Genomic DNA, 259,906 nt, shown 5'->3' on the forward strand with positions numbered 1-259,906 from the left:
ATAATGCAGTTTTTTTCCATTTTTGTATTATTAATAAATACGATTTAATAACTAAAGAGACAAATATGTTAAAAGTGTTATGTAAGTTAAATTAACGTAAATTATTTCAAATAATTAAACCAAAAAAACAACAAAGCGAAGATTTTAATTAATATCTATTTAAAAATATTCTGCAGAGCAGCAAACAGAATAACTGTTAAAACTACTTTCCAGTCTTTTTAAATCATCAAATACACAGTCGGATTTTGGTACATCCTCATTGGTTCCTATATGTGGAGCAGCTCAGCTCTGCTCTCAGTCACAGAGAGGAGAGACTGCAGCATGAAATATATTTTTAGATCCACTAATCTGCCTCACTGCTCCTCAATGACAATAAAACCATCCATTTGTTTTAGACACTGATACCTTCAAATCATTTCCCATATCAGCACAATCTCATTTTTAGTCCCAAACTTTAGTGAAATGGGGGCATTGTAGGCTTCAGATGTCTCTGCAGACTTTTTGACGTGAGCCAGATATCGTCTGATGCTGATTGAATAAAAATGTCAAAGATTGGGCCAATCTAACGGCAGGCCGATCAATTGGTCGACCACTACACTAAATACTGACTCTTGCCTGTGGAAGGCGCTTTGTTCTGAAACATTTGTGCTTTTTTAAATATTGTGAACATATTTCCTGTATCTTCTGGTCACATGTTAATAAAGACACCTAGAAATAAATGGGTTAAAACAGCAAAGCTGATGGTGGCCTAACACTTTTGCACAGTGTCTGTGATTTTCAAATATGCTCTGAAAATAATATTGGCTTTGTCTAAGTCTTAACAAGCTAAAAAATGTCCTGTTAGTAAAAGTTGCCGCCCATCATAGAAATTCATAACACCTCCCAACTTCTAACTGTCTTCTGAGCACTTGTCAAAGTTACAGTCTTCACTGTGAACCTGAGGGCTGCACAATCCAGCCTGAGGTGAGTCCAGTGTCACACTTTTCTAAACCAAATAATCAGGTATGTCATTTCTGTTTAATTTAAAACATATTTGCAATTATTATTAGCTAAACATGTTACAACAGCTTTTTAAATTTTCTCTATGTTTTCAGTGTGTACAACTTGACTCAGGCAAATTGGAGCAAATTTCCATCCAACATTTGAGTTTTTTCTGACTTCCTACCCTGAGAGTGCGACATTGATCATCCAAGACCAAGAGAGGACAGAGGTCTGGAAACGTGTTGTGCTTCTGCAAGGTAAAGACTGATCCTCCTTCAGCCGGTGTCAGAGTTAGACCCTGTTCATAATTTCCTTTCTCCTTTTTAATTCCATAACTAGATTAATGATCATATTCTTTGCAAAAATATTATTATTGTGTCCATAAATATTACATATCACAAATCTGCGCAGTTTGTCCTTAAAACCAAAATGATCCATCAACAATACTTACTTAAAAAGGATTATACTACTGAGTTGTTTAAAGCATGGCTTAACTAAACCTGATCTCCCTTTTGACCTCTCAATAATGTACCATTTCAATTCAATTCATTTGAGGTTGCAGAATCTCTTGCCAACTGTTGCCATATGAAATGAAGAAAAAATAACGAGATAACAAATTTAAATTTAAAATGGATGTATGAAAAAGGAACCAAAGTAACAAGAAAAGAGCCTTAACCTCTTTTAGGAATTTATAAATACTCAGAACAGTATTAAACCACAAACCACAGGTTCAAGGGTTCAACTCCTGGTCTTCCTGGGCAAAACATTGCTATTTATTATTATATTGTTTAAATATGCCTAAATGAATTGTTGTTCATCTTTAAAACACATCTCATTGAAAAAAACCAACAAAAGATAATAAAAATACAAGTGTGCATTTAAACAGGGTTTCTACAGGTGAAAATTAAGACTTTATAAAACCATATGAAATTAATGTTTCTTTTTAGTTTGGCATAGCACAAGTGGGCGGTGAATTGGTTCCCTGTATTAACAGAACACCTGTCTCTGAAGCAGGGATGAACTGTTAGAAAAATGAACGCTCCAACAATCATCTGGTTGTCTCTCATATTTTATGCTTCCTGTTCTGCATGTGTGAGCTGGAATTCTTGTGGTGCACAACTCAAACATTTCAGACCAATCCAATCTGAATTTAAGAGCTTTGAAGGACCTGCAGTCGCCCTGGTAAATTCAGATTTCTGTTCAGCTTTGTGTTACAGCACCACTCTGTGGATTGATGGAGTATTGCATTGGAAGTTGATGTTGGATGTGAAAGGTTTCCTCTCTGAAGTCCTGGTTATTACCAACATTGCCAACTCAGATCAACAGGGGCGACTGTGGCACAGGAAGGTAGATGTGGTAGTTGTCCACCAATCTCACAGTTGTTGGTTCAATCCCCGGCTCCTCCTGTCACATGTCGAAGTGTCCTTGAGCAAGACATTGACACCCCAACTTTGCCCCAAGTTGCTTCCCGTGAGTGTTGGCCAGCTGCATAGCAGCTCCCCCATCGGTGTATGAGTGTGATTGATTTATTAAAAACGAAGCGAGAAAGAAAATGTTGAAAGTGCTGGAACTTTGCCAGTGTGAAGGTTTAATTCAAACAGAAAATGGTGAATGGTGGATAAAAACAGAGATAGATCCATGAAAGGAAACATTGTGTTTTACAGACTTTCGACATGTGCTTTTTGTCTATATTTATGTTGGTGTATGTATTTCTAAAGGTCTGTACATGTAGATATACATACAGGAAGAAATTACCACACAGTGGGTTTTCTTTTTGACTTTTATTGATATTACTGTAAATAATTCCTGATTCTATTCAACACACAAACATAGTGAAAATGTTTTATCCTAATATAAAAAAGCAACAATCATTTAAACAGAAACAAAGCTGAAAATTCAAAATTTGTCAGGATGTGAAACAATGGAGGAAGCTCAGTGTGGTGTTAAGGTGGATACAGCTGGGTGATACAGGCTGTTCCTATCTGCCTAGAGCTAACGCTCAGTTATTAGGAATGTAATCAAATCTATTTCTCAGTAAATGAATCAAACATGTGATTCAGTAGAAAAACAAAGAGACAGTTGTAACAATACAATTCGGTGGAATTAAGAATTGATTGGATTCAGCTGATAGTCAACTTTACTTTATCTCCTGTTTGACAGGAATCAAGTACTTTCACCTAAGTACTTTATTAAACTACAGTTTTGTTGTACTTTCCATTTCCTCTTAACTATAATCCAGAGATAAATATTGCGGTTATATTCTCCACTTCATATATCCGACAGCTTTACTTTGCAGATGCAGATTCTCTGTCCAAAATATAACCAGCTAGTAAATCATGTGTCATTATGGATGATCTGCTGCCAGTACATAAAGTTCAAATTAGCTCCAGCATTAGTGATGTTCACACATCAATAATTATTATCCATTAATGCAACACAAACCATTTTGAAACAAACTATTGATCATCTGAACCTCAACAGTTGCCTGCTGTGTCAACCTGCTGCTTCATTTTATCCCAATGCTGGGATTGTATTTTCACTGCAGACCTGTTTTTGTAGACCTCAGTTCCAGAGTCAGCATCAATTGTACAAGTCCCACATTTTCGCTATATAGATGTATGTCCTCGTAAATGAAACAAAGTTAGCTTATAGCTTCAGTTATTGCATTTGACTGGGTGGAGTTAGCTAATGTGCTCTGAACGTTGCTCCTCATACTAACACAATTAGCACAGTTAACACCCCCAGCAAATATGTTTGTTACTGAGTCTGATTTAGTATTTGTTAAAACTTTACTCTCCCAGTTGTTTGATTTATAGAGAACATGATGTAAATAAACCTCAACTACATTGGTCAAAGCTTAACATCGTTGCCAGTGTTAAACACACTCAAGTCTAATTGGCAAATTGTTGCTTTTCAGCACTGATCACTTGATTAAGAATTCTCTCCAGTGTGAACACACTTGTGTCTTTCTAAACTGCCTTTCTCAGTGAAAGTTTTGCCACACTGATCACACCCATAAGGTTTTTCTCCAGTGTGAACACGTCTTTCTTTCTAAATTGCTTTTATGAGTGAAAGCTTTTCCACACTGATCACACCCATAAGGTTTCTCTCCAGTATGAACTTGTCTGTGTGTTTCTAAACTGCCTTTCTCAGTGAAAGTTTTTCCACACTGATCACACCCATAAGGTTTCTCTCCAGTGTGAAAGCGCTGGTGCTTTATTAGTGTCTTTATGAGTGTAAGTTTTTCCACACTGATCACACCCATAAGGTTTCTCTCCAGTGTGAACGCGCTGGTGCATTATTAGACTGCTTTTCTCAGTGAAAGTTTTTCCACATTGATCACACCAAAAAGGTTTCTGTCCAGTGTGAACACGTCTGTGTCTTTCTAAAATGCCTTTCTGAGTGAAAGTTTTTCCACATTGATCACACCAATAAGCTTTCTCTCCAGTCTGAACATGTCTGTGTCTTTCTAAATTGCCTTTCTGAGTGAAAGTTTTTCCACACTGATCACACCCATAAGGTTTATCTCCAGTGTGAATGCACTGGTGCATTTCTAGACTGCTGTCGACAGTGAAAGCCTTTCCTCACTGATCACACCAATAAGGTTTCTCTCCAGTGTGAACTCTATTTGGAATCTTCAGTGTTGATGGTGTTGGAAAGGCTTTCCCACATTGCCAACAGCAATGATACATGTGCCTCTTTGTTGACAAGAAAAAAAAGAGTTAGCTGTCATGAGATAGTGAACTGTATAAAACTATTAATGTGCTAAGGATGTCACAATACTGAGATTTCCAACTTTGGTACAATACCTTGAAAAACAGATATACAATACTACAAGAAGAAAATTGACAACATTAGGGAAGTTTTGTACAATTATAAGCCCAAATTATCATCTAGAATGAGGGGCTTACAAATTCTTCTAAATGCACAAGGGTCACTGGAATTTCACGCTGTAAATATCAAATATGTTTAATATTTACAAGTTGAAATTCTAATATGTCATAAGAGTGAGCAGTTTGGCTTCTAGTGTTAAAGCTCTTGTCTGTAGCAGCTTCTTGTCAATGTTTTTGTGCCCTTATGGAAAAGTGCTTTTAAAATATTTCTGACAATAGAAAATATAATTGAAATGTCTTGTTTTTAGCAGAATGCCATTTAAGCCAATGACCTTAATCAATAGTTAAACAGGTTCAGGACCCCAAGCTGGCATCTCTCCCCTTGTCTGCAGACACACAGACAATGCCTCCCCCTGCCCCCACATCTTCATAGCTTGTCTCACTACAGTCAGACACCACTGACTGTGATAAAAGGAGAACTTTGAAGAGTTGATGAATGAGGAAAATGAAAGAGAACGAAGAGAAGAAGAGGTGACTGGTGTGGAGCATGAAGTAGCAAAGATTAGTAAGAGTGAAGTGAAGAGGACATTGAAGAGGATGAAGAGTGGAAAGGCAGTTGATCCTGATGACATATCTGTGGAGGTATGGAAGTGTCTAGGTGAGGTGGCAGTAGAGTTTCTGACTAGTTTGTTTAACAAGATCTTGGAGAGTGAGAGGATGATCGAGGGATGGAGAAGTGTTCTGGTGCCGATTTGTAAGAACAAGGGAGATTTGCAGAGCAGTTGCCACAGCTTGTAGTTTATGCCTAGAAATAGTACAACAGATGCAGTATTTGCTTTGAGGATGCTGATGGTGCAGAGAAGTACAGAGAAGATCATATGGAGTTGCATTGTCTCTTTGTAGATTTAGAGAAAGCGTATTACAGGGTGGAGAAAAGTGTCAGGTGTGTTGTGTGATAAAAGAGTATCAGCGAGAATGAAAGGAAAGGTGTTCAAGACGGTGGTGAGACCAGAGATGTTGTTCGGCTTAGAGACAGTGGCACTGAAGAAAAGACAGCAGGCAGAGCTGGAGGTAGCAGAGCTTAAGATGTTGAGGTTCTCTTTGGGAGTGACGAGGATGGACAGGATCAGGAATGAGGACATCAGAGGGACAGCTCATGTTAGATGTGTTGGACATAAAGTCAGAGGCCAGATTGAGGTTGTTTGGACATGTTCATGGGAGAAACTGCTAACATATCTGTAGGTATCTGAGGTCGGTGCTGCCAGGCCGGAGGTTTGGAGGAAGACCAAAGAGGAGATTTATGGATGTAGTGAGAGAGGACAAGAAGTTAGTTGGTGTGAGGATGCAGAGGACAGGGTTAGATGGAGGCACATGATTCACTCTGGTGACCCCTGAAAGCGAACAGCAATCAGAATCACCTTCAAGATTGCACAAAACTCCCAAAAGTTTCCAAATCATGAATGTATTTATCTATCTGATGAATTCTTACACTTGGAATAACCTGCGGTTTTGTGAGAAAAACACTGAGACTTAAGTACTTAGATTAGCATCTATGTATATTCTTGCAATGAGAATTAGTGAAGGGTCTCTTATCTTCTCAGAAAGTACTTCAATTTAAAAGTACAATGATGGATTCTCTAAATGTAGGAAAATGTTTGTAGTCATAATCAAGTTAATGATTATTATAACATATTGCGACGGAAATGTCAATGTATATATTAAAATAATTTATTTTTAAGTAATCAATTTCATTTTTGTTATCTATTTATTTTCCTAATTCCCTTTTGGGCCCCAATAACACAGAAACCCTGTAGTAAAAACGCTTGTCAAAAAGGAAAAGTCCTTGTGTGTGACATGATATTTTAAAACACTCTCCATCACCATCTTTCGGAAAAGGGGCCAACAACAATTAGCAAATATATTCTTTATACATGAAGAAGATCTAACCTATAAGATTAGTCTTCTTATTACTAAACATTGATTTCCCATTAAGATTTGAGTCTGGGGGTTTACTCCGGAAAAGTAAAGTTAGATATATGTGTTGCTGGCGAAGTTATAATGAGCTAAGGGACATGTGTGGAAAAATAATTTGCCATATTTGCCATGGATAGTCTACTTACAATGTCTTTCACCTCCTGACAAGAGGGTATTACCATTTATACTATATCCTTTCTTGTTTTAAGCAGTGGTGTGGCTCATCTATTATAGATAAAGAGCAAGATAAAAGTAATTGCACGATTTCTTAAAGTCTGTTGTGTTACTAAGACAAAAAAAAAGACAAAACACAAAAATAAGAAAAAAAAGAGGCAATTTTTCTTAACCAATCAGATGCTTGATATAGTTTGACTGATGTGTAGTTGCTCCAATAGCATTTATCAACCGTCTCTAGTTGGCAAAGCTCCTACATTCTTATGTTAGTCCATTGCTGGAGTAGAGCGGTAACAACTTTGTCTAGTCAGTCATTTGTCAAAAGTTCTTCATTTTGACAAAAATGAGGGAAATCGTTCATCTGCAGGCAGGCCAGTGTGGAAACCAGATTGGAGCCAAGGTTAGAAAAACTTTGCTGTTAAAGTGAGATGTTAACTCACTGTAAAGGAGCATGAATGTTAAATTTGGTTTGGGCGGTTTGCTAAACTAGCTTACTTAGCGACAAAGCTAATGATAGCTTTGGTGTCCATACCACCGATTGGATTGACTCACAGGTGTCAGTCATGCTATAGCACACCAACTAATTTAACCGTGTTCTTATACTCTTTATATTTCTTGTAGTTCTGGGAGGTGATAAGTGACGAACATGGCATCGACCCGTCCGGGACATACCATGGGGACAGCGACCTGCAGCTGGAGCGAATCAACGTTTATTACAACGAGGCAACAGGTTAGCTTCACTTTACTGCTCAGTTGTTGAGTTGATTATCTAATTTCTAAGAAGGTAATGGCTTTGCTGAAGTCATCGATGACCATCATCATTAAAAAATCACAAAATGGCCTTAGAAGTTTTTGCCTTTGAAGTTTTTCAGGCTACGTAGAGCTTTGAAGTTTGCCTAACCAGTATCTAAGGAAGTTACATTTTATTTCGGCTATTTCACAAAAGCTTAACTTTCATCCATTTTAGCAAATACAGTTGTTTTTTTAACTTTGCTTGGAAAATCCTTTCAGCACCTAAGCATTCACATTGGAAATATGTTTAAAATAAGTTTAAAAGTCTAATTTCTAAAAAAATACCTAACACGTAAAAAGTATTAACTTTGCAAACCACTTTTGCATTGCAATTGTTGGATTTAATTAGTAGGTAATTTGACCTGCAATTCAAAACTTTGTGACCCTGATTCATATTTTATATAAAACTGATAAATTAATTGCACAATTAATTACACAGCTAAAATGTAATTAGATTGGTCATTTTTGGTTATTAGGTATCTTGGTCATTATTGGTAATCAGGTTACCTGGTCAACATTTCCAAAGTATTTAATGAACAATTCAAAAGCTCACATTAGAGGAAGTCAGTCCCTTCTTTGACTAACTGTTAATTTTGTTGAGCATTGTTTGGGTAAATCACTGACTATAATCTTCTTGTACTTGCACCACCAGGTGGTAAGTATGTTCCTCGTGCAGTGCTGGTGGACCTGGAGCCTGGCACAATGGATTCTGTGAGGTCTGGGCCATTTGGCCAGATCTTTAGACCAGACAACTTTGTCTTTGGTAAGAATGTACATGCAGATTATTTTATATATTAAATATCCTTTGTGCATTGATTGCACTCAAGTATTTCATTAAGTTACTTGTGTCTGCAAGTATGATGAGTTTGTATTTCAGAGAGGATAAGATCTGGGTGATTTTTGACACTGCATTTTTGAAATGTGCCCTTGATTGCATGTAACAAAGGCCAGAGTGGAGCTGGTAATAACTGGGCTAAAGGCCACTACACTGAGGGGGCTGAAGTGGTAGACTCAGTCCTGGATGTGGTGAGAAAGGAGGCAGAGAGCTGTGACTGCCTCCAGGGCTTCCAGCTCACACACTCCCTGGGAGGAGGTACTGGGTCTGGCATGGGTACGCTGCTTATCAGCAAAATCCGAGAGGAGTATCCAGATCGCATCATGAACACTTTCAGTGTGGTACCCTCACCCAAAGTACGCCTTATTCATTACAATATTACAATATTTATCCCCCCACCTGTTTATTCGGTCCCCTCATCTTCTTTATTTCCTCTCTCCCACACAAGGTGTCAGACACAGTGGTGGAGCCATACAATGCCACTCTCTCTGTCCACCAGCTGGTCGAGAACACAGACGAGACCTTCTGTATTGATAATGAGGCCCTGTATGACATCTGCTTCCGCACGCTGAAGCTCACCACACCCACCTACGGTGATCTTAACCACCTCGTGTCAGCAACCATGAGTGGGGTAACCACTTGCCTGCGCTTCCCTGGCCAGCTCAATGCAGATTTGAGGAAACTGGCAGTCAACATGGTGCCTTTCCCCAGGCTGCACTTCTTCATGCCAGGTTTTGCTCCTCTCACCAGTCGTGGCAGCCAGCAGTACAGGTACAGTGGCAAGAAAACACTATTTTAGATGTATATTTTAATAATATCGAAGTAAATCCCAAATTTTCACCTTTTTTGTTCTAGGGCTTTGACAGTTCCTGAACTTACCCAGCAGATGTTTGATGCCAAGAACATGATGGCAGCTTGTGACCCACGCCACGGGCGCTACCTTACAGTTGCTGCCATCTTCCGAGGCCGCATGTCCATGAAAGAGGTGGACGAGCAGATGCTCAATGTGCAGAACAAGAACAGCAGCTACTTTGTGGAGTGGATCCCCAACAATGTTAAGACAGCGGTCTGTGACATCCCTCCCCGTGGCCTCAAAATGGCTGCCACCTTTATTGGCAACAGCACAGCCATTCAGGAGCTGTTCAAGCGGATCTCTGAGCAGTTTACCGCCATGTTCCGCCGCAAGGCCTTCCTCCACTGGTGAGGGATTGAAGTGACCTGTTTTTACCCCAAATGTATACATTAATGTCATGTGAAAAGAAATATGCTTGAATGCTCTCTCTCGCGTCCCTTCTCTCGCTCTCTCTTCATGTATTGCTGCAGGTACACAGGTGAGGGCATGGATGAGATGGAGTTCACAGAGGCCGAGAGCAACATGAATGACCTGGTGTCTGAGTACCAACAGTACCAGGACGCCACTGCTGAGGAAGAGGGAGAGTTTGAGGAGGAGGGTGAAGAGGACATGGCCTAGATACTTACCATCACTGTCTTTTTACTATGCAAGCTTTAGAACTGGGCAATATGGTTCAAGTTGCCTTAAAAGTAGTCATTTTGACAACAGTTTAGTCACTCAGTAGTTCCACTGTAAGTTTATTGTCCAGGCTTAGCAGAACTGCAAATGAGTTTCTTTTTCATTAAATGGTTTGTTTCTTAACTCACAATAAAGATATTCTAATTATTATTATCATAATTATTATTTTGGCGCCTAACTGCTAGAAACCCCCTTCAAACGTCAAAACATTTAGCTTATATTCAGCCAATGATCTTAATCAATAGTTCAACAGGCTCAGTTCAGGACCCCAAGCTGGCACCTCTCCCCTTGTCTGCAGACACACAGACAATGCCTCACCCTCCACCCACATCTCAACAGTTTCTCTCACCACAAACAGACACCACAGAAAACAATACTACTTCACCATCACCTCCTTCCCTTTCCACCAACACGTCCATCCCCCTCGACCACCTGTGTGTTTTCAGCAGCCAGGTAAAGTGGCAGCTGCAGAAGCTGAATCAGAACAAGGCTTTGGGTCCTGATGGTATCAGCCCAAGAATCCTGAAAGTCTTTGCTGAGCAGCTTAGTGAAAATCTATAGCACCTCTTAAACCTGAGCCTGAGTCAGGGGAATGGAAGACATCTGGCCTGATTCCATTGCCATTGCTGGAAGTAGGAATGTAGGAAGATGAGGAGCTAGGGGTGATATTTGGCTGTGCAGCAGTGGAACCATAAATGGAGGGATCATAGTCTTGATTAAGCAGCTCACGGAGTTGACATCTTTCCCGTTCTGCATCAGACTCCATCAATGCCATTAGTCTTTCATATATGATTTTAGTCAGTCACTGGTCACTGCCTCACATGCATCTACTTTTCGTCTTAAATTGGTTGTTGGTGTTATATATCTCATTTCAATGTAGAGTTTCATGATGTCATCCTTTCCTCTGCAATTGTTGCCACGTGCGTTTCAGTGATGTCTGACTTTAGTGTTTCTCTTGCCTTACGAACTTGAATTTTACAATGCTCATACAAGCTAATTAGCTTCTTTTCCTTTTTGGTCGTTTTTTCCGTTTGGTAAGCGGCCATCCTTTCAGTTGGTGCTCTGGTACGTTCAGAGTGACAAGGACCCTCTAACGACTTTAATTTGGTGCTGTAAATCAGCGAGCATTTTGTCTTTAGACCTTAATGTTTCATTGGTATCTTGTCTTATACTATCAGTTGCATTTTCAAGCAAGCTTTTGTATTTGTAATTCTCCATTTGCAGATTTGCAATCTGTTACTTGGTGGTCTTTAGCACATGCAGATGAGGCCTCTGCAACCTCCTTTTCCATTGTAGCCTTCTTTGTCCTTAATTCTTTACATTTTCAGACCAACTTCTGCTGCTTGCTATCTGTTTTAGATGAGTACCTTATAACTGTAATGTCCGTGATGAAAGGCGGGGCAGCTGAGGTGCAAGCTCTCACTGTAGTATCCAGTCAGAAATTTTAAACTTCACTGGTGGTCTGATACTTTATTTGCCTTATCCTTTTCAAACCAATGTAAGAGCAATGTAAGAGCTATAAAAAGTAAACACAGACAAAACAATAAACGAAAACCATATGGGAAATTTACGTTAAGCTAACCAGTGAGTTTATATGTGAACATATTAGCAGTCATGCTGAACAGTCAACTGTTAGCTTCAGGAGCGGGAAAATTTTTTACAATATTCACAGTGCGATATATAAAACTTCCTGTTGTTGTTTTGCGGTTGTAGCTCAGTTGGTAAGGCAGTCTTCCATGGACCACAGGGTCAGTGGTTCGATCCCCGGTCCGGCTATATGTCAAAGTGTCTCTTGGCAAGACATTAAAAGTAGCACCCCCAACAGCTCATTCCCATCCCCAGCTGTGCAGTGCCAGACCATGCCAGGTAGAAATTGGGGAGGGTTGCGTCAGGAAGGGCATTTGGTGTAAAAATTGTGCCAAATCAACATGCAGACAATGATCCGCTGTACTCACGGGATAAGCCGAAAGGACAAAAACAAAAAAACACAAAAAAAAACTTGATTGTGGTGAGAACATCTATGGGTTTATTGTTCATTGTGTTAACACTAAGCATCTGACCACATTCAAACTTGAAACGTATGAAAGGATGAAATACATCCATAATCTTTTCTGTACTGCCAAAGAAATTCAATATATTTAGGTTTTAATCATCAGAAGTTTTAAACATCTGTGGAAGACAGAACAACATCAAGTTTTATGAACCCATTATTCGCAAACATTTTGTGCTTCAAGGGGTTTGTTATAAAGTATTCTTTCACTGTGAATGTTGTTTTGAACAGTAATTTTTCCCACTTGATTATGGCATTGACGGAGACTTTGATGCAGAACGGGAAAGATGTCTGCTCCGTGAGCTGCTTAATCAAGACTATGATCCCTCCATTTATGGTTCCACTGCTGCACAGCCAAATATCACCCATAGCTCCTCATCTTCCTACATTGCAGCAAAGCGAGCAGATGGAGCAGTAGAGCTAGCTGCAAAGGAAGCTGAATATAACAGGCTGAAAAGGATGTAAAGGCAGCTATGGTGAAAGCATACAACAGTCTCAACTGGCTGAATCCTTTCTCTGAGCCTGTGAGCACAAATCCTGCATCACATCCATCCAACACTGAGAGGAGATGGAGAGGATTTCTTTCGCAATGGAATCCGGCTAGATGTCTTCCACAAAACCGGAACATTCCCGACTCAGGTTTAAGAGGTGCTGTTGATTTTCACTAAGCTACTCAGCACAGACTTTCAGGATTCTTGGGCTGATACCATCAGGACCCAAAGCCTTGTTCTGATTCAGCTTCTGCAGCTGCCACTTTACCTGGCTGCTGAAAACACACAGATGGTTGAGGGGGATGGACGTGTTGGTGGAAAGGGAAGGAGGTGATGGTGAAGTAGTATTGTTTTCTGTGGTGTCTGTTTGTGGTGAGAGAAACTGTGGAGATGTGGGTGGAGGGTGAGGCGTTGTCTGTGTGTCTGCAGACAAGGGGAGAGGTGCCAGCTTGGGGTCCTGAACTGAGCCTGTTGAACTATTGATTAAGATCATTGGCTGAATATAAGCTAAATGTTTTTTACGTTTGAAGGGGGTTTCTAGCAGTTAGGCGCCAAAATAATAATTATGATAATAATAATTAGAATATCTTTATTGTGAGTTAAGAAACAAACCATTTAATGACAAAGAAACTCATTTGCAGTTCTGCTAAGCCTGGACAATAAACTTACAGTGGAACTACTGAGTGACTAAACTGTTGTCAAAATGACTACTTTTAAGGCAACTTGAACCATATTGCCAAGTTCTAACGCTTGTATAGTAAGAAGACAGTGATGGTAGGTATCTAGGCCATGTCCTCTTCACCCTCCTCCTCAAACTCTCCCTCTTCCTCAGCAGTGGCGTCCTGGTACTGTTGGTACTCAGACACCAGGTCATTCATGTTGCTCTCGGCCTCTGTGAACTCCATCTCATCCATGCCCTCACCTGTGTACCTGCAGCAATACATGAAGAGAGAGCAAGAGAAGGGACGCGAGAGAGAGCATTCAAGCATATTTCTTTTCACATGACATTAATGTATACATTTGGGGTAAAAACAGGTCACTTCAATCCCTCACCAGTGGAGGAAGGCCTTGCGGCGGAACATGGCGGTGAACTGCTCAGAGATGCGCTTGAACAGCTCCTGAATGGCTGTGCTGTTGCCAATAAAGGTGGCAGCCATTTTGAGGCCACGGGGAGGGATGTCACAGACCGCTGTCTTAACATTGTTGGGGATCCACTCCACAAAGTAGCTGCTGTTCTTGTTCTGCACGTTGAGCATCTGCTCGTCCACCTCTTTCATGGACATGCGGCCTCGGAAGATGGCAGCAACTGTAAGGTAGCGCCCGTGGCGTGGGTCACAAGCTGCCATCATGTTCTTGGCATCAAACATCTGCTGGGTAAGTTCAGGAACTGTCAAAGCCCTAGAACAAAAAAGGTGAAAATTTGGGATTTACTTCGATATTATAAAAATATACATCTAAAATAGTGTTTTCTTGCCACTGTACCTGTACTGCTGGCTGCCACGACTGGTGAGAGGAGCAAAACCTGGCATGAAGAAGTGCAGCCTGGGGAAAGGCACCATGTTGACTGCCAGTTTCCTCAAATCTGCATTGAGCTGGCCAGGGAAGCGCAGGCAAGTGGTTACCCCACTCATGGTTGCTGACACGAGGTGGTTAAGATCACCGTAGGTGGGTGTGGTGAGCTTCAGCGTGCGGAAGCAGATGTCATACAGGGCCTCATTATCAATACAGAAGGTCTCGTCTGTGTTCTCGACCAGCTGGTGGACAGAGAGAGTGGCATTGTATGGCTCCACCACTGTGTCTGACACCTTGTGTGGGAGAGAGGAAATAAAGAAGATGAGGGGACCGAATAAACAGGTGGGGGGATAAATATTGTAATATTGTAATGAATAAGGCGTACTTTGGGTGAGGGTACCACACTGAAAGTGTTCATGATGCGATCTGGATACTCCTCTCGGATTTTGCTGATAAGCAGCGTACCCATGCCAGACCCAGTACCTCCTCCCAGGGAGTGTGTGAGCTGGAAGCCCTGGAGGCAGTCACAGCTCTCTGCCTCCTTTCTCACCACATCCAGGACTGAGTCTACCACTTCAGCCCCCTCAGTGTAGTGGCCTTTAGCCCAGTTATTACCAGCTCCACTCTGGCCTTTGTTACATGCAATCAAGGGCACATTTCAAAGATGCAGTGTCAAAAATCACCCAGATCTTATCCTCTCTGAAATACAAACTCATCATACTTGCAGACACAAGTAACTTAATGAAATACTTGAGTGCAGTTTTGCAGTTGTATCAATGCACAAAGGATATTTAATATATAAAATAATCTGCATGTACATTCTTACCAAAGACAAAGTTGTCTGGTCTAAAGATCTGGCCAAATGGCCCAGACCTCACAGAATCCATTGTGCCAGGCTCCAGGTCCACCAGCACTGCACGAGGAACATACTTGCCACCTGGTGGTGCAAGTACAAGAAGATTATAGTCAGTGATTTACCCAAAAAATGCTCAACAAAATTAACAGTTAGTCAAAGAGGGGACTGACAAATGTGTGCTATTAAATATTTTGGAAATGCTGACCAGGCAACCTGATTACCATTAATGACTAAGATACCATAATTACCAATAATGACCAATCTAATTACAGATAAGCGGTGAAATTAATTGTACAATTTATTTATCAATTTTATGAACGGGGCGGCTGTAGCTCAGTGGGGTGGTAAAGGCAGTTGTCCAGTTCACCACAGGGTGAGTGGTTCGATCCCCAGCCCTGGCTATATGTCGAAGTGTCTCTGGGCAAGACACTGAACCCCTAACCCCATTCTCCTCCCCAGCTGTGCAGTGCTGGTCCAAGCCCGGTAGAAATTGGGGAGGTCTGCGTCAGGAAGGGCATCCGGCGTAAAAACTGTGCCAAATCAACATGCGGACAATGATCCGCTGTGGTGACCCTGAACTCATGGGATAAGCCGAAAGGACAAAAAAAAGAAAAAGAAAAATAAGAATAAGGGTGAGTTACCTACTAATTAGTTGCAAATGAAGCTGAGGTTGCTCTGTTTGTATGTTATAATATAGTTAAATAAAAAAACATTTCTAATAGGAAAATTCACTGGGAATACTTTGGTGCTGAATGAATTTTCCAAGCAAAAATTATCTGTATTTAGACCAGTTAGCCTGAAAAACTTCAAAGACAATTGTTTTGATGTTTGTGATGATGCCATCAAGAGTGTAAAAGTATGAAAATCTTGAAAATTATACAAAATATTAAAGAGCCATATACAAGCTACAATGTCTTTTATAAGCTGATCGTTTTGAAATTTGAAAGTTAGTTTGGCGCCAAAAAATGTAGAAAGAATGATAAAAATAATTTATATAATAGTATATAGTATATTATAATAGTAATTATCATTACTATTATCATTATAATGATAATTATCATTATTATTACTAACAAAAAAGAGTAGGAGATCTATGTCCTAATCTTATAAGGGGTTTGTTGTTTTGTTGTATCTCGGAAACAGGGAAAAGTAAAATGGCCCCAGTGGATTTAAGACTTCAAAGCTCCTAACAAGGGGAGAATCCTCTGCTGGATGACTAACGTACCAACAAACTTACTACAACTTACTATTGAATTACTTTCTTAGATAATCAACTAGATAATCAACAACTGAGCAGCAAAGTGAAGCTAACCTGTTGCCTCGTTGTAATAAACGTTGATTCGCTCCAGCTGCAGGTCGCTGTCCCCATGGTATGTCCCGGACGGGTCGATGCCATGTTCGTCACTTATCACCTCCCAGAACTACAGGAAAAATAGAGTATAACATGACAGTTAAATTAGTGGGCGTGGTATAACATGACTGACCCCTGTGAGTCAGTCCAATGAGTGGAAATATGGACACCAAGGCTATCATTAGCTTTGTCGCTAAGTAAGCTAGTTTAGCAAACCGCCCAAACCAAATTTAACATTCATGCTCCTTTACAGTGAGTTAAGATCTCACTTTAACACCAAAGTTTTTCTAACCTTGGCTCCAATCTGGTTTCCACACTGGCCTGCCTGCAGATGAACGATCTCCCTCATTTTGGTCGAATGAAGAACTTTTGACAAATGACTGAATAGACAAAGTTGTTACCGCTCTACTTAAGCAATGGACTAACATAAGAATGTAGGAGCTTTGCCAACTAGAGACGGTTGATAAATGCTATTGGAGCAACTACACATCAGTCAATCTATATCAAGCATCTAATTGGTCAAGAAAACCTTATTTATTTATTTTTTCTGAGCACTCCGTTGTCTTAGTTACACACAACAGAGTTTAAGAAATCATGCATTGACCTTTATCTTAACACAATAAAAAGAGACTTATAGTTAGATTGCAGATGCATTAACTTTATGCACTTAATACTTGGGTTTACTGTTCATCTGGCTCTTAACTTGTGCCATTTGCATGTAGCCTCATTTTTGTTTTGTCTGACGTGTTTCTGATATGTTCCTTTTAACATTCTCTAAGATAAGTAGGTGAGACAGGAATTATCCTTCAGATATAAGGGAGATGTAACTTTTTTCTCCTAAAAGAAAATTTGTTTAACACAAATGAACATTATAATCCTCTTTATTGAAAGGATTTATTACACTGTACTGAAACACTGTTAGAAACAATTTATTGTTTTGCTCCAAAGTAGCTCTAGTATTGTCTCAATGAGAACTTTGTATGTGTGCATTTTAGGAGAAAACTATAAGACATAGCAGAAAATAGATTAAAGCAGAAGTGAGAATCACAACTTAGCTTCTTAGCAGTGAAGAAGGAAAAATGGTACAACATACTGTACTGTGTTATGAGAAGTCTTTATTTTGATTGGGTTTTGTTTACATCTAAGAGAATCAATAAATTAATAAAGTTGCAGATCAAGTCACTGTTTTTCATGGTATTATTGCACTCCGCCAACATGTTCTTGTGGTCTAAATTGAAAAGGCTTTAATCTGAAAAATGATTTCAGTGGTCTAAGAGCTTCCAAGTACTGTGTGGACGGGCCATCCTATCATCATCACCTCTGAATACAACATTCATTTCAGGTATACATCCTAGGGGGCAACTGTAGCTCAGTTTGTAAGGCAGACGACCACAGGATCAGTGGTTCGATCCCTGGTCCCGGCTATATGTCAAAGTGTCTCTGGGCAGGACACTACCCATTCCACTCCCCAGCTGTGCAGTGCCAGTCCAAAATTAGGGAAAGCAGAAATTGGGGAGGGTTGTGTCAGGAAGGGCATCTGTCGTAAAAACTGTGCCAAATCAACATGCGGACAATAATCCGCAGTGGTGACCCTGAACTCACGGGATAAGCTGAAAGGACAAAAAAAAAAACCCTAAAGGATCTTTACTGCAAAGCAGTAGTAAGCAAAGTTCCTTAAAAGAATTAACCTTGGGACTTTTAGGTTTTTGCTATCAAAACTGGACGAGCATTTTCCTTGAATTAAATCTGCTGAAATTTGGGTTTCATTATTTAACATCATACGTATAATGCAGGGAAAAGCAGAATGATGAGTGATGATGATCTTATGTCTTTATATAAATGTATACAAACTACAGTGCTTTCCCTCCATAGCATCATAAAGCATAATCAGTTTCTGTGCACTGATAAAACAGATAAAACTCTGGGATCCCATTGTGAATGTTAATCCGACCTGTTGAGAAAAATACAGAGATAAAATAAACTATTTTTAGTGTAAATGTTTAAGTAATAATTGTTTTTATTTGCAATAAATTTCTTTTCTGGTTTTACTAGTTTACTACTTTTGACTTTTTTGGTTTTCATGTTAAATACATTTCTCTGCATAGTTAAATTAAACAACAAAAACATCTACCGAAGTCTTCACATTGGTTTCGACATTTAGCTGCATGAAGCATAAAAAAACGGACATTTGGGGTTTTTAACCCGTGAGCTGTGATTTAGAAACGGGACGTGCCGTTTCCCGCCTGGAAGTCTGATCACACCACGACATGAAGACAGCGTGATATTCTTGTGAAATTCAAACTACCTCTAAATATTTCTGATGGTGTTGACAATTTGAATTGTGCAGGCCTCTCCACAGTGTTTATACCGCATCAATTACGAGATTTGCATGGAAACACTACATTTACATTTAGTCATTTGGCAGACCTTTCTCCAAAATGATTTACACATTTTCATATATGAAGGGTATCCTGGGGCTCAAAATCTTGTCAAACTAGTCTATAACATAGACCAGAGTTCGAACCTCTGACTGTGCAGGTGGTAGTGATGCTCTAGCATCTGAGCCACACTATAATCATTAAATATGCTTTTAAATACATTGTTAGATTTATGAGTATCTACTACTCATGAATGCAGTTTTTTTTACAGTAATGATGTATGAATTTATTAATAATTAAGTCATATAAATTACATTATTACAAAGCTGCTAGCTCTAGATAGATTGAAAATTTGACACCCATAAATCTATAAATATAAAATTCATAAGACATTCCATACCTTTCCGATGATGGAAGGCAGTAATTCGAGTCATCATGCGTGTTTTCAGGATGCACAAGGTCTTCGTCTTCTTATGATGGAGACAATCCGTGCTCCCCATGTCCTCGTTCAGTTGTCTCAAACAACAGGCACCAAATCCAACTTTTCAGGTGATCATTAGCTTAACGATTATATGTGCCCATTTAAATGGCAGCCACGCACACACACTGTGTTTGGCGAGGGTGTGATGGTCTGTATATTTTAACCATTTGATGACAAATAAACAAGAAAACAAAATATAACTGGATTATTTAATTATTGCGTCTAGCTAAACATAGGGATGGAGCCAATCTGGATTTTTAATTTGGTGTTTTTTTGTTATTAATTGTCACGTGGATAATTTTGTGTCACGGGAAGTATTAATTAATAAGGCTTCTTATACAACTGGTTACCTGCTGGTAGGAAAGGGGGAGAGTGGATCGCTATATTTTTTGTTGACCACTTTTCTTAATGTGTTTTTTCTTTGAACGTCGTCATCTGCTTTTGTTAAGTTATTAGATTGATTTTGATTAAATATTATAAACTTACGTACATTCTCAGTGGATCTCTAATTGTTCAGCGCGTCGGACAAATGCGGCCCATCATCAGCCTCTTAGTGACTGTTGGTCTGTTTTATTTGAAGTTCGCTACACGTTTGTCAACAAAAAACTATACTGTGCCAATAAAGGATATTACCTGACAACGTAATATATTGACGATCCTCGGGAGGCGGATGGAACAGCTAAAGCTACAACAGCTACATTATGTCAGGATTGGAGGTGGATGGTAGTCATGGGAATGACTTTCATGAACTTGCCAAAACTTATACACAGTGCACAAAGCAAATCTACCTAGACAAAACATCTGCAAAGATGGCCTCATTTGAAACACGTAAAGTTGCCAGAGATTGATGCAGATATCGAGCTGTTAATGGTTATACATGTCCCTAAAGCTTTGGAGCCATTGCAAGTGATTTGCAGTGTTGATAATGGACCTTATGCAATGGAAACAGTGCTGGGTTGGACAGTGAATGGACCACTAAAAGGAGATAGTGGAGATGCTGTGGAGTGTAAACAACCAGAATTATCTGTAAACATGAGTGTCCATGTTAAATTCGGATGAACTTTACAACAGTTTAAGGTTGATTTCCCTGAATGCAATAGAATAGAATGGAATGTCATGAGAAGACAGGTTCATGGAATTGGTCACAAATATGGTGAAACTTGGGAATGGTCATTACCAGATAAGCTTACCCGTGAGAAAAAGAGATGTCAGCCTGCCAGATAGTAGGAAAATTGTTGCGCAGCGTGCATTTTATATGAAGTGGAGACTTTACAAGGATTCCACCCTTTGTGCAGACTATACTGCCTTCATGAATGATCATCTTGCCAAGGGATATGCCGAAGAAGAACTGCAATGTAGTGATGGAAATGTCTGGTAAATACCGCACCCTGGTGTTTACCATCCAACAAAGGGAAAGATTAGGGTTGTGTTTGATTGTGGAGCAAGCTTCAGATACACATCTCTTAATGCTAAACTACAACAGGGCCCAGATCTTACCAGTTCACTGATTGGATTGTTGACCAGGTCATGGCAGACATTGAAGCAATGTTTCACCAGGTAAAAGTAACAGCAGAAGATGCAGTTTTGATGCAATTTCTCTGGCGATTAGTCAAGACAGGGTTGTTTAAGTAGTGGTTTAATAAAAGCTACCTTATAGGTCTGTGGTACATTTCCTGTTTCTAAAGATAGATTGATGTTATCTAATACGAACGTATCTATTAAGGGTAAAGCTTCCTTGAGCAGTCTAGTTGGAATAGGTTCTAGTAGGCAGGTTGGTGGTTTAGATGAGGCAATAATTGAAGTGTAAATGTAAATGTAAATGAAGTGAGCACAGTGAGATCTATGGATAAAAAGCAGTCTAAGATGGATTGGGGCCTTATTTATTATTCTGTCAAAAATATTATACTAATAGATATGTATTGAAATACTTTTGTACTCATAATAAATAAGTGTCATAAAGTGTCTTGTTGCAACTCAGGAGGTTAAAAAACAGAGCATGAATTGAAGTGTTGTGCAGCATGGAACTGAATCTGATAAGCAGGTGTGTGTGTGAATGAAACCTATTGTATTGGTTGAGGGAGGTTGTCTTGCAGTTACCAAAACAGGGAGCAGGAGCCAGCTGCAACGCATGCAACACGCAAAATAAGGAGGAAACTTCCAAAAGAGCCACACCTGGAAGGCACTGCTGCTGCAGCAAACAGACTGTCTATATACAGTAACATTTGGGTCGTGGGAGAGACAGATTTCAGACTTTGTGCCCTGACACTCTTTGTGTTGTTGGTAGGGAAAACTCTGACCTGGAGCTCCGATTATATTTTCACATCTCTTCATATTATTCTTATTTAGATTACTTGTAACCAGGATTGAACTAAAACAATAAAATCTCGTTATGAGAATAAAGTCGTAGTCCTTCTCCTCTATTTTGAACAGCGCAATAATTCTAACACTGTTGTACGTGAAGATCTATCTGTAATATTTGGGGGGATGATCTGGTGAATTCTATCTCTAATAGCTACAATTTTAAAGTTTTTCATAAATATGGTGAAGCAAATGATGAAAGAATCGTTTCCTTAAATTTGATGACAGCTTGTTCACTAAAGCATCTGCTATAGTGGAATTATTCCCTAACTGCTGTGTAGTCCGTTATTTTAAATTCAAATGTCGTGTGAGTTGTAAGGAAATATTGTTAAATTATCTGTTTTATTTGCATACATAAGGACAAGGTCTAAGGTGTGACTAAAACAGTGAGTGGGTTCATTTACATTTTGGGAAAAACCAATTGAATCTAATAATGAATTAAACGCAGTGCTCAGACAGTTACTGTCAGCATCTACATGAATGTTAAAGTCACCCACTATAATTACTTTGTCTGCACTAAGCACAGAGAAAGTCAATTAATATCGACATAATAAGACTTTATTCATGATAATTGAAATGACTTGGGCGGGTGTTGACCCATTTAGACTGGCATATTTTTCCTGATGCAACCAAATTTCAGTAAGAGAAAAGAAATCGAATTCACAATAACGTGGGATTTGTGGTAATGACAGGAATGATCCTGAAGACTCTGGAGCTCCACTTAGGATTTAAAAGTCGGGGCAAAAAGAAGAGGACTTTGGCCTGATCCTTGGATTCCTCAGATGAGCTGTCTGTCACACAGGCAGACAGGAAGCTGAGAGTCAGCAAGAAGATGAAGAAGAAGCAGGAGGAAGTGAAAGTCTGCTACTCTTACAAATGTCAGAAGTTCAGAGTGGATTTTGATCTATCTTTTCTCTTTGAAGCTCTGTACCCTGAATATGTCACCTGCTACCTTGATCCATACAGAAAACCACATCTAGACAGACAGGGCTCGATGTGTGGAGGAATCTGAGAGAGAACTGACTATCAGGAGGAACTCAGAGTAAGAAAACCAGAGTGTGTGTTCATATACAGGAGGCAGCAGCACAAAGACCAACAGCAGCACGCAGGACACACCTGAACACACGGACTGATCTACACTTAGTTGTGTCAATGCACATTCCCTGTTTGAGTGCCAAATTATAGTCATGTGACTTTTTTTTATTTTAATTTTTTAATCAATATTTGTAAAAATTTAAATCATTTTCATTTCATTTGCGAGTCTGCCCCTCAGAAATTTTACCTACATGGAATTATTAGAGTAGCTTGATCAGGTCATTTGTCTTAGTAAAGGATCTAAGCAAGCTTCTGATTAATTTAAAATGATCATACAGTATAATTAATGTGAAAAAAATTACTTAGATTACTGATGTATTTCATCCTTTCATAAGTTTCAAATTCACAAATGTTTCACATTAGTTTGAATGTGGTCAGATGATTAGGGTTAACACAATGAACAATTAACCCGTCTCACCACGCTCAAGTGATAGAAGTAAAATACAAAGATGTGTATCTTTCCATAATTATTTCCTCTTCCTGTGAGCAAAACAAGACACAGGAACAGAATGTTTTATATCACAATAGGATTCATTTGTTATCTCTCATTTGGATATTGTCGATTTTCTTTCCTGCTGCTGCAGCTAATAGATGACTGTTCAGCATGACTGCTAGTATGTTCACATATACACTAACTGGTCACTTTATTAGGTGGACCTGTATAATCTAATGCAATCCAATTGGAGCTCTGCTAAGAATTGTTAAAATTATCAGAAATATTTTCTGTGCTTATTATTGAGGTCATAGTGGGTGGTGGAGCTGTACTGGAGTGTGTTATGTTAGGTGTGTTTTTTTGGTGTTTTGCCACCCTATTCAAAATGAACGATGTACCTAATTATCTATCAGCTGAAAACACAATTTTTAGAAAGGGTCATTACAGCATAACCAGTTTTGTTGGCCCTTATTCTGGCCGGATCAATTTCACCCTTATTTTATTTTAGCAAAGCTTTAGGTAGAACTGTGCTTGTGGTTCACTGAGAGTTAAAATGTAAACTCAATTTGAAGTGAGAGTGAATAAGGATGTTGGTTATCAGATCTGCCAGATAATATCTCTTTATCAGGCAGACAGACTTTGCTCCTTCCATCACTTATTTTGTATAGATAGTAGATGAATTATATTATTTGCATATCTTCAATATAGAATGTGGCTGTTGTAATGTTCACCCATATACAATTCTTATTTATCAAGACTGCATGAGTCCAATACAAGTTATTTCTTGCATAAAATCTTTGTGCTACTGGTTAACTCAGCTTGGAAAATAGTCTTTTTCTGATGTTCACATCAAACTTTTTGACTTGTCGTGGTAAAACAAAAACAAAAAAGGAGCAATGACTAAGCTTCATTAAATTTGGCACTGAATTTTATACTAAGCAGCACTTGTTTCTCCTCCTAAAATCACTCAATCAAAACATGTTAGTTATGAGTTGAATGGTAAATATTTCCATCACTGCCAAAGAACAGTAACTTTTAGGTCATGACAGTCAAATGTTAATAGTTGGTGAACTGTATCTTCTCTACTGGCTAAAAATACAAATAAATAAAAAGTGACATAACACTTTGAGACGATCATAGACAAGTATAAGTCACAGCATAGAACCCGTTCATAAAGTCTTTAATAAAATCTATCTTTTGAAGTCAATTACAACACAGATCAAACACACTGACAATAATATAACTGACCAGTTTCTCAAACCGTTTACAGTTTTCAATCTTTTAGTGCATTTTTAAGTTTTTCTTTATTCAAATGACGTTGCATCCTACTAAAAACAAGACACTTCATATCAAATTCTGCCAAGTGTGCTTTGAACTGGTCAATTTTCTATTGTCACAAATATATTTTTAAAACTGAGGATTGAAGATATAAGGTAAATTAACAGAGGGTTATCATTTCCATCAAATCACACTCCTTCATGAGTTGGCAAAAATATTCACAGGTAGCTGCTACAGGCAAAGCATTAACACTAGGGGCCAAATTGATCTTATGATGTATGAACAGTGAGTAGTTATCAATTACCTTTTTTATAGTCGACAGACCAGGGGCGCTTTACAATTTCAAGACCATGTTTTTGCTTCATGTATATGAGGTTACATATATGAGGACAGACACTACATGATAAACGTTTGCCACTCAGAGTGGGGTAATGATTAGCGGATACCCTCGAAATAGAAGAGGTAAAAAACATTCATAATTAAAACACAAAGAAAGAAGAAAAAAGGCTTATAGCAAAACAAGTGTGGAAACAAAACAGACAACATTTAAAAACAAAGAAACTCATTTGCAGTTCTGCTAAGCCTGGACAATAAACTTACAGTGGAACTACTGAGTGACTGTTGTCAAAATGACTACTTTTAAGGCAACTTGAACCATATTGCCCAGTTCTAAAGCTTGCATAGTAAAAAGACAGTGATGGTAAGTATCTAGGCCATGTCCTCTTCACCCTCCTCCTCAAACTCTCCCTCTTCCTCAGCAGTGGCATCTTGGTACTGTTGGTACTCAGACACCAGGTCATTCATGTTGCTCTCGGCCTCTGTGAACTCCATCTCATCCATGCCCTCACCTGTGTACCTGCAGCAATACATGAAGAGGGAAGAGATTAGATTTTAAAAAATAAAAAAATAAACACACTAATTTACAAAATACATAACTAATTTTAAAAAAGACAAAATTTTCATATCAAAAGCATAGAAAATGAGAGGAAGAGCAAAAAAGGACACAATTCATAAGGACAGAGTTAAAACACAACTCCCCCCTCAACAACTGAACATATGGCAGAACACTGGTAAATGAACTCCTCAATATTATTAATCAGAGAATTAAAAAAAAAAATAAAAATAAAAAATCTTATCTGATTTTGGCTTTTCCATCTGTTAATAGGAAGCAGCTATTAACCTGAGACATTATTTAGTTTCACCTTCTGGTTTTGTAAATTGACAGTTTCGCTTGTCCCACTACAAAATTTAGAAGCTGCCATTTGTTTGCATTTTTCTTTTTATATCCAGCATCAACCCAACATCAGACTAATTCTCACAAAAAAGCATAAACACTTTGTGTAGTAACTGAAAAAGCCCTGCAAGTCTTTGACAGTAATGGAAACAGTGAAAAATGGTTTCTGGCGAATAACAGAAAGCAGTGTTTGGACACACTGAGATTCATTTTTGATACAAGACAGTTGACAACCAGTGCTCCCTGCAGAATTCTCCAATGCAGATCATGTCTTCTTGTTTAGTGGTGCCTTATACAAGATCCTCCACACTGATTTACAATCAGCCCCCAGTCAGCCTGTCTCTCTACACAGTGTCCTGTCTCTTGTTCAACTGTCTGTTGTGTAAAGCATTTACATAGGCTCTGTACAGAGCCTTTCTTTCCAGCATAAAGCAAAGGTTTGTTCTGGTGTCAGCATTGCAGTTCTGTAATGTCCTCATGAAGCCATGTTGGTCTATGATTAGACCAAGTTCTGGAAAGGGGTCACTTTCATCAAGGGCCTCCAGTGTAAATTATCCACCCAAAAAATGAGCCATGATTGCACTTAATGTAACACATTAGTGGGGGCTTTGATACATGCAAACCTGTGCCACAGTGTTGATGCTACCAAGTTGTTTATAATGAGGACCCACCCTCTGTAAGACATTTGAGGTAGAAGCCACTTCCACCTTGCTACTTTTTCTGCCAATCGCACACAGTTCTTCTCGACTGTTGGGCTTGTCTGAAAGGTTACCTTTCTCTCCTGCAGCTCTGGGCTCAAAAGCATGTCATTAAAACTTTCAACTACCTAAAAAGTCAATGCTCAGCTCAGCCCAGAAAGTCCTGTAAAACTCCACTGGCAGTCCATCAATACCTGCAACCCTAGATCCTTCTGATCCTTCAAAGACCTGGTAATGTCACGAGAAACATTGAGAGTATACTATGGGCATACGTGTTTGATTCCTGCTTTGCCATGATCCCACCAGTGCTTTAAAAAGTTGTAAAATCACCTTTCCTACTTCTAAAAAGTTTCCAAAAGTAAATAGAAATTTCTTTAAAACACGTTTCTAATAAAGCAGCGTTAAAAGCCAATAGGCTAACTTATATGTAATATTTGCAATAGAAATGTTGCAATACACCATAGAATGGTCCAAAAAAAACAATGGGCAGAATCCTGCACTCTTTAAAAATACTAAATTGGTGTTGAAAAATATAAAGTATGTTTGAGCCCAAATATACAGTCTCCTGTCTCCATGCATTTCTCTCCAAATGTCAATCAAGCTGTGACAGTCAACCGGCTGTTTCATCACGTTTTGAAGCAGCATGGGGTTTCTATGTGGTTCTTGTCACTTTGCTCTAACTATCATCAGTCTACCCTGAATCTCCTCGAATTTGTAAGAATTAGGAGATAAGTTTCTAGAGATTAGGACAGCCACCCCCTCACTGGTTCTAATTAAATTACTTAAGAGGGCTTTTCCATCCAAGTCTCTTTTTCATTCTGCCTCATTTAAACAATCAGAGCGTGTTTCCTATAAAAGGTGTCATACTGATTCCTTTAATTTTTACCAGCTGAAAAAGACATGCTCTCTTCTTCACATCCCTGGCCCCATTTAGATTTAATGAGCGAACCTGAAATCACTCATGGTACAGGATGTAAGAAGGGGCACCCACAACATTAAGACAGAAGACCCACTATCATAAGCCTTTTTTCAGTCATCATCATGCTGTAGCTCTTGTTTGAGTTTCAGGAATAACTTCCTCTGTCAATAGATTTCTTGGTCAGTGAAGCCTCCTTTCTGTCTATTGCTCATTTGTGTTCTGGCAGAAACTAGAAAAACATCTTTATTATCAAAGTAATCCTCAACCTCCATGTTTTTTGTAGGAACATTATGATCTTTAGCATTCCATAACTCTTCTCCTGTTTCCTCCTCCTGTTTGTCCTGAAAGCTTGAAGTCTAAGAGAGGATTTGCCAACTTCAGAACCAGCCTCCTCCTCCTCTTCTTCCATAACTGACTCAAAACCTGGCTGCTGCTCCTGCTGCACATTGTCCCTCATGTGATACCCACTTCATCCTCTTCAATCATCTCAATATTTCATCTCGTCTCTCACCTACACCTCACACACTCCACCTTATTCACTTTCCTGTAGCTCACACAGTTCAATTGACTTATATTGAAAAACATATGCCTCACCTGTTATTTTCTTCACACACACCTGTTTTCTTTTCCTCCATAACCTTCACCTGTGCCTGTTTTACCATCACCCTTCACCTCACCACTATTTGTGTTCCCATTCCTCAGCAACAGGACGTGCAGACACACTGGCATTGGCACTGGGTTGCCCTGCAGTACAGGTTTTCTCTGCAACAAACGGTTCCACAGAGACACCGGACTGCTTGGTGGCAGCCGGCGGCTGAGCAGGGCCAGCCTCTCCCCCAGTCAAGGTGAAGACGTGGGCTCTCTCCGGTTAGGACAGGCCTTTATTGTGTGTCCCACTTCACCGCATCCAAAACACTTCTTAACTGATGAGGTAGCAAACAACATGTAATCAAAATAATCAATTTTTTCATTAAACCAGAGATTAAACTTCTAATTGCAGTTGTTAACGATCACGTAAAGTAGACGTCTGTGTGAGGAAACACGCCTCAGCAGAGGAGATCTACATCCTGAGAGGATCTTTTCAATGGGAGATATTACTTTCCCATGTCAGGGAGGCTCTCTGCTAAGGAACTCATCAGCTATGAAGGGAGGCATGTTTGACAGGATTATTTTTGTCGCTGGCTGCATCAGCGTCATCTCTGATACAAACAAACCATTAACTGTGATCCCAGTCTGGATCACATCGTTACTTTTTTCTACCTGATCGAGGAAGAGAAGAACAGCATTGTTCATGCAAGCAGCTTAATTTATGCTGTTGTGCCCATCAAACTACTCTACAGTTAAGCTAACTTCCTCCACACTGCACGGAAAAGCAGCAACGACTTTGATTCTGTGTTTCTGAGTCAACTTAGTAAATTCACCATGGCATCTGAGACACCAGCTGGCTGGAAAGCATCTAAAAACCACTAATCCAACTAAAAGATATACCAAAATACACCAACAAATGTTTAACTACAAAGCAACACTACATGAAAAATGAAAGCAAGAAAGTTTGCAAACACTCAAGAGACTCGCTCCATGACTCAAAATGCTCAAACTCACTTCCAGCATGTATCAGAAAGTGAGAGAGAGTGAGCATTGAGGCATATTTCTTTTCACATGACATTAATGTATACATTTGGGGTAAAAACAGGTCACTTCAATCCCTCACCAGTGGAGGAAGGCCTTGCGGCGGAACATGGCGGTAAACTGCTCAGAGATGCGCTTGAACAGCTCCTGAATGGCTGTGCTGTTGCCAATAAAGGTGGCAGCCATTTTGAGGCCACGGGGAGGGATGTCGCAGACCGCTGTCTTAACATTGTTGGGGATCCACTCCACAAAGTAGCTGCTGTTCTTGTTCTGCACATTGAGCATCTGCTCGTCCACCTCTTTCATGGACATGCGGCCTCGGAAGATGGCAGCAACTGTAAGGTAGCGCCCGTGGCGTGGGTCACAAGCTGCCATCATGTTCTTGGCATCAAACATCTGCTGGGTGAGCTCAGGAACTGTCAAAGCCCTAGGACAAAAAAGATGAACATTTGGGATTTACTTCGATATTATTAAAATATACATCTAAAATAGTGTTTTCCTGCCACTGTACCTGTACTGCTGGCTGCCACGACTGGTGAGAGGAGCAAAGCCTGGCATGAAGAAGTGCAGCCTGGGGAAAGGCACCATGTTGACCGCCAGTTTCCTCAAATCTGCATTGAGTTGGCCGGGGAAGCGCAGGCAAGTGGTTACCCCACTCATGGTTGCTGACACGAGGTGGTTAAGATCACCGTAGGTGGGTGTGGTGAGCTTCAGCGTGCGAAAGCAGATGTCATACAGGGCCTCATTATCAATGCAGTAGGTCTCATCTGTGTTCTCGACCAGCTGGTGGACAGAGAGAGTGGCATTGTATGGCTCCACCACTGTGTCTGACACCTGGCGTGGGAGAGAGGAAATAAAGAAGATGAGGGGACATAATAAACAGGTGGGGGGATAAATATTGTAATATTGTAATGAATAAGGCGTACTTTGGGTGAGGGCACCACACTAAAAGTGTTCATGATGCGATCTGGATACTCCTCTCGGATTTTGCTGATAAGCAGCGTACCCATGCCAGACCCAGTACCTCCTCCCAGGGAGTGTGTGAGCTGGAAGCCCTGGAGGCAGTCACAGCTCTCTGCCTCCTTTCTCACCACATCCAGGACGGAGTCCACCAGTTCAGCCCCCTCAGTGTAGTGGCCTTTAGCCCAGTTATTACCAGCTCCGCTCTGGCCTGTGTTGCATGCATATAAGGGCACATTTTAAAGATGCAGTGTCAAAAATCACCCAGATCTCATCCTTTCTGAAGTACAAACTCATCATATAAAACACAATTTGCTTCAATAGTTAGGTGCAGTTTTGCAGTTATATCAGTCGACATGACTTTAATATATATAATAATCTGCATGTACATTCTTACCAAAGACAAAGTTGTCTGGTCTAAAGATCTGACCAAATGGCCCAGACCTCACAGAGTCCATTGTGCCAGGCTCCAGGTCCACCAGCACTGCACGAGGAACATACTTGCCACCTGGTGGTGCAAATAAAGGCTCAGAAAGATTAGAGTCAACAAATTACACTTACAATGGTCCAACAATTACTCTATGAGAGGACTGACTTTCTACATTACAATGAGTGCTGTTTAAGTGTCCACTAATTATTTTGGGGATGTTGACCAAGCTACCAGATTACCAATAATGACCAATCTAATGATTAATTAAAATTTTAATTAATTGTGCAATTAATTTATCAGTTTTATATGAATGATGAATCAGGCTCAAAATTTTAAAATCCAGTTCAAGATACATACTAATTGAAGCCAAAAAGTACAATGCAAAAAGTTAATTATTTTCATTACCTATTTCTAGAAATTTTCTTTTAAACTTTTAATTTTAAATTTGTCTATAGCACATTTTGTAGAAGACTTATCGTCATTCACTTAATCAGGGTCTTGGATTATTAACCTATAATGTTATAAATGAAGCTAAGGCTGCTCTGTTTGTATGTAATAATATAGTTAACTGGTGGTTTGTTGATTTGTTGTTTTGTTGTATCTTGGAAACGGGGCAACCGTAACTAGGAAGGAGAGTAGCCCCAGAGGATTTACGGCAAGAGTGATTTCAAACCTCCATGCGAGGGAAGAACCCTCTGCTGGATGACTATGGTACTAACAACCTAATACTGTTAACTATTGAATTACCTTCGTAGAAATGAGATAATCAACTCAACAACTGAGCAGCAAAGTGAAGCTAACCTGTTGCCTCGTTGTAATAAACGTTGATTCGCTCCAGCTGCAGGTCGCTGTCCCCATGGTATGTCCCGGACGGGTCGATGCCATGTTCGTCACTTATCACCTCCCAGAACTACAAGAAAAATAGAGTATAAGACCGCGGTAAATTAGCTGGCATGCTAGTTTGACTGAAGGGATGGGCGTATCAATTATCTGGTATCTATATTTAGATAACCGCCGTATGATATTTTGGAGTCTATTTATTTTTATGTATTTTTTTAAATCGCGATACCACTGTGCGAATACCTGTTTTCATTTGTTTTCATGAAAACTAGCCCGGGCATACTTTTGATGGGCTTCCGTGTCACATCATTATGGCAGCCTATCAGTGTACCTGTCAAAGCCGTAGGCTCGCTGTGCAGCCTCGGTCAAGCACTGACTCAATCCTCAGTCCGCTGCTCAGAGTCAGCGGCTCCGCGGCAGCAAGGATGGCCAAGAAAGAGAAGCGTAGTGTGGTGCTATTTTTCACCCAAAAGTAATGTCATGTGCTCCGTCTGCAATTAAGTGGTGCCACACAGCAGCAATCCGTCCGAATTCGAATTCGCAGTATAATAAAAGCAAGAGAATTCATCATTTTGCATTTTGTTACTGTTCCAACTTTTTTCATCATTGCTTGGGAAATCATTTTAACGCCAAAGCATTCACGGTGCATTTTCTTTATAGGAATGCCTTTTCTAGTTCATTTGGCAATAAAGTTATTATTGAACACTGCAGCCATGTAATTTTCCTGGTATGGATGAAAAAGTACCATAAACTAATGGTATCGCCCATCCCTACATGCCTGACCCTTGTAAGTCAGTCCAAACAGTAGTATGGGCACCAAGGCTTTTATTAGCTTTTGCGCTAAGTAAGCTAATTTAGCAGCCCGTCCAAACCAAATTTAACATTCACACTCCTTTAAAGTGAGACCTTACTTTGACACCAGAGTTTTTCTAACCTTGGCTCCAATCTGGTTTCCACACTGGCCTGCCTGCAGGTGAACGATCTCCCTCATTTTGGTCGAAATGAAGAACTTTTGGACAAACGACTGAATAGACAAAGTTATTACCGCTCTACTCCAGCAACGGACTAACACTACAAGGTAGGAGCACTGCTAACTAGAGACGGTCGATAAACGCTATTGGAGCAACTAAATGTCAGTAAATCTATATCAGGCATCTGATTGGTTTAGAAAACTCGATTTTTAATTTTGATTGGATGCTGTTCTGAGAGCTCCGTTGTCTTAGTAACACGCAATAGAGTTTAATACACAGCAGCGTTTCTTCTCGGGAACGCTTTTGTGTATAGGTTGTCCTTGTGCATTGAAGTTACAATGGAAACCCAGCAACAAAAATCGTGCAATGACTTTCATATTGACCTTGATCTATAATAGATGAGCCACTCAATAACTTAAAACAAGAAAGTCAATAGTATATATGGTAATACACTCTTTTAAGGAGGTGATACACACAGTAGGTAGGCTATTTATGGCAAATACATTTCCACACATGTGCCTATAGCTCTTTTTAACACAAACGTCTACCTTTACCTAGAGTCTTCAAGTCTTCAAAGTCTTCAAACTCAAATCTTAATTCAATGTTTAGTAACAGGAGTATCTAATCCTGCAGGTTAGATCTTCATGGAAGAAAAATAAATTTGCTTTTTTTTGTTGCCTCCTTCTCCACAAGATGGTGGTGGAGAGCGCTTTAAAGTCATACACAAGGGCTTTTCTCCTTATTGTCAAAAGTTTTTATTACAGGGTTTCTGTGTTATAGGAGCCCAAAAGAGACACAGGGTAATAAATTGATACATAGATAACAATTAATTAAAAATAAAGAAAAAACTTTTTTAAAATTAAAAATTAAAAATAATAAATAACGAGATTTAACTTTCTGCAAAACAAGCAGAAAGTTAAATGTCTGATTTTAAATCTTTGTAAGTATATTATACACACATATAAAAAAAATCAGGACTACAGAAACATCTCATTATTGCTACATAGAAGAGAAATACTTGTCTTCTGGATGACAGGGTGGCCCAGAGAAACCGAGCTGAATAAGTTTGCTGTCCGGTGCCAAAAGTGGTCAGGATGCCCATCCTCTTTTTGTGGTGCCTGACGGATAAGTGCTACGTCATGTTTCATGGTGATTTGTGATGTGAAATAAAGAGTGTTCCTTTTTGAGTCTCAATATAGTTCAGCTCATTCTTTACTCTTTTCATGTAGGGCTTGGCCTTTAGATGAGAACATACTTTATATTAAAAAAACTATTACCATGATTAAGACTACAAACATTTGCCTACATTTAGAGAATCCACTATTTTACCTATGAAGAATTCATCAGATGAATAAGTGGATTTAAGATTTTAAAAGTTTCTTGGCTTTTGTTGAAGCTAGATAAAACAGATATGTATATGTATATTTATATTTATTAATCTATATAAGTCACCACTCTACTATTCAAGTAGAGCTCTTTTTTGCTTACCTGTATCTTGATTGGAATTTGACAAGTCTGGAAAAATTAAATACTCTAACAGAAAAATTGAGATGATAGGGGGTGACTATGGAAAATAGAGTGGTTGTCCACCAATCTTGCAGTTGTTTGTTCAATCCCCAGCTCCTCTGGTCACATGTCAAATTGTCCTTGAGCAAGACACTGAACCCCAACTTAGTTACTCCCAGTGAGGTTTGGCCAGTTGCCATCTCCCCCATTGGCTTATGAGTGTGTGTGATTGTGAGTGCAAATGGGTGAGTAAGAAATTTGAGTTTTGAGTGCCTATAGGTAGACATGCATTATACATTTAGGTTCATCACAAAACCCTCAAATTTGTCCGTTGCCTGTCACACACCATAGTCACGAAAGAGTTTTTCTGCTAGATTAATTAACACTGGCATGTGTGAATAAAATGTAACATTTAACATTACATTTAATATTTAAATATAAATGTTTAAAACACATTTATTGATATAAATGTAAAATTACATCGCTAATTATTGTGTTTATTTGTTTTTTATAGAAAGCAGGCTGTTTTGTGACGTCATGTTCCTGCGACTGTTTTTGTCATGGCCCTGTTTCCAGCTTTTGCAGATGCAGCGAGTAATAAAGCCGAAGATTCTTCTAAAGGTGATCACTCCTACATGCAGCACAGGTTTTAATATTAGTTGCTATTCGCTTCAACACAGTGTTGGTATTTTCTCCAGAAATCAAACTTGTTGAAGCACACACTAACGCTAGCTGATAGCTAGCTGTGTGCTTGTTAGTTAAAGTTGAATTACATACTTCACCTATCTTGTCGGTAGGTCTCACTTTAATGCCTTAAGGAATTAAGGATACTTTATTTCTGTTTGTTTAGTGTCTTGTCGCCATACTTCAAAATCAACCATAAAGCAGGGTATTTCTTTACCTTTACGTTACGCTCTTGCGGAGAGCGTTAGTAAACATGCATGTCAGATTATTAAGGAGACTGGCTTGCATGCTTGTCTGAAATGTGATCTGATGTTACTAACAGCCCCCAAGTTAGTTATCCCACAAATCTCATGCTTCATGATAATAATACGGACAATTAGTTCAAATAGTACCAGCAACTGTTAAAATAGTTCAGCTTTATGTCCACAAACTTTCAAATCTTTTGTTTGCCAAGTAACACTTTTTGCCTGTTCTCTCTTTTCAGAATTAGACTGGCTGAGCAATAAGAGTTTTCAGATTGGGAATGTTCTTTCTTTTCACGGTCGGTTTATAGAAGAGAAGAGTGTAAGGTACCTATGGAAAACGAAAAAGCTAATTTCTGCATAAAAACACAATACTAAAGACTTTGAATGCTCATGCACACGGCACCTAGTGTGTTGTATATTTCTTCATTTGTTTTTTGATATGTTGTACCCATACAAGAATTTTTCAATGCATTTTCTCTAGACCTATGTTCTTGTCGTTTTTACTGTTATTACTGTGTCATTCCTTTTCATTACATTCCTTCTCTAATAAGTGTGATGTAACTAAAGAACTGAGGTTTTTATCAAACTTATGTTCAAATGTAATAAAACAAAAAGGAACTGTTTTTAATACCTTGAGGCAGGTGTTACATTTTTAAGTGTTATGATTCCGCATTAAATGAGTACTTATGGTTCAGGATTTTTCAACCTGGTCTTAATAGAAACTTGAGTGCTAAGTATGCATAGGGAACAAACAGTTGGTTGTTAATTTTTTTAATATTCAAATTGTCTGGAAAAGTATTAACAGGAATGTGACTACACTGTAAGAAATCTGGGCCAAGGTTTAAAACCTTTATTCTGTCTAAAAATGTAATTCAAAGTTCACCTGAGACTAAGAAACGTCAGTGGTCACACTGGGTTATCAAACCTACAGTCTTTTTAAGACAAATTTCACTCTTTTCTGTTTTTCTGAGCTGTGATGAAGGGATCTACCAACTTTTACTTTTTATTTACTTACAGAATGAATTAGAAAGGAAGTACAAGCTAATAGTTGTGTCAGATTTTGAATTTGCATGAAGAACCACACAAATGAACCAGTTTACAAGGATAAAAAAAGGCAGTATTAGGGCAATCAACCGAAGCACAAATTCTTAACAATTATCCCCATCTCGCTTGGGTAATCTCTACCTAGTTGACATACATTAACATTTGTTTCTATAAAGCTAAGGTAGAAAACAACAGAAACCATATTTTCCTCTCCACTTACCCCTTATCAACTGTTAGTTAGTGATGTTACAGCCTTCTGAATTTTACTCACAGTCATCAAACTTTGTATTTTGGCCATTTTAATCACAATCAGTTTTATCAAGTTATTTGTGTCCCAAAACCTCAATCTGGGAAAATACTCCAGCAGTCCAACTTCACTTCCAAGTTAAATCCATTCATAACATGCGAAGAAAGCTGGTCACCAGAACAACTAAATGAGCCATAATTTTTTTGTCGGTGCACCAAAGCAGGAAAAAATAGGCAAATTTTCTTTGAAATGCTGTACATTTAATAGATTCCAATTCAATTTAGCTTTTGGACTAATGAAATATTATGAGTCTCGAGTGAACTGACATGCAATTTTCCATGGAACGAGGGCTGTACATTGTGGGCTTCATTCTTTACAGTGTAGTTGTATTCTGGATGGAAACATTAATTTACACTATGGAATATGCGTAAATGGCACTCAAGTTTCTATTAAGACCAGATTAAAGAAATCCCAAACTATTCCTTTAATGTTGAGTTAACGATATACTGTTTTCATCAGTGTTAGCAGAGAGGTAAGCTCTGCAGAGGACGAGAAAGAGGGAGAGGATGGTGTGCCATTCAAAAAGAAGAAAAAAAAAAGTGAAAAGAAGAGGAAAAAGAAGAAAAAACACAAAAAGAAGAGTGGCAGGTATTCGGACAGCAATGCATCTGATTCTGACACCATCTACCCCAGTGACCTCAAAAGGGAAGACGATGCCAATAGGTATACAAACACACACATCTACACCACTCATGCTTACATTAACTTCTGCTCTTTGTGTAGTGTATAGTTGATGTGTCTATGGTTGTGTGTCTGTGTCCATGTAGGCCCCAGGCTGCTCCATTAGCGAGCCGATTTTCCTGGTTAGATGACCTCCAGCTGCCAACAGAGCAGATGTTCTGTGTTGACCGTAAACCAGACCCAGCCAATTGGACATACAAGTCTCTGTACAAAGGAGACATTGCAAGGTAACAACAAACACGCACAAACATTCAGATGCTTGTTCTCTAAATATATTTTTAAAACTGCATGTGTTATAAGGTATAAGAGGAAAGGCGGCTCCTTGTTGGGTCTGGATCATTGCCGACAAGCGGTCATCTGGGAAGAGTCAGATTCAAATAAGAAACAAAAAAGTGCAGACAAGAAGAAAGCAGCAGACAGATACTTCTCTACTGTCAGTCGCCAGCTACTGAGGTCTGTGCCTCCTGTTCCCACATTATCAACCATTCCTAAGGGTGGTGACCTAATCAGGTCTTCCTCATTCCTCCCATTGGCTGATGATGAGGAAAAAAAAGGAGGAGAGAGAGGTAATGAAGAGGCAGAATTGCCTGCATCCCTTGAAGATGGTTACACACAACATTATTACCTTTGTCACTTGATTTCAGATACACAGAATGTTTTTCTCACATCTCTCTCACACAGGGTATTGCTTCTTTACAGGTAACAAAGTGCAGATATCATCAGTAAATCCCCTTGGTGTGTATGACTCCTCCACATCCCTCTGGCTGCAGGGGAAAGGACAGCAGGTCCAGCAGAGGGAAGACATACAGACAGGGGAGAGTGGTGGACTTCTGGCTGGGAAGACTGAAGAGTTTAACAGACGGCTCAGAGAGCAGCCAGATGATATAGTGCTATGGATACAATACATACAATACCAGGTATGGAGATTTTTGCCTGTTTTGCTTTTTTTTAACAGCGGCATATAGTGCATTTGGGGTGGGGGCAGGTTTTTATTTGGTGTACCCACAGACATTTGGGAAACTACTGTAATCTAGAAAATATAAAGTAAAAGCAGATTTTAATTCAAAATTAAGTGCATTTCTGTGAGGTTTGGTAAAAGGTGGTCAGCAGGTGTCAGACTCTAGAAGAAAGATCAGACATTCATTGTCTTATGGAAACTTGCATGGGGTGTGAAATAATTAATATATACATATTTATTATACATTCTGTGTAGTTTGTTGTGTTTTATGATTAAGTCATGTGCCGAGACTCTGTACATGATTCATCTATAGTGGAGAAAAATAGTTGTACAGGCACAAAACACCACCAATACATATCACATGTAATGTCAAAATGATCCAAAACCGAAAACGGCACTGGAAAGCGATTGCCAAATCTGTGTGACATTTTTTTCATTTAAATATTATTAGCCAAAGAACAATTTAAACTTTATTTATTACTTTAGACTGTGTGCAGCATTACTAGTTATTTTTCTCATCTCTCTCTCTAGGATGAGCTGAGTTCATTAATGTTTGCTGGAGAGGATGAACAACAGCAGGGCACAGATTCAGCTCAGCTACGTAAATCTTCCTACAGAGCAGTGCTGGAGAAGAAGCTGAGCATTGCAGAGCGCGCAGTGGCCACCAACCCCGGCTGCATAGCTCTGCAGCTAGAAAGGCTCAAGATCTGCCAAGAGCTCTGGGAGCCCTCAGCTCTGGCCAAAGAATGGAAGAAACTGGTCAGGCTACAATTATTGTGTGTCTCTATCCAATGTTTTTGTATGTTCACTCTATATTTGAAATGCAAGTGTAGTTGTGGTTATTTTTCAATTTTTAATTTTTACCAAATGTTACGGTAAGGAGGAAAACTTTTGCTGTTACACCTCAGGTGTTCCTGCACCCAAACAGCGCCCCTCTGTGGAAGAAGTATCTGCTTTTCACCCAGAGCTACTTCAGCAACTTCACTGTGTCAAAGGTCAACTCTACCTACGGGAGATGCCTAAGCACACTCAGCGCTGTGAGAGACGGCAGCATGGTCTCTCACCCCGCCTTGCCAGGGGTTGAGGAGGATATGTTGGGTAACGGAGATTTGGTTGCCTTAACCAGTTTTTCTATTGTGAAATGACTGGTGGTAGCAGTTACATTTTCAGTTTCCCTTAGCAGAGTTTACCAGTTAGCCCAGTTATTTCCCCTGCTTTTGTCACATATGCACACTTTTAACTTTTGATACAACATACTCTCATTTAGCTGAGGAGTGTAAGGAACATTTTATTATTCTCTCTATGCTTACATAATATTGTTTTTTTTTTCCACATATGTCCAGATATCTTCATCCAGCAGTGTCATTTTCTGCGTCAGTCTGGTCACTCAGAGAAGGCGATTTCTCTTTTTCAGGCCATGATCGATTTTACTTTCTACAAACCTGACAGTGTACAAAAATTGTCCACCAAGCAGCAGGTAGTTTTTCAGCACACATGAGAATTACAATGATGTTCCTGTTTAACACACATCTAAAACACATTCAAAACTTCTACGTAAATGTGATGGAAATTGTGCTTTCCAGTTTAGTTTGAAGTCTTTAATTTTGTTTATGTGTGTGTGTTTTTGTGTGCAGGTTGAGTTCTTTGAACCATTCTGGGACAGCGGGGAGGCGAGGATTGGGGAGTTAGGGGCCAGAGGCTGGAAAGCCTGGATGCTCCAACAAGAGCGAGGAGGGTGGATACAGCCCAGTGCCGGTAAAACACACACACACACACACACACACACACAGAGGTCTTCAATGAGTCATGCTATACTGCCGATTTTATTGATTGTTGAAAACTGGAATAACTGGTCATTTGTGTCGGTGTTCTCACAGAGGAAGAAGAGGAGGATGAAGAGGAGGAGGAGGAGGTGAAGGATCGGAGCCAGCCCAAATGGAAAGTTTGGCTGGATGTGGAGTCGTCTCGTGAAGCAGTTCACTGGCTGCCTTGGAGACCTGAAAAAGCCAAGGGCCAATCAGAAGAAGACTGTGAGGACCCAGATAGACAGGTACTGCTGGATACGCAGATAGATAGATAAATATAGATGGGTAGAAATATGTTTGTTGTTTTCAGTCACACATACAAGATTTATTATATTAATCTGTAGTTAGCCTTAAAATCAAGCTATTCAACTCTCTATCTATAGGTGTTGTTCGATGACATCGGTCCATCTCTCATTTGCCTCTCTTCAGAACTTCGCCTCCATCTTCTTCTCCGTTTCTTATCATTCCTGGGTCTGCCTGTGGACTCTGTCCTCGGTGACACCCATTGTCAGTCTGGTCTGCTGCTAGAGAACATTTCTTTTTTAACCCAGGGTAAAAACAACTCCACATATCCTAATCATATATAAGTGTATACATTATATATAAATATTGTTTTTAAAAGGATTGAAGCCTGCAATATTAAACCCGTTTTTTTATGTCCTAGATGCTGACCTCCAGCACCCTCTAACCTCTCATTACCTACCTGAGCTTGGGGTTAATGCTTTAGGTCACATGACCACTCTCCAAGGAACAAGGAAATGGGCAGGGCTTGGAAAACAGGGGGAGAAGTTTGTCACCAATGTATTCAATATGGTCAAAGCTGTCCTTCCTGCGCACCACAGAGCTGTCCTGTCACTCAGCTGGATGCAGTATGAGAAACTCAAGGTAGGAGCCACCAAGACTAAGTCTTTGTTATAATACATTAGTTAAAAAACATTGAGGCCAACTTAGCTTCAAATCAAAGAACTGTCTGACCTTTACATTTATTGATTTCTTTCTTTGTACTGTATTTGTGTCTCTCAGGTTATGCGCTGTCTGCACAGTGGCAACAAAAAACGTCTCCACTCTCAGGGCAAGAGCAGCAAGCGAGTTGCCAAGCGACTGCTTAAAGAACCTGATAACCGCTCATCACTGGTGCTGTGGCGGGAGTATGCCCACATGGAGTGGATGCTAGGTAACCTCGATGAATCTCGCAAGGTCTTCTCCACAGCTGCAGCTATGGCGGGAACCAAAGGGCTGAGTAGCCCCTGCCTGTGTGAGCTGTGTCTGCTGTGGGTGCAACTGGAGATGGAAGACAGACCTAGAGTTCAAAGAGGGGAACCAACTGATGCAACCGCTTCCCCAGCTGTTTTAATACTAACCAAGCTGGTAGAAGGACAGTCCACATTCTCCTTTTCATCCTCCCAGTCCCTTTCTCCAGTTTCCATCCTGAAAGCCAGGAGGTCATATGAACAGACTCTGATGGCCACCTTGTCAGCGATGGATGAGGACTTCATAAACCCTCAGACCAACAGAAAAGGTTTGGTTTGTGAACACATTTTGTAGTCAGCAATGCAAGTAATTATTCTGACACTCTGGATAATCTACAACCCAAAAATTCTATAGTATGTTATACACTATTTAAACTATTACACTTCTGACACCAGTCTTGAAAACTCAACACAGACTGACACCAGTGCTCTTCTTATTCAAAATTTTAAACCTGTATTCCTAACTGCCTGGAACGTGTTATTTATAGATAGGTGAGAATAAAGTCATTCCAGGACTGGCCCACCAAAACCTATACAGAGACACACGATCACATGGAGCTCTTATTACAAGAATGAGCATTAAAGTGAAATCATTTTTAGAACATTATCTGAAATAGAAAACAATGCACACAGATGATAGCATTTGTTATGTTCACTCTTGTTTTTATTTATATAGTTCAGTTGCAGATTCTAACATGTTAACTTACTTTGAAACATACTCGTTCTGTGATAAAGTTTTGTAGCCTGACCAAATCACAGATTTAGTACTTTAGAACTATATTATACATGGGAATTTCAGATGAAACCTGAGCAGAAAAAAGGCTACAGTATAAATTTTATCTGCTGAGCTCCATCTCTTTGTTGTCAGCAGTTACTGCTGCTAGGTACACAATATCTTTGCAGTTAACATTGTTACCACTAGTTCTGAATTAAATTTCTATGCAGCAGTGTTTCTCGCAAATTACAGATAAGTTACTAAAACTAAGTTATGTATGTACATGCAAGGTCATTAAAGTGAAATAAGGAACAGTCTCTTTCGTAAATGCCTTTTCCCAGTTGAATCTGTTATCATGTGATTCATTTCTCATCACATTTACTAGGTCAAGAGCACCTGCCAGAGGAGAAGTTGAGGCTGAGAGGCCTGGTTGGTTGCTATGCTCTGTTTCAGTACCTCACAGTAGGCATCCAGGCAGCTAATGCTATCTACAGCCAGGCTAGAGAAAAGATGGAGGAGCTGCATCACACATTAACAAAGGACAAGCAGCCCAACAGCGAGAAAGCCAGCTATACCAGCAGCTGCTATGTTAACAAGCTAGCTTCAGAGTGTGAGCTATTAGCAGTACAGCAGGCAGCCTTGCTGAGGCACCACAGCAGCATCAGTGTGTTTCCTTTGGCAACACTGAGACAAACTCTGACTGCTGCGCTTTCCACCTGGCCCAGCAGCACCCCTCTCTGGAGTATATATGTACAGGTAAGCCATGGGCTTCTCGTAACATGAAAAATTCAGTCTATTCATTCATGTGTGAAATTCAAATGAACCTTTGTTTCAGATGGAGAACCGTTACCATAGTGCTGGCCGGGCACGACGCTTTTTTCACTCTGTAACCAGGGCTAACAGCAGTATGGTGCCACGCCTCTTTGCTATTGTTGCTGAACAACAAAGGAAGCAGCTTGTGGATGCTGCTCAGAGGTGGGAGCATAAAGGATAAGGGTCACCAGTGGGATTTTCCTGTAGTTATGTTTTATGGGAATAAACACAACCTAAAACAATGGATAAAAGATGCAACAATCATGGTTTATATGTATGACCTGTCTTATTTGTGTTATAGGCGAAAAAACTAATCTATGACAGATATTCTCTATTCATGTCACATTGCCTACATTACCTATTAATAAATTTACTATATTGGAGTCACTTTTGTAAACAAAATCTAGTATGTATATTTTTTGCGTCCTCTATAGGTCTTGTTACCATGCTGCTGCATTGCCCATCCTACCAGAGAATGGTCTCAGCAACCGTATCCGTGGACTGTTTGAAAGCGCCATAGCAACAGAGATGGGCACGCTCTGTCCTTTACTTTGGAGGATGTACATGCACTTCCTGGTGGGGAACACAAATTTACACGTTTATTGACTTTTCTACCTATGACCAGTGATATTAGAGGAAATTTGTGACGCTTTTTTCATACTATTTTCAAAGGAATTAAATTTTTTGTTTAATTTCTCATACAATGTAAAACACCAGGCGTACCTTTAAGATCTTATTTGGTTCTGTATGTCATTTGCTATGTTAATCTCTGACGTTAAAGTGCTGTTTTTTTCCCCAAATATTGACTTAGACAGATAGAATAAATAACACTCATAGTGAGATTGACCTATATAGACTTAGGCTGTATAAGTTGAACATTTGGATGTACAAATATTGACCATGAGCCAAGTCTGTGTTAAGTATATGTAACAAGTTTGTATGGGTGTGTGTTTGCAGTTATCAGAAGGGAAGGTAGATAAAGCCAGAGGGATCTTCTACAGGGCTTTACAAAATATCCCCTGGGCTAAGGTGAGATACAGATATAATAGTAAGCTTTTACTACAACAGCTGGTCTCTGTCTACTATGTTTTTAAACTGTATGTATGAAAAACTAATTTTCTCCCTCTTTCTCTTTCTGTCTGGTTGTGTATAAATGTATATTTACATTTGTGCAAATGTGTGTGGCACATTTGTGTGCTCAGGGTTTGTACATGGATGCGGTGCACCTGTTCCCTGAGCATCTGCAGGAGTTTGTAGACCTGATGACAGAGAAAGAACTGCGTCTCAGGCTACCTTTGGAAGAACTGGATATATTATTGGAAGACTGACCACTCAGCTTGAGTTTGCTTTATTAGCCACATGCCAAACCACATATTAGTAAACTTGATGGCAAGTACAGGAGACACACATGCAAACTCATGCTTACACACACATAGCTGCTGTATTGAACTGTGAAGTTGCAGTGATGTTATCTAAAGATAAGCGGCTGTGGCCCAGGTGGTAATGCAGTCGTCCGATTCAGTTCCAGTTCGATATGCGGCCCAGACTAAGTGTCAAAGTGTCCTGGGTAAAACACTGAACCCCAAGCTACATTGTAAATCGCTTTGGATAAAAGTTGCTGGATATAAGCAGCAATCTACCAGATGGCCAATGAGCTGTCCTTTGTACATACTACCTGAAAATGATCTTTCTTTTGTTGGGGGGTTAGTACCTGACACTGTCAATAAATATGATTCTCATCTATGTGTTGAATATGTGCTTTATATTTGTTTATGCAGCATACACACTGAGGTTGAAGGTCTATGTTGAAACAAATTAAGAGACACTTTCATGGTGCGTTTCGATTATGCGATTATAAGGAGCATGTCATTTAATATTATACTATTTTAAAACCAGCACTATCTGATAATGACTCTTTATGACTCATGATTATCAAATTTTAAGTCTCAATATTCAAATTAAATTCATAAACTTGTCTATCTTGCTTTGGACGCCATAGGTTAAAGAATTCCACACTTTGGAACTGTAATCTAAGTCTTATATCCAGTCTGCAGTGATTATACTTTTATTTTTATTTTTTAGTTATATTTACATTGAATTGTATTCTGTGAAAAGTACTTGTGTAACTCCACCACAGTCTTAATGTATATTTTGAATCTTTTTCTTATGAAACATGTTCTGCCACATTTTGAGCTTTTACATTTGGTTTCTAGAGAGGGTTTCCTTAGTCTGTACACATTTATACACTTGTGAAATGTCCCATTTTAGCAAGACACCTGTGGACTACCTGTAAGTTTTTACCTGCCTGTAACTCACAGAACAGGACGTACTGTGCACAGTAGCGTTGAAGACGCTCCCTCCCGCCATCGTTGCCGCGCTGTGGTTTGACGCATTGCAGATCCGGCCTGGCCAATCATAGGGCTCTGTACACTGTGCAGAACATTGCGGCTCTGCTTTGTCCAATCAGAGTCCACTTCTCAAAACAAAACCGCAACTTCCTCAGTGCCCCCAGTCGCGATGTCTAGAACGTATCCTTCCGCCTGCATAAAACCCTCTGCAGCACAAAATAGTCCGTCACTTTTTGTGTGGCCGTGCTATCACCTTGGTGCGTTCTGACAAATTCGACGGATATAAAGAATGTATAAATAAACATGAGAAATTACTTTAGCGTCACATTCTCGAAATGTTTTTTTTAGAGGCAAACGACCTATATTATTATTCCACATTTCACAAGGCGATATTTATGATAATATAAATAAAGCACATATTTCATTCTATGAAATTGGCCCAAAGTAAATAATAATATTTAATATTTAATAATTTTGTTACCTGATTCAATGGCAGCCAATTTTGATTTTACACTGGAGTTGTTTTTAAATGTACGCACATTTAATCCCTGAATCTAATTAATCCTAAATAGTTAAATTATTAAGTTTGTGATAAAAGTTTTCAAATAATTGCCCACAGTTTCTGTTAGCTGCAATTCAATTGTGGAGTATGATTTATAAATTCATTTTTTCAATAACAGAGAAATTGCCGTTATTACAATTTGTATAGTGACACTAGTTTTTTCACACCTGTCAACTTTTCGAGGCCTCCAACTATGCAGCATCATAAGATGTAGGGGGATGCCCACCACTAAAGTACAATATTAAAAAGGCAAGTCTGGATTTTAAAACATGTTTGTGGCCATGTTCCATTTTAAGAACTTTATTTTTGTGAATAAATCTAATTTTATAAACAATAATTAAATCCTATTAAATACTATTTCAGTATAAGCATGCTGGAAGCTAATGACTAATTGGAGGCAGCAGCACGTATGTATTGAACAAATGGAGATCAGTTTCTGATGGTGCCCGAAGAGCTGGTTCTTGTCCAATGGCTAATATCTTCCTAGACCTCAACTTAGCTACTTGTTAATGGTGACGATTTTTAATGGTTTCAACTCAAACCATTTAAAGCCAGAATAACGTATTACTTGAACTAAGCTCAGAACGGGCACGCGCACAGCAACAGAATTATGTGCGTGTGCACATGCACACATGTCGAAACAGAAAAGGCGCAGATAACCCCTTCTGCCTGCAATGAGCGGAGGAATACCTCGTGTTGTGCAGCGGTGGTTCGTCCTGCTTACCCGCCTCTAGCTCTGTGCAGTGGCAACCGTCCATTTCCTCTCTGCCGTAGCGTTAGCAGACCAACTCAGACATGGTGAGTATTTAATCAGCCGTTGTTTGGGATATGTGAGACATGTAAATGTGTGATGATGACTGAATGCCACTCAAGGCTTTTTGAGTCTGTCGTGGATAGTGGCTTTGCTTCGCTTCGCTTCAAACATTGTTAAGCTCCCATTGTGCAGGGCGCAAAAAGTGGGTTCGTTTGTACTGTTTAACGTTAGCCAGCTAACGTTAACCAGTTAGCTTTTATCATTGAGATGATTAGACAGGGGGTCGTCGCTGCTTGAACTAGTACTCAATAAAGTAATGTTAAGCGTTAGTTGTTAACTAATTACCCCGTAGTACTTGATACAGGTGGCATTACATGTTGGCGGCTCGGTTGGCTGCTAGTGTTAGCATCACAGCTAACGTTAACGTAAATTACACTCCCCGTAGACTAATTTTTCCGGTATCTGAAACCTGTAGCTGTCTTAACTCCAGGCAGCTATGCAGTTTTGCTCCAAGAAGACCAACAGGCGCTTATTTATGGGGTAAAACTGGAAACACGATTTTTTTTTTTGTTGTTGTTGTGAAATTGCACGCACGTTTCTTGCACCGGTTACTCCGGTGTCCTTTACCAGTTAACGTTAATTACATACACACTCAGCCTCGAAAATGACAGATGGGTGAGCCGATGGTGTATTACAGATGTGTATAGCAGCAGACTAGGCCAATCAATCATTGTAGTCATCAACTAGAATCTTTACAGAGTGACACATTTATTTATTTTTCAAGTAGCATTTACAAATGACATTGAAGTGCAACAGGTAACCAATTTTGGTTCCGGTAATCACAGCTGACATTTGTAATTAGGTCAAAACAGTGTAACGCCTGTATTAGGTCACTTTGTCACGAACATACCAGATGTGTTAGCCAATAATCAGTTTTTTGTTGTGATTATTAAATCACTAATTAAAGATGTTACAAGAAATGTCTCAAATCTGTTTTCTACAGTTTTTTTTTTGTTTTGTTTTTGGCTTATCCGTGAGTTCAGGGTCCCCACAGTGGATCGTTAGTCTGCATGTTGATTTGGCACAGTTTTTACACTGGATGCCCTTCCTGACGCAACCCTCCCCAATTTCTACCGGGCTTGGACCGGCACTGCAGGGCTGGGGATGACAGAGAGTGTGGCGTGTGGTCACAAACCTTCGACCCTATGCTATGTAGGTGGCGACTCTACAATCTGACCCATAGTCTTTTTTTTCTTTTTTGTCCTTGCGGCTTATCCCGCCACAGCCGATCATTGTCCACATGTTGATGCCCTTCCTGACACGAGCATCCCTAATTTCTACCGGGCTTGGACCAGCACTGCACAGCTGGGGATAGGAAAGTGCTGTTGGGAGTTCAGTATCTTGCCCAGAGACACTTCAACATATAGCTGGGACCCAAAATCGAACCACTGACCCTGTGGTTCGTGGACGACTGCCTTACCAGCTGAGCTACAGCCTAAAATATTTAAACAGCAGAACATTTTCTAGAGAATTACATCCCTCTCAGTTCTTGTATAGAACCATCTGTGTTACCGGGAATGATTTGTCCGTATTTGCACAATGCCGGCTTCTTACTCAGTGACCCTGGAACACACCCCAGGGAGTGGTGGACAGCAGTTATTTACAGATATTTTTTTTAATGGCATATGGGCCTTGTTGTGGAAATTTTGGACCATATGATATAGAAAAACTTTTCTTTGTATATCTTGAACGGACACAAAACTTGTTTGTCAAGTCTGCAATCAGCTGGACTCACATAGCTTGCTTGCTAATTATGTAAATACCTTTTTAATGAGTCCTCAGTAAACATGGTGAGGTGGCTTAAATGCTAGAAAGTGTGGGAACTTTTTACTGCAGTTAGGGAAACAATAGTGAAATGTGACATTTCTGTGATGATATTCATGATGAAGGGGGGACTGTTATGAAAAACTGCTTTAATTTTTAATACTTAAAAAGTCTTGTTGGTTTATATATGTTGTAATGCAATATAGGAAAAAGTATATAAGAAGTCACCGTGGTGTTAAAACTTTAGAACTTATATGAAACATGCTATATAAATAAATGGATAATAAAATATAAACCATAAACAAACCTGGGTTTACTTTCAGAGATGACCGTGACCTTTTGGTTAAACAATAAACTGCTGTTCCTTATATAACAGTATATTGCCAGAAGTTTTGGCTTTTTTTTTTTTTTTTATAACTTGTGCCTCACCTCCTCTCCTCTTTATCATGAATCAAATGTTTGATTCAAGCGTGGGAACTGAGAATAGGTGATATGCACTTAAAGCAATATTGTGGTATCATACTGTACCATACTTGCAGTAATATAAATTACTATGTCAATATAGAACAATTGAACAGTGTTTTTTTTGGACAAAAGTCATATCAACATACAGTCTTGACAACTGTGCAAATACAAATGTCATCCAAAACAAATAGACCATCCTCAAATACTTGAGTATTACATAGTTAAAAAATTGAATATTAATTAATAGTTTCCGTTTTGTTTTGTGTCTGCTGATTTACTGGCATTTAGCCAGAGACAAGATGCCAATTCAGCCAGCTAAGGAAGTGAAGAACTAAGTGGTGGCATTTACTTCTTTGGTTGTAGGAAGAACAATTGGCAAAAAAAAGTTCTGAATTAAAGTTTGCTTCCTGTTGGTGGGATACATGTGTTTCATGTTTCCACTTGAAAAGGCAAAACACAATTCTTATTGTTGGTTTGGATTTCTGACACAATTTGCAAATCAACAACATTTGATCCTCATTGCATTTGTTGCAAAACTGTTGTGACTGTGTGTTGTGATGTTGCTGTCTGGGAGTTCATGTGATAACTGATCCTCCCTAGGAGCTGCAACTGTAGCTCTGAGATGACAAGCCACAATTTAACACATGCATAAAACACTTCTGACCTCCCCTGGTTAGGATATGAATACTGCCAAGCACTTTAAATCAATTTTCCTGACTCATTTGGGAGACCCCCTCAGGCCTAGCCTCCTGGCTGCACACAGAGACACACTTTCTGTTTATCTGTCAGAATGTTGTGTGTTCTTCATCCATTGAGCTGCTGCAGGAGGTGGACACTCACCTGTGCATCGGTCTTTCCTGGGATTGACATAAAGCTAAGCCTTTGACTGTCATGCTGAGACACACAAACACTGATATGGAAGCACCGGCAGCAGAATTGTCCAAACTCTCACCCAGCTGGAGTCGGGGAAGTCATCGAAGGACAGTGTCTTGTCACCTACATTTATAGTGCTGCAAGACTGGAGAACAGAGTGAGATGGACAGTTAGACAGTTAGGCAGACAGATTTATTGAGAACGAGAAATGCAAGGGATGGATGTTTACCTTCTAGATTTCAACAGAAAGACCAACTATTCCAGCTTGTCATCTATTTGCACTGAAGATGGAGATATCACCTGTCAGGTCAGCAGCAATCAACTAACCATTGCCACTTCAGAATAATTGTGGAAACTGTCATTTGTCTACCTATTTTTACATTCTGGAAAGACTGGAAGACAAGTCCTGTAATTACGCAGTTATCATCATTCACAAGTTCTTTGGACTTCTCACATATCTAGTCAAACTGAAAATGTCCATCTATTTTGTTGTCCTCTTAAAATAAGACTCTGTTGCTCACCCATCAGAGATGGCAGAATTTATTCTTCATCTGTGTCTTTTTGCAGCCATTTAAAGGAGTCAGCAACAACTGATAGATGTCTGGGCATAATTTTTGTCATCCAGCAGTTATTCCCATACTAAGATACAATTGTTGCCCTTCTTGCTATAATTCTCCCATCATGCTGCCTAAAAAAGTTGCTCTGTACCCAGCAGAGGATGAGCTGGTGAGCTTGTCCACCATTTATGACCTCTTGGATGAACAACAGCACTATTACAAGGAGCTTATCCAGCAGCAGGAAAGAAACTATAGAGCTTTCCTACAGATGCTGATGGACACATCATCCAGCCGCATGGACAACCTGGTCAGAGAGTTGCAGGACCTGAGGACCTGCCTGCAGAGAACCAAAGCTGAGCTGGCGGAAATTAAAAAACAAGGTGTCCAGAATAGCAAGAGGACAGAGTGCCTGGCTGAAGGCTTGGTGATGGTGCGTGGGGCAGTGGATGGCCTCAGCATCAAAACGGGGATAACTGGAGGGGCTGCTGGAGAAAGAGCTGTGGATTTGAGGCAACGAAGAGGTGGCAGTGTGTTAAGACTGGATGGAGGAGGAAGAGGTGGAGATATGAAAAAAACAGAACCAAAAGCAGTGAAGCTAGTGGCAGATCTTACAGATATCCACTTTGAGGATTTAAAGGTTGTATTCAGATGCACAAACAAAGTGGTCACAAAGTGGTGAACTAGACATTTTTAGCTTTGGTTTATACTGGAAATATGATAGTTGTGACTTGATGTTAATACAGAAGTGCTAGTGCTGTCTGTCCCAAAACTTAAAAATGACTGCATCAATCTGTTTTGTCTTAAAATTGATAATCAGTAGCTCAATACACATGACAGCAACTTGTCTTAATGGAATCTCCTATAGCTAGTCTTTATTTTTTTGTTTTGTCAAACTTGTGAAGAATGTGGCTGTTTGGTGGTTTGCAAGAAAGTGTTTGTGGAAATAAAAATCTTGATTTAAGTAAAGTCTACACTAAGACAGACTATTTGAGTCCCAACCTTTGCCTAAAGATCAAAGATTTTGGTTTTGTAAAATTTTCTAATTTTTTTTTTCAACCTTTTCCTTTTCCTATTTTGTGTGTCTGTTATGTTTTAGGCTGACCAACTAACAGAAGAGCAGATTGCAGGTATAGTTACAATATGAAACGGTTTTAACCTTTTTGACACTTATACTCCTTTTCTTGCAGTGCATTCTTGCTAAAACATTTTTATTTATTCCTCCACACTCTTTCCTGTTCCCTTGGTTGTCCAGAGTTCAAGGAGGCCTTTTCTCTCTTTGATAAGGATGGAGATGGGACCATTACCACAAAGGAACTAGGCACTGTCATGAGGTCACTGGGTCAAAACCCAACTGAGGCTGAGCTCCAGGACATGATCAATGAGGTGGATGCAGATGGTATGCTAGTTCCCCTTGATTAGTCTTGTCTTGGTTTACCATTTTGCAGAGCTTTACTCATAAATTACATGTGATCTCTCCCCAAGGCAACGGGACCATTGATTTCCCTGAGTTCCTGACAATGATGGCAAGGAAGATGAAGGACACAGACAGTGAGGAGGAGATCAGGGAGGCATTCAGGGTCTTTGATAAGGTAACCCTGGGTTTATCTGAATTTGTTTTAAAAAGGCTAAATTAGAGTTAAATGTACTTTCTTTTCCCCCTCTCTCCTTAAAATGTCCTGATCTCAATTCTTGTACTGACCAGTTCTGTCTGTTTGGCAGGATGGCAACGGTTACATTAGTGCAGCTGAGCTGCGCCATGTGATGACTAACCTGGGAGAGAAGCTGACAGATGAGGAAGTAGATGAGATGATCAGAGAAGCCGATATTGATGGAGATGGACAGGTCAACTATGAAGGTAAAGGAGGTCAAAGCCTTTTTGGAAACTTGAAAAAACCTTACCATGTAGCATGCATAAAGCAGCACTTAATAGAAAGGAGCTGTTTATGAGTAATTCATTTTCTTTATTAGTATTATGATTATGTCAGCTAAAGACAGACAGAAGCTGTGTAATTTTGCATCTTGGAGTGTATAATGTCATATTTCATTTAGTCTTTTGTTGGGAGGACCCAAATTAAGCACAGCTCCTCATGATATTTTTTTTTTTGTTTGTTTTTCTCCTACAGAATTTGTTCAGATGATGACCGCCAAATGAACTGGGCTGACATTTAAAACAATCAGTCAAATGTTTCACTTACCTCTTATTGCAAAAATAAACATTTATTCATACTGTTCTGTATAGACAACTTAAACTGAATGTTGGAAAAATGAAAATCTGTCCATATAAACAAGCTCAAAAAAGGTAAAAGGAAAAAAAACAAAATTAATTTGCATGTACTGGCTTGTATTCCCCACCCTCCCCCAGTGCTGAGCTGCCCAGTCAGATCTCAACTCGTTAGTCAAACAGCCTCTTTGCAGCCGGCTGGTTTGGCCTCTGCTTCCTGGTTCCATCTGCCTGATGTCATGATGATTATCTGGGCTGGTCAATTGCCTTTCTTCTATGACTTCCTGTTTTGTTTATTTCTGTTTTTCATGCATGCAGCTTTAGATGAGTTACTGTTGAGCCCAGCAGTAGAATGATGTTAATGAGCCCCAGGTTGACCTGGGACCCACAGAGAACAGGGAGGCTTAGGCTATGGATGGGAATAGGTGAACCAGTGAAAGCTCACCAGTTCAAGTTAGTAACAGAGATCTTTTTAAGAAAAAATGTTAAAATGGAATAAATAACTCATTTTAGACTCTGTGTTTCTGGCATGTCAAGATACTTGCTTTATCCTTTGTGTTTACCTTTTTCGAGGGTGAAGCCTGGGTGGGGCATAAATTTAAGCCCCTTTGCCGGTGTGTCCTACACTATTGGAAGGGTTGGGTGGGCTTCAAAGGTGAAGATACACAAGAAATTTTGGGGGCAATAACACTGTCTTGAGTAAAATAGTGGAAGTGCAAAAATAGGTGAAAGAGAAGCAACTGGTAAAGCACTTTGCAGAACATTTACCATTTATAAATCAGTGAACTAAGGTGTGGATCTTCCTCACTGAAGAGTCCTCAGGTGCAGTATGTTGCCTCAAACGTTGATTGTGTAACGTGATACTATGGGGGTATAATTTCAGTTTAGTGGGGACAGGGTCGGTGCTTTGTGGCATTTCTATCTGATTTTTGTGTGAGTTTGCGTGTGAGAGTGTGTGGGTGCGGCAAGGCCCGTCCCAGTCAAACTGTTCAGTTGATCTGCATTCCAAGTTGTACATGCTAGTCTTTACATTTTGTTTTTCCAATAAAATATCATGAACTAACATGTTGCATCTTTGTTTGTTTCCTTGCGTCTTTTCTCAGTGAAGTCTGTCGGGGAAGTCTTGCTGTAAAAGTACTCATCTAGACTCCTCATTGCATGTGATGTCTTCCCAAGAGCAAAGCATTAGTACAAACACTGAAACAGGCTTTAGAAAAGCGGAAAATGGTCTGGCTACCGTTTGTTTGTTTTGTTTTAATTTAATGAATAATTATTAAAGAATTGGACAGTCAGTGGCTGTAAGCAAAAATGATTGATGAGAAGCCTTTTATACAACGTGATAGGAACATGGTGAGAATTTGAAGGGTCATCAGTTTAGAGTGAAATCCAACTTAATTCCATCACCATAGTTAACCTAATTATTTTGCATTGACCATTATACCCAATGGGGTATATTGCTCTGCAGTATCAATTTTGCTTTATATAAAAGATAATTTGTCAGAAGCATTTTTTTAAACCTAGCATTCCCAAGACCAGTGCCCTAGACCATCACATTAGTGTCACTATCTCTAGTGGAGGACACCAGTCTGCACTAATGTACTGATTGGAGGGGTGTCACAAGGACTTCTCCAGATTGTGGCAAATGTCTGTAGATGACAAGTTGCTAGGCAACAGAACAAGGCACGGGATGGGTGGAGGTGAAAGAGAGCAGAAAGCCGTGGGAGTTTGAGAAGAGAGGACACATAGAGGAGAGATGAAGAGGTTGAAAGATAATTTATAAAAGTATGACTTGAAGAGAGTGAGGGATGAAAAGGAATTATGAGCATTTGAAAATCTCTCCTCAAATACTCCTCCCTCTACGTGATAATAAAGCTGATACTCAGTTTTTTTATTATTTAACAGATGAAGGGAGTCGAGAGTTTAGTACAAACAAAGAGGCTAAAGCTCACTTTGTGGTTTATTACTAGAGCAAATGCCAACATGTACTGCAACTTGAAATTTGCAGTACTCAAATACTACGAATGCTTCTTTTTTGGAATAGTTTCATATGCATCTGAATGTGACTGTGTCCTTGACCAGAAACAGAAATGGAAAAAAAAGGAATAGACAGAGGGATGGAGAAGTGTAGGAGGTGTTTTATCCATGTACCTCACTCACACACACATGCACATGCTAGTTATGTAACAGTCTAAAGTGTATTAATACATCTTGCTCCTCTCTGGTTATTGATAAGCTGCCATTCCAACATTATTTCCTGATGCAAAGATTCTACCTCTTGCTCACATGTGCTTTAGATAAGTCACACGCAAACCCAAAATTGGATTGCTACTTTTACTGGCAGCCACACACATTCACACACTCCTGGCTCCGTGGTTCATCACATAAATATTCTAGTATTTTACCTGACAACCATAAGAGTGGAATAGAGATTGTTTGTCAAGGACAGAGGGAGGTTTGGTCATTATTTTTCTACTTCTCTTAGCTCCTTTACAAAACTGTATTCCTATTCTACATTTCATGAGAAAATTGCAATACTATAGTGCGATTGCAGATAATGGAAAAAAGTGGCAAGAGTGTTACAATCATGTTTTGAAAAATGCCCTGTCACGCTGCAAAAAAGTTGTTTTCCTTTACCTGAGAAAAGTCGATGTTTTGGACTTCATGGTTTCAAGATAGGGATCCCTATCAGGTTGAAAACTCATCCTTGGATAAGGTTAAATTGGACCAAGCTGAGATCCAAGGCTCGATTTGAGCCTTTAATGAAAGCACCAACATACAGTATATGTGTCTGGGCCGAGGCCATGACCTTTCTTGGTGATACCAGAGAATCCAGCAGGGACCTCAGCAGTGGGGGAGCTGTGGTAACTCAACTGTGGCTTCCTGACACTGTAGAACAAAACCTGTCAGTGCTGTAATCCTCTGAAAAAAAAAACCCACAAAAGGAAGACACACCTATTTACTGACAGTCACATACCTGAGAAAGTAACATAAGCCGATGACCTGGAGGTCACATCCAGAGGGAATACCATCCTCCCACACAGAGTAAATAATAAAAATAAAAAAGGGAAAATAATAGCAAAAAGACAAGTAAATAGCAGTTGTTTATAACAATTTTTTATTATCTTGGTCAGTACTATCATCCTAATTTCAGTCATTAATTTACAACACAATGCACTGATTGAGCTTATATCAACAAACAGTTCGTCCTCTTATTCAACCAATAGAATCTCAGTAACATCACTCTGCAGAAAATAGAATCAAAATTTACTTTCTAAAATAATAATATTCTTGTAACAATCAAATATACAACAATAATTCTTTATATTCAAAATTAAAAATGAAATCTGGGTGTATTTCAATCACTCACACAAACCCACCCACTGGCAACACAATCAGTGTGGTTGCATTTACACACAATGTAAATCAGATTTTTTTATGGAAAAGGTGTAACAGATTCATCCTACATACACAAATACAACTTTTCGAAATGTCCATAATCTGTAACATCAGTGTTTCTGTTAAATGTATTGTAGGTGCCACTCTATCTATTCAGTTATATACTACATCCTCTCATGAAAACAAGTTAGCTTTTGCTAATAAATCCAATCCATTCCAAAGGGTCATTAATTAGAATGAAAAATGTGTTTATTTTACAGCAGTAGTGCAACATTTTGAGAAATAATTTTGCTAAAAGTTACATGTTAAGTTTGATACCACATCTCTGTACATTGAATGTGATGCTAATGCTGGCAACTGGTTAGCTAAGTATAGGGACGTCTAGCTGACCTGGTTCCAACTGAACAAAACAAATGCACCTACCAAAGTTCACTTGATGGCGCGTTACATTGCTCATCTTTAGTATGTTTTTTTAAACAATAAAAAGGTGTCTATATAGATTTACCATTATAATTAGTGAGTTTAAGATATACTACTGCATTTTGTTACCCATGAACAGAGCCAGGGTAACTTTTCTTGCCAAGCTAACAACTGCTGCAAATAGCTGCATATCCATCGAACAGTCATCTAAGTGATATTTATCTAGTCATCACACTCTGCAAAAGAGCAACAAAATCTGGGGAAATGCGATGAACCTGTACACACAAGGAACAATCGTAACAAACATAGAATGTCATGGAAATATGATTAAACAAAGGGGCACAGAAAGATTCAATGTGCTTAATTGTAAAACTCCATAAAAAGACTTAGGACAATAGGCATTTCTAAGTTGATTTTGTGTGTGTGTGTGTGTGTAAATGCAGCCTATTTTGGGATTTAGACTTGACTGATTTGATGACTGACTGATTCTTCGGTCATCTGTTGATTGTGCCTTTCCATGTGCCAATAAATTCTCAACACTCAGCATTACTGTATGCCTGACTCAGTATAGCCAGACTGTCTCTAAATGCAACAGCAAAAAGTGAACAGGAGTATGTGTTTCAGTGAATGAGATAATAGTTGACTTACAGAGGAAATATGGCCGTTAATCCAGCTGTCACATTTGCTTAAAAAAAGAAAACTGCATGAGAGTTTTTGGACTAAACACCATGTAAACAAATTGTAAACTCTTAGGATTCTAAATAATAGCAACAACTGTCTGACGGGACAAAACAACAAACACACACCACATACTACAGATTACATACACCCAGACACAGGCAAATATGAACAGGTGACATGTTGGCACACATACACAAATATGAATGTACATGCACAGACACAAAGGGGCAGACAAGAAGTGCAGATCGACATGCACAAGCAATGTATCCACACACACAGACTCTTGCTTATGGACACACGCACACACACACACACACACACACACACACGCACGCACACACGCAGGCACGCACGCACACACGCAGGCACGCACGCACACACACACACACACACACGCAAAATGGTAGTCATGGGGTTTGATAGCATTTTAATAAATCTGAATCCAGTTCAGAATATGCTTATTGAAATCTGAACTTAATATGTCTGAGTTCAAGCTTGGAACTGGATCTACTATGGAACCAGCTATTTAAATCCATCCCTACACAGCAAGACATAGTGGGAAGGGTGAGTGGCCACGGAGAAGCATATGTGTCTATCTGTTGCACTTCTATACAATGTTCATTTCTAAGGGTATGACAGTAAAACCTTGTGAAGCTGTCATGCAATGTGTGTGTGTGTGTGTGTGTTTATTGGCTGTATGCAGCCCACAAGTCCACCATTTGTGCTGCTGTGCTACAGTATTAGGGCAATAACTTTATGTGTCTCATAGCGCTCTGGGTATGATGGTGAAGGGCAGGATGGGGCTGCTAGCCTCCAGCTCCAAGGCAGTGAGGAAACACTCTGTGGCAGCTGCAGCGTTCCCCTGAGCCTGCAACACCTCACCCAGGCTGTTCCACACATCGTGAGCCGTACTGAGGAGAAGAGAAGGAAAGTAAGAAACACGCAGAGAAAATAGAGAACAAAAAAAAAAGTGGTGATGTGAGAAAAAAAAATTAAGGCAAAGAGACAGATGAAAGGAAGAGAGAACACAGCAGGGAAGAAGAGGAGGAAACAACAGGAGCAAGTGTGAGAGGTTAAGGAGAACAAAGCAGATGGAAAAACAACGTAGATGATAATAAGCAAAAAGAAAATAGGAGAAGGGAGAAAAGAGAAATTGTAATAGGCATCATAAAAAGTACACTGCACTGACGAAAACACACACACACCCACCTGTTCACCTGTACAGCATCCCTCAAGACTTTTTCAGACAAACTGTAGCGCTGCAGCTGGTGGAGAATCAGACCCTGTGGAAAGATATAGAAGAAGAAGTGAAGTATGTCAATAGGCTAATTAATAAGTTAACAGGCTGTTATGTGAAGTTTCTAGATTCATGTTCATTCATTTTCACTTGTAGAAATAATCACTTTTCTTGGAATTTAGAAGGGAATTCTATTTTTACTGCAACATTATACCAAACAACCAAATCACCACATTAGTCATCACTCATAGGATAAGGCCACCCCATCTTTTTTAAGGTTTTGATACAAGAGTAAATGTTTACTTCACCCACCCACTTCACAGTGCTAATGTCCTTTAGGACAATAAAATTTCAGACAATAAAATGTAGTTACTGTATTTGCTCTATGTGTAAGACAAATCAAGTGAATTCCAGTACACAGTTGTAATTTCCTACTTTATGTACGTTTGTGTTAAGATAAAATAAGAAAGATCATATAGCAGCAGTGTGAGAAACAGGTAGCAAGCGTTTATGAACATGATCAGAACAATAGTTGGCAAAATTTGTCGTAGGAGCTTGTAGTTTTTATATATTTTTATAAAAGTATAAGACATTTTCTTAATTCTCCAGCAAGTCCAGTTCCACTACAAACAGTTCCACTACAACACAATGACAGAGCAGACCGACAACACCAGAATCTCAATGTGGCTTCTGTGCATTACCAGTCTCTGCATGGTCTTGACATGTGTTGGGTTGATGGACAGGGCCTCCTCATACCAGCGTTTAGCCTCGTCTATATTGCCCCTCAGCTCGGCTATCTGCCCCTTCATGTACAGCACGTTATGGGATGTGGGGAAGAGGTTGGCAGCTTCCTGTGTGCAGGCTGCGGCCTCTGCAGGTTTTGACATGCCGATGTACACCTCAGCTATGAGACAGTTACGGACGGGGAGAAGAGATTGGAAACAGGAATGTTAAACATTGTGGTTTACAGAATAAATCAGTGAAGGAAAAAGCTCCAATTTTACACCACCGTATTTTTATCAAGTCAACTCAAAACTTAATACAAACAAATTACACAATTACCACTATAATAAGATGAAAAATATGACTGTAAAGTTGTTTTTTTGTACAAACAGAAGGTTGCATACATACAAGTAACATTTCAAACTTTTCGAACCAAACTATTAAATTATAAATTTTAAAGAAGACATTTTAAGTTTGGCTTTGAGAAAGTGTAACTCAATTTTTGAACCAAGAATAGCATCAACAAGAAAAAAGATTTTCACCTAATGCATTTGGTGTATGACTGTGATGTAGGCAGAATGATACAAGCAGAGACAGAGGAGAAAATGAGTTTGAACTATCTGCCCATCTGTCCTGCGACTGGATGATTATATTAGCTAAGTCGCCAAGCTGGAATGACCACCTCTGACAGAAAGCAGCTGGAGAGATAAACAAAAGCACAAACAACCTCTGTGTGTGTGTGTGTGTGTGTGTGTGTGTGTGTGTGTGTGTACGGACTCTCTGCATCTGTTCATGTACACTTTTCAGTTTGCTTACGTTTGTGTTTCTAAGCGTCTGCTGGAGATGCAGAAAGGAAAGAAGCAGGACTCCATTATACTCTGAGGGAAATCTGATAACGTTGTCAAACTGCTGTTAAATAGCGTCCTGCAAGCTGATGCCAGTACACTCACTTTATATGGATTTGTTAAAGTCTGTTTTTAATTTACTTTGGAGCATTGTATACTACAGTATACTACAGTGTAAAACTCTCAATGTTAAAGACATCTTGTGATTCAATATAGTGAAGATATCATTAGTCAGCAGTGACTTTACCTTATTGGATTAATCGTATTTAATTCTTAATGCTTAAACATATAGCATTTTCACTTATGTGAAAGATTTTAAAGCCCTGAATAGGTGAAGGTATCCAGTATTTCACAAGTATAAAGAAGTATAAACCTAAAAAAATAAAAAATAAAATACATTTTTGGCTTTAAACATTTATTATCTCGGGACCCTTCTGATTTTGAGTCAGTAGATACTGTGCATAACAATAAAATATTTACAACTCACAAAAATTGGTCATTCCCTAATTAAGTTTTCCTCAGTTTTCCATTATCAATAATGTTACATCCATTCAGTTTTATTATTTTTTCCAACATTTCTTTCATTTAATTAATTATCAATTAACTTCTAGTTCTCGTTTGTGGGAGGCGGAAATGTGGACTGTTAAACTTTTTTTTGCATCTGTTCAAAATTCCCAGCTCAGTGTATTCATCTGTGTGTGAGCGTACCTGCATGCAGCCAGATCTGAGCCAGGGTCATCCAGGGGTGCAGGGGACCGTGTTTGGGTGCACTGCTCTGCAGGGAGGACGCAACCTCGGACAGAGCCTGCTCTACACGACTGGCTGCTATAGACGTAGCATGCACTGAACCTGGAGGGGAAAAAACGGAACCATTAGACACATCCACTGAGGGTAAAGTCTTACTGCAGCAGCGTTACACAGCCATGTGCCATGGTGCAGGCTTCAAATTTACCCCCAAAAAATACACCGATTTCACTGGTTACTGGTTACTATTTCAAAGAGAAAAGTTAAACTTACTGATGAAATCTGGATTGTTTGGCTGTGATAAAAAGCTCAAGAATCTGGGCACACACTGGCACACAGTTTCCTGTTTCTGCTCTAAAGCTTTTAATCAGTCTACACCAGTCCACATGCTGCAATAGTTTGTGTCATGGCTTTGGATTAACTGGGTTAAAATGAATTCACTTCTGCACCACCATGCATAAACACTGCATCACTATGCCCTCAGCTGATTAGTAACTACAAGAAGTGTCTGTGGTGTTTTCTCAATTTATTTTAAGTCACATCATTACAAGGATGCAAAATAGCCACAACATGGACCGGCAGACATTTAATACAGATCTGTGAAAGCATAACCTAATGTTTGAACGTTTTCGACATATTCTCCTCTTACATACTGCATATACCTGCAGTTTGTGTAGCATGTTTTGGAAAGATTTTGTTAAGACATATTTTTAAGGATAACAAATGTTTGGAACATGCTGAGCATACACATGAATTTGACATACGAGACACAAGCCCTTAGCACAAGATCTTTTAAAGAAAGATTTTAAATCTCTCTTATTTTTCCAAGTTATTTCTGATTAAGACTATGAGTAAGTTTCAGCATTGCACAAATATGTGTTATTTACCATGATAATCTACTTGAGATGTACCATTTCATTTTCAAGGGGGTGCCAATGTTTCAGAGAATGGGGGACAACTGTCCTACAGTATGTTCATAATATAAAATGTAATAGGCTCCTGTCTGCATTGTTTTGATCTGTGCAGTTTTGATACCGAGCAGTTTGTTGATGGAAAAGAAAATTTAAAGTGCATCATTACTAAATGAGCACACTTGAAAAGCTCAGTTGTCTACACTATGTTTAAACAGGAAAACATGTTTGTATTCTCCACTAAACCTTGACCCCCACCTGTAGCTCACATACAGACGGAGGTACAAGGCATTGAGACTAAAAGAGAAAAGTGTTGATCAGTTAGTGATTAGTCAGTCAAACCAATGGAGAAAGAGGGTAAGAAATGGTGCACTACATTCTCACATGGATTGCTTTCCCTTTCCTGTTTTTTGCCCTTAATATCAAAGTCAATCCATCAGCTGTACTTTGATAAAAAAAAAATATAAAAAAACATTTTTTTTAAGTGACAGTTTGTTTTAAAACCATAGAGAAGCAAGTTTTCACTCTGTGATATTTAAGCTTTTGTTGAATTACTTAGGATGCTTCCTTCCTGAGGTGACTTGTGGCTTACATGTTCACAATTCACACAGCAACACATGCATTAAAGCTACTGACTTAATTAAAGGAATACACTGACTAAGAGGAAAGGATGCAGTTGGGCATCCCACCACAGGCAGATTAGTGTGTCATTTAGCTCTGTGTTTGCAGTGTAATGCACATTCCTTCAGCAGTCTCATGATGAACAGGTAAAGACCAAAGGGGGGTTAATTCTTCTTCCTCTTATAATTTTTTCCCCTCATGAAAGCTTTTTACAATTTAATATCAGTTTATTGTAACAAATTAATTATCCTATAGTTGTTTGCAAATTTGATATAAATTACTGCAAACAAAGATCATTAGTAACCCATCTCATGCTGGTGGAACCATTAGTATTATTAATAGGTCAATTACAGCCGCATTTGACGAATAATTAGAGTCACGACCAGGAAGCTGCATCTCGTCTTCCTTTTAGCTCTTTAAGCACTTGCTCCCTGTGCTTTACTAGGGGGAAAAAAGAAGACAAAATTATATCATCTTCTGCCTCTTACTAATCTGTTTGTAAAGGAACTGTCTCCCATTATTATTATTATTATTATTATTATTATTATTATTATTATTATTATTATATTCCTTTAAGTCGATGTATTCCTTTAAATTATACACTACTAACATGATAAAAATTCTGCACAATTCTGCTGGAAACTGGCTGCAAGCGTCAACTTAAAGAAGTGGATATATGTCCTTTTTTGATACATAAATTCAAACCTCATCATCAGGGAAATGGAAATTTAACATGGACCAAAGTAGAACAACAGATGGAAAATGGAAGGTCAGGTTGAGGTTAGATGGCTACTTACAAACAGAAAACATGGAGGAAAAACCAAGAGTGTTAGCGTCTTGAAGGCCGCCTTGAAATAAACGAAGGAATGGGGAAAAAAAAGAAAGATGACTGTTAATGATTAAAGGAGAGGAAGAGACAGAGAAGAAACAACCAAATAATTGTGAGAAAAAGATTTGTGATTCCTGAAACGCAGGCAGGAGACCAGAGCAAGGTTGTTGTTTATTATTTTGTGTCGTTGTAATATACAGGCTGCTTCCACTTGTTTACATGTTGCCTTTTTACACCAACTATGTCTCCTCATAGCATCTTTGATTTTCAGCTAAATAACTATTTTATTTATTTGTTTGTTTGTTTAGCATAAAACCACAGCGTGGGGATTTTTTTTAATTTAACTAAATAACATAATTAGTAGAGGAGATGCCACCAGGGAGAAACAACATAATGTTGGAACTTGAAAACAAGACAAATCAAGTTTGGCTAAAATGAAAAAATCATCACAGAAATGGAGTGAGAAAAAAGGACAGGAGGATGCAAAATTTGTTTTAAAAGACAAAATAGCTGCATTACTCTTTTTTGTAATGTCAAAAAGTAAAGAAGAGAGATGACCCAACTGTTGTCTGCATAAGTGTCTGGTGGGAGCTGGAATAAGTCACAAACCAGTAAAGCAGTGCACTCTAATCCACACCTTACAAAACATCCATTTACCTAACCACAGAGATTTACAGAAGGTCTGAGAAATATATGTCGTGACCAAGTCCATCCAGCACTCTGTAAGGGTTAGTCAGTTTTATTTAAACGTGTCCATGCTGGTGAGATCTTAACAACCAGTCAACTTCAAGAGTCACTTCATGTACAGTCATAGTGTGGTTAATATGCTCTGCGACTTGACAAGAGCATGGTGAGTTTTTGGGACATCGGCTTGTTTAAATTTGTTCACAGAGTGATTAATATGTTCTTTGCCAACTGATCATACCAGTGCTCCATGTTAAACCTGTAGCAACAGCATCAGATGTTGGCTGTCATTAACACCACATGTGGCTACTTCAGGCAATTTGAATGTGTTCTGGCTTGCACTTACATATTAAGAGTACTAAACTCAAATCTGACTTTAAATTCAAGTTTTACAACAAGTGATCAAACTTTGGCTTAATGGATAAGCCAGGTGTTGCTCTATAAATTTCTTGTCATCCTGTCTCGTTAAATACCTGCTAGTGAACCAAATTCATAGGCAGAAGGTAGAACTCAAATGGACCATTTACTGCCGTTTAAGTAACACAGAGAGGTTAAGAAAGGTGGAATGTATAGAAAGACTAACATAGATTTTTGTCCTTTTAATAAATAAATAAATTAACAATAAAACTGTTAGACACCAATGGGACCAAATTGCATCAAAGTAACAAACCGAAATACTGAACTCAATGAGCTTACTGTGATTATCTGTGTGATAATCACATGAGAATATCTTCTGGGTTAACAGTATAACCTTTTGTAGGTCTTAATACAGACATGAGCTAGGGACCAGTTGCAATTAAAAAGGTAGGAGGGGTCTGGTTTTTACCTTCTCAGATTTTACTGGTTTAACTGGTAAGTATCAAAAAAGTACAGCTACGACTGCTGAAACAGGCTTTGACAATTTGGATTTGTAGTGAATTTGATTAGGATTTGGCTAATTTTACTACGTCCTAAACACTGCTTCCCCCACTTGACTTACTGCCTATGTTATAAATATTGTTTGTCTCTGGTAGCACATGTCCAGAGTATGTAGTATTTTTTGTCAATGAGGTTGTATGCTACAGGCTAACACAAATTAGAGGTCTCTTGAGGCATTGGGAGCCTGTAGTGAATTAATATTTCTCAACATATTGTTTAACACAGAGCACCATTCTTATTGCTAAAAACACAAGTTACTGTAATCAGCTAATCTCCCCAAAACTCTTGTTTTCTTTTAGATCCCTCTCCACAGCATGCCACAGGGTGAGTGGATGTGGAAGTAGTTTACAGTTGGAGGAGAGCTGGCGGAGAGTGACGTGGTTGCAAAAGGGGTGAGTCCTGGTCTTGGTAGGTGCAGAAGGTGGTTGAGGGAGATGAGGATGATGAGGAGGGAAGAAGGATGGGTTTTTGTGTGGTGAAAGAGGAGGAGGTTGGAAGATAGAGACAGGGGAAGAAGGAGATGACAGTGGGGATGAGAGGGTGGAAAAGGTGGATGGGGAGATCGGGGAGACCGGTTCAGAACCACAGTGAGAAGAGGAAGAACCTGAGACTAAAACAAATAAAATAAAAATTAATCAAGCAATAAAGTAAGAAACATAGGTAACTGGTAAATTTATACAAACCAGTAACAATATTTTAAAATTCTCTCTTACTGTAAAAAATTTTCATTATATTCATAGGAACTTAGAAGAAGAAGAAAAAATTTCACCCTCCCACCCATAAGGTAAGCCAGGATATTTTCCTAGTACAAACATACCCTGAAAAAACAACAACTATGAAATTGTATGTGTATGTGACTGGGGAGAGTCTGTCTGTCAGTGAGTGTGTGTGTGTGTGCCTACCTGTCTCAGGGTCACTGAAATCAGGCAGAGTCATAGCATTGAGCTGTCGCCTGTCTGCAATGGCCCTGTCCAACAGACTGCTGCCACGCCCTGAATCACTGCCACACACACATACACACACACACACACACACTTAAAGTTAGTACACAATGGCACACATACACATACAAAACAATGTCTGAGCTCTTTTGTTTTTGCATTCCCTAGGTTGCCAAGTATACATATTCTCCAGAACCAACAGGGGTTTTTGTTACCCTGTGTTTTGTTAGTTACTGTATCTAAGAGAAAGAGGTACTGGTTGCCTAAGTTCAGGCTAAGCCTGGTTTTAATAAACAAGGTAACTAAGTGGAGTTAGCAAAGACTGGTTGTACCACATGTTGAGAATAGTTGTTACAAGTAATAATATGGGTTAAACTTTTAAATAGTTCACTAGGCTTACTGACATGATGAAGAGTAGATTGAAGACGAAGGGTGGTGGTAAATATGGCCGAAATCACGATGGATATTTGCATTTGGGTAATGTGTGTGTGTGTGTGTGTGTGTGTGTGTGTGTGTGTGTACCTGGGGTTGGTAAGGTTGTAAAAGCTCTTCCAGATCTGTAGCATATGTTTACAGGTTAGTAAAGCTTCCTCTGGTCCTCTGCAAATTGCCTCCAACTTCACCTTGGAATACAGCAGACTAAAACAACACACATATGTACATGGTACAGTGACACTCCAGTAACACAATAATAAAGGTACAGTGTACGTCCTTTTAATAAAGTGTTCCCCAGTCTTACTTGAAGTTCTCTGGGTACTCGGACAGAGCCATCTCTATAATATTGAGAGCATCGTGGTAGTGTTTTTGAGCAGAAAGCAGCAAGGCCAGCAGATGAAGGGAGTGAACATCATCCCCCTGAAGCTGCAACGCCTGTCGAACATAGCCTAGTGCCTCAGGGATCTACACAAATAAAAAATAAATAAACAGATACAAACTAGAGGTTTTTACTATGGCGGGGTTTAAAAGCACCATGCAAAGTCACACATTTAGAATTCTGACAATAATAGTAGCTTTTTACAAGTCACCTCTTCAGCCACAGTTCAAGCCATATTGAATTTATCTCAGTATTAAGACATTCTGTGTTACCTGTCTGGACACAGCCAGCTGCAGTGCCAGGTAGAACGCTGCTAGATGGTCAGTAGGAGACAGACTCTGTGCTCTACAGAGAGAGAAAGAGATTTTGTGTTCAGACATGATGAATAAAAATTTAAATAAAATTAGATTAAACTTTAAAGATCCCTGGGGGGAATCTGATTCAGTGCATAAAATACAGCAAAGTATTAGGAAATCAAAGGTGAAGAAATCAAACATTTAGACAAACCTAAAAACCCTATTCGTATAATACCATATCATATTGAAAAGAGAAATGAATTAATAAAAAGTATGAGCATAGTGTTGCACTAATGCACAGTGTGTAGGAGTGTAAGACCACTGGAAGTTCTGCCTTTTTAATTGATACATTTTACAGTCAAAAATGTGCATTATTAGTGGAAGATGTGACAACAATGGCCAGAAAGAATAATTACATGTAAAAAAAATACAGTGCCAGAACAACTAACACTCTCTAAAAATATTTACAAGGTTACAAGAGGTTTTAACACATACACAGTCAAATGCAGTCTGTAAAGCAGCTCTTTTTACAGGCTGAAAAACAGCAGTTTGTGCTGTGACATATAATTCAGTGAAATGTGGGTGTAAAACAAACAACTGAGAGTAACATGGCTCATTCCCAACCTCTGGAAGGCTCCCAAAGCTTTCCTTTGGTAGTCCTCCTGTGTGCTTCGCAAGGATGCTAAAGAGACAAAGAAACACACACAGACACAGAGTAAAACAATAAGGCACACACGGTGCCTTCAACAGTCATTTGGGTGTACAAAAACATTTGAGTGTGTAGAGTCTCGTGAATCGTGAATCATGTTGTCCTGATAAAAAAATAAGTTAGCTGATTGTCCAGACTTGACATGATATGAACACAAAATATTATTAAACTTTTCCAATGGTGAGAATCACCGAATGTCAATTGCAAAATCTTCATTCATTCGGGTAAGTGAAATAACACACAAAGGCACACATGCATGCACGCAAATATACACACAAAAACATATATGCTTACCATCAGTGGCTTTGAGGCTGTAAACCAGGCCTATGGCCAAGTAGCCTTTTGCTCTAAACTCAGCTGCTTTTTCCCCCATGTCAATCACCATCTTTCCAAAGCACTCCCCCTCATCCAACTAAATTATGAAGTATACAGACATAAAATTAAAAAAGGCAGAAAAGTGAAAGGCAAAGAAAAGGAAACAATGACCAAGACCTTTAGGGAATATCAAGTATATTTATGTAGAGTATACATACAGGAGGAGAGTAGTTAAACTTCAGTAATTTACTGGGGTTGAGTTTATATCTTCAGGATTGTCCTTACCCAGTGCAAGGGTCCGATGCACAGTTTGACAGCCAGCAGTGGGATGGTGGGATCATTAGGCTTCAGACGAATACACTCTTTGAGGACCTTAACGGCACGAGCTGATTTGCCAGCTGCCATTAGTGACAAGGCGAGCTGGTACCACAAATGGAACTCCTCAAAGGCAAACTTCATGGCTCTCTCCAAACACTGTAAATAAGATTACATTTTTATTAGTTTTAACAAATTCCTTCAAATATTTTGTGATTCAGCTAATAAAACTGTATTGTAACTGTTGTTTAGGGAAATAAATGTGGTTGAATTGTGGCTGTGTCACAGTTGTTATGTTTATGACTATGTAGCCTACAGTACAGATGGATTACAAACCTCAGACAGCATCTCATACTGCCCCCTCCTGCCCAGAGCTATAGTCAGCAGGTCGTACACCACAGAGGCTGACTGTAGGCTGATGATACGATCATTATTGTGTTCAGGAATTCTGCTCAGCACAGCATCACGGTTAGCCTGAAACACAAAAACCCAAAATACAAAAAACATTATATGAAGGTTCCCTGACCTAGAACAATATCTAATTCTTTAGAGATGAGTCTGAAACACATAACCCCAAGAGAAGAGATGGTCTCTAAAATTTAAATAAGGAGAGATCTGCAAATCATGTGAGACATATTTTAGATTATAAATAGTACAAAGACAACATATCAGGTGTTGAAACTAAGAAATAAAATTTTTAAAAATCAGCTCATTTTGAATTTCATGGCAGAAGCAACTTTCCAAAAAGTTGGGACAGGTTCATGTTCACCACTGTGTTACATCTTCTAGCATTTGCCAACCAGTGAGAACAACTGCTTTAGTTTTGAAATGTAAATATTCCACTATGTTTGCTTGATATAGGAATTCAATAACGGAAGACTTTGTTGTGCTTTTAGCGTAACTTGCTTTATATTTTCAATGGGTGAGTGGTCTGGACTGCTAGCAGGCAAGTTTAGAACCATGCTGTTTTCATACATGCAGAACTTGTGTGTTTTTGCGTTATGTTGCTGAAAGGTCTTCTCTGAAAAATATGTCTGAATGGTAACATATCAACACCCTGTAAGTATATATCATTCAGCTTTAAGTACGCTTTCATGGATGAGCAAGTCACCCATTCCATGTGCATTATTGCATCCCTAAATCATCTCAGATGCTGGCTATAACTAAGTGGTAAAGGTTCACAATAATCCAGTTTTCGTTATATGAAAGTTGGGTCACATCAACTGGACTTCTTTCTACTTGGTTGGAAATGTTTGCTCACCTAAGAAGCTTCTTCAGTCTGAAATGTTTCATTACGGATGAGGAGCGAAATATTTCCAAAAAAGAAAAAAGAATTTCAGTTGACATGACTCAACCTTCAGATAAATATGTTATAATAGCAATCGGATAGTTCGTTGCCTCTTTACCATTAAGGATACTGTGTCCATAATTTCTGAAAAAAAAAAAAGAATGACTAGTTTTGACTCATTAGACCAAAGGACAGTTTTCCCACTTAACCTCACTTAATTTTAAATTAGCTATTACTCAGAGAAGGCAGTATTTTAGATACAGTGACAAACTATGTTCACTGGTAATAGTTTTTAAAGATGTCCCTGATTCTAAGCAATTTCTATCACATAATAGTGTCTAATGTTAATGCTTTAACATTGCTTTGTCCCAACTGAACATAGATTTCTCCAGATATTCTATTATCCTATGTACCATACACAGCTTTTCTGGAAATGGGATTCTATTTTCTGCTTTGTGTTTGTGTCTCACCATGGACTCACTGATGAGCAGTAGCAGCAAAGCTTCTTCTGTGTTCTCCTGAGGGCAAAACAGACTGAGACAGAGAGAAAGATGAAGGGAGAATCAGAAAGAATGAGTTTGAAAGGGACAAGTGGAACAGTAAACAGGTATAGTGTAGCGAAAAGTGACAGGAAGAACAGGGGGAGAAATAGTGGCGAAATATTACAATGGCAACAGATTTTATTTTAGAGCCATGTTGGCCATATTCCTTAGTACTCCATGTTTAGCATCAACAAACACATTATCACTTACTTCTCTCCTGAGTACACTCGTGGGCGTCGGCTAAGGCTGTAATTCTTGCTGTGAGTGTGTCCTTGCCGTGTGGGATCGTCCAACGGTGACACTGTGGGTGGGTCTTCCATCGGAGACCAGTAGCTCTGTTCGCACATTCCTCTAAGCAAGATCTCTGCAAGCTGTCTGGCTATGGTCTACATGCACAAACACAGATACACATTTAGCGAGGATGCCCTGGCACCTATACAGCAGCAATCTGTTTACTTGGGCCTTTACTTCCAACATACTTAGAATAAATACATTAATGATTTTACCATAATGCAGACTGTTAGCTTACTTTAGCATAAAGACTGGAAACAGGGGTAAACCACTAGCTTGGCTCTTTTAAAGGCAACAAAATCCAAACACCAGCCCCTGTAACACTCAATAATTAACATGTTATATGTACCTTTTGTTTATTTCATACCAAGCAACTACTGTAAATGTAGAAATAGGATTTGAACTGCGTGCTGGCCTACTACTTTTCAAAGTTCCAAGATTGCTAGGCTAGTGGAGACGTAATCTATTTCCCAAAATAAACATATTTTCAAAAATGTCACCACTTGTCAAATAAAACGTCTGAGGGAAGTGAATTAACCTTGCCTAATCTATAACCAAAGCCAAACACTAACCCCCCCCAGCCTGTCCCTCACCATGCGCAGGTTCTGGGTTGTTCTGGTTTCCACAGCCCGAAGGATCTCCCGAAAACGACCCACACCTTGTGTCAGGTTACTACAATAATGCATAGAGGAAACAGGGAAAAAAGTGTGTAGTATATGTATGTGTGAACACACAAAACCCTAAAACAAACACAGGTGCATACTCCAAAATTGTAAGTTGCTAAAGCATCACTAGCAATGTTTCTTTGGATCAAACAAAGTGACGCCATAAAGCCAAATAAACCACATCTCATCTATGCTTGGAAACATTCCATTTTTATGCTCAGAAATGATGTAAATTGATGTTAACAATACATTTTTTAAATCTTAATTTATCATTCAAAGGGGAACAAATCCACTGCAAAAACAATGAGCTAGCACTGGGCAAAAAACAAAAAGCTACAAGTATTCAATTTACAATTTTTATCAGCTACACTATAAACTTATTTGTTTTCTCCACACGGATTTGGTATCTGCTACAGTACTTCAACGCTCTGCTGTACTTAAAACAACAACACTATGGAAACTACTTGCAGGTGAACTCTGTAGATTACTAAACTGTGTTCACACTTATCTGCTTTAACCACCTGTCAGCAGCTTTTGTAACAGAATAACGGCAAAGTGGGTGGAAAGCGTCAACAACAGGTTTTACATGGTGTGTTTTTGGGCAACTGAGGTCCTTTCTTAACTAGAATAAGTTTAAGAGCAGTGTAAATTGGGTTATCTATCACAACCTTCTCTCTCTTACCCATTCTTGAAGTGGATTACATGGGCTCTCTGCAGACCTGTCTCGAGGAAGTATCCCAGCTCCTGGTCCTGGCCAGTCGGCCCTGGCTTAGGGCTGCGGTTCTGAATTCCTGATGACAGCGCCTGGAGAAAATGTAAATTTTAAGACAAAATAAAACAATTAAAATCTGTCTGATTTACTTACAAATCTGTCATTGTAGATTTACATCAATCACCTTAACTTTAAGTGCACCTATCCAATTTAATGCAGTCCACTACAGTGGCTCTCAATGAATTTTACTTTTACATGGTAAGAATTTCTCAGTTTTTAGGCTGAAACTGTCAGAAAGGTGGTAATTCCCCCCCTCATTAGTTTTAATTATGGTAGCCAAAACATTAGAACCACCTCTTATATCAATGCACTCCAGTGTGACTCCACCACCCACTTTACAAAATAAGAAACTGATATTAGTATAGTATATTTTTCCCCTTTCTGACAGCTTTAACCTAAAAACTTTTTATGATCATAATAACACTGTCTGTCTGACAAAATTGCATTGTCATATAATATCATCAAACATCAGAGAAACAGGAGGAATCTCTGTGTGCAAAGGACAAGGCGGGGTGATGGGATGTGGGTGATCTTTGGGCCCTCAAGTGGCACTGCATTAAATACAGGCATGATTCTTTGGTTGATACAACTGCATGGGCCCAGCTACACTTCCAGAAAACACCGTCTGTGAATACAGTTTGGCGTACAATCCGCAAATGTAAGTTAAAGCTGTATCATGCACAGAAGAGGCAATATGTGAACACAATCCAGAAATACTGCCATGTTCTCTGGCACAAGCTTGTTATAAATAGTCTCAGGCAAAATGAAAAACTGTTCTATCATCCGATGAATAAAAACTTGAAATTCTTTTACGTATATAAAGCATTTGGCGCATCATAAAACGAAAAATCCAGCAACAAGGACCAGGAATGTTGAGCAGCTAGATCCTGCATCACACAAGAATGGGACAACATTCCTCTCCTAAAAGTCCAGCAACTGGTCTCCTCACTTCCCAGACTTTTACAGACAGTTGTAAAAAAGGGGATGCTACACAATGGTAAACATCAGCCTCTCCCAACTTTTTTATCAAATTCAAAATGAGCTAATATTTTCCATGAAATGATAAAATAGCTCAGTTTCAACATCTGATATGTTGTTCTATTGTGAATAAAATATGGGTTGATGAGATTTGCAAATCTAAGTACAATTATAATACTGGGACTAATTGATTTGCATCCTAACTTTGTATCCTGCCTTTAGTGCAATTTATTGCCAGATCAGTGCGCATCATCTGTGCACCCCATGAGATGTTCTCTGAATAAAGAGGAAGTGATTTGTGTGCCACTTGGCTGTCATGCCCAGTACTGGCCAATTAGTACATTGTCTTTAATATGTTCATCACACACCCACAGAGATAATATAACACTTGTAGTAAGCAATTGTGTGTCACTCAAAAAAAATGCTGTAATGGATAATTATGAAACAAGTATGCCAAATTCAAACTGCCAAGCACACATGCGCACCCGTCCATGCACCCACCCACCCACCCACACACCTTCTCAGCCTCCTGCAGGTAGAGCAGAGCAATGTCTCCAGACTTCTCATAGCATGTAATGATTTTTTGCTCACGCTCTGTCATGCTCCTAATTGACAATGGAGACTCCGTGTTGGACAGAGATGGTGAGGCAACTGGGACCTTTTCTAGACACAGTCCTGAGAGAAACGAGGGAGGGAGAGTGCAGGGTGACAGGAAAACAAAAAGTGACAAATGCAGAAGTCATTTATCAGTGTCTGCTGTTCATTTCAGCCTGTCAAAGCATTACTATACTGAACAGAACTTCAAATTGGTTTAGTGTTGATTTGGAGACAGAGATGCTCATCCTTTGTTACTAATGATTATTTACTAATAATATAAAGGTACTAATTTCTTTGTGCCTCAAAATATAATTAATAATATACAGTCAGCACATTCATGTTGTGTATCATAAATGAGTGGTTATGCTTGCTTAAGTTCAATTGATAAACTGAACTGTAACTGTATACCGCTTCAAGCATAAATAAAATAATGGAATTGCAACAATACAGGAAACTGTCTAATTGATATACGTTATTTTAGGACAAACAGTAATACATGCAGTGTGTATGTTTTTTAGACACACACACAGAGCAGCTGATCTGCAGCGGAATTGTACTACCACCAAGTGAAGCAATCTAGTATTGCATTAGATTATTATTATGCATTAGAGATTATACCAGACTGGACTAATGGCTAGTGAAATGACCTTAAGACAAGGTGAGATATAAATTGATGACTGGGTGTCATATCTCTCTCTCTCTCTCTCTCTCTCTCTCTCTCGCTCTCTCTGTCTGTGTGTGTGTGTGTGTGTGTGTGTGTGTGTAGGTGTGTTTATACCTATAGTAGCATAAGCCTCTGCTATTATAGACAGTCTATACACAGGAGATCCCACCAGTTGCATGTCATCCAGGTTCACCTTGCTGTAGTGATCTTGCAAAATAAACATTATGTATTAATCAATGAATTCATACAGTTATATTTACTGTAGTCCGAAGGACAAAATTTACTGTAGTTCATAAAAATCAATGACACCTTTCCTGACAAAAAGAAAAAAGAAAAAGTACATGAATCAAACTAGAGCATTGTTACCTAGAGCATCTCTGTATTCTCCTTCCACATAGCATAGTTTGGCCATCAGCAGCCTGGCTTCTTGGAGGTAATCAGCCTGAAGGACAGGAACCACAGGAAAAGGCATCAATTTTTCAAATAATTAAGAAAAGAAAGTGACTACTAAACAAAATGGTGAATGGTCTGCTTATATAGCAAGTTTATCCAAAATGCTTTACAATGGTGCTCCTTAATAATCCATTCACACACACACACACACACACACACACACACACACACACACACACACACACACACACACACACACACACACACACACACACACACACACACACACACACACACACACACACACACACACACACACACACACACACACACACACACACACACGACAATGCCTGCTATGCAAGGTGTCCAAGGACACTATAGCTACCCCACAAAACAAGTACGAAACTAATTAATTCAATTTGTTGACCACATCTGGTTCCATGGTTACCTTGAGGTTTCCTCTGTCAAGAGCAGCAGTGAGGTGTTTCCTGATCTCCACCAGTTTGGGATTTGGGCCCTTGGGACTGGCTCCCTGTTTGATTGGATTCTCCTTCAAGTATGTCTGAAGCTTGCATTCTCCCAATAACAGCTCCCCGAGGTCATCTACACATATGCAAAAAAGAAGACACAAGTACTTCATATATGTGTTCAGGTAAATAGGTAAATTGGATGGTCTTGGATCAATCTGCAAATTTAAATCAATAAAACAATGTGGTTATTCTAGGTTAGATTAATCGTGACAACCCTTTAAAGACAATCCAAAGCCAATATGTCAATTTTTGGAATCTTTCTGGTGTCTAGCTTGACTGAAATTGTAGGAATTAAAACAAGCAAACACTCCTTTGCTTGCACATACCAGTGAGAAGTAGTAAGTTGTGTGTTTTTAGAAGGTTGAAAGTCCTCTGAACAAATCATGTTACCGAACGGTTTAAATAGTCTAATAACACAATAGTGGTAGTGTTATTATACAAAAATAGTATAATAACACTACCATTTCAAATTGGCACCATATTTCATAGCAATCAGAAATTAACCCCAGTTATCCAAAACTGCAAATTAGCAAGTAATCTTGTTCCTGGTTCTGTATTAAGAAAAACACTGATAATAAGGTTTTGTATAATCACATTTATTCTAAACACTAATCAAATGTCCGATATAGAGATAGCCCATGTTTTACTTTTACTTAGCTATTGTGTCACAGTTTAGAATATTAGAGTCCTTTCTTGGATTGCCTATTTTTTGTTTTATTCTATGACAAACCAATAATCACTTGACTTAATAATATACATAACTACAGTCACTGGCAATTTTTTTATATACACCTGTAAAATCTAATGCAATCCAATTCAGCAGCTCTGCCATAAATTATACTTTTACAAGGTTATAATTTCCCAGTTTTAAAGAATAAAAAATAAAATTATAAATGATATATGATTATAAATATACAAATAAAATTGTCAGGAAGATGGTAATTTAACTATGTGTTTATTATTGAGGTCATAGTGGGTGGTGGACTTCTAGGGTGCATATTTTTAAGAGGTGATTCTAAAGTTTTGGTCACCCTATTCAAAATGAATGAGGGGGCCAAACATTCGTGGCTGAGCTGCTGTATTGGTTTGCATAATAGTGGCGACTGTGGCGCAGGAAGGTAGAGCTGTTGTCCACCAATCTCTAGTATATTGTACAGATGTACCTAATTAAGTGGCAAGTAAGTGTATATTACTTATTGTGTTGGGACTTAACAGAGTAATGGTTCAGCAAATGGTATATAAATGTTTTATAAATGTTTCAGCAGGACAGAGCACCAACACACTCATGGCGTATTGTTGGTTTTTCATATAATAAAAGAAATAAGCAGTGAAAAACTTTATTTCTGCCTTGATGTTCATGTGACTACTACTGCTAATACTAAGTCCTTAAGGTCAATGAGAATTGAAACCAGACTCCCTGGAAGACACCACAACTCAGACTGAGCAAAATAAAAGCTTGGTGGAAAAAGAACCAAGGACAATTTACAAGCAATCCTCCAGTGTCCAGTTAAAATTATATATGTGACTTTCTAACTGACAGTAGGCTCCAATGATGTAATGCATGTTGACAAGCCACAAGCCTGTCAGTAGTGGAGTTTTCTTTTTAGCAACATTAGCATGCAATTTGACAGCTGACACCTAGCAGCTAGCCACATTCACTGTGGCTAGCTGACGAGTTATAAATCTATTTAAATCTATTGTTATATTTTGTGGGTTCAACCAATGCGAGAGCTTCCTGGAGAACACAGTTCATACAACTAAAATACAATATTCTGGTAAATGCAGCATTAAAAGAATCTTTTACTTCGGTAAATCTCAACTTCAAGAGGGTAGGTTGTCGACGGGTGGAAGATGTGGGCAGTTTGTTCGTAAGGTTCGATATATGATAAAACATGATTAGCCTAAAACAAAAGTCAATATTAGGGTAAATGAGATTTTATGACGGTGTTTCTCTACACAGGTGAGCAGAACTAACGAACTGAGGGTCAAAACTGTCAAAATCACAGGAACTAATTGTTACAGTTAGTTCTTCATACGTTAACAAGCCAAATATCTCACCGTGTCGACACAAAACTGCTAAAAATCTAAACTCTTTCTAGACCATTGCTAGCTTGCTGGCTTAAAGCACATCACACCGATGTAAGACTCCTGGTAGCGGCTCCCGCTGCCAGGAAGTACCGAGGATTCAGACCGGGAGAAGGCCATGTACAGCTGAATGAACGAACAACACAAACACCAGTAGATTTCTTACCATTTGAGATTAGTTTGGCAGAGAGCTGTCTTACTAACTCCGGAATCTTGTCCCATTGTCCCTCTGAACGGCACCGCTCTATCTCACTCTCCAGTCGTGAGCCAGACTTCCTCGCTGTCATTTTCGTGACTGGGGCGGACTGGACCAAAACGCCACAGAGAGGACCCCTCTCTTCTGGTTGCTATGGATGTCAAACCTACGTCCGTAGAACAAATATGGCTTCCGGTGAGTACTTTCTAAATAAAACCGGTGGATACGCGTGTGAAGACTGCATCACTTTGAATCATATATCCCTTCATTTGCGTTACTTGACTGGTTGAGATTATTGTATCCACATAAATAAAAGAACATAAGAAGAAAAAGGTGACAGTACCTGAGGAGGCTAAGCACGCAGAGTTGCAATATAACAATAAATTTAGTATAAAAGTATAAATGCAGTAGAAGGAAAATTGCTCAGGAAAGTAAAAGTATATTAGAATTGTACAGTATTTGAGTAGTGCTGCTTTACAAGGTAGTGTACAAAAAAGAGTAAAAAATAATAGTGATAATTTGAATTATTTTATATATTATTTTGTGTGTATATATATATATATATATATATATATATATATATATATATATATATATATATATATATATATATATATATATATATATATATATATATATATATATATATATATATATATATATATATATATATACACACATACTCATATATATATATGGAGAAAGTAACCCTAGTGAGAGGGGTGACATGCAGAGGATGTGGGACCTATGGATACTTTGACAACCCAACATCTAGCCTAACACTGAAAGAACTACTAGCTGAGAGTTACAATATTCGCAAGAAATATCTGCTATCACAACTACAGAATGAAAAGGTACAACACAAATGTTACGGCAAGGGGGAGCAAGGACGTCAAGTCATGGGGGTGATATCATTATCACCCCTACAATCAGAGATTGGGTTCAAAGCCCCAATAACAACAGACAAGCTTAATGCTAGAGCAGCTGACCTGAGATTGAAGATCATGGCTAAGGACACCTGGGACCTCTGTGGTCGGTCTAAGTACAAGAATTAGTGAAGTGCCTTCTGAAAGTCTACTAGAGGATGTAAATGCAGCACTACGAACAATCCTAAATACGACCATCGCTGGGATCAACAAGCTGATATACACCACGGCAACCTTATCTTTTAGATGCTTGGCTATAAGATCAACATAAGCTATAAGGTGCAGAGTCCTCCATGGAAACAAAGGCTGGAGGCTAAGATCAGGGCAACACAGAGAGACGTTATCCAACTATCGGAAATGCAGAAAGGCATGATGATAAAGAAGTACACCCTACCTAAGAAGTATAACAAACTGTCCATACCTGAGGCATTGGAGACCGGTTGAAGAGGTATACCAGGGAAGTTGATACCAGGAAAATAAACAGGATGTTCACCACTGAGCCATCCAAGATGTACTCCCAGTGGCAGTGGTAGATGTAGCTATCAGGAAGAAGGAACATGAGAAGCTCAAGAAGTACCAAGGGCTGAAAGAAGAGTTAGAAAAGATGTACCTGTGGTTATAGGAACACTAGGGGCTGTAGCCCCCAACTTGGGAGAGTGACTCCAGCAGATTCCAGGAACAAGATCTGAGATCTCTTCAGAAATGTGCAGTCCTAGGAACAGGACTAGGAAGATACTGTGCAGAACCCCCAAGCTCCCAGGCCTGTGGCAGAGGACCCGAGCTTGAAGGAAGGAATAAGACCACACCAAAGAAGGGGCAGTGGGGAAATATCATATTTATTTGTCCATTTTTTTAATGTTATTGCCTACCTATTTATATTATTTTTTAAATCTAATTATTGTTTTTTAGTTTTCTCTTGCACAATGTGCTGACAAATGTATTAATCAATGGGTTTATTTTTGTTTCTTGTTTTTGGTGTCCAATAAAGGACTTCTGTTTTAAGGAGAATGTAAGCTGGGAATAGACCATCTGTTGCAGAACAATTTTACCACACCGGAACAGCTGAATTTATCTTCTAAATTAGCCATCTTTTAAAGCTTTTATTCTGAAAAAGAAAAACAACTCAAACAGGAAGTGTTACTAGTAGCGCACGTACAAACATCGTAGTAAGGAGTACGGTGTGACAGTAATGGCAGATTTGTCATTATATTTAACTAATGTCAGCATTTCAGTCGGACAAACCATGGAAGCCGAAAAGGTTAGTCCACGCCAAACAAATGCATACACTTTGTGTGATTGTAAATTGTAAAACAAAGACAAATCAGAATAATTAAGCACTACTTCCTTAGCCGTCACGCTAAGTTAGCAACCAGTCAACAAACACAAAGTAGCTACAGTAAACTACAGTATGCCAGCGCTAACTACTAGCATTAATGCTAATTAAATAAATTAAGTGGAAACAGGATTTTGTCACAAAAAATCATCAATGTGTCGCTTCACACGTTACTTGTATAATATTAATTAGCTAATTATGCCACCAGATTGTAACACATAAAACTAAAACATCTGATTTATTTTCTTTAGCCTGTTCTACTCCCCACTATTACACAACATTTCACAAAGAGTCTCTTTTGTATTATTATCAGAGTCCAGGAGGGGTGACAGACTTTGAAAATGTGGAGATGGGAGAGCCTGCAGGGACAAAAGGAAAGGTTAAGGTTCCACGCAAGACCATCTACTTTGCCAGTGGAGAAACCATGGAGGAATATAGCACAGATGAAGATGAGGAAGAAGAGAAGTCTGTGAAGAAAGATGTAATTCCTGTAGATCCGGTAAGCTAAGATTGGAAAACAGTAATTATAACTAATGAAATCCTTTAGGATTTTTTTAGATACTTAAAACTTTTTAGATACTCAAGACTTGTGTGGGAAGTTATCACTCATATTTCTTAAATTTCAACACAAACAAAATAACCAGGCACTCCATTTCCATCTAGGCACCTGCTAGGTTATTTTACTGCTGGATCTGTTCTCTGTTGCATATATATATACGAATTCATTTAGGAAGATTTGAAAATTTGGTGTCAGAGTGGAATTATGTCCCTTAGTTTTCTGAAGACAGACAGCACAATAAATACACGTTTCATTGCAAATGGGAGTCTGTAGACTTTGACGTGCTCATGTACCGACCTCCAGCAACACGATGGTGTAGCTGTTAACGACTTTAACATGAGACATGTCAGTCAGTATTCTCCCTGTTAAAAAGGAGTCATTGAATTTCCATGGGTCGCTTTTTATGTGTATCCTGTGTCCATTCCCAGCTTTCTTGACTTTTGAGAATTTGAATGTTGTTTAATTTTGCTGTGTTTTGAGAAACATTGTGTTTTGTAAAATGATGTTGTGTTGGCAGCTATGGACCTCTGTAGTTAACTGTTTAATAAAGCCTTTCTGATAAATGTGAAGGTTGCTTTAGAAATATTGTTATGATAAATGTATTATTTTCTTTGACCATAAAATGTGAGGTCTGTCATATATTTCTTGTGATGTTTTCCAGTCTAAACTCACCTGGGGTCCATATTTTTGGTTCCAAATGTGGAGAATGACCACCTCAACTATTTCAGGTAAAAGACCGTTATTACAAGTAAATTTAGCATTCATGCAAGTGAAGACATTTTGTCCTGTAGCCAGTCAAGAAAATATGGAAATAAGTTTTTTCTGGAAAGAGAACATCAGGAAGTTTAATAAATGCCCTTGAGAAATGCTAAAGTATTAAAAACTGCACTAAATGTAGTAAACTAAATGTTTGTTGAGCTGTTTGTGTCCCCTCCGCACCTTCATTAACACAGTTAAGTAGATGTTTTAAGTTACCTTTGTGGAATGTGGGTGTCCTCCCTAGTGTGTGACTACATGGGAGAGAGACTCGCTTCTCTTTTTGGCATCACTACTCCCAAATACCAGTATGCTATTGATGAGTACTACCGTGTGAAGAAAGAGGTAGGACACATCCTGAACCTTCTGTTTTATATGTAATAATGTATAATTATACCTTATACATTGTTTACACAGAGGTGAGAGCAAGAGCACAAATATCAAGTATTAAATGTTAACATCACTGTCTTTCTGCAGGAGGAGGAAGAGGAAGAGGAGAACCACTTGGCTGAAGAGGCAGAACGTCGCTTTGCTGAACAGCGTAGATCTGAACAGAGTGGTCCTAACGCTTCTCAGTCTGCTACTGTTGAGCAGCCAGAGACATCAGGGGCCTCTTTTGTAAACATTAGCTTTGATCTGGAGCCTGAGCCGCCACTCAATGCTCCAGACATGAACAGGGTGCCTTCTCCCCTCCCCTCCTGAAAACTGACACACATTTCTGTCAGTTTGCAAACCCTGTAATATCTACAGCTAAATTAAGGTTTAGCATTAAAAAAGCATTAAATTTGATTTGCTAATTTCTGCATAAACCTTTTATTAATAATTGTTATTTTTCTAGTTTTTAATTTTAAAAAACAGATGTTTGTACACAGTGCAGGGAATAACTAAAAGGGCTTTGGAAGTGGTCACACCAGTCTGTCTTATGCATAAAGTGTTACAACATATGCAAGTAACTCATATAATTCAAGTTCAAGTACAAACTTTAACTGAATCAATGTCAACTCACTTTAAATTGACATCTCTCAAACTAGACACCAGTCTTAAGTTTTTTTCATTAACTACAAATCCAGTCAGAGCTGTTCCAGTCTGAGCTGATCAGAGAACACAAAGTAAATTGGCCTCATAGTTAGGTAAAGGAGAAATACTTAGGGAGATGTGTGACATTAGTTGTTCATCCAGCTATTTCAAATTTAAAAATATTATAGATCTCTTTGATTATGTAGCATACTGGCTCTGTCTAGCAATTTCTACTCCATCTCATAATTAATTTGCAAAGTATAATCGAGCTGAATAGTTTGACTTCCAAGCTAAAAAGATAAGCAAGTTATTGTCTGTAGCCAGAACAACTTTGCTGTTATACTGCAAATGTACTCTACAGTACATCCAGAAAGTATTCAGTCATTAACTTTTTCCAAATGTTATGTTACAGCCTTATTCAAAATGGAATACATTCATTTTCCTCAAATACATACAAACAATACCCCATAATGACAATGTAAAAAAAGTTAGAAATCTTTGTAAATTTATTAAAAATAAAACACAAAAATAATCACATGGGCATAAGTATTCACCGCCTTTTTTTAAATACTTTGTTGAAGCACCTTTAGCACCTTTTACAGCCTCAAGTCTTTTTGAGTATGACTCTACAAGCTTTGCCACCTATTTTTGGGCAGTTTCTCCCTTTCTTTTTTGCAGTACCTTCATCGGGTTGGATGAAGAGCGTTGGTGCACAGCCATTTTCAGATCTCTCCAGAGATGTTTAGTCTGGTTAAAGTCTGGGCTCTGGCCGGTGCTCTAGTACCGGTCTTCATCTAGGACGTCTCTGTACATTGCTGCATTCATCTTTCCCTCAATCCTGACTAGTCTCCCAGTTCCTGCTGCTGAAAAACATCCCCACAGCACAATGCTGCCACCACCATGCTTTGCTGTGGGGATGGTATTTGCCAATGGATGAGCGGTGCCTGGTTTCCTCCAGTCATGACACTTGGCATTCAGGCCAGAGAAAATCTGTGTTTCATCAGACCAGAGAATTTTTTTTCTCATGGTCAGAGTCCTTCAGGTGGGCTGTCATGTGCTCTTTATTGAGGAGTGTTTTCCCTCTAGCCACTAAAACACCGGCCAGATTGGTGGAGTGCTGCAGAGATGGTTGTTCTTCTGGAAGGTTCTCCTCTCTCCATAGAGAAAAGCTGGAGCTCTTTCAGAGTGATCATCAAGTTCTTAGTCATCTCCCTCACTAAGGCCCTTCTCTCTCAATCCCTCAGTCCTGCAGAAATGTTTCTGTAGCCTTCTTCAGATCTGTGCCTTGATACAATCCTGTCTCTGAGGTTTACAGACAATTCCTTGGACTTCATGGCTTGGTTTGTGCTCTGACATGCACTGTTAACTGTGGGACCTTATATAGACAGGTGTGTCCAATCAACTGAATTTCCCAAAGGTTGACTCTAATAAAGTTGTAGAAACTTCTCAAGGATGATCACTGGTTACATGATGCACCAGAGCTCAATTTCAAGTGTCATGGCAAAGGCTGTTAATACTTATGTACATGTGATTTTTATTTTTTTAAACTCAATTAAACTTTTTTCACGTTGTCATTATGGGGCCATTGTTTGTAGAATTTGAGGAAAATAATACATTTAGAAATAAGCCTGTAACATAACAAAATGTTAAAAAGAAAAAAGTTAAATACTGTGAATACTTTCTGGATGCACTGGATTTAATTTCAGTGTACCTTCTCTATACTGTTATGTCTGAAATGAAGAACTTTGGAAGTGTCGTCTCATGTTAGGAAGTCTTTGAGTCAGAATGTCCAAATACATATGACAGCCCTTATGTGCTATTTGAAGTAGACACATTAAACCTAGATTTCTACTGCTTTACTGTGCATGAAGGTCTACAGCACTAACAGCACTAAGATATTAAATCTGACCTCTAACAATTCATCTCTTTACTTGCCAATAGTCCATTGTTTCAATATAAAACCCATGTTTGTGATGAAAACTTGCCAGCCATCTTAATTTTTAACTGACTTTAAGTAATACAAGTATAATCTGCTAGAAACCAAATGTGTTGACTGTGGAATTACACTTTGGGAGAAGAGTTGCCCTTATACAGTGATAATACCTCTTAGTGTTGAGGGAAGTGTCCTTGCCTGAGCTGTCATTAGCTTCTTGTTAATTATTTTTATCCACTAAAGTGGCTGTTTGGTGTGAAAGCTCTGTTTATGTGTGACCAACATATACAGAGTGTTTGGATATTTTAATGAATCTGTAAACACATATTTATATTTTCTGTGTTAATAAAGTCTTTTAAGTGTTAAAGTTGAGTATGTTATATTATACATCATAGAATGCAGCATTTATTTTTTTTTATACTTAGATTTAATTCATTTTCAGTATGTGTTTTAAGTATAGTTTTTTAATTGTGGCTCAAAGAAATAGACATGTTCTGAATACCTACAGTTCAGAATATTTTGTAGAAATGCTCCAGAAATAACAATTCTAGCGTACAATGTTAATGTCAGCTAAAACAAGTTTTAACATTCTTCAGAATGCAACAAAATATTTACAAGAATATGTAGCAATAAGTACCATGCCTGGCTTTTCTTCTATCCAGCTGTTCTCTACATATACTTATCTTCAGCTCCTCCAGGTTTTCACATTGTAGACACTGAGCCAAAAAGAGCTACCGGAATTAGAATTGTCCTGCTAAGTGACAGTCTGGTAACAGGACAGGACATTTTAGTCTCTTAAGTCTTCAAGTGTCATCAAGGTCAGCTGTGTTGCTGCTGTCATTGTCATTAGCAACTAGCACTTCTCTGTTTTCATAGGTCCAGAAGCCATTTAGGTCAATCAGGATACTGGTAACCGTGTCACCCTGGCAACTGTTCACCAAGTCTTGGAGTGTGATCTTAAAGGGGTCTTTAGGCTTCACCATGTCAAAGATCTCATCCTGAAAAGAGAGAGTCATATTTTTCCCCAGATGATCAAAAGTTTGTAAAAACACAACAAAGTTTTTTTAAATTTCACATTGTGTATGGTATACAGTCATGGTCAACAATATTGCCACCTTTGCAATTTGTTCAGAAAATAAAACCCTTTTCTCAGAAAATTGTTGGAGTTGTAAATGTTTTAGTACTCACATTTATTTATTTATTTATTGCATTTGAGCAACACAAAAAAACAGAAAAAAGTAAAATCTGATACAATTCCACACAGAACCCAAAAATGCAGTGCACAAAATTATTGGCACAATTAACTTAATATTTGGTAGTTCAGATTTGAAGGAGGCCTTCTCCCAACTGCTGTTTTGAGATCTCTCCACAGGTGTTCTATGGGATTCAGATCTGGACTCATTGCTGGCCATTTCAGAACTCTCTAGCGCTTTGTTTGTAACCATTTTATGGTGTCCTCCTGGGTCTCCTACCATAGCGTCCCTTTTCATTCAGATAGCGACGTATAGTGCTTGCTGACACTGTTGTACCCTGCATCTGCAGACCATCTTGAATTTGTTTTGAAGTTAATTGGGATTCTTTATTCACCATTTGAACAATCTTTCATTGTAATTTTTCATTAATTGTGCTCTTCTGTCCACGTCCAGGGAGGTCGGCTACAGGGCCATGGGCTGTAAACCTCTTGATGATATTGCGGACAGTGGACACAGGAACATTAAGATCTCTGGAGATGGACTTGTAGCCTTGAGATTGTCCATGTTTTTCCACAGTTTTTCCTCTCAAACCCACAGACAACTCTTTACGCTTTTCTTTTCTCCATGCTCAGTGTGACATACAAGACAAAGGTTGAGTCAACTTTTTGCCATTTTAACTGGTTGCAAGTTCGTCTACTACATTGCTCACACCTGTTACTTGGCACAGGTGTGTCTAAATACAAATTACAGGAGCATCACATGCTTGAAAAGCAATTATTTCTTACAATTTTGATAAGGTGCCAATAATTTTGTCCAGTCCATTTTTGGGTTTTTTGAGCATGTGAATACCAAAACATTTGTTATTGGAACAATTTTCTGAGAGAAGGGGTTACATTTTCTGACAGAATTGCAAGGGTGCCGATATTTTGTCCATAATTGTACCTTGACATCCTGGAAGGACACAGGCTCCTGACCGTGCAGCTTCATTTGCTCCTGAATGGCCTGAAAAAGAAAGAAAATCATGAAACACTGACACAGTTTCAATGTGCCATGTGGTTTTATTTTCAATTTACACCCTTTAGTCATAGTAGTAGGACTGTGCAGCTTATACCCTGAAGAAGTAATTGAGAGTGAAGACGTTCAGGTATCCTTGGTTCTCCATGTCCAGGAGCTTAAATATATACTGCAACGCTGCTGGTTCCTTCCTGTTTTCCAAGGCCAATACAAAGTCTAGATAAGTCTTATAGTCCTGTTATAGAAAAAAGAGAAGATCATTTAAGCCCAGCAATTTTAACCATGTCTGCAAGATTATCAACACGTCATCACCTTATGTGATGACGTGAGTTTGTTTGAGTTGAACATTAACACATTGAGATTTGAAAAAGTAAAAGGAAACCTTGCCTCCATACATGCTACACTATATATGGAAATGAACCATACTCTATAACACTTAACATAACAGCTATGGGAGATTTTGGACAGATGTATATTGAACGATGCTCTGCACTGCCATCATCAAAACTCCAAAAAAATAGAGCTACATTTTATTCCGTAAATTTCGACTTTGTGTTATGTGACATTTCAGATCACATGCCACCCATCTGTCCTAACTGTTAGTACTGCTTCTGATTTTGGTATTAAATGTACCATTTCTCCATCATAGGTGAGACACTCCTGGAACACTCTGTCCAGGAACACTGAGGTAAGAGTGGCTGTGCCATAGCGGGAAAGCTCCTCTTTGCTCAACATGCCATTGTGGTCCTTGTCCAGGTTGAGATATTGACCTGCAGAGAGAGATAACAAGAATTATTAAGAGGAACCGAATATTGAATGCAGTTATTTTAAACAAATATTAGTGTACATTGTGGTATTAACAATACAGAATCACATGTATTGTACAAAATGTTATAATTACACACTGAGAATTCATTTGCACTGAGGTTCCTAAAACCCACATTACTCCTGTGCCTCATCAAGTTCCCAAACACCTTTTGTGATAATGAAAACTCAGCATTTGCACAGACATTTTTCCCTCACCATAGACTCTGAGTGCTGATGGGGCTGAGAACCAGTTGGACTCCTGACTCTCTTTAGACAGCTCCTCATCTCTCAGCTAGAACCAAAGAGGAAAAAATGTGTGAGACACAAATCAAGAAAAATAACATCAGTTAACATTTAAAGGCCAAGTTCTAATGAATTGGCCATGTTATACTTTACCTAGTAATACTTCCATAAGCCCACAAACAGCATTAGTCGATTAAATAGGACCATAAAATTATGCAACTTTCATTGAAACCATTAAAATTACTGTCTAGTTATTATTCATTTGTATTTATTCATTAAAAATCCAAAATTAAATCCCCCAAACTGTATTCAGTCTTGCTTCTACTTTAGTAGTTAATATTATAAAGTATTACACAAACAACTGCCTGAAATTATTTCAAGTAATACAAAAAAAAAAAAATCACCTCCAACAAGTCATCCAGAAAACTGCAGGCTAATATATCCTGGATTTTAATCTTCCCTGAAATAAAAAGCACAATTGTTATTGTTATTACTAAATTTAATCCTCTTCTAAATCCTTCTGAACATACTTTAAAGTCACAGATACAGTTGGGTACAAAAGTTTGGATCCCCTTCCATTGAAATGACATGTAAGGGGAGCAAGTTGACCTAAAGTTTACAACCCTTTGATAAATATTTAAAAAGTCACATAATTTGACGCTGACTTCAACTGATGAAAAACCATTTGTAATAGCTCAATGCGCAATAAATATGACACAAATTCTTTGTTTTAACTTTTGCCGTTTCAAAATAGGGGGATGCAAAGATTTGCACCCAACTGTACTAATCCTAATAAAACACAGGTGCCCGCTAAATATACAGTTCCTTGATCATTACCTCTGTCTGTGCATATTAATATTGTTAATACTCTGCAAATCATTTTCACCATTCATAAGGTTTGGTCTCACCTGTTCGCAGTGGGTCAAGGAAAAAGAAGAACTTGCGAACAGCAGTACAAACGTAGAAAGAGTAGAAGGACTTCTCAAGTCCATCCAGCTGAGGTAGTGTGGGGATCAGCTCCAAGATGTAGTTCTCCAGATCCTACAAAGAGTAAAACAGCATCACCTGCATGTCATAATTCTGCCAATAGCTGCTTATGACTTTATGCAATGAAAAGCTTGAAAATCTCTCAGTTCAGGTAAAAACTTTAAATATCATTTAAACACCTTACTTTGCTTTTACATACTTACTGACTCTCTGAGGTAGCCCTGCCCTGCCACATCATACAGACTCAGACCTATTCGGGTCTGATGCAGCCACACTAGATGGACAGAGAGACAAGAAATGAGCATCATTCTGTGACAAAATATTCAGCAGTACATATAAGGGGAAGTATGTTAATGATGCATGCTGGCGAAAATCAAGACATATATCAAGACATTCTGATGGAATGCTACAGAAATTTGTATTAGTTGATAGAAGGGAATACTTTATGAACTGAATGTGTCGTCCCCACCAACTCAGCATATGCATTTTCCCCCCAAAAAAGAGCCAAGTGAAAATCTAGACCTTTTCTCATGACGTAATTAAAAAACTGCATAATGGAGATTCTGCCATATGGGTCATTGTGGAGCAACTTGGCATACACTCTGGCTGTGAAGAATTTTCTAAAGAAAAAAAAGGAGAGAATACTTTCAGTGCAACAGTCAGGAGGACCTAAAGTCAGTGGCTCAGGGGATTTGCCAGATTAACATTTGATAAAGCATGATTGCTTGGTGTAAACAAAAACACACATGCTCTATTAAAAAAGCATTGCATACACGCTTTTACTCAAACTATGCAAATGAAGTAAACCTCTTACTTACTTGCACTTAGGCCCTGCCTTTTCCCCCACCTGCTGGTAGGCTTCATAGTTGATCATGGCCTCCTCTCCATTCACTGGGGGCACCTGGTGCTTATCAAGTAGGAACCATAGATTCTAGACAAATAGAAACAGAAAGATAAATTAACACAAAGTAGATGGAAATCAAAGAGAAAACATACAGTGTATTTCTTCATGTAGTCCTTCATGTAGTGTCTGAATAGTTTTACCTGAAGTTCCTCATTGTCCAGCAGTTCTCTGCTCTTCCTCTGAAGGAAGACAGCCCTGGATTCCTCTCTCAGCTTTTGAAGCAATACTTCATCTTCAGCTGGTAGCTGCACACCAATATCATCGCCATTGTTATTATTATCAGACGGGTTGTTCTGATTTCTGCACTTGATTATCAATCCACAGCAAGCCTGGACAATAGTGTCTCATACTCTAGGAGGTACTTTGTTTTAATTTTACTAAGGGATAGGGTATCAGATGGTCGAATTTAATGTTGTAGTTGTGTCAATGGGGCACAAATTCTATGTGACTATACTGTATATTCTTGATCCCTGAAATATGCTATTATTACTTGGGTGTTACAAAGGGCTGGAGGGCTTTATTCATGGCACAACGCGTCGTCTTGACTTATAACAAAAATGTAAAAGCTTTCATTGGGTTTTTCAATATAACATGTATTTAAATAATACCCTGTAATAGAATCGTGGGATGTTCTTGTAGGACTCGTCTTTATGCCTTCCTCCCTTCCACTGTGTGTAGTATTTGGTGAAGAGCTCGGTTTCATCTGCTTTCTTTTCCTCCTCACTGCTCTCATCTATGCAAGGGATACGCGGAACCAGAATACATGATCAAAATTAATAAAATCAATAACATTTTGATGTTGACTCAAATACGTGACTTCAACTTGAAATATTTAATCCAAAATAAATCTACTAGCTTAACGTTAGCAAGTACGTTTACAGTTTACCTTTTTTTGACTTAGCTATCCTCCTTTTCAGAATATCGGACCAGTGAGGCAGTTGTTCTTTAGCCATATTCACCGTGAAGTTCATCTAATATGTCAATGTTACAACAATTATGCCATATAACTCTAAAACATTGTAAAGTTGACTCGTACACAAAAGCAGGTAAAGTCAGCTAAAATGCGACGCAGTAAAGTTAGCGAATCATCAAGAAAGTGGCTTCCGGTCGATTCTTATGCATTTCAGAACAAACGGCCATCACTGTAAAGACAAGGTGCAAAAATAATAGATAACAAAAGTTGCTATCAATTCAAAATAAAATGTTATTGCAAAGCCATCAGAAAACACTAATTAAAGGAATCAACATTGACTTTGAAAAAAAACCCCATTCAGTAGGAAGCACAAACGAGAGACTTTCAGGTTTTATAGATTAATCAATGTCATGAACAGTAAATAACGTAGTAATGTATAATGAATCCATAAGAAGTCGATATTGGTCCAAATATTTAATTGAATATTTTTTTATTTCCTTTGTTTAAAATGGGTTTCGATCGACACATTTATCGAAATTGTTTTGAAACATAGTGGGTTTTTCCGGTTTAGACCTGTCAAACGTTGATGACGTGGAGGTGTGCGACAGAAGTCATGCTTACCGTTTTGTTTATATGGTATATCCGTGTGGTTTTGTATCCGTAAGGAAGATATGGGTGTTATTGACTTTCAATATTGAGGGACTGTGTGGGTACCTATTAAGGACTACAAGGATCTATAAGGGTCAAAAAAGAGAGTCCGTTGTCTTTACTAACTTCTGTTAAGCAAAACAACAAGGTTCGCTGGGTAGCCTCAGTTCCAGGTTAATCATTTTGCTACCAACACGTGGTAGTTGTAATAATAGTTGATTTGGTTACTTTTGTGTTTCTATCATTTATAAATGGCATGTAAAAAAACATTACTAAACTGCACGTAATAAAGTTTATTAATTTTTGGAGATTAAACAACCTAACTTGGCCCTCACCATGATAATAAAAGTAGGAATATGTTTAAAGTCCGTACAACCTTTATTTTATCAAGGACGTTCAGGTTTCCTCACCATGAAGGCTGCTTTATGGAACTTAACACAGTTGCCACTCACAGCACAGTTTCTGTGCACTAGACACACCAACCCCAAACTGGGTAGGAGATTGACAGATGGACAGAACAGCAGACAGACTGATGGGCAGCCTGGATTAAGAAATGGCGCTATCAGACATGGAAAAGAGGAAATGAAGGATGACATGGAGGGAAGTCTAAAGAGCTTTACTCTTCGGCAGAGATCTTCCTTCCCTAAATCTGTGTTTGCTGCTGGAACAGCAAAGAGGACGGCAGAGATGCTGAAGAGGAAATCAGCTGTAGTCTCTAAGGATGAGGAGAAGCCTGAAACCAGGACAGCTAGAGGAGCAGGTAGGACATACTCCAGCTGAATAATATAGTATGCATCTTTTTACAACCTGTAAAACTTTGTGCTTCTCTCACAGCCTGACCTTTTTTGGTCAAAACAGAAATAGGAAAGTTTAAACTACTGTGCATAAGAGACTTAAATGTCTTATGAAGCCTATCTTGAATCTTGAATCTTTCACAGTGTATTGGAAAATGTTAGTTTAGTTATCTGCACTTGAATGTTTTACAGGAAAGGTGAAGCCCCCGGACCGTCCTCTCTCTGTTGCTGAATGGAAAACGCTGAAAGAAGCAGGGGGAAATCCACAGCGCTTTGACATTCAGATGATGTGTGCATTGTTCAACTCAGGAGCTGAACTTGATATTGCCAAGTGAGAGGAGAATGAGACATTTTTGGTTATTATTATGTATACATAATTAAGTTCAATAAATTCATTATGTCTGTGTTTAAAATCTTCTACAACAGGTCTCTACTGACTTTTGTAGCTATGGATACAGGGACACTGTCCTATGAATTGCTACTAAGGTACCTGACACTGTGTGTTAGTGGCGGCCATGATGCAGAGGTGTTTGATGTCTATGACATCATACGAGGAAGTTTCCCATCTCTAGATACGGGAGCTTCCAGCCTTTTCATTAAGTCCTTTAGTCGGACAGCAAGGTGGAGGGAGGCTGTTGAAATTCTTAATGAGGTTAAAAAGGTAAACAGCTACTTGTTTGTTCTGTATATTTAACTCACAGTGGAACTAGAGGACATGCCATACTTATATATAATCCCAACAGGTCTTTACCCCATCACCACGCAACTATGGCGACATCATTGCAGCAGCATTGCTGCATGGTGACATTACCACTGCCTGGGCTCTTTATGATGAATTAATAGGCAAAGGACTCAATCCACACCAGGAGACCTGGATAAATCTGTTTAAAGGATCAGGGCAGATTAATTGGGTTGAAATGAAGATGGCAGAGAACATTTCTAAGTCTAACCATCAGGAGAGGCTGCTGGGGATTCTGCTCTACATGAGGAACAACCAGATCTACCCCCAGCACAGCCTTGCCAGCAGCATCAGGACCTGGTTTGAAAGGTACAGCAGAGTAACATGGATGCTCAGGGTTAGATGAGAATCTGAGACTGGGAGCATATTATACAGTGGTATCAAAATGGTAACCCAGCTGAATGGCTGAAGATATTATTTGATCAGTCTAATGTATGAATTTTACACAATTTCTTGCCTTGTCGTTTAAATGATTTCTCTATTCTGTCGGTCTCTTTCTCACTTTTTTCAGTCTCACAGAACAGAAATGGGCAGCAAGTTGGACCACAGCCACACCAGAGTAATTACACCACGTACTCCTTCACCATAAACTCTTCAAAAGCAGCTTATGTTATTTAATTAATTTTTGCTGATGCCCTTGGAATGTATGTGTATGTGTGGTTGTCTATGTGTGTTTAGGGGTCTGTGTACGTGTTGTGGGTCAGAATTAGAGTCCATCCAGTTGACTTCTGAGGAGTACCAGCAACTGAAGGACAGAGTGATGACTGACATAATTCAGGGTCGAGATGTTTTTAACAAGACTACACCAGAGGTAAAAAAAAACACATGCACATGAACACACAAGCATGGTTTTGATGACTGATTTAAATCTTGATGTCATAATAATAAACATTATTACAATTTTGGAAGAGTTAAATGTATGCCAGTGCATTTCCATGTGGAAATGAGTTTCATTTTCAAATACAAAGTCATTTATTATTTTAAATATGATTTTAAAGATGGCATTTTGTATTTTGCCTACAAACAATACAACTTCAACCTTCTAGTTAATGTTGTGAGGGTTAAAAAAAAAAGTTCTTTGTTGTATGAAACTTGCGTTATATTTGTCTTAAACCAAATTCTGATTTCAGTTTAAGCCTTAGTTATCAAGAATTGTCCTTCTCTCTGAAGTCTGGTAGATGGCGTCATTGGTTCACATGCAGTACCAGCTACTGAAGCTGCAGCAGCTAATCAGGATCTGAGCTGGTCAGACAGTTGCAATGAAAATCAAGATGAATGAGAGTGAACCACATTACGAACAGAAATTGTTTTGATGCACTTTGATGGAGGTTTAAATGAAGTCAAGTTTAGCTCCAGGCAAAGTGAGGCATCTATCTGTCCATCTGGTTCAAAGACTATACTGATTCAGTTCTCTGAACATGAATGACTTTGATATTTAGTACAAAACACAGAGGATAATAAAGTGCCCAGTTGTTTCCACCATTCTTAAAGTCTAGGTTTTCTGGTTTTTATAGTCTAGTTTTTGGATTCGGATAAGACAGCAAAATCAGCTTGCTGTGGTTTCTCATCTTTATGCTTGTTAATGTGACAAAGTAGTTTCTTTTACAATTCCTTTCCTCATAGTGGGCGTAGAAAGATAACACGAGGATAGGAGTAGTCTGAATAGTATAAAGACTGCTAACCACTGTGTAAGTTAAAAATGAAGCCACAACCAGCAGTTACTTGGCTTAGTGAGAACAGTGGAAACAAGGCAACAAAACTAGCTCCTAAAATCAACTAACAGCACATCTGAAGCTCATTAATTAAAATGTTGAATTCATTGTTATATGTTTTGTTATTGTTTATATATATATATATATATATATATTTAATATCTGGCAGGAAGGGAGTTAGGTGACTATTTCCTGAAAGGGAACAGCAGTAACTTACATAAAAGACCTGACCTGACCTAATGATTCCTTTAAATTGCGATAAGTAAGTGAAAGGAAGCTGCATGAGTGTATTTACTATCTATGCTACCCTAGTAAGATGTTATAAATGGTAAATGTTATAACATTTACTATAGCATAATCATTTTGTTTCTATAACCCTGAATCTAATTTTGGTTCAGTAATATACGTTATTAAGACGGATTACATGCTTTTTACGTTACATTTGTGTGACCTAACTAATACAAAATAATAACAAATACAAAATTATCGGTTTTACTCCTCAGGTCTTGCACTGTTTAAATAAGTGAAATATAAAATAATAATGGGAGAACATTAGTGGTGCTTGTAGTCCGACTTTGTTATCTTTGGACACAGCCATGTTAGCTGGTTTCCTCCGCTTCCAGGCACTCAAGGTTCATAATGAGCAGACAGATATGACAGTGGTATCGATCTTCTCATCAACTCTTACCATGAAAGTGAATAAGGGAAATTCCCAATTTGCCGATCTTTTCTATTAGGGTAACCTTTCTTGCAGCTCTGTACGTCGGTAACGTTTTACAAGAAATGTGAAAGAAAATGACATATTTTGCATGTTTCGAGTTGGGTGGGACTATCAGTCTTTCAGATTTAGGAAGGAAACGTGCTGCATAAAGGCTCAGTGTATCAGAAGTATCAGTCATTAAGCTCATTTAGTGCTTCCAAGATGATAGGACTCACCACCTGTTTGCACAGCCCACATAAATTTTGGATCTTGATGTGAACATACTGGGCAGCACACACATGCATGAAAACTTAAACACAAACTAAGAAGGTTGTATGTGCTTTTTTAGCCAAGAGAAGCCAGTCAGGATTTTATCTTGCATACACACGTGCACCGTCTATGAGGAGAGAGAGCCAGAGGCCGAGCTTTTCACTGGATTGGAATGTACTGGCTTTATTTTTTTAATCATACATTTAAAAACATGTTCAATCAGCTGAAAAACTTCCCAAACCAATCTTGGCAGAATCAGCAATACGTAGTAATAATAGGTCACAACAAACCGTTGAACACAGTTAGCATGTGTTGCATTTTGTTTTTCAGTAGTCAGGGGGATCTTGGTGTTGGAATCGCTTTTTAAATTGAGGGGATTTCCAGCATGTGGAGCACCATGTGAATCTGGACCACAATACCTCCCGCCAAGCAGACAGACAAGAGGAAGGCAGACAGACATGCAGTTTAACTTTATTAATTCCCCATTTAAGGCCATTCATTTTAAGTGCAAACAGAGTACTGAGACAACACTGAAGGAACAGATGTAGGGAGGGCCAGAGACAGATGGTGGAAGAGAAGGAGGGCATCAGTCTAAAGGAGAAGACAGGGAGGGGGATTACTTCAGTGGTAGCAAAACACAATGCATGTTAAAGCACAGATACATGTACAGATGGCACAAAACTGATTTTTCCAACAGTAGAATCTACTGGCAAAAATCTGTATCCAATTATAATTTCAAATTTCTAACATAACATCCTATAATACGAAGCATTGTAGAGTACATTAAGTTATATGTGCAGAATGTATTTTTGCCTCTGTATAGGAGTCTGTTCTAGTTGCACAGTAAGCAATCATACAGGTTACCAGATGGTTATAGGTTTAACAAAAACATGCTGCTGACCATCTCAGTACATAAATGACCATACAGTAAGTACGGATACTTAGAGATATAGTTTTAGTCTCATGTATTTCACATTTTAGATCTTAGAACTAATGTTAAAATGTCAAGGTTAGTTTAATGGTCTGACCGATACTATAATATTACCATTGATATGAGGTCCACAGTAAATTCCGAGTAAAGTACCAATGTAAAACCGTAGGATGTATTCATACTGTCCATCCTGCACGCAGTCATGTTTTATTTCATTCTTATTTTATACATTTTAGAGGCCACTGGTATAGCTGGTACTGGTACATTCACTGGCACAGAATATTAGGTTGATAATGGTGGATGAGCATTACTGTATGCTTATGTATGCAAGTGCAATGTGTGCATGTGTCATATTATCCACAGCAGCACAATGAGTTGGTTTCACATATCAGCTCTGGAAAGTCCCTGGATAATTATACTGGACTTTTCTCTGTGTCTTTCTCTTCCTCTGTCTGTTGCTTTCAATCTCTTTGTCTTTTTCTTTGCTAATTTAATCCATTCTCAATATATTATTAAGAGACCTGCACCGTAATGTCATCATAACTAATAAGTCCCCTAATCCCCACACTTTGATCTATTCCCGATCATTCAGTCTTTTTCTATATTTCCTCCAACCCAGAAGATACATCCACCATGTCCTAACCAAATGCACCCTGTAATGTGAACCTGCACATTACTGTGAACTCATATTTGTCCTGTGTTGTGTGTGTGTGACTTTAGTGAAGTGATGCGATCAAAAATGCATTATAACAGTGTGTTTCAGGGTAATTGAATTTAAATATTGCACCCTTATTATTTTGATATTTTGCAGTCACATTTGATAGTGTTTGGTAATGTGCACAATGTACACACAAGTTTCAAGTCCAGGGGAATTTACAGCAGCCTATTTCCATATTGCTGCAAGCCTAAAGTGAAAGTACTAGCAATTTTCATGTGCTGGGCTATTCTAAGATTCAGTACTACTTTCCTGTTATGATACATAGTATTTCACACCTTAATTAGAATGAGAACAGCAGGTGGATTACAAGGACAAAATGGGTTTGGAGACTGTTAGCTGCATCTTTAGGTGCTGCAGTAATTTCTGAATGAAGATGAAGTGATACATTAAATATCTACAGGTGTCTTTCCACTTTTTGGTTATATACTGTGTATTAGCCTCTTTAGTGTGAAAACTGGGCTGTGCAAATAAAGTGAGAACAAATATAATATATAATACAGAAGAGACTGTGCTGACAGTATCCCTCTTTACATTAGCTGCCAGATGGCACTCTGCCATCTCAGTACCAAGAAGGAAAGGCCAGATAGATTTATTACTGGCAGGCTTGTGATCAGTCAATGAGAAAACCAGCCAACCATCAGGCCAGTGAGCTCACAGATGGAGTTCAGTTATGCTCCGTGACCACAAGAAGGAACCAACCCCTGTTGTTATTAGAGAGTTCTGCAGACATTTTTCTGCACATGTTCACTACTGCACATCCTTTTAAGATGTTTAGTTAATTAGCACGTCAAATTATTCAGTTACCTCTAGTCTGCCTCTATACCCAACTAGATTCCATTACCAGCACAGTTCCAATGTTTTGGTGCCATAGTCATGAATGGCAAATGCAATGCAATGAGTAAGTTTCAAATAAAGCGTTGACATACACACATACACACATGCTTAAATGTCTGTATGTGTAAGCGGTTGGTTGCTAAAAGCATTTGCTTGAATTGTTATTTTAAAGGATTTTTTGTACAGGCACTGGTCCTCAAAGGAATCCTAAAGACTTTGGTTTCACTGTTATTAAACTGTTATTTTCACTTTAGTACAGTACATTAACACTTTTTGTGCAATATTTTTGCAATACTCTGAGTCTATGATACAAACCAAAAAGTAGTAGCTGAGTGTAATTTGAACTGTTTTTGTACAATGAGCTGCAATATCCACTTGCCTATCTCTATTTCAACATAGTAGTTCCTCTACCGACCTATTTTCCTTCCCTGACCTAATTTTCTCACACTTATGCTCAGTTTTCTCTCTTTCCTTGTTGAACTCTGTGTGTCTGGTCTAGGAGTTGGAGCAGTTCAAAGCGTTTGTGAAGAGGAAGCCAGCTTTTGATGTGGTCATAGATGGCTTGAATGTCGCTAATATCAACAAGGACAAAAGCAAGCAGTCAGAGACGGTGAGAATATGCACAGAAGCAAAACGTGATGCAAAAAAAAAAACATGAAAAGAGCTTAACTAAATATTTCACAGGGTCTACTGCTCTACTGATTCTTGTTTCTCTGCACACACTCACACACAGTTTTAGTTTAGATTTTAGTAGTTTCTCCCTACATAGACGTCTGTCCAACACAGGGGCTTTTCTGGCAGTTGCACAATGACTAACCTGACAGTTTTTGTTTGTATGTGAATGACAGATGTGTAGGTGGTGCCTTTATAACTGGCCAATACATAATTTTACCACCACCTAGCCTACTTGTCTGCCTGCCCACAGCTGGCTTGTGTGTCTGGAACTGTGTGTGTGTGTGTAAACTTAATGTCTGTGATGCTGCATAAAATATGTAATATTCTTCTCAAATGTCAAGTAGCAGACAATAGACAAAAATAATTCCCTGTCTAATATTCTGGTTTTGGGAATTTTTATAAATTATAAAAATTATTGCAAAAGTAATTTGAGTTTATATCAACAGAAACCTTTAATCGAAATAAATACTTCACCAATACAATTACCAAGGTTAACTTAATCTTATCTTACATCCATTATTATTACACTGTGACTCTAACCCTCCAGTGCTTTGAACTGAAGGCTAAAGGAAACAGTAAGAATGTTAACAGCCTGACTTTTCGACAGGTAGTGGTTGATACACAGTAAAATGTACCAACGTGGTTAGAGGCTTAGTTCAACATTATTGCAGGTAATTTGGTCATAAAAAAGTTGATGATAGTGCTAAATGAAAAGTGAAAGGAACGTGATAGGCTGCACCAGTTTATATTACTCTCCATTCAATAGCTACAAAACCTTTTGCGGTTCTGTTTGTGATTTTATGTTAGAGATACTTTAGAGCAGTGCTTCTCAATCCTGGTCCTTAAGGATCCCTGCTCTGCTCATTTTCTCACTATCCAGTCTCATTTAAGATGGTATCACCTGGATTCTGATTGACTGAAAACACCTGATTAGCTCTTGGTAGTTGGAAAACAAGCATATCAGGGGGTCGTTGAGGACTAGGACAGAAAAACACTGCTTTACATGGGTGTGTACACATGTGCTCTAAAAGCCATTGTTAATTAGTAGTGAAAAACAGATATTGTCAAAACTTTCTTAAAACTCAAATTACTATATAGGAGCTAGTTTGTACTGTACTAAACATGATACATAGCGTGACTACGTATCTAAATGTAGCTGAAATTATTTTTTGTCATTAAATATTTATGTCCTAATTATTAATGTGATCATTAACAAAGGTTTTGAGAGAAGTATGTATGTGTTTCAGTTGTTGGCAGTGGTGTCAGAGCTCGAGCGCCGGGGCCTGGTTGTTCTGGTGCTAGGGAGGAAACACATGCTGCGCCCCTCCAGATCCTGGGAGAGACACAACATGAATCTTCTCCAGCAGAAAGCCCACTGCTTTTTTACTGAAAACATGTAAGTACCTGTTAATAAGAAAGAACAGCGTGGAATTTTTACACTGCTGAGGCAACAAAGTCCATTTAGTAAGAATGAAAGACGTTTATGAAGCAGCATCTTTGCTAATATAAGTCTTTCATACATTGTCATTTTGCATTCATGAAAAACTACTGTAATCAAAAGTTTATGTTTACGTAATTACAGAAAAATGTTGCAATGTGTGGCTGGTTGACTAATAGAATAAACCAGAACAAGGAACGTGAAGTCCCGTGTAACATTCAGCAAACTAATATTCTGAAATACCTCTGCTTATTTATGTTATTTTATTTCAGTGATTTTGCTCTAACGAGACTTTATTTTTAATGAGTTTACCTCACAGCAGGTCTCTTTTTCTGTCTGTCAGTTCAGAGGATGACCCTTTCCTGCTGTATGCCACTTTGCATTCTGGAAACCACTGTCAGTTTGTGAGTAGGGACCTCATGAGGGACCACAAAGCGTGTCTGCCAGACGGAGTCACCAGACGGCTCTTCTTCAAGTGGCAGAGAGGTCATCAGCTAGTGGTAGATGGACATGTTGCAGCAGGCAGGCGAGTTCGATTTCAGGTGAGGAAATGGAGGAGCAGAAGAAAGAGAGGAAAAATAGAGAAGTATACAAACTAACTCTGTGTGTGTGTGTTTGTAAATGTTTAGAGTATTCCAAGCTACGACACCATTGTCCAGACTTCAGGAGACTCGTGGCATGTTCCCTATGATGACACACTGGACCGAAGCACATATGAAGTACCACAACGATGGCTGTGCCTTAGCAAAAAACACTGATGACACATATACAGAGAAATATGCATTGATTTTAATTGTGGACTTTGGAAAATAAAACAATTGTGAAATCACTAAGTGGCCTTTTTTCACTTTAATTTTCATTAGGTTATAGATAAACGATTAGATTAAGTGATATTTCTTATTAATTGTAACAAAAATAAACTTGTATTTGTGTAGCATCTCATGGTATTGATTCGTGGCTTATATCTGTGAACTACAAAGCTAAGGTTAGAGAACTCGGAAATAGAAGTCCGCGGTCGGACAAAGCACATCCGGAGCAGGGGTTTGCATGTTGTATCTGTGTTGTCTCTTAGTTTAGTTTCAGTTTTAATTTACACTAGCTTATTAAATTTCAGTCATGTCTCGAGGATCAAGTGCAGGATTTGACCGTCATATAACCATCTTCTCTCCAGAAGGAAGACTTTACCAAGTCGGTAAGAAGTGAAACAAATCCACGATTACTGAACCTGCTCTGTCATCCAAGTAGCGTGTAGCTAACAGGCTAACATTAGTTAGCATCTTCTGTCTCTTTCATACGCACTGTGTAGACAGATGAGCAGCTAACACAGTGAATGGGTATAGTCACTTATATAAACCTAAAACAACAAACCACAAACAACGTTATATTTTCAAAAACAACGTGTTTTCTTATACCTACAATTTTTTTATTCATTTTCTTTTGTTGGTCATTATAAGTGACCTGTAATAAACTAAACCTGGGACAAATCTTGGCAACAGAAATTCTGTTAGACAGCACTATCTTCATGTTTTAAATTCCCATACTGTGCATTGAATTCAACTTGAACTTGAACTTACTTGAACACAGTAACTAACGTTAGCTAGCTTGTAATGAACAGTTGTAGCTAAAGATCTGCGTGTTTTTTTTTTTTTTTTTCATCCATGTGTCTTCAGAATATGCCTTCAAAGCCATCAATCAGGGAGGACTGACCTCTGTAGCAGTCAGAGGGAAGGACTGCGTTGTGGTCGTCACACAGAAAAAAGTCCCTGTCAGTATGCATCTTAATGAACACAGTAAAAACACACAAAGTTTGGGTTTATGTCTTAATACAGAACATGTAGTTGCAGTTTGCAGTTGTTATTATGGTTGTTGCATGGCTGGTGGACTATGGTGTATATTTCTCTGTTAGCATTGATATGTATGTTTTTTTAGGACAAGCTGCTGGAGGCCTCAACAGTCACACATCTGTTCAAAATCACAGAGAACATAGGCTGTGTTATGACCGGCATGACCGGTAAGCAATGTCTCATCCACCTGTGCATCTAACCTAAAACCCATTCGGTAGTTAAAACTGTTATAAATTGTCAAAGAAGTATTTTGTTGGGATTTTGTTGTATTAAAAAAAAGTGATGTAATGCTATTGTTGGAAATGCATCATCAATAAAATGTGTTAATTTGTTATATCAGAACAGGAGTGTGTAATTTTAGCTAAGAAAAAAGTATGTTAAAAAAAAACTATGTTAACTTTACATTACAACAAGTGGTCAGCATAGTCCTTTACAAGTTTTGTAATAAAGCAATTGTCCCTTCCCTTCCCCAGCTGACAGCAGGTCTCAGGTGCAGAGGGCGCGGTACGAAGCAGCTAACTGGATGTATAAGTACGGCTATGAGATCCCTGTAGACATGCTGTGTAAACGCTTGGCTGACATCTGTCAAGTCTACACACAAAATGCTGAGATGAGGCCTCTAGGCTGCTGTGAGTTGTGTCCACACTTGTCTGTGTACCACAAAAATCCTCAATAATTGTTTTAACCAAAATCAAGTTCTTACAAATCTCCCAAATCATAAGTGATGTTCAAAGATATTGTATGTTCCTCTATGATCATAACTGGGCAATGCATTTATTTTAGCATCATATTTGAATGTATTAAGCCTGATAACTATTTTTGTAAACAGAAGAACAACCTTTATTGTTATTGAGCACACATACACATATTGCACATACAATGAAATTCTTTCTCCACATTTAACCCACACCCGTTGGTAGTCACGGGGGCTTGGCCACTGGGGGAACTATCACTGAGTGTCATGCTCAGGGACACAGCTGGTGGGTAGGCTGAAATTTGATCTGACTGACTTCTGCATCCCAGCCTGCTTTTCTACCCATTGACCCACCAGGCTGCCTAAGGGATAATTACTTAATTACTATAAAACATTTATTGTTCCTTTATTTTATAAATAGTTTCATGACAGATTTATATAGAAAATTAGCACAAAAATCCTCTCAGTGCAATGCAAATATGTAAATGGATGGAATGGTCTCTTTCTCTTCTTTCAACTCTGTTGTGTTCATCCCCTCCTACTTTACATCCTTACTCCAGGTATGATAGTTGTTGGAATTGATGAGGAGTTGGGCCCCCAGCTGTATAAGTGTGATCCAGCTGGCTACTACTGTGGTTTTAAGGCCACAGCAGCTGGAGTCAAACAGACTGAGGCCACTAGCTTCTTGGAGAAGAAAGTCAAGAAGAAGTTTGACTGGAACTATGAGGAAACTATAGAGGTATGAGAGGCGCACACAAATACACACACACACACACACACACACACACATACAGATAGTTAATAAATGATTGTCAAACTAAAATTATTGAGCATTCATGCAGAAGTCCAGTTAACTCCAAACAGTTCATTTAATTTTTTTGCAACTGTATACTGTTTTTCCAAGCTTCCCTTCTTTCTGAAGACATATTGACCCTATTCCAATTCAGAGTTTATACCCATACCTTTCATTTTCAAGTGATACCTGGTTTTCAAGTTTCCCTTCAAAACAGAGTCGTAAGGGATATTGATTGAAATAACTCCCCTTAAAATGTGACAGTGCTTCTTGTTTTCTGAGGAGTCCCCAGTAAAACCATAGACTATAAATAAAACAGGAACACCTCTGTAAAACTTTTCCAGTTTTCAGTATTTAGAGCCAAAGTGGAGAATTGTGATTGGCCCATAGTAATATTGTAAACCCACTTTGGAATTCCGACCAGAAAAAGGAATGTCCGTCCAACACATTGTATTACATTCCAGGGACTGGTTGTATAATTCTGGGATTAATTCAGAGAATTACGCCTTATATTTTTTAAACTGGGAAAGTTTTTAATTTTGTGTGTGTGTGTGTGAATGTCAAGATACAGCTGGAAATTTCACAACTGTGGTACTTTACTGGGAAATCACTAAATTACTGAATTTCAGTGTCAATTAAGGGGTGTATATTAAAGTAATGGATTTATTTATACAATGTGAAAATATTTAGTAATGACCCTTGCTTCCAAAAGTAAGTGTTTATTGCACAAGATATATACAAGGTTTATAAAAGATAGAAGCTAGATAGAACATCAGCAGCTGTTTCTCTTTAGTCTTACTTGGAAACACTGAACATTGTTTGTGACGTCAGTTTTTCACATGTACTCGCCGAACTGTCTTTCCAGATGACTTGACATCATTAGCTTTTTGCTGTTTTCAAACGCATGTGTTCCAAATATTCGTCGATGTTCACCTTAATTTTTTTCTCTTCTTTTTTTTTTATCAGACTGCTATCTCATGCCTGTCCACTGTTCTCTCCATTGACTTCAAGCCCTCTGAGCTAGAGGTGGGAACCATCACTAAACGGGATCCTAAATTCAAGTGAGTATTATACTGCAATGATGGGAGAGAATGTGTGTGGTGGCCCCAAGTAGAAAATGGGTGTTTGTGCCTAGCTCCTTCTGCCAATGTGTTTTAAAGAATGACAGTCAAGCAGGCTGTGGCCGAAAAGGCAGATAGGTTACACCAAACCTCTTGTATACATTTCTGGAAAATACACAAAAGGCCCTTCAGTAAATCAGATACCACTGCCCCTTCTTTTGAACTTTATGTACCAAGAAAGTTTTTTTAAAAACTGCAACATGATAATGTAATAGGTCTGTCGAGTTCTTTTTAAATATTAGGAGACAAGTGTCGTAATGGAAAGTCCCCACAACTAAACCGGGAGATCAGAGTAAGAGCTTACATGCTTTAATGGGTTCTCAGCTGCCTGTGTGTGTGCATGTTTGTAAGAAACACAAAATCTGGAGAAAACATAAATGATAGTTAACTTGTGTGTTTGCGTTCCAGGATCCTTTCCGAGTCAGAGATTGACACTCACCTGGTGGCTTTGTCTGAGAGAGAATGAAGAAAGCTGACAGCCAGTTTGCAGCCATTGTCATGACTCTACTAAGGATGATGAATGGTAAAGACAAAAAAACCCTCACCTCCCTCACTCAAAGGTCTCGTTTAGAAGGTAGATAAAGGAGGAGCTGGTGTCATCTTGTTTGGAAGAGGCATACAACAGTGAGGTTAACACAGAAAACGGAAAAATGAACAATAAAGAACAATATAATCCTTATTACCGGGTGGATAGAGTAAAATACCCATCTGCACTGGCATTTACGCCTCCCTCTCCTCCCTGGTCACAGCCAGGACCTGACTGAAAACAATACTATTCACTGTTTGACCCCTTCTGTTTTTTCTTGACACACCCCCTGCAGCCAGCTGGCAAATGTCACACAGCCTGGAAAGATGCTGGACATTCACATTAGTCCTCTATATATGACACATGAGTTTGATATGGTCCTTGGTCACAATATTTTAAACAGTTCATTGACCACAGTGACCTCTTTGGATGCAGCTCAGCCCAGATGTGACATGGAAGATGGTGACGTGAACACCACAAACTCTGCAAAAAAATACCTCTTAAGTAAGGACTCAATGTCTTAGAAGCATCTGGAGTTACAGCACTTCCTAACCATCTTTTCTCAGGGCTAAATCTTTCCTTTTATTCATCAACTCATCATCACTCAGATAATGTTTAGGTGCGAATCAACTGTGACAACCCAGGAACAGCTGTGGGAATTTTACTATTGCAACAGTTGTCACTGCCCTGTTTACGTTTGCTCAGGTCAAACTCAATAGAAAGTCACAAATTATTTTCTTTCCCTTGTGTTTTGAGCTTTCTCCCCTCTGCTCCCATGTACATTAGTTCTCTTCAATTAAACAATGGTTTTATTGAACACTGACGTTTCTCTGCATATAATTTTGAATATTGTGAAATAATTTGACAAATGTGAGCTGTTAACTGCTTATGGACAAATTTGATTTGATGAAATGGATGTTAATAAATAAATTGATTACATTAATACTAACCTATAGCTGGTGAGCTGGTCAAAGTATGCAAACTATAGAGATTACTAGTGCTGGATTGTGATTCACCTCAAAGACAACATATCACCATGGCAAACAAGCAGCTTGTGCTGGACTAAAGCATCCTGTTACACTGCAAAGATTCCCATCTTTGCAGGATAATAAGCAGGAACATCGCAAACAGTGTTCTGCACTTCGGAATTTCCTGTTCCTTCCCTCTTAGCCTCACCCTCAAAAAAAACTTCCTGATTTAGATGACTGAGCCATCAACCTCATTCCACACACACAAAATTTCCCAAAGCCTCTTATCTTTTTCTACACACACCCAGCAGGAGGAACTGCATCTCACGCTCAGTTGGCCAACTGTTCCTCATTCAAGGGAAATGAATTAAATTGCGTTTTCCTACATGACATGAAAACAAACAGCAGCAGGTCAGAACTGAAACTCAGCTGTTATGCTTTGACAGAGGCATTTATGCGAGCAGACACTGATGACAGCAGAGGCACCTAGTTAAAGGAATGTCCCACATAATTGCACCATTGTAGTATTAACAAGGACAAACTGTACCTTTTCAGTCAAATGCTACCTGTTGTCCCCCAGGCCCCACAAATACATTCACACAGGACATCTTAACTTTTAAATATGAGTCTTTTAATTTAACTGGAGTGTGCTGCACTGTTTGCTGTCTTAACATATACAACTTGTTCAACTGTACACATTCACAGCTTCCATATAAAATACATCTTTGTATACACAGCATTTACAATATCATACAACAGAGCTGTTCATCTGTGTGGATGGATGTTTTAGTGACAATGATTTGTGAGCTCCAGATTACAAGCGATCCTCTTATCATACAGCAATCCCACCACAATAAATTCACAATCATGTATTTGCTCTCCTGCAGTCTAGAACAGTCTCACTGGTTTGTTTGGCCATCAGTCTCTGTTTGATTCACTGTTGCAGCTGCCTATCCATCTGTTTTGTCAGCGGCCACGTCTGTGCTGTGTCAGCACCACTAACAAGCTCTGGTGACTTAATTCCCAGGAAGTAGCAGACGAGCCGAGCCATTTTTCCTGTACTTTGCAGTCATCATCGCAGCCTACTGCCTCTGAAACTTCCTCCCTCTTGTTTCCTGCTAATGTCCATTCCACTGAATGTCGTCATATCCCACCTGCAGACACACGCATGACACAAAAATAATTACACACCAAGCAGGAATTTTTTTGTTTTGTTTGTTTCATTAATGCTAAACTGAAGTGGAATTTCTGCATTTTCAACACACACCTCCTCATCGGACATTTCATCCACTTCTCCCTCGCTGTCATCTGACTCGCTGTCAGGCAGCTCCCTCAGGTTTGGACTGGTCTGTGAGTACAGTTCTTGCCGGATGTCGAGACTGCCATAACCATAGGTGAGGTGGTAGGGGGTGTGACCACCAGAAGACAGAAGGTTGGGGTCAGCTCCTTTTTTCAGTAGCAGTTTGACCAGCGAGAGGTTCTGCTGGTCCACAGCCAGATGCAGCGCACTGCGTCCGTTATGTTGCTCCTGTAGCGAAGAAAGTGGCTTGAGTATTGGCTGGTCCTCAAAATTTCTTACAATGAGTAATTGCTAAATATACAGATATATACATATACTACACTATATTAATATTCTCACACACAAGTATGTTTTTTTTTTTTACCTTTGCATTAATGTCAGCTCCCAGTTCCACCATGCTCTCCACAAGTGAGAGGAAACCGTGCACTGAGGCCAGGTGGAGGCAGTTCAAACCTGCATAAAACATTGGAAAGACAGCTCAACACCTGACACCACAACAGTACAAGTCATTTTAAAAGAGGAGCAGCCAGCAGGATTTAAATGGTACAATTATTATCTTAGATGAACATTTGCATTATTTCACCATCTCATTGCAGATTATTGTGAGAAATAGGCTTCCATGTAAGGTTATTTTGTCATTTAATATGTCCATGTTTTTTCTTCTTTTTTGTGGAAAATTAGGTCTCCCAGTTAAATCAGTAAATGAATCAACAATGCCATACTTGAGGATTTAAAATATCTATGCAGTCTAAATGTAGAACCTTCCATTTTTCTATTTGAAGTCTTTGCATCTAGCATCAAGTGCCATGTTACAGATGGGTCAGGATACAAGCTCTGGCAATCCCCTTTCTTTCTTAAATGTTTCCTTCCTTCCAACCACAGTGTTTAGGGATAATGGGTGGCAAAATTTACTGTTTCTGCCCACTAATCCTCCCTTTAAATACAAGTTAAGACCAGCTGCAGACTGGTCAGTGTCTCATCTGTTTCCATGCAACTAGGGTAGGCCACCATGAAGGAGAAATTACCATCACCTAAGAATAAAATGGTCTAAATACCTGCTTAAAGTACAAAGTAATCATTTCTAACATTCTGGTAGCTTAACAAGTACAGTTTGTACGTAAATGCCCAGTGGGAGCAGAACAGAAACAAAAGCATAGAACTGGAAATAAAACACTGTTGCTACACTACAGTCTTACCATTATAGTTGCAGGCAGCCATCATTGTGTGTAGATGCTCTTTCTGACTGTTCTGTGTGATGATGCTGAAACACACCAGGTTCCCATGGCGACAGGCAATGTGAAGAGGAGTGTCTCCTCTGTTATCCACCAATGTGGGGTCACAGCCATACTGCAGGAGTTTGTGGCACACTTCTGGTTGGTTTGTTATCACTGCTAAGTGAAGAGGAGTCTGGGATGGAAAAATTACAATTGAGTCTCAGGCATTTTTTTTAAATATTTTTCAATGATGTAGTAAAATCATATGTATAAATGCAATATTACAGCCTGATGCAAAATGTAAAAATGTAAAATAAAATAAAATGACAAATGGAACTGGTAGATGTCAAGATATTGTTCTTAAAATCTCACATACTTGTCTCAGGTCATTTTGTCTGTTGAGGAAGTCTGTGTGCTTGAACTCATCAATCATTAAATTGATGTGGTTTTTGGACTCGTGGATAATGGCAAGGTGAAGCAGCCTATAGGCACAGAGAAGGGAAAAGGAGAAACTTGTTACAATACATCGACAACTCTACCAAATCTACAAGACAATGAGACATCACCTGTTACCTGTGCAAAGCTGTCCCGATATTTAATATTTTATGGTATTATGATTATTCTTTACAATATAAAATATTACTTGAGAGCAGTGAAATATTTTTTGAGAGCAGTGTAAAATAAAGTAAAACAGTTTGTCTACCAAATCAAGTGTAGCTTACTGGTAATTTTTTATGACATAGAAGAGATTTACAAATAAGCCACGTGTGTATTTTTTGGTAATTTCACCAAGACAACTACAGTAAGTGTATGTAAACCAAAAAAAAAAAAAAAAAAACCCCAGGTGTTGTTTTGGTGGAAGCAGGATTCATGCTTCACTGATTTATATGATGCAGTTCCGGTCCTCAGTGATTTTATTACGTTAAATAACAGCAGTTACAGATACTAAAAGAACTTTATTTATGTTTGACAGTGGCGATGTAATGATACATGATCACTGAGAGCAGCTAATGTAGCGCTGTGTTGGAACTATATTTCTCAGCGGAATAATTATATAAACTAGTCTGGGGCTCTTTTAACGTTATTCCCCCTGGTTTTATTACAACAGCCCGCAGGAGTCTAATTCACTTTTGGTTTTTACATTCCTCCTACACTGACAGTATTTTAAGACACTTTTTCTAGCTTTTTCCTTCTTCTCGGTTCACGGGAGCGCGCCTCGGTCGGATTCCTTGGCGCAGCGCCCGGGACTTTCCCAGTCTGCCCCGCGGCCATAGTAGATCCTCTCTTGATAATAGGCTTTTGTTTACGTCCATCCACAACCGAGCCATTATCAAACCGGACACCACTTCTCTGTATTGTTAGCACTGCAGCAGCTACTTTTCAAATGCATAAACGTTAGCACCAGCCCGAGTAACCGAGGCCTGTGCACTGTAATGACAAACTGGAGGAAGACATTCCCCGGAGGAAAGGGATCAAATTACTTCCAAGACCCGAGCTGGGCCTGACGATACTCGGGCGACACTACAAGGCTAACGTTAGCTGCACCCATAAAAACTCGTAAATAGTCCCATGCCTAACTATTAAACGCTCTTAATTGTCAGACTTACGTGTCTCCGTCCTCCGTGGTCACTGCTTTCCATTGCTGAAGCTCTGCGTTGACAGCGGGAGGCTGTTTGTGCTGCGGCGGCTCAGAGTCCACTTTGAGCCGACGGATCTCGGCCGCCACTGCCTGGTACTCTTCCTCTTTCAGCGAGTCCAAACCGCTGTCGAGCCGCTCCTCGGTCGACTGGGCCGGCTTCCCTTCTTTAGAGTCTCGGCTGTAATCCATTTGGTTTAATATACTGGTCCGATGGAGGTCCATGGTGTCGTGGTGATTGCAACGAGATGCGTGTCGTTGTATCCTGGCGGAGTTGTGCTGCAGTCTGTAATGCCCTCTGTGTGGTTGTGGCGGGGAGGAGCTAAAAACTAGGTGGGGGATTTCCACTGAACTGTCACTTAGAATAACACAGCGTACAGATTGCTGGCTCCGTGAGGGGATTTCTATTGAGACACGTGAATAGTCTGTCACCAAGCCATCAGCAAAAATTCTGCAGGCTTCATGTGTTGCACTTAAAAAAAATACAGGTTCTCAAATAGTTTATGGAGCCTAATAAGCCATTGCTATGCAGGCATTTGGACATTTCGCAGCAAACATGCACTTTGTTTCCACTGTATATCTCGAACTTTATCAGACTTTGCATTGTAGTTGACAACAGTAAAAGCAGGTAACCATAGCATTAAGACTATGGAAGCTTTCAAATGTCACATTATAGTCTTTAAATACCACAGCTGTGAATATGCATTATTTAAAAATGCATAGGCCCTAGATTCAGGATTCTTTGGTTGAAGAGTTAGTTTCCTTTGTGAGATGTGATGATTTATTGCTGTCATTTTACCTAAAAGGAGTTCCGTAAAAAGTTCCTTTAAGACATCAGATATGTAAATGCTGCATGAAGGGGAAACACTAAAGTCCAGGAAGTCAAAGTAACTTAACCGCTTATATATTTTCCATTTTCACTGGTGGAGTACTAAAAGTCCTAATACTGCGCCTTTGTTAGCATGTCACTGCTGAATTATTTGAACAAGGAAGAAAAATTTGCTCTGCAGCGTTGAGCTGGGTGAGTAGACCTGCAGGAGGGGGCTGCAGCATTCATCGGAGTTTCCTCCAAAACTTTAAGTGTGATAGCAACGTGTGTCTCTTATACTGTGACGATAATGTGATAAACACAAGAACAAACCAGCAGACTCTGCAGTGGAGTTTCCCTAATACCCATAGGTCTTGACCACATGCGTTTGTTCTTAAAGATATATTTCCCTTTGATATAATATGGACAGCTTTTATTCTTTGTCAGATGAGCTACTATGATATCCTAGTGATAAATTATATGTGCCATATGTTTAAGTCTGTTTTGAAATATTATATTTCCACTGCATCTGAATTTGTGAAAAACGGTATTAGTTTCTTGCAAGCATAGATGTCAAATGTTGCATGCATTTGCTAACTGTCCTTAAACATAGTGAATTAAGCTACCTGTGATTTTTTTTTTTTTCACAGAGAAGTGGATTCAGTTACCACTCATTCTGACATGTTGCCTCTAATAACCCAGTATCCAGTCACTCATTCGGTTCCTCTGCAGATGAAATGGAAGGATGCCAAGTTCTCAGTAAGGCCCCGAGACTTCATGAGGCTATGACCCATCCTTTTCAAAACAAACATCGAGTTGAACGTGATGTTCTGGAGGCTTGGGGGAAACTCCAGGCTTGTTTTACCTCCCATTGTTGAGTCCGTGTGACCAGTTAGACTGGGAAGCTCAGGCTTCCCTCTTAGCACATTTTTACTGTCACATTAGCAACTGTTGAGAAACCTGTTAGGATTGTGGGCAGAAAAACACACACTATTCACTGTGTCACACAATATGAAATAAAGCATATTTTAATCTGTTCCATTTGACACTGCATTAGGCTACCATACAGCAGTATCTGAAGCAGGAATGCAACGATTGTTTAGAACAAACCATACACGCCACATTCACACCCACTGTTCACTGTAAATACTTACTATGACTCTAGACACCGATCCCAATCTGCTGAAGGCACAGTGACAAACAAGACTTATGTTTGAACCAAAGGCAGGTGAATGGATGATCAGGAAGCAAAGCACTTACACACATTTGCACAACTTTTATGTATTTAGACAGAGGAGATGTATGTATTTCAAGCATATTAGATTTGGAAAACCGGTGTACTTTTTAAAAGTTTACTTTCAAAAAGTTTAAACAAAGTTTACTTTGTGTGTGTGAATTAATATAATCCGTCACTCCTTGGTTGTTTGCATTTTTGGGTAGTGCACAACATACACTTTTCAATTCAATACAGCAGCTCTGCCATTAATTCTACTTTTACAATGTTATAATTTCTCAGTTTTTAAGTTAAAACTGCCAGAAAGGTGATAATTCTGCTATCTCATTAGTATTGAGGTCATAGTGGGTAATGGAGTCAGTATTGGAGTGCATTATAAGAATGTTTTGGCCATGCAATTTAAAATTAATGAGGTGGCCAGTGAGTATAGACAAAAGGCAGATTATCTGCAGGAATCAAACTTATCTATAACATCTGAGCTCAATAACAGAGTTGAACATTTACAAGAACCACTAAGCTGCCCCAAGTCTTTAAATACAGTTATGTTTAAATAGTCCAGATATGATTGGAGACAGTGGAACTGAATCATTTTGGTCGGAAGCCAGTCAGATGAAGCCTTCACAGCTCTGGTGACTGGAAGTCAGGGGTATCACTACATTATTCTGAAAAAACCTTTAGTTGAAACAAAAGTTCCAATGTGCTGAAAATTGACTAAACATTTTAGTTGCAGCCTAAACATGAAAGGAACTAAATACAGTTCCACTCAATCAGTATTTTCAGTGTCTTTTCCAGGCTTTTCTAAATATCCTAGATTACATATTGGTTGGAAACTGAAACAGAGTTTTTATGATGGTACTGTTATTGGGCTTTTAATAAGGAAAGGTTTATCTAAATTCACAGCAATTTTTCAGCATCTGCAACCTCTAGAAAAATGTAACTCTCTCTAAAACACAGTTTATACATTTTAGAAGTGACTATGCTGAGTTTAATATACATGAGTACATGTAGACATTCATGTGTGTATTTACTCTACAGTTCATTGTCTCATTTCCGTGTCATACTTGAAATAATGAAAACACAACGATTGCGAAGAAGAAAACATGAAAGTGGGGTGTAGGAAGTAAAACAACACTGACACAATGGGCTAATACTGCCAGTTTCTGTCTTCCTCTTTTGTCTGGTTCAAGTTAATCAGCAATACTTTCAAAAAACACAATCAGCATAGCACCCGTTTATCCAGCTCACTGCAGCAACATACTAAACTATATTAGATGTGGAAAGAGTTTCATTTGCTACATAAAGTTAAAACATTTTTCTTCCTCCTGTCATTATAAACATACAGGGTGATTTTTCTTTCATAAAAAATATAATCATAAACATGATAGATTTTAGTATAGAAATCAATTCACAGCATTTCAAACTTGAAGTCTTTGCTTTATAACTCTAAAGGTGTGTAAGACATATATTAACCGCCCTCTAGACAAATAGCTATTATGACAATATGATGACTGTACAGTATGTGCACCTGACTGAAGTCTGTGCACGTTTGCATTTGTATCAATGGGAATCCCTGGGCATTCTAGACATGAGAAAACATGTACAGCACTGACTGACTCATGCTGAATCACCCGACCAGCCAAATACATGTTATAAAATACACTAAGGTAAGGGGTCAAAGTGAACACTGACTCATCAAATCACATTCTGAACTTATGACTCTGAAACACCACAGGGTTTCACTGTATTCACCTGTGTCTTTAGACTCATCTTTTTCTGCAGTTTCTGCTTCTTGTATAGGACTAGAAAATAACTTCTAATACTGGCCAACTTCCCTCTGTGTTTACTAGAGGCTTACTGCCAGTGTCTTATGTTGTTTCAATCTGCTTACTCAACATTCCCTTTTTACCAAGCAGTGGTGTATAGTAACTAAGTACTTTTAATTAAGTAATTTAGCAATTTACTTCACATGAGTATTTCCATTTATAGGTCTTTCATATTTTGACTTCACTACATTTCCGAAGTGAATATTGGAGTTTTACTGTACTACCTTAATTGAGAACTAAATCATTACTAGTTTCTTTTTAGATTTATATTTATGAAAAATATGGCATAAGAGTTTATTGATCTAAGTGTAAAATTCACAGACCAGCAGTGAGTAATCAAAATGTAATTATTAGGTTTAAAATCTAATCATCTGAAAAGTGTATTTTTTTTTGTATTTTGTTTTTGTCCTTTTGGCTTGTCCTGTGAGTTCAGGGTCGCCACAGCAGATTATTGTCCGCATGTTGATTTGGCATAGTTATTTTTTACGCTCGATGCCCATCCTGACGCAACCCTCCCCAATTTCTACCGGGCTTGGACCGCCACTGCACAGCTGGGGAGGGGAATGGGCTTGTTAGGGGTTCAGTGTCTTGCCATCGGAAAAGTGTATACAGTTGTTAAATAAACTGCTTTGTTATCAGCTGCAACATTTAAAATGAGCAACACATTAATCAATAATTATAATCCAGTAATATATTCACTTAAGTAAAAAGTACTATTCTGGTATTAGGCTACTTCTAGTATTTTTTTTTTTTTGACAGAGCAAAAGGTTTAATTGGGGTGGGCAGACAGAGCCCAGTCAACTCGAGACCCCATCTAGTAAAGGATGCTGGTGTGGTTGTTTTGGTCTGTGCACGGGTGTGATTGACCTGCTCAGATGAACTGTGCCAAGGGGGAAAATTAACCATACTTTATTCAATTTCAACTTAATGAAATAGAAATAGAATTGAAAACCGATTCACCCACACAGCTTCAAGATTATGTATGGTGTGCCAAGAGTCTTACCAAGGGACTTTAGCTCCACGGAACCAGCACTGTAATAAATAAGAAGTTATAAAATAAAATGAAAAATATAAAATTATTGTAGTACCTCCACCAGCTACAACATGGAAATTCTGCTTACACAATATTTGCAGCAATAAGGAGACAACTTTGCATTATATAATGATTCAACACAGTGTACTTTCGCTTTTATACTTTAATTAACGTAATATTTAAGGCACATTCAGCAAGTACAAAGGTTTCTTTATCTTCGGATGTATAAAAAGAAAGTTATAATAAATTAATAAAACTGTTAAGTGTAAAGGTTTTAGTGAATAATCCAGTTTTGCACTCAATTGCACTGTAAATTGTAATTTATTAACCTTACATTAAAACAAATTGTCTTTGAAAAAAGTGGACCAGGAATTATCATTTCTACTAACAAATGCTTACTTACAAATACACATTTGCAGACAACCCTTCACACCTCCAAGCATGCATGTCTTTGGACTGTGGTAGAAATTCTGAGTACCTGTAGGAAACCCACACAAATGGGAGACCAAGCAAACTCTTCACAGAAAGGCTGCAGCCTGCAGGTAGATTGGAACTGGACTCTTCTAGCTGTGAGGCGGCAGAGCTGACCACTTGACCAATGAACTGCCACAAAAGTTGATAAAAGTTTTTCCAAAACTGCACAGGTTAAAAAAAGTATTTGAATTAATCATGCACAAACATTAGATGCTTCGTGTGTATCAACTTTAAGATACGACATGGCCTAGTTTTCAATACAATACTAATTTCATGTAGGACAAGTTGTTTGTGGATTTTGTTGAGTCTGCTTCAACGAGCTGTGGGAGTTTTCACAATCACCACTGCAGACTTCCCTTTACTAATGCAGATTGTTTTTTAAACCATCCAGCTTACAGAAGTTGGGTGAAAACGTTCCTGACCAGAATGTGCAAACTGGGAATATCGTGCAGAGATTCACAACTAGAGTTTCCTCTCTGTCAGTCAAATGTTTCTTTCCTGCAGATCAAACATAAACAAAGATCCCAATCCACCAACAAGGGGAAAGCTGCCCGGGCTCCTTCCTGGGTACGTAAACAGGCCACCAGCTACCCAGAGTCTGGGCCAAACTGCCAGGGAGAATGAGAAAGTACCAGCAACAGAGTGGGTCACTAGAGAGAAGTAGTCAATGGAATCAGCTATTTTCTCTGTCAGCAGGGGGTGCAAGAGGGCTGAGCTTAGTCAGACAAACTGTTTCTCTTTACAATCATTATAGTCATGAGGAAAAGAAACAAAATAATGTTAGCTCAAGGTATTTACCTTTTTCCACAGCTTTCAGCCATGTTATGGATCTATATCAGTGAATGGACTTAAAGTTTTTAAGAAGATAGAACGGTTACAATTTCAATAGCTTATGTGTCTATGAATATAATGATATACAACTGAAAGCTAGTTAGTGGAGTTTAAATTGGATTTGTTTTAGTAAACTGCAAAAAGCAAGCAACTTAACTCCATTACTCATGTAGTTACACAACAAAGCAGCATCATACTATTCTCCAGCAGCAGATGGTGACAGATGACCACTTTACTGGCATGTGACTGGTGTCACCAAAGGTGGACACACTGACCAGAGCTGGCAAAAGGCCTACAAACTATCAGTGTTACACTGATGTATTTACAGATGGAGCACTTCAATCACACAATCAACAGGGTGCAATGGTTTGGTGTCATTATTTAAATAATTTATTTAAAATGATGTAACCGATAAAACATTACAAACTCCCCGTTTATTTATTGTGTATTCTTTAAAGACTTAAAGGGCAAGTGTATCTAAAATAAAAGGTGTCAAAATGATTCTGTATTTGTTTACCATTCTACTGTGTTAGTGAGTAATCCATAATTGCTGTAATCTTAGTGAATGTTAACTTATAAATACAAAAATGAATTTAAGCAAAACTAACTGATAATATCATTCCCAGTTAGCATCAGTATCATTATAGCAACTACAAATAATCCTTGCACCAACAAACAGAGCTCAGACTCTTATCACTCTGTTGACTCTGTGTGAAAGACAGATTTAACCACTTGTGATCTGTTTTTGTGTCTTGAAGGGCTTTATTTCCCTTTGGCTACATTCTCATTCTCCATAATTAATCCTAAAATAAACTTACTGTTACATTACAGTGACTTCAAGTTCTAAAACAGAAACAGCAATTTCTTGATTAAGTTCTCAAGTTATTTTCTTATCAACGTACACAGACACCAGTAATAATGAAGAAAGTTTCCATAAGGTGCAAACTTAATGTTAATTCAGTCAGACAGTTCAGGTGTATGATGTGATGATATGAGTTAGAGTCTGAGTTAGAGCACAGATCAATAGAGTCATTTTCAGAGCTCTGGAGGATTATCCACCTCACTGCCCACTGAGGCAATGCAAACTAAATACACACACACACACACACACACACACACACACACAGTCCTACTGCCTCAGACTGTCTATAGATCCATTTTTGTATTTTTTTTTTTTTTTTTACAGGAGATTGACTGAGAACATTTACCCTGTTTTTAAAGCCAGTGAAAGCTGTCTGCTCTATCTTTGGCTTTCTTACATCAGCCTGTCAGAGAATTTTTATCAATATGAGTCTTAACCTCCTGGCAGGTCTCCTGCCCATTATTTTGTTTCATGTCATTCAATTCATTTTTCCCTAAATATCACCACCATGTGCATAACAGTAAAACAATTTTCTCTAAATGACCAAAGAAGCACAACCAACATAACAGAAAATCTATTACACAATGTCAGGGTTTCTGTAAAATCAAAGGGGTTGAGCTATCAAAATTGACAAAACAAAACATATAGACTACAATAATGAGTTAAATTGAAAGTAATGTTTAAGGAAGAATTTAAACATTGATACTGCTTCCCATATACACCATCTATTACAACCATGAACAGTTACTGCATTTAAGGATATTACAATAATTCGACTTGTTCATGTTCAAAATTATGGGAATTATCATAATTAGGAACTTAGTCGTTATACCTTTTTACGTTTTAGGCCAAAACTGATATTTCATAATTTCATTTCTTTCTCTTTTTTGTGCCTTGGGGTAAACAGGCATCCATACAATAAAATGTTGGTGACCTGATTAAAATGAAACAAACCGAATGAAGATACAAAAAATCTCGATCAATCACTCGTTTACTGCTTCAGTCAGTGGGGTCAATAGGTTTTCTCTCTGTGGGAAACAATTAGGCTACACATGACACAAAACAACAAAACTTGAAGTTCTAGGAAGCTCAGTGCCTAATTAGTTTGTACTGTCTCATTTCTATTCCCCAGGCGGCCCTTGTCAAGCCACGCTCACGATCATCCCCCTTGATTGATTTCCAGGGATAGACGCCGGCTGGCCAGAACCCACTGGCCGAGCTATAGAGCGGCTGGCCCTCGCAGAGGGGCCAGTCGAGCCCGGAGGGGATGGATGGATGAATTCCCCTCCGATCTCTTATCAGCCAGAACAGCTTATAGGGAGGACGGAATAGTCCTCTCTCTCTCTCTCTCTCTTTCTCTCACTCTCTCTCTCTCTCTATCTCACACACACACACACACACACACAGCCGAGCGCGCACGCATATGCAGAGGGAAAGCTGTACCCGAGATATTCCCACCACGAACAAAAGCTGATCATCAGACACTTCAGCAGGACAGAAACGGTCATTATAGTGGTAAAAGGATGGTATCTGTATCTGGGTTCCTACGGGCGCTGTCCCTAATCACACTGAGGCAACATACACACATAAATTTGATCAGGTTTTGTTCTTGACCGCTGGCAGGGCTAAAGAACATCATTGGAACAACATCTAGAACCTTTAGAAAAAAGAAGCAAAGATCAGTGGCAAAATCTGCTCAACACGGAACATCAACGTGTTACTATATCTGGCACGCAAAACATGCCCTAAAGTCTAATTCTAGTGAGAACAACTCAACAACAACAACATTAATAAGAAGAAGAAAAAAAAGAAGAAGAGGAAAAAGAAGAATATGTATAACGCAAAGATCTATGCTGGATTTGTTGTTTATCATATATCACGTAACTTCTTTTTATCCACATTTTAAAGATCTTTAAAACTCTTGCAGCAAGTTTCTTTAAATTTCAAGTCATTTGAGCCAATCAACACTTGACAAAGGTCATATTCAAGTTTAATTTAATACGTCTTCATTTGGGTAACTGACATTTCATCCTGTAGTTACTTTTCTCATAGATAGAAAATGACATGATTTGGAAGTCACTGTGGGAGTTAAATCCTCCTTTAGAAATTAAAGTGACCAAATGACGCTTTCATTCGCCCATTGGTCCAAACGTAGTCTGTGTTTAGATATGAATCCGTTTAAAAATGAATAGACCTAAACGATGTTGGGGGGCACTGGCAGCGGGGGAAAACTCATTATTGAACTGTGGAAACGTGTGTGGGAGAGAGGGACTGGTAGATAAAAACAAACACGCGCACCACCAGACTGTTGTCTCTCTCCTGCGCTCTCATCACACCTGCGCGCGCCTCTCCTTCTCTCTCCCTCTCTCTCTCCTTCTCTCTGTCCGCTACTTCAAAGCGCTACTTGAAAGTAGGCTCGAGACAAGAGTTGTTGTTCTTTCCGAACGCTGGTGCCACGCTCCGAGCATCCGTCAACATCATCATCGCCACCATGCCTCGAGGATTCCTTGTGAAGAGAAACCGGCGATGCTCGGCGTCATACCGCACACGAAATAACAGTAATACCACATCTGTGACTTACAACGGTGACAGGAGCAGTCACAACTATGGAGAGGCAAAACCGGGGGCGGTGAAGGACAACGACGTGTTGAGTGTTTTGCCGTTTGAAAGACTAGATGGACAGCCCCCGGTGTCCCGGGAGGACTGCGCTGGTGTCAGAGAGGCGTGGAGCCCGCACGTGGAGTCGGCACTGGAGGCGGAGGCGGACCGGCGCGCGCAGTTACCGGAGACCGAGGAACAGGTGAGCGAGGTGGACGTTTTGACTCCTGATGGTGATTTCTCCTGCTTCTTCCCACCGCCTCTTCCTCCACCACACGACTTGACATTGACGGAGTCTTGTAGTCCCGTGAAACCTGTCGGCACGAGACTGCTTGAGCCCGACGGAGAAAAGCAACAGCCGTTCCCAGGCAAGTGCCTGACATCAACCCAAGTGGCAGAGTTACCGGACCTCCCATTCCTGGTGACCTCCACGCAGACATCAGTGCCAGCTTCCATCGAGAGGCTTCTCGCGAGCGGCAGCCGCCCCCACGCGCCGGCCTATATTCAAAGTAACAATTATGACCCAAATATGGCTCACGTGCACTTGTTCCCGCCACTGACACTGATGAACCAGGAGCAGCATCACGCGGCGAGAAAACGCTCGTTTCTTGAACCGGAGCAGCGCGTGAACAGCACCAGACACAACAAACAGTCTGCGGGAAACGCGACAAAGAAACCCAAAGTTAACCGGAAACTTAACTTTGAGGATGAGGTCACGACCTCGCCTGTTTTGGGTCTGCGGATCAAGAAAGACAGTCCCGAGCTGAGGAGACAGCGGGAGAAGTCGTGTGCCCCGACTGGGAACCAGCCGCTGGGGGAGTTCATCTGCCAACTCTGTAAAGAGGAGTACCCCGACCCTTTTTCCCTCGCGCAGCATAAATGCTCCCGCATAGTGCGCGTGGAGTACCGATGTCCCGAGTGCGACAAAGTCTTTAGCTGTCCCGCCAACTTGGCCTCCCATCGCCGCTGGCACAAACCTCGTCCGGTAAACAGCCAAGGTGGAGAGAATCAGACTAACAAGAGCCAGCCGCTGAAAGAAGCACGAGGGCTCATTCAGCACGAGAGGCAGCCGATAGAGATGGACGGCAAAGAGAACGAGCTGCTGCGCGTTAACCCCAATCAGCACCACGGAGCGCTGGACAGCTCACGCATCAGGCGCGAGCCCTCCCTGCTGCTGCTTCACGGTCGGTCTCGGGACAGTCCAGAGAGCGACGGCGTCGCTCCTCCTCATTACGAGTCCTCGCCTCATTACCGGAACACGATGGACAGTTGTCTGGACCCGCAGCAGCAGATCAGAGCGGCGGATAGCCCGCCCTCCAATCTCGTTTTACTAAACAGCAAACCGGAGGAGCGCGCGGAGGTGGCGCAGCAGCCGCAGCCATCTCTCCCGCATCCGGCTTTATCATTTGTTCAGTCAGTACCCGACGAGGAGGTGTACGAGTGCCGGTACTGCGGAAAGAAATTTCGCCGACAGGCTTACCTGAAGAAGCACCTAGCAGCACACGAGATGACAGCGCGAACATCTCCGCCCCCCTCATCCTACGGCCAGGGGCGCGAGAGCAGTGGCGGACAGAGCCAGGTGTTCCTGTGTCACCTGTGCGGCGCGCGCTTCCCATCCATTGAAATCAGGGACAAACACCGTCTGTGGCACGCCATGAGGGACGAGTTACTGGCGGGAACACTAGGAGGAGGACTCAGACCGGACGTGTTTCACGAACACAGAGAGGACAGCGGCGCCGGGAAATGTGAACAGCAGCAGCAGATCTTCACGTGCAAGCACTGTCCGTCGACATTCTTCAGCTCTCCGGGACTCACGAGACACATAAACAAATCTCATCCCACAGAGAACCGGCAGGTGATGCTGCTACAGATGACCGTGCGACCGTAACACGTGCACAACATACAGACACGCAGGCCAACAAATTGTTTGGGAACATGATTGTTTCTAATCACGGTGAAACCATTAACTGTGGCTGTGCTTGTGGTTTTTATTCACACTGGCCCTGTTGTAAATTTGGATTGAGCTGTGTTGTGGTCAAAAGTTTACCACGGTGTGTTTCAGGATTTCGGTTGGGTCCCTATATTTCACAATGGTTACGACCAACTCAAACGCTGTAGTCATGAATCTGATGTAATGAACCACATGTGAATGAACCATGACATCTAAATACGGAACTGTCCATGGTTCTGAAAACTAAATGAACGAGAGAAACGTGTCCAAGAAAATCTACACCTCCCACGTCTACACAAAACCTTGCAGGACTGCAGGAAGAAGCAGGACTGCAATACTAGCATGAGTGAAATCATCTTGCTTTTTTAAAAACGTGACATTATTTGATGGGACAGCCGACACAGCTAAGATGTTTCATAATCAATGTATCTAATAAACTTGCTATTAGTTCAATACTCATTAGGGCAAAATAAAGGGAACCTTTTTCAAAAAGACTTATTAAGTTGTTCCTAAAAATCACATTGTTAGTATTAAATTTATTGACATAAAAGATGCAGTCCCACAATCATAAGCACGATACATACTAAATTTCTACTCAAATATAAAACATATTATAGGGCAGTGTATATTGTATCGCTTCACATAGTGTAGACACTTTATAAACGATGCCGTAACGGTAACTGAACTGAACTGACTTCGTTGAGTGAACGAACAGACTTTTAAACAGAAGTTTGACAGAAAAAGATCTGATTACGCCTAATCATTTTACATATCCTGAATATAATATTAACATTCGCTCTACATATAGCACAGACGTTCCAGTCAACATATTCTTGTGGGAAAGTAATGAGATCACACAGGTGTCGAGGAACAGTCCAGCGAGTTAAATTACTGACTAGTGTCATATGTGAAGCAGACACGGACCATAATCAGTGATCCGAAATCACATTTAGAGAGTGACCTTCCTTAACTGGGAAAATTGAGACAGAATCAATAATCTAACTATGTTTCAAAGACAATTTCATGTACAGTGAATAATAAAAAGCAGAAAGATTAAATAATTCCATAAACCAAAATATACCTTTCATAATCAATGTGCCGGTTAAGTTCTTAGCTTAAAAAATATTTTCATACAAAAGGAGGCATATATTGTTGGAACCGCTGGTAAAAAGTGTTTTGTCTCTATTGGTAACATTAGTTAAACTATTTAATAAATGCCTTCATGATGCTAAATTGTAACTGTGGTTCTATGAAGCATATACAGTACTATTTTGATATGTTTAAAGTTGAATGTGAAATTTATTCTAAATCAATGTCAGTAAATGGTAATAAAGTATAATCAAATATCTCTCTTGCATTACCTCAGATGTATACACGCAGAAAAAAAACACACACACCTTTGTCAAATTAGTCAGGGATATGCATCATTTATTGTCAAATTCCACAATCACACTCTGTGTGTCTGAAAGAGACATTACATTTTTACATACTACAGTTTGACAGTGACATACTTTGAGGAGTGTGCATGTGTATGTGCAAGTGTGTATTGTAAAGGAGCAGTTACATTGTCAATACATGCAGTTAGTACTGAAATGGCATCATGCAGTATGTAGAGTCAGTAGTGTGTGTGTGTGTGTGTGTGTATATATATATATATATATATACACACACACACACACACACACATCTATATATAGATATATACATATCTATATATTTACACCTATATCTCTATATATATCTATCTAGATATATATACAAATATAGATATATATATAAATCAGCTTTGTCCCATACTGAACAACAGCTGAACCCGTATCTTTCTAGCCAGGCACAGAAGTTGCACACTTATTTGGGCAGATGAAGTCCCAAGCACTGAAAAAATATTTCTACTTTAAAAATCCGATTCACAAGCTTAATTGTTAGCAGATATGAGTTTGTTATAATTCTCAGGGTTTCTACACATTTGGTTGCTGCTAATCATGCAAGTATGGGAATTAGATTTCTGAGGTCAGTTGATTAATAAGTTGCTAAAAATATCTGCTTAAAGTGTGATAGACCACCTTTTCTGCTATGGTAAATTAAAGCAGCAACAGTACTGAAGTCATCATATGAAGTCACTGGTACTATAATCCAAAGAGCATAAAGGAGTGTAAACATGATGTTGCTGTGTGGTTCAGGTTCTGGGACAGAGTTTGAAATGTGGCCTTTTCAACAGGCTGAGATTGTCAAAGTGGCACAGGATGTAACCGATCAAACTGGGATTCAGCTGGTGATTGGCAGGTGAGTGCAGTAGGGAGACCAAAGCATGTCTGCCAAAAGAATCAACAATACTTCAACCTCAGCAATAAAGAAAAAGATGATAACAGCAATATTTTTAAAGTATGACTCAAACCTCAGCTGTTTGCAAATATTCACAACGTAACGCAACCTGAATTTGACTTGATTTCACAATGGCAAATCTATACAATCCCCTTCCTGTCCCCAGAAACTGAAATAAAACATAAAACAGCAACAGAACAGACATGAATACAATTTTCTTTATGAAAAAATCAGGCCATGAAAAATTGCCATCATGTAAAACAATAGTGTGTTAAATCTTAAATTACCCAGGTAAACTCCAGCTGTGGAAAAAACAAACAAACAGAAGAACATCAGCCATTTATGCTACTTTGAACCTTTGTTGAGCTAAACTGCTTGGAGTACTTAAAGGAAGTGAAGTTAAATACATGGAACATCATCTGTGGTAGTGTTACTTTTCCTGACTTTGTTTACACGCTGATCCCCTCCATCCACCACTGGAACTGGGGACGAGTCGGAGCAATTAAAAAAAAAAGAAAAAAGAAAGCAAAACAAAATCACATGTAATTAAGGAAAAGCGGAAATCTTTTTCCTTTCTTTCCCTCTTTGGCCTTGAACCTAAGTTATATTTCTCCTTTGATTTTCACTTTTCACCCTGCTATGGTGGTGAGAATTACTCACCAAATGTAAATAGGCCTCTAAAGAAACTGGGCATCATTGACCAATATGCCAAACAATGAAAAACCTCTACCTAGTTAGGCTGGGACACAAAGATTACATGTATCTACATTAAAGAAGAATGTTCGAGCTAAAAACTAATTTGCTGAAGATTCGTGCATAAACTCTTGTAGTGTCAACCCATTTCTAGCAGATTTGTGGTCTGAGGTTAAACCACAGTTTGGTTTTGGCAGCTATTCTCATAGAACAGTATATACACAACAATCCTCCTCACACTGTACAATTCATATAGATATTTATATATCTACTCACACATATATAGATATACAGAGGTACAAAGAAAGAAAAGCTGTGTTTCCATTGCATTAGATGACAGAGAGACTAAAAATACAGCAACATTTTAGTTCAAAACACCATTTACAGTCAATACAAAAAAAGAAGGGAAATAAATGCAATGAAAATCAGTGCTTGTCCACATTTTACAGCATCAGCAAAAAAAAAAAAAAAAACTTTATGTAACAAGTGCTTGTTTTTTGATTAGTTTGTCTTTGCGCTTTTGTCCCCCTTACACAAAATACACAATGCCTTGATTATTACTCTGCATACAGTAACACTGTTCCTCAATCAGAGAGTCTGGTCACTTTCAGTCCTGTGAGTAGAGGGATTTCATTCTGAAAATATTTGTGGCTTGAGAGCATTGCCACATCAGTGGCATGTTGTTGTTTTTTCAGTTAGCAAATGACTGCGTTTCTATTTACATTTATTAGGACTGAACAAAAGCAGACCCCTGCTCCTGACTTCATAGGCCTTACGTTGCACTGACAACAAAAATAGACGTGTCTTGCTTTCTCCATGCAACCCATCACTCATTTCATTTTTACATCACAACTCATGTTTCTGTCTGTACACACATACACAGCCCGTCTATAGTACAAATATACAGATCCCCTATACCCACATTCAACAGAATAACATGCAGAGATGGAAGATATTCTGTTTCTCTTTGTTTTGCAGTTTGTTCTTATTTAATATTGCTCCATAAGCAGTTTATAGAACAGTATATAAAGTGGCATGCTTGAGCTTTCTGCAGTCCTTTTTACCATGGCACAAATTATAATAAACTAATACTGCACTGTTTTCCTGCAATTATTCAACTTTTCCTACTGTGTATTGGTCTGCTGCACTACTGTTTTTCTGTGCGCAAAGCTGAGGATAAATACAGTAGCTGTGAGCGATTTCAAAATAAAGTTACAGTATGGTATACATTACAGAATACTATTGTGTGTGTTTAAGAGTAAAAATGTGCAGCAAAACACATGCTGGAGGTGATGGGGTGAGTCAAAGTCTAGTGACACCCCTAATGGTTAAGTGCATTTCTATTATCTGTCATTATTCCTGTTGAAAATTAGAATCCATGTTAAATATTGAAAACATTTATTAAATTGCTTAATTTATTTTACAGTTAAGGAGCACTTTTCCTCTCGAGAAACGTCTTTCTAGGGTTAAGTTATGTGTGATTGGCTTGTGTGTTATGAAATGCCAGTTTGGAATGGGCCACATAACCTAGGGAGCTCAAGTCTTATTGGCTGATCCAGAGGAGCGTCGCAGCTTCATTGACATGCGACTCTTGCTAGTCCGGGGTGACATGGGGGATGCTGAGTCGCTCCCGGCCTCCCCAAGAGCTGGACTTTCTCCCCGAAGAATCTCTAGGCAGGAGCCTGAAAAGGAACAGGGGGAGGCAGGGAACGGAGGTGTGGTGGTGAAGGGGGAAAAGTTAAGAGGATGGATTGAAGGATGAGCGAGGGATAAAGGGGACGAGGCAAAAAAGGACAGAGGGTTGAATGGACATCAAGAGAATTATGTCACACCTGTCTATGTCCTACTGAGCCAGACTGCAAAGACTCCTACAGTGACAGTGACACTGACACACACACACACACTCAGATTGCTAGAAAAACAGGTAATATGCAACCTCTTCTTGTTTTTTTAATTGTCTTTTTCAGGTTCTTTTTACTTCCTTAAAAACCACTGGAAAAATGAATGTGTAAAAATACAAAATTTTGCATCTGCTGATTTCAAAATGTCAAAAAGAGTAAAACAAATACTTTTTTTCTTAACATAACATTTAATGCACATTTAGCTAGTACACGCTCCTATTCAGAAATTAATTAAGTTAAATAAATTAAGCACAAATCATGTTAAACTTTGAAAAATGTATCAATGGGGATGGAAACCTTTTCACCAATATAAATGTTATTAATCAACCAAAACTGTTTAAACACAATCTCCTTGACAATTGTTTCACATCTGATAATAACAGAACATTTGTGCTAGTTCAATGCGCATTGTTATTATGAAAGATTTAGCGTTAAATTTGTGTCCTTTTTTATTCCATTTCAATGTAAAGGGATGCAAACTAAAAACATACAAACATAATAATACTGTACATTCAGCTGATGTTCTCTCATCATCGTAAGTACCAAAAAAATGGTCGGAGTGTATTAAAAAAAGTTAAAATAATGAAAAATATATATGGATGCTCAGTTGGTAAGGCAGTCGTCCACAGACGACAGTTCGATCCTCTGGATGAAAGAACAATTGCACTAACTGAATGTGCATTAATTAGTACAGTTTATTCTATTTAGTCTATCAGTTTATTATATAATTCTGTTCGTACTGTAGTTTGAGTAGTCTGCAGGTGCCCAACATTAAACAGAGCAAAGCAGTGACACACTGTGTGTGCTGACATCAGCTGATTACTACAAACATTACATTTTTCCCATGATGAGCACCACAACATTTAACAACGGTTAAAGAATAATCGTAAATGAAGTAAGGGACCTGATATTTTTAACCTCTAAAATGTACCATTCACAGCCTGCATGAAGAACCTTCTGTTTTATGCCTTTCCCTTTCACCCTGAGCAGGTTCAAGCTGTCTAGTGGTTTAGGAACCATCAGATACATAACACTATTTTCCCCTGAAGAGGAGAGGAGAGGAGCAACAGGACAGAGAGTGAAAAAGGACAAACGAGAAGATATATAAATAGGAAAGGAAAAAGGAGAAATTCAGGAAAGTGTAGGAGGGATAGTCAGAGAGGAAAGGGAAACAGAAAAAAACAACAAAGAATTGTTGAAAAGGATTCCATTCAAAAAAAGAGAGAACAGTTGAGTAAATTCAACAGACTGAATGAAGAAAAAAAAAATTGACAACACTCACATTTACACAATCATACAACATTCATGCTTACGTTTGCTCATCCCACTACATTTACATTATATTTTTAAAAACGAAATTGTAAAAAACGCGTAGACCAGTATTAAGGTATCTTTAGCGATTAACCTTTTGGTATGTGTCTTTGTGTGTGTGAGAGAGTGTGAGCACTGCTACAGTGCTACATCATCAAAACAAGAAGAGGAACATACAAAAGGTTAGAGATAAAGCTTCAACAGATTTGGTGCAACATTGCAGGTTAACTGAACAAACAGGAAAATATTATGTGAGTGAACACACACAAAAGAGGAGAGAGCTCACGTTATTACAAGAGAGACTTCTCACTTTCATCATGCCACTGAGTGTAGTTTGGTATTCAAATACAAGTCCTTTGGAGCCTTATTGTTTTTGGCTATTCCCCTCAACCAACATTGGTTTAACATGTACAGAGTTGGTTGTGGTCACTGACCTGCAACAGTAATTATTTTTACACTGACTTAAACGTCCATGTGTAACATGAACAGAAGGGCTCACTGAGATAATGCAAAAAAGGAAGTATCATCAAATGCAACTGTGCTGCTGAGCTGAATGGAGTTTTAAACCATTTTCATTTTAATGTAGTGGTTTTACGACCAGCAACCTTACTGCTCTGGTTCAGTTTCTGGCTATTGTTAGCATTATTTTCAGTTGCAGCAGGAGGGTTTCTTTGCGACAAATCACTTAAGAATCCACAGTACACTCCCTATCCAGTAGCACATACTACACAGACAAAGGTAGCAACTAGCTGGTGAACATAGTGATGTATTAAGAAGCCAAAGAGTGCTGATTAGTTACTCGAGCAGTTGGTGGAGACCCAAAACAGAGCTAAATGGAGGGTGAATATCGGACTTGGATTTATCAGGTGGGCAGAAAAATGAGAGATAAAGATAAATGGAAATTATGGTAAAAAAGGAAAAATATTAACAAAAGCAAAAATTGGTTAATGATAATACATTCTGCAGTTTTATTTTCTTATTTTTTAATTTGTTGACATATGGGACATGGTTTACCCACTAACATGACAGTTGTTTTCTAGATAAAAGGGGTTTGGTGAAACCGAGCGAATATGTGAGTAACTATGATGCATCATACCAAACTACACTTACAGATGAGCTGAAAAAGTTTTCTTTTCAATAGTATGAGAAGGCTGATCTACACACATGCAGACCCATTTAAATTGTGGAGACCACAGAGGAAGAGATGGAGAAATAAACACAACATGGCAGAGGAACCAGAGGACGGTATAAGTTAGGCTGAAATGTAAGTAGAAAGAGATCAGATCAGAACTGGACATATCAATCACGTGACCAGGCTTACCTTTTAACTATAGGCAAGTGAAATATTACGATCTAAAAGAGGGAGGAACAAAAGGAAAAATAAATAAATAAAGAAAAAGAAACAAAACACACAAAAAATTAAATGAAATAAAAAAGGCAAAACAAATAATTAAAAAAAAAAGAAATAAATGAATAAATAATTTGTAAATACAAGCAAAAAAATCAAATGGAAAAAAAAAAGAGAAAAGAATAATCATTGTGCTGTTAAGGGATGACAACCTGTGAGTTAATATAGGGAGAGAGAGAGAGAGAGCAAGAGAAAAAGATTGCCAATAATTTAGGCAAGGGTTATTTCAGACCACAGGAATATTATGCAGTAACAAAACAAAATTTGGAACTTTGGACATGATAAAGCTTATTAAGACTAATATAACACTTAAGTATTGTTCTGAGTGAGTATGAAGTCTTTTGATCCTGTGTTCTGAAATGGCTTTTGGGGCTGAACAACATATGTATTAGCAAAGGGTTGTCAACTCTAAATGAACATTCGTATCAGCTTGTGCTAGATGTTATCCAGTCCCAAAGCAGGTTAATTATTATTGAAAAACATTATTTCTGACACAACCTCCACTGAGATAAGGACCATATATATATCAATACATCACACACACATTTAAACAAACACATATACCTAGTGTGCTTGGAGCTGTGTATGTATAACCTCTATTGAAAAATTTGTGGTTCATTAATGGAATCAAGTTATTGTGAATAAGATAGTCACAAAGGATATCACAATTTTAAATTACAATTACCAAGACACAATACAACAAAACGATCTTTATCTGTCTAATGAAATTAACAGGATACATGTAAGAGCCATACATTTAAATATAACTCTGTTCATGATTGATGTCAGCCAATTCTGATGCTTTGAACGAAGAAGAAGGCTGAACACAGAACAGAACTCATCAGACACAATGCTCTGACTTTGTCTCTGAGCCACCAGTGTTTATGGTTTCTCTGAACTTAAAATGATGCTGGAGAGTCAGCACTTTGAAATAAAGCAGACAGAGTCTTCTATATGAACATGTCTGGTTACTGGGTGTTTCACAGAGGTCAGGTCTTACCTGTGTCAGAAGGCAGGTGTGTGCAGGGAGCGGGACTGTAGACACGAGCTGCATAATCCTCAAAAGTGGTTGGCTCCAGGTGGTGTTGCACGATGGTCTCCAGGTATCGAGCTCGCTCCTCGTAGCTGAGGTCACAGGTCAAGGTTAAACAAAAAAAATAAAAAATACCAAGGGAAATACCAACAAACCAACTCTGGCAAGAAGATAGAAACAAGTGCAAAAGGGTGACACATTTTCACCCATTAAAAAGGCAGAGGCATTAATTGGTTTTTCAAATATGGTTTTTAACAATTAATGCTGTAGCTGACCCCACCCCCATCCACCGTTCAGCCACCACCAAATGAGAAAACCACAAACACCTGACACAGTTAAGCAACAGTATCTTCCACAATAATTATACAGCAGCTGAATCAACCTCTCAGTTTCCAAAAAGAAAAATGTATTCATGGATTAAGGATCTATTGTAGGACTGTTGGACTAAAGTGACTTACTTTCAGCTATGTCCCTGATAAAAAAAAGAGTATTACTTTGTTTCTGCATATAACAACACAGACTTAGTACCTCAACATACTGTCAACTTTACATGAAATATATACTAAACCTGAACATTAACCAATTTTAAATAATTAAGGATATAAAAATCAGTAACTATCCCCAGTAATAACCCTCTACCAGGCTTTAAGATTTGTAGTAAATGAAGTGAATGCTTACCATACAGTATGGGGAGAGCTGATATTACTGTTATTTGGAAAGTTTTTCTTGTAAAACTAAATGTTTTTATTTGATTTCTACTAGATTAATGCACTGATGCAGGTACAAAATCAAAGTGTAGCAACATCTATACACTAGTGTAGTCATCTTGACTTCCTCTGGCCTTTCTTCTCTCTGCTGTGTGCATCGGGAGCCGCTGAGCTCCACCCTTGTTCATAGAGAGCAGACAGAGAGGAGACTGTAGCATGGACAGCAAATATATATTTTCAGTTCTCTGACTTTTACTTATTGCTCTATTCAAGGACCAATAAAAAGCACCTGGGTAAGTCAAAGATGATGAGCACAAATTATTTATTTTATATTGCACAAAGACACACTAATTTTTAGTCACATATGCAAGTGATACAGACAATCACTGGCACAGACAGCAGGGTTGTGCTGAAGGCAGTTTCTCTGCAAACATGCAGAGAGGACCCACACCAAATCATTTTCATTGGTCCTGTTATGATTTAAATCGTGAAACTACGCTTACAAACAGATGATCTGAGCTGCTGTAAAGGATGGAAAATAGTCTTGTAGTTACTTTATCACAGATGTCGTCATTCAAATAAAAAAAAAAACCTGCCCTGTCCAAGCACATTTTGCATGTGTGGGAAACACTAGTTTACATGGACTTAAGTAACCTGGTTACAGTCTGCTTTGTCAAGCTCATTTCTTAACTGTCATGTAAATGTGATGAGAGCTTGGTTCTTTGCCATGTATACACATAACCAAGGTTGTGTTTTGGCTTTCTCCTACTGCGCATGTGTGTAACAAAAGGCTGCAGTCAGGAAGACTCAGCTGAGTGAAAGACTGAAAGGAGGGGAATTCTGACTAAAGTCAGACGAAAAGTGTAACTAACACAACGTACCTTGTGCGAGTCTAAATAAATCCCTTTTGCCTGTGGATTTTAAATTCAGACAGTTCCCATTGTGGATTAGTTTCATTTGCCTGCCCTTTTTTCTTTTCTCTCCCATGCACTGTCACTCTGCTGTGACACACACACACACGCTCAAAATGTCAGGAAGCGTTGTTTTCTGTCACTACACAGTTAAAATCTGGGTGCAAGGCTTCCAAAATAAGTCAAAGGTGTACAGCAATCCAATACCGTGGCTCTGCCATGATTTCTGCTGGAAACAATTCTGCATTTCCTCAAACTATGGCAGCTTATGTGTGAAATCTCAGGTGGAGTTAAGGGTATATGCATCAGTTTGGACAATACAAACAACACACATGGAAATAAATGTATGTTATCTTCTAAAGTTGTGTATCTGGCTGGTGTGTTTTTAATACTTTTCGGACAACAATAAGAGGTAAATTACACAAATAAACAAGCAAATTGACAAGCAATAAAACATGGTTTTAGTATCTGTATGTTGATTGTGGACAAATTAATAATTAATTTAGAAAACATTGCTGAAAACAATGTGAGTAATCTTGTGTTGGTTGAACCTCACTTTTGAGTGTAAGATGCTAAAAAAATGGCAATGGCTTTACTTTTAAATCCACCTCCTCTGTCTCCTGTAAGCCATTAAATTGTATCTGTAACTGCTGCAAGGTTAATGTGTTCTTGACTTAGTCTCTAGGTAAAAACAAAAGCTATGAAACAAAATCCAGGGAGTAAAGAAAAATTAAAACGGGATGAAGCAGGACTTGAAACTGAATATTGGAACACAACTGAACAGGGATGAAACAAGCACAAAAGAATATACTGTGAAGGGAAAAAAGTTTGAAAAAGGATATAGCTACAATATAGCTACAATACAAAGAAGTTAAATGAGTAAACAGTTCATTTTCAAATAAGTTTGCAAGCCAGTTAATTCCATATACACAGTTTCCCATAATTTAGGCAGAAAAAAAGGCAAACCAAAACATTTATCATTTACCATTAAAGCCTTTAGCAATGAATTCAAAGAGAGAGGAACAGGGAACCAGCAGAGAGAAGAGTAAATGGAAACCAGGACTTCAAACTGTCCATCTATTAGAGATAACCTCATTGACAGAGTGACATTTACCCTCTCGTCCTTAGTCATAGTCATACATCCAAGCAAAATGACAGCCATATGCAGCAGTTACAGTCTCCTGTAACACACACACACATGACTCGGACTCATCATCTCCCAATAGTATTACCATTTACTCAGCAAGCTCCAATAACAGAGGACTTTCAATGAGGGTGGTGTGTGTCTGTGTATTAGATAAGGCTGTCGTAAACAGGCACAATGTGTAAGTGCATGTGTTTGAGTGTGTGATGGGATTAGGCCAATGAATCCTTAGAATGAAATCTTTGTGTTTGTACCTCAGTGTGTGTGTGTGCGCGCGCACATTGTGAATGGGTCAGCCATCAGTAATAGTGCCCATGGGTTTTCTATTGAGTTAGAGAGGTGGTCTATGGGCCTCAGAAGGAGAAAGATTCAGGTCTAATGGTAACTGATCCAGTTAGAGACAATGATAATAACAACAATATGGCTCCTTTACAAAGGACGGACGGACTGCGCTGGTAATACAAATAAAGAGAGAGAGGAGAAAAGAGGAGGATAGAAAATGGTGGGGAATAAGTGAATAAAGCAGAAAAAAAGCACTGAAAAAATTACTTTTGTAATTAGTAATAACTATACTTGAACCGACGAACAAACCACATTTAATAACTATACTTGACTTCACAAGGATTTTGTAGACTAAACCTAGAAGTTAGTGTTACAACACTTATCAAACCCTTGCTTGAATGATAATGACAAAAGCAACAAAATGATGGAGGAACTAGTGAAAGAGGGACCGAAGGTGGGAGAGATGGGGAAGGAAGTTAGAGTTGCAAAGAAAGTGAGATGCCTAGGGAGAAAAAAAAACTTATGAAAAGATGGGGGAGGAACAGTAACAGCAAAGAGGGTGAAAGGTGAGATTCCTGCAGCGAATCACAGAAGAGGTGCAAGATGAGGACAGCATGTGAGATGGGAAAAAGGATATTTAAGTAACTACACGATGTGGTGTGTGTCTGTCTCCTGAAGAGAGCTGAGAGAAGAGCAGTGGTCACATATGGAGTGTCAAACCAGTGTGTCTCATGCCAAGTGTCTATGCGATTGTGCCACTTGCCTTCCCAGTTCCCTGCATCACATTTCCTCTTTTGCTGAATGTGTGTGTGTGTGGGAAGGCAAGTGATGTGCGGTTATGAGCATTGTGTTGATATAAATCCATGTTGGTATAATGTTTAATAATGTTAAATAAAAACTTATATCCAGATCACAGACAGAGAAGGCCAATTTTGTAACGTATGACAAGACATAGGTTTACAGGACACTCATGGAACAAACAAGTCCATAAAGGCAGGAAATGTGAAATAAAGATCAAGGAGAAGCAGAAGGAATAAATACACAGACATGGTGCCACCGCTGAGATAAATGACAGGTTCATCACTTCACTTCTCTTTACTCTGTCCCTGTGACTGCTTTCTCTCTCCTTCCTTCTTTGTTCCTCTCAGCATGGGTTTCTGCCTATGGCCTTATGTCACTGTGTCACAAATACCAGCTCCCCCCTGACAACAGGCGACGTCAGTGGACAGACAGACACACACTCATGCAAATCTTTGACTTCAGATATTTTTTATTATAACGACCTGCATAGGAGAGGTTTCGATAGGTCCCAGCCAATTGGAGTACTAGCTAAGTTGCAAATGGGTGGACATAACATTTTTTCCAGGGTCCTAGTTTTGTTAATGCTGGCTCCCTGTCACACTGGATAGAAGTGAGCAGATTTGAGGTAACACAGCTGTAACGTGAACAACAAAACTAACTCAGGGAACTGAAGCACAGATTACATGTACATGTGCGCGCATGCACAAGCACACGCACGCACACACAGCGCAAATAAAAATTACAAATATGTTAATCATAATCATTGTGTATCAAATATAACAAAAGAGTTGTACCACACTAATTTTCACATCTTCAAAAGTGCATTATGGGATGGTTAGCAGAAAGTAGTGTACATGTGCATGTTACGAAAACTAAATTTTGAGGACACTAGTAGATCCTAAATTTCACACTTCGATCACATCAATCGAATTTAAATAAGACAGTTGAGGACAACTGATGCCGGACCCAGCAGCAGTGTTGAGAAGGCAGGTTTATGACATCTTCATAACACCATGTAATAACAACAGTGACCCATATCAACATAGTGACTGCATTAAATTGTTAGCAAATGCTTTCCTAAGCTAATACCTTGGTGCTGAACTAGTAAATGCAGTTATTTATTTATTATTGCATTTTTCTTTCAAATAAGCACGTTATCATTTCTTTGGATTATCGTTAAGCTCATACTACCCACTTCTGTTAATATTAAGCAGAGTGCTGTGGCTTCTGCCTGTAGCTCATTTGACATGTTCAAAATTATAAACCTTTCTTTTTATTGCATTTAATTTTTCACATCACTTTCACGTCTTTTATATATTTTGTTGTTTTACTAATTTATGAATACTATACATTTTATTCATTTGAGATAGAATGTTTTGGAAAATTCTAGAAACACTATTAGACAATTAATGGCTGTTGCAGAGCTTTCAACTCTATCACATATTCTATATCTATGTTTCTGTTCCCTGCCTTTGTTTCCTAATTTTATCCTAAGCATTTTGTGCGCGTTTCTGCATGAAACATGTTATACAAATAGTTATTATTAGCTTTATTAAAAAAGTAGAAACTAGTGAGAGGTCAAAGAAAATAGACTTTCATTGCATTCACACATCCCTGCTTCCATCAAAATGACAGTCATCACTATAAAATCTACGGTAATTGAATTTCAGATGGCTCCTTATTAAGTCATTAGCAGAAAATATCTCTCGTTTGGAGGGAAAAGGGGAAAGAAAGGGAAAATTATATGGGGAGAAAGAGGGGTAAAAAACCTGGTGAGGGAGAGAAAGGAGAAAGCAGAGCAGAAAAGGCAGACAGGAGAAAGATAGAGGAGAGAGGGGGCGGATAAAAAGGCTCTTTTGTGTTGAGTCAGAAACTCATTTTCTTGTGCGTGGCTGAAAGAGTGAAGTGTTCGTGCCTTCCCTAACTCTTTCTCTCTCTCTCTCCATTTCAGCCCTTTTCTCTCCCTCTCTCCCGCAGCGCAGTTCATTGTGGCGGTGTTAGACTCCTGCGATTACTTGAGACCGAGGGAGCTGGAGGAGAGGAGGCGATGGGAGGAAAAAAGGAGCTTGTTAGTGCATTAGGAGCTGGGTCCATTGCTGAGATGTGCGTGCGTGCGGAGTGCAATGCTGTATGTGATGTGGTGTGTGCTGATAGAGCTTTATGCACATCCTTGCAAATTTCACATGATTTATTAATATTGACAACGAAAGGTAGAGACTGCAACTTCACCTTTCGGTGTTTATCCAATGACCATCCAATACTGACCAATTCAGTCAGAGACAAAGCAGACCTAAGATAAAGCAGCAGACATATAACAACATTGTGTTAGCATTGATTTCAGAAAGTGAACATTTGCAAATGTCCATGCGGACATTGCCACGCAATATGGTTATTAATCTCACTAAACTGTACACAGTATTACTCACACATGTGAAAAATACTGCTAAACCTTGAGCCAACATTACACCTCAGTCATGCTGGCACCACACGCATATGACCAGAATATGAATAAAAGGTTTTCAATTTGTTCATGTATACATCACAGACAAATTTGTGATCCAAGCCTTTAAATGAATGAAATGTAAACATTTTAAACTGCAGCATATTATTTCAGTATCCCACCTATCCCCAAATAACTTCAAAGCTGTTTCATCAATTATTAATATTACTACTAATATACAGCCTCCCATATGAACTCCGGACAATGTCAAGAGAAATCCGCCTTGGACATTGTTTGGAGTTTTATTTCACACATGTAAAACACAGCAACAGAAGGCATGACTAAGAAGTGCACAATCAAACGTGCACAGGAGGCACAACATGACCGAAAACGTAAGCATCAGAGCTGTGCATTTAATTAAAAAAGTTCACTCAACTACATAGTTGAGTCAGAAACATCATCAACACCCCCATTCGCTCACTTCTAATCCTCCGGACAATTCAGGACACAGTAACGAGCTCACGCACTTAATATAGAGATCGTACTAGGGGGTTCGAAATTGTCTGAAGCATCTCACGCGTCTAATTTGCGTTCACATATACCCCCCTCCTGACAAAGTCAGGAGAATGTCAGAATTCCTGTGCATGTCTGAAAGGGGTTTTATATTGGTATTCTCAAGTGATGAAAATGTATGTGTCATGTAATATCATGTAGGTTGAAAATGAGAAAGCTCAAGTTTATTTTCCTAGATGAAACTATGTCCAAATGAGTGAGTCATCTCTCTGGATACATTTCAATACTAATAGGGTGCTGAGTAATGCACAATTAATTAGACTGAAGTGGGGTGACTTGATCTCTTTTCTGACAAGTTAACAACTCCTCTTATTACCATTTTCTTCTGAATGTCACATGAGTCTAAAAGACTGGCTCATTAAGAAAAACAGAATGACCATAGAAGAGCTAAGGCCAGTAATGCTAAGTAAACAAGGTCAACACCATGAAATACAACAAAACAAAAACTAATCACTTTTAAAGTAACAAATGGCACATTACCATGACCGAAGAAGAAAGAAAAATCCTAAGGCACAAACTGCACAGAATATGGTGCAAATACACAATGGCTACGTCGCAATGAATGTGAAAATAAAGCCCATACTTGTAGTTTGCTCACCCCACTGATTTTGTTGATAGCTTTAGCCCTATGTTTTTCTCATTATTTATCTAATGAAGACCATCACTTAAATAATGCATCGACAGCACATTTGAAGTCTTCATCTTTACACATCCACTAAGTGGTTTGAATAAACGGTTAATGACATGATTGTAACCAAATCATCTTAGAACAAAGAAATGGTCTTTAAATTGTATATGCTGGTGAGTGAGCTAAAGTATGTGGAAATATCCAGACTGGCAGCTTAAATGATAAAAGATATTGGTCAGTAAAAATACAGACTCTCTGCTTGGAAGTTTTTTACATTGCAGATATTTTAGTTATTTTGGCAAGAAAATGTCCTGATAGGTAGAAAGTGATGTGTCTGACATTTTAAATAACAGTTGGTAAAATGAAAGAACTGGGCAGTAATGTACAGCCAACAAGGCTAAACATAAGAGAATCAGACTGCAGAAAACATACAAGTTGAAGCCATCACAGTGCATGTACCAACAAATCAGGTCTCAGTGATGCAGGGGAACAACACAACAGAACTAATACTACAAGAAAAAATACTTTGAATCTGCAGACAGGGTTGGGCGATATAATAAAATGTGTTGTATCAGAGATGGTGCTAAACTGTTTAATGTGAAGGTATAATTACTTCCACATGTGCTAGTTGTACTAATACGCAATTGTAGACAATGTTTTACACTGACTACTTTAAGGCCTAATTGGATTTGCTTTTGTGCTAAAAAGTGATGAAGTACCTTGATTTTAAAGCATTTTATTTCAACAAATCAATGAAAAACAGAGATCTGAATTTCAGTTGCTCATAAATTCTCTCAAAATGCATCATCTGTTAATGAGCAATGTGGCTGAAAGGGTCTTCTTTTCAAGCTTGAGGCAGATTCAACCCCAAATTCAAAAAAAGTTGGGACAATGTGTAAAACCTAAATAAAAAACAGAATGCAATGATTTGCAAATCTCATCAACCCATATTTTATTCGCAATAGAACATAAACAACACCAGATGATAAAACAGATATTTTACCATTTCATTTTGAATTTGATGGCAGCAACACATCTCAAAAAAGTTGGAACAGGGTAAGGTTTGCAATTGTGTCTCTTGCTGGAGTTTAGGAGAGGAATGTTGTCCCATTCTTGTCTGATGCACAATTCTAGCTGCTCAACAGTCCTGGGTCTTTGCTGCTGGATTTTTCGTTTTATAATGTGCCAAATGTTTTCTATTGGTGAAAGTTCTGGACTGCAGGCAGGCCAGTTCAGCACCCGGACTCTTCTCCTGCAAAACCATGTTGTTTCAATGGATGCAGTAATTGCATTGTCTTGTTGAAATATGGAAGGACTTCCCTGAAATAGACGTTATCTGAATGGGAGCACAAGTTGCTCTAAAAAATCTACGTACTATTCAGCATTGATGGGGTCTTTCCAGAACAGTTTCCATCTTGCCTCAGATCATTTTGAATGAGCTTTGGCCCAGAGAACACTGTGGTGTTTCTGTGTTCACATATGGCTTTTTTTTTTTTTTTTTTGCACAATACAACTTTAACTTACATTTGTGAATTGAACAGTGAACTGTGTTAAAAGACAGTAATTTCTAGAAATGTTCCTGAGCCCATGCAGTGATGTCCAGTAGAGAATTATGCTTGTTTTTAATGCGGTGCCACCAGAGGTCACAAAGATCATGCGCATCCAGTTTTGACCTTGATTCCTTATGATTCTATAAATCTTTTGATGTTTATATATACTGTAGATAGTGGTATCTTCAAAGTCTTTGCAAGGTTGAAGAATTTTTTTCTGAAATTGTAACACAATTTTTAGATGCAGTTTGTCACAGATTGTTGAACCTCTGTCCATCTTTACATTCGAGAGGCTCTGCCTCTCTGAAATGCTCCTTTTATACCCAGTCATGTTACTGACCTGTTGCTAATAACCTAATTAGTTGTGAAATGTGCCTCCATTTGTTTTTTTATTTGCAGCAATTACTTTTCCAGCCTTTTGTTCTTTCTGTTCCAACTTTTTAGAGATGTGTTGCCCTCAAATTCAAAATGAGCTACTATTTTCCACGAAATGGTGAAATATTTCAGTTTCAACATCTGATATTTGGTTTATGTTCTATTGCGAATAAAATATGGGTTGATGAGATTTGCAAATCATTGCATTCTGATTCTGTTTACATTTTACACATTGTCCCAACTTTTTTTTTTTTAAAAAAAAGGGGTTGTAATAAATAACAAAAATTATATTGAAGTGTTGTATTCTTAATGGCTTCATGTGATGTCTTATTATTTATAGTAAATAAAATCCCACACCACCTACAAGACTTTCATCATTAAGCATATACAGTAAAAAATAGAGGCTTTAACTAAATAGAAAACCGACATCCACTCTATTAATCAGTCACAGCAAAGATGGAGTAATGATAGCCTGATATCCGCAGATAGCTCGTAAGCTAGTGTTAGCTTCCCTGCTCTTTTTTTTTTAATTAAAAACAAAGACTTGATTTTCATAACCTAAACATTTTTCACACTATGCATTAGTTGTGCGTGCAGTCAGGACTTACTGCTAACACAAACATTTTTCAGTATGTTTTTATGAATCATTTCATTGGGGAACATAAGAAAATGAATCACGCCAGCATTCACATGGGTGAAAAACGCTATTAGCATAAAGTATCACAGTGTTCCCTTATTTACAATGAGAACAAAGTAAGAATATGTCAAACAGTTTTAAAGCTAAAACAACACTACTTCTGTTTATTTTGTGAAGCTTGTCAATAAGATACCTTTTCAGAAACGCACAGACTGTGTTTCACTGTGCTTCTCTCTCTCGCTCTCTCTCTCTCTCACACACACACACACACCGTATCTGTCCTCCCCACCCCGGGCATTGGAACAGACAACAGAGAGAAGGACATCAGAGGGATAATACAATTGGAAAAGCTTTACAGCGTGTAATGATAAAGCTGTGTGTGTGTGTGAGTGTGTGTGTCCACGCCCAAAGGAACAAGCTAATGGGTTTATATCTTTCTGTGATAGCAATGATATGGAGGCTTTGTGATTTCATTACCAGTGTGTGTGTGTGTGTGTGTGTGTGTCCACATACGGCAAAGATGAAAACAGAGATATGTTGGTCTAATTCACTAGTTATTGTCTACATGCACCCCCCCACACACACACACGAAATTGTATTTACCCCCTATTCATCTGCACATTAACCCAATGTAGGAACAGAGGCTGAGGAGAAAACCAGATGTGATACATTAATTGGCCCCTTGTCACCCCACTATTTCACCCTTTGACACGTGTGCGAGAGTGTACACACACATACACATGGTCATCGATGTCACCACTGGGGAGCCCTAAAGCTGCCAGTGCTAGTACAAGCTTTATTTAACATGGACACACATGCACACGCAGTGCTCGTGATCACCACTGAAGCCATAATAATAATTCTGTGATTAGGGAGACGGATCCTGTTCTTATCTGCAGGCTCTGTACAATATTCACCCTCCACAAACACATACATCCCTATCATATGGATATGAGAGATCACAGGAAAAATATAATTCTGATTTCCCTGCTGTTTTGTACAGATGTTACATGTTACATCCCACCGAAAACACCTGCTGTAATACAATTATTATCCCACAGAAACGGAAATCCACTGACTCTACTTAGCACTTATCACCTGTTGGTTAATGTGTTTTGTTCTTCCAATGAAAATTCTAACATTGAATAATCATTCATTATCATCTCTATCATCTCTACTGTTAGCCTGTGAAGACCACTCTCTTCTTTCTGTCTCTTTAAAGCAAAATTTAAGATGCTGTTAGAACTCATGACACACAGTTTGCTGTGCTGCACTTCATCGTGGGCTTGGTTATCCGCTACATCCAACCCTGAATCTTAAACACCTTGTCACATAAAAATACATAACACACACTCTGCCGTAAAATGCATTCACACATTTACACACACATGCACAGATATACACACATACTGCAGATTAGCTTGTTTACCAGTCAGAGGGGGGTCTGCTCCAACAAGGTGTGATCAAGCCACTGATGGCTACAACTCATGTGTCTGCACAGCTCTCTGTGACAAGGCACATACGTGTGCACACAAAGACACACACACACTTGCAGATACTTAAAGACTCACACAGAGACACACGTAATTATGTGAATCGTATATATTTTAAATATTTGAGGCAAAAAACATAATAGAACATGAGTAATATCTTAAGCAATACACATCACCAACCAGTGATTTGTCTGTTTTTCTCTTTAACAACTGTGTGTGTGTGTGTGTGTGTGTATTTGTTGGGGCATTGTTAGTTTATGGACCTTGACTAAATGCATTCAAACCCAGTATTTCACCATTTCAATATATATCCCCTCTTTGTGTTCAATTAGTCCAACTATTTCTTTTTATAATGTGATATTTTAGAATGACAAAGCTCTTTTATTTTCAAATTCAGCTTTATTTTAATCAGCTGGGATGCAAGCTTTGCACAACACTGCAGGGATTTTGGATGATTCCTTTTGCCAAAATTATCAACTTAGTAATTGTCAACTTATGTAGGATGTTTCTTTGCGTTACAATACTTTGCTCTTACCCTGTCATTTAAACTGGGAAAACAGTTCATGACAAACTAAGTCTAAGATCTTGGGAATTTCTGACCATTGCAATATCTCCCAGATGGAAGAATGAACTGATTCAGAAATACTGATAATAGCAGCCTAATTGACTAGTTAGCCAAGTTAGGTAATTAGCTACTCGAGTAGCAGCAAGAGTGCAAATGCAGCATAACACATGTCCAACATCTTGGACTACGTCATGAATGTTACTGAGAAATGTCTAACTATTATAACTATTCTTATCCTTCTCATTCTTCTAACCTGGTCTAAATGTAGCAAAAGCCTCCTCATACTCCTCATATTATACACATACTCAACGTTTATCGTAATCTGAATCTATTCAAGAGACAGTGACATTGGTAAAAAAAAAGCAATGATTTGCGAATCTCATCAACCCATATTTTATTTATGATAGAACATAAACAACATATCAGATGTTGAAACAGATATTTTACCATTTCATTGAAAATATTGGCTCATTTTGTATTTGATGGGCAGACCTTTCACAAAAACAGAACATTTGGCGCATTATAATATGAGAAATCCGGCAACAAAGACCCAGGACTGTTGAGCAGCTGGAATCTTGCATCAGACAAGAATAGGAAAACATTCCTCTTGTAAAACTGGAGCAACTGGTCTCCTCACTTCCAAGACATTTACAGACAGTTAAAAGAAAAGGGGATGCTCCACATCATCACTTTGTTCCAGCTTTTTTGAGATCTGTTGCCTCCATCAAATTCAAAATATCTTCCATGAAATGGTAAAATATCTCAGTTTTAACATGTGATATATTGTTTATGTTCTATTGTGAATAAAATATGGGTTGATGAGATTTGCAAATCATTGCATTTTGTTTTCAATTTCATTTTACACATCATCCAAACTTTTTTTTGAATTCGGGTTGTAGATTCAATTCTTCAAGAGTAATAAGTGCATGTAAACTTAAAACTTCAACTCACCTGGAAAGCTTATTAGAAACATCGTTGACTAGTTTTTGCTTTGCTAGTTTTGAATCCAAGGCCTTATTGTACTTATTTGTGTAAAATCATGTTTTTTCTAAGAAAAGAGCATCTATGCTTTCATAGATAGTTTGAATACAAAAATAAATAAATAAATGAACTGGGACAGTTTAAAAAAACTACTATCACTCATACTTTGTATTTTGTACATTTTCCCATGATTTTCACAACCATGTTGGTCTACTTTTAACTGTACTATCTGTATAATGTCATTATGCATCAAATATTACAGTGCTCATATTATATGTGCTTGTTAAACAGATTGAGATCTCACCCACCCATACACAAACGCACCCACACACTTCCCCAAGGACAAAGTAGAGGAGATTAGCCACAACCCCTCCTCTTTACCCTTTTCTTTTCATTTCCTCTATCTACCAAATGGGAAACAATTAACCACAATCACCTCCCCCACTCTATGCACATCACTCATTTCTGTACCCTTAACCCTCACTAATGCACAGACCCCTAACTGTATGCAAACTGAATTTTAAGCATCAAAAAGCATTAAATGGGTGCCTCTGATTTGCTACCACAGCCTTTGACAAAGCAGAAAGGTGAGTGAAATATTAATTTTAATAATTTTTTTCCATCATTGATACTAAATTCTATCCGTCCATTATGTTTAACTGCTTATTCTGTTCTGGGTCGCAGGGGGCTGGAGCTTACCCCAACTGTCATTAGATGATAAGTGTCCTTCGACAGGTCGTGCTAATTGACTGAAAACTGAAAATATGTTTTAAATATAAAATTTTCAAAAAGAACATAATGCACCTGCATCCGCAGTAGTTAAAATGACCCATATTTTTTAATTCTACAAAATGTATCAAATGCACCAAGATACAGTCTAATGAGAGGCAGCAATGTTGTTTTCTTTTTTGTCAAAGGAGATGCTCCTTCCATGTCTGATGGGTACAGTCAACCTCGGGGAAGGTTAAAGATAACATGACCCCAATTCAGGATCAGCAATAAAAAATTTCTTCAATTTGTAAGGCTTTGCCCTCACCTTTCTACCATGGTGAGAAACACTCCTTGTTAAACACACACAGAGAGCAGATTGTAGCCTTATTGGGACAATAGGCTCTATTGTAGGAGCTGGCGAGAAGAAGCCAGGCAGGCCACTAGGCGTTTGGCTGCTTCTAGTGTATGTACGTGCGTCCGTGTGTGTGTTTGTGTGGATATGGGGGATAATAGCGCTACATGCCCAGAGCTGCTGTCATTTCACTGGGAACAGAGTGTGAAAGAGACGGAAAGGCAGTGACACACACATGCACAGAAAACACACACACACACAAACTCAGCATCGCTATCACACTGAGCCATATGCTGACCCCAGCCTCAGTGCAGCTATCTCTGCCAATCAACTACTAGAGGGGATGTCCCACACACACAAACAATAGCTCTAATCCTGACAGAAACATTTATACACATATGCAACAAAACGCACAAGTGCAAATGGATAGGTTATATGCATTTGAACATTCATGCACACAAACACATAAACACCCAAGCTGGCAGTTTGTGTAGTAGCTTTTTATCTGTCCAACATTGTTTCCCACAATCACAATCGCCCAGGAGCAGATGGAGGATGCACAATTTGCTTTTTCACACACTTGTACATGTAAAACCTCAAATACACACACACTCACACCCCAAGGCCTATAACCTACTAATGTCTATCAAACTCTCTATTTCACCTATACACGCACACACATGCAGAGCTGCTTTCACATATGTAGCTAGTTGAACCTTGGCCAAAGACATCCGGTGCTGCATTGAAAGAGCACTTCAACTAAGCCAAATCTCCCTTTATTAAGATATACTTTACACCTTTTAAAGCTACAATATACAGATTTTGGGAATCAAGGTAGTCGTGGCATGAGAATCTAAAGCCTGTTTTACAAATGGACTCTGTTACTCTGTTTATGGCTTATTTCACCTGACGTTATTCAGAGTTGTGTTTCGCTCATGTAACACACAGCGAGAGATCGTCTGAGTCAGAAGCTTCCTCATTTTAGTAACTCCGCTTGATTTTAGTGTGGGGTCATCACGTACAGGAGGCGCAACATGATAGAAAACTCAGATAATGTTGCTAGTGTGTCACTCAGATCTGTGTTCTTACATGCTCCGCTCTTCGGACAAGTCAAGAGAATATCAGTATTCAAATGCATGTGTAAAAGAGGGTAAAATCAATCCACCAAAGGTGCAAAATACTGTGGCATCTCATAGATGTATAATTTTATAGGAACCCCATATATACTTTCTCTGATTGATTAGAAGTCCAGGCCTTTCTCAAACATCTTAAAAAGTTTCCATCCATGGTGATGTCTTATCCTACAGAGCTCCATAGTTAAACTGATGTATTCTTCATTTCTCTTAACAAAACTTTATAAAAGAGACCAAAATCAACTACCCGTCAGTCTGTTAACTTCATGTTTTCTGACCTTTCTACATCGATCATCCACAACATTAACACTGGTGGCCTTAATAACATCAATGACAAGAGCATGGCTACTCTGAGCAGTTCATATCTACACAGCAAAATGGGATACACTGTGTGAATAGGTGGTGGGGGTACACAAACCCAAAACTTCAAACACACCTTCTAAACAGGAAAAAAAGACTCAGCAATTTTCCTTAATTAAATGGGCAAAAACGACTCAAACAGAAGTAACATTGTTGAGTTTGAATAACATTTGTTGTTAATTCTGAATTTATACAAGCAGTATTGTGCTTGTGGAGCTGTAATGGTTGACTGCTTTGGACAGGGCTCTAACCCACTGAAGAATAAGATGTGCATAATTTGTTGACAATCAGAATAACAGAAAATATCATGAGATATACCATTTACTGAAAGTGTTGTGTTCCCTCATATGACCTGTAAACACTATTAAGTTCAGGAACTGTGCTGGTGCTTATGGAGTGGTGACACCAATATATCACTCAGCAGTTTGCTCCTTACTTTCATCTGGTCTAATCTATGAGTTCAGAAGATTGATTCAACTGTGGTGGGCTACAAGTAGAATCTATCTGACTCTATGTTGAGCAAAGATCTGCTGCTGCTGTGTGCACATGTCATCAGAGGGTGGAGAAGTTTTAAAACCCAGTGTGTGTTGGATTTCATGTGTGAATACAGTTTAAGGGTATATGCAGAGGGGCTGTATGTGTGTTGGGGAGTCTTGGAGTGCTTTCCTTGCTGCAATGAACTGATATGTGAGATAGAGCTGTGCTCACACACAGCTGCCCTGGCACACTATGTGTATTTGTGTGGGTGCGTGTGCTTTTGGATGGCTCTAGACATGGTGAATGAAAGATCAGAGAGAGCAGTAGGGAGAGAGAGAGAGAGAGGGGAAAGGCAGATGGACTGCCTTGAGGGCCAGAAGACAGAGGGAGTGAGTGATAGAGGCAGGGTAGAAAAAAAAGAGAGAGAGAGTGAGAGAGTGTGTGTGTGTGTGTGTGTGTGTGTGAGAAAAAGAATAATGCCAGTTAAACACTGACACACTTAGCCTTGCCAACCTTCTTCCCATTTCTCTCCTCCCCCTGTTCTTCTATATCAGCCCCTCTTTGAGGATACTTGATGTCACAATGCAGCACTCAGAAACAAAGAGGACACAGTCTCCAGCCTGATGCACACAAGGGGGACCCTTGCACACAAGGAAATGTAACCCTTGTGTGCTGTATATCTCTAGGAATGTCTCGTTTTACAAGAAAAAAAAAATAGGAAAAAGCTATGCATATTCTTTATTTATCTATAAGTAGTATATGTTGCTGCCCCTGTCCTGACATCTGGATATAAATTCAGTAGATTTGGCATTGGCTAGTCAACTTGACCAAGTCAGTTTTAGATTCAATGCAGTTTACACAGTGAAAAATGCACTCCCTTTTTACTTAATTTGTATTGTGTTAAAACAAAAGTTCAAGAACAACAACTGGACACTGCTATCACATCATGGTGGTTTCTCTCTGCTTAAGACAACGAGGAGAAGAGGTAAAAAAAACTGAATGAAGAACAAAAGTAAAGAAATCTGAAGAAGAGGAAAAACAGACAACATGACAGAGAAGGAGGAGGATGCCCCAAGATAAGGGAGTTATAGAGACAGAAGCAAAAGTACAGGGACAGAATAAGAGCTGTAGATACAGAAATGATAAGTGGCACTGATGGACACAAAACAGGAGCAGACAGGGCCTTGTTATGGCAGAGACACAGAAGACGGAGAAAAGACAAGAAAAAACAAGAAGAAGTGACAGAAGTAGAGTAGGGAGGGAGAGGTGGAGAGACAGACAAGGAGAGGAGAGAGGTGTGTGTAGCAGAGAGATGGGGAGTCAATAATGACTGATTACTGTAATTCAGCCTGTCAGAGACATCGACCTGCTGCAACCACCAATCAATACACACCAGGACACTCGCAGACACACACACAAACACCTTCAAAGGAGCATGTGCTACACGTATGTTATCAGACATGTGTACATACACGCACATACATACAGTAACATGTACACAACCACACACATAAAAAATTTAGCAAAACACACAAACACAAGTGTAGAGATGTCAACATGTCTGCACACAGACAAAAAAAACAGACACAAACTGAGACGTGAATATGTGTGATAAGGTGCACACTCAAACACAATGGGGTTGGGGTGAGGCGTGGGGTGCGTGTCTTAGATATGAGCCACAGCCCCACACTGGGCCTAACAATCTCTCTGTCTCGCTGGGTGACGTGCACTCCCCACACTCCTTCCAGCTTCTTGGCTAGTGTCACCTCCAACACTCAAATGATCTTTTTAGAGGAGAAAGGAGGAAAAGGTAAGGAAGACGGAGAAGAAAGAGAGGAGAAAGTGGAGGAAGTCAGACAATGGCTGAGAAAACGTTTGCTAGGAGGAGAGAAAAAAAGAGTCAAGGGTAAGTAAGTTCCTACCTGTGTCCCCACAATGTATTTAAAGATTCAAACATCTATTGTCATTATGTGTCTATTTGTGGTTGTCATGTGTATCCAACTGTCATCTTTGTCTCTCTGTCTCTTTTGTGACTTCTAATTGGGCTTAATGAATTTCAAACAAAAAGTATTAATAGTGACAAATTATTAATAATGCTAGTAATCCATCCCTGGTCTAAGATGTTTTAATTATATGGCCAACTGTTACAGCTGCCATTTTAACACTGACTACCGATGCCTTATAGTTTAAAAACCTTGTTTAATCACAGTGAAAATAAACTTGAGCTGATAGATATTAGGGGAAGAAGGGCAGGAAAAAAAAATCATATAAACAGAGAAACATTTAATGAGGACAGGCTCATTAAAGAATCTAAGTGCTGTAAGTTCTGCTTAGAAAAAATTCCAGTGACCCGTCAGTAGCATAGCTTGCCTCAATATGTTACGTCACCTCACAGTGGTCTGTACATATGCTACTTAAACACCACCTTGTGAATCTGTATGTTCATGTGTAGGTGTATTTGCATTATTGTACTTTCGAGGTGTGCATGTGAGCATAATTTTCCATCTGTATTTGTAAGAATGAAAAGTGTGTGTGTGTGTGTGTGTGTGTCCATGCACGCACATACACGTGGCACCCCAGAGCAAAACCCCTCATTTAGAAACAGCGTTTGAGGGGAGAGTCATCGATAACTATTGACCGATGAGCTTGTTCCAACCAAACTACCATTGCATCAGATCAAGCGAACAGACTGTATACACACCTGTGTGTCTGTTTGTCTCTCTCTGTCTCATCTGTACAGACATGTTCGCACACACAAACGCAGACTACACCAACTTGATGACCCTGGCTGTGTGAAACACGCACACTTGATATATAGCACTTTAGTTCAAAATAAATATAGCTCTATCACAGTAGCACTTATATTCTAAAAGCCATACACCACTGGACATTGATTTGCTATTCTTAACACTCGAGCTGAGTGATAACCAACATTCTTCCTTACACATACATGAGCAAGGCTCACTGTAGAAGCTTATTGTAACAACCTAAAGTAAGTGGTGATTATGAGGTGTTTCCATAGAGATAGAACAGCTTCTGTAATAAACGTTTGATCCTGCTTTTGCATTTTCCGAATTTCTTAAAGGATACAAGTTTTGGTAGAGAGGAATGAGTGATTTGAGAGCTCGACTGGCATTGATAGCTGTTGCTCTGACCATGGTTGGCAAAATCTTCATGTCCACAATGGCACCATCAAATAGAGGACCAAAGAATGGCACCTACAAATGCAAAGATAAGTAATTCTCACACAGTTTTTATTCATACAGACATAAATAAGGAAAATGTTACCCATTGAAGCATCTCAAAGACACAGAATTCTAGATATTGTAATGACTGACTTTACCGATGTGTTGCCTTTCTGATATTTAACTAAGACTATGGCTTTCTGATTTTATTCAATACTCTGCTTGTGGAATCCACCAAAGAAAACAATGTCAGGGTTTTTATTGAGTTTATCTGTAGACCAGGTCTCCAAACCATGCTTTCAGGACGACAATACAGAGAACATCTTATCTAACTTGTTTTTAGATTCATGATAATTCAATATTATTGCTTGTAGAATGAATGAAACAGAATAAGGTTATGTCATTAAGTGATGTGGTATCTATGTCATGCAGAAAAAGCAGAATTTTATTGTGTTAGTTCTTGTTTGAAATAGAGTTATGATATTAGTCCTGTGGTATTAATGTCTGTGTGTTTTAGACTGATACATTAACCAGAGCAGAAAGACTCGGGGCAAGACTCTCTCTAGGATTGTTAGTCAGTCTGGATGCATATCTATGTTGTCTAGTAGGAAACATAAAATTAAGTATTAAGTACCAAAACACTGCGTATATTTCTGTCCTATTCCCATTTTATAGACTCTATGAATGCATACAGTATACAATAGAGCTTTTTCATGTCTAAAGTTGCAACAAAACATATTTCATATTAATGTTACTTAAGGCTTATCCTGGAACTTGTAAAATGTGAATCTAAAATTATTTTTCACCAAATGCTTAGATTTTTAAAATTATTTTTGACATTAATCAAAAAACAATTTGAAAATAATCCACAAAATTATTTGATGATAAACGTTAGTTTGCTATAGCCCTAATACAATCCCGGTAACTCTACCAAAATGTGACATAATGCTTTTTTAGACTCTGTGGATTTTCTCCTCTGTGCGTTACACATAGTGATGATAACTGGCTTTTGAGCAGACTATCAGAAATAATATGTCTTACTCACACAACAGGACTAAAAGTCTACAGCAAAGTGTGTGGCTTTGTAAACCTGTCCTTCAGTACATTAATGCTATGAGCTAAATGCTAACTGGCTCAATGTGATAATGCTGACATATATAATTATACTGCTGGTAGAGCTGGGCGATATGGACAAAAGTTTTTTATCTAAAATGTTTGGAATTTTCTGGATGATTTACGATTTGTGAGGTAACATGACTAACTTTCATAACAAAATTTGAATTAATCCAATTAATATATGGCCAGGCCCTAAGTGGTAGGCTAGAGGGGGACTGGGCTGAGTTCAAAAGTCCCTGCACTTTCAGTGGCATTTTTCCCAGTAACACCAAATTATCAAAACACTGAACACTGTAATTACCTCTGGTTTTTTGAGAATATGGATAGAGTACATGTGATTTTTTATTGGGTAGATGACGATTAACACATCTCCAAACTCAGTGGGGATGATTCCTCGACGGTAGTCTCTGGAGTGCTCCGACCAGACAATGTGGACTTCGTCATTACCCAGGTGTCTCAGCTGAAGGGGTAGGATAGGAGTGGAAGGGGAAGACATATTAAAAGTAGAACAACATATTGTTCTGGATAGCCAAGCATAAACACCATAAATGTCCACACACACACACACAGTCTTACACAAAGTGCTAGATAGGCTGTATCCATCATAAACCCAAGGCTTTGGATTTTGTGTGTACCTGGAATAAGTGGCCCTGGGGTGATGGAGTGAGTGTGTGAAGATGGAAAGTGGATGCAAAGACAGAGTGAAGCTTCAAGAAAGATGGAGTATGAGCTGGAAGACAGATGGCTCTGTGGTTCACATTCACTTAGTGGGCTACAGTCAGGGCTGGTGACAGCTCTGTTATTAACCTTGATACCTGCTAAAACACGCGCGCGCGCACACACACACACACACACACACACACACACTCTGTCTTGGTCTCTGTCTCTCTCTCCAGTAGTCTGAAGTGTCACACACCTTTAGATGGCTGTCGATCTTGGCCTTGGCCCTCAAACTGACTAAAGACCTATCCTTTTAAATGTGTTTTTACAGTTGTGCATTTTGTCTTCTGCAAAGGTTTGTAGAGAGAGAGCTATATTGTGTGTTCATACTGAGCAGTGATTTGTTAAATTTCTGTCCACACAGAGTCTCAACTCCTATCCAAGCCTAAGGTTTAATTAATTAATATGGAAAATCTGTTGCCTTATTCATCATGTTTGAAAGTGACTTCACCCACTTGCCATAGTGACACTACTTGAATTTACCTGACTGCATTGAGTTATAGGCCTAATTAACCTGATCTTTTTTGAGTGGTGCTATATTAAGTTGACATATTAAACAAAGTTGGTGTGGGACATGTATTTATCAAGTTCTATTTAAAATAAATCTCTCAGAGGTAATTTCATCTGACTGTGCTTACAAATCAAAGTGTCAGGAAGACACACAACTCACAGAGTCACAGAGAACTGAAGGGCTCTGCCATTATCACATTGGGAGTGTGAGAATTATGAGCTTTGAAGCAGTATTTTTGGATGTCAGAACAATTAGGTGACAGTCTAATAAGGCAAAGTGGAGTCTTACTGTCTGAGCTATATTGTTATTTTAAAAATATTTCAATGAAGAGGATAGTGATGTCATTTCTGATGGCAAAATCTATTGGTATAATGCTGCTTTAATCCTTTTAATCATGTTTCATGCACATGTGGTATGAGAGGCACCAGAACACACACTGCAGATTGAGAATTGGACTAATGCCCCGGGATGGACTTAGATTCACACAGGGGTACTGTGTCTGTGTGTGTGTGTGTGTGTGTGTGTGTGCGTGGTAAATGTCTGCCAGTATGGACATGTGTATGTCTGACAGTTTAACCTCTTTGTAGACATGTTTGTCAAACTGTAAGCATTTGTAAGCCTGTGTGTGTTCCATCACATGCATTTTTATAAGCGTGTGTTTGTGCCCCTATGTGCAGCAGTAACACAAATTTATAGCCATGTGGTTATTTGTGTAGACTGATGTGAATGAAGCCGCCAGTGGATGTGTGTTTGTGTCAAGTTTACCAGCTTTATAGTCTGCGTGCATGTGAGTGTGTATGTGAGTATGCGTGTTGAATGAGGCCATCAGCTGATCAGGGAGACGGATGGTATTGGAGCAGGCGCTGATAATCCAATCAGGAGCCTGCAGCGACGTGATAGGCCGAGAAACAGGAAGTATGATCTGATTAAAGGGACATTATGGCCATGTGCAGTGCGCCCAGTGCCTGGGGGTTGACAGGTGTGCACATACACATACACACATTAAACCTGCCTGCCTAGACGTTGATACAAGCTCACACCATGTACAAACACAGATGTGATTGCTACTAAGAATTATTGGAAACAATGGTGTGCTGTTGAAACGTGGACAGCAACACCTTGTGGGTGTGTGTCTAGCAACCTATGCTCATTTGCCATGCCACTGATTCTCAGACAAAGAGAGGACTGGGAAAGAGGAAAAGGGGGAGGATGGGGAGAATACAGGAGGAGAGGCTTTCTCATTTACTCTCACTGCAAATATTTCCTCTTTGCCCTCATTAAATAAAAGTAGCGATATTAGAACAAGATCAAAAGCTCTCTACCCACAGCATTACTACAAGATATTCTCTCTATTCACACACGCATTACTGTGGAAATAGGACAGTGAATAAACAGATGGATCAGCTTGAAGAAAAGAAGGCAGGTTTCCATCAAACTGCCATTCAAAATGCAACGGGGTCTGCATGTGTTCTTCAAATCACCAAGCAACACACAGGTAATTAGCTGCCCCTACTTTATTTGGACACAGGACAGTGAACACAATACTCCTATTCACAGTCCTATATGAAAGGTTACTGGTCCAGCAGGTGGTGTGTGTTACCTTTTTGGTGAGGTTGTGGTCCTGGTCGTGGGGCATGCGGGTGGAGACGTGGTAGATAACCTCTGTAGTAGAAGTGGCGTAGTAAGGTGTGGTCTGTCCTGTACTGCGATTCCTCTGAAGACCTCCCATGAAACCACAGTGAGTGGTGAGGTCAACCTGAGTGAAACACACACCATGACTGGTAGCATTTAATCACATTACTACCTTTAATACAATTATAAAACTTAAATCAATTTGAAACATTTTTGTTTTTGCAATTCTTGGAATTTTGAGCCAGGTACGCATCCGGAGAATCATATGCACTCATATATTTTATAGAGGAATTTTGGAGGGAATAATGTAAAGGCAAATGTATATTTTAAACGTACTTGTATGAGGAAAAGTGTCATCACATGTACATATATCTAAATAAATGTGTTCATACTTCCCAGCCCAGTCCAGAAACAAAGTCTTCATATGCCTGGCTTCCTGCTGTGTTGGTTAATATAGAGTGTTTGTCTTCTTGGCCTTCAGCCACATAAAATACTGCTATTTTATGGGTCTCGCGGCTAGAAGAGAATGAAGGACAACAATGATGAACCAAGTCACATCCTTACCAAACATTTTGTTGTAGGACTTCCTCACTGGTCCTTCACTAGTTACCGTAAGAGTTGCCAAAATAGAAACAAACCCCGTAATTAAATAAAAAATGTTTTTACCTAACTAAAATCTAAATAAAATGTACAGGAGGAAATAGAAGAGTAGAAGAACTTTTTCTTACCACTGTCGTGAGTCCAGGTTCTTCAGCTCTCTCAGTAACTTTTCATTCTTCCTCAACAAATGAAAGTTACTCCTGTAAAAGACAGATATATGCAGAGGTTAGGAATCGTTATCCAATGTTATGGTCAAATCTGCCTCTGTAACACTATCTGTGGTCTCTCCTAATTGGCTGGTTGCCTGTTTTTGTCACTGTTTCCAGGAAACAAATGATGACCAAGCCTGAGCCAACTAACAGGGATTCTGTTGAAAAAAAAAAAAGTCTTAGATAAAATTGCCATTCTGCCCTCAACAATCTATAAAGACAAAGTGAAAGCACGACTTTAAAAATCTGTACAAATTTATCAACAACCAAAACATAGAATGTGGCCAAATTTTGAAAATGTAGCACGTTGCTACTAAATGTGAGTAACTTTTTGGAGTAAAGCAGATTATCCCATATCCTGTTAAAAGCTCATAACTTGACAGATGTCTCTTTTTACATTTCACAGATGGAAAAACAAGAGTATTTAGAGATTCTTTCCCAGGATCCCTGTACGAGAGTGTGATGTTGTCATGTATTTGTTTGGCACACAGTACAGCGTTTCAGTTTACGCTCGTCATTCTTGTCAAAAGCAAAAATTATTAAGACATGTACAACTGAAGTTGTCAGATGAAGCAAAAAGAATGATGTAATATAGCTCACATTTTAACTGTTCTGACCACATGGCACAACCAAAGGCATGTAGGAATTATGGTTTTCATACTGATGATAAGAAGCAAGAATTGTTTAAATATGTGGATAGTTGTGTGCATTACTATGTAAACTAAATGAAAATGATGGCTGTAAATTTTGGAAAGTTACAGAAATCAGAGGATCTCAGTGACTGTTCTGTCATTCACAGCACTTCTGTTTCCAAATATGGCCCCAACTCTGGCCTACAAATACAGATGACTGCGCGACATTACTGTCTCATAAATGAGCAAATACGACAACCTCTGATGCTGAAGACAACTAGTATCATTATCACTTTCAGGGTCCTATTAGAAAAAGTATAAGGACCTTGTTTTTAATGAAAACAAAAGCCTTTCATTCAGACCAGAGGCCTCTCAAAATGTCCCAGGGACCAGCCCCAAACCCTCTGTACTGCCAATATAAATCCAAGATTCAAGCAGCGAAGGCTGAAGTGGACTGATAATGACACGTCGTTCTTTTCACTATTAGAGGGAGGAAAAAAAGAGAACAAGCTGGAGATAAAGAGAGAGGCAGCAATTTGCTCTTTATTAAAGTGATACTTGGTAATGGCCTCATTCTCTGCTCTCAAAGACTCCATTTACACCCTGGATTATAGGGAAAAGCATAAAAGGGGACACACGCACGCATGCACACACGTGTGACTGTCAGTATCTTAGTGTCTGTAATGTCCCATATGAATACCTGGAGAGACATAAGGGGACAATAACAGATGATTAGACAATCGCTTATCTTTCTTACTTGGCTTTCTGTAGTCTTATGTATGTGTGCGTTTGTGCACGCTACTTTTCAGATTTTTCATTTTTTTTCTCATTTTTTTTATTTATTTCTTTTTGTTTTTATTCTCTCTCTCCACCAACACATGCTTTTTTCCATCCTCTTTTCTGATTTGCTACATCTCTCTCCCTCGATCATTCTCTTCTTCAACTAGTGCCTTTTATTCTAACTCCAAATGGGTTGAGTTTGATCAATAGAGTACTATACTCATTATCACACTCTTACATACACATGCATACACACACACAGTGTGTTAAGAAGTCTATTGTGCAGGCTGAATATAGATGGTGTAATTCCCTGCATAAAGTATAAAAAGGGATGAGTGTCCATTAGCTGGCCAGACACATTTAAAGTGATACCTTGACATTGTGTATTTTAGCTTAGAGTCATTGAGAAGATGAAATGCTGTGCTGTGTGAATGGAAAAAAGTGGCATCTAATTAACAAAAAATACTTTGTTGAATTGGAATTTTCTGTCTCATTTGCATTCACCAAGCATTTAGTTTGTTCTGTGGGGGACAAAAATTAATAAAAGAAATGTCCTAAGGCGACATGAAAAACAGCATCAGCCACAGCATTAATCAAGCTTAGAAAACTCAACCAATTTCTTTCAACCCAGGTATAACATGTAAAAAACCAGTGTTTTCAGATTTATCAATTTTAGTTTTCTATATGTTTTAAAAACTTAAAGGACCAGTTCAAAATGTTTCAAGTGTCTTACAACAACACTGAGAGATCATTCCTACCCTTCATACTGGCCACCGAGAGATTTCTCCGTCGAGCCCTTTCAATTGAAGTAACGGGAGCCAAAATTTATGGTCCTTGTTTTGTGCAAAAAAGTGTTTAAATGTTTATCTAAAAGCTAAATGGCTTGAGGAATATAAGTTTAATAAATCAAGTGGATATATTTTACTCCTTCTGTGCGTCTGCCTTGACAATTTCTCCCAGTTCAGTTGCAGTGAGAGAAAAGAAAAAAAGAAAGAAAAAACTTTTTATAAACATGACGCAACAATGGAGAAGATGTCCACTTAATGTTACTAACTTGGAGAACTGTCTAGTGTTTTCAAAATATACATATTTACACAAATCGAACGCATTGACCCCAGTCACAGCATTTCTGGAGGGATTTCTTGCGGGTTCATATAGACAGCAGGAAGGAGTTAATGAAGGTAAAATCTGTCTCAGTTTCCAGATAGAAACCTGACTGTTGATGGGAAAAAAATGTGAAACTGTGCTTTAAAAATTTCATAAATTTCTACATAATATTGGTTGTCCTCAAGAAGATAAAGAACAAGCATCTGAATCACTTTTATCCTGGATTTCCAGTCTCACCTCTTCTCCCAGGAGTTGAGTCCCAGTATGTTGATTAGTAGTCTGCAGTAGTAGAAGGCTGACTGTGGTGTCTGGGTCTCTGGTTCAGTCTGCTGCACTGCCCTCATGTTTAACTCCTCACCTCTCTGAAACGAACGAAGATAAACAGAAACACCACATACCACATGAGTATAAAATAACGACAACTGAGAGACAATGCCTCACAGATTATTTTGGCATTAAAGATTGTAACATAAATTCGAAATTATAACGAATCAAATGATGCTCACTATGCAACTGTGTAGTTCTTAGTTGTTATCACTTTAGACATTTTTTTGTCTAGTGTCTCAGTAGGAAAAGCATGGGGGTTAATAATAATGACTCCATTGAACTCTCTCCCAAGTGAGTCATGACAGTGAGCCAGATCAACAATACCAGGCCCTTGAAAACTAAAGTAGCTATCAGAAAGTAACATTTTATTATTTACACTCTTGCTTTTCCTACTATGTTAAAAGTGTTTTCTGTGATAAACACTAATCATAATGAAACAAGTATTAACTTTTGCAACATTAAAAAAGGGCAGAAAGCACAAAATTACTCTTAAGAACGTAGTAATGTATAAATGATACTATCCGCTACTATAAGAGTATTCTGCTAAAAGTTAAAGTAATACTAGCCAAACAGTGTTTGTACTGCACTTGTGTGGGACCAGTAATTTAACATCAACTTCATTAAAGGACAAAGAAACAAATGTAAACAAAGTACTGTAATCATATAAACATGTACACTACATACATGAAGGATGAAGTCTCTCTCAGCGGCACTCTGCTTTAGGATGGCATTGATCACATCGTTCTCCTGCTTCTCTGAGACACAGGCTGGAGGAGGGGCTGGGATGTTCAGCGGCATGCCTGGTGGGACCAATCAGGATTTACTGTTAGCTTTGTTGCGCGTTGTCACAAACTGTGTTAAGTCAAGACACAATGATTTGATTCAGGTTTCTCTCAACAACTTGAGCTTAATGAGCTGCTGGACACATAAAAATTATATCCATCTTCTGGCTTTTATTGAATGATATTCTGAATCAGAGGCACACATGCTTTTCTAATTTACAGTTGCTTCTTAGTATAGTATAAGCAGAAACAACTGACAGCTTTGAACAGATACAAACCTACTGTTATCAGTTAACTTGTTTTATTCATTTAACACTGAATAACCATGACAAAAATTCAAAACTCAGAAACACCAGGTGCAAAGTGTGTGTGTGTGTGTGTGTACCTGCTCTCTGTAGACACTCAGGACTTGAGTATCCCAGATACTGCAGCATTTCGTCCAGCGCGTCATCACCTTCTCTAAGTGAATCCCATGCTGGCACTGCCTCCCGACACACACGTTTAGCTAATGGCGGAGCCAGAAGCTGTTCTAAGCCCAACTCCTCTTGATTCCCCTCCCCATCCAATTTATGCTCTATATTCCCCTCCTGCTTCTCTTCTTCATCTCCTTCTCCTACTCCACCCATTCTTGGATCTACCTTCTCCTCCTCACTGAAGGTACTCTCCTCCCTATTCTCCTCCGCTCCTCTCTGAAATTCATCACCCTCCATCCCTCTTCCTCCCACCTCTGGCTGCCTCTCGTCTGGCCCCTCTTCCTCACCATCTTCTCTCCTCATTCCCATATTTTGGGGTGGCCCTCCTGGTGGACTGCGTAAATCAAGATTCACAATGTGAGGTGACTGTGCTTGTGTTATAAGTGTGTGTGCCGGGCTGTTTGGGGAACATGGCGGTGGCCCGTAAAGCACAGCAGAGTCCCAGGAATGTTTTCCAGCCACATCTCGAATGATAACACGAACACAAGTTGGAGTAGAAGACAAACCAGCTGTCATTCCACCTCCTGGTACACCAGACTCTGACTGAATCTGGGAAGCGGCAGAAGAGCAGAGGCACTGGTTGAATATTCAACTTTTGAAAAAGCTCCAGTTAGTCTGCTACAGCGTTAATACAAAAATCCATTAGTCATCAATAATGCTATTTTAACTTTGTCAGCAAAACCTGTGCTCAGCATTTAATAAATCCAAAATCTGTCAAGTTAACTCCTTTCAGTTGACATTACCTGGAGGACTGAGAGCAGTGTAGTGCCGTTGAGAACGAGGAAATGTAGGTTTGGTGAATGGAAAAGCTCTGGTCCAAGATCTGCACTTTCACAAAATGGGTTGTCTTGGTTTTCACACACCTAAAAAGATGGGATATAATGGATAAAAAGAATTTTATTCTCCTCAGGATAAAAAACGGATCATTACCATATCCATTTCATTATACTAGTGCCACTGTTAATACTAAACACACACACACACACACACACACACACACACACACACAGGCACAGTACCTGACTAGATAGAGTCGCAGGCCCTCCACACATGGGATAATGTCCAAGATGATTGACAAGGTGGGTGATAACTGTTCTTGCTGCAATGGAAACCAGACCCTGCTGAATACGACTAGGAACTGCAGAAAGAGGACATGTGTTACTACAATAATACAGTAAGAAGAAATACATTTTTGTACCAAATATTTCTATGTTACTAAATTTAGTGGACTGAAAGTTGTAATTGTTTTTAGTATCTGTCATTTAGGCTCCAATTTACCGAAACACTACTGGAAGATGTACAAACACACATTCAGCTTGTACATAGTTTGCTCCATGTTGAGAAGGAGCCAATGCCATCACATACTGTGCGGCCAGCAGATCCCGGCTAATCAACATCACTACACACACACACACGCGCACACACATGCATTCACACACACAGAGGTCGTTAATGACAGGGCTGTGTGTAGAATACAAATATGCAGCAGCTGCCTAAACTTCAGAAGTGCACTTCTTCCAAAGAAGAGAAGAGAAGAATGGTCTATGAGGGTGCTCCAGTCATTAGACTAGTCACCGTGGCCATGTCCTGGTGGTGCACAGCAGGGGATAATACACACTCTCACACGGATGCAGAGAGGCTTTAGTGGTTGTCAGTGATTTGAAGAAAAACTTATGGACTTTATATAGGATGTACTGGCAGTGGTCTTGCATGTAGGGTTAAGTCGAACACAATTTAACAGAGCACAATTTTCAAATTGCAAGAATACTGAAGGACCTTGATGATGGTTTGCATCCTGCCAATGGTAGTTAAAAAAATAATAATTATATACCAAATACTTTGTGTGTAGTAGGAAGCAGGAGTGGGGGATGGAGATAAAGAAGTTGTGGAAATGGAGAGCACTGAAAGGAAAAAAGACTAAAAGCAGATGAAAAACCAAATGGTTGACTGAATAAAGTCTTTTGTCCTGGTGATGTTTTCTAGTGCATATGTGTTCTGTTTACACAAATGAGCAAATTGACTGAGGAAATTGATCATCGTATGTATATCATATTTAAAATAAAGCTTGTTTGCAGCAAATAAAAAAATTGCATATTGCAATATTGCTTTTAAACAAAAATTCTTTCCCCTATCATTTATCTATACTTGCATTATGAATTATCTGTAAAATAAAAGTAAGAATATATGCTCACAGGCACGGTGGTAAGAGAATAATAAGGGTTTTGCATGCATACACAAAAATATTTGGTAAATTCTATGTTAGGGTAAAATAAAACATAGTGAATATTAGTAAGATGTATTTATTGCACGCAAATAATTTGTCATGTATGTCTCTCTGGGGGCCTGAATTATAAGCCTTCTGAGATGTTCCTATTCTAAAAAGGCTGTTTATGCTGATGGAATATACAACACAATATTGCTGCCAGTTATGAAAGACAATTTTTAACTGTGCTATTTTCATAAATATTGCTTTAAAAAAACGATAATAAAAATATGTTTTTTAAATTTTCCATTTAAAACTTAATTTTAAATTTATGGGGACAATTAACCGGTGCATTTAAGAACAGCAATGGACAAATCATACGGCCTTTAGTAAGTCAACAATGGCTGTCTCTTTGCAACGGCTGATTCTCATTCTTCAAGTAAAAAAAGGGAGGGGAGTCGATGTAGGACAGGAACTGAAATTTGGGCACAACACTAACACGAACGACTCTCTGATCCCTTGTACCTTTGTCCCCATCCCAAGATGTTAAAAACAAACAGATTGGTCATGAACGTAACATCACTAGATAAAAATATTTTTTTCCCTCTTGTGCAAGCATGGCGGGGGTCTCGTTGATGATGATCATGATGGCAAAATGATGGTCACAGCATATCACCTTCAGTGACAGGCTGTAGTTTGCTGGAGCGTTCTGAGTCTGGGCTGTGAAGTGGTTCTGGTTCTCTGAGGTTCTCTAACAGCAGAAACGGGTCATAGTCTGGACTCCACAGGTCCGACAGCTGGAGTGGGTAATACTTTGGACTGTTGAAAGACTGTGCTCCATACACACAACCATGCAATACCTAGATAGAGTTTAAAAGAAATGATTCTGTTTTAGACTGGAGTCCATATTGAGCTTTACTGCACCAAGTCTCATATTTCATTATTCTCAATATAAATCTATAGATTCTTTGGTGAACTACTGTGAACCAGTCTCGTAATTTCAATACTAGTTAGGCTGTTTATGACACAAACACACTTACTTTATAAATACAGCTGAGCAGAGTCTTGGTAGGCTGGTCCTTCTCTGGTGGGCTTCGTGTTTGAACAGGCTGAAGGAGAGTCTTTGGAGGCAGAGCCATCACCCAGTCCAACAAACACAACAGGAGGGAAACTACAAGCTGCAACACAGGTATAGCAATAAGACCTAACGATACAGGGTTATTTTCTAAGAAAATTAGTAATATAGTGAGAAGATCTGAATTTTGAGTGTGTGTGTTTGTGTGTGCGCTTGAGTGTGTTTTACCCTCTTATCAAGTTCATGAGGTGATGACTCAGTAGTAGGCAGCAAGAATGTAATGGTGGCAATCAAAATCTGAGAAAAATAAAATAATCTATGTTAAAACTGAAACTACTATTTAATAAATATAAGTAATGTTAAAGGAAAATAATTTTAATAAAGTAACGAGTCTTGAAATGTATTCCAGATCTTCTAAAGCCTTAATTTTGCACATTATGACTGAATCCATCATCAAGTTTGGTTAAGCAGATAGTGAGTTCATTAATATTAAATTACTCCAGCGTTTGGAAATGTTAATATGTGTTGAGAAGTTGTTAATGTCCCACCTCTACGATCTTCTTTGGAGTGTCAGGGGGGAACTTCTGAAGATGATCCACGTAACTGATAAGGAGGTGAAGGATGTCTGATGCCACCATCGCAACATTCTTATTGGGGTACTGGAAAGATGAAAAACACATTATTTATGTTAGTTCAGTTTTAGTTGGTTATGTCATAGCCAAACAGGGTGTTTAGGCATAGAAAGACCTGTCTTTTTACTGTAAAATGAAACAAATAAGAAAAATAAAAAATATAAGTAAAATAAGTTTGCTTTTTAAATACTGTTTTTGAACTACAGAAAAATTGCAAGAGAGAGAATTTACATTCTTTTAATGAGGTCCACCACCAGCAAAACAAAAATGCTTCTAGATGAAATTAAAAGAGGATGCGGAGGACACAAAGAAGTGGCTTTGCATGGAAATATGATAATCCGTCAAGGTTTGTGTCTTGTGTCTGGCTAAGCATACTGGCTGCCGGTTTGAAGGCAAGAGATTCAAAAGTGGACAAGGTGTGTGTCTGTGTGGCTTGCAGCATTCCCTCTGGATTAGTCCCCTATCTGAAGAAGTACCAAACATATTGACAGTCCAGGGTTCGCTCCCAGGAGTAAGTGAATGCAAGTGTGTGTTGTTGTAGTGGCCTAGCAGGACATTGGCTGCCGATACACAAGCTGGGGATTCCAAGGTGGAAAAGGTATGTGTGTGTGACCATCTCTAGCCACTTGGCTTTAGATGAGACAGTGAATGTTGGACAGTATTATTCTGATGCACAGGCCTCCCAGTCTAGTGGTCTGAAACAGACAATACCAAGTGAGGCAATTTCACCGAGACAAACAATCATTTCCAACATCTTTAATCAGACACTGCCTGCTTGCAGCCCGCCATCTTTAATGCAACCTAAATATTCAGGATACAATTACTATTCCGACATGCTTAAATGTACCATCCAAGTGTTTTAATCCTTGGCTCTATGCTTTTAAACAACAGTAGGCTTTTACATTTTTAAAACAGGGCTGTGCAATTAATTGAAATTTTAATTGCTTTGGCTTCTCCTGTTGTCTCACACTTTAAATCTACCGCACCAGTTTTCTTTACAGCAGTGCACTTTAGCCGCAGCCTAAAAGCCTAATAAATGCACAGAGTTTCCAAAGACTATCTTCAATCTTATCACTGTAAAAACATTTGGTTATGATTTTTGCCATATTCAAGCAGACATATGTTTAAATATTCAACTTTAATATCTATATAATTCATTTATAATTATAGTATAAATAAAATGTATAAATCACTCCGGTGGATAAGCAATATTCATAAGGAATTAATATGCAGACATAGGAGAAGCAGATGTTTAAATGCTGCTGTGGTGCCTGTTTGTTTAAGTGTTATTTTGCTGTTAGATACTGAAGAGACAGCAGTGGTCAGCTGGGACAAATTGTAAAAACTGGCAAAAGGCAAAAGGCTGTATGAAATCATTTAATCTTGCTGGGTTGGCATGCGACCTTTATATGGTTATATGTCATAAGAGTTTTTAACTGACCTTCAGAGTAACGCAGATTACATTGAGAGCATCTTTAATCTGTGGATGATGAGTCTCGTGGGCCAACTCTTCACACAGCCAGATCCCCAGACTGCACAGAGCCACGCGCCTAATAAAACAATTACAATAAATAAGCCATGAAGACACACTGCTGTTGAACACATACATAAATAAATAAAAATATATAAACAAATTATTTTACTATAATTCATAAACACAGAATTTTCACACACATGTAAAATACAACAATTTCCAGAAAGTCCAAAAATCCAATAAACTGTCTAATATTAGCACATGATTACAACTGCATTTCATTTTTATACACTTATCAGCCACAACATTAGTACTGGTGGTCTTAATGTCATGGAGGACAAGGGTAAGCATGGCCACTCTGAGCAGTTTGCAGCTACACAGCCACCTGGACAGCAAAATGTAACACACTGAATGCAGAGTTAGTAGAAGTACGCAAACTGAGTACTCAAGTTAAAGTGCAGGTATTGGCCTAATAAACTCATTAAAGTAAATGTACTGAGTAGATTATCAGCATTAGCATTTTACTTAAGGTACAAAAGTAAAAGTACTCCACTAATAAAACATTGTATTTTAAACAATACTGATTCTGGTAATTATGGCACTTTATGTGCTGACAGGTGGTTAACCCATAGTGACATATCAGCATTTATTAGTTTTTAATATTTTTATGAAAACCATATCCTATTTTTATGTTAAAGCACCAGCTTATAGTAATGTTGTGAGTGATCGATGTAAATCGTAATTTCATTAATTTTATTTTGTCTATACTCAAATATGTAAGTGTGGGTGAACTAAATATTAGAAATAATGTTTAACATCAACATCAACCACACAACATCACCACAAGCTCTGAACTCAGAAATGAAAGCAGAATTGAGTAAACTATTGTCGTACAAACTTCACAAAGACAGCACTGGCATAGCACAATTTCACACACAGTGATGTTACCTAGCAGGAGCAGAGGGTTCATCTCTGGCAGAAGTCAGGATGGTTTTAATGATGTGCTCCTAAAACAAACAAAGCACACAAACTAATGCAATTAATGCAAACTATAAAAGATTGTTATGTGCTATGATGATACTGTGTATGTAAGCTCTTATTCCGGTTGTAAACAAAAACTTGAATTCTCCTCAAGGTCATAATAATTACACTAAATGATTGTTGCAACACTGACTGTTAGATGAAAGGAAAATGATTTAAAGCACTACAAGGTCTTTATAAACTGTATGTTATACACATACAAGCTGTACTACATAAGGACACATACAGTCACAGTGTACACACATCAACACACCTACTGATCCAGTTCCTGTGGTTAATGACTGCTTAGTGATTCACAACAAGTTGCTGCTTTATAAGAAGCCAGTGAGCAGACCTGAGCTGCTGCCACGCATGGCATTAACTGTTTATACAACAACAAGAACATTACTCCCATAGCTCTGGACTGTTATAAGAATGGCTGATGAGGCATTAACCTATTAGTTTGGTTCTGACACACCCTACAGCGAGCAGAAACCTTACAAGGCTTAGACCTGCTGTAAACAGGGGGTAGATAAACGTTTCACCCTGTGCTATGGTAAATTACATTAATCATACAATCTAACTGTTCTCAACACTTATGGGTGCAAAAACAACCGTCAGTAACAAAACTGAGTAATGATGTAATTGGCTGTTTAAACTAAGAAACAGCTACACAGAAAAAAGTTGCTATTATTGCTATAGTATTCCTCTCCTCTTTTCTTTCCACTCTTTGCTTCTTAACATATTATAACAAAGAATAATGCTTTTCAAAAGTAGTGAAGCAGTCCTAGATAAAAGTAACAGGCATCTTCAAGACTGAGGTCTTGTTTAAAAAGTATTAAGTTATAGACCATCCGAACCATCAATCAACCCCAAACTAACATTGCTCCCATTCACCTTGATGTCAGTGAACTTGGTAAGCACCATGTCAGCTGTGGTGGGATGCAGGGCTGGAAGCTCCCCATAGAAGTTGGGGAAACACACCAAAGATCCAAGGAGGATCTGGGCCTCTACTCTTGGAGCCTGCAAAAAAAGAGAGGGAGGGAGAGAGATGACAAAACAAAAGAGAAAATAGAGGAATTGCAAAAGAAAAAGAAACTAACTACCAAAAAAAGAACAACACACACACACACACTTTATATCAGCCTGTACTGTGTAAGTGTGGCTGCCCTAAACAGCTGCATTGTTTCTATGTATCTTACATTGAGTGATGTACAGGTAGTAACTCTAGAAGCTGCAATGATGAAGTCCAGGACAAGCATGGTGGCTCCAGGTAGGCCAATACTGAAAAACCTGGGACTACAGTGCTTGATAATGGTATTCACAATGTCCTGCAAAAACAAACAAACAATTTTTTTTTTAAAATTTAACACATTTTACAGTTGCATCAGCTTCCTGTGCCATACAATATTCAATTAAATTCTTTCGTTAGCATTGAAAGTTTTGCGTGGCCTCACTCGATCTGATCACTTATTATACTCTCAACCACATGCTGTGGTTTACTTCAGCTGCTTTGCCTCTGATGCTGGAGTCTACACTCAAAACAATGGGCGGATGAGCTTTTTGTAATACGGTGCTGAGGCTCTGAACTGAGTTCTATTACAGTTTTAGACAGTTTCAAAAGACATGCACCACTGATAATGCACCATTGAGCTGATTTTTGACAGATTTTTATATTGAAATACATTTTAGTTTTATTATTTCTTTAAAAGTTGATCTGTTTCTATAAACTTGTTTTTATTTCAGTTTAGTTTTAATATTATAGTAATTTCTTAAGCAATCTTTGGTGTTTTGAAAGACCCAAATAAAAATTATTATTATTATTATTATTATTATTTCAACATACACCTATGGTTACATCATTCACAGCTGGAGAACAAAAAAAAGCTTAATCCTTTCATATGCCTTAAAACATTATTGCAACTTATACATGACTGGTCATCTGATTACCTGATCTTGGTGCAGCAGTCCTTGGTGCATGATGTTGTAGAAGTGTGTAAGAAAGTCTGTGTTTGGGGAAACATCTTGTCGTCTTTTCATGATACTGCAGATCAGTTTGTAAGCATGAAGCTTTCCCTGCTTGTAATGCTCTGTAAGCATGGTGGCCTGCAGGGAGGAAATATGTGTATGAATATGTGTATGCACAAACATAACATATATGCAATTAAGTTAATATATTAGATGGCTTTATGGAGATCTCTGTGTATCACATGCTGAATTGTTATTTAGCAAACATATGCGTTTTAGTTCATATCTATACTATGATGCCACCGTAGAGAGTCTCAGATGTCCTACAGTAATGACTCAGTCACACCTACCTTAAAAAGCCAGGGGGTGAGGATTCTCAGGGGTGGGATCAGAATGGGGGGAGGGGGGGACGACTGGTTGTCGAGAGAAATTCCCAAATTATCTCTTATCTGAAAATAGAAGTTGACTTTTTTTAGGATTACAATCTTGATACAAAGTGTTTAGTCATATATTAACTGTTTGCATCAGCACTAACCTTGGCCAAGTTTTGCCACAGTTCACACAGGTAGTCAAAGACCTGAGCATGGATCTCTGGGTCTTTGATGCTATTAACATCCCCCAGGATACCCAGCATCCTCCTCCACATTACCGTAGCAACATCTGCATGCCATCCAGTTAGAGAACCACCCGCCATCACACTGCAGTCCTCGCTGGGGAACTCACTGGTTTCTACAATCAATCAATGAATGATTCAGTGACTCCTGCCTAATATTCACAGATAAGACCTTAGCAGGAAAAAACTTAAATCATTTTGTTTTAGTGTTTGTGTATTACCCAGATCATCAGGGGTCTGTAGGACAGAGTTGTGGAGCTTCTGGTCCAGTTGTAAATGTGTGTGTGTGTGGGAGTGTGTGTGATCGGAGTGCTCTGCTGTCAATGTAGCAGGGGAGGGTGTCTGGGACCGAGAGCCTCCGAGGGAATGCATTGGAGATGCACTCTCAGAACCTAGACAAGAAGGCACACACATGACAACACAAGAATAACAAGGCTGAAGAACCAGATTTCCTTTGTTTGTTTCTATTGCTTTTTGTGAAATTATAAATGAGCTTTTTATAGTGACTTTTAAGTAATTATTTTGTCACATGTCAGCAGATGACTTGAAACCTATCCACCAAATCAAATTGCTGAGGCCTAAGAGATTAACATATTTTTAGGAACCAGGCTGTGGATGGTTTCTGCCTACACAAATCTACAGAACTACAGCTAGAGAGTTATTAATGGTGTATATAGTACATACCAGTAACAGTGACGGTATGGCTGAGGCTACTTGTCTCTGAATCGATGTGAAGTGTTGTCAGACTGGCGACTTCATGTTCCTCACAAGCCACGCCCCCACCAAGGCTGTCCTGGTCCAATGAACTGCCTCGACCTCCTCCGGATCCAGCTCCTCCTCCACAAGCTTCTGAGCTAAAAGTGAAATCTGCAAATTCCCACAGATAAGTCAACAGATAAGGCTTGCTATATTTACATAGCGATCTCATAAACCCCTTAAAATTTGAGTGCTAACAAAATTAACTGGCAACTCAGAAATAGAACAGGTTTTGCCAAAATCATGGTAACCACTACTTTCAAAGTGTATAAGGAATAGTTTCTTCCTTACTATCAAACTTGCAAGTGGAGTACTGAAAGGCATTAAATGAATCTGATTGGCTGTCTGAACTGATGACGTCAGAGCCACTGGCACTTGCAGGTGATGTCCACTCAGAGGGAACCCCAGGATCATCAACAGGCCGTAGATCATCCGAGGGTCGTGATCTGAGACTCTGACCTGCCTCTAGGAGTTCAGGCAAGTCTCTGGGAACCTCCAGACTTCCTGGGCTGCTGCCACGACGACCCTGTGCATCAAGAAGAAAGTAGGGTTTGTAGCAAATACGTTTAGCAACAAAGAAACCTGAACGTTTAGTCAGTGTGTGGTTTACTGACCACTGTTCCTTTGGCCCTCAGTCTCTCCTGGATGAACTCGTCCATAAGGTCAGAGAAGTTTGGGTTGCTGCTTCCAACATCGGTAGAGACTGGACGAGCCTTCTGGACCACCTCCTCTTTGTTAGCTACACACACACAAACATATAGATAAGACAACATGAAAACACATGCACACAGACACAGTAATTAAGACTAACAGATGCACAAAAAGATGGAGACAAATAAATAGTCAAAGAACTGATATACACAGTAACAGATTAGTAGTCGAGCTAACCTGCTCAAATTGGACAAAAATTTGAGTAATTATAAATAATAAAATAATTTGTAACGTATTTATATAAGTGGGTCTGGTCTGACTTGGTGATATACCTATTACATACAGTGTTTGTGCAGGTCTAATTTGGATATATGGACATTTTGTATTTGGTCAGACGCTGATACAATTATCCCTAACAACACTCATGTAGCATGATGGTGGAGTGATGTATAGAGATATAATAAAACAAAAAAGATGTCACATTACCCACACAAAAAGCTTAAACTAATTTTACAAATAGAGCTTCTCTGAGTTGTAAAAGCAGTCTTGTTGTGTATGTTCTGTGAGCCTTGAAGTTATCAGAGACTGGTGTTTAAAAAAAAAAAGCCACAACACAGCAGGCACATTAATACCCACCAGAAAAGCAATGCAGGAGTTAATTCACACCATGCACAGAGCGCAAGAAGTTATCACCTTGTTAGGTCCAAACAAGCAGCATACCACAGGCCTAGTACATTAGTGCAGTTACTATGAGTTATGTTGCTATTAGCTTGGAGGCGATGACAGCAGTCAGTGTGAGTTTTTAAACTCTAATAGTGAACATCCATCAACCGCAAGTCAGATGAGTGTGCATCTGCTGCTTTTGGCATTAACCAACTCATCTTCAAGTCCTGGAGTTGTGGCTTCGAGTTGACAAAGCCTGGTTGCTTCCACGGCTCAATGTGACAACTTTGATAAACGAGGCTGATGAAATTTTCACCTTGTTGCACGTTTCCATTAAGATTTAAGACTGGAAACCTCCACTTACATCGAGAGCACAGAACAAGACAGGCTATGTTCAAATTGCACCATAATGCATGTGCAACAATACATCACTTCTGAGTGGTTACGATGAGAAGTGCAACAAAGTAAAATTTTCAGCCACTTACGTCCGCACCTTTCTGTCAAAAAGGTCGAAGCTGGATATTAGAAGAATCAGCATCACAGTGCAGTATGAGAGTGACATCATATGAAGAAAGTGAAGTTAGGAGCAAACTTTCAACACATTCTAACAAAGCCCAAAGCTGAATTCTGTTCAAGTTAACTTAGCTAACTCTTCTAATATGTTAATTTTAACATTTAAAAATATACACCCATTTAATTACTATATTATCCAGAGGTCTCCCAAAACCTAAATGGTAAATATCGTCCAATTAGCTGTTTCGACTCATAGGCTACTTGACTATAATAGTTATTTGCCATGCAATGAGCAACAGGAATGAGACTTCTGTATGATACAAAATGTTAGTCCTAAATCAACCCAATTTGGTTTCTTAATGACATTATTGTGCCAATAAATAAATATTTGCACATGTAGAATGGTATAACGTATGATACTTCAAATCATGATACGACTGCATCATTAAAGGATTGGCACTACACCTTAACTAAGTAGACAGCTTTACACTAGACATTGCTAAAATGCTATGTAAGCTGACAAAGTACATTTTGACACTGGCTTTTCCTACTAACATTGCTTATAGGCTTATAAACTGTTGTATTTGGTAAGCCTATTGGGAAGGGATGAGCCAATTTACACCTAAGTATTAGTGACCTCCCATAGTGTTATGCGTTTCACAACAACTCCCCAAGGGCCTTAAATGTACTGTAGCAGGATCCGAAACACTGCAATGGATTCTGCTGCAGCCCACACAGCATTATGATTATTTTAGAGTAGCTTTGAAATTACAGAAAGCTTGGACAAAGAGTCTTACGACAAAAGTCTTGTGCTGTAATTCAGCAAAATACATAAATATTATGAAGATGCAAGTACAGTAGAAGAAAGTGCAGCAAAGTACACAACTCCAAAGCTCCAGCAGCTGCACCAGTGGAGAAAATGACAACAGCTTCCCTTTTAACTGAAAAGTTATACTTGTTTCTGCAGAACTGGGAATAATTTATCTTGTCTTGAGTATCAGATGCTTGATACAGTGATTTATAAACTGAATCACTGATTTGGAGTTACTGTTGCACAGTCATGTTTTTTCAGCACTTTGTTAAGGTGTGTTGCTTCCCATCTTGTAAGCATTGGTTTGTTTGTTTTGGTTTGTGCTCTGGGAATGAGAAAAAGCTTGCACAACCAGATGGGAACTGCTCCAATGAAATGAGGGTATTTCTCCTGCTGAGTCAAACTTTAATTTAAAAATCATATAATCCTCTGGCAGCTTGTAAGGCAAATAGCCATTTCACATTGCTGATTTGAATATGCCTACCTTATCATATTCATTCAAACTATGTGTATCTCACTATTTTATTTTAAAGATGGCCATTCTACATTAGGTGTTATACTGCATTCTAGTGGTCTAAGGACAAACTACAGCAAACAGTTCGAACTAAGTAAAAATGCAGATTTGCCATAAATAAAATAAACAAATAAAAACATACAAAAATAAATAAAACAACATCTATAATTACAGATTTCCCTTTATAAACTAACCTTTCTACATGTGTAAAACTAAATGTAACAAGGCCTGGAAAATAAAAACACTTGGGGTCTTATTCTGGGATATTTTGTACAGCCATGCCTATTATGTTTTTATTGGCACTTTTATCTTTTTTGCAGGCAGTTATTTGTTGGTGGGCTGTCCGGGAAGGAGGCAAAGGAGGCATGAAGAGGCCGCATGCAACATTTAGGAGAGGGAGGAGAAGGTGGAGGAAGAGGAAAGCGGGAGAAAAAGGTTAAAAATCCAAAACCCTTACAAGACAGAAGGAGAAAGGGGGGCTTCTCAGGTAGAGAAACAAGTGGCAAGGTATGGGAAGAGGAGGAGGGGTGGGTCCTTGACAGGAGGCAGGCTACGTTCAAGAGGAAACACATCAACAGGGAGTTGAATTTCAGTCCAGCAGCGAGATGATGAGTGTCAGCCAAAAATTATCATTCCATCATAACAGACGCGTTAAAAACAGCCAAAAAGGAAAAGAGAGTTGTTGATATTTGTGTTTTGTGAGTATTTGTCTTTCCACAGTTGTTGTATCTGCTGTGTCCTTTGTGAGTACGTTCGTTGCAATCCTCACCTGGCGTAGTCGTCTTTCGTCCAAAGTAGCCCAGAACATGGGAGTAGAGGTCTCTTAATGATGCATCACCCATGGTTGCCCGGCCCTGCCGCTGTGGCGATGAGCCTTGGGATGAACCCTGACCTCGGGGTCTGGGTTTTGAGGAAAGAGCATGAACCACAGTTTTATAGACGCCACCAAGAAGAGCCCCCTGGTGATGACGTGAGATGCCTGGCTCCTGGGAACGTGAGCGGGAGGCTCGAGATCTTAAGGCAGAGCGCCCCAAACGGCCACATACTCCTGAGGATATGCCCGAGGAACATGAACTGCCTGATGGTACCTCTGAGAAAACCTCAGCACCGAGGCCAGATCCTCCACAGGATCCAGGATATTGCTTGTCCTTTCCCCCTCCAGTTCCAGTCCCATTTTCCAGACCTCCAGTGCCTGCTGTGCCCCCTGCCCCGCTGTTATCCATAAAGGTCCTACAGGCTAGTTTCTCGTGTGTTCCTGGTCTATGGCTAATCCCAGCCACAGAGCTAAACTTACCTGCACCCCCTGCTGCAAGCTTTTCCCCTGCCCCCACACCAGCCCCCGGCCTTTCACCAGCTGAGTGGCTGTGTGTGTGGAAGTGACTGAGGCGGCGCAGCCTGGCCTTCCAGTGAGCCTCTTTACTCTCAAGAGGATTGTGGAACTGGACAGATTCAGTTGAGGGCCGAAAGCTGACATGAACACTCCCAGAGTTGTGTCTCTTGGTGCTACTACGGGACACTTTGGCTTTACATGTATCTGATGTTTGGGGAATTTGATCTGCTTCTGTGCTAGACTCTACTGGGCTAGACTCTTGCCTAATTAAACTGCATTTCTCTTTTGCTGCTGCTGCTTCATCATCCCGTGTCTCACCTGCCATTTCCCTCCTCATGTCACATTTCTCTTCACATCCCGCTGCCTTCTCTGTACTCCCTTCTTTCTTTTTCTCCCCAATGTTTCTTTCTAAGCTAGCATTGCCCCTTGTACTGGGTGATGGCCACTGACACTGCAGTTCTAGGCACTTGTAGATGCTGCGTTGCTCTGCCTCACTCTCCTCTATTGAATCCACACTGCTATGTCTCACTGATTTACTTACCTGTCTGGTCTCTCTTACCACCTGTCGTGGCTCTTCTAACTGTCCTGTGTATTCTACTTGGGTTCTTGCTACCCCTGTTTCCACAGGTGCATGTAATGTAATAGTTTTCTCTAATATATAACCGCGACCGTCTCCCTCTCTGGCTTCCTCTTTTCTCTCACCTCCTTTTTGGTTGAGGTAGTCTCTAATAGAGGAGAATAAATCATCATCCTCTGCCCCAGGTCCCATTTCACTCTCTTCTGGATCAATTTCCTTTTCAGATGAAAAGGTAAAAGCAGAATCCCAGTTGCTTACCCAATCAGAGCTAGAAACATGGCTTTGAGAGCCAGTGGAGAGCCAAAACTGGTCATAGGTACTACCGTCATCTTGTCCCTCTGAGGTTGAAACAACACCATTGGAGTGGGTAAAAAGGGGGGGAGAAGGGGAGGTGAGGGTGTGTGGGGATGGCTGAGCTGCGTGTTTGTTGGCTGCGAGTAAGTAAGAATTAGTGGAGTGTTGGTAGAGAGGATTTGGCATTAAAGCAGGATCCCTCTGGGGGTCTTCACCTTTGACCCGTTCAGCGATGAAAGGCTCCATGATGTCAGAGGCACTGCTGCTCCTTGCAAGGGAGGATGGGGCTGGGGTGTCCAGGTCACAAACCCCGCCCTGAAACACCTCTGCACAGGAGTTGGGAGGGGCCTCATCGCTCTGGGAGGAGTGACGCATCCGTGAGGTACGTGATGTCAGTGTGACTGGTGGGTCGTCAAGGTCTGGTGATTAGGGGAAGATAAAGGAAGGGGAGTGAGGTTAGTTGGTGGGTAACAGAGTGAACACAATGAGCAAAGTCCTTTAGAAGATACATAGACATAAAATATGGTAATTATTCTACTGTGATGTTTGGAAACATGGCAGCATGCTCCTGAAGCGGTTAGATGAGATTACAGTTTGTCAATCTGTGATGTGGAACTTGGGCCTAAATCTGACGTGTGCTTGTTATCAAACATTTGTATACAACAACTCTAATTCTAGAAGGAGAAACTAGAATAGTCCTGGATGTCATTGACATTTTTGTAGTAATAGCATTTAGCTTAATGCTGGCTAAGACAAGTTTTTAACATCCTCATCCACCAGCTAAAGTCTACCACAAAGACACATTTATGACCAAGACACACACATACATACACACACAAAAACCTCACTTCAAATTTCTACTTCAATGTCATTCACAAATTAAAATAATTCAAGAGTGAGATCAGTGTAACAGCAATGTAACTGGGGATGCATAATGAGTTATAACAACCATCTAAAGACAGCTGCTAGGTAGGCCGTGTCATACCACAATGTGAATGCACTGACTCATGGTTCATAATCTTCAAAGCAAAAAGCTGTAACCATTATCAGAAGTAACCAGTAATAGACTCCCACAAAATCACACATGAAAAGCAACAAGCTCCAAAGTAATTGTTCCTCCAGGCCAACTTATTTAATGCCATCCCTCACCCAGAAACACACAAATTGTCTCCTACAGCCTGTCACAAACAATCCACAGCAATACAATATGTGCTACAATCTGTTTCGGTCATCCATTTGTCACATGCAAACCTTCAAGCAATGTTGATGAGAATATTGCAAAGCTTTGTGAGAAGATGCATGATGGATGTCAGAATTTCTCCGCGGCATCTCTCTTCACACCGACTATCCTAATTACAAAAAAGAAAGGGAGCACATGCAAACTGTTGCTTCAGTGATCCTAATTAGATAAACAGATAAACTGATAGAGATGATAACACAGGCATATACTGTAGTTGCACTCTCTGACTGATTTTCAAGGCAGTTTCAAGGCAAACAGGTAGTGCAAAGAGAGTGTACCTGCAAGCTTGTCAGCAAGGGGGGGTAGTAAAGGGTGGTGGTGGTGAAGGAGGACAGGAAGAGGTGGAGCCAGAGCAGGAGCACTCTTGGCACTGCGGATAAAGGCTGAGGACAGCAGAGAGTCCCCCGTAGAACAGCTACGCAGGGCTAAGGAAGTTAGAATCATAGAAGAGAAAAAGAAGAAAAGGGGGAAGAATGTGAGACAAAAGAAAGCAAAGAGGAAGGAAAGAGTGAATGGGAAGCCAGTGTTGAAGGGAAGTAAAGGGGTGAGTGGAAAAAAAGAGGATTTGGCAATGTGAAATAGAATGAAAACAGTGACACAGTATAACGAAGAAGGAAGAGGAAAAGAAAAAAGAAACATAATGTGACAGTGGGAAATGGGACATTGTTCAAAAAAATGAAGATTCAAAGGTGAACGTTGAGGGAAAGAGACAGGGAAGGTCAAGGAAAAATAGGACCTGATTAGGAAGTAGACAGTAAGACAGTGAGAGGCTGGTATCAACTTGACACTTTAAACATCTGAAAACTCCACTTCAGACCACGATACAAAGGGGCTCTTAAAATTTTAAGTCAGAAATACCAGTAACTTGAAACCACATGTATGTATGTATGTTTTTACATACATAAATTGTGGAACTGGCAGGTGTACTGTAAGAATGGTTAGTATCAGAGGAACCATTTCCGAGTAAAACCTTACATTTAAAGCTGGTACAGTGTTCTAAACACACTTGAAAATACAGCGTATAGGCACAAAAAGCATCTCAGGAATATTCTTTTTTTTATTAAGTGCATTTAATATACTAATAAAATCTTTTCATTGTGTATCTTTACGTTAGAACAGTTGTGCTGGTGTGATCATTTCTCTCCCAACAATGAACAACTAAAGGCTTTACATAAACAATCGTATATACAGATGTTTTCTACAGCTGAGCTCCACTTCAGCACTTTGAACAAAGCCTTTAGTGTGTCACACACACACACACACACACACACACACACACACACTCACACTCACACTCACAAAGAGGGCAGATATCTGAACAGAGGAATACTAACCCACAGTCTTCTGACGGACAATACTCCTGGCCTTTTCAATGCCTGGCGAACCAGCAGTGGTGGCGCTTCTTTGCCTCATGGCTGCTGCCTGGCCTGGTTGGTCTCTGCTCCAGCCTTTAGAGAAGGAACGATCCACAACCTGCCGCTGGCCCTCCGAACCAATACCTAGTGTTTGCACAGAAGTTGAGAATATGCCAATGAGTATTTAGTAATTCTTAAGGATGCTTTCTTTGCAACTATTTGATGAGAATATGTATAAACAATAATATGGCGTGCAGACGTGACGAGCAATTCTATTTTTGTCCTATTTAGTAAACTGATATGTTTCAACATGGGCTTTATAAATAAAATGAATTATTATTATTAACATGTGTATTTTTCCACTGTACATGTTTTCACTAAAATTGATTAAAAACTAAAACTTATATTGCTGGAACATTGTTTCAAGTTACCTTTGAGAAGTTGTGTAAATTTACTGGCAGCCAAAGGACAAAACTGAAGGTTGAAGCTGTAGTGTATGTATACATTACTTTAGAGAGATACAGTTACTTCTGCATAACATGCTTTGTCAGACAGCGACCCTCATTCACCTTGAAAAGACACAGAGAGGTTTCTAAAAGCAGGTCTGAAACAAACCTTTTCCCTTATGTTTCTTCTGTTTTTGTTCACTGAGTTTGTCCAGAGGCAGCTCATTCAGATCAACGCTGTACAGATTCCTCGCCAACACCTAAGACACAAAGATACACTTTCATGTTCATGTTACCATACTTGTTAGGTATTAAGCAAAAGTTCTGACTTAACAAAAGCTAGCAGGAGAAATGTTGCTATTCAATTAGGTCTCTGAATATAAACTCACATTAGTAGTAATGATGTGAGGCAGAAAAGAGGCAGAATAAGCAGTCAAGAAAGCAGGAATGAGTGCTTTTTTCAGAGGAAAACTATTCCTGTCAACTTCTGTGGATGTCAAACTCAGCATCAGCAGTGAAAAACTCAGGTCATTTATTCTAATTAAATTCATTAATACACCTTTTAAGAAAATTCCCAGTCAAGTCAGTCAACATTTCCAACTAAGGAAAGCTACAAATCCACCATTTAATTTTCTAAAGCTCTCAGAAAAGGAATAATTACTTTCTCAAATTCATCATGCTTGGAGGTGGCATGATAACTTGCAGTACCTTGGTGAGGGTCTCCATGGTAAGAGACCACTCTGTGACCAGTTCTTCCCAGCAGGTGAGAGAGGAGAGGACAGAGAGGAGGTCATCCCACAGTTCTCTGCTGATGTAGACATTTAAATTCCCTTTAATCCAGGCTACTATCAGAGTCTGCGCAAAAAGATGACATGACAGAATATTTAGAATAGGTTGGATCATGTTCCGTGTTCATTAAAACGAATTAAAGGACACCTTCTGATTTTGAATTTGGTTCTAGTTAGGGTAGTACATATAAATAAATGCCATCATGTCCACAATGACCATAGACGTGCTAAAGGCAACATTAAAGCTTCTCTATCCATGTTTGGTGAGCTGTCGTCCAGCAGCCTGAATTTGCTTGTTCATTCATGCCATAGGCCTCAGTTGTTGTCAAAAAACTACTAAAAACACATCAGCGAGGCAAACTACTCCACTATGTGACAAATACACTCTGAAACCCAAGACCCTTGTAATTACTGTCCACATTCTTTGGTGTCTGACAATTCCACCTTAAATGTCATGCATGCAGTTCACAAGACACAATACAAGGAAGTGACAAATCAAAGCATACAAAAAAATAGAAATAAAAATAAAAATAAAAATAGAAACACCAACTTCTATTTTATTAAATTGTTAGAACATGGTCATGAGTGAATTGTGTGTTTTTACATAATCTACATAGATAATAAAGCTATACTTGTGCTATACTTTCTTTGTAGTAAAGATGTAGCTTTATATCAAGACCAATATATTATGGCAACAGTTTTATAAATCATTAATTCACTGTTTATGTACCTGTGTATTTTCATACGTTGATCAAGTAAAGAATGTACCTGAAATATAGGTCCAGCCAGTCTGCCTGACAATGTGTTGTTCTTCTTGCCCTGAGGCATGATGGATGGAGGTCTTTTCATCACAGACTCTGTCACCCTCAGGAGAACAAGTAAGATCTGCTCCCTACAAATAAATACAAAAACAATTTAAGCTAAAACATGTTTCTACTTTAATTGCCAGATTAAGCAGACATAAGGGATCATTTGAGCTCATGAATAAATAAAATAAAAAGACGCCATTTACACAGTCTCCCAAACCCCAGAAATCAATGGGCAGCTTGTTTTTTTTTACCATGTTTTCTGGTCCATGGTTTCATGCATGACAAGGCTGCGATAAATGTTCAGGACTCGCTTGCACATGTCGACTTGTTCCTCTAAAAGGATCTTGATGTCATTGGCTGGCTCCAAAAGAAAAACGTTGGATGAGTGGGTGATAAAAACCTGAAAAGGAGTCAAGCAGTTAACACAGGATCACATGGTTTTGATCCTAACAGGAACATTTGATCCTAACAGGATCAAAACCATGTTAGCGTCACTTCCACAAGATGACAAAATTGCACTTTTGTGTGCAAATTTGAGACAGAAAGATAGAAATAATAAAGGCCAGTGTGAGAACCACACCTGTAGTGTAGTCTGAACTCCAGCATGAACACTGTACTTCAGCAATTCACTGTCAATCACTTTGTTCATGACCTAAAGAAAAAAGAAAACAAACCAACAGTTCAATTTACTGTTGAAAGAAAAGAACGAAAGTTAAGTCACTGCCGCCACTTATGTTTCTCAGTGGGTACAGTCAGTAGCTTTGCTGATGTTGGTACACAGGATGTTTTTGGCCCAGTCTGTCTGGGTCATGTGCCCATGCCCTTTCTGGACAACAATAAAGGTCATAAAGCACAGACAAACAAGGTCAATGCAATACAATAACGTCTAGGTTTCAACCTGGAGGAATGACATAAAAAAGATGTGAGAAATCTGTTCACTTGGCCTAACACTTGTTTGAATGTTGTAATGGATTACATTTTAGCTAATTAGCGAGATTCCTCACCTCCTCATCTTTGTCTCCAAGCGGAGACCCTGAATCCACACTGGTGGCTGTAGCAATGGGATAAGGCCCCTTATCTGGCTCCTTCATAAACACTGGCTTGTCTTCCATTGAAATCCATTCCTGGTAAACACGGACGACTTTTCGCATCGCTGCAGCCTCACACATAGGAAGAAGAAATGCCTATATTTGTAGAGCGAGATAAATAAATATTAAGTGATCATATCTTATAACATGTAATCTTATTTTTTATTTACAGTTTCCTCCAGGGAGAAATTGTTGTAAAAGACAAACAAGAACAAACTAAACATGTGGACACAGGATGAATACCTGAATGCATAACGTCTAATATTTTAGATTTAACAAATTCCACACATTGAAATTAATTTTACTGTCCATAATGACCCCACTTCATTTCCCTTACCTGTCTAAAGATCTCTGTGATGAAGTTGACATTGGTTCTGGTGCTGGTCAGTACTCTCCTGACCACCTCCATATCTGTCAGCTGTTCTTCATCCATAGAGCAGAGTGAGGAAGAGCTGGGTTCCCTCTCCGTTAGTGTAGATGTGTTGGAATGGCTCTGTTCAGGCTCGCCTCCAGCCCCTGAACCGCCTGATAGCCCAATGCTGCTTCCTCCTGGCCCACATGAGCCTCCGCTGCCTTCCAGGTGGCTATCAGAGCGAATCCCACCTCCGCTGCCGTCTTCTGAGCTGCCTGCAGAGCGAGCTGCCAGACCGGCTGCTGCTCGCTGAAGGTCAAGAGTTTCGTTACACAGTGAGAAAAAGAAATTGTAATCAGGAAAATCATATCTTGCACACAGTTCTAGTGTGACTAGGATAAGTAAAGGATGATCTGGTTGGATGAGCAGATTCAGTTTATTAGGGTGACTGCACAGTAACAAATGTCACATCCAACAACACAGTATATGAATGTTATTTACCTGTATATTCTTAGGGACATTCTCTCCCTCTGTTCCTGGGATGTGTGTGTGTGTGTTGGGTCGTGGCTCCAACCAGAAGGAAACCAGCCAGCGGATGAAGATGACTCGTGCCTGAAGGAAGCTCTCCTTGGTGCAGTACAATGGTTCACCACCATCCTGCTCCCTGCGCATGACACTGTAGTACGGCCTAGGACGCATTGGAGGCACGTCTACAGGGTAAGAAGATTTTTGTGGTTACAAAACTATTTCATATTATTTCCAGTATTTAGTAGTTCTTAGTAACTTCAGTGTACTGACCTAGTATGGGGTTGTAGAGGCTGGTTTCCATGGCAAAGTTAGGAAATATATGAGGAAGGTAAAACTTCCTGAAGTGACCAAAGAGGAAGCTGAAGCCACGTTCATGGTTCTCTTTACAACGCCACTCAAGAGACTTGGCCTGTAAAACACACACACACACACACACAAGCAAACACAAACAAGCTTGTGTTATAAAGAGTATTACATACACAAAATGGGGTCAAGTGGTGAAGAGCACCATTGTTTTAGGAGAGAATGTTATGAATGTTATGTGCATGGCTGCATGCATGTGTATGTAACAGAAAGAAGAGGAAACATGAGGACAAAGTCAGTTTGTGTCAATAAGGCATGACATTTGTATTTAAGGGCGTTAGTGGCACCATTTAGAGATGAGACAAATGCTTAATTTGTATATGATAATGATAGATGACCTTGTTGCCTCCCATATGTTTAGTAAGTCTAGCACTAAAAAAGACAGTGTTGGGTTAGCTATGTTAGTAAGAAATAAAGATAATACCTGGTTTACCATGTATTTCAGTAGTGCTTCAAGGAAATAGGCTGTGAGGTCTTCCTGGTTCTTGTCACCTGACTGTGGAGGAACCAGTGGAGTGATCTCTTCTGGAGTCACCTGGGCTGCAAGGGGCAGAAAAAAGAAATGATTACAGTAAAATGTAAAATATGCTGTGATTTTTCTAATCTTTATACAAACTTTGTGTAAGAATGTATGTAGTTCCAAATCATATTAAGGAGATTTAATCTTGGTAAAAGAGCATAACCTTCACTGGCAATTAAAGCTGAATGTTGAACGCATTTATTAGTCCTTCTCCACTCTGTGTGTGTGTGTTTTTTCTACTAACACTCTGTTAAAATCAGAGTTGGGTTGATCAGAGTGTCCAGAGTGCGTGGAGTCCCATGGCACAGTGGAGCTGGGAAACCAGGAATCAAACAGGCAAACATGCAGAGCTGCTCATTCTCTGCATTACTCTGTAAGGCCTGCATCCACAGCAGGAACAGGCGTACACCTTCACGACGAATCTAAATGAGTTGTAAAAGAACTGAGAAGTTAGGAATGTTACATGCAGCATTTATGTTCTTTCTTCTCTAGGCTATATATATATATATATATATATATATATATATATATATATATATATATATATATATATATATATACACACACACACACATATATATACACACACACACGACTATGACACATAACACAGAGCTGAAAACCAATCAGAGCAGTACCTTTAAAGAGTTTCCAGTATGTAACAGCTTCTTAAGGATCAGCCCTGTAAGAGAAACAGATATCAACCTGGTCATTTAAAAGTGTTGTGCATTGGGAACAGAAGCCAAGACTACCTGCTCTGCATACCTTAGTAGCTGACTAAACATTATTTATAACTGGAAAAACAGAGAAAGTTGTCAGGTTTCCATAATCATAAAATATAAAGTTTTGTGTACTTTTATAAAAAAAATAATCACAGTCACTGTCAAAACTAGTTAAACCAGATTCAACAACACAGTTTCCTGTGAGAACCTGATCTCCTGCAACACTTGCATAAGAACAACTGTAATATGTTTCAGGGACAGAGAGTAAGTGTAGTCACCTATGCTGTGGAACTGCCATCGGCTCTGTATTCTCTCTGGAAGGAGTTGGAGGATTTTCTGAAGGAAAAGCAAAGATTAAAATATAATCATTACCTTGGCCATAAGATTTGTTATGTTTTGCATAAGAGTGAGTTCTATATAGACAAACTTTAAACTAAGAAGGGACAATATACATGTTTAGAGCAATTATGATAAAGTGTTTACTGATTGATCATGTAAACAACTATACGAAATTATTTCAGTCATTATGACATTCATTAGTAATTTATATAAAATCAGTTCATTGTGCATACCTCATAACTAGCAGGGAAAATGTATATTATTATATACAGCATATTATTTTATCCATTTACTGACTGTCGGTCGTTCTGTGGTCATAGTGGAGTGTTGGTTGAGTAAAGGGGCAAAGTGAGGGCAGCAACACGCATGCTGCTATCTTATCCTAGCTCCTCTAAGTACCAACAGTTCTGAGTGTTGCTAAATGCCAGTGGTCTTACTCGGAGGTCAATGCCAGCTGGTGCTAAGGTACTGACCAGGAGCACCTATAGAAAGTAGGAGCTCATGAAATTTTATTTAATACCAGTTATGGAGCTACACTGAATCTGGTATTTAGTTAGTAAGATGGTGCACAATATAACAAATAAAGATTCCATCCCTACTAACAAATAACAATATATGTCCATTTGCATAGTCCTCAGTTATCTACATTAATCTAATCTTCTATAGATGACTAAATGCTGTGGGAAAATAATCATCATGTCTTTCAGCATAAAAACTTGTAACTTAAAAACAAAAAACTAAATTATCTGTTCTGAAGTCACAGGTAATCAGAAATGTCAAATATCACACACTTTCATTAAAGTAAGATGGAGAGGTTTACGCCATGTCCCAATTTCATAGTAGCAGGATAAAACTGAACAAAGATCACAATAAACTGACTGTGGCCCATCAGCTCCACAGTTATACTTATTATCAAACAATTTTCTCTTGACTTTAATGTTATGGAGAAAAGTAGTAATATTCCATTACCTCAAAGATAAAGAGAATTGAGTCCAGCTCCTCCCTCTGAGACTTGTGACCTAAAAGACAGAGACTAACTTTACCAAACCAGAGTAATGTAGCTTTGAAAGCAATTATTTATTGTTTTATTCATACCTAGCTACTACTACTACTACTTGGTTAAGCTTTTTTTGCGGCTTTCACCGAAACTTACCTTTTTGCTTGAGGCTGACCTCAATGGTGACAAAGTTCTCAAAGAAGACATAGTAGATGTGGGAGTAATTCATATCAAAGAACTGCTTTAGCTCTGAGGGCTCTGCATTTTCTGTAAAACATCAGTGGGATAGTTCTGAGAACAACTCATTACTTGTGAACTCAATGATGGACCACTTAGGCACTTAACCTGTCCACAAAGTTCAATTTCCTCTTCTTTTTTCATGTTTGGTCCGTGTTTACATCCCCGTACTGTATAGTATGTTCCTAAAACATGGTTGTCACCCCTAGCCAGCACATCACCATACATATACTATAGAAACAGTGTTTCTCAGCTTAAGCCCCACGTTTTTCGTTCACTTCTAAAGCTGTATGAAATCAGAAAATAAATACAGCAGCAAAAACATAAGAGGAGATGGAGGCGGCTTTACAATCAATATGTATGGAATGTGATGTAGTAATGGAAAATTAGACCAGTCACTGGCTCCACTCCATGCACTTAATCTAAATGTTTTAGATGCATAAATATACCTATCATAAATTAGGGGAAATTCCCTGTTGTAAAGCCACATATTTCTGACTTTCCATCACAGGAAGTACATTTAAGTAATGCAACTTCACCACAGCATCTGGATTCTCTAAATACAAGTCTATCCTGTCAAGCCACAGAAAAAGATACACAGCCCAGTCCAACTCTCTGGTGTAGTTTAAGATCCACTGTTAGAAGATGGGAAGTTTACCTTCATCTAATCTGAAATGAATCTCTGTTTTAACACCACTGGTTGCCATTAGGAAGGAGACACACTGATTCAGATACTGAAATAAAACATACGCCCAAGCTGAGAATACAAACAGCTGTGTAGTTGAGGGTCAACACCCACCGCCCCACTGATGCACACAAGCATGCGAACAGGTATGTACATGTACACTCACACACCCCCGCTGATTGTTTCTAGGTTTGTTTATATGATGTCTGAACGATGAACTCTATTTTTTGGTTCGGGTCTGTCATTTTTAAAATAATAGTTCTGACCTCCTGATTTTCATTACTTACCCACAGCAAATTATTTATTTTCTTCTGACATGCATTGAGGATGCAGTATTAGGTATAAATAGCACAAATTGTACTTTGTTCAGACCTCTTATGTTTGATATACAATTATTTTGTCTATTGTCCAAATCTACTCATGTTACAGTACTGGTAGTCAACAAGTATTTGTGACCTTCTAATCAACATGCTTTACTCAATATAGGCAATATGAGACTTCACCATAAATTTCACTGTATCATAAAAATTAGTGTAGGGTCAAAACAGGAAAAGGCGTTTGGAGTGGCATCAAAGACAGGAACAAACAAGGTGTGGGAGAAGTTACTAAATAACCATATTGATTTAAAGGGATTGCAAAGCACTGAAATAGCTTTTTGATGAATCACTCTTTTAGATTAGGTATGAACAACTCTTTTACACACTTTAGTGCTCAACTTTCTTTCCCTCAATAGAAAACATGTTGACTCTTCAACATTTATTTTAGGGCAAAAAAAATTGATCAATTAAAATCAGTTCTATGAGATAGCCTGCAAAAACTGCAACATGCTGGCTGGTGTCTTATTTAGCATGTTTGCTTTCGAAAATAGCTTTGCTCCAGTAATCAATCACTTATCAGTGCTGCAACTAATAGCATCCATTAGTATCTTCTTTGAATAGTGGTCTGGCACCATGGGTGTTCAAACTGTGTGGTTAGCTATTGTTTGGCAGTCAGTGCATTTCTCTAAAAATAATGCCACTGCAAGTGTTTTCTTGTGTACATGTCTCTGTGATTATTATCAAGGTTTTGTGCACCACAGAGCACAGACAAGGAAGGGGCACACCCCTTTTCTCTGTTTAGCACACACACAAACACACAGAGGCCAAGTGCTCTCACAATAGAAACAGGAAGCTGAGCTACTGTACTGAACATAGACAGGAAATAGTAGAAGCTATTTCCCTCTCCAGTCAGTGTGTGTATGTCTATGTGTGACAGACAGATCCATCATTAATTCAAACCCCCCTATCATCCTCATTATCCCTCAATCTCATTTTATTTTAGACATCTTTCGCTTTTAGCCTTTTAGACGGCTTATTTACGCTCATCACACCCATCTGGAAAAGCAATAAACTTAAGATATAAAATAAGGGAAATTACAATAAAATACTTTGCAATGAACCACGGGTGCGCTGCCGAATTGATGAGTGAATGGTGGAAATCTGTTAGTCTTAAAGTTCATTATAAAGAGACCAGGGGTCTGTTTACACGAATGCCAACTTTGAATTTCGTGATTTCCGTAATGAGTTTGGTGTGGCATTCCCTGTATACAGACTGGCATATTAAAGCTGACATGCTAGCTGCTTCATAAGAATTTCAACTTACCTATAACAATTCTAAGATGCTTGAGCCTCGTCAATACATCCTTCTTTGGGTCCAACACTTTCTGTGTTGATTTTTTAACGTCCCCATGAGGCTTTTTGGAGAACATTCCTGAGGCAGGAGACACAAGAATGCGATGGTAGACAGCAAGGAGGAGCTAGCTGCGTAGCCAATTCAACAGCTTCAGCTAGCGCTAATCTTCAAACTATAACGAAATCCTGGGTCATTTATTACCGCTGCGTTGAGAATTAGCACCCTTCCGCAGAAGAACGGGGTATAACAAGGAGTAGTTTTTATAGGAGACGATCCATTCTGTTTAAACTAAGTCAAATATTTAAAACGTAGCGTAGCAAAGCATCCATCCATTGCGCCTCCCTTCCCCAACAGCCCGCAGCCCTGACAGTAAACCAGCTAGCTCCACTGTTCACTTAGAAAACATCATGGCGGTGGAGGGAGGAAGAAAAACAAAATAATTGATGCCAGAAAAATTCAACATCAACATAGTTCAAAAACAGGGGATATTTTGTAATGCAACAATTTTATAAAATTGCTACATACTCGTGACAAACGGCGTTTCCAAATTTAACGTTTAAGTTTCCGGTCCATTCTTTAAAGTTCTGCTCGTACTCGCCGCAGTGACCTGTCGTGCTGAATCCTGGGTAGAATAGTTTAGAGCTGGATGTCTGGCCATTCATTCTGTGAACATTGACGATACGGAAAACTACAGATCCCAATACTCATAAGAGCGCCTAAATGAGGTTTGTTTTTAGCTTAGCTGAGGTGGGCGAGTGTAATAATTGTGACCGAGGAAAAAAATAATTGCAAAAGTATTTTCTAAAAAAATACGTTTCGTTAAACATTTTGGCAAACGGTCAACATCATCTCATCTGTGAGGTACTCTTTCCATTTTTTAAAATAGGGTTTGTAACGAGTCGTGCTACTATTGCTTTATAATTAAATGTGCAGGCTTGCTAACTGGCTAAAGTATTGCTTGATGTGTTGACAATTTTATGTGTAGTAATTTTGAATATTTCAACAAGGGGAAACCGCTAGCTATCCTAATTAGTAAAATTCTTAACTTTTCATATTTTCATGAACTTTAAGCAATACTATAATGCTTCCTGGTATCAGGAGTTCAATTGTTTTAGGGGCACACGTTGACGTAACACCGTATTCCTCACATTTCAAGATAAATCAATTTTTCATATCGATTCTCCATTAAATCATATTCAGACGAAGAAAATATATGTATAAAACATTGTTCACTAGGATTATAATCTAACTGCCCGCTTTTGTAAACAACTATATGTATATAATACATAGTTACATTTAAAAAAAGTAAAGTATACAGACATCTTCTAAGACAAAGATTGTTCTCATGGACAAGTTATTTGTAATTATGTCTAATTGCTGTAAACGAATAAGGCACTTTAAAGGCCATCCCCACATGACGTGAAGAATGCACCAGGGAACAAGAGTTGTGAAAATCTATTTGTCCTGTGCGGTCATGTTTCATCCTGTTTTTAATTCAAAGTGTTAAGTGCTTATTATGTAAAGTTAGTTCTTATCTAGTACAGAGGGATGCAGTTACAATTATGCAAATGCAATAGCATAATTATTAAAACGTTGCACTGTGTCGATGTAAACTGTCAACATGCATTGAAACTTTCCAGGTTTTTTTTTAACCCTGTATGTGCTTAACATTGGAAAGAAATTGAATCAATTAATATTTTTGCCAATGGTAAACAATTATAAAATTGTTATTTTGTCTATCAGTCTAAATTGACTTTTTGCCATGCCGGTGCACCGTGATCGGGAGAAGAAGGAAAGCACAGCAGAGGAGATGGAGGTGGAAGAACTGGAGCATGAGGCATCCAGTTCAGAAGATGAGGATTCTGACACCTCCTCTGTCTCTGAGGATGGAGACAGCTCAGGTGAGAAACTCTGAAGCTGTAGCCCAACAATGTGCGCAACATTTCTAATAATATGGGTGCCTCAAAGAGAGTAAATATTGAGTGTCTGATTAAAAATCTTTGCAGCCAAAGGTTCGCATGAGTTCAGAGACCAGTCCAACATCTTGTGACCAAAGTAGACTAGAAGATGTTTTATGGTTCTTTAAAAAAAACTTTAAAATAACAAAGGCAATGGGGAAAAGATTACTGTAGGAAAAAACAAAGTCACAGGTGAAAAAATGAACCAGCAATAATAAATATTGTAAATGGAGAGTAAAAAAGCTGAAAACCAAAAAATGTTGTTATTGATTTTTAGGTATTGATTTAATACTTTCTGACTTTATATTTTAACTTTGAGATAGAAAGTCAGAAAGTATTTCTGCTAAAACCCACTTATTGTAAGCTGTAAATATCATGTAGTTGAGATCTCTTTAGAATTCACTGGAGAAAGCTGTTGCATTTTTTGTGAGATTTTAGATAAGGGCATTTACCTTTCCAGATATACCTTTGTAATTATTGACGTCGAGTGAACAGTTATTTTCTATTTTCATGTATAGATTAAGTGATTGTGATGTATACATGTGTGGATCAAATGCACTTAACATGTAAATTCCTGTCTTTTAGAGTGGAAACAGAAAGGCTTGTAATACCAGTGTAATTGATACATAATGTGTCCAAAAAGTCAAAATTTGCAATATGTGTACCAATGCTAGGTCTTACTACCTCATCAGTTTCTGAGCTGATTACTGCTGTGTGTGTGTCTGTGTGGGATACTTTCTGCCATTTCAGAAATGGATGAAGAAGACTGTGAGCGGAGGAGGATGGAGTGCCTGGATGAAATGTCCAACCTGGAGAAACAGTTCACTGATCTTAAAGACCAGTAAGGCTCATTGATTTTTGTTTAATCATTTTATTTTTAGTCGGAGTATGGAATATGGAGTCATTCATAAAAATGAATTGCAGTCATAGTTGTACACCTGTGTTTATGTTCAGGCTGTATCGTGAGCGTCTCAGTCAGGTGAACAGCAAGCTGGCAGAGGTTGAGGCTGGCCGGGCAGCAGAATATCTAGAGCCTCTGGCAGTTCTGCTGGAGAACATGCAGGTTCGCACCAAAGTGGCAGGTGAGTTTAACGCATGCACACAAACAGACATATAAAGACTTATCATGGAAAAATAGGGCTTTTCTAAAGAACTGATGCTTTAATCACTAAATGATTCATTTCAAAGCCTTATTTAACAGAGACTAGAGTATGACTAGAGAAATATAATTGTAAAAATTAACTACCATGTGCCACTTCCATAGCAGGAATATTACTGTCATATTGCAGCACTTTGAGCTACAGTACTGCTGAATCCAGAAAGCATTCTTACATATCTTTACAAAGTTTCATAATATCCATTATTATCATTGTAAACATTACTTGTCATGACTGCTACATTAACTGGTAGATAAGTAGAGGTGGAGATTGAAAGGTTCGTGTATAATAAGATTTATATACAGATCATTAAGCTGAACAAAATGTCCCTCGCAGCTTAAAAGGAACCAATAGTTTTGAACCTAAGGTGGTAACATTCACATGATACTGCAGAAGCCGTGGCCTCATTTGTCATCATTTATTGAAAATCGTTGACTGTCTCTCTATCCCTTTGTTAGGGATCTACAGAGAGTTGTGTCTGGAGTCTGTGAAAAACAAGTATCAGTGTGAGATCCAAGCGGCATGCCAGCACTGGGAGGTTGGACACACAGACATACACAAACATACATACTGTAAAAAGTGTAATTATCTTCTGTCTTACAACATAATGTTGATAAGCTAGTAAAGTTTCTTAGTTCCTTTTTTTAAGTCTATGGCTTATTTGATCCACGTAATTATTAGTAGGCTGTGTATGTAATTGGCTTCTTGTTCATGTTTAATGTGTGTGTTTTACATTGTAATGTGAATTTTGTGTTATGCACAGAGTGAAAAGTTGCTGCTGTTTGATACAGTGCAGAATGAACTGGAGGAGAAAATTAGAAGACTGGAGGAAGACAGACAAAGCATAGATATTACATCAGGTTGCATTCACAGCACACAGTCTTTATATGATCTTTGTTCATGCATGTGTAACAGACATGTGCATCAAATATTAATTATGGTAATAATACTAGTAATAACGCATCCTGCAAAAACATTGGAATCTTTATTCTGTCTGTGTTTTACTATCAGAGCTGTGGAATGATGAGTTGTCTGGGAGGAAAAAGAGGAGAGATGCTTTAAGTCCAGACAAGAAGAGAAGAAGACCGTCAGTGGTGTCTGATATCCTTTTATTTCTGGTAATATTATTTGTGCTTCCATTACTGAAACCTTCCAAATACTGGAATGCACTGACATGTCCAAATTTGAGCTCATGCCCGGTCCCTGTGTCAGCCCCATCTTTAACTCTGCTTACGACCATATATTGTCTATATGCTGCCTGATTTAGACATTCTGGAGGATTGGACAGCCATCAGAAAGGTGTGTGCAAGTGTGTCCACTAAAATACAGAGCTATGTCCTTGTTCCTAGATGACATCTGTATGTGCAGGCATTATCTAACAACCACGTATGCTGTTTTTCCAGGCTGTGGCTACACTGGGTCCCCACAGAGGAAAGGCTGACTCTGAAAGCTGTGTGTTCCCATTCAGACCAGACCGGAACAGGCCCATCCTTAACTGCTAAGGAACACAAGCATGCACTAACACACACAGACCTCAACAATTTATACACATATATATGACATACATAGTGGCAACTTTTGCAAGCATAAAACCAGTCAGTAAGCTCAACGTCAAGCCAACAGGCACACACAACCAAGACTCGTGTGTTTATATCCTATTTGAGAAAAAACAGGAACAAACCCTTTTTTTTTTTTGTTGTTGACATAACGTCTGGATAGATTTGTTTTGGTGGGGGTTTATCAGTGTTGGTTTCTCCTTACTCAGTTGATGTAAGTGAAGGTTTTACTATGAATAGACAGCCCTAAGGGTTCGCCAGTGGCTCAGTTGGTAGAGTGGCCACCTACCAACTATAGTGTCATAGGTTCGTGCCTGCTTTTCCTGACCACATGTTGAAGTGTGTGCAAGACACTAAACCCCCTTCCCCAGCTGTGCAGTGCAGGTCCCAAGGCCGATAGAAATTGGGGAGGGTTGTGTTAGGAAGGGTATCCGGCGTAAAAATTATCCACTTTGGCGACTCTGAACACAGAGTTCAGACTCTTTTCACAACTATATATAAGTTTTTAAAGGCTGATTTCTTCTGTAGCCTCTGAAATCCATTCCAATGTTCTTTTCTTTCGATTATAAGAATTTATCATTTAGAAATTTGTTTGCACCCCAAGTGATGTTTTCAGGGATAAAAACAACTGTTGCAACGTTTAAGTACAGTATTCCTGAATGCTGGAAACACATAGAATCGGGGTTTTTATTGACATTGGAGTTGTTAAGAGAATAAAAGAATAGAATAAACAGCCTTGTTTTCCAGTTTTTTTAATCTTTTAAAGATGTCTAATCCTCTTGCTGACACACAAATTTAAAGTGTTGAAACATGTTTTTAATCTATTTGAAAAGATTGAAACATGACTTAAATTGGATTTAAGTTGTGTTTTAACACTATATTTACATTTGTCCTGTGTCATCTTAATTTCTTTGAAATTTGGGTGTCACAGTTTGGTTAAATTCCGATTTTTACTTCTTTAATAAGCAGTGTATATAGCATCTTTCAATCATTCATTACAACAGGTACAGAATAATACATTATTAAAAACTAATGATAACAATGACAAGTGCTTGCATGCATGAAAGTGCCTGTTGAAGCACCCCGATGTTATCAGCTCTTGAAAATATGCAGCGCTCTGTTAATTTTTCCAAAAATGATCTTGTAAGAAGCACAAGTTAACCTCAAAGAACTTAGTATCTGCTAATCTGTGGATATGCTGACATGGATAAAAAGTGTGACCATAATGTAGCTTTGTGTTTGTACTGTGGCAGTGTCATTAGGCCTTCCAGTTGAACTTGTTTTTGAACGAGCTCACGCCCTCAGTACACTGTCTTCTAGAATCACTGAACAGGGGGATGGTATTTTTTCCATGTGTTTTACAAAATTAAAAGGCTGACACTGTTAAATCTTGAGTAATTTCAATTATTTTTCTAGTTCAAGAGGCTTTACAGTCATAAAAATGCTATTTTTATTGGCTGATACTGGAGTATTTATTTATTTTGTGCCCACTTATTTCATGGACATATAGGCTTCACATCATTTTGGTTAATACTGTATATAGTGAAATACTTTACATTTTTTGTATTTTTTATGGATCTTTAGAGTAATTTTGAATAGTTAAGTGGTGATCATATGACAGTTTGAGCAATATTTAGTTGTTTTACAGAGCATCCAGCACTCGACAGTGCCTACTTTTGGCCGCTGTAGCAAAATTAAGTAATCAAAATGCCAGACATTAGATTTCCACTGGATAGTTACATTTTGGATTATAATTAAACCTTTCTAAGCAGCATTTGTGAGCATTTGATTTGGTAAAACTGTTGGTGATGGCAAAAACTGATATTTCTAAAGTAAGACTAGAAGACAGTATTATAGCAATATTTGCATCTTTTTCTGTTTTCTCATAAAATTCCAATATTTGCTTTTCAATATATACCCCAATCCCAACATACAGTATTGTTCAAAATAAGAGCAGTACAATGTGACTAACCAGAATAATCCAGGTTTTCAGTATATTTTTTATTGCTACGTGACAAACAAGTTACCAGCAGGTGCAATAGATTCTCAGAAAACAAACAAGACCCAGCATTCATAATATTCACACTCTTAAGGCTGTGCAATTGGGCAATTAGGTGAAAGGGGTGTGTTCAAAAAAATAGCAATGTGGCATTCAATCACTGAGGTCATCAATTTAGTGAAAAAACAGGTGTGAAACAGGTGGCCCCTTTTTTAAGGATGAAGCCAGCACTTGTTGAACATGCATTTGAAAGCCTGAGGAAAATGGGTCGTTCAAGACATTGTTCAGAAGAACACAAACTTTGATTAATTAGTTGATTGGAGAGGGGAAAACCTATAAAGAGGTGCAAAAAATTCTAGGCTGTTGAGCTAAAATGATCTCCAATGCCTTAAAATGAAGAACAAAACCAGAGAGACGTGGAAGAAAATGAAAAACAACCATGAAATGGATCGAAGAATAACCAGAATGGCAAAGGCTCAGCCAATGATCAGCTCCAGGATGATCAAAGACAGTCTGGAGTTACCTGTAAGTACTGTGACAGTTAGAAGACGTCTGTGTGAAGCTAATCTATTTTCAAGAAACCCCCGCAAAGTCCCTCTGTTAAAAAAAAGGCATGTGCAGAAGAGGTTACAATTTGCCAAAGAACACATCAACTGGCCTAAAGAGAAATGGAGGAACATTTTGTGGACTGATGAGAGTAAAATTGTTCTTTTTGGGTCGAAGGGCCACAGACAGTTTGTGAGACGACCCCCAAACTCTGAATTCAAGCCACAGTACACAGTGAACACAGTGAAGCCTGGTGGTGCCAGCATCATGATATGGGTATGTTTCTCCTACTATGCTGTTGGGCCTGTTTATCGCATACCATGGATCAGTTTGCATATGTCAAAATACTTGAAGAGGTCATGTTGCCTTTTGCTGAAGAGGACATGCCCTTGAAATGGTTGTTTCAACAAGACAATGACCCCAAATACACTAGTAAACGAGCAAAGTCTTGGTTCCAAACCAACAAAATGAATGTTATGGAGTGGCCAGCCCAATCCCCGGACCTTAATGCACTCGAGAACTTGTGGGGTTATGTCAAAAATGCTGTTTCTGAAGCAAAACCAATAAATGTAAATGAATTGTGGAATGTTGTTAAAGAATCATGGAGTGGAATAAAGGCTGAGAGGTGCCACAAGTTGATTGACTCCATGCCACACAGATGTGAAGCGGTTTTAAAAACTGTGGTCATACAACTAAATATTAGTTTAGTGATTCACAGGATGCTTTTTGTACCTTTGTACAGAATAGTTTTGAGTTTGTACAGTCAACAGCAGACACTGCTATTAATTTGAACACACCCCTTTCAACTAATTGCCCAATTGCACAGCCTTAAGAGCATGAATATCATGAATGCTGGGTTTGTTTTCTGAGAATCTACTGCACCTGCTGGTAACTTGTTTGCCACGTAGCAATAAAAAATATACTAAAAACCTGGATTATTCAGGTTAGTCACATTGTACTGCTCTTATTTTGAACAATACTGTATAATTACAATTGTAATATATCTAAATAATGCAATGACATGAAAAAGATTTTAACTGAAAGCCAAATGTGTAAAAACAAAAATATTGACTCTTCACTTATTTAACACTTACACAATAAAAACACTATTTTTTTTTATGTTCCTTTTTTAAATAAGGTGATGGGAATGGGAAGTTAAAAGGTTTACGTTGATGTTCGTTTGTGTCAGATTTTTGTTAATGTGAACGGATGTTACAATTAAATGTTTCATAATTACTTTGTTGTGATGCAATATTTTAACCAACACACACTGAAAAGGAGTGTATTGATGTATATCATATCATATATTCCGGCAGGAAGGGCATCCAGCATAAAAACTCATGCCAAATCAATGTGTGGTGACCCATGAAGGCACAAGCTGAAAGCCGTTGATCTAGTCTTTCCATTTTGTGTTTGTATATAGCATTGTGTTAATTAATCCGTGAAAACCTGATGTCGTTACTTACAGTTTTGTTACCCTCAGTCATGGCCGATTACGGTTACAATCCCAGGCAAAACAAACTGAACATTATTAGTGAAATATAGGGACATTGACAATTTGACAGTCTTTATTAATCTATTATTAATCACTTTTTACAAAATTCACATGATCTTTCTGGCTCTGATGTTTGCTTCTTTTCAAGTCGGTCCTTTCAAAATACCACTGTAACTGTGACTTTCATGGTGGGCTGTAGCTTATTTCAACAAAGACTGGCTGCTGTTAGCCACTTTCATACAAACATGGGGAATACTTTATATAAAATTGTAACATGATCGAAAGCACTGTTTATGTTGTTCCAAATACTACAGAGAAGCCATTAAAATAAAATTTTAAAAAGAGTTTAATTTGACCTCTATTTAGGAGAGGAAAAAATAAAATGTTGTGTTATCTGATTCAAGTGTTGTTGAGTCAGGGTAAGCAATAAAGCAAATGCTAAATGGCAAATTTAAAAACAAATCAAAGGATGAAATTGATGAGAAAGGTTGTAACAAAATACATTGTTCTACTCCTACAAAGATTCTCCCCGTTAGCCACATTTCTCCTTCTGTGCTGCTGGGATCAAACAATCACTGATTCCACATGTAAAACACTCCATTCCTCTGGCATGTACCAAACACACAGCAAGTCTATGTGCACAGTAGTAGTGTGTATACATGCATGTATACAGATTGCGCTGTCTGTGAAATCACACAACAGAGCCTAACTGCAGTCACTGTGACTTTATAACCATAGCAGCTACTTCACAGGGAATGTAGCCAGATGTTGATGGGGTAGAGTAAGAGCAACAGAAGATAAACAGGGAGGAGAGAGACAGAGAAAAAAGAGGAAGAGATAATTGGACAAAGACAGAGCAGAAGTGGACAGACAGCCTCAAAGTGGGTAAATGAAGGCTGGTGGTTTCCCGTCTGCTAGAACTCTTCATTAAATACACCCCCTCATTAATAAATAGATGTTATAGAAAACATAAAGGTAAAGGGGTAAAGGGAAAACTGCAATCTGCCCACCATCCACCTAGCACGGAGTTAAATTTTAACCAGAAATGCATCATCCTGCAACTCGAGTCAGGCTCAAATATTGTCTTCAGGTGAGGTGTGCTCCTCTGGTGACTGACTGTGGGATGGGGAGGGGAGGGACTGCTGAGCAGGAGGAGGACCCATGGAAGGAGGTGGAAGGCCATCAGGTGCAGGGAGCCGCATCGGCGGGGCAAACTGAGCATGAGGAACAAGGGGAAGAGGAGGACCACTGGCAGGGTAACGAGAAGGAAAGATCATTCCTGGAGGTGGAGGAGCCCACACTGGAGGGAAAGAGAATTCAGTTTACTCACGATGTTTAAAGATTTGATAGTGAAAGGTGTAAAGATGGTTGAGACTGCTTACTTGGCCTCATAGGAGGGCCCCCAGGTCCCCTTGGTGGGTAAAAATCAGGGTGTGGAGGTCTATAGGGGGTTCTACGAGCAAAGTCCATGTGGCCCATTGGGTGTCCGGTAAGGAGTGGGCCACTGATTCTTGAATCTGCTTCAGGTGAAGTTCTGCGTTCACCAGGACCAGGCTGGCACAAAAAAAGAAAAAAAAAAGATAAAAGTAAATAAAACACAAGAAATCTCATTGTAAGGCTTAGTTGTCATGTCTTGAAGCTACCTCATAAGATGTGCTGTCTCAGTTTGTGTTTTACAGTAGCCCTGATCCAAATAACAAATGGTGTATTAAGTAAAGGGATTGGTGGAACCATAATGGGTCAAATGTAAGGAAGGTCCTTGGTGGAAGGTTAGATTTAAATCTTCTTTATCTACCTATATCTATCTATCTATCTATCTATCTATCTATCTATCTATCTATCTATCTATCTAGAGAGAGAGAGAGAGAGAGAGAGAGAACCCTAAGCCAAATTTATTTTGAGGCATTGGAAAACAGTTTACGTTTAAGATTTTGGGCAATTGTAGAAAAGACATCCCATAATTTTGTGCTTAACCGAAAAAGTAGCTTGGAAGATGAGAATTCTTGTTATTGTAGCAGGTTTTTTTTCCATTTATTCTCATTTTTTTGTTTATTTTATACACTGTTGTGTAATATTTACTACTCCTGAGGCCCCAAAATGATGGCCAGATCCAATATGTAGACATGTTTAAACCGTTCTTTAATAATAAATAAATGATAAAACACAAACACGTCTTACCTCTCTGTGTCCCTGTTCACTAGGTCCAAGGCTGTTTTCTTTATACGCGTCATCTGCATTGACAAAGACAATGTTAGACTCACATTATCATTCATTTCCATAACTGGATTTTCCCAAGTTTTTATTCAATCTTTCCAAGCAACATAGCCAAGTCCAAGTAAATATATTTGGAAAATAAATTGTCTACAGACCTATGGTTAGAAATAGGAACATGACAGGAATGACTAGCTCCTGACTTACCTGCCATGTCTTTAGAGTTGGGGGGTCCTGGTGGTGCACCAGAAGGAAAAACCTTAGAATGGGGAAGAGGAGGGCCAGGTGGGAGAGAGCCAGGAGGAGGCAAAACTCCCATAGCTCCAGGAAGAAGTAGAGATCTCCTGTACATGGGACCTCCTGGTTCTGGGAACATGTAACCTAAGAGAAAGACAGACAATAAGAGAGAAATAATACACTAAGATATTTGTGGAGTTATCAATATGATGCCCACAAATCTTTCCAAAACACTAAATTTAGGTTGTTCCATTTAGAAAAAAATGGAAACAGTCAGCCATGAGAATACAGTGTGATGGTCTGAAGCTATAGGTAATAGCTATTGGTAAGTGGGGAAAAAATGAATGTTGTTATTGTTACATCAAATATAAACCAATACATAGTTTAAACAGTGTTTCAGATCAAGTACAACTGTAGTTATTAATGCAAAACCTCAAAATGCAATACAAACTATAAACACGCATTGTCAACATGCATGTACCATTCTCATGCACTCCATTTTACTTTTGACAAAGATGCAATAAATAAGTTTGATAAGAGCCAGCATCTGTTGGTTTGCATACCTTCATGGAAAAACAGCTGCAAATAATGTTACCAGCTACACTTGTGCACTGACTGCTATGGTTTCAGCTGTGAAAGGGCCTTTGACTTCCACAGAGCAAAACAGTTAAGATAAAGTGAGTGTGGTTGTTTTATGAATAAATAATGTTTAGACATGAGGATTTCAGCAGTGCCACATGCAAACATCTCCCCATGGAAATGAAACCTTGTTCCTTGCTGCAGACTGAAGACTGATTCCTACTTTGACATACAAGAGCAGGAGCCAGAAGAAATAGAACCATTTTATCATTGCAATTACAACATGGTCAGCACAGAATTATTTTCTATTCAGGTAATCTTCAATGAGTTTTCCAACACAGGACCACAGTAAAAGTAAGAAATAAACCAAAACCAACCTTTAAATACTTCCCTGTTTAGTTTTGTCCCAAACTAAGGACATATTTTTTCTGTTGTTAGGTATGATCCAAATGTTCTCATTGGCTAGAGGTAAGTCGGTGGTTGTCTACTACAACATTTTCATTCACATTCACACACAAATACACACACACACACACACACACACCTGGAGGCCCTACAGGTCCTGGGGGAACAAGGGGTCCTGGTGGGGGTAATAGTTGGGGTCCCCTGCGATCTCTCTCCCATGTAGGAGAGATTGAGCCACTGTCTGAATGAGGGCCAGCACTGCGCTGCATCTCCCCTTGGCCACCAGGGGGCTCTGCTGGACCACAAGTCACTGTGGAGGAAAGGGTCAAGAAGAAAGCGCAAGGGAAATAGGAAAGGAGCAACAATTGATGTTGACAAAAATAAGAGTGACAAAGGGGAAGCAATGGCTCAAAGACAAAATATGAGACAGTGAAAATATTTAGGCCAGAACAAGTGCGATAGTGAGACAGACACACACAAAGAGTGAAGCCATTATGTCAATCAAAAAGAACCAGCAAAAGACACATAAGCACAATACTCTTTTTTTTCCCACCCATGGACTTTACACAAACTAAAGCTAGCATACAGGCCATGCTTCCAAATATATTTCAGCATCTACAGTTCATTATGCTACAGCAAGCTGGTTATCACCAACATGCTGCACATGTTTATTGTAAAGACAGTGAAATCTACAAATCTACTGTATTTAATTAAATGACCTCCATTTAGATGGTCTTATTCAGCTATCTGAAGCTACATCTATATTTGTAGACCGCAAATGCGAGTGTGTGTATACCTCTGGGAGATAATCGGGTATGTGGCCCATCCATTAAGGTAGGAGGAGAGAGGAAAGGTCTAGTTTCAGATGCTGGTCGACCCAGAGGAGATGGGCCATACGGTGACCTTTCAGCTAGAGGTGAAGAAGAGCCTGATGAGAGCAATGTCAATGAAAACTGTGGCAGCTACATTATGGCCTGTGTGATTCTGTGTGTGCGCCAACCTCGAAAAGGTTGTGGTCGAGCCAGAGTGTTCAAGGCATAGGGATCTTTGTCGAGAGCATCTAGTTTAAACTGTGTGTCTGTCAACCTATGAAAAAAAAAAAAAACAGCTGTTTTAAGGACCTGACTATGTACACCAACAATGACATTTCTTTTTCTACATATGGACTATTTTTGAAATTGTACCAATGCTTGCTTTACAGCTATAAATCTAAATGTGTAATAGGTCATGCTTACTTCTGTCTGATGAGGGCATTCTCTCTCCTGATGTCTGCTAGTTCTCTCTCTGCTGCTCGAGCTGCCAGCTGAGAGATTAAACCAGGATTAGCACCATACCACGACTTATGTACAGTATGTAGATACCATGTGTAATTTTATTACAGCTCTCAAAACATCACAAATACCAAACTTTGTAAACCTGGGTACAATGTTAGATTGCATCTGTGTGTGATGCAGTTTCAGACAGGTAATGTGGAAATAACATCAGTGCAACACCAGCTGACATCTATTACAGAATAAATAACCTCAATCTTTTTAATCGTCTTTTTTAAGAGATCTGAGTAGTACTAACCCAGTTGTTGTGAGCCTTCTTCTCATGTGCTGATATTTGGGTCTGGTAAGACTGTTTGGTTTTCTCTAGCTCTTCCTCCATCTCTTCTGCTCGTTGTCTAAAGACACACAGTAGCATATAAGTGAATCTGTGTGTTTAGAGGAGGATCACAAATGCCTTAAAGATATAAGATACTACTAATGTGCTTTGGAGTTTGGAGAGATGGCTACCTGTAGTTGTTGACTCCCTCTATGGCCAATGCAATGTTTTTATCTGCTTTAGTTAACTTCTCTTCTTTTTGCAGACGCTCCCTCTCTTCCACTGTCAGCAGTCTGGAAACAATAACTTGGTATCATTCTTCTTATTTTTCTAAATGTTGTGTCTAAAATCAAAAGATGTTTATACCTGTGCAGCTTAAGCTCATTCTCCTGGTACATTTCTGTCATGATCTGGAGTTTCTGTTGTATTCGCTGAACCTGAACACATGAACAAAGGGTTTAATTCATTTTCAAATTAATGCAACAATGGAATACAGTATTAAACTAATTAATACTCAGATACCTCATCTGAACAGTGCACAGCATCTGACTGCAAAGATAATTTTTCCTTCTCTAGCTCCTTAATGCTCTCTAGAGGGAAGAACACACACACACACACACACAGTGGCACATTACATTAGTGATTTGTGTTTAATATACATGTTTTATAACACCTTATTGTCAATCAATTAAATATCACAAATTACATAATAGATTACACACACTTTTATTGGCCAGTGTTCCATTTTGTCTGAATAGATGGTTCTGCATCATCCTCATGAAAGCCTTCATAAGACAGGTATCAAGACTCACCTTGCAGGTCTTCTTTAGCTTTTACTTCATCATTCAGTTTGGCAAAAACTCTGTCCTTGTCTTCATCTAATGATTTGAGGTCTGCATTTAGCTGCATACAAACACAAAGCAAACAGAAGTTGTCCATTGATCTGTATAGAGACATTCAACTTTGTATCTCGAACGATTCCCAACAAATAATATTATCTAGGTCAAAGTGTTGTTGTGAACCACCTCTACAGAAATTGGAATTGTCATTTCCACAATGTACCTTAGCAGCATAAATCAGTTTCTGGACTTTCTGCAGATGCTCTTGTGTGTTCGTTATAACACCGCTTTCATTCTCCTCTCCTTTTGCTGCTGTCCCATTTGATGCCTCTTTCTTTCCTCCTTCTTCACCCTCCTCCTCCAGCTCAGAATCCCAAGCTCTCATTCTTAGCAGGCAGTCTGTCAGGGACTAAGGACAAACAAATATCTGAATACAACCTAATATGCCCAACCAGTTAACCATAGTGATTAACTAAAGTTAAGATAAAGCAGTTAGATTTATGTTCCTCCTGATTTTCTTGTTTTAGCAGAAATTACAATGACAATATATTAGCTTGTTACAATATTTGATAATTAATGCAACAAGTATACCATTATACGTTCATCCTTATTGGCCACATCCTGCTGCATCCCACTGTAGGCAACCTCACACCTCCTCATCTCTGCCTCCAACTCACTCACTCTTTCTGCCCATCCCTCCACCTGCTGTTTTAACTGCAGAGAAATAGAGAAAGATAAAAAGATGAAATGTTGGTGTAATAAACAAGCACGAACAAAGACAGAAAGGAAAGGGAAAAAGATTTATTTTTTTAAAAAAGGTGTTTTTGTGAGTATATGCACTAGGGGTTCACAAAATTCACGGTTCAGTTCACATTACAGCCATGGGGTCACAGATTGGTTTGGTATGTTATTAATAAAACAGGAAGAACGGCACAAACTATTTCAACATGTTTTTTTATTTATTTGGCATAAAGGTTAGTACCTGTTCCATAAAATTCAGGATAAGAATATACGGATTATAGAGACTTCATTATCTACCACTCATTGTCTTTTTTTAATGGAATAGAAAATGCATACAAATGCGACTGTGGCGCAGGAAGGTAGAGCGGTTGTCCACCAATCTCACAGTTGTTGGTTCAATCCCCGGCTCCTCCGGTCACATGTCGAAGTGTCCTTGAGCAAGACACTGAACCCCAACTTAGTTGCTCCCGGTGAGTGTTGGCCAGCTGCATAGCAGCTCCCCCATTGGTGTATGAATGTGTGTGTGATTGTGAGTGTGAATGGGTAAATAAGAAGCAGTGTAAAGCGCTTTGAGTGCCAATAGGTAGAAAAGCACTATATAAGTGCAGACCATTTACCATATCTGCATATTTTACTATTAAAAACCCCAAATACTTAATACTAAAGTTTTGCCCTATCTAAACACCACAACAAGAAGTTGCTTTTTCCTACACCACTATTTCTGTTGTCAGCAAACACATTGGGATAATGTCTGGTAAGTAATTCATCATATTGGAACTATCGTTGCGAGCATAAGCTACACTGTCATGCAGAGTGTTGAGTGACAGCTGCACTCAAGACTCTATCTGGGGCACTTCACTGAGTTACTGATGCTATGTGCAAGTTTTTTGAATTTTTTTTTTTCTATGCATAGACCGAACTGTGCTTAAGTGCTCCAAACCAAAACGAACACATGAGCAAACTGACATGGTCAGATTTTTAACTTTACCCGTCTTACCCCTAATGTGTACAGCCTCCTACCTGAGAATTGCTCTCCTGTAGCAGTCTGCTCTCCTCTTCAGCAGTTTCCAAGTTCTTCTGTAGTCTGTCACTGTTCATACTGTACACTTTCAGAGTCGTTTGTGCCTAAACATAAAGTATAAAGTGATAAATGCCACATGAATAACATAGATGCATGGTAGAGGACAAAATAAAGAAGTATAACAGGAGGGGACAGGACAGAAATGTGAAAGTACAAAGACGCCGAGTATAGGCTTCTTCAGAAGAGGTTACAGAATGGAGGACTGCACCTGTTCTTCCTGTGACTGGAGGTCTTTGGTTTCTTCTTCTAATGTTTTCATACTCTCCTCAAGAACTGCTATCTGGAAAGAAAACAATGACAATTACTAAGTCATTATTAGACTGCAACATGTTAGCACAGTTAACTACACTTCACAGTATTTATGATAATAGTGCATGTTTCCCTACCCTCCTTTCCTGCTCCATCCGATGTTCTCGCTGCTGTTCCAACTGATGCTTGAGTTGCCCGAGATCCATCTCCACCTCCCTCTTAGCATGCTCCAACTGTCTGGCTTTGGTCTTAGGAAGCAGAAAAGCAACATATCTTTAGAAAATGTGTGTCTGATTGTGAGTGTGAGAGAGAGAGAGATTTTGAGAGAAGAAGATTTTGTCCTCTCTCTTACCTCTACCTGTTCTGTCTTTTCAGTATGCGCGAAAATACCACTGTCCCTCAGTGAGCCCTCTAAGTCATCATACTACAGAAAACATTTATGAATAAATGAGAATAAAGCAGGAGCAATTACCATGACAAATATGACTTATCAAGATTTCAAATTGTGTTCATAATAATTTGCACACCAGTACCAACCTCTTGTTGACATTTACTGAGAGTCTCAAGAACTTTACACTTCTCTTCCAGTAGCTGTGCAACCTGTTCAACCATCCACTGCTCTTTTCCTGTAAAACAAGGCATCTAAATCTTTTTAGGAAATCTTAATTGTTTTTTCAGTTGTTTCTAAAGGTTTGTTTTAAGGATTAAGGTAAATTTAAGGATAATGTGAAGTGAACTTACTTCGATACATTCTGCTTTTGATCTGTAAGGAAATAGGAATACTAGAATTAGGAATAAATGGTTGCAGAAAAGATGGATGTTATATTAAATGGACCGACTGCCAATTGTCCTCTTTGGGTCTCTATTTGAAACAGTAATACTACAGATTTGTATACTCTGATATCATGTACGCTGCTGTGAACTCACAGAGCTATAGCATCTGCAGGTGAACAACAGCACTGTTACCAACCCCACCAAACTGGAGATGATAACTGGTTCCCATGGTACCCCATACAGATCTGGCCCCGGTCGAATGTCATCAGGCAGTGATGACACAACCTAGAGGGAGAGAGGATTGTTGGACATAGGAGGTGATTTTATTGACATTGTTGAGTTCTTTTTTTTTGTTTTGTTTTTTGTTGTTTACTTAGAGAAATGCACATAGAGCACTCCTCATTGTGGACATTAGGATTAGCAAGTTAGTACTTCATAGGCCTACTACCTTGCAAGCCATGTCTACACTATACATCTTCCTTTTTTTCAGTGAATGTTTTAATGGTAGACAAGATTTTAACCAGCCTGCAATTAACGCTAGATTTTCTTTCAGACTCACCTGTTTTGAAAAATCTTTTGCTTCAGTGTAATAAATATGTCTTTATACAAAGTCTATACTATTATCATATATTATACTAATCTCATTTTTTTTATTAGGACCAAACACCATGTGTTGTAGTATAGTTAAAATCTTCCGCTAGATACTTGTTAATACATCAACTAATAATATAGCAGAGGTAAATTTACAGCCTGGAAAGTTTACTAACGTTAAACAATGTTTTTAATGAAAAGAATAAAAGCAGAACTAAACCTGATTACAGAGACTGACGTTCCTTACAAGTAGTTAGGTGGCTAACTATCAGCTAACTGTATGAAGAGTCAGATATTTCAAAATCTTATATAAAAATTCTAAAATAACCTTGACAGCTATTTAGCATCACTGATGTTAAACACTTGGTAAAAATGAGAGGTCCACGGTCAATATATGTGACTACCAAGGCATTATCGACCAACGCTAGCTTGCATGACAGTCCGTTACGTTCCTTCAGCTGTGAATGCTAACGAGAAAATGCTAACGAAACCTGCCACATAACGTACATCTTTCACTTTCTCCACCGCGATACTGTAGTAAGCTTCTGCCGTCGCCTGGAAGTCGACCCCTTTGCTGGTCAACTGGTCTGTTGCCGGGTTTTCTGCCATGTCCGAATTATTTCATTTGGCTGATATTTCTGTCATGTAGTATTTACGCCAACATTAGAAACAAAAAATAGACCCATCAACCGGGTTAGCGGCGATTTCACATCCTATTTACAACACCGACTCTAGAGTAGACCACGTCTAGCTCCACGTCGGGGTTAGGCAGGAGACGTATAATTCTTTCTGCAAAGTCCATATGACACAAATAATTGGCTTTTTTTTCTGGAAATATCTTCATCAAAGAAGTATGACCTGTATAAAAAGATAACGCAACATATAAACATTTTCAATGCACTTACAAGTTGGCTTAAATTACACTTCACCCCCCACGAATGTAAATGGTTCATTCGCAACGTCACCAATTGTAAAACGCCACACTGGCACAACGGAGCGCTTTAAGAGTGACGCCATAATATAGTGATGGTAGAATTGAGGCTTTTTAAAGCTTTGAACCAGTTGACGCAATTGATTTAGACAATAGTTAATTTTTTTTGGAAACATTTGAAACACGAGTTTGGGAACATCTGAGAATTGTACATATAATGGAATGATTTGGAATGATGACGATTCAAAGATTTGGAGAATATACAATTTTTGGAAAAATAGCTACATTTTAGAATTCTGCAAAAACAATGTGTGGTGCGAAGAAGTGCCTGTGTGACTTAAGTGGGGGGTGTTATCACTGTTTCAGTCATTATCAGAATACCATTGTGTTTGAATAAACTAAATGAGCTACCAAACTCTGCACGCTCAGCAACCTCACTCCCAATATAAAAAATTGCTGAAGCAGAACTCTCTCTGCACTTTCATATGCACAAAAAACAACCTCTTAAGTCACACTGGACAAAAGTGTCATGTATACATTATTTATATTTGATAACTTGTCATTATTATTTGTATGCATGTGCTATATTTTGATTTGGGAATTCCAATAAGTTCAGGTTGATCTTCAATCAGTGGTTGTCTGTAGCTCACCAGATGTGAAGCAGTCTCAGCCTGAACTTATGGTGAATGGTCTGCACTTATATAGCACTTTTCTACCTATTGGCACTCAAAGCACTTTACACTGCTTCTCATTCACCCATTCACTTTTTCAGCCAAACAACTGTCACCGAATCAAAGAACATTTCAGAATCTTCTTCAAGTTCGGACACCAATACAGATGAGATGCCTGAGTCAGAAGCCACTCTGACTACTGCACAAAAATCAGATTCTACTACTGATGCAAGTGAGGTTTCAGAGGGATTTCAGGGAGATTTGAACGAAGATTCTACCATCGCCATATCCACAAAGCAGCACACACAACGTCTGCCTTCTAGTGAGCTCCATTCTCATCTCAATACTCCCACTCCACATGCAGGAACCCTTCTCCAAACAAAAGCCCTGTCCAAACTTTACAAAAACCTCCTCACCCATGTGAGTGTGGATGAGATGTCCATTTTGATAGACTTGTTTGGGCCATACAAGATGCAGTTTTTGGATTATATTTTGGGCAGTTCGGAAACTGTGGCCAATGATCCCAATAATAATGAGTCAATATTGTCAGATGTAGAGAGACTGCTGCATTACCACAGGGAGACTCTGGTCACTGCCAGCATGAGGCTCACTGATACACAACAGGATTGTAGTGCAAGTGTCAACTGAGTGACAATTCAAAGATTTCGAGAATATATTTGAGTTAAGTAGTGCAAGTGTTAACAGCAGCAGTTACAGTTTATGTTCTGTAAAAGATTCACCTTGGGGTTGGCCCCTAGCGGCGACGAGAAACGACTACGAGAAAACCACGTGACGTAGTGCATTAACACACGCTTCAAATCAGTGTTTCGAAAAAGAATTGTCATAATGGTTTTGTTTCCGCCCATCACTACTATGAGAAACAGCTGTCATTAAGATAAATACAAATTAACTCTTATTTCCTGCGAAGCACATGACCACTTGAAACTTGCTTTGAATTACAACCACCCATAATAACACAGTCTCAATAGGAATCGCTTGGAGAAGTAACATTAACCTAGTGCTCTAAAATGATATAATCACTCTACTGGATTCATTATCATCCATTTGAAACCAGTGATTCACCAGATTTCTAAAAACATATGAAACTATTTGCTGTTACCATAGTGATTGTCGCCAGCTGGCTCAGAGTGTGTAATGAACACACCAGGATTAAGGAATGTGAGTGATGTGGACGGAGAAAGGCCAACTTGTCAGCTGAGACTTAGGTGAAGCTGAATGTCAGAGGTAGAGTCAGATTAAAATGTCATAAGTTCAGTGTCTTAAAGAACTAGACTTCACAGTTTGCACATACTTGTAAAGCACCCAGATATAACCAAAACTGCCCGTACAAAAACAAAATTCTAAACTAAAATATATTGACGTAACATGACAAGTGATTTATACTAGATCCATCCTAATTTTACAAATTGTAAATGATCTGTGTTCACTAGACTGTTAGGATAACACCTAGAGAATTTGCATAATCCACACTAGCGTTCATAACAACTGAGAGAAATGAATACAAGTGCTTTGTTTGAAAAGTAAACAAATTCCTGAAATTCTGTATGTGATTTTTTTTTTACATTCTTTGTCTCACTTAACACTCTTAGATTTCTGTCACTGGTATATGACAAATTACATATATGGCACTGATCATTCATTGATACTTTCACCTCCATTTGGCATCCTTCATGAAGTCTGAAGATAATTCTAACCTGCACAGTAATCCATATGAGGAGCTCTCTTACTGCCTGAGCATGGGTGGCTGAGTCTTCAGTGGCCTGATGAACAAAGTCCAGAATTTGCTTCATTAAACCTGGAATTAGATTGACATTGATATAATGGAGATTAGAATTAAAACCCTCCAAATCTGTTACAAGAAAATATTTGTAAAATGTAAAATAATGGTCTGGCCATGCCATAATGTCCCAGCAGAAGGAGGATGCAGCACAGCGAGAAGCTTCTTCTCATATGCTAGTGCATATTATAATTTAATCGTCTTTCAATCCATCTTGATTAAGAAATACCAGAGTCATTCATACCTTCCAGTGGTTGTGGTGATCCTGGCTGAAAGCGAGGATGGGACTCAATCCCATTTTCAGTTCCTAAATCTCTCCTGATGTTTGTATCGTAGTCTGAGGAAAAATCTTGTGTCTTTCTTGACTCTTCCTTATCTTTGCTGTGAGTCCCACAGCTTGCACCGAAACAGCTGGCCTCCGCTGTATTTGACAGGGGGAACACATGGATTCTAAATTACACAAAGGTAATCCAAAACTATATCTCAAATGAAAGGTTAAAATAGATCAATTGTCTCAACTATGAATGTTGATCAATGTAGACAGGAATACCTTGAAGATTTCTTTTACTGACATCTGATTTCCCTGCAGTGAATGCGTCTTTCAATCTTTCCAACAACAGTTCTAGTTTTTGAAGGGCAATGAGCTTTCTAGTCTTTTCCTCGTCCTCCTGTGGTGTATCAGTGAGCCCCATGCTGGCAGTGACCAGAGTCTCCCTGTGGTAATGCAGCAGTCTCTCTACATCTGACAATATTGACTCATTATTATCGGGATCATTGGCCACAGTTTCCGAACTGCCCAAAATATAATCCAAAAACTGCATCTTGTGTGGCCCAAACAGGTCTATCAAAATGGACATCTCCTCCACACTCACATGGCTGAGGAGGTTTTTGTAAAGTTTGGACAGGGCTTTTGTTTGGAGAAGGGTTCCTGCATGTGGAGTGGGAGTATTGAGATGAGAATGGAGCTCACTAGAATGCAGACGTTGTGTGTGCTGCTGTGTGGATATGGCGATGGTAGAATCTTCGTTCAAATCTCCCTGAAATCCCTCTGAAACCTCACTTGAATCAGTAGTAGAATCTGATTTTTGTGCAGTAGTCAGAGAGGCTTCTGACTCAGGCATCTCATCTGTATTGGTGTCCGAACTTGAAGAAGATTCTGAAATGTTCTTTGATTCGGTGACAGTTGTTTGGCTGAAAAAGCTGATGGCATTTTTGAAAAGACCAAATGCTCCTGTACGTTTATCCTCTCCTGTGCCTCCATCATGTTCATCAGGTGGAAGTGAGGAAGCAGTCGGGTTTGGAAATTCGTGTGGAAGGGTTGGCTCAGTCTGCGTTTTGTCTTCAGAGTCACTGGTTAAAGATAAACTTTCTAGTTTATGTTCAAAGTGTGTGTTGTCAGTGGAAATCCAATTACTACTAGTTTCACCTGGATGTTTCCTATCATTGTCTTTGAGCTGAAGCTCATATCCCTCATCATCAGAAAGATCTTTTTTTTCTGCCAGATGATCACATTCTTGTTTCTTAAGGGAATGTTTCTGAATCGGAAACATTTCATTAGTATGTCCATTGTGTCCACCCTCACCTGCGAAGTGCAGATCATTTTCTTTGTATTTGGTTTCTCCAATCTGCTCGACTTCCAAACCACTATGATCAGAAATGCTGTTAGCATTGTTGCTATAAATGTGTTCAGATTCAATTGTGTTTAGTGTATTATTGTTCTTTCCTACTTTGTTAGCTGTACCATCAAATGGTGTGTTGTTCTTTTCCTCCTCGCTTAGTCTGTCTTTCTCCACAATCTCTCCTGCCCCATCTACTAATATCTGGCTGTTTTCCTTTACACCTTGGGATGTTGCTTCTTCTGCTGAACTTGGACCCTGCTCTGAGATATTTTCATTTATGTCTCTTGCAGATTCATCTTCAGTAGCTTGAAGACAAACTTCATTTGGGCATTTTAGGCTGTCATCTTCTTTTTTCATCTCACCTTCCACATTATTCACCTGCTGCGTCTCCTCAACCTCCATTTTCTCCTCTTTAACCTCTTCTACCTTCTCCTGTTTTGTCATTTCTTCCTCCCTCTTCTCTTCCTCTGCCCATTCAGTCTTCGCATCCTCATTGTGCCTCTCCTTCACATTGCTTTCTGACTCTGGTTTGCCAACATCATGAGTGTTTTTCTTCAGAATCTCCAAATGAGACAACTGTACCCATTTTTCTTCAACTTCCTCGTTTTCCCTTTCTTTTTGCCCTACTTCTTCCTTTAATTCCTTTATGTTCTCCTCATCCTTTAATTTCTCAAGTTCCTCCTCCTGCTTTTTCTCCTCCTTTAACACTTCTACTTCCACCAGCTTTTCTTCCTCTAACTCTTTTTTCTTCTCTTGCCTCTGTTCTTCCCTTACCTTCTCCACATCTGTTATTTCTGCCACCTCATCCTGCTTCTCCATGTTCTTTAACTCCTCCACTTCCTGTGTCTTCTGCTCTGTCTTTCCCTTCTCTACTCCACCCTGCTTATCTTCCTCCTTTACTTGGTACTGCTTCTCCTCTTTAAATTCCTGCCTCTCCTCTCCCTTCAGCTCAACTAAATCTTCAAACATTTCCTTCTCGTTTAACTCTTCTATTTCCTCCTGCTTCTGCTCTTTTTTCGCCTCCCTCTGTTTTTCCTTTGCCTTTAACTCATTTATTGCCCCAGACAAAGTCTCTGGAGAAGCAAAGTCATGATCTGTGTTGTCCACCTTGACATCTTGACTGAGTGTGTCCTCCTTGATGTTTTCATACAGACTTTGAATACTGCTGTTAGAAGAAGGAGACGATTCAAACTTTTGAGAGCTGCTTTCAACTAGGTGGACTTCTCCTATGTGTACTAACTCACCTTGAGGTGTCTCTGTTTTTGTGCCAATGTTATCATCAGTCATGGCTTCTGTATCTAAAATGTCAGCATCGGTTACACTTTTGTCCTCACTGTGGGTTGGCTCATATTCCTCCTTAGCTGCGTCTGATGATGGAATGAAGGAAGACTGACTTATCCCACTGTTCTCTTCTTCATTACCAACGTCTTGACTTTGTTCCGATAAGTCATCAGTCTGAGTTGTGGCTATTTCAATGAGATCCATCTCTGCATTTCTCCTGTCATTTTCATGACTGTAACTACTAGCACCGATTCCAAAAGATGCCACAATGGATTCTTCTGTGTTGTCAGCCTTACTCATAATTTTGGCCCCATCCTCTTCAACGCTTTCTCTCACCTGATCTGTGTTGCCCTCCTCAACTTTTGCTATGGATTGTCCTATATCTATAGAATAGGGCTCCAATTCTAAATTATAGTTAGGTTGTGTTACAGTTTTTATTTCCTCTACTCCATTACTCTCACCCTTGTTTTCTATTGAAGTGGGTATCTGTTGTCCTTCACCCACAGTTTCTGCAGATTTTTCCTCATTGGTCCTGGAGGAAAATTCATCTATAGGCAAGGATGATTCTTCTCTATTGCTCTGAGGAGAAATATCTTTTTGATCAACCCCTGCTGCAGCATCATCAGGTAAGACACTATCCTTGCTGCTATCTGAAACATCGATTTTGTTGTTATTAAAGTCTTCTGTGGCTAAGGTGGCAAACTCTGACTTAGATTGAGGAAATTGATCATTTTCTTCCACATTTGATATATCTGTGTCTTTGTTGGCGCAAATGTTAATATTATGATCTCCCTCTTCTGGTACCGCTTTTGTCCCAGCCTTTTCCTCCAGTCTCTGTATGTCTGGTTCTGCTTTCTTCTCTGCCTGTGCAGGTTGTATTTGACTTGTATCTGCATTCCCAAAGGCTGTTGCTTGTTCTAGGGTTTTATCCTTGTCAGTCTCTTCAAAGCTCTTACCTGTGCTCTCACTATTTTCACTCTTATAGTTCCTGAAGCCTAAAATGTCCTCAACCCCTATATTCAACCAAGAGTTAGACACTGGCTTTTCCTTCTCTTCCTTGATTATCTCTGGTTCCTGATTGCTCAGGCCAAACCCCAGTGTGCTTGACAGCCCATTTCCTAGCCAATCCAGGGTTGCCATTTCTTTCTTTTCCTCTTCATGTAAATGACTACCTTCTAGGTCCAGAGACATCCTTCTGCTTCTGAATGTCTCTTTCGGTTCACTATCATCATCCATTTCTCTTTCTTCAGCTTCCTCTTTTTCTGTGGAATCAGTTTTTGTCTCACCTCTAAAGTCCAGCCACCCAGTCATGGTTGAAGTGAAAGAAGCAGCAGTTTTTTCTTCTTCCTCTCTATTGTTTACAGCATGATCAGGTTTTCCCTCCCCTCCCAAACCCAGCCATCCCTTTACAGATGAAGATAAAGAGGCTTCTGCTTGGATTTCTCTTCTCTCATCATTCTTCTCTCTTTCAGCCAAATTGCCAGGTTGTCCCTCTTTTCCCAACCCTAACCATCCTGTCACAGAATAGCCAAGCCAAGAAGAGGAGGGAGACCCACCTTGTTCGCTCATGGCTGCAGGAGTCTCATGTGCTTCTTCTTGAGTCTTGGCAGCATCACCACCAGCATTTTCTTTTTCATCATCTCCCGCTGAAGTGCCGTCAAGTTGCTGGACTGAAACTGGAGATTGCGTAAAGGAATCTACAGATTCTGCCGAAGAATTTTCGGTGCTTGTGTCATTAGTGAGTAGGTTGGTTTGAGTGGTTTCGGACCCCTGGTTTTGGATTTTGTGATTATCTCCAGCATCATCATCATTGTCCAGATGACTGGAGTCCATGGGGTATCCAAACTCATTCATACAGATGAAATCTGATTTCTGAATCATAAGAGGAAATAAGAGGCATTTGTACAGCTTTAACAACTACAAGACTACATATCAAACTATATCAGCCTATTTTTTATTTAGTACAGCTATTAAAATTAGTATGTTTTATGCAAAGCAACTAAACTGAAGAGCTGATGAAATCAAAGCTATTCACTATTTACTTGTGTTTCCACTACTTTCTCCATAGTTGCATAAACCTGCTCCTCTTGCACTGCATCCTTTGGGAAGTAGCCAAACTGTCTGTCAATCTGAAATAAATGGTAAACATTGGGTCAGTTACAGTTTGATAATTCAACACAGACATTAAAATATAAAGGAGAAATTTAGTGGTGAAGCCCCTTTTTATTCTTTGAAGGTTCTTTCTTTTTTGTCGGTTTATGTGCCATTGGTATAGTTATAACTACAGTAAGTAATACAGTAATTTCTTAGTAAATGCAATAAGAAATATTCCTTTAATTTAACATGAAAATGTATGTTGTGATTGTCATTTCTGTTTGTCACTATATAATTATTACAAGTTTAACAGCAAAGATCTGGTTCTTATATTAACATCCTGCCACATATATGTTTAATATTAACTGTCTTTGATACACTTATTCAATATTTGCTTTAGCCGAAAATCCCTCAAAGCTTTAGCCTTTGTGCTGTGTTGTGTTGTTTACATTAATATTAAAGTATTAACAAATCACCAGGGTTCAAAATTCATAGTGAGGAACAGTGTTGCTTGAGTCATGCACAACAAATAGGTTGATTGCTTAAATGCAAAACAAATAACTAAATAAATTATTTAATTCAAGTACTGTGTCTCATATGGTACATAATTATATTACAGTTAGTTATTAGTTTAAATAAATTCTAGTGCTCTCACAGACCTTCGTGTTTATCAGGCACAGTGTGACAGCATTTGTATTATAAGTAAGACTAATCCCTTTAACTTAAATCTGAGTGGTTAGGTAAATAGAATAGATTATCCAATATATTGGTTGCTTTAAAGGGAAAAAGAGACAGACAGGCAAAGGAATGGAAACATTAGGCATACTGTGCCTGCCCAGAGATCGTCTCTCTTTCCAGTCAGTTTATGGTAAACAAAAATGGTGTCTCCACGTCTAAAGCTCAGGAAACGGCAGTCTTTACCAAGGTGGTCCCTAGTAGCCTGCACCCTGCTCATAAGGCCTATGCATACACAGACAAATACAAAGATATGGCAAAGAAATACAGACATGCAGAGGGGATTAAAACATAAATGGATAAACTTATAAAAACACCAATTAAGTAAATTCTTTGATATTTTCATACAGAAACCCTAAGGTACCATAGCCTACGTAGTGTAACATTATAAACTACAATAAAACACCAGCAGCTTTGGGACTTACTTTCGCACTCAGAATCTCCACAGATCTTGTAGTCAGACAACAGTCCCAGATTAAAGTGGGGTAAAATCAAGAAAAAAATGCCTGTGAACCACATGATTTTGTAACCCTGTGAAAAAATCATTATTGGTGTTTTAACTGGATTGTTTTAAAAGAAAATATCCATAGTGGGAGAAAATAACTCCGAACAGTTGAGCTGGCAAATGGACATTGCCTCTAGGCTGTTATTGTCCTGAAGACCCAACATGAAGTTGAGTCCAGATAAGATATAAGGCTAGCATGGGGATAATCATTAACATCCAGCTGCTAGCCTACTTGCAATACAAGCATTATCTAGTGGTGGCTCAGTGGTAGGGTGGGAGGGTTTCAGCAGAAAGGGCATCCAGCCTAAAAACTCATAGCAAATCAACGTGTGGAACACCTTCTACTGTGGCTACCCATGAACTGACAAGCCAAAAGCTGTTGACCTTTGATCTTTTGATGAAAGGCTTTTTATTTTAAATGATAGTTTAATAATAGTAAAATAATTTACAATCCACACCAAAGACAATAAATAGATAACTGGATAAGCGACACATAAATGTTCTGGCAAGAGAAAAGTGGACATTTTTGTGGACTTCGGCCATTACATAAAATTTGGCAACACGTGTTGCGTTAATTACCATAACAACCAACGCCGCGCCAAAAGACAACGTCATCATTCTGCGTTTACAAACAAGATGGCTGCTTAGTTTGTGAGTTGTTATCGCTATTGGTAAAAACGTCATTGTTGTTCGCTAGAAAAGGCTGTTATTGTTATTGGACACCGCAGCTATACCTGGCTACCTTCTGTTTTTCAGGCTTTGATCGAAATTAGATTACGCGTGGTACAAAATGAAGTCTGACGCAGAGGATTTAATGCCGAGGCTTCTGCCCGTTGAGCTTGGAGACAGTACTGAGGATGTGGACCTGAACGGACCGCCGAGAAATCCCCAGGAGTATCTCCGACAAGTCCAGTAAATTAATGTCATAAACATTTGTTTGTTGTTTAAGTTTAGAATTATTGTGACTCAGTGTGTGACAGGCGTGTGCTGCAACCAAAAACATGAGTAGTGATGACGTTATGGAAAGGGAAAATAGTTAGACAGACTTAGTTTTATTGTGCCATTTCACCTGTCATTGATATTGTTTAATGCTACTTCTGAAGTGTATATTTTGAGCTAATATGTATTAGAATTATGTTTTTGTTTTTGTTTTTTAAATCAGGTTGGAGGCGTCACTGTGTCCCGATGTGGTGGTAGCTCAGATTGACCCCAAAAAACTGAAGAAACAAACAGTTAATGTATCTGTGAGTCAATGAATATGAATACATGCAATAATAATACTTTTAACTGCACAAATGTACAGCGCAGTATTCTAATGAGCCATTTTGCTGAAATTGTTTTTCTTTCTGTGTATGTGTACATAAAATGCTCTGCTAAACTAACAAATATCATAAGAACTTGGTAAAATAATGTGCAGTTCAAGTTCAATGATGCTGCAACATTGGAAGCACTTTGTTTCTGACTATATAAATAAAATCACTATTATTTGTCAACCTGTATGAAGTAACAAATGAGCTACTAGGGACACATGGTTAATCTTAGCCTTTATAAGATTAGATACAAGCTTTTATTCTGTTCAGTTGTCTGAGAGATGTGTGTCCTATGTTCCAGGTAGCAGGTTGCCATGCCGCCCCAGTGGGTTTCTGTCCCAGTCTCAGTTGGCAGCAGCAGCAAGTCAGCAACTTCTCAGATGTCAGACAGGTAAAACAAAACTTGGGAAACCTTTTTTATACTTAATTATTTGTAATGTGTATGTGATACAGACTGTATGGAATGAAGAATAGGCAGCAATTCTATACATTTATTAGCATTTAGAATCTGCCTGTAAGGTCAAATTTCCGTCCACGCACCAGGTGTTTTTCTTGAGCAAGACACTCAGCGGTAGCTCCCTGTGCACTGATGGGTTAAATGCAGAGATTAAAGATTCTATTCTTTTATATAAATCTGTAATTAGCTAATAAAATTTATGTTTGTAGAAGGATCCTTAGGCTGTTGCAGGATGAGTACAGACTATGCCAAGACATTGCAGTCTAGATAATGAATGGGAAACACTGCAAATAGTTGAATATATACAAATGACTCAATTTTCTGTATATTTATTAGTTTTTTGTAATTTCTTTAGCAAATTGAATGCTGAAAAAAGGGCATCCATGACAATGACGAAAAGATGAAATATGTGGCTGATCAGCAGATTGAATGAAATTGTGTTCTGCAGTCTGGTATCATCATCTGTTTTTAAAATCAAACCTTTTCTGGGTTCTGCATTTGGTTTCAGAGAATTGCGAAGAACAGAAAACACTGGAGCAGCCAGACTCTGGATGACAATGTGCTAATGGTGAGCAGATGACACTGATGCATTTTCTTTTTTTTTACATTTTTTAAAAATAGTTTTAATGGACATTTTACCTTCATTTCTTTGATGTAGGTTTAAAGCTGAATATGAATTTTTCATTTTTTTAACAGTGTTTAACAAATCTAAATGTGTGTGTTTGTTCCACAGCCCAAGCTAACAGATGAAGAGAGCTGGAAAAGATTTTGTTTAGGGGAGAGGGTCTATCTGGGCACTACATCCTACAACAAAGACACAGAACAGGAGCCAGCACTGGACTTTAACAAGGTGGTATGAATGTGTATGTAAAACTGAATAAAAATGATGTTCCCAGTTAGGAATTTACCAAACTGAAATATTTATAAATGTTTGTGATTATGTTCAGGTGGGATTCCCTCCGTTCCTGAGCATTGTCAGCAGACTAAACCAGGTAAATCACTTCCTTAGATATCATTTAGATATTTAGCTCATTCTATTAAGTTCAATAATACATTTTCTTTCATGTGTCCATAGTCCACAGTGCTCGTGGTATTGGAAATCCTGATCAATTGGTTTGAAGAGAGAGAATTTGTTCCACAGTTGGTGAGTTCAGTTAATGAAGCTTTTGAGTGTAATGCTACAGTCACAAGGTTTTTGTTGTAGCTAGAAAGCTATGATCATTTTTTTCAACAAAGACGTCTTGCAGAAAGTGCCAGCACAGAGTACACAATGTTGTACATGGTTGTTTCAGGGTCGCTGGTTATATGCTTTGTTGGCCTGCCTGGAGAAGCCTCTGCTGCCAGAAGCCCACTCCTCCATCAGACAGCTGGCCAGGAGATGTGGCCAGCTTCGCAGCTCGCTGGTAAGATTCAGTCTTAACTATACTCTACACTAGCCTTTCTCACTGTATTGCTACCAGTGAGTGTTTTCTGTGTATTGTATGGTTGCAATCCAGAAGTTGCTGATTTGGAGCCATTAACAGGGTGTCTGTACATCTTAAAGTCTTATTAGAGTTTTCTGCATTTTCCACCTTCTCTCCTGGGTTTTCCTGAAGGTAACAGGAATTGGGAAGCACCGTTAACAAATAATTTCAGTGACGCTAAGGATAAGCTAAAGCCAGGCAGAATTCTCATGGAAGAGGAAACATCTCATTCTCTCTGTAAATTTAAGTAGAAGCTCATGTAAAAACGTAAGCATGTTAAGCTTGGAGCTGTTGCGTTCAATGTTCGACCCAGAGCAAGAGAAAGAGATGAGAGGACATTTTTATCTGGTGATCACTGCAGCTGGAGGTGACTAAAGGCTGTAACTTACAATATTAAAATAACCAAAAAGGTTAGTGCAATTTCAGAAGTGCTGCAATAAATCTGTTGTCATTATTTCAGTAAGTATGCATCAGTAGGTTTATATCAATAGTAGTGTTTTTTGGTTTTGTTTTGTTCCATAAATACAACAATACTTGCAGTGTTGACATTACAGCAAGTTCTGGTTACTTAAACTAATTTATTAATCAAAGTACATTAACAGATACCAATGTCAGCGCCAGCTGCAAACTGCATCCCATGCAAGGCTTATTACATCTGACTGAAAAGTTGGCAATAACAAAACAAGATCAGTACAGACAATCTGAAAACAAATAAAACAATCAAATCAGTCAACTCAACTCTGGGCTAAATTGTAGTGTTCTGCACTCATGGACCGGGACTGTAATTTTTTATCATGTTTTTGATTCTCATTCTTGATTTGAGACTGTACAGCTTTTAACATTTGTAAAGGTTTTTTTTTTCATGTAATGCATAATTTGTTAAATGAATCCATTGTCTTATACATTTTGCTAATTGTATGTTATTTTTTTATTAAGGTCCTAAAAATATTAAATTGGGTCCTGAAAAGTCTGGATTAATCATCTGTGTTTGTTGCTCAAACCTTTGACCTTTCTGTAGGTGACACACTAGGATATCCTGTCTGTGAAGCTCTTACCATTAATGCTAGTTGGCAATGTGTAAATAAATGTGAAAATAAAAATGATGAATTAAGGTAATTCATAAATTATTTATACCTTTTTTTTGGAAGGACAGTACTGTAGTTTAACTGTGAAGTGTCTTGGATGTGGCATTTTGTTTGCTTGTTTCTTTAATGGAAATCATCTTTTTAAATTAGCGCTGACAAAATCTGTTCTTAAATAATTCCACAGCAAAGTGAGGAGGATGAACAACTGCCTGCCCTAAACCTGCTCATATGTCTTGGTGCCAGGTATATACTATTAAGTTTCAAAAGATCACATATTTTCTATACCGTTGCCAGCATATTCTGTAATAACTAACTCAACCTAAAGAGATCATTAACTAGGGTTTAAACTACCAATATTTAATTTGTGATTAATCTGTATTTTTACCAACTTAAAATAATTAGAAGTTGACTGACATTCCCCGTAATTTAGATTTAAACACTGTATACATGCCCCTATGGCCATTTTGTTTTTACCTGCAGATACTTTGAGCAGAGCGATTTGGCAGACCAGCCGGAGTGAACAAGTTCAAACTGTTAAGTGCCTGATATCAACAAGACATTAAAAAGCTAGTACAGCCAGTACAACCTTTTACTGGTGCATCATTCACAAAGCGGGTTCTGCAGTCGAGCAACAAGATCTAACATTGGAAGATGGGAGAGACTTTACAAAGTCCATGGATGGAAGAAACAGAGTGAATACAGAGGTTATTCATATGCCTGGATAAAGTTGAAGCACAGGATGAAAGCAACTGGATCATGAACAAAACTTTACTTCCTTCATTTTTACATGTCAAAAGCACCCAACTTATTTGAGGTTAATGTTTATTAAATTTAGATGTTTATAAACTGATTATTTGTTGACTAATTATTCGCATTGACATTATTAGGGTTTAAGCCTGTTGCCAAGTCCAGCAATTAGAAAAAATCTGATCAGATCACCAGCCATGAAATATAACTTATTGCAATACAGATGGCAAATCCTGATCTTTGGGAGCAACTCACTTGAAATCTCAGTTTGAACTTAATGACAAATGCAACGAGTAGGTCAGCCACCCGTCAAACACTCAGCAGCTTGTGGGCAGATCAGTCATTACAAATATTATAGTGACTGCCTCCACTCCAATGCATATACTGAAATTATTGGTTTGACTTTTCATGCTACTGAAAAGTGAAATATTGCAAATGGTCCTTCTGGGGGCTCTGGAGGATAGGGTCCTTATTTCAGAATGAAAACACCAACTCTGCAACCTTTTGAGTTATTAGGAAGTTTAAATAATGCAGTATATACATAAAGTATATTTATATATAAAGTACATTTTATCAAAAATGACTGACGCAGAACAAATGTCTGCTTATAAATGTACATTACAATAAAACTGCCTGTAGCTTTTTAAATATGACAAATGACCAGACTACACACACTTGCACTAATACCTAATCTTTAATTTGAAGCAAATTATGTATTGGTACAAAAATATGGAAAACAGCTTTAAATCCCAATACTCAAGATCACAGGTTCCATTGATTGATCAGTGGAAATAAAGGAGGTTGTCACACAAACTTGAAAATACAGCTACTTGTACATTAAGTCACTGCTACCACATAACCATCAATACCCCATCCTAGTTTAGAAAGGGGTGGAACAAAACATCTTTTAATTACAGCGACACAAAAAAAAAAAACTTTAAAACCCAAATGTCTGACCGAGGATAAACGACTGGACTAAAATTATGCCTCTTCTATCTCAAACCTGTTAAGTAGGGACCCAACTGAAAATTATGTAAGGAGTAACCCTGCTTCATGCGCAACTGACTGAGGAAGAAAAAAAAAAAAAAAAAAAATCCTGTTTTCATTTCTTTTACCAACTAAAGGGAAAATAGTTGATCCAGTGATCCTCAATTTCAGTTTAGTTCCTACATTAAAACTTAAGCCATGTGGCATTTTAATACCAGTTTAAAAACGTGTCATTTAAGGTTAATGTTCTCACTGCGTTCTCCTGTGGTTCCAAATGTTACCATGCAGGGGCCGCATAGGAACTAGATTAGCGTCTCTTGTCTTTCCTGTCTCTATCTTTACGCTCCCTGTTGCTCCGGGACAACCTTCCTCTGCCATCCTCGCTCCTCCTCTTTCTCCTTTCATTCGATCCCTTCGAGTCCCTCCCTCCTCCGCTACTCCCTCCGCTCTTGTGATGACTTCGCTCCTCTCCCTTCTTCCTGTCCCTGTCCCTGTCTCTATCCGACGGCCTTCTCTTGCGCTTATCGCCTTCTCTGCTGCGACTTCGGCTGCTGCTGTTGGATGAAGAGGATGACGAGGATGACGATGATGACGAGTGGCTGGATCCAGAGGAGGAAGATGAACTTCCGCTGGAGGAGGAGCCGGAGGAGGACGAGGATGAGCTGTTACTGTGACTGCGGCCCTTCTTCAGTTCCTTTATCCTCTTCCTCCCTCTCCCATTATCCTCTTCCTCCTTCGAGGGTGCCAGGATTGAACTGGTAGCCTCTGGAGAACTAGGGGGTTTTTGTGGGGCTTCATCACCTGTTTTTCTTTCAGCAGTCTGGTTCTTCACTACTGAGTCGTGGACCTCAATGGCAGGGATGACGAAATCATGCCCAAAGGAGGTGGCTGTTTTGGGCTGTGGAGTAGGAGAAGACTGCACGGGCTCAGGAGACTGTTCTGCTCGTTCCCCTGCAGTGAAAGTGGGCTGTGGCTGCTGACAGGTGGCTGGTACTTCTTGACTTGTCAGTGCTGGTTCAGAGGATTGTGTGTCTTCGGCTGTTTCATTTTGAACATCTGTGGGCCCCTGTTTACTGTCTGTTTCTAACAGCTCCTCTTTCCTCCTTTCCTGCTGTTCCCCCTCCACCTCCATCTCATTTGACCCTGGACTTGCTTCCTTGTCTCTCTTTTCCCTTGGCTCCTCTTCCCCCTTAATGCCTTCCTCTCTTTCCTTGTCCTCACCTAACTCCATTCTCTGCTCCTCCTCATCTACCTTCTTCAACCCTTCTATCTCCCCTTCCTCTCCCCTATGCTTTTCTGTAATCTTTTTATACCCTGGCTTTTCCCTCTCCTCCTCCTCCTCTTCATCCTCCTCTTCCTCCATCTCTGCATCCCCCCTATTACCTGTCACCTTGACTACCTGACCTGCTGGCTTACCCTCTGCCGACTGGTCCATCTCTGTTGCCGCTGTGTTGCCATCCTGGTCACGGTTTGGCTGTCGCCGGGGGCGGGACTCCATCTTGCTGAGGTGTTCGGCAAAAGCCTCACGCCTCTCCTCAAACACAGCTGTCACAACACGACAGAGTTCCGGTTACAGAGTTACTAACAAACCTATTTAATATCAATATACCTATACTTTTAAGACAAAGTACGAACACCTCTCACCATTTAGTTTCTTAGTCGACTCGTCGAGGAGTTTCTGTGTGGCGGAGCACATTTTCCCAGGCAAATAAAAGATGTTAGGTTTGGTCTTGGTGCGAATGTATTTCACCAGGCGAATATTATGGCTTGTCCACTCCTCTTGCTGTGCATAGGAAAAAAAAATATATATATAAAAAAAAGAATCTTTAATTCAACCGATACAAGCTGAAAAAAAATTGAGACCCCTTTTTTACTTATTCTGTATTTTACAATACCGAAACCCATCTGCTGACAAAGACAAACATTTAAATACAATTAATTTCAAATTAAATTAAAGCAGTTGTGGCAATACAAACAAAGCAGAAATTACACTGGTAAGTTAGACAACATGTCCAGTGTTTCAATATATAAGAACAGAACCATGTACATTATCACATTAGCAGTATTTCTCACTATACTGGACTCTACACAGGAGTTTCTTACCAGTTGAGCTAATTCTACTTTCTGCTCCAGGAGTCTCAGCTCAGTTTGTTTGGCTCTCCTCTCTTCAAACAGTTCCCTCTTTTCATTCTCCACTTTCTTTCTCTCAGCCTCAGCCTGAACCTCGAGCTTTTGCTCAATTTCTGAACGCCGCTTTTGCTGTTGAATGAACACAGGATGGTGAAGAGATGCAAGTATGATAGATTTACAGGGAAGGAAGACATAGCTGTACTACAATGGGATTAGGTAACTGAAGTGATAGGACTACACTGATGAACAAGAACAAAACCACCTTTAAGCACACACTTTACAAAAAAAACTTGACCAAATGACGTAATGTAGCACATGCATTGTAGAATCACATCCCCATCAGTTGCACCATAAAACTAGTTAGTGATGTAGTAAGTAAAACAAACAACAAAATTCAAACATTTTTGTTGTTGCCTTGCTTTCCAAAATTAGACATGTTAATATTTGTGTAGGCTTGTTTACTTCCATTGTCTACCAAGTTCACTTGCAGGGATTTTAACATTTTACTAATAAAGTAGATGGATCCCCTCACCTTCTCTGTAGAGACGTTGGACTCCTGTTTAAATTTCTGCAGAGTCCCCATCAGCAGGCCGAACATCCGCCGATTCCTAAACAAGAAGACAAAGCTCCCATCACACAATTGCAATTCTAAGCTAAGTACTGATTAATGTTTTCGCTCTAAGAAAAGAATTTAAAAGAAGTCATTCTTAATATACATCAATTTGGCCTACCTCTGTTTGCCCTTCTCGTCCATGGTCTGATCTTGAATGAGGTCTCGGCGTGTTCTCTCCTTGGAGGTAGCTACTACAGACGACTGCAACGCTGGCTAAGGGAGAAAATTAGGAAGAATCAAAAAGTTGAAGATATTTGTCTTTGACTAAAAACAACTGGAAACTACATGAGTGAGACAACAGAACAATGACAATCTGTTGAAAACATTACCACAATTTCTTTCATGGGCTGAAAATATGAATGCAAACTTTCTTTACCTTTTTGACATCGTCATCATCCTCAGCGTCGCTGTCGTGGCGTGCATCTCTCCTGGCCCTCTGGTCCCCCGCCAGCCTGTGCACACAGAAATAAAAACTAAAACATGATTCACAATAAATGTAAATGTGGAACCTACTGCTTTCACATGTCCGAAAGACAGAATTAAAATTATTACACCCTTAGACATCCTCAGCACACAAACAAGAACAAAGCTTAAAGTTAACTTCTTTTATATTATTGGAGTCCTTGCATGTGCCCAGACTTTAGTACCATTTCTCAAAATTAGGAAAGATTTATTATAATGACACTGTCTACAAAAACACATTAACTAAAGACCTCACCTCAGCAGGGCTCCTTCAATGTCCCTCTGCTTGGCCGGGGGGCCACCGCTTCCCATGTCTGAGAGACTACGCCTGGGAAAGGACACAGATATAAAGCCACAAATGAGGATAGCTGTGTTACATAGTTATGAAGTGCAGTCACCTTGCAGTTTAGTAGGTAAACACTTGTAATAATCGCTAACATCACGAAGGTTCAAAATGTTCCATTAGTTTTATTTTAGGCTGGAACTTTGTGGCACTTTATATGCAGTCAACCACAAATTAAACAAAATGACACAAGTTTGTCAAATCACATATTTCTGAGTAGTTTTAAGCTACAAACTCCAACAATCCATCCATCCACAGATGCGCCAACCGAACACGTGGACATGTGTGAATAAAACCAAGAATCACTTAGTTGAGGCATCTGCATCAAAAATTTACCTGAGCAGGTTGATTCCTCTGCCTCTACCTCCACCAACGCCTGCTATGGGGCCGCCGAGCCGACGGATCTGGCCCGGTCTGTTAACACAGGAAACAAGGTCAACACGAAACAAAAACGTATCGTTCTATAAACCCACATCAATTTCCAAATTAAAAATTGTCTTCTGCTACAATATTGCCACTTGGCGGCAAAGCCATCTCACATTTTTCACTGGTAACGTTAATTCAAAACTCGGACGACGCCTACTACTGGGCCTAGCGTTGGTTGGCCAACTAGCAATAACGTGCGACTCCAAGATTAAGATAAAAAAAATGAAAGTTGAGTTACTGCTTTCTGTTGCTAATTAACCCTTTTAGACATAAGTAATTTGTAAAAGCACAGAACTACGGGCGTGATGTTTGCTAGCTAGCCGACTCATTTTAGTTAGCACAAACCGCTAGTCATTCGAAGCCTAGCAAAATGGTTCGCTTACCACTAGAGATATCCCAGACACTAAATAGCAATTTGGATTTATACCTGGATTCATTAGGATCACGTCCAGTTAATTTACGAATATTATCGTCCACATTTTTTAAGCTTTCCTTGGCTTTTTCCAGCTGGTCTTGCAAGCTCCGCACCGCTACCGCCATCTTATTTTTGGCTAGCGCGTATCACGCGTTCCTCCTTCTTCTTCTTCTTCTTCTATGTTCGCCGAGTTCTTCTTCTTCTTATGGTTTTTTTGGCAGCTCGCGCCCCAACTTTTGCATTGCTACCATCTTCTGGATCTATCATCTTCCTACACGTTCTCTTCCCCATATTCTTTTCAATTCAACTTTATTCATATGGCGCCAATTCACAACAAAGTCATCTCAAAGCACTTTACAGAGTAAAGTCAAGACGATAAAGATGTATAGAGAGAACCCAACAATTCCCGCTTGAGTCAGCCATAGGTAACAGTGGAGAGGAAAAACTCCCTTTAACGGAAGAAACCTCCAGCAGAACCAGGCTCAGGGTGGACGGCCATCTCCCTTGACCGGTTGGGGTGAGTGGAAAGTGGAAGTGCAACAAAAGCAACAAAATCGGGCAGGTTCGGAGGACCAGTAGCTGTACACTGGAAAACACACAGCTTCAAAGGCGGGGACACCTGCAGAAAGGGACAGAGAGAGGGAGACTGAGAAGGACAAAGACAACTACGGGAGAAAACACACAGGGTTAATGTCATACAGTGGTGACAATTGCGGGGTAAGAGGAGAGGAGAGAGGGTCAAGAGGAGGAAAGGAGCTCAGTGCATCGGGGGGTGGGTCCCCCAGCAGTCTAAGCCTATAGCAGCATAACTATAACTAACTATATGCTTTATTAAAGAGGAAGGTTTAAAAGTTGAGTATTCTACAGATCAATATAAAATACTTTCAAAGTATAAAACAAAGTTAAACCCACTCGTAGTATTCTTTTTTTGTGAACTCCTTCATAATTTCCTCTCTGTTATGACACGCAAAGCCCAATCTAATGTTTCCCTATTATTTACTGGGGATGCTTCCACATGATATCCTAATCTTTATTATTATTATTATTATTATTATTATTATTATTATTATTATTATTAATTAATTAATATGTATGTATTTAATATGCACTATGATAATAATAATAAAGGACATTGTTGCTTTTAAATGGCTTTTTAATATCTGTGATACTTTTTAAGAGTTTTATACTTTTATGCTGTTAAAAACCGATGACGTCATAGGCAATCGATGACATCACATAATTGCCTTTGATGCTTTTGTTTTGCCTTTAGCTAGAAAAGCCAAGAAGATTATACACAGCTTGCATTAAGGCTAAATGCACACAAACACCAATTGCCTGAATCTTTACATATAATTTCTAAAGGATTTGTTTTAATTTTAAAATACATGTCAAGAAAGTATCTAAAAATACTTTGATGCAAAATTGTAATAGGGGAGACTTATAATAATATAATTATATACTTTTCTGGAAACTCCCTGTGAGCTGTTTTCAGCAGATCCAGAATTTGTAGGAGTCCCATATCACATTACTCTTGAGTGTTAAGCCTATAGTGGTTAACTAGTATGCAGTATGTGATTTTCAACAAGTAGCAAGTACCAAACCACAATAACAAGCCTGTTAGAACTGGAGAAAAGGAAGTGTCATTTGATTTATTTGTTCTGCATTACAATGTGCAGAGCGTCTGCACATTGTAATGCAGAACAAATAAATCAAATGACACTTTTTCTCTAAGCCTACCTGTGTCTGAAATGTGTTGCAAAGCACAGTGTGCTGAGAGCATCATTTCTGAACTCAGTTAAACAATCAAAAAAAAAAAACCAAAATCTCCACTGTTGCAGCTCTTGCATATCAAAGTGGGACCCAAGCATCAAACCGCAGCTGATTTCCTGGTTCATAATCAGTATGTGGCATTTCACAGTATCCAGTTGTGTCTGTGTGTGTGTGTGTGTGTGTGTGTGTGTGTGTGTGTGTGTGTGTGTGTGTGTGTGTGTGTGTGTGTGTGTGGGGGGGGGGGGGGGGGGGGGGGGGTATATTACAAGCACATATGATTTCTTGTAAATACGTTGCATGTTTGATTGCTAGTTGGTACTAAGCATGCACACATATTTGATACACTGAGCTACAGAGGAGCCAGAATGCTGAAATATATCAGATTTAAAAGGGAAAGATCCCCCACATTGTGGTGTGTAAGACACTTCTTACAGGTGTGTAACCCACCACAGTGAACCCAATGTCTTTGGTGTTTATCTAGAGGACCATCTGAGATTCTATCCAAATTTTTAAAATTCTCATCATTTAGTTTTTTTATAAATAATTTATTGCCACCCAGTTAGTCATTTCAACTGTGTAACAACCAGAAGATAATCCTAGTCTCATTAAGCAGACATGAAAAAGCTCTTTGTCTGAGCTCATAACAAAGCAGAAAACAAACTAAGGTTAGCTGCTGAAGTTTCCAGTTTTGTCGGCATGTGCCTGCATGTTTGTTTCGGTGTAAATACAGCCACAGTGATGGTGAATTTCAAGTACTGTAATTGCACTATAACAAACACGGAGGTGTGGGCTGATTGTAAAAGACATATGGACCAGTACCTGTATTTATGCCAGGTGGGCAAATTGTGTATTGTGTACCCAGTAAACTTTCAAAGCTGACAAAAAGCACATAGAAAAACAATGAGACTTGCAAGTGACATTTTTAATGCTTTTATTCACTGACTAAAAGAAAAGAAGCATTCATTCAACATTAATTCAAATCAACTTTAGGCAGGTTGACCCCTCAAGTATGCACCATCTGTCAGTTAAGAGGGTTTTAAATGGAGGCCTAATGCATCCTCCTTTTTCTTCACAACCATGGATCAACACTGTTCTTACTGATAAAGTCTGTCCTCTTAGCTCAAAAGATGACAGTATTCTCCTGCACACAATCCACTAAACAGCCGGGAAGATTTCAAACCAGAGTTTTATATGATTTCAGTCTTAAATTCACACAAAGAAAATACTTTTGATGATGGACACTATCTTCTTTGCTGGACTGTGACATTTCCCAATACTTTGTGTTAAGCAACCAATAAGTTATTGTCACACATTGTTTTGTGTGCAAACATGCACTCATATTTCAGGTGAGTTGGAGAACAGACAGACATTTTAAAAGCTGTGTATGGCTCCAATTCAAAGTGAAACGCATCTGAAATGTGATCTGTGGTGTATGAAATCTTGTCCAGCTGTATGTTGGGTTGTGTCTGGTGTCCTGCTTACAGAAAAAAGGTAACTCATTGCTATGTGCTCACTTTAACAACACAATCACACAGAAACATAAAGCTCAAAATATTGAACATTAAAGATGGTAAAAGTATTTTTGCAAAAAACAAAACATAAAACAATAACACAGCATCTGATTTACAAAGTCTGTGATTTTAGAATATACTTCATGTTCATAAATTGAACCCAGACATCTGTTGCATAAGAGTATACGATGGTAATGCATTGCTGATACCTATACAAATATGCACTGTGTGAGTTTATATATCTACTTATATAGTTTATATTTCTTCCTCTATGGTTTTCTAAAGACGCAGCCGGGTGCCGTCAGCACTGCTTGTGCCCCTTTGTGGCCACTAGTAAGACTGCTGTTATTGCGAACTGTCCTGATTTTAAACAAATGCACAACATTCGTACCACGATAAAATTGGGGCCGTCTAGCCAGTCTCACAGAGACTAAGAGTGAGCCCGCCTTCACCGCTGCTGTCGCTGGGCTGGCTGACCAGAATCAAAAGTTCTTCAAACAAAATCATAAGATTTCATAAATCATCATAAGGCCAAGTATTGTCATTGCAAGTTCTTATTAGTTTGTCTTTATTTCTACTGTGTGATAGTGTGAAAAAGGGAAAAAAGTTGAATTAAAAAAAAGGAAACAAAAAGAGAGTGGATTATATGCATTCCTTTTGCATAGTTGTGAGACTTGACTGTACTGCAGGCCCCCGTCAGCCTGCCTGCCTAATTAGGAGATCTGGCTCTCCAGACTTGACAAGAAAGACTTTGTTTAGCCAGAAACGTCAAAGCCACAGTATCTGAGATTGAAATGAAGATTGACAATGACACTGAACATTTATATCTAGCAATTCCTTGATATCATGAGTCATTACACCAATCTCTAAATGTATGTACTGTAGAGCTACTGAATGAATTTGGCCATTTTGGTGTTAATTCTTTAGAACTACCAAGTACCAAGTAAACAACAGTACAACATCCCAATCATGTGGCAATCATCCTCATAACCTGGTTAGAAAAACCAGTTTTAGTGTCAGCCACAGCTACAACTGAAAAGTGAAGAATCGAACTTCCTCTATTTGTGGCTGTAACTGAACCTTTCCTTCACTGAGATAATAACTAGAATCATACACATCAATGTAACACAGGACTGATTGTACCAGTGCAATGCACATCCAGTGTTTTTTTCCAATTAACAGAAACAGATATAGATGTATAGATATTAATCAGATTCATCACATTCCTGTCTAAAGTGCAGCTCAGTGTGAGCTCATTCAGTCTTGCTTGGTAGCAGTCTATGGTTGTGGCATTTAGAATAATGTCTTTTAACTACAAGGAAGAATTTGAAATCTCACATTGTAGTGAGGAAACCCTTTCTATTGAGTTTCAACTGTATTTCTCCAGCCCTAATCCGTTTTAGGGGAGTTTTTAGACTGAAACATCATAAACATCACGAGAATAAACATTACTAACTCTCAGGTTGGCATAGAGTCTGAGCAATGACTAATAAGGAACTGAAACTGGTCATGTTTGATGTGTGTCTATCTATGGTTCTGAGCCTGGGTTTAGACTGATGCAGTTCTGACACAGTCTGTTGCTTTGGTACTAAAATAAACATTCACCCTTTGCTCCATGTCAATTATTATATTTTATATATTATATATTAGTATTGGCTATTAAGTATTATCAATCCTAAATCTATGTATATGGGGCTGATCAGACAGACCCTTGTACATGTACAGTTGTGTATTGGTAACAATTTTAGGCTGTTTTCATATAGACTTTCACCCAGTCTGGAAAAACAAAATAACAAAAAAACAAACCAAAAACAACACACACCTTTTCATTCATTTGAAATCAGCTGCATTGGCCAGATGCTCATATGCAAGAGTGCATTCCTGGTGATTACACTATAACATAAACACTGTATTTTTACTGTTCAATGCAGGTTTGTGACAATGAAACAACATCCGTCACTGTAAAAAGCTTCCAGAATTAGCATTAAAGACTTTGTTGTTTCAAAGCAGGACAATATCTGTTTGAATATAGTCTTCACATGGTGTCAAAACCAATTGTCTCAACGTTTGAGGCCAGCTCTGTGTGTTAAACAACCCATGAGGCCACAGGGACTCTGCTATCCTCCAGGATTTCTTTTTGTATGCGTATAAAAGAGCACAGGGGAAAAACAAAAGAAAAACAAACAAAACCAAAAAATAAAAGTAAGTAAGCATTTTGGACTGGCTGCAACATACCGTGACTGCTGGATAACTGACACCCAGTATAAACAGTCCAGCCCAGAAATTAGATGCTCGTCTAAACTTTGTGAATATATACTGTAAGCTCTATGTGTATTAAATATACAGACTGAGCTCCCCTGCATTGTGGTGTTTTTTAGCTGGTAGGTTGATTCAATGACTGAAACCAGCTCATTAAAATAAGTCCTTATATGTAGCGCAGTCAGTGTGGAGTGCTTACACTTGTGACCTGTTGGTACCTGACATAAAAGACCCTTAAATGACATTGGGGTGATGAAGCATCAAGGGACAGCAAAGCGTAGCATTGCAGATAGACACACTGCTGACCTTCGAAAAAGCGACATGCTTTAAAACAGCCACATCTAAATAGTATCACACCTTCACAATGCTCAGACCTGCTGGTAATCTGGTGTGATTTGTCAGATCTAGGTGCTGCATTCGGAAACCCTTCAAAAACAGACCATTCACAGTAAAAAAAATATATATAATAAAAATAACATTTGTGTGGAGAGAGAAAGCCTAATGCAGACATACAAGCCATGTAGTAAACCGTTAGCTAGTCACATGGCCTTAGTGATCCTCACCCCATATGTGGAATGTCTCTAGCAGCAAATGATTTAACGCCTCCAAAAGCCCAAGATGAAATTCTTCCAATCAAATACAGACCACACGACGGATCAGACAGGCACACTGGCCTTGATCCTAGGTAGGCAGCTACAATCAGTCAAAGTAGCTTTTGGAAGCATCTGAGGGAGTACCCCTACCAATTTTCTCTCTATTAGTTTTACATTCACTCCTCACAGTGAAACAGGTGATGGAGAAGAGAGAGAGGGAGGAATATGGTGGTAAGCAAACACAGTCTAACTCCAGGCATCTCATTTTAACTTTCCGTTACACTATAGAACTATACTGTGCTGGACTAGAAAGGCTTTGTGCTATTTTGGAAAATTGTATGCAGTCAATAACACAAGCTGGCCAAGCTTTTTGGTTTGCTTTGGTCTGCATTTAATCCAACCACAGAACAATATTGTTCACACTGTGTAGGCTCCAGCACAGTGTGGTCTATAGCATAACAAGACCAGCCATTGGACACACAAAAACACACTGGTAGTAATTAGTGGAAGAAACCAGGAGTGAGGAAAAACTGACAGAATAGAGCACTAGAAGGAGGTGTAGAGTACAATACTGGACCAGCCTCCTGCCAGTGCATGTGTATGTCGGCACTTCAGATATACTTAATTCTGGCTTAAGTTTGTTCCACTGTGGTCTTTGGCAGCATAAAACACATTGAGAGGAGAACAGATCCAGTGACTCCTACTTTTAATAAGTAAGCTAGAGGCCTGAGCTATTGTTACTTTCCCTCCTTCTCATTTGAAAGCCAACTATACCCTGAGAATGAACAATTTCTGTTCCTATTTCCTTAGAAGTCATAGAACTACACTGCTTAACACGAACAACCCCCTTTCAAATACACACAGAAAATGTATGATGGCTGCACGAACAGTGTCTTGTTCTCTCTCTCTCTCTCACACACACACACACACACACACACTTTAAAAGTTGGAAATGAAAACCTACACAGAAAATACTCCATAATCCAAAAGACAATAAAATGTGCTGAATGCTACCTACTGTAGCTTGTAACCTGTTTCTCTATATATTGACCAAGCAATCACAGTAACAACAAATACCATAAAGCCAATAACTTTTGGAAGGCAGAGATCTAAAAAGCAATGAGACTCTCAAAGCTTTCAGGCATAGGATTGCAAAACATTTATGTACTGGCAATGACACACAGCAACACACGGGATCAAATCATTTTTCCACCGATTGCATTTAAAATCTTATGCTGTACCTTGAATGTAGTTTTCTCCTGTTGTGTCAAACCCTATCTGTGTATTTTGCCTGCACCGCATGTAAAACCTATGCCCAATTTTCACCAGCACTTCCTGGTACTTTTCTTATTAAGGAAGTTATGTCCAAGATTTTCCCCATTAAAACACCTCAAGGAAATAGTGATTTATATTTCCACAATAGGGCCAAAGCCCTGGGAAGATTGCACAAAATAACTTGCACCAAATGTGCAATGATTGTTCACTTTTCCTCCGTGCACCAGGTTTTTTAAAGAGCAGTTGTGTAAAATACTGCAAGGTATTTGACAAATCAGTGTAGTTTAACACTGTAGGCCTGACCCCATTGTTCCCAAAACCTTCAGAAATCATCTCTCTTTCTTTTCCCTGCCATTTTGTGGCCTAAAAAGGTATCTAGAAGAATAATATACTATCATTAGTCAAAACATCAACTTTTAATAACCCTCTATCTACAAAGACCATGTGGAAATGAAGCCTATAATAATAAAAGTACTTTCCAACAAATTACTAATTGTAAATATTATAGTTAAATGAAACTTATTTTACTTAAGCTGGCCACAGTCTTGCAAAACCACAGCCCCTCTTTCTACTCTGGGCAGAAGCACTGCATAAGGGCTAATGTACAGTTCCCAAGTGTTGAAAAACTTCTGGTTTGGAGCCAATCATATCTAAAGGCATAAAAGACAAGAAGCACAGGAGGAAGCACACGTTGTGGGGGTGGTGGAATCCATAAAATAAGCCTGTTAAAATCATTTGTTTGTAAAAGTATGTATTTGCAGCTAAGGTGATGAACTAGTCTGACATTACATTCTACTATAAAACTGCTGTTATTCCCTCCTCATCAGGCAACAGCTACAAAAAGTTAAACTACAAAGAAACAAAGTTAAGCTCTAAAATGAGAAAGATGAGAAGAAAAAGAGCAGGGGAGGAGCAAGATAAAAACCAACATATTTTGGTCTTAATATATTATGTTGGTGTCAGTCTCCCCTCTGAATGTGCGTGTACAGCTCTACATACACAGTCACAGACAGCCTTTCAAAGTAACTCTTGGTACCAAAGTGCATTTATCCTGAGATATGGACCAAGGACTAGAAAGATTTTCATAATTAAACCATCAAGGTCCCATTAATGCTCAACATTTGGTAACCACAGGCCCAATACGAAGACCTATTCATTCGGTGCTAGCAGGCTGTATAATTCGGGTTTTCTATTACTCTGTGGGACAAAATTCAGTCAATCTTGTAAACAATAGACCTTGATATGGAACTTCACAGTCTGCAGTGCCATTGCTGTTAGCTCAACCTGAATGAGGTTATTTTGTAAGTTTCCTACCAGCTAGCTGAAAACATTTACTCCTGAATCTTGTGTCATGCAGCCCAACGTAGCTTAGATTTTCCTGTTAAAATTCTCCTCCAAAAATGCTTCAATAAGACTCCAGTGTATCACGGCTGTTAGAATGGAGAATGAGATAAAACCATACCGGGCCTAGTTATCTGTCTGAAGCACAAGACAGATTATCTACAATCCCTGGCTTCAGGCACGAACATTACGTAAAAACATGTCCACAGAGCCGGGATAACTATGACTTCATTTATGATGTCCTTTTCAAAAGTCAGAGTTGGATAAGGACTATTTTCAGTTCAGCAATTAGTTGGGCCCAGCAGGTTCTCCATCAAGAACTGTTGCTCCTCACACTCACTGGAGATACAAAACATGTGCAATCAGCAGATTGGTGTTTCAATTCCTTAGTCTTCATCAACCTTAATCTTTAAAAACAAATGTATGATTAGGTTTGCTGACCCTCCAAACAAGGTTGAGCAAGGGTTGGCTAGATGCCAAAACACCTACAACATCATCTAGAAAACAAGGGGCTGTTTCCAAGGCAACTGTGACTAAAGAAAACAAACAAATAAACAAAATATCAGACTATTTATCACAATAGTTGATTGTTGCACACCCAACACGACATCATCACCACTGTCCTGGTCATAGTGATGTTAAAAGCCTACCTGAGACTGAGAGAACAATGTTTCACCACAAAATCCTCATTGTGCTGTAGGTGCCATCTTAGTTTTCAGTGGAACCTACAATTTCCAAGCTCATATATTCAGCAGCCCCGAATGTTGTGGCAACATGTTTCTGTGGCAAATATCACTACAGTAAGCCTTTGATAATAAACAAACTGGCCAACAGAATAAGAGAAGGAGAGTTAAGTTACATTCAGTGCATCTTTTTTCTGTTCCCTATTCATAATCATGAATGCATTTTCTCCAAAGCCACCACTTAAAAGGATCCTACCTACAGTACTGCTAGTATGACTACAAAAGCTAGGGTTTTGTATTTCCTGCGTTAGGAAGCTGTGCCTACAGAATACTGGTGTTGTTTTAGCATGGCCTTTCTAACAACGTAGATGTAGGCATTTTAATACAAAAGGGCTGTGGAACCAGTAAAACTAGTCAGAAACTAGTCAGTAAAACAAGGAGCGCAAAGGCAGATAAATATATTCATCCTGAATATAGACAAATAGTTACACCCAGCTCACAACATATCAAAACATAACACAGCAGGAGTGTGCTGAGCTGTGACACGTTGAATCTGACAGTTTGGCTCTGAACATCAGTCGGAAGACGAAGCTCTCTATTTAGTCGACTGGTGAGGTCTCCCAAAAAGTCTGCAGGGTGGGAAGGGTGTTGGCAGCAAGTATGTAACAATAGTCTCCATAACTCCATCTGTAAGGAGCTCAAAATCCTTAATAAAACCACTTTTGGCTCCAAAATGCCACTCACATAAGAATGATCTATGGCACTGACGTGACCATTGCTGAAACCTGCATTAAAACTGATTAGCCATCGCCACAGTCAGTCATTCTACAGTGAAGATTCCCACCCTGCTAAAAAGGCTCTCAGACTAGTGGACAAATGCACAAGGTGCTCTTTCAGAGCAACAGAAAAAGCAGCTGTGGTTGTGTTACCTAGTAAGTGACTGATCAGTAAGTTTACAAACTGCAACGTTTGCTAGAGTGAAGCAAACAGACCAACATAAAGAAAAAGTTGTTAAAAAAAAATTGTTTCACTATTAAGGATAGTAGCATTTTGTGAACAAACATTTCCACCATCTAAATCCCAAAGATCCAATGATCAACTCGCCTGCCTGTCCCATTCTATATGTAAGCAGGATAACAATATATATGTAAATACACTCAAAGCCTATACAGGCAAGGGAAGTACCACATAGGAAAAACAAGATAGTACATAGAGCAGGGAAGAGGTGGAAAAATAGTAAAAAAAAAAACAAAACAGAACAAAATAAACAACAAAGTAAGATTATACAGAGGCTCTGGAGGTTATCAAGGTGAAAGGAAGAAATCGAGCTCCGAATCCTTCTTGTGAACAAGACCAGACCAAACCAGACTGGGCCATGTCAGACAAGAGGGCATTTGAAGTAGCAGGATGGCCTGTTATAGCAAAATAATTTAAAATTCTCATCAGTGATCAGAGATCACACATTGGCATTTTATTTAAATATCTAAGTTTAATGTGATATTCTTAATTAGACAAATGGAATATCAATCTGTTTTTCCAGATAACTGGGTAACTACATAATCAAGATGCACGGCAAGAAAACCGGGATCCTGATGACCTATTGTTGGACTGTGTGTTAAAACCCCTTTGAAAGAAACACAAAAAATAAAAATGAAATAAAAACAATCAACTCACATCTATTAACATAAATCAAATTTATAAGTTGTTCTAAGATCCAGTTTAGATTTCTCACTTGGATCTGCTTTTGGCCTGGTTCAGAGGTCAGAGTTGACTTGGACCTGTTGGGTCTAGCCTGGTCTTGACACATTTTAGGCTGTGTTGTGTTTGCATTCCTTGTCTACATGCCCATGCTGAAGGCGTGCAGTTCGCGGTGGAAGTGCTGGGTAGGTTCAGACAAAACCAGACTGGAATCCAGACAAGGGTGCCAGGCACGGCCAAGGCCCAGTGAAACCTCCTTGACAAGGTTATGGACTGGATCACCTTCCATGCATACTGATTGGTCTGGGTCGAAGTCGATGCTCTCCTCAGAAACAGTCAGCACACGGAGACTGGAACCTCGCAGTCTAGAGATGGCCACCAGGTTGTGGGACCACACAGTGTAACCTATAGAGAGTAAAGGTGGGTACCAAGGATTACTTATAATGTATGGAGACTGTAAATTTGAGTTGGGTAATAGTAGTCATCTTTTTGTTTATGTTACAAATATGAGAGCTGCTCATGTTGGCAAATTGGAGACTGTAGTTTAAAAAAAAAAACGTTTTTGCCCAAAATATCAGTTATTTCATACAATGCAAGTATCTATATCTGGCTGGAGAGGAACGTTGGATTGCACCACTTGGCTGATTGCCTGTTTCACTGGCTAAGTCATACAGACTGCATACAACCAGGTTGCGTTTTATACTTAAGAAACCTGGTTACTGGAAATCGGGTATACATGCAGAAGACAAGTAATGCCCTGTTGTCACCTTTACCTCAGACATATTGCGGAGGTATGGCTCAAAGATTTTAACTACATAGTGACAGAAAATGCTGCTTTCTTCTTCTTTTTTTGCTTGTTGTGAATCAGCAAAGTTACAGCATGGGAAGAACTGATGCAGAGTGCAAACTGGATATTTAATAAAAAAACTAAAAATAAATACAATCAGTATTGAAACCAATCTAGACTTCTACTAGACACTTTGTGTTTATTTAATGTTCAATTGGTCTTTCATTTAAAAATGAGGAGGCACTGCTCCAGTAACAATCTCTCCTTCCATTCAGCCTCTCAGAGAGACTCTTCCCAGCCCTTTGTCATGCATGTACACCGTTTAGAAATATGATAACGGGACCTGTAGGAGTCACTGCAATATGCAGTACATCAAATGGGTAAAATTATAGACCATATAAAAAGCATAATGTATTGGAGCTAATTCCAAGATGAACAACTGTGGTTTTATTGACTTTTCTCAAAGACAACATGTTGTAGGGTTGAATGTGTGGGTGCATGTTGTGCTTTGAAAATAAGGATCACACTGGGACAAAACACATAACGATCAAACAAGTGTCCATTGCTACTGATAAGAGAAAATGACATAGGGCAAGAAAAATGATGAAGTTATGAGCTTTCAAACCAGGTATATATATTTATTCTTAATAGCGCTTTAACACATTGAAAACAAAAAATAGTCAAAAATAAAAGTTCAAGAATATCATCTTACTTTGGATGACTGTGTTCTCATTTTGTTGGCATGTAAAAATCTTACTTCTGGCCACTGCAAAACTGTTTAAACTGTTAAAGTGTATGCACTGAGTCCCAAAACAACTTAACACATGATGTTTGGGTCAGTGACTTTACAGACCCTGATGCACTTCCTTGGTTCTAATCCAGTCTTGGGTCTACCTGATTACTTGTTGCTAATTTCTCCATATAGTGCTGATTGACTATTCCATTTAACTTATCCCTTTTGGGCCCCTTTTCTCTCTCTTTCCACTTCTCTCTCTCAGACAGGTTAAATAAATCATATTTGGCCAGTCCACCCAAATGGATTGCATGTCTGGGAAACACTGATATCACTATAACCAATCGTATAATTTGTATCACAAAAAAAGATCTGTTCATATTGCCTAAACAAGCTAAACTTACCATGTAACACCAGTACAGCCAGCTGAGTACATCTCCATGCCAACAGGACCAGTGGGTCTTCATTGCGATTGACACTGAGGTCAGGGAAGTCAGGGTCATCCCTCAGAAGAAGGAAATGAGTCAGTGTTTTGTTGTATTGCTGAGAGATGAGCTCCAGTGTGGCGTCAGTCACCAGTGTGCTGTAACTATCTAGGTGAAGGCGCTCCAGGGGAAGGCTAGGCTTTAGGATCCTAAGGAGCTCTGAACTGTCAACCTCTAGGGCCATGATGTACACTCGCAGGTTGGCACTCACACGGACCTGCGGAAGATTCATAGATGTTAAAAAGAAAACAAACAAACTCCATTTTAACAAGTATTCACATCTCGTCACCTAATACAACCTACACTTCAGAGAATCACAGATATTTGTTGCATTACCAGTGCCTTCCAATCATCATCTGTCGCGGTCCCTTCTAATGGTTTGAATTCCAGGGCAGCACCATTCAACAGCAAGGAGAGGCGATGCAGTGGAGTTCGGCATGGAGATGCAAGCAGCCCACAAAGCTCAGAGGTCAAGTCAGAGAAATCCAGAGCCAGAGAATGAAGATTAGAGAGACGATCCAACTCTGATGGTGAGATGAGGGGACCTGAAATAAGAGCAATTAAAAAAGGTAACACACTATAAAAAGATACTGTTGTGTGTTACTCCTGAGTAGTGAGTCATTTAATATGTACCAAGCTTGTAATATACCAGAAAAATGCATACCTAGCTGGTGGTCCAGTAAACTGAGATGCTGCAGGGTCTCAGCTGAAGGATTAGAAAGGCAAGCTAAGGAGCATGGAGTCACCAGGCCCAGCATGAAGCTACAAGACAACCACCTCAGCTGCCTACTGTTAGACAAGAACTCCATGAACAACTGCTGGATTCTGCAGAGGAGAAGGGTAAAGAAAAGAAGGAACACACCCTTAGATGTATTCCTATAGCTTTAACTCAAATGTAAGACAAATTTCATCCTCAGAGTAACACAGAAAGGTAAAGGAAAAATAAAACAAAACATACACAACAACACCACAAATACTCTTTTAAATGCACAGTAAGTAATTATTATTGTGTCTCATCAATTATCAATGTAGTAATAAAACACAGTCTGTACTAAGTTCCATTTATTTATAATGCAAACATCTGCTCTGTGGACAGAAATATATTCTACCGAATCTGTTGAGTAAGCTTACTCATTGATCTTTTTGTCACCCTGGTGAATTTGGTGCAGGTTAGAGCTGTCTAATAGTCCCTCCTGCTGGAGAACACACGTGTCTCCATAGAGACTCAGCTTCTGCAGGTTTCTAGAGAATGAGACATAGAGAACAGATAGTGACAGAAAGAACTGAAAATTAAAAACAAACAAAACTAAAATATTATATTAAGCTATAGCAACAAAATCTTGATGATTATGAGAAAAACATCTGATGTGAATTCACCACTAACACATTTGGACCATGTCAAAACAATAAAATGTATAAATAAATGTCTATACTATATTTACCTGATTTACCGCAGAGCATACAATCATTAAAGATCCCCACAACATATCAATTATCGGAACGGGACAGTTTTATTTTATTTGCCATTATTGCTGAACATTGTGTTTTTACACACACACACGCACACACACGGGAATTTTCAATAGAAACAGCAACTAAAAAAAAAAAATACACAAAGGGTTGGACCTATTAGGCAAACTGTGGTCATTTTTGCAATCAAATCAAAACCTGCTTCTGTATATTGCAGGGTTGTCTGCACATAATTATGGCTACCCTGCACTTTGTTGCAATGCTTCCTACAGCCCTTTATACCCTCATACCCAAAATAGACTGGCAACAAAGAAGCAGCAGACTATTGTACACGCCAAAAGATCTGAAAAGCAGCCCACTGGTCACAATGCACCAAACTAGCTTTTTTTTAAAAACTATTTGGAGGGCCGTGATTGTACAGTTTGGGGAAGATCTCCCAACTACATGTGTGCTATACCACCACACATGATACAGGCCTATCTGCTTCCTGTAAATTAGCTGAGAGCTACGCTTCACAAAATATATCTGTAGTCAAACCAACAACAGTTTTATGTGCAGCTACCTAGAGTGTGAAATGAACACAGGGGTATATATGCTCATCTTTGTACATAGATAGATTTGATTCTTTATTTAGGGTTATTCCTTACATTACAGCCCAATATTTGGCGAGCGGCCCATACATTTTGTTAACAAACTGGCTAAAGATTTTGTGAAAATTATATCTGAAATGGTTATACTTCATTCTGTTAAATTTCCAAACTATGTTAGGATCAGTGTGTGTGTGTGAAATAATTGTGACACAGATTTGGTTAGATTTTTGTACAGAAACCGCACAGAGGGATTCGGACAATTAGAGGTTTCAGACCCCTCAGCAGAAATAAGATATTAACCACATAACCACATTTAGATGGAGGCTCTATTAATAAAACGAAGCACTGTGGGGAATAAAGTTTAACAGAACAGATTGTTGCCCAATGGAAATTATATAAATTGCCATTATATGTATGCTTTGTAGATAACTGAATGCAGTACATACATACAGTGCATGTGTGACTGCTGATATCAGCAAGAACCAACAAAGCCTTCTCTAACCATCACCAGTACTAAATTGTATGTGCTGGTATGGAAACACAAATCTAAAATGATAAATAAAACTGGGAACAAAAGAAGCGGATACGTTTTATTTGGCAATGACAGTGAGGCACGCATTATACATACATTATTATCTGATCATTGCATTTTTCAATCTAAGCAGTAAATACTGTTCTACCTCAAATTATCCAGATACATTTAGATAACGTTGGTTAAAAGCTCCACTGCAAAGACATGACACGATTACGTAACTCCTAATACCAGGGTTTGTTTATAGCTACCTAAGCTAGCTAGCTAACAAGCTTCTAGTTTCCTGCGACGCATCAACCCCTGTGGGATTTAAATTACTGTAGAATATGTCAAGCCTATTCCTGAAACCGAATCAAAACAAAACACCAATAAAAAAACTTGTGGAGAAATGTAATATTACCTGTTGTTTCGGATGCTGGTAAACACGCACAACACCTGGTCCAAGTAGGTGGCCATGGCGTCTCTCCATCGCTCGGAGAGTTGCGGGTCGCTATTGGCACCAGGAAGCTGGTCCATTCTGGTGCTCGACGGGTCGTTATTCAGAGGGGTAAGGTAGCCTTCAACCGGTGCGAGCTCCAACTGTAGCTCCCGCACGAAAGAACCGAACTTCCGCATGAGAAACTCCAGTCTTGGGGTCTCCTCGGAGCTGGACCCCCCGCCGTTGCAACCACCACCTATCCGCAGTTTGAGCTCGGTCCACAACGCGGGGTAGAAGAGACACTCCCTCCATCGGGAGCAAACGGCCGAGGCCCGGAGCTTGTCTCGGTCGGACAGAAAGGAGAATATGTGCACGATAAGCTCGCTGGGCAGAGCCATGGCCCCGACACCCCCACACAGAGCCATGGCGAGCTAAGAAAGCTGCTGTCCGAAAACCACCTAGATATAAAAGCTTTACAACCGTTTAAAAAATCGGCGCAGCAACAGCGACTAACAGCGACGCTTCCTGACCTCGGTGAAAACAAACCGTTTTTTCAGTTCTGCCTTCAATACTAATGGACGGCACCATTCCTTGGTGGGAATCAGACCACTCTTCATGAATATTACACGTATCATCAAATGACACGAGTTATTTCTGTTTGGTAAATGTTATTTATTCCACCATATCAAAGGTTTGGTGATGTTTTTTAACAGCTATTTGGTGATTTGTTTTTGCATTATTGCGTTGAGAAGTGAATGGTTTAGCCCTGAGGTACTCTTATTTTTGCCATACCGCCGTGCGCCGCGGGAGGGCGTGGTTTCTCGAGCGTATTAAAAAAAACAAAAACTACAGCACACACACACACACACAAACACACACACACACAAAAAGACAAACACACGCACACAACACGTGATCTTTACTTTGGAGGTCGTTGTACCATGGCTCCCAGACACACCCCCTGCAGTTCATATCCCACACCAAGGAGAGATTACAAAGGATAAACAGAGCTAGACCACGACGTTAAATAAAAATTGTATAAAAGTCTCACCACAAATGATGGGTCACACAAGAATAGTAGTAGAATTTATTGCATGGCAAATGTACTGGAATGGATTGAACAATGTTCCTGTTTTTGTTTTTTTACAGCCTGTCTACCACACTGAAATAACACTCATTTTTTAACCTTTCATTTATGTTCCATAAAAGAAGCTACAATATGCTACAGTCTTAGCCTGTGTACTACATGGTACCCTGGTAGTGCTGCAGCCATCTAATTCAACTATTGTTTAAGATAGATAGATATACTACTTTGTTATTCCCAAAGGGACATTTCTTTGTTGCCAGCAGTTATTTCATGGAACATAAATCCAGAAAATATTGATGTAGACATGCCTCCTACTGAATGTCAAGCATGACGATTGAGGGGTGATGATTTGGGTTTGTTTTTCCACCACAGGACCATCGACAAAATATTTTTTATATAGATATATATACTTATCTTATTAAAGCAATAAAGAAAAACTGCCCAACTTCCCTGATTATGCCTCACAAACAAAATTTGAACATGTGAACCCATTTTACATTTCAGACTGAGAATGTGGATACAAGAGACCTGTTAAATCACCTAGTTTTTACCTATTTAAATGAATACATTCATAAATAAAGCTAATTAGTCCAGATAAAGATTGAGATTGATGCTGACAATATTAGTCATTAGTTTTTATTTTTTAATTTTTTTTTTGTGAATATGCATAGTAATGTATAAAGGCAAATTTGTGCTTTTGTAGTGGTAGATAACAGGATTTGGATTTTGGCAGGGGCAGATATAGAACCCCTTTTATTGGGGTGGCAAGATGGGAGGGAATTGCTCAAAATTGGCTGACACATTTGACATTATAACAGGGGCGGCTGTAGCTCAGCTGGTAATTCATGGTCATTCATGGACCACAGGGTCAGTGGTTTGATTCCTGGTCCCGGCTATATGTTGAAATGACTCAAAGGGTAATTCCAAATAGTTAAAAACATTGAATAATAAAAAGCCGAGGAAATTGAGGGATAATTGGAATGGATCCAACTACTAAAAACAAATAGGAAAAATTACAAGAAAACACCTTAAATTTATCAAATCAAGTCCTAGAGCACTTTCTCTCTTTGAAAGGGTAGTTAGGGGTTGCCAAGTGCCTGCCCCTCTGTAGTTTTTTTTGGGATAAAATACATTTAGTGTTAATTTGTGATTGTAACATCCATTTCATTGCCAATTTTCAACTACCAGCCGCACTAAGATTCAGGGATTCTGGGGCAGCGGAGTTGGAGAGAGAGTTCTTCCAATACAACAGAAAAGCAAATTTTACCAGACAGATCATCCACTGCATTTGTACCACATGGTTTTATATTCGTGGTGGATAGTTGGACAACATTAAAACTCTGATATGTCTGTGGGTATACAGATGGTATTAATGTGATTAGGAACACCTGTGCAATCTAAATCTAAGTGAGAAATTATAACGTTCTAAAAGTAGAATTCATGGCAGAGCTTCTGTATTGGATTTGATTAGATTGTACAGGTGTACCTAATAAAGTGGAGAGTGTATGTGAGCGTTGCTGCTAAATAATAGAAGCCTGACTAGTGCAACAGCCACTATGAAATGTTTGACCTTGCAACAATTATTGCAAACAAGAGGCTGCTACTGTAAATAAAAAAGACACATTAAATAAACCTCACCTTCTATTTACTTTAACAAGTGTGCACTATTTAACTAGAACAGGATGTAATCTTGGACTTGGCATTCATAGTTATGAGTTGTTCTTGGGGATATGCAGCAGTTAAACAGTACAACTGGGGAGACCACCTGGCAAAACTCCAGCTACTCACTTAGATGTCCAGTAATAGTCCAACATGCTGGAAACATCTTAGAAAAGGAGGGCTTAGCATGTCCTGACTGTTCCATTTGGATCAATATTGTGTGTTTGAAGTGCTTTGGAAAAAGTGGAGTTTCTTAGCTAAACAAAAAAGTGTAATGCCGACATTAATTGTTCCATCCACATATAAAATCCAGCTGCAGAGATTCTTGATGGTAAGTGACATCATGTTTTTGCAGAAATCCTGGCTTCCTAATGAAGTGTCCTTCAGCAAGTTACTTAATCCTCCTTAGCTGCACCCTAACCAGAGGGCAAAACACACTTGCACAGAAAATAGCATGTAAAAAAGTACATAGCTTCAAGTATACCAATGTACAGGATGGAAGTGCTATGACTTCTAATCATCACTGCTCGCTTGTGAGGTAATCTCTTTCATTTTCAAACTGCAGAGTCTGATGGTGGCTCCTCTGGCCCTCATGTTGATACCTTAATGATACCTCACACATTGCTCTGTGGTACAGACAAGTGCTTCACCCTGTGGTGGATTTGTGTCCGTAAAAATGCGAAAAGAAAAGACTGTTGATTGTAGTCAGGTGTAAATGGTAAAAACTGAGTGACTGCCAAGAAGACAACAATTTTTGAACAAGTTTATTGTGGTTGCTAGTGTAGGCATTTCAGTTGAGGTTTCCATTAGCAACAGCCTTTACCAGACTGTCTCGTTTGTTACAGCCTGCTAATCAATGACATCCTTACAAACTCTATCTCGGTACTGTGATTGCTTGCAGACGTGTTGGTGTCTTCCTCTGAATACTCATGAGGCTCTGAGCTTCCACTGCAAAGACATTTGACAGTCTATCTACCTTACTGTGCACAAAATCACAGGGGTTATATTTTTATAACATGTCAGCAAGCCTGGCAATACAAAAGACTAGGAAATGTGTAAAAAACACTGTGTAACACACATGTGTAAAAAAAATGAAAATTTGCTCACTCTTCAATAAAAACATTCTAATCCTCTGCCTTTCTGAAGCTAATTCAATATAAAACAATCTATCCCATTGGGGCTGATTCACCTCTTATTACAACTTGCTGCATGTTCACCATGAAACACAGGGTGGTAGTAGAGCTCCATGACGGACTGCTGCTCATAATGACACTATAGTGACAAGGGAGAATAAAATTGAAATGACATACTGTATAGGTATAAACAAATAAAAATTAATAAAAACATGAATAAATGAACTAAAACAAACACTGAAAACTAGAATTATAATTTAATCTAAATGCAACAAATAATGGTGTCTGGTGTTCTTTAAGACTAGTATATACCGTTAAAGATCAAGCTGGAATATATGTTAAATACACCCAATAACAGCCTAATAGAGAAGTCAAGTAATAAGCAGTCATGGATGAAATACTCAAAAACTGTACTTAAGTAAAAGTACAAATAAACAAACAACAATAATGTATTTTCTACTTAAGTAAAAGTAATTACATAATTTATATTTTACTTAAAATATTAAAAGTAAAAACACTTGACTATTTCTTTCTCTGTCCAATTCTGTCCTTCTCATTAACTAATTAATGGTAATAGACATAGATGGTGGCTTGAAGCTGTTTAACTATATGATCTGTTGCTTTTGTTCAGTTGTATTTCTAAACTACTTATGTCAATTGGGTAGTAGTCTTAGCATTTCATTCTGGTAATAATCACGACAAAAACATAATACACTTCAACCCCAAAGTCCTCCATCAATAACACAAAGTATTATCTACTGTAAGTTAGATCTGTATATATGCTATGGCTAAAAAAGCCAAGTAAAAAGTGGATTTTGCAGACTGCGGTAAAATGATATGCATATAAAAAATGTTTTTATAAAACAGAAGATTGGATTGTTGGAGCTGATGGACAGAGTAAGAAGCTGTGAGACAGGAGTAAAAAGGACAAGAAGCTGAGAATAGAGGTCTTGAAGGATGCCAGGGAGAGCCTATTAAAGGCTGTAGAGGGGGAGGTGGTGATTCTCAAGAAGTTCACTTGCAGCTCCTTTCCAGGGCTGACTACCTGAGGGACTGAAGAATGGAAGATGGACTGAAGAGGCTTGACAAAGGCAGCTGGCCATTGAGATGAGTGTGCTGCATAATCATGTACATCCAGAAGGGAGGAAAACATCAAAAATACCGTGCTGCAGGTGACTATGAGGAGTACAGCTCACTGAATCAGAGATGGGCCAGTGATTAAGTACATGATTCCCCTCTCAAAGCAAAAGTGTTTGGATTGTTATTTTTTTATTTGACCAATATAGAAAAATCCCAAATTTATAGAGCAAAGAGGTATTATCCAATTATTAGTCAAATCCAAATGTGTAGTTTTTAAGACAACACAAGGAGGCCAACTGGAGGAGATGAATTTGTTGTACTGAGCTGCTGTGTTGCTGAGAGACAACAGTCTCCAAAGGTTGTATATAATGTATATACTGTAGCATCAACTGACTGGTCCTCAGTAAGGTCTCCTGGGGAAGACTTGAGTCAATAACATGCAGAGCTGGAAAAAAAACAGCATCAGTATCACTGGATATGTATACTGAATGAGAAATGTGTCATGCGTGCTGAAAAGAAATATTGCAGAATCTTCCTTCTATGTGAAAGCAACAGGTACAGAGAGGATCGTGTTTGGAGATAAAAGTGAACATCTTCATATATCATTCAAAGATCAAAGTGTGGTGTAATGATTCTGAAAACACAATTATCTTTTCCCTGAATTTAAACTCACTCAATGCCACAATCTGCCATCCCACCTGGGTTCCTCTTCTGGATCAGTCATTGTGTCACTATTGGCAGCACAGTCACTATTACTGATTTGACCAATTATTGTTTTTTTTTTACTTTTCAAAGTATTCCAAAGATCATAATTTTGATCTGTGACTCTATCCTCGAATTTAAAACACATAAAAAGGTGATTTGCCCCATAAGATCATTTATTCTTCCACTAAACACTTTACTAAAGAAATGAATGCCTGTGCTTGGTATAAAAACATGAGTGCATGAGCCCTGTAGACAACTAATATAATATGAGTTTAGAGTAAATGTCAAACAAAATATAAAAACTAATAATGTGGAAAGAAAGATGAGGGAGATCAGTGGCATTAAACTAGTGTATAATTAATCTGTTAAATGAATCCAAGCTAAATCCAATTGACTATGGGCGACCAATTAGACATCATTAGTGAATCTGAAGAAAAAAAAAAGTTGGCCTAACTTTCTAAATACAAGTCCAGTGTTGTCTACACTGAGGGAGTAGAAGAAGGACAGATGGACATTTGAAAATATCAGAAAAGCTTGAGCTGCTCTGCAACAAAGCTCACTTTGGCACAAAATCTTAGACTAATTTATTTCACGAGAACATACAGATTCCCCGCTCACTGTCAACATAGCAACAGCAGAACAAGCCTCTGAAAGAACTCTGCCTCCATTCTGCTTCCTCTCCCTCCAGGCAGGAATTGTTAGTTATTCACATACAAACTAAAATCTTTGGCAGCAAACATGAATTATCAATTTAAACAAACTGAAAACTGCTAAAACAGCCACAGTCATTTAAATAATAGCTTTTATCCCACCACAGTGGCAGTTGCCTTAAGTGACATTCTGTATAATGGAGGAGTAGCACTTGTGTTTGATTGTTTTAAATATTCATTATATACAGCAACTGTAGGCAGGATGCAATCGGAGGCCACGTGAAACAAAATCACTTAATTTGGAAAGCAAGCACCTTGTCCAAAGTCAGTTGCTGTTTTGACGAGGAATGAAGGAAGGTGAGGGAAAGAACAGATGGAAGAAAAAGAAAAGTGTCTCTCCAAACTCTAGAACATAGGAATAGTGAGAAATAATGAGAACTGTTAAGTAATAAAGGCACCAAATTGTGTAAGGCTGCTTTACCCTTTTCCTGTGTGGAGCAAAGCAGATCCTGAAGTCAAAGTAGACCACAACTCCACAGGTGCAGCAGAATTTTCTTCTCATGTGAACAGACAAGTCGGTGCAACAGCTTTTTTGTTTTTTAAAAAGAGTTCAATACCTTCCCCTGGGTATTAGCTAGATGGAAGATATTTAGAAGGCCTAACAACCAGTGTCCTCTTCTTGTATGGCATCGCAGAAAAGTAGCCAACTCCCGAACTATTAGATCTAGTTAACTCCAGCACCTTTGTTTCCCACTTCTTGCTGTATCAGCCACAGTCAGAGGGGCTCAAGTGAACATTTTAAGCCCACAGTTCTGAGTCTCACTCTCGTTTCAGTAATCTCTGGCAGGTGAAGCCATTTCATAAGTAATTAGGCTCCCTATGAACAGAGATAAAGACAGAGAGATGGAGACACGAAAGTGATTATTTATGAGTGATGTAAAGTAATATCACAGCACAGCTCACTGCAGTGTATAAGTAATCTAATACACAGAGTGAGCAGGAGAAGGTTAGGGGGAAATGAAAGATTGGCACACAGGCTGCACATGTGAAAACAGTCAAAGGGTTTAATGGTGAAAAGGAAGAATTTCATATGTTCAGAAGCATATGTAGAAAATATCACACATTAATGTGACATGCGCCAAATAGGCTTTCATAATTAAATATTGTTATATATTATACTTATTATTATATTGCCCTTGGTGATTTATAGGGAGACGTAAATTTACCTGGTCAATAAACAGAAGAGAGAGAAAGAGAGAGAGAGAGAGAAAGAGAGAGAGAGACTGTGTATGTGTGTGTATGTGTGTATGTGTGTGTGTGTGTGTGTCAGCAGGTTGTGGGATTCATATTTCATATATATGTACCAGGAATGCTTTTAGCATCTCATCAGCTATAAATGTGCAGGACTAGCAGGACTGTGGTTAGAGCATATCACAACACCTGAACGCACACATTAATTGAATTAAAAATGGCAAAAAAAAAATCATCTCTTTGCCAATCCCACTTCATAAGCAGTGAAAGTCTTCCTATATAGTTTATAAGGCTGTGACAATTCAAGCTAACATCAAAGAACTAACGGTGATGAAGACCAACTGCTGTGCTGCCGTTTGTCTGGGCTGACGCGTGCATTTGAACACACCGCAGAGACGACAGCTGACTTGCATGTAGCTCTGCACATTGTGTTTGCATGAGTGGAAGAGAAAACAAAAGACCTGGGACAGCATATGGACAAATTCTAAACAAAGTAGCGCTAGCTCACCATTTCCTTTCACACACCACAGATGGTTTGTTTAAAATGTGTCTTATAAGAAGTGACAAATTGTACTGGCATTGTTAATAGTGTGGTCTGTTGTCACACAGTGCTTGGCTAAGCTGAACAGCCAATCAGAGAGGTCGCTTTCACTCACAGGCACTGATTTAACTTGCTGGTTTGAGTAGTGCCGACAGTGCAGGACACACTGCAAAAACCAGGCTGATGGTCGCTCACCGAAGGCCTGATGATATCAAGAAACATTAATGGAAATCATCTTCAGGTTTAAGATACTGTATGTTGGGTAAAACTATTGTGCATACATCCTTCAAAGTAAAACTTTCAAAAGTGTTTGTCTCTCGTAGCTACAGTAAATTTTTATTTGCAATGGGGTTTATGTGTCAAACTGCAGAGAACAAACTAAAACTACTTCACATCACAAGTCTAACACATCTGCTACACTTTGTACCCACTGTTATCCAAGCACAAATATTGTTAAATAAACCACTTTTACTGAATCCTCTTATGCTGGCCTGTGACTCATTCATCGACAAAGAGCTCCACATACCGTGGCTCCCAAACTGTGTATGAGTGTGTATGTGTGTTTGTCACTACCTTGTTAAAGAAAGCGTCTCTCCCGGTATTTTCTCGAAACTAGTGGGTTGAGTGTTCACAGTGCCAGGAAGCTGTGAGTCTCTTTCTTTCTCACTGTTGAAAGATCAAGCACACTGGAGAGTGCAGGCATCCAGGATCTCATCCATTCATCATGCCAGTAGTCGGGTCTCAAATCTACAGCGTGTGCAAGAGACTGCTTCTATGCAGCCCGGTAATTTAAAACTGTAATAAACAAAGGATGGGAGTAAATAAATATAACTTAAAAACATTAGCGGTCGGTAAATAGTATATTCCTGTTACATACTATTTGTACTAATTTGTATTTGCTGTTTTCCATTTAGCTCTAGATCTATTGCTTTGTTTTAGCGCAGTCTCCTGTTTGGTGCCATATAGCAATGTTTCCCATGTGCCCCATAGCAACTAAGCAAACATTTGACAAGTCTACCATGGTAGCAAAGGAAAGTACATGGATGAGGTAAAGGGAAATTTATCTGATACTTGCTACTACTGTGGTCTATTTTTGAGAGGCAGTTTGCAACATTTGATTAAATTGGTAGTAACTCCACCTGACCTGTATTGTAGACAAACATGGCTGCCCTCCAGTACTCTCTTCTCTTTGATTCTTTGGTTACTTGAATCATTTGTAGGTACTTTGTTTTTCCACTGCAGATGTAGCGTCCCCTCAATGTGGCAGGTTGTCATAGTGATGGCACACGGAACCATAGTTATGTTAACGTGTCACAACCAATAATCAAGAATATAGCTGGAATACTGTTGTTGATTCTCAGTATGTGGCTGTTTGCCACAGCAAGTAGACAATCGTTGTTTTAGAGGAGACTAAAAAAATTAGAATGATAAAACTATAATTGCCTAGAGGCGACGGTACTAAATACAAGTTTTGTCTGAAAACAAACAAAAAAGGTGAATAGAGCTGAGTCAAGTTGAGTGGCTGCCATTTATTGGGGTGACCAGACATTACCTATGGATACTTATTTGTTGTTAATTGATAACAAGATGAGAAAATACGTACAGTGTAAGTATTTTGGAGCTAAGGAGTACCTATTATATACCTATACATACTTAATATTAGGTACATATATATGTTATAATATTACACGATAGGTATAGAAATGCTTATTGTATGAACCACAGAAAGTTTTACCAAGCATTTTTAAAATGATTCTTCTTCAGTTCTGCTTAACCGGCCTTGCAGCTCATTAAGCTGCATAACAATGTAAAACAAGGTTGCCTTGTCATCTCTATGCAGGGCTTCCTTTCCTATGATATAAAATAAGAATGTAACCTGAGTAACCTCACACTTGGATCTGTGTATATTTTATGAATAAGACTGATTTTATCAATAAAACTGATTTAAATTGGTTTTCCATGCTTTGAGGCAATAAAAATGAAAGCATGATTGGTATCTAAGTTCACACTCAAGCACCCACTTAGTATCTGTAGTTACACAGCAGTTACACCGTAAGTACACCTGTATAATATATCATGTAATAAGTACCCCTTAACTACAAATCACATATATCCTCCAGGTATTTTTCTTATGAAAATCTTTTGATCCTTTTATTTCCAAATGTTTGCTTATTGTTGTCAAGTAACAACACATAGGTATCCATAGGTACTGAGGGGGGACAACATTGTTACAAATAAATACACAGCAAGTTCGCTGTACTTGTCCTGTAAGTTGCGGTCTGTAAATGTACATAATTTTAAGAATATTTCTTTGTATTTATTTTTAATGATAGTAATTAATATCAGGTGCAGAGTTGGTCAGTTCTTTTTTTTTTTTGTGGACCGTGATGCCATTAATCCTTCTGAGCCCACCTGATTTTCTATTAGCCAACCCAGAATATTTACAGTATTTCTGACCACAACACCAGAGGGAAGCTGTTGACACACTAATCGGTGAACCATGCCCAAAACTGATCTCTGAATGCAAATGATTATGCAACAATTTTTATCTGGGTAATATTTTGGAGGACAGTAACTAATGATGCTATTTTGTCATTTATTTTAGCTTTAATATTGGTTTGACATTCCTTTCTCAGAATCCCATTAACAGTATGGACAACTATGAACAGTAAATACTGGACCAGGATCAACTACGCTGCAAGACACCCATGATGAATAGAGGCATGGCTGAACGTTTACCATCCATCCAATTATCCAATCAAATCCAGAGTGCAGCACTAGTGCTCTTTGTTTAAAAGTTGCACACGCACATGCACATGCACACAAACACACACACACAAACACACACACATAGATATGTATAAACTGAAATGAAGTATAATGATGCAGAAAATATCTGAGTGTTTGCTAAGAATCCACAAAATCCAATACATGTATACATACAACACGGTTATACTGACACCAAAAACATTTGTTAATTAAGAAAACACAAAAGACAGGTTAGTGAAGGCTGGCCACTATAATAAGATATTAGTCGAGATTAGAATATAAAATAACAAGATATCTCTTGTTAATATAAAAGTGACAGAACTTTCAGAATATCCACTGTTTGAGATCCTGTAGATACTGGATCAGCAGGTTTTCAGAGGAGAGCAGGTCTGCTTCATTCCCTTAGTATGCAAGTTTGTATCCTGTTTAAGGTGGAAAAGTTTCTCTCTGCCTCAGATATATCAAGAGGATTTGTGGTGATTTTGAGCAGAGTGTCAGCAAAAGCCTGTCTCTGAGCTTCTTTTGGCCAGATGATAACAGACACAGGACTGGCTTTGCACCCTGAGGCTCAGGGGATTGGCACAGAGTGTCCAACTTAGACCTCAAGTTGTTCTTGGTTCTCAAAATGGTCGAAGATTGACATGAGAGTCAGACTCAGAGGAAGGAATCAAGTAAAGAAAAATGAGCTGTCAACCAGTTTGGTGTTTGAAAACTGCTGTTCTATTTGAGAGAAAATAGGGTCACATCTCTTCTTCATCACAGGTGCTGTTATGAGTTCATCTCTCTTAGGACTGCTGCTGTTTTCAACATTCACCATGAACAGGACAGGCAAGTGCAGCTCTGCTGTCAGAAGGCAGAATGTTGCTTCTGCAATGGCTGCAGTGTGCTTTAGAGAAGTTGTGCATATAGTGTAAAAATTAGGATTATCTTTATAAGGCCAATATTTAAGTTCAGGTTTAAAGTTTAATGTTTTGCTGTAGCTGGCAGACACAATGTAATAGTGGATGGCTCATTGCAGTTACAGTACAACATTATGTGGTGATAGAGGTGTAGTGGCTACTTATTACATTCAGCCTTAACCATGTTTGTGATGTCCACCAGTTTGACCTGTATCTAATGAAACAAATGTCATGAGCACCCATCCCTCTTATAACCTCTAACCTATTAACCCCTATCCCCATATCCTTATCACAGAGGGAACTTTCAACATTGGCTAAAAATTAGACTTTGTTCTCTGCCTAGAATGACTGTCATGAATCATTGCTAATTATCATCTGGATTTTTCCAATTTTGCAATCTCCAAATGGCAACCGAATGGCACGTTGCCCCGTAGTTCATTTAAAACCAGAGAGTTTTTTGTGTGGGTGCATGTGAAACAAAAATGCTGAATACTTGGAGGACAAATAAAAAACTTTTTGTTATTGGATAATACCTTTCAGTGTTTTATACTAACCACCTGCACTGTTTGTTTTGGTTTTCATTTTACTCACCATGCTACTTTTCTTCTCGCCAGTGGTTTGTTACTTTGATTAGAAATCCAATTTTATTGCTTGTGCAATATGTGTTATGTACCATGAGGCCCCGTAAATAGCCAAATAATCCTGTTATACATTGTTCATCTCCAAACTTTTTTCATACACTCTTTGAACATTTGTGATACTTGCGATAATAAAAGAACATTTGTACCAGTTTAATGTGCTTTAGTATTATGTTAGGTTTAATATTAAGTTTGCATCACCTTAAACTGAAATGAAACAGAATATGAAAATGAAACATGAAACAGAAATGAAACATATAAGGGAACGCAAACACGTCCTAATCAAGTTTTTTTCTATGCTCCCTAATCAAATTCTTTTAATATTTAGCATCTGCTGAAACCAAGTTTGATCTAATGGCTATATACCTTCAAAAACACTATGAATCTATATTAATATGTTTAAGTGCTTGATGACTCATATACTGGGACTGGCTCAGATTATAAATTTGAAATTGCTAATCTGAATGAATATGACATGAATGAAAATGACATGATGAATCACTCTGCAGGGTCTTCTGGAACCATAGAACACCTGAGAATACATGAGATTGTATAGTGCTAATACAGAGTGTACCATTGAATATCTCAGGCTATTGTTGATCAAATGCGGATGCATATAACAACTGTCCGGACAATTGACCGGTGTTAATTTGTAACCAACTACAAATTAACAAATTCCTTAGGATTAATGTATTTGGGACCAAAAATCTCAGAAATATGATGTCCAACCATAACGTTACTCTAGATGGCATAAGTCCGGCCTCCAATACTACTGCAAGGAACCTTGGAGTTATTTTTGACCAGGATTTATCCTTTACCTCACAGATAAAACAACTCTCTAGAACAGCCTTCTCCCACCTACGGAACATTGCAAAAATTAGGAGCATCCTGTCTCAAAGTGATGCTATAAAACTGGTCCATGCATTCATTACTTTTAGGTTGGACTATTGTAATCCCTACTTTCAGGATGCCCCAGTAACTCCCTAAAGAGCCTGCAATTAATCCAAAATGCTGCAGCAAGAGTTCTGACTGGAACTAGCAAGAGAGATCATATTTCACCTTCACTAGCTTCTCTCTATTGGCTTCCCATTAAATCTAGAATAGAATTTAAAACCCTGCTTTTTACATATAAAGCTCTGAATGGTCAGGCTCCATCATATATAGAACACCTCATAGTACGATATCATCCCAGTAGACCACTTCGATCTCAGAATGCAGGCCTACTTGTGGTTCCCAGAATTTGCAAAGGTAGAATGGGAGGTAGGTAGAGCCTTTAGCTATCAAGCTCCTCTCCTGTGGAACCAGCTCCCAGTTCAGATTCAGGAAGCAGACACCCTGTCTACTTTTAGGCTCTAAGGCTTAATACCTTCCTCTTTAATAAAGCTTATAGTTAGTTATAGTTATGCTGCTATAGGTTTAGACTGCTGGGGGAAGTAGTTTTAACTGTTCAGTAGGTGAACTTTAAAGAATGTTTTATATAATCTGGGTAGCCTGGCTTTGAAGGACAATGGAGCTACAACCCCAGCAAGATAAGATGGCCACAAAAGGTTGAGTGTTTTTGATCAACTAATAGCCTTCATTTATAAAATAATTTTCAAAGTTAATCATATTTTTCTCAATCACTATACAACATATTTACTCATATCTACCTGGCTATCAGCCAGTGTCAGTGTGGTGATTGTGGGCAATAGAATTAAATTAGAAAATGACAAGAATTATTTTTAAAAGTATGACCAGATCCTCCGATCAGCCTCGGACAAGTTTTTATTTTACAGTAGCTATACAGTTCAAATATTATAGTTCTTTAGTTGTGGAGAAGGACTTCTGGGAAACAAGAATACTTAAGCACTGATCTGTAGTCTGACTAGTCAAAAACACAATGAGGACATGTTCATTATTCTGTCTCAGGCATAAATTGTGTTAAAAGTAAAGGTTTGCTCCACAACAGTATTAAAGGAGAACAAAATAAATGTAATTAAATTTTTTCTTCTGAGAAGATCATTAAAGTTTAATTTCATCTCCTGACATTCATGGCTACTAGTTTTGATGTAGTTGGACTACTTTGCAAAAATACAGCCACAGTTTAACAAACTAATCTATTTTTCAAGGGAGAAAAAACCTAATAAAACTATCAAGCAGCTCGGGGTATATTAAAGCTTTTAATAAGCTTTTCTAAAAATGGACAGGAACCAATGAGTCAGTACAGTGTTTGCTCTTGCTGCTATATATGTGAGAGAGAACAACAGATATGCTGAGCCCTGCTGGTGTCATGCAGCAATATAAAGTCAGCCACACATACCAACAAAACACAGTTGAGTGGCATATAAGTTTTGATTGATTGGCTTTATGAGTGTCTGTGGTCTTGAGGTCACTGTCTGTGTGTGTGTGTGTGTGTGTGTGTGTGTGTGTGTGGTCAGGGGCCAGACCAATAAAATAAGACTCAACTTTAGAGAGACAGACAGAGATGATGGAAGGATGAACATTTTAGGAGTGAGATTGAACAATTCAGAGCAAGATATTTCAGGAATGAGAAGACAGAGAAAAATTAAGGTTGTATACCAGCTAAGGAGGAGGGCAAATATTAATGTGAGGGATGAAATGAAGTATGGAGGAAGGCGAATTTGTCAGAAACAGGAAGAAGTGGGAGAAAAAAGGGAAGTGCAGGAGAAACTTCCAGACAAACAACCAAACAAAGTCAAACAACAAAATATCTGTCAGGCCTTTGAACTCAAGCATCTGCAGTACAGCATGAAGTCTCTGTGCCAGCAGATACTTTTTCTTCAAGCGAGCTGAGAGGAGAGATGCCGCTGCTGAAAGTATCACTGTGACACAAATCAATAAAACTTTGCTGTCGACTTTCAAGTTTATCTAAGTTTGACATGTATTCTGACAAAATATCTCAACCTGCTTTACAGAACAGGAAGTCAATGCAAAAGTCCACAGAGAAAATAGACTGCATTTGCACAATTACACATAAATCACACAGTATGTCAAGAAATCCATCACAGAGCAGACAGAGAGGGAAATACTGTGTCTCCACTGGCCAAAAGTAGAAAGCAGCCACAAGCAGTTTAATAACAGCTTCTCTTTGGACTATCAGCAGAATGGGCCGGGTTTTTCCGACCATTCTTTCTTTAAGGATAACATGTGATTGGCCTGAAATAGCTGCCTTTGCTCAGGGCTTCATTTTGTGAATTCCCCTTGTTTCTCTCTTTTATCTGAATGAAAAGAATCCTCTATGACAGCTACTGTAACAAATCTATTTCATGTATCATGCCATGATTGTGGGAGATTTAATTATTTGCCTTATTCCTATTGAGAATCGCCAAGAATTAGGTAAAACGAATTTGCAATGTCTTTGCAATGTACTCACTTGAAGTAAATAAGCACCTTTCCATCTTTGCAAATGCTGTTCATACATCCATTATAACCATTGGAGAAGAACTCACTAAAGATATCTAGCACATTAACATTTTCTTTTGCCTCGTTCTCTTTTGCAGCCAGTCAATCACTCCCATCTTTGGCTTTTCAAAGCAGTCCTTTCTAAACTCATAGTGGCACATTTACTCTTTAGTCTGAGTTCTTGTGTTTATAGCTTGAAGAGAACAGCAGAATTTGCAGTTTCTAGAATAATTTTCACAGCTGGAAGCTCTAATTGAATTGTAGCAAAGACCACATTAGGATACAGAGGTATAGAGCAAGTGAAACACAATTTGAAAATAAAAACAACTATTTACAGTCTTCCTGGGTGGGAACAAATCAATGTTTTCTATTGTTACAGCACTACAAACTGACAGACTACAGGAGAGAAACACCAACCTGTTTCATTTCTATTTATTTTTAAATCACCCAATTTTCCTCTTCCTCCTGTTTAATAAATAAATTACAGTTTACAATCAGCAGGGTTGCATCTGCATTCTTGCTTACTAATATTTCTTTTTAGTTCATTCAGTTGTGAAGTGTTCCACCCTTGAGGGATACAGTGGTTTAAAAGCTGGCAATTAATAAAAAAATATAACAATAAATGGGGACAATCTTGTTTTCAGTAATAACTGCCTAACATCTCTTAACAATAAAATCATTCTTGTCGATTTACAGCTGGGTGAAAAATGTGCTACGTACTGAACATGTGCTGACTCAATGCCTTCAGACAATAAACTTGCTGACTCAGCCATAAACACTATCAGTGGGACTAATGAGAAGCAGCAGAGCAAACCTACTTTACATGACTCTCCTCGTCTTACACCATTTAGGTCAATGTCTCTCCCCAAATCCAGGCTCTGCATATGAGCTATAGGCATAAATGTGCTTGTGAATGGATGTCTGTCTCACATGTGTTGTCCTGTGTTAGACTGTACCTCGCCTCTCACCAAATAACAGTTGGAAATGTGAACTGTTAATGAATGGTAAGAGTTGAACAGTAGAAAAAAATCACCATTTGCATGACCAACATTATGACGTGTATTATATGCTTTACCACATGCAAACTTTGATTTGTGCTTTTAATAGTGGGACATCAACAGGGACATACACACATACACAACAGGGACACACACACATACACAACAGTGCATATGTGCATGTGTAAATTAACCATGTGGTTTGCATTAAGTCTGTCATAAAATTAACATGCTTATAAATTAAGTCACACATAATTTCCCACTCAAAAATAACAAATCCGTCCTCTATTCCTGTATCAGCATATCCATCACAGCTATTCCACTAAAAATTGTAAAAATGGTTTACTCAGTAGCTGCCAGCTCCTACTGGAGTTTTTTTTTTTAAGCTGGAAACATACAGAGTCAAGCCTCCCTCATTTTCATCTGCTCTTTCCCTCTCTCTCTCTCTCTCTCTCTCTCTGTCATCTGTCTTTTTGCTCTGCCATTTTCCTTGTGTGCGAGGGCTAAGGTGGAGCAAAGGTTACAAAATACCTTGAGAATAGTGGGAGAGAAATAATGACTCGTGTGTTTGTGTGTGTCTGCGAGTGTTGCTGTTGTGCTGTAGAAACTGTAGAAACCTATTAAAAAAAGCCACAACTGCCCTCTGTTCCCCTGCCCTTCATGGGGACGCAGACCGTCATGTTTTCAGTACTTCAGAGGACATTATATTGACTCATCTCCTAGAAATTTAACTTTTACATTAACCAAATTACCCGTAACCAAACCCTACATCTAACTTTAAACAAGAACGAGTTATGAATTAGATGATAAAGAATGTATTTTATACCCAAATGACCCCACAACTGGGTAGTATACGAACATGCATACAAACATGTTCATCCCTCATGCTGACTTACGTATTGACCTGCATTAAGACTTAACCTAATCTTAGCCCTAAACACTACTACACTAAACTATATTTAACTTCATTGTAACATTATGCTAATTTAAATTACATACATGTAGATAATGGGGACCACCATCTGGTCACTTTGTGGAAGGCATGTCACCATACTTTGAGTAATACACATACACATTTTGCATGCTGTGTGTAACACATTATATGTGTATGTGCAATATTTTACCGTTAAGATACAGGATATACATATAAATCAAAGTCATGTGGGTATAAAATTATAGAAAGATTAAAAGAATAATTTCACATTATGTGAATCTCGTGGGTGGGAACAGGTGATATGAGTTTATCAGTCCATCCATTATCTGTAACCACGTATCGTGTGTAGGGGGGCTGGAGCTTATCCCAGCTGTCACAGGACGAGAGCTGGGGGTTCACCCAGGACAGATGACCAGTCTCAAGGCCAACACAGAGAGACATACACATACAGACAACCATCCATATTCACATCTACAGGCAATTTTCACCATTTATCCCAACATGCATGTTTTAGGACTAAGTGAGGAAACTTGAGTACCTGGAGGAATCCCACGCAGGCACACGGAAAACATGCAAACTCAAACACAGAAAGACAAAGGTCGGTCGGGGACACCTTCAGGTGTTATTAATATAAGGAAATTATTTATATTTGTAAATTTAGAGGAAGTCTTTGTTATGCAACAGTATTTATATCTGAGCAGATTTAAAGATGTCTCAGTCAAATTACCTATTCCATTTTATTCAACGAGGATAGAGTCAAGAACTCATAGTTTCAGAGGTGACCTTGTGGTGTTGAGATAAACATGGGAATCTTAATTTGAATTGAAGATTTTGCAACATGAGTTTGATAAACGTGCTCAAAAAATGCATAAATCAAATATTTCAACTAGAATCTGCTGCAGTTCAAGGCGTACAACTATGTAACTTAACATAAATCAGACAAATATCATAAAAACCAGAAGCAGAATTCTTTCTCTTCTTTCTAACCTCATTTTAGACCAGAACAATTTAACAGCTGATGTACTTAATGATCTCATTTTATTGCTTTTGACTTGGTGATTGTAATTACACAAAGGGGGGAAATTAATGGTTAGAAATGATCATTAGTTTTCAATCAGTCCATGAGCATGAAGCATTACATTTAATTAGAGGACAGGTTTAATATGACTTTATAAAGCTACCAGTCATGGATTATTATTGTTATTATTTTTTCACTTTGCTGTTAAATTACCTATTCACTCCCAAATGTAGTATTTTCTATGTTAACAAAATACCTGTTGAAAAACCTGTGCAACACTAAAAATTGTGATTTCCCTGCAGTCCACACAGCTGCAACAGATTCCATTAGCCAGTTGTTGGAGGGCAGGTGGGCTGGTCGCCGCTTTCTGTGTAGCACTTCATATTTAAGTCAATGGCTCAGGTGCAAGAGGGATTGAAAAGGCCAAAGTATCATGAACCACGGAGGTTTTCACTTACTGAGTGGAATAAGTAGCTGTATGTAGTTCCTGGTTGCATAAGAATGCTCTACTTTTGTAGCAATATATAGCAGTAGAGAAAGGAATTAAAATGGATGGACACTGACTCAGTTGTATCTCCTGGAATGACACTGTAACTTGTCTCCAAGTTCAATCATTAAGTGGAGATCACTATGATCGTCCAGATAAGTAAATGTAACAATTAAGACAACAATGAAGTTATTCATACTTAATTAAGTATATCTGAGTTTATGTTACCGCTTTTAGCCATTACTGTTCAACATGATTCTTCCTATACAGCAGAAAACCTAACATCATGTGGGCTTGGCACACTTGTAATGTCTAATCAAGTTATCTGCTGTAATTATTTTCTTTGCCCATTCACTTTACTTTTAAACAAGCTGGCAGAAAAAGTGTTTCTTTGGTTTTCCATAAAAAATGAATGTGGCTTCTTTTTCTCAGCACAGTGGAAAAATAAAGTCACTTGTACTTGAATGAAGTCAGGCAACAGTGCTGTCAGATACGGTGTTGGTTAATTAGAATAAAACACCATTCATGTAGTCATGGATTAGAACTTATCAAGACGGCAGTTTGAACTGCATTTAAAAATCCATGGTCAATTGTTGCCCGAGAATAAATTCCTCGAAACAAAGAAAGAAAAATGCACTGATGTTAGAGAGGAAGTGTCCTTCAAAGCCACAGAAAGAAGCCAACAGGAGGTTGGCTACTTTCACACACAGAAATTTCATCAGCTTCTCTCCACACGTTGCCTTCTACAATTGTGTCCTTGGAACACACCCACTTAGTGGCTGACAATGAAAAATAAAGGAAAGTTGAACCTTTTTTAAGAAAGAGGCTTGAAAAGAGCTTTTGTATAATAAAAGGGGTGTTAAATTGTGTACTGTCACAGCCTGGCTTTTATGGCTATGAAAAAGTGGGAGATATGCAGCTTCAGAGATTTAATAAAGAATTTTATTTTTTAAAAAGTGAAAACCTAATACTTTATAAAAGTAATCAGAAATGTAAGGTAAGTATGTGTGGGGAAAATGTTACAATATTACATACAACCTTAGCATCTGAGAGGTTTTGTGATCAATTTATTACATTATTTTGACTGAAATAAATTTTTTATTTTTATGATTTAATTTAATCATTATTAAAGTGAAATGGCTCCAGTGGCACTTGGTCACTCACCTTGATTTATACTGATTTTTTTAAATAACTAAATACACAATACTTATTGGAATTAAATTTTGCACAAACCTTCATGTTTCCCAAGTGACAAATAATGCTGGACCTGGTGATCTCTGGATTATTGCTGTAAACCTTTGTATTAGATATAAATGTAACCACATCACATGTATATTTAGTCGGAATGTTTGTGTTAAACAATGAATAGCTTGACCAAAATCAAGAACAGACAGCAGCAAGATTATACAAAAGAGTTACCAGTCATCACTGTCCATAGTTACTGTATGGTTTCGGATGCTGCCTACTACGTACCGGTAAGAAATGTTGGACAATGGCAACATCTACAAGTCATAATAAGCATGACAGGTACCCAGGCTGCATTTGGGAAGTAATTCACAGTGGTGAATGAGTAGTGAGTAGGACTTCAGAAGAGAGATGGGCGTTTGTGTCCAGTAACTTTAACTTTGTAACTTTAAGTAGGATTATTTTGGAAAGTTTCAACAAGAACAGAGCAGGAATTTTTATTTTTGATCCGAATAAAAACTGTCTGACTATGCAGAGAGACATAAAAAGACACTTAATTTTTGTATGAAATAAACTTGATTTGTTGGCACAATTTCAGTATTCACTCTAATTGCTAATAATTTAATAATCTTCCATGGCGCACCAACTTATAAAACATATAAGTTGTAGTTTTTACAGAGTAACGCAGAACATTCACCAAATGAAAATGTAAAATGAGAAGGAGAAAAGGGAATTATTGCAGTGGACATGATTTATATGTATTTATGTGTTAAATTGATGCAGAGGCCACACATTTGGCTACCGAAGTGGTTAATGCTGTTCAATTATACTGCATTTATATTGTTGTGAACATTGGTCGGTCTGTGTCATACTTACACCACCAAAGTGCTTTATGGTGGCAGAGTAACTATGCCACCATGTTGGGTGGAATTACTAGAAATTAAAGTCTTTAGGTCCATTTCCATTAGCATGTAATAATCATTAATGACTTTAGAGTGACTCAAAACAGAATGATGCTCAGTTTTATAATACTATAAAATATTGCCTCCATGCATCTTTAAGGTTGTTGTGATATACAATTTTGGCAAAGAAGCTGTGTAAACAACTTATATGCTATCACATGTTACAGTTATGAATAATTTAGACTAGGTATTGAACTGAGGAGTGTGTCAAAATAAAATTAAAAAGTTGGAAGCCATGCAAGGGGTGAAAATTGATTAAATCCTTGTTGGGTGCAAACCAAAAGGCTGCATATAAATGAACACTTGCTAACAACATGCTAGAAAACTAACCAATTTC

At 38.8% G+C, this 259,906-nt stretch overlaps 18 protein-coding genes and 1 pseudogene across 46 annotated transcripts; 9 read left to right on the forward strand and 10 right to left on the reverse strand.

Annotated features, from left to right (window-relative positions):
* Positions 1-3,912: 3,912 nt before the first annotated feature.
* LOC137101715 (zinc finger protein 271-like) lies at positions 3,913-4,673 on the reverse strand (annotated as a pseudogene).
* A 2,568-nt stretch (positions 4,674-7,241) lies between these two features.
* LOC137101854 (tubulin beta-4B chain-like) lies at positions 7,242-10,141 on the forward strand. Its single transcript, XM_067480759.1, has 7 exons — positions 7,242-7,362; positions 7,584-7,692; positions 8,407-8,517; positions 8,701-8,945; positions 9,038-9,360; positions 9,445-9,789; positions 9,913-10,141. Exons 1-7 carry the CDS (start codon positions 7,306-7,308, stop codon positions 10,058-10,060), a joined length of 1,338 nt encoding a protein of 445 aa, XP_067336860.1. The 5' UTR covers positions 7,242-7,305; the 3' UTR covers positions 10,061-10,141.
* A 3,092-nt stretch (positions 10,142-13,233) lies between these two features.
* On the reverse strand, positions 13,234-16,765 carry LOC137101810 (tubulin beta-4B chain-like). Its single transcript, XM_067480660.1, has 7 exons — positions 16,673-16,765; positions 16,342-16,450; positions 15,000-15,110; positions 14,559-14,803; positions 14,144-14,466; positions 13,715-14,059; positions 13,234-13,591 (listed from the first exon to the last, which is right to left on the reverse strand). Exons 1-7 carry the CDS (start codon positions 16,727-16,729, stop codon positions 13,444-13,446), a joined length of 1,338 nt encoding a protein of 445 aa, XP_067336761.1. The 5' UTR covers positions 16,730-16,765; the 3' UTR covers positions 13,234-13,443.
* A 7,523-nt stretch (positions 16,766-24,288) lies between these two features.
* Positions 24,289-32,206, reverse strand: LOC137101657 (tubulin beta-4B chain). Of its 2 annotated transcripts, none has more exons than XM_067480344.1 (7): positions 32,048-32,206; positions 31,075-31,183; positions 30,241-30,351; positions 29,810-30,054; positions 29,395-29,717; positions 28,966-29,310; positions 24,289-25,259 (listed from the first exon to the last, which is right to left on the reverse strand). In XM_067480344.1, exons 1-7 carry the CDS (start codon positions 32,102-32,104, stop codon positions 25,112-25,114), a joined length of 1,338 nt encoding a protein of 445 aa, XP_067336445.1. In that variant the 5' UTR covers positions 32,105-32,206; the 3' UTR covers positions 24,289-25,111. The 2 variants fall into 2 exon arrangements, with proteins under 2 accessions (XP_067336445.1, XP_067336446.1); XM_067480345.1 differs by lacking the exon at positions 24,289-25,259 and adding an exon at positions 25,288-28,177.
* Positions 32,207-34,104: 1,898 nt separating this feature from the next.
* On the forward strand, positions 34,105-43,835 carry nrde2 (NRDE-2, necessary for RNA interference, domain containing). Of its 2 annotated transcripts, none has more exons than XM_067480342.1 (19): positions 34,105-34,211; positions 34,759-34,843; positions 36,330-36,533; positions 36,638-36,778; positions 36,852-37,117; positions 37,233-37,468; positions 38,041-38,268; positions 38,418-38,607; positions 38,853-38,986; positions 39,144-39,264; positions 39,387-39,559; positions 39,698-39,866; positions 39,979-40,199; positions 40,338-40,833; positions 41,665-42,035; positions 42,115-42,254; positions 42,527-42,668; positions 43,050-43,121; positions 43,295-43,835. In XM_067480342.1, exons 1-19 carry the CDS (start codon positions 34,151-34,153, stop codon positions 43,418-43,420), a joined length of 3,576 nt encoding a protein of 1,191 aa, XP_067336443.1. In that variant the 5' UTR covers positions 34,105-34,150; the 3' UTR covers positions 43,421-43,835. The 2 variants fall into 2 exon arrangements, with proteins under 2 accessions (XP_067336443.1, XP_067336444.1); XM_067480343.1 differs by having other exon boundaries at positions 37,251-37,468.
* A 1,837-nt stretch (positions 43,836-45,672) lies between these two features.
* Positions 45,673-52,759, forward strand: calm1a (calmodulin 1a). Its single transcript, XM_067480346.1, has 6 exons — positions 45,673-45,800; positions 50,572-50,602; positions 50,728-50,871; positions 50,958-51,064; positions 51,195-51,330; positions 51,599-52,759. Exons 1-6 carry the CDS (start codon positions 45,798-45,800, stop codon positions 51,625-51,627), a joined length of 450 nt encoding a protein of 149 aa, XP_067336447.1. The 5' UTR covers positions 45,673-45,797; the 3' UTR covers positions 51,628-52,759.
* Positions 52,760-54,790: 2,031 nt separating this feature from the next.
* Positions 54,791-76,257, reverse strand: ttc7b (tetratricopeptide repeat domain 7B). Of its 4 annotated transcripts, XM_067480347.1 has the most exons (23): positions 76,070-76,257; positions 73,737-73,891; positions 73,259-73,334; positions 73,007-73,099; positions 72,149-72,306; positions 70,564-70,685; positions 69,810-69,888; positions 69,136-69,311; positions 68,854-68,917; positions 67,432-67,569; positions 67,066-67,254; positions 66,760-66,877; positions 66,381-66,438; positions 65,733-65,805; positions 65,386-65,546; positions 65,169-65,285; positions 64,608-64,705; positions 64,055-64,315; positions 62,072-62,122; positions 59,707-59,847; positions 58,132-58,334; positions 57,403-57,476; positions 54,791-57,104 (listed from the first exon to the last, which is right to left on the reverse strand). In XM_067480347.1, the coding sequence occupies exons 1-23, from the start codon at positions 76,188-76,190 to the stop codon at positions 56,957-56,959; spliced, it is 2,874 nt and encodes a 957-aa protein (XP_067336448.1). In that variant the 5' UTR covers positions 76,191-76,257; the 3' UTR covers positions 54,791-56,956. The 4 variants fall into 4 exon arrangements, with proteins under 4 accessions (XP_067336448.1, XP_067336450.1, XP_067336451.1 ...); XM_067480349.1 differs by lacking the exon at positions 62,072-62,122; XM_067480350.1 differs by lacking the exon at positions 64,055-64,315 and having other exon boundaries at positions 76,070-76,256.
* Positions 76,258-78,147: 1,890 nt separating this feature from the next.
* On the forward strand, positions 78,148-82,225 carry fam177a1 (family with sequence similarity 177 member A1). The gene is made up of 5 exons (XM_067480728.1): positions 78,148-78,283; positions 78,672-78,857; positions 79,579-79,645; positions 79,921-80,018; positions 80,151-82,225. The coding sequence occupies exons 1-5, from the start codon at positions 78,215-78,217 to the stop codon at positions 80,373-80,375; spliced, it is 645 nt and encodes a 214-aa protein (XP_067336829.1). The 5' UTR covers positions 78,148-78,214; the 3' UTR covers positions 80,376-82,225.
* Positions 82,226-83,067: 842 nt separating this feature from the next.
* Positions 83,068-88,874, reverse strand: ppp2r3c (protein phosphatase 2, regulatory subunit B'', gamma). The gene is made up of 13 exons (XM_067480721.1): positions 88,658-88,874; positions 88,380-88,504; positions 87,912-88,016; positions 87,686-87,798; positions 87,390-87,487; positions 87,071-87,141; positions 86,789-86,921; positions 86,285-86,340; positions 85,854-85,929; positions 85,464-85,600; positions 84,928-85,065; positions 84,759-84,818; positions 83,068-83,621 (listed from the first exon to the last, which is right to left on the reverse strand). Exons 1-13 carry the CDS (start codon positions 88,740-88,742, stop codon positions 83,427-83,429), a joined length of 1,392 nt encoding a protein of 463 aa, XP_067336822.1. The 5' UTR covers positions 88,743-88,874; the 3' UTR covers positions 83,068-83,426.
* A 382-nt stretch (positions 88,875-89,256) lies between these two features.
* On the forward strand, positions 89,257-98,972 carry prorp (protein only RNase P catalytic subunit). 2 transcript variants are annotated; one of them, XM_067480719.1, is made up of 10 exons: positions 89,257-90,092; positions 90,319-90,457; positions 90,553-90,787; positions 90,870-91,174; positions 91,377-91,424; positions 91,544-91,676; positions 96,530-96,640; positions 97,953-98,101; positions 98,487-98,685; positions 98,773-98,972. In XM_067480719.1, exons 1-10 carry the CDS (start codon positions 89,669-89,671, stop codon positions 98,899-98,901), a joined length of 1,872 nt encoding a protein of 623 aa, XP_067336820.1. In that variant the 5' UTR covers positions 89,257-89,668; the 3' UTR covers positions 98,902-98,972. The 2 variants fall into 2 exon arrangements, with proteins under 2 accessions (XP_067336820.1, XP_067336821.1); XM_067480720.1 differs by lacking the exons at positions 90,553-90,787; positions 90,870-91,174 and having other exon boundaries at positions 89,258-90,092.
* Positions 98,973-99,153: 181 nt separating this feature from the next.
* psma6a (proteasome 20S subunit alpha 6a) lies at positions 99,154-103,940 on the forward strand. Its single transcript, XM_067480727.1, has 7 exons — positions 99,154-99,335; positions 99,814-99,908; positions 100,073-100,154; positions 100,461-100,616; positions 101,242-101,420; positions 102,441-102,535; positions 103,004-103,940. Exons 1-7 carry the CDS (start codon positions 99,260-99,262, stop codon positions 103,059-103,061), a joined length of 741 nt encoding a protein of 246 aa, XP_067336828.1. The 5' UTR covers positions 99,154-99,259; the 3' UTR covers positions 103,062-103,940.
* Positions 103,941-104,698: 758 nt separating this feature from the next.
* nfkbiab (nuclear factor of kappa light polypeptide gene enhancer in B-cells inhibitor, alpha b) lies at positions 104,699-108,535 on the reverse strand. Its single transcript, XM_067480722.1, has 6 exons — positions 108,211-108,535; positions 106,980-107,085; positions 106,586-106,796; positions 105,754-105,842; positions 105,357-105,617; positions 104,699-105,243 (listed from the first exon to the last, which is right to left on the reverse strand). The coding sequence occupies exons 1-6, from the start codon at positions 108,462-108,464 to the stop codon at positions 105,208-105,210; spliced, it is 957 nt and encodes a 318-aa protein (XP_067336823.1). The 5' UTR covers positions 108,465-108,535; the 3' UTR covers positions 104,699-105,207.
* Positions 108,536-117,601: 9,066 nt separating this feature from the next.
* On the forward strand, positions 117,602-121,553 carry LOC137101835 (insulinoma-associated protein 2). Its single transcript, XM_067480718.1, has one exon. The coding sequence runs from the start codon at positions 117,796-117,798 to the stop codon at positions 119,788-119,790; it is 1,995 nt and encodes a 664-aa protein (XP_067336819.1). The 5' UTR covers positions 117,602-117,795; the 3' UTR covers positions 119,791-121,553.
* Positions 121,554-123,921: 2,368 nt separating this feature from the next.
* Positions 123,922-184,321, reverse strand: ralgapa1 (Ral GTPase activating protein catalytic subunit alpha 1). 15 transcript variants are annotated; one of them, XM_067480698.1, is made up of 47 exons: positions 183,920-184,321; positions 181,513-181,623; positions 181,329-181,378; positions 180,299-180,356; positions 179,937-179,980; positions 179,543-179,720; positions 179,212-179,318; positions 178,686-178,824; positions 178,389-178,597; positions 177,873-178,196; positions 177,452-177,631; positions 177,028-177,099; positions 176,699-176,847; positions 176,407-176,530; positions 175,559-175,705; positions 175,020-175,110; positions 174,384-174,548; positions 173,328-173,474; positions 170,378-172,228; positions 167,071-167,195; positions 166,748-166,982; positions 166,385-166,567; positions 165,922-166,092; positions 165,623-165,816; positions 165,438-165,536; positions 165,070-165,225; positions 164,322-164,450; positions 164,017-164,142; positions 163,048-163,106; positions 162,067-162,175; positions 160,542-160,652; positions 160,222-160,290; positions 159,959-160,096; positions 159,595-159,778; positions 157,735-157,853; positions 157,459-157,578; positions 156,628-157,264; positions 156,145-156,260; positions 155,371-155,495; positions 152,534-152,605; positions 152,198-152,321; positions 151,774-151,929; positions 149,244-149,402; positions 147,732-147,859; positions 128,489-128,613; positions 125,701-125,812; positions 123,922-124,550 (listed from the first exon to the last, which is right to left on the reverse strand). In XM_067480698.1, exons 1-47 carry the CDS (start codon positions 184,023-184,025, stop codon positions 124,463-124,465), a joined length of 8,421 nt encoding a protein of 2,806 aa, XP_067336799.1. In that variant the 5' UTR covers positions 184,026-184,321; the 3' UTR covers positions 123,922-124,462. The 15 variants fall into 15 exon arrangements, with proteins under 15 accessions (XP_067336799.1, XP_067336797.1, XP_067336809.1 ...); XM_067480696.1 differs by having other exon boundaries at positions 179,203-179,318; XM_067480708.1 differs by having other exon boundaries at positions 172,025-172,228; positions 179,203-179,318; positions 183,920-184,317.
* A 214-nt stretch (positions 184,322-184,535) lies between these two features.
* brms1la (BRMS1 like transcriptional repressor a) lies at positions 184,536-190,008 on the forward strand. 3 transcript variants are annotated; one of them, XM_067480725.1, is made up of 9 exons: positions 184,536-184,674; positions 185,693-185,850; positions 186,658-186,748; positions 186,862-186,989; positions 187,523-187,602; positions 187,828-187,924; positions 188,076-188,165; positions 188,299-188,363; positions 188,468-190,008. In XM_067480725.1, the coding sequence occupies exons 2-9, from the start codon at positions 185,712-185,714 to the stop codon at positions 188,564-188,566; spliced, it is 789 nt and encodes a 262-aa protein (XP_067336826.1). In that variant the 5' UTR covers positions 184,536-184,674; positions 185,693-185,711; the 3' UTR covers positions 188,567-190,008. The 3 variants fall into 3 exon arrangements, with proteins under 3 accessions (XP_067336826.1, XP_067336825.1, XP_067336827.1); XM_067480724.1 differs by having other exon boundaries at positions 184,670-184,810; XM_067480726.1 differs by lacking the exon at positions 184,536-184,674 and adding an exon at positions 184,675-184,810 and having other exon boundaries at positions 185,739-185,850.
* A 2,707-nt stretch (positions 190,009-192,715) lies between these two features.
* mia2 (MIA SH3 domain ER export factor 2) lies at positions 192,716-211,748 on the reverse strand. Of its 4 annotated transcripts, none has more exons than XM_067480715.1 (28): positions 211,509-211,747; positions 211,175-211,308; positions 210,297-210,383; positions 205,905-210,126; positions 205,599-205,775; positions 205,305-205,372; positions 201,517-201,648; positions 201,331-201,352; positions 201,127-201,215; positions 200,942-201,013; positions 200,727-200,837; positions 200,549-200,620; positions 200,280-200,384; positions 199,110-199,232; positions 198,742-198,927; positions 198,492-198,582; positions 198,202-198,269; positions 198,046-198,116; positions 197,871-197,972; positions 197,662-197,758; positions 197,328-197,395; positions 197,093-197,178; positions 196,889-197,002; positions 196,232-196,402; positions 195,079-195,252; positions 194,839-194,891; positions 194,043-194,214; positions 192,716-193,960 (listed from the first exon to the last, which is right to left on the reverse strand). In XM_067480715.1, the coding sequence occupies exons 1-28, from the start codon at positions 211,627-211,629 to the stop codon at positions 193,734-193,736; spliced, it is 7,215 nt and encodes a 2,404-aa protein (XP_067336816.1). In that variant the 5' UTR covers positions 211,630-211,747; the 3' UTR covers positions 192,716-193,733. The 4 variants fall into 4 exon arrangements, with proteins under 4 accessions (XP_067336816.1, XP_067336813.1, XP_067336818.1 ...); XM_067480712.1 differs by having other exon boundaries at positions 205,272-205,372; XM_067480717.1 differs by having other exon boundaries at positions 205,272-205,372; positions 209,811-210,126; positions 211,509-211,736.
* A 434-nt stretch (positions 211,749-212,182) lies between these two features.
* Positions 212,183-216,753, forward strand: gemin2 (gem (nuclear organelle) associated protein 2). Of its 4 annotated transcripts, XM_067478609.1 has the most exons (11): positions 212,183-212,239; positions 212,345-212,500; positions 212,751-212,832; positions 213,200-213,289; positions 213,864-213,923; positions 214,089-214,205; positions 214,303-214,347; positions 214,431-214,499; positions 214,648-214,758; positions 216,088-216,146; positions 216,384-216,753. In XM_067478609.1, exons 2-11 carry the CDS (start codon positions 212,379-212,381, stop codon positions 216,421-216,423), a joined length of 795 nt encoding a protein of 264 aa, XP_067334710.1. In that variant the 5' UTR covers positions 212,183-212,239; positions 212,345-212,378; the 3' UTR covers positions 216,424-216,753. The 4 variants fall into 4 exon arrangements, with proteins under 4 accessions (XP_067334710.1, XP_067334709.1, XP_067334712.1 ...); XM_067478608.1 differs by having other exon boundaries at positions 212,211-212,500; XM_067478611.1 differs by lacking the exons at positions 216,088-216,146; positions 216,384-216,753 and adding an exon at positions 215,837-216,066 and having other exon boundaries at positions 212,211-212,500.
* Positions 216,754-217,640: 887 nt separating this feature from the next.
* Positions 217,641-222,383, reverse strand: pnn (pinin, desmosome associated protein). The gene is made up of 9 exons (XM_067478605.1): positions 222,039-222,383; positions 221,522-221,599; positions 221,099-221,170; positions 220,757-220,832; positions 220,499-220,593; positions 220,300-220,375; positions 219,741-219,896; positions 219,282-219,420; positions 217,641-219,182 (listed from the first exon to the last, which is right to left on the reverse strand). Exons 1-9 carry the CDS (start codon positions 222,149-222,151, stop codon positions 217,945-217,947), a joined length of 2,043 nt encoding a protein of 680 aa, XP_067334706.1. The 5' UTR covers positions 222,152-222,383; the 3' UTR covers positions 217,641-217,944.
* A 2,327-nt stretch (positions 222,384-224,710) lies between these two features.
* Positions 224,711-238,724, reverse strand: LOC137100924 (F-box only protein 33). The gene is made up of 6 exons (XM_067478606.1): positions 238,154-238,724; positions 236,293-236,403; positions 235,826-235,986; positions 235,498-235,706; positions 235,081-235,378; positions 224,711-233,561 (listed from the first exon to the last, which is right to left on the reverse strand). Exons 1-6 carry the CDS (start codon positions 238,594-238,596, stop codon positions 233,296-233,298), a joined length of 1,488 nt encoding a protein of 495 aa, XP_067334707.1. The 5' UTR covers positions 238,597-238,724; the 3' UTR covers positions 224,711-233,295.
* Positions 238,725-259,906: the final 21,182 nt, after the last annotated feature.

Source organism: Channa argus, chromosome 16 (assembly GCF_033026475.1).
Source record: "Channa argus isolate prfri chromosome 16, Channa argus male v1.0, whole genome shotgun sequence".
Lineage (NCBI taxonomy): Eukaryota > Metazoa > Chordata > Actinopteri > Anabantiformes > Channidae > Channa > Channa argus.

Coding starts and splice junctions, on each gene's coding strand:
- LOC137101854 (XM_067480759.1), top strand. CDS start 7,306: ATGAGGGAAATCGTTCATCTGCAGGCAGGCCAGTGTGGAAACCAGATT. Junction 8,518..8,700: donor ACCAGACAACTTTGTCTTTG/GTAAGAATGTAC, acceptor CATGTAACAAAG/GCCAGAGTGGAGCTGGTAAT. Junction 8,946..9,037: donor GTGTGGTACCCTCACCCAAA/GTACGCCTTATT, acceptor CTCCCACACAAG/GTGTCAGACACAGTGGTGGA.
- LOC137101810 (XM_067480660.1), bottom strand. CDS start 16,729: ATGAGGGAGATCGTTCATCTGCAGGCAGGCCAGTGTGGAAACCAGATT. Junction 14,060..14,143: donor CGTGGCAGCCAGCAGTACAG/GTACAGTGGCAA, acceptor TTTTTGTTCTAG/GGCTTTGACAGTTCCTGAAC. Junction 13,592..13,714: donor CGCAAGGCCTTCCTCCACTG/GTGAGGGATTGA, acceptor GTATTGCTGCAG/GTACACAGGTGAGGGCATGG.
- LOC137101657 (XM_067480344.1), bottom strand. CDS start 32,104: ATGAGGGAGATCGTTCACCTGCAGGCAGGCCAGTGTGGAAACCAGATT. Junction 29,311..29,394: donor CGTGGCAGCCAGCAGTACAG/GTACAGTGGCAG, acceptor TTTTTGTCCTAG/GGCTTTGACAGTTCCTGAGC. Junction 25,260..28,965: donor CGCAAGGCCTTCCTCCACTG/GTGAGGGATTGA, acceptor GTATTGCTGCAG/GTACACAGGTGAGGGCATGG.
- nrde2 (XM_067480342.1), top strand. CDS start 34,151: ATGGCCCTGTTTCCAGCTTTTGCAGATGCAGCGAGTAATAAAGCCGAA. Junction 39,560..39,697: donor GTGAGGACCCAGATAGACAG/GTACTGCTGGAT, acceptor CTCTATCTATAG/GTGTTGTTCGATGACATCGG. Junction 40,200..40,337: donor TGCAGTATGAGAAACTCAAG/GTAGGAGCCACC, acceptor TGTGTCTCTCAG/GTTATGCGCTGTCTGCACAG.
- calm1a (XM_067480346.1), top strand. Junction 50,603..50,727: donor AACAGAAGAGCAGATTGCAG/GTATAGTTACAA, acceptor TTGGTTGTCCAG/AGTTCAAGGAGGCCTTTTCT. Junction 51,331..51,598: donor TGGACAGGTCAACTATGAAG/GTAAAGGAGGTC, acceptor TTTCTCCTACAG/AATTTGTTCAGATGATGACC.
- ttc7b (XM_067480347.1), bottom strand. CDS start 76,190: ATGACAGCGAGGAAGTCTGGCTCACGACTGGAGAGTGAGATAGAGCGG. Junction 64,316..64,607: donor TTTCAGTGACCCTGAGACAG/GTAGGCACACAC, acceptor TATTTGTTTTAG/TCTCAGGTTCTTCCTCTTCT. Junction 58,335..59,706: donor TCAGATCTGGCTGCATGCAG/GTACGCTCACAC, acceptor ACTGTCTCATAG/CTGAGGTGTACATCGGCATG.
- fam177a1 (XM_067480728.1), top strand. CDS start 78,215: ATGGCAGATTTGTCATTATATTTAACTAATGTCAGCATTTCAGTCGGA. Junction 78,858..79,578: donor ATGTAATTCCTGTAGATCCG/GTAAGCTAAGAT, acceptor GATGTTTTCCAG/TCTAAACTCACCTGGGGTCC. Junction 80,019..80,150: donor ACTACCGTGTGAAGAAAGAG/GTAGGACACATC, acceptor GTCTTTCTGCAG/GAGGAGGAAGAGGAAGAGGA.
- ppp2r3c (XM_067480721.1), bottom strand. CDS start 88,742: ATGAACTTCACGGTGAATATGGCTAAAGAACAACTGCCTCACTGGTCC. Junction 85,601..85,853: donor ATCAGCACTCAGAGTCTATG/GTGAGGGAAAAA, acceptor CTCTCTCTGCAG/GTCAATATCTCAACCTGGAC. Junction 84,819..84,927: donor CTCTCAATTACTTCTTCAGG/GTATAAGCTGCA, acceptor TTTCTTTTTCAG/GCCATTCAGGAGCAAATGAA.
- prorp (XM_067480719.1), top strand. CDS start 89,669: ATGATAATAAAAGTAGGAATATGTTTAAAGTCCGTACAACCTTTATTT. Junction 91,175..91,376: donor ATCAGGACCTGGTTTGAAAG/GTACAGCAGAGT, acceptor CACTTTTTTCAG/TCTCACAGAACAGAAATGGG. Junction 91,677..96,529: donor TTAACAAGACTACACCAGAG/GTAAAAAAAAAC, acceptor TGTCTGGTCTAG/GAGTTGGAGCAGTTCAAAGC.
- psma6a (XM_067480727.1), top strand. CDS start 99,260: ATGTCTCGAGGATCAAGTGCAGGATTTGACCGTCATATAACCATCTTC. Junction 100,617..101,241: donor GATGAGGCCTCTAGGCTGCT/GTGAGTTGTGTC, acceptor TCCTTACTCCAG/GTATGATAGTTGTTGGAATT. Junction 101,421..102,440: donor ACTATGAGGAAACTATAGAG/GTATGAGAGGCG, acceptor TTTTTTTATCAG/ACTGCTATCTCATGCCTGTC.
- nfkbiab (XM_067480722.1), bottom strand. CDS start 108,464: ATGGACCTCCATCGGACCAGTATATTAAACCAAATGGATTACAGCCGA. Junction 106,797..106,979: donor GACAAAATGACCTGAGACAA/GTATGTGAGATT, acceptor TTTCCATCCCAG/ACTCCTCTTCACTTAGCAGT. Junction 105,843..106,585: donor GGCTGCCTGCAACTATAATG/GTAAGACTGTAG, acceptor TGTTTTATGCAG/GTTTGAACTGCCTCCACCTG.
- LOC137101835 (XM_067480718.1), top strand. CDS start 117,796: ATGCCTCGAGGATTCCTTGTGAAGAGAAACCGGCGATGCTCGGCGTCA.
- ralgapa1 (XM_067480696.1), bottom strand. CDS start 184,025: ATGTTCTCCAAAAAGCCTCATGGGGACGTTAAAAAATCAACACAGAAA. Junction 178,598..178,685: donor CCTCTACAACCCCATACTAG/GTCAGTACACTG, acceptor CTTACCCTGTAG/ACGTGCCTCCAATGCGTCCT. Junction 175,706..176,406: donor TGGCTGGACCTATATTTCAG/GTACATTCTTTA, acceptor CTTTTTGCGCAG/ACTCTGATAGTAGCCTGGAT.
- brms1la (XM_067480725.1), top strand. CDS start 185,712: ATGCCGGTGCACCGTGATCGGGAGAAGAAGGAAAGCACAGCAGAGGAG. Junction 187,603..187,827: donor CGGCATGCCAGCACTGGGAG/GTTGGACACACA, acceptor TGTTATGCACAG/AGTGAAAAGTTGCTGCTGTT. Junction 188,166..188,298: donor AAGACCGTCAGTGGTGTCTG/ATATCCTTTTAT, acceptor AACTCTGCTTAC/GACCATATATTGTCTATATG.
- mia2 (XM_067480712.1), bottom strand. CDS start 211,629: ATGATTTTTTCACAGGGTTACAAAATCATGTGGTTCACAGGCATTTTT. Junction 201,649..205,271: donor TCATATGGATTACTGTGCAG/GTTAGAATTATC, acceptor CTCTCCCTCTAG/GTTGTGTCATCACTGCCTGA. Junction 201,353..201,516: donor CCTGCAGATGCTATAGCTCT/GTGAGTTCACAG, acceptor ATTTCCTTACAG/ATCAAAAGCAGAATGTATCG.
- gemin2 (XM_067478609.1), top strand. CDS start 212,379: ATGAAGTCTGACGCAGAGGATTTAATGCCGAGGCTTCTGCCCGTTGAG. Junction 212,833..213,199: donor AACAAACAGTTAATGTATCT/GTGAGTCAATGA, acceptor CCTATGTTCCAG/GTAGCAGGTTGCCATGCCGC. Junction 214,206..214,302: donor CAGCACTGGACTTTAACAAG/GTGGTATGAATG, acceptor GATTATGTTCAG/GTGGGATTCCCTCCGTTCCT.
- pnn (XM_067478605.1), bottom strand. CDS start 222,151: ATGGCGGTAGCGGTGCGGAGCTTGCAAGACCAGCTGGAAAAAGCCAAG. Junction 221,171..221,521: donor AGAGGAATCAACCTGCTCAG/GTAAATTTTTGA, acceptor GTCCTTTCCCAG/GCGTAGTCTCTCAGACATGG. Junction 220,833..221,098: donor ATTGAAGGAGCCCTGCTGAG/GTGAGGTCTTTA, acceptor CTGTGTGCACAG/GCTGGCGGGGGACCAGAGGG.
- LOC137100924 (XM_067478606.1), bottom strand. CDS start 238,596: ATGGCTCTGTGTGGGGGTGTCGGGGCCATGGCTCTGCCCAGCGAGCTT. Junction 235,987..236,292: donor GGTGACAAAAAGATCAATGA/GTAAGCTTACTC, acceptor TCTCCTCTGCAG/AATCCAGCAGTTGTTCATGG. Junction 233,562..235,080: donor GGCTGTACTGGTGTTACATG/GTAAGTTTAGCT, acceptor TACTCTCTATAG/GTTACACTGTGTGGTCCCAC.